Source organism: Cricetulus griseus, chromosome 6, assembly GCF_003668045.3.
Source record: "Cricetulus griseus strain 17A/GY chromosome 6, alternate assembly CriGri-PICRH-1.0, whole genome shotgun sequence".
Classification (NCBI taxonomy): domain Eukaryota; kingdom Metazoa; phylum Chordata; class Mammalia; order Rodentia; family Cricetidae; genus Cricetulus; species Cricetulus griseus.
This window is the reverse complement of record NC_048599.1, coordinates 58,661,420-58,899,998: the sequence shown is the minus strand read 5'-3', so window position 1 is coordinate 58,899,998 and position 238,579 is coordinate 58,661,420. Positions and strand designations below refer to the sequence as shown.

The 238,579-nt window shown below is 45.0% G+C and overlaps 8 protein-coding genes, 2 long non-coding RNA genes and 1 pseudogene across 16 annotated transcripts; 5 read left to right on the top strand and 6 right to left on the bottom strand.

The window, feature by feature from the left end:
• Positions 1-5,948: 5,948 nt before the first annotated feature.
• On the top strand, positions 5,949-19,129 carry LOC103159748. The gene is made up of 3 exons (XR_003486574.2): positions 5,949-6,098; positions 8,269-8,346; positions 11,167-19,129. It is a non-coding gene; the product is annotated as an uncharacterized LOC103159748 (long non-coding RNA).
• A 6,996-nt stretch (positions 19,130-26,125) lies between these two features.
• Positions 26,126-31,980, bottom strand: Oip5 (Opa interacting protein 5). The gene is made up of 6 exons (XM_027422160.2): positions 31,597-31,980; positions 31,296-31,362; positions 28,864-28,986; positions 27,269-27,350; positions 26,860-26,964; positions 26,126-26,415 (listed from the first exon to the last, which is right to left on the bottom strand). The coding sequence occupies exons 1-5, from the start codon at positions 31,895-31,897 to the stop codon at positions 26,869-26,871; spliced, it is 669 nt and encodes a 222-aa protein (XP_027277961.1). The 5' UTR covers positions 31,898-31,980; the 3' UTR covers positions 26,126-26,415; positions 26,860-26,868.
• A 151-nt stretch (positions 31,981-32,131) lies between these two features.
• Nusap1 (nucleolar and spindle associated protein 1) lies at positions 32,132-61,160 on the top strand. 2 transcript variants are annotated; one of them, XM_027422159.2, is made up of 11 exons: positions 32,132-32,329; positions 35,920-35,988; positions 38,685-38,828; positions 41,076-41,232; positions 45,195-45,293; positions 45,765-45,874; positions 49,595-49,773; positions 51,401-51,570; positions 56,187-56,303; positions 58,441-58,549; positions 60,227-61,160. In XM_027422159.2, exons 1-11 carry the CDS (start codon positions 32,237-32,239, stop codon positions 60,321-60,323), a joined length of 1,344 nt encoding a protein of 447 aa, XP_027277960.1. In that variant the 5' UTR covers positions 32,132-32,236; the 3' UTR covers positions 60,324-61,160. The 2 variants fall into 2 exon arrangements, with proteins under 2 accessions (XP_027277960.1, XP_027277959.1); XM_027422158.2 differs by having other exon boundaries at positions 49,592-49,773.
• Positions 41,363-41,613, bottom strand: LOC113834750 (annotated as a pseudogene).
• Positions 61,161-66,038: 4,878 nt separating the features above from the next.
• Positions 66,039-80,315, bottom strand: Ndufaf1 (NADH:ubiquinone oxidoreductase complex assembly factor 1). Of its 3 annotated transcripts, none has more exons than XM_027422155.2 (5): positions 80,215-80,315; positions 72,672-73,322; positions 69,100-69,285; positions 67,036-67,110; positions 66,039-66,263 (listed from the first exon to the last, which is right to left on the bottom strand). In XM_027422155.2, exons 2-5 carry the CDS (start codon positions 73,245-73,247, stop codon positions 66,111-66,113), a joined length of 990 nt encoding a protein of 329 aa, XP_027277956.1. In that variant the 5' UTR covers positions 73,248-73,322; positions 80,215-80,315; the 3' UTR covers positions 66,039-66,110. The 3 variants fall into 3 exon arrangements, with proteins under 3 accessions (XP_027277956.1, XP_027277955.1, XP_027277957.1); XM_027422154.2 differs by having other exon boundaries at positions 80,152-80,269; XM_027422156.2 differs by lacking the exon at positions 80,215-80,315 and adding an exon at positions 80,031-80,122.
• Positions 80,316-93,127: 12,812 nt separating this feature from the next.
• Rtf1 (RTF1 homolog, Paf1/RNA polymerase II complex component) lies at positions 93,128-149,849 on the top strand. The gene is made up of 18 exons (XM_027422150.2): positions 93,128-93,334; positions 107,822-107,932; positions 119,455-119,602; positions 123,041-123,245; positions 127,591-127,705; positions 128,631-128,742; positions 136,643-136,778; positions 137,200-137,377; positions 139,564-139,646; positions 141,561-141,648; positions 141,736-141,843; positions 142,598-142,675; positions 143,234-143,355; positions 143,554-143,611; positions 144,646-144,723; positions 145,650-145,745; positions 147,396-147,507; positions 147,739-149,849. The coding sequence occupies exons 1-18, from the start codon at positions 93,131-93,133 to the stop codon at positions 147,843-147,845; spliced, it is 2,139 nt and encodes a 712-aa protein (XP_027277951.1). The 5' UTR covers positions 93,128-93,130; the 3' UTR covers positions 147,846-149,849.
• On the bottom strand, positions 149,822-156,226 carry LOC103159747. The gene is made up of 4 exons (XR_004770432.1): positions 155,334-156,226; positions 152,416-152,527; positions 151,961-152,043; positions 149,822-150,224 (listed from the first exon to the last, which is right to left on the bottom strand). It is a non-coding gene; the product is annotated as an uncharacterized LOC103159747 (long non-coding RNA).
• A 509-nt stretch (positions 156,227-156,735) lies between these two features.
• Itpka (inositol-trisphosphate 3-kinase A) lies at positions 156,736-166,027 on the top strand. Of its 2 annotated transcripts, XM_027422151.2 has the most exons (7): positions 156,736-157,318; positions 163,943-164,039; positions 164,118-164,334; positions 164,458-164,662; positions 164,880-164,981; positions 165,253-165,324; positions 165,432-166,027. In XM_027422151.2, exons 1-7 carry the CDS (start codon positions 156,866-156,868, stop codon positions 165,633-165,635), a joined length of 1,350 nt encoding a protein of 449 aa, XP_027277952.1. In that variant the 5' UTR covers positions 156,736-156,865; the 3' UTR covers positions 165,636-166,027. The 2 variants fall into 2 exon arrangements, with proteins under 2 accessions (XP_027277952.1, XP_027277953.1); XM_027422152.2 differs by lacking the exon at positions 165,432-166,027 and having other exon boundaries at positions 165,164-165,302.
• Positions 166,028-166,133: 106 nt separating this feature from the next.
• On the bottom strand, positions 166,134-175,301 carry Ltk (leukocyte receptor tyrosine kinase). The gene is given in 21 exon segments (XM_027422153.2): positions 166,134-166,474; positions 166,476-166,729; positions 166,839-166,929; positions 167,004-167,138; positions 167,266-167,367; positions 167,475-167,567; positions 167,700-167,797; positions 167,882-168,011; positions 168,196-168,260; positions 168,382-168,472; positions 168,941-169,136; positions 169,411-169,503; positions 170,051-170,203; positions 171,017-171,115; positions 172,427-172,618; positions 172,741-172,888; positions 173,026-173,169; positions 173,295-173,445; positions 173,892-174,063; positions 174,158-174,304; positions 174,817-175,301. Coding segments are annotated over 21 exon segments (2,667 nt in total). The 5' UTR covers positions 174,860-175,301; the 3' UTR covers positions 166,134-166,404.
• Positions 175,302-177,523: 2,222 nt separating this feature from the next.
• Rpap1 (RNA polymerase II associated protein 1) lies at positions 177,524-199,793 on the bottom strand. Of its 3 annotated transcripts, XM_027422149.1 has the most exons (25): positions 199,654-199,793; positions 196,596-196,852; positions 195,993-196,141; positions 195,658-195,747; positions 193,188-193,308; positions 191,808-192,029; positions 190,019-190,198; positions 187,918-188,033; positions 187,598-187,696; positions 186,602-186,703; positions 186,251-186,418; positions 185,824-186,003; positions 185,573-185,707; positions 185,110-185,280; positions 184,302-184,459; positions 183,741-183,899; positions 183,430-183,631; positions 182,642-182,751; positions 182,203-182,398; positions 181,840-181,992; positions 181,530-181,672; positions 180,068-180,824; positions 178,279-178,455; positions 178,118-178,177; positions 177,524-178,017 (listed from the first exon to the last, which is right to left on the bottom strand). In XM_027422149.1, exons 2-25 carry the CDS (start codon positions 196,774-196,776, stop codon positions 177,868-177,870), a joined length of 4,179 nt encoding a protein of 1,392 aa, XP_027277950.1. In that variant the 5' UTR covers positions 196,777-196,852; positions 199,654-199,793; the 3' UTR covers positions 177,524-177,867. The 3 variants fall into 3 exon arrangements, with proteins under 3 accessions (XP_027277950.1, XP_035302374.1, XP_035302373.1); XM_035446482.1 differs by lacking the exons at positions 177,524-178,017; positions 178,118-178,177 and having other exon boundaries at positions 178,285-178,477; XM_035446483.1 differs by lacking the exons at positions 195,658-195,747; positions 195,993-196,141; positions 196,596-196,852; positions 199,654-199,793 and adding an exon at positions 192,232-192,489.
• A 10,999-nt stretch (positions 199,794-210,792) lies between these two features.
• Positions 210,793-229,997, top strand: Tyro3 (TYRO3 protein tyrosine kinase). The gene is given in 20 exon segments (XM_027422148.2): positions 210,793-210,847; positions 210,850-210,909; positions 212,535-212,718; positions 213,089-213,189; positions 214,132-214,302; positions 215,720-215,806; positions 216,548-216,663; positions 219,621-219,798; positions 220,611-220,756; positions 221,193-221,337; positions 221,678-221,807; positions 221,893-221,993; positions 222,255-222,350; positions 222,652-222,732; positions 223,392-223,484; positions 223,859-223,980; positions 224,364-224,473; positions 224,634-224,793; positions 224,999-225,135; positions 228,521-229,997. Coding segments are annotated over 20 exon segments (2,640 nt in total). The 5' UTR covers positions 210,793-210,816; the 3' UTR covers positions 228,912-229,997.
• The last annotated feature ends 8,582 nt before the right edge of the window (positions 229,998-238,579 follow it).

Sequence of the window (238,579 nt, the reverse complement as noted above, 5' to 3'; positions counted from 1 at the left end):
ATCTCAGCAGTTCATAACCCCTGCTGGTCTCACAACACACAAAAAAAGACTTCAACACCCATTGTGGAGCTAGTTGGTGGTTCTAGCACTTGGAAGACAGAGACATGGAGCTGGAGAGGTGGCTCAGTGGTTAAGAACAATGGCTACTCTTCCAGAAGACCCAGGTTCAATTCCCAGCACCCACATAGCAGTTCACAACTCTCTATAACTCCAGTTCCAGAGAATCAGACACCCTGATATAGACATACACACAGGCAAAACACCAGTGTGCATAAAGTAAATCTTTTTTTTTTTTTTAAAAAAAGGGAGGTGCTGGAGAGATGGCTCAGAGGTTAAGAATACTGGCTGCTCTTCCAGAGGACCTGAGTTCAATTCCCAGCAACCACATGATGGCTCACAACAGAGAAACCCCGTCTTGAAAAACAAACAAACAAACAAAAATCCATTCAATGTCTAAACTGTACTAAAAAAGGAAATTTAATGCAATTGTATATTATTCAGACTGGATCACACCTGAATATTTGGAGGATCAAGCTCAGCCACTCCTGTCTGATATTTTTTCTTAGGACCTTGAAATCAGACATTTTTATTGATAAGACTTGGCAGCTTGTAATCTGAGAGCAGCACTGTGAAAAATGGCCCTTATGTCATGATGCTGAATTCCTTATTCTTTATTTACTTACTTATGAGGCAGTCTTACTGTATAGCCCTGTGTAGATCAAGCTAGCCATGAACACAAATTCACCTGCCTCTGCCTTTTCAGATGGAGTAAAGGTGTGTGTTACCACTCCTGGTGCTCAGTTTCTTGAAAGAAGCAGTTGTCTCTTCTCAGCCTAGTGTAAAAACAAATTTCTAGCTGCCATTAAAATATGTCCTGTAGGATGTCACTGAGGAGAACAACCATAGAGAATTTTATTTTCTCAAAATTTAAAGAGCTTCAAAGAATGAGTGTGCTATTTTAAGTGTGTATGTGCTTTATCTTTGGCGGATAGGGAGCTGAAGCAGCCTGTAATTTGTGTTGGTAGAGACAACTGTTCTGTGAAATCATTTGACCTATCATCAAGGGCCTTTTGGTTATCCTTGTAATCACCAAAAAGTCAGAAGTGAAGAAAAAGGTGCTGAAGGAAAAAGGGTTGGGTCCTGACAAGGGGCTTCTAGAGAGTAAAGAAAGGACAGATAGACATGCACACAGACAGTAAAGCTATGATAAATCAGGGTCTGGCCCAAACTACCCCTGCAGCCTGGAACCGTTGGCTAGTCTCTAGGAGATCTCTGTAGAGCAGTCTCAGGCTGTAAACACCTGGGAGAAGAAAGCTGTGGTTTCTAGTCTGCACACACTGATCCACCAACACTTGTTCTCAGATTCCCCAGGAATGCTTTGACATTTCCACATGGAAAACAGCTTTGCGAAATTGTTCTGTGGGTCCATGTCAAAATACACATTCACTCAGACCTTCCTCCATTCCCTACAGAAGGGGAAGATGCAAATACAAACTGTGCAAAAGTGCCAAGCGTAGACTTTAGAGACAGTCCTCTTTCTATTTGGTAATATTTTCCAAGGGATTTCACAAGGAATCATGTGGTTTGTGAAGCTGTGGAAAGCAATTCAGTGAGCACTGACCCATAAGCTGATGTTTTGGCAAAGAAATATGTCACACCACACTTTACATATTGCAAGGCCCATTTATTTTATCTCTTTAAATTTATATATACATACATATACATGCTATTTTGTTTGTTTTTCGAGACAGGGTTTCTCTATTGTTTTGGAGGCTGTCCTGGAACTTGCGCTGTGGACCAGACTGGCCTCAAACTTACAAAGATCTGCCTGCCTCTCTGTCTCCCGAGTGCTGGGATTAAAATCATGAGCCACCACAGTTTGGTGGCTTGATTGATTGATTGATTGACTGATTGATTGATTTATGTGTGTGTGAATTGATTGATTTATGTGTGTGTGTAACTGCACATGTCCCAAAGCCCAGCTATACATGCTATTTTATATGTATGTTTTCCTACATGTATGTATATTTTTGTTTGTTTTGTTTTTTGAGACAGGGTTTCTCTCTGGCTTTGGAGGCTGTCCTGGAACTAGCTCTGTAGATCAGGCTGATCTCACAGAGATCTGACTGCCTCTGCCTCCAGAGTGCTGGGAGCAAAGCCATGTACCACCAACGCCTGGCTCATGTATGTATATTTACTGTGTGTATGTTTGATGCCTATGGACATCAGAAGAGGGTGTTGTATCCCCTGGAACTTGAGTTATGAATAGTTGTGAATGACTATGTGGGTGTTGAGACCAGAACTCAGGTCCTTTGCAAGAGCAACAAGTGTTCATAAACCCTGAGCCATCACTTCAACCCTGCAAAGCTTTTTTAACTGTCAGACAATGTTGCCACAATAAACCTTTGGATGTTAACCTCGTGTTGATAAACATTGTCCAGATCTAGTTTGCTGCCTAAGGAAGTGGTTTATCAACTTATGGTTCTCTTCCTATAATTTGCTCATCTTTCATTCCTTCTTCCTTTCTTCTTTCTTTTCTTTCTTTCGTTTTTAGAGGCAGGGTTTCTCCGTGTAACAGTCCTGGCTGTCCTGGATCTCCATGTGTAGACCAGGCTGGCCTAGAACTCACTGAGATCCTCTTGCCTCTGCCTCCCAAGTGGTGGTATTAAAGGCACATGCCACCACCACCTGGGTAATCTTGCTTTCTCATACAGCACAGGTCTTCCTGTCCAGATGTGGCACCATACACAGTGAGCTGGGCCCTCCCACACCAATCATTAATCAAGGGAATGTCCCCACAGATATGTCCATGGGCCAATCTGATGGAGGCAGTTCTGAATTCAGTTGAAAATGTTCCCTCTTCCCATCACATCTAAAAATTAATTTTAAAATATAAGTAAATAGGATTGAAGATGTAGCTTGGTTGGTAGACTGCTTGCTTAGCATGCACAAAGTTCTGGGTTCCCTTTTTAGCACTGTACAAAACCAGGCTTGGTAGCACAAATCTGTAATTCCAGCATGGGACGTAGAGACAGAAGAATCAGAACTTCAAGATCATCTTTTTAAATGTATTTATTTTTATGTGTATGGGTGCCTGCATGTACAACTGTGCACCATGGTGGCCAGAAGAGGGTGTTACATCCTTTGAAACTGTAGTTACAGATAGTTGTGAGCCACCATGTGTCTGCTGGGAATTGAACTATCCTCTGAAAACACAGACAATACTCTGAACCACTGCGCCATCTCTCTAGCCCCTCAAGGTCAGTTTTGCTACATGAGATCCAGTCTCAAAAAAAAAAGGTGAATAAATAAAAGTATATATGTGTCAGATCAATGGTATAGGCACAGTATTATTGATATTAATAATAGTATTCACGTGGTTGAATTGGAAGAAAATTGTTGGATGTTAATTGAATACCATATAGTAAAAATGTTGAAGACCAAAGTTAACCATATTAGAGAAATCAATTTCTTTTGATTTGTTTGTTTTGTTTTTGTTTTTTTCGAGATAGGGTTAGAAATCAATTTCAAGAGTTACCTAGGGGCTGGAGAGTTGGCTTAGAGGTTAAGAGCACTTGCTGCTCTTCCAGAGGTCCTGAGTTCCATTCCCAGCAACCACACGGTGGCTCACAACCATTTGTAATGAGATCTGGTGCCCTCTTCTGATCTGCAGGAATATATGCAGACAGAACACTGTATATACTAAATACTTAAAAAAAGAAAGAAAGAAAAAAGAGTTATCTAGTGCAGTGTTACAGTAATTAAGACAAAGTGATAGGGGCTGGAGAGATGGCTCAGCAGTTAAGAGCACTGCTCTTTCCAGACACCCTGAGTTCAATTCCCATGACCCACATGGTGGCTTTCAACTGTTCAGGGGACCTGACAGCCTTACTCAGGCATACACACATACAAAACACCAATGCATATAAAAATAAATAATTAAAAAAAAAAGATTATGTGGGTATTCTTCAGCCCCAATTCTTTTTTTTTTTTTTTTTTTTTTGAGACAGGGTTTCTCTGTGTAACAACTCTGGCTGTCCTTGAACTTACTCTGTAGACCAGGCTGGCTTCAAACTCACAGAGATCCACCTTCCTCTGCCTCCTGAGTGCTGGAATTAAAGGCGAGTGCTGCCACCAATCGGCCCAGACCCAATTTTTAAAAGTAAAAATTTTCAGGAAAAGTAAAAAAAACTTAACCAAATAAGATGGGATTCAGATGTAGAGGTGGCAGGATTGCTGAAGGTTTAAAGTATGTGTTGGAGAGATGGCTCAGCAGTTAGAGAGTACCTGTTGCTCATGCAGGGACCCAGGTATGATTCTTAGCACTGACATGGTGATTCACAGTTATCTGTGACTGCAGATCCATGGTATCTGACACTCTTTTCTAACCTCCTCAGGCATCAAGCAAGCCAGTGGTACCTGTATATTTAAAGATATGCTTAAAATAAAAATAGATAAGAAACATGGATATGGGTATATTAAATAGAGGGCTGAGGATATAGATCAGATGAGTGCTTGCCTTGTATGCAAATACACGCACACAAAAACCAGGCAGGGTTATTGAATGTTACTGAACATTCCTCACCTATACCCCATATAAATAGGAAGAACACAGCACTTTGCTCCAATGGTAGCACACACCTCCCCCACCCCCGCAACTGTCATCTGACCCCGTGGTTAAGTGAGTCACAACTATTTCTGCCTGTTCTCTGGGCTTCAGCTTAGTACAGGCTCCATTGTAGGATATTGCTCATTTAATTACTGTTGTCTGTACATTCATCTGTCCCTACTCAGTCCTGCACCTCACCATAGCCCTCCTTTGCAGCTCACCTGGACCCTTCAGGTAGCTTCAGCATGCTGTGGCTTTCTAATTGGGTTCAGTACTATCTAGCTAACCACAGTGACTCTTTCCCATTTTTTACCAACTCTGTCTGGATGCAGTAAAATAAACATCTTTGAACATAGAGGTTTATGTAATCCTTTGCAGGCATCCTGTAGTCTACATATATACATAATACACAATACTGCGTGAAATGTAATGATCTGATGCATAGTTAACACTGGAAGAAGAACCCATGTTTGGGTAGAGGACGCTGTTGCTCAGTTGGCATGAAAGACGTAACCAGTGTGGTAGATGACCTTCTGCTACATAGTGAATTTGAGGCCAGCCTGTACAAGGTCTTTGCCACCTGCCAGCTGCTTGGTAAGTTGCAGCCAATGAAACAATGTAGCTTTGTGAATTTACTATTATTCAATAGATTCTGACACTGTGGAAATACACGACCATGTTCGTCTGTGGATGGCATAGCACCCTTACCGAAGAGAGTTCAGCCTAGGAATTTGGATTTAATAAACGGGCTAGATGACAACCCTGTTGTTTAGCAAGCATGGGAGAATTCTCACAGTATGGAAGAGTCACGCTATTGCCTTCCCTACCTCTCCTGGAACTATCGCTAAACAGCAAAACTTCCTTTTATCATTTTTTCTCATTCAGTTCAGCAGAAAGGCCCTCAGGGGTGAGGAAAACTGCGCTCCTGTGTTGACCTTTAAACAGCAGACTAAGTTCAGGCTTTTAAGATTCCAAATGGGTCAAAATTAGAAGAACTGAAACCATGAAATTGTTCCTCTGGGTGTAATGTTAGCCCGAGGATAAAAATCCTTTAGGCCAAGACGGAAATTATTAGTAATTATTAGTTTATATTTTAACAGCAGTTTAAACTATCATTCGGCCTTGCCACACTGTCTTACTAAAAAGTGGGGCTGCCTCGGTGCGATTTTTTTTTTTTCCCCTCAAGTGAATTACAGTAACCTTTCCCTCGTTAACTTCACCTGAGTCTGCAGCTCCAGCAACAACAACATAAAAAGCGTCCTGATTGATGTACCTTCCAGGCTATCTGCAGCGGAAGGAGAGCGCGCGAGCAAGGCGCTGTCCAATCAGCTCTCGAAGGTAGGGCGGGACCTTTCGCGCCTCCGCCCCGGGGTTGGCGGACTGGAGAAGGAGCGAAGATGGCGGAGTGAGGCGTGCCCCGGGCAGCCGGCCTCCGGGCCCCGGGCGGGCCTCGCTCGAGAGGCGAGGTGCTTCTGCTGGACTTAGTGAGGTGAGCCGGGGAGGCCGTCCGTTCATCGGGCGACGAGCAGCCGGTGGGGCGGCGTGGGATGGGATGGGATGGCGACGAACCTAACGCGGGAGCCGGCGGGGCCTGGGCCCCCGGGGCTTTCCTGCCGCCGCCGCCGCGTCGGGTCGGCCCGCGCCGGCTCCTGGTTTGTGGCGGCGCCCTCCCCTCACCCGCCGGCGCTCCACGCCCTTCTCCGTGCCCTTCGCTTTGGCCGCCCGCCGTGTGCTTTACCCTAGTCCTCCACGATTGCACTGGCGCGGGCTGCGCCTGGAAGCCGCTGTGTCCATCACCCGTTTATTTTTCGAAGAATATCTCCGTATCGTTTTTAACATCGTTTTTAACAGTGACCTATTAGCGAAGGCGTCATCAGTCAAGGTAACAATGAGGCCTGTTGCAGCTCTGGGTGTTTGGTGTCCCCAGCGCATTGACCTTGAGATTGGCGGTAACAGGCACCCCCTGGTATTTTCATACGAGAATGTGTATCGCCGATAGGCGCGTGTAACCTTTATCTCATACTCGCACCCGCCAAACTTTTATGACCATAGTAAGCAGGGTTGTTCTCCCTGATAATGTCCTTAGGCGCATTAATTTCGGCTGACAGGTCTCAGTGGAATTCACAGTTGTTGGTTTCTTGCCCAGAATTAAGGGAAACGATATACGATGCTTTTTAAAAAAATTTTTTTTCTAATTTATTTTTAAGAACTGTAGTTTTGGAAATAGTGTTGGAATATCATTTGTGTTGCTGGTGTGAATACAAAGTAATTAGTACTGTCAGATATTTATATGCGGTTCTTATTTAATTTTATGAGGCATTTCTTTGTAATTGGCTCTCAGTTAAATTCTAGGCATGTCTGCGTTTCTGATTTCTGGATTGGTGAGGCATATACATGGTGCACAGGTCTAGAATGTGTATCTATCAAACGCTTGTCTCAAAAATAAACTGGCACAGCCTGGTGTGGTGACATATGCCTTTGATCCCAGCACTTGGGAGGCAGAGGCAGCTGGATCTCTGAGTTTGAGACCACCCTGGTTTACAAAGTAAGTTCCAATACAGCCAGGACTACACAAAGAAATCCTGTCTAAAAAAAACGGACAAACTGGCACATTGGTGAAAGCGAATTCAAATGGAAGTATCGTAATTTAGACCTTTAGCAAAACTGACAGCAGAAAGAAACACTTGCTTAGAAAAAGACGAAAAAGTTCTCCCCTTTGGCAGGAGTAATTTTTTTTAAATCTGATCCTCAAGGAAAAAAAAAAGTATGAGCCAGAGGAAGAGACTATAACATTCTTCCCCGTCTTAGAACGGAAAGTGTATGTGTATTTGCACTAAAGGCAAAAGTCTTAACTAGCCCACTATACTCTACTGGAAGTTTTATGAAGTTACACTTTTTTCCCCTCCAGAAAGACTCCACAGTAAACATAAATTCTAAAGGACAATGTTGCATAAAAGCTTCAGAACTACGCCTAAAATGTTGATGTTTTTAAAAAGTAGACAGAAAGTGATTTTGGTTGGTCTTTTAGAATACTTATGAGTGCATTTTTCTTAGAATGGTTAGGTTGGACATCTTTGCATAGTAATAATTGTAGTATTAGTAAAGGATATGTATGGTGGTTTGAATGAGAATAACCTCATTGACTCATGTTTGAATACTTGGTCCCAAGTTGGTGGAATTGTTTGGGAAGGACTAGGAAGACTGGCCTTGTTGGAGGTGTGTATCACACTAGGGTCAGGCTTTGAGGGGTCAGAAGACCCAGAGTTATTCTTGTCAGGTCTCTCTGCCTCCTGCTTGATACTAGAGACGTGAGCTCACCTGTTCCTGCCACCCTGCTTCTACTCTGCCATCATGAGTTCTAACACTCTGAAACTGCAAGCCCAATTAAATGATTCTGAATTGCATTGGTCATATCACAGCAATAAAAAGAAGCTAAGATGGGCTGGAGAGATGGCTCAGTGGTTAAGAACACTGACTGTTCTTCTAAGAGGTCCTGAGTTCAATTCCAGACCACATGGTGGCCCACAACCACCTTGAATGAGATCTGGTGCCCTCTGCTGGCATGCAGGCAGAAGACATAATAAATAAATAAATAAAATCTTTATTAAAAAAAAAAAAAGAAGCTAAGACACTTATCATTGTATTCTTTTTATTTTCAGGAACACACAGGATGAATATTTTCATGGCCTTAGGTGCTTTTATATTCAGCTCAGAATTCAGAACTCAGGACTTGGCAAGTAAGTAGTAATGGGATAATCACTCCAAAAACTATTATAGCAACTTGAAAAGGACTCAATAGAATTAAAACAAATAAACCATTGACTTCAACAGAAGATGAATATAAAAATGACTACAAGCCGGACACCATGGCACAATGCCTTTATTCCTAGCACTTGGGATTTGGGAAACTCTGGTGATGATTGAGTTTGAAACTAATCTGGGGGGCTAGAGAGATGGCTCAGAGGTTAAGAGCACTGACTACTCTTACAGATTGTCCTGAGTTCAATTTCCAGCAACTACATGGTGGCTCACAACCACCTGTACTGAGATCTGGTGCCCTCTTCTGGCCTTCAAGGCTACATGCATACAGAACACTGTATACATAATTAATTAATTAATTAATTAATTAATTAATTAAAAAAAGAAAAGACACTAATTTGGGCTATATAGCAAGACATTTGTTTTAATAAATAAAACCCAAATTCCAGCCGGGTGGAATACCTTTAATCCAAGCACTCAGGAAGCAGTGGCAGGGGCAAGCCATCTCTGAACTAAAGGTCAGCCTGGTCTACAGAACAAGTTCCAGAATAGCCAAGGCTACACAGAGAAACCCTGACTCAAAAAAAAACCCCAAAAGATATAATTATTATCTATTCTATGTGTGTATATATGTACAAACTTGCACACGTGCGATCACACTACTGGCCTCTATTTTGTATTTAAATCAAAGCAGGATCAAAACCAGGACCTTAGTGTTGCATGTCTTTGGTCCCAGCACGGGGAGGCAGAGTTCAAGGCCAGTCTGCTCTACGTAGAAAGTTGGAGAGGACTATACAGTGAGACAAGCAACTTCTTCTCAAAAACAATCCAGTAATTAAAGGGCTGAAGCAGGAGAATTGGGATTTCAAGGCCAGGCTGACTTACACAGACAGATCCTATCATAATACAACTAACCAGCTAACCAACTAAAACCATTGTAGGGCCTAGAGGGATACCTCAGTGGTTAAAAGCATCCAATTTTTTTTTTTGGTTTTTTTTTTTTTTTTTTTTTTTTGGTTTTTTGAGACAGGGTTTCTAGAACTAGCTCTTGTAGACCAGGCTGGTCTTGAACTCACAGAGATCCGCCTGCCTCTGCCTCCCGAGTGCTGGGATTAAAGGCGTGCGCCACCAACGCCCGGCTTCCAATATTCTTTTAGGGACCTCCAGATTCAGTTCCTACCACCCACATGACATCCAGCACCCTCTTAACTGGTTATACCTGTTATGACCTTATTTCCAAGTAATGTCAGAGTCTCAGATACTAGACTCAGGATTTCAACATGGGAATTGTGGCAGGACACTTACTTAATCTGTAGTACCCACTTAAATACATTAATTGTATTATGAAAATCATTCTGTGTACAACCAGTCAGACTTTAACTTTGTGTACCATTAATGTGAATTAATGAGAGTAAAAAGAATCATAGTAATAGTCAAAATGATGGGCTGGCAAGATAGCACAGAGAGCAGGGCATTTGATGAACTAACCTGGCAACCTAACCTGCTCAGGGTTGTAATGAGAGCCATGTGTGGTAGTGGTGATTCGTACCTTTAATCCTAGGAGAGCCAGGCTTATCTCTGTGAGTTTGAGGTCAGCCTGTTCTACACAGCAAGTTACAGGCTAGCCAGGGCTGCATAGATCAACCCCACACTAAAAAACAAACAACAACAACAAAAATATGGTTTTTTAGGACATGCAGGAAAGGGAGAATAGAGAAAAAACTTTTATTTTGAGACTTGTCTCACTTTGTAGCTCAGGCTGACCTCACCTCATTGTGTAGCTCAGGTTGGCCTCAGATTTAATAGTAGTCCTAAAGTCCCTGCTTCCTAATACTGGGATAACAGGCCTGTGCAACCTTCTTGGTGCAAGAGAACGGTGTCTTGTTTCTCAAATGGCTCCCACTATGGAACCCTAGTTGGCCTGGAATTTACCATGTAGACCAGGTTGACTTAAATTTGTGGTGATCCTCCTGCTTCTGCCTCTCAGGTGCTAGGATTATAGGCTTAATGCCCCTAAAATCTGCTAAAATGTTTTTTTAATGGATGCAGGATTTTACTTTTACTTTTTTAGTTATTTACTTGTTTTTAACCATTCTATGGTTTGAACCCAGGGCTTCCCTTATGCTACAAAAGCGCTCAGTCTGATAGTTGGTAGTGCAGGCCTTTAGTCCCAGCACTCAGTAGGCAAAGACATGCAGATTTCTGTGAGTTTGAGATCAGCCTGGTCTACAAGAGCTAGTTCCACGACAGCCTTCAAAGCCACAGAGAAACCCTATCTCGAACACCCACCCCCCAAAAAAACCAAAACCACAAAAACCCAAAAGCATTCATTATTGAGTTATGACTTGTGCCACCCAAGGGTTTTTTTTTTTTTCAATTAAAAACACATTCATTTATTTATTCTTTTAGATTTACCTTATGTGTATGAATGTTTTCCCTACATGTGAGTGTGCCCTGTGTTATCCACCATCTGGGTGCTGGGAATTGAACTTGTTCCTCTGCAAGCACATGTTCTTAACTGCTGAGCCATCTCTCCAGCCTCACAAGGTTTCTTTTTGAGGAATAGAAAAGATGTCATTGGCTTATGGCATGGTCTCAATACCTACCTCAGCCTGGCTTTGAATTCTGTAACCTCTTTGCCTCAGCCTCAGTACTACAGGCTACAAGTGAACACAGCACACCTAACTAAAGTATTTGTATGCACATGTATGTATGTTTTAAATACTGATTTTAAAAGTAAGTTTACATAGGAGTCCCTGTCCTAATCTTCCTATTTTGAATTTGATTTGTTTTTCCAGGACTTTCTATGTTGTCTTCTCAGTGGGGCATCCTGGTTCTTTCATACAGCCACTTTCCTTGGTGAAATTCAGATGGCTTTCTACAGGGGCCTCCATGGTTTGGAATGGAGAGGCTGCTTTCCTTTATTCCACCTCAGACTCGGCACAGAGAAGCCGGAGAATGCAGCTGTCTGCTGACTTCAGGAAGAAAAAACCAACTGGCAAGGGTCTTCTGCTGCAGTTTGCTTCATTAGAAAGACACTGTTTGCAACTGGAAGGAAGATGTTTAATTTGAAACAGGTGCTTAGATTGTGCATTGTGAATTCTTCCTTTAAAAGCTCCAAACAACAAACTATACAAATACCATGTGTGGATGACTTCAGGTTTTTGTTTTGTTTTTTAATTCTGCCAGTTTTAACACTATTATAAGCACACTTGAGACTGCAGTGGTAAATTCCAAATATCCATTATAATTTGAGGTGAAAGAAACGTTATCTAAATCCTGGCTCACCATCTGACAGATTCCTGGGCAAAAACAAATCACCGGTATGACAAAAGCAAAAGACAAGAAAGATATCAGGGTTGATTTCACATGGAAGTGAAGCCATTGCAGTTTGTGTGCAGAGTCACATTTTTATATGTATAATTCCATGTTTTTGTTTTTAAATACGATTTTCCTCTTGGAGATGAAAGCTATTGTTTCATGGGAGGGCTTTGGACAGTTTGATGGTCTTGAGTGTTTGAGTTTTGTCTCTTTTGCTTTGCTTTTTCATCCTCCTCAGGAAGGACCAGCTAGCCTGCAGCTAGTTCAAAGTGGGAAGAGAACAGGCTGGGCTGATGCTTGCCTCAAACTGCCAGTGAAGATCAGAAGTTCAGGTTCAGCTTGAGCCACATGGTAAAGCTATCTCAAAAACAGCAGAAAAATGAAAACAAAACAAACAAACAAACAAACAAAAAAATGAACCCAGTAACACCACTCTTGTTTTTCAAGATTTTTTTTTTTTTTTTTTTTTTTTTGTGGAATCGAATGTAGCACATGAGACTTTGGTTTTCTGTGCAGCTGTGGCTGGAAAGAAAGTAGAATATGTGTTATGTGATGGACCCTATATTGTAACTTGCCTTCAACAACTTTGGACCTAGAGGAGTAAAGGAAAAAAATAACTCCGCATATAAATCCTTCTAAGAAAAAGAAGCGGTGATGTCTTATGTAGCATCATCTGACTTTTCAGCATTTTTACATTATGTACTTGCATTTTTTATAAAAGCATAAATAACTTCCTTTATCCCAAGATGGGTACTTGGACATTTATTTTTCTAGGTGATAATGTAATGTAAGGCTGAAATTCTGGGACTCAGGTAAATTTTCCCAGTTTGAATTGAACTTCCTTACCAGAGAATGGACCTCAGAAGCAATGTTCCTAGTGCTGTGGTCAATCAACTCTATCTACTCTTGGAAGAAATTCAGGATCTGAACAAAACTTCAAATAAGAAAAGCAGGTCTAGTAAGAAGTGTGGATCCTATTGCCAGTCGCTGTAGATTTAAATGAAATTCAGGGTGGGGGTAGGGAGACCTCAAAACTAGTTCCAAGAAATAATGCATGTTTGTTTTTTTCCTTTAATTAACAGTTATAAGGAACCATTGTGAAAACCTCTCTTTGCTTCCAAATCAAGAGAAGTCTATTTTATGTGATGCCAGGCTTTTACAAGGGAGGGAACTGTTGAAATGGTTGCAATGGTTGCCAGTAGAGAAGGAACAGGTGCTCTTGGAGCTGATTTCTGGAACCATTTCCCAGTGCTGTGAATTTGAGTCATAGAAAGGATCAAAATTGGGAAATTTGAATATTCTAATAATTTAGTCAGATTGGGCAACAAATTTGAATTTATACTGAAAGTTTTTTTTTCTTAAATACTTATTATAAAAAAACCTTTTAATGAGAGCAAATAATGATACAACACTAGAGAAATAAGGCTTAAATTTAACCTAAATTGCTGGACTTGTTACCCCACACCTGTAACCACTGCATTTTGGAGTCTGAGGCAGGAGTATTGGCCACAAGATCAAAGCCAGCCTGATTGACAGACCTGTCTCAAAATGCAACAAAAATATAACCCAAATTTCCTCTTTAAGTACCCCAGCCACTTATATTTTCATTTAGAAGACAATGGAAGCCAGCTGGTGACAGTTCCTGCACCTTACCTTGGGCAACTTTATGGGCTAAGGCCCTGTGGCAGGGCTGTCACCACCAAGGAGGTGTCACCTTTTGCTCCAAATGCTTCACATTTGTAGCTTAAACCTTCAAGTTTAAGTTGAGTTCCCTTTGTCAAAGATGCTCCTGTGCCCTGCATTGTTAGCACCAGATGGCATTTCATAGCCTGGGTTGTTCCAGCTGTAGTTGCCTGGTGTGCAGTACATTTTCATTTTATAGTCTTGCTTGGGTTTTCTTAATAGCAGCAAAAACTACCATTTTAGGGCTGTGCTTCCACATGTAGCCGCGCCTCCTCCCTTCTCCATGGAAGCTGGCAGTTTTTCCTTTGAAGTTACTAAACAAAAACGGGATATGTGCAATATAAATATATATATATATATGTATATTTTAATACTTGTGGACAAGTGTTACAAGTTGTTTAAGAACAACAAAATCACCAATGTCTTCCATTTTGAGATGTGTATAGTTTTGTAAGCAGTAGTACTTGGTAGCATATTGTAGTGCCATGTTAGGGGTTAGTGCATGAATTTAGCATAATTTTAAACTTCAGGATGAAATAGTGATAATAACTAGTAGTGTAAAAAGAGTGGAAAATTCTAGACCTTTACTTTTTGTGTATGAATCTGTGATATCCTCCCTGGGGATAGGACATAAAGGCCAAAACAACTAATGTCTGAACAGAAATGTGGGTTCACATTGAGAAACATTGTGCTTGGGGAAATGTTAGCCTTTCACAAGGTAGCTACACATAGCTGCCTTTGTAGCTTTTCAGCCCTCAGAGCAAGGCCTCATTTCATGCTTATGTCTTGCTCTCTTAGTTTGAAGCTAGCTTGCTCATATTTGTATTGTATGTCTTGGGTTCATTTTCCCTATTTTGTGTCCAGAGAATTATTTTCTATTTTGCATGTCTGAGATGCTATGCTAATTGCTTTAGCACATTTAATCTCTGGCCATTTTCTTTCCTGTTTGCATCACATGCGCTAATTGCAGAACCTTGTGGGCAGTCTGGAGTCTCTTGTATTCTAGGCTTTTTTTCCTACTTTCCTTATGGAAATAAAGTAGTTGCTTTGTTTTGAAAAAAGAAAGTTTTCTGTAAAATGAAATTCCTACCTCTAAAAGTTGCCTAGGAAACTTGGACGGAACAGTTTTCTGGAGTGTTGTGGGGTCTTGGGTTTTTGTTTGTTTTGTTTTAATTTTAGAATTAGAGTCCTGCCAGGTGTGGTTGTCCATGCCTGTAAACCCAGAATTTGAAAAGCTGAGGCAGGAGGATCAGGAGTTCAAGGTTATCCTTTGTTACATAGTGAGTTGGAGGTCAATCTGAGCTACATGGGATCCTGTCTCAGAAAACCAAAAGAAAAGAGAGTCTAGGACCTACGAATTACATTAGTGTGATAGAAAATCTAAAATTGTTTTTAATGTGACTTTTTCCCACACAAACTAGGTATGAGTAGTATTAGCTATCCAGGGACCCAGGAATAGATCCCTGTAGAATATCACCTGGGTGAAACTGCTTCTGAAAAGCATTTAAATTTAAGAAACAAAGGGAGAAAAACTTGAAAAAGTAATGCATATAAAGTAGCACAGTATATAGGAAAGGATATTTCCTATTGCAAAAAAAAAGCCATAAATGAACTAAAAATGTTAAAGAGGTGGAATTTAGTAGCAATAACAGTTTTGCATGTATAGCAAATAGTGTTCACAAAGCTGTATGGTTGAGTGATTACTATTTGAATTTGTGGGCTTCTGCAGTCTTATAGAGTCCACAAAAGGAAAATACATCATAGGTTAAAAAGCATTTAAACTATGAATGTATATGAATGTGCCGTGTGAAAAACAACAACTTTCATATATGTGTTAAAGACTATTTTGTTTCCCCAGAGTTTACAGCAGTTAAAATCTTTCTAGTGCTTAACCTGGAAACAAATGTACTTCTATATTCCCAGTGAAGCCAACAAGTAGGGGTCTTGCTTAAATTGTTCTTATTATTAGTCATTTATTGTGTAGAATGAGGTATACTCTGTAACCTTTGTTCATTGGCTTCCTGGCTACTTTTTCAAAAAGAAAAATTTGTTTTTGTGTGTGATTGGTGTGTCTGGAGGGTGGGGAAGGTAGCCTCAAGAACTTGCTGGCTTTTCCTTGTACTTAGATCAAGGAAGTTAGGGATGAAAGATAAACAAAATGACTGGGCAGTATGGAGCCTGGGGGTTATGTATGTGTCTGATATATGTATGTGATGAAGCTTATGGCCTGTGTGTGACTGCATATTTTTTTAACAAGGAGAACGCAGCAAACTCATCCCTTTCTTGATCTGAGGAGTCACGCAGCTCACATCAGAATCTAAGAGTGGAACTGGGGTGACTCCTCGATTCCTTTACCTCATGTCCATTGTGGCCACTTGAACATCTGAAAAGATCTGGGTCTGTGTTCCTTTGTTTTCCCAGGGGAAAAATAATTAAGAGTAGTTTTGTAGATCTCAGACTCTAATGAGTTATTTTATTACAAGCCTAAGAGTAGGGAAAAGGCTATACTGAGTGTAGTTTCTCTTTAAATGTCCTGTGATGTCCATGTTAGGTTTTGAGTCAACCAAGCAATATTCAGACATCTGTATGATCATGGACACATGGCTAATTCAGTTACATCAGAGATTACCCTTAACAGCCATGTTTATAGTTCTAAGTGTAAAACTATGCTACAAGATTTTGTGGTCTCAAAGTATGTGGTTAATTAGTATTCAATCTTCCTGTAGTCTCTTGTTTACTCTTTGTGTACCTGTGATATGCAAAATATGAAGAGGAACCCCCCCCACCTTCAGGAGTTTACATTCTCATGGTGCTGTAGGTGCAAGCAAATTGTCTCTAGTTTATTTAGAACATTGCTTGGCTATTAATTATACCATTTTGGAAAAGCCCCTTGGCCGAGAGTTTTAAAATGCAGAGGGCTATGCTAAATTTCAGGGCATTACTGCTTGAGTTTACATTGTTGTAGCTCTGCTCCTTAACTTTCCCCAGGGAGCTGTTCATTAATGTGAATCAGAAAAGAACCCATTCTGCCTAAGTATCCTCACCACCCATACAGCTCTCAATAAGTGGCCAAGAAAACTTACTGCTCCAAAAAGACAGTCACCTCAGTTCCTTTTTCCAGGGCTTTAAACATTTTTTACCCTCAAAGGGCCAGGATTTCTAGCTAAGTCTTTTAGTAGAATTAAATAGAAGTCTTTCTTTCTTTCTTTCTTTCTTTCTTTCTTTCTTTCTCTTTCTTTTTTTGAGAATTGAAGAATTTTACTGCAGTTACCAATACAAAAAAATAAAATAGTGTTGTGCTTATCAGCTTGAGTAAACACCCAAATCATTAGTTGAACAGATTAATCCATACATAAAAGAATCCATAGCATGTGAGTCCAGTTGTACTAAATGCCCTTTATAATGCTAAATAGAAGTCTTAAGTTTAACCTTTTTGTATATGACTTGTTTCTGTTTTGAAGCAGCGTTGTAGTAGATACAGTGTACCAGAATGCATCTCTAAGGTATTTGACTGACATACTCAGCTGAAGTTTTGCATGTATCATTGCTTTTCCCACAGTTCTGAATCAAAGGGTTTGCATGTTTATTAAAACCAGGCCTGGTTGAAAGTGTAAGCAATACTAGCAGGCCCATAACTGATTATAGAATGCTGAAATTCTAATGCATGGTTGAAATTTCTCATTATTAGGTAGTTACTAGTAATTTTCTATATGCATTTATTAATAATGAAGCAATAGATACTTAAACCAATAGCTTGATTTTATTGTTTGAATTATTTTTATTTTCTAATTAAAGATTGTCTTACTTCCACTGAAAAATGGGAAGTACAAGATAAACAAGGGGCAACCACAAGACATTCATACTGTTAGGAATACAGCAAGCAGTGCTCACTCTGTTTCCTAGCTCTATTTATTCCCAAGCATGTTTGCAAATAAAAGACAAACTAAGCATGTTGAATAAGCTGCTATAATCTGGACGGTGCAGGGTTTCAGAATTGAGAAATAACCTATATAGGGTCAGTCATCTTAATTCAGAAATAAGTGTTCAGTTTTCTAAACAACTAGCTGTGAGGTTTGTTTCATTAGTTTTATGTAGAGTAAGTTTGGGGTTTCTTAAAATAGATTAAGCCGGATGCATGCTCTGCAGTCCCTGAACAGACAGAAGCCAGCCTGTGTGCCACAGCTAGACTCCTTCACAGAAAACACATGAGTATCTTGGAGGTGTGTAGCATCAGTGTGCACTTACTTCCGTAGGTGCTGATACTATCTGTAAGTAGCCCAGCACTAAGAGTCTCTGCAGAGTCGAAGAAGTTCTGCCATTGCTGTTGTATTTACAGTAGTTGAGCTAGAGTTTTACTTTAAATGAGTTGGTCTAAAGTATGGATCTTGCCTAAAACTTTTGATTCCTGATGAACAGGAAAAGTTTGTCTTCTTCCAAAAAACAAAACATTTATTTGGGTGAACAAACATTGGTGAAAGGAGCAGAAGTGTAATACAGTGGCAGAGCCACCTGAGAAAATAGGTTCAGTTGCCAGCACTACCAAAAATAGCCATATTTGGCAGCATAAGAATTTCTTAGATTTCTTGACTTGGAAATGATCAAATAACAAATAGTTTTGGCAATTAATGAGAAGTATTTATAATGTATGAAAGACCTAAATAGAATTCAGTTCAAATAAAACTTTCACTGGGTTTAATTCAATTTACATGTCATATGATGGAAAAATAGTTTGAAATTTAACTTTTTGGGGGGTGGTGGTTTGAGGCAGGGTTTCTCTGTGGCTTTGGAGGCTGTCCTGGAACTAGCTCTTGTAGACCAAGCTGATCTCGAACTCAGGAGATCCGCCTGCCTCTGCCTCCTGAGTGCTGGGACTAACGGCATGCCCCACCATTGCCTGGCGAAATTTAACTTTTGTTGTGGTGCTTTGCTGTGGATGTGACCTAGAATGGTAACTTCCATCTTTGAGAACTGAATTCATAGTTGTCAGTGTGGTGTTTGCTTCCCACTGAAGTACAGGAATTGGGGTGTGTGGTTTGTCCCAAATAGAAATGTTCTTTGCCACTTCCTGATATTCTGCCAGCCAATAAAGATGAATGGTTAAGTTCTTTCCTCTAACAAACACTTAGTCCTCTAACTCTGATAGTCTACTAAAGTCAGTTAAAACAGATTATACATGAAAATTAAGTGTATATTTGGTAGAGCTCAGACTTTAAATACCTTTAAAGTCAGAATATAATTATGATTACTGAAGATTTTCAAAACATTTTGACACCTTTGGTAATGGTGTGCTGTGTTTGAGTTTGTGTGAGTTTGTGTTTTTGTTTTTCTGCTTGGGACACAGCTCTTAGAGAGCACTTAGGCCCTGGGATCAGACAGGTGTTCTGTCATCGTGTTACCAGTCTTTAAACATTTCTGTCTGGGCATTAACCTTACACCCACCTATCCCTATAATGAGAAGGGTTAAGAATATCCAAGTAATCTACCTGAGAGTGGTGTGGCTGGCTTGCCTTCAAGCACAGGTGTTGCTGTTTGCTTGCTCTTCCATGTACCTTGCATCAAACCGTCGGTGTATGAGGTTATGTTACAAGAGCTGCACTGAATGTTTGAAGCACTACAAAAGGCAGCTTCCTAATCTATGCATCTTTGGGAGTTTTGAAGAAATTTGACTCTTTGGAAAAGGAACTATTGTGAGAGTTTGAAACTGCACCTGTATGTATATGTTTTAGCAATAAAGCATGAGCTGAGAATGCACTGACATTTCATTGTGTGCTGTTACTTTGAAATGGCAATTCCATATAATGTAAGTTACAATAGGAAGCCTTTCCACAGGCCCTTGTTGAAGTGGGTGTTAACTGTCTTTCTGTTATTGTTTCTCATTGGGGGTAGGGAGCGGTTGTTGAGACAAGGTCACCTTGGCTGGCCTTGAACTCACAGAGATCCCCTGCCTTTGCCTTCTGAGTGCAGGATTACAAGTGTGTATCATCACTTGTTTTTTTTTTTTCTTTTTTCTGGGTTTCTTAATGCCTTATTAGTGGTGGTTTCTGGTCACCCAGTGGTAACAAACATCTGAAGAGAAGGAACATAACAATTTATTTCCTTTTTATGCTTCGTCCAAATACATCCTTTGTTGTGGGATAATCGTTTGTACACTGTGAAGATGTGTCTCTGCTGAGGCACCTTCTGAGTGGTTTAATAAAGATCCAAATAGCCAATAGCTAGGGGGCCTTCATAGGGAGAGAGAAACTCCAGGGAAGAATCAGGCGAGATTCAACAGCCAGATGCAACAGAAATAGGACATAAAGTACTGAAGAGAGGTAACAGACCACGTGGCAGAACGTCGATTTATATAAAAGTACTAAGTTATAAGAGCTGGTTGGGAACAAGCCTAAGCTTTCATACTTAGTAAGACATCTCCAGGTCATTATTTGGGAGCTGGAGGTCCAAAGAAGGATCTGTTACAATCCTTAGTTTCTGTTAAGATTCTAAACAAAATAATGATTAAAAACAATTCATTCCTCTAAGTTCTTGCCATGAGAAATAGAGTCTAAGTTGGTTTTATTCTTCAGGTAAGACCCAAAAGAAAACGTACTTGTGTTAACCCTGGCTGTAAGAACAGAGCTGGGCTAAGATCTCACAGGTGTAAGATAGAGGGCTACCAGTGACTGGTTTGAAGCAAGACTTTCTCAGGGTTGATCTTTGAGAGCAGTATACCAACCACTGTCCCCCAGTACCCTTATTTCTACTCCTGCAGGCTATGGGTGATTCTTTTGTTTGGACCTCTTTCTACCCAACAGTATGAGAGTTTGCTGCTTCTCCCTTTACTCCTTGTTCGTGGTACAGGAATTTGTACTAGGAAGATGATGCTGAGGCCAAAAAGCAAGTTATTTTTAAGATGCACTGGTTTGGTTACTTAACAAGGTTTAACACTAGCCCTTTCAGCTGAGTGTTGATGGCACACGCCTTTAATCCCAGCACTTGGGAAGCAGAGGCAGGTGAATCTCTTGAGAATTTGAGACCAGCCTGGTCTCCAAGAGCTAGTTCCAGGACAGGCTCCAAAAGTTACACAGAGAAACCCTGTCTTGAAAAAACTAAAAAAAAAAAAACAACAACAAACCACTAGCCTCGGTTTTTTTTTTTTTTTTTTTTTTTTTTTTTTGAGACAGGGTTTCTCTGTGGTTTTGGCTGTCCTGGAACTGTACACCAGACTGACTTTGAGCTCACAGATATCCGCCTGCCTCTACCTCCCAAGTGCTGGGATTAAAGGCATGTGCTGTTATCACCCAGCAAACACTAGCTTTAAAAAAAGAAAAAAGAAAAAGATTATTAGGCCATAAGAGCTCAGCAGATATAGGCATTTGCTGCTAACCCTGACCTTCCTTTGATCTTCAGGACCCTGCTGTAGGAAAGAAATGACTCCCACAGGTTAGCATCTGACCTCCACACATGCACACAGAATAAATGTAAGACGATTCCAAACAACATAATGGTGTGTGTTTGTAATCCTAGCTCTTGGGAGGTGGAGGCAGAATTATCAGTGTCTGACTATGGAACTGGTCTGAGTGAGGCCAGCCTGGGATACCTGAGACTCCAGGTAAAAAAAATAAGATTCCTATGACTAAGTAAAAGGAAAAGGTCCCCCTACCCTCAGGTAATGAAAAGTGTTACAAGCTTCAAGATTGGCTGTTGTCAAATAAAAACTAACAAGCTACTGGCTTTTTTACCTGACTGCTGAAAGGAGCAGCATTTACTGGTAAATGCCACAGAATATCTATGTTACAGATACTGGCATCCATACCTATGACAAGTATCTTATGGAATGTGTAAGAGGAGGTGGGTCTTAAAAATCTTTAAAGGGTCAAGTGAAATTATAAAAGATGTCCAAGCACTTTGGGGCGGGGTGGTAAGACGGTTTCTCTGTGTAGTCCTGGCTGTCCTGGAACCCCCTGTGTAGAATAGGCAGGTTTTGGACTCAGATCCACCAGCCTCTGCCTCCCTAGTGCTGGGACTAAAGTGTGCCCATGTGCCCAAGCACTCCTTTATAAACAAAGCATACTTTAAAAGATTTTTTTTTCAGAGCCCCACATCTATTTATTTAGAAGTTATTCTATCACTTCATTGTCTTTGAAACCAGTGTTATTGTTTTTAACAAAATCTCAAGCATTCGTTTGATTTTACCAATAAACACTGGGGAACCAGATGCTGTGGTGACCTCCAGCTATCTCCTGTGATGTCTCAAGTAACTCTCCTCAAACTCAATGTCCCTCCTCCCTTCTACTTCCTGTGTGTCTATCTGTCCTCCTGACTCCCTCTTACTCTGTCTTTTTCTTTTTTCTTTTTTGTAAGGTTTTATTTAGTATACAACATTCTGCTTCCATGTATATCTGCACACCAGAAGAGGGCACCAGATCTCATAACGGATGGTTGTGAGCCACCATGTGGTTGCTGGGAATTGAACTCAGGACCTCTGAAAGAGCAGTCGGTGCTCTTAACCTCTGAGCCATCTCTCCAGCCCCTGTCTTCTCCTTAATAACCCTATATTTACTTTCTGTCAACTGGTTACTTGTTCCTCCTCTTGATGTATGGTTGGTTTGATTTAATCCTATTTACAGCATTCATGCAGAAAGCTTTTGGATTAAAGGTGTGTGCTAGGGCTGAGCTACACCAAACTAGAAACAGGTTTTCTTCAGTAAATAACACAGTCTCAGGATTTACAATGTGATCAATATCCTGCAAGTTATTTGTCTTTAAATTTTTATTAGCATATACAATGGTTTTATAGCATTTTCGTACACACACAGTGTATTTGGATCTCATTCAATCCTCTTCCCCTTACCCCCTCCCAAACAGTTCCTTTTTTCCCATAGCTCCTCTTTCTTCTGCTTTCATGTCTTTTGGTGGGGAGTATAACCCAATGAGTTTCATTAGGGTTACTTATAAGAGTGTGGGCACCTAACCAGTGTCTACACCACTGAAGAAAATGTCTCTGCCTCATCAACCACCAATTATACAAATCCTCAGGAAATGAAGGGCCCTTATAAACCCTATCCCTTCTGTGACAGTGTGGGGAACATTTTTAAGTGTATGTGGACAAATGCAGATACTACAGGGCCAATCAGTTGACATAATATCATGACACAATTAAGAGACTGAAATATAAGACCCAATGCTCCTGAAGCTAACAAGAAACAGTTCTTACTCCAGTCCAGGCTTGCCTTCTGCCTCAGCCTCAAACATGTAAGTATGTACCACGACATCTGTGGCAATAGCTGGATTTTATTGAGCACTTACTATATGCTAAGAACATTATTAGATCTTCTACTTGAGTGCTTACAGTTTATTTTCTTTCAAGTTAGGTATAAAAAAATGACACAAAACATTGATTAGTTTAACAAAAACCCACAGAAGGAACACAAGAAATAGAATAATAGACTTCACTAGTGAGAGCTCTGCTGTGCCTGTCCACATTACAGACATCATGGTGTTCCTCCAGTCATAGACTACACTTGGAGCAACATGACTTGGAGTTTTGTCTGTTACAAATAATGTGTGCCAATTACCTTGTTTTGTTGTTATTGGTGGTGTTTTTTGTTGTTTTGTCTCCCACCTGAAGCTGAGGACTGAACCCAGGGCCTTCTTCACTCTTGCTAGGCAAGCACCACCACTTAGCTAAATCCCCAATCCCTGTTATAAATAATGTGACTATGAACCTTTTTTTTTTTTTTTTTTCCCCTCAAGACAGAGTTTCTCTGTATTGCTGTGGAGCCTGTCCTGGAACTCACTCTGTAGACCAGGCTGACTTTGAACTCACAGAGATCAACCTGCCTCTGCCTCCGGAGTGCTGGGACTAAAGGTGTGTGCCACCAACGCCCAGCTCAATTATGAGCCTTTTGAGCATATCTGCTATATGCTTTTTAGTGCAGGTGCCTAGGGATTAAGTTGCTGCTCTATAGTAGCCATTATGTCTTTAGTTTCTGTAAGTAATGCCAAACCAGCCTCCAGTTGTACCAAAGTGTTTCTTGTACAAGTAGTTTACAGAGATTCTTTCTCCTCATTTTTACATCAGTGTTTTGATTTTCACTAATTTGGTATTATTTTTTGGTTGTTAGTAGTGAAGTTAGGCACCACATCTCAAGCCTTAGACTGTTTTCTGTAGTGTGCATTGCAAGTACTCTACCTGAGTCATATCCCTCGCCCAATGCCTTCTCTAAAATGCTTGCAGATATTTTGCCTGATTTTAAATGTTTTTTTTTTTTTTTATGTATAGCAGATGGTCTATAACTTCTGTATTTTGGACTTTTGTTTATGTGTGACATTTTCTGCTATGGCTCAGTTTTTTTACTCTTATTTGAAATTCTGTATCTTAAAGTACTGTCATCTTCAAACAATTAATGCTTTTCTTGAGAAACTCTCTTCTACTGTGAGATAATGAAGACTTTCTTCAGGGTTCTTATAGGCCGTCTATTCTCGTGTGTAACATGTAGATCTTTACACTACCTGGATTGATTTTCATAGGACAGCATTTAATTTCTTTTTTCTTCCATGGGGGTAACCATTTGTTCCAGTATTAATTCATTTAATCCTCACCATAGATATAGTTACTGTTTAATTAACTCAAGTTCATGACTACTACTAATAAGTAGAACTCAGTCTGAATCTAAAAGGTTTATTTCTGTCTGCTTACCAGCATGTTATGTTGTGCCTCTCAAAAATGGAGAGTGAGATGGCTCAGCAGTAGAGGCATTTGTCACTAAGCCTCTGATGCCACATGTGAACCATAGCAAACATGTGCCTCCACACAAATGTAATTTTTTAAAGAAAAGATTTATTATGTATTCAATGTTCTGCCTGCATGTATACCTGCAGACCAGAAGAGGGCACAATATCTCATTACAGATGGTTGTGAGCCACCATATAGTTTCTTTTAAAAGTAAAGAAAAACCAAATTTAGAAATAAAGAAGGAAAAACAAAACAAATAAAAAAGAAAGAAAGAAGGGAGAGGCAGCAAGCTAGCTGACCAGGTAAAGGAGCTGAGCTACCAGCCAGAGGACCTGATTTGTATCCTTAGGACTCACAAAGCAGGACAGAACTGGTTGCCTCCTGCTGGCTGTCCTCTGACCTCCATTTTTCATCAGTGAACATATATTTTATGGGAAAAATACACTTCCTGGACACATGCTTCCCAGCTTAATCTGAGTCAGGCTCGAGCACTTAATTTTCTATAGAAAGTCTCATCCAAAATGGCAAATCCAGAAATTAAAAATAGTTGTTAAATTAGAAATGTAGGGGGGCTGGAGACAAGGTTCCGAGGTTAAGAGCACTGACTGCTCTTCCACAGGACCAGGGTTCAGTTCCCAGCATCTACATGGCAGCCCACAATTGGCTGTAACTCCAAGATCTGACACCCTCACACAGTCATGCATGCAGACAAATGCACATAAAATAAAAAATAAAAGGAAATGTAGGTAAGTGGTAGAGCTTTCACCTACCATGTGTCAGGCCCCAGCAACCTACACACAATGACATAACAGTTTTTTAAGCTTTGATAAAGGAAATGCGTTAATGTTAAGGTAAATACATTTACATGTGTTTTGAAAATTGACAGTTGAGCATTGAAGCTCACTAGGCACTCAGGAGGACGAGGCAGAATTGCCACTTTGGAGGTCAGTATAGGCTTCAGAGTAAGATCTTGTCTCAAAAATTATTTCAATGTATTAATTTATTAGGGCACATTCTGTGGGGCTGCAGAGATGCTCAGCAGTTAACAGCATTTACTGCTACTGAGGAGAACTGAGGTTCAGTTTCCAGCACCCATAACTGACTTCAACTCTAGTTCTAGGGGATCTGACATATCTTTTGTTTATTTTGGCTTTTGAGACAAGGTTTCTCTATGTAGTCCAGACTGTTAAGGAACTCCCTCTAGACTGGCCTCGAACTCTGAGATCTGCTTGCCTCTGCCTCCCAAGTGCTGAGGTAAAAGGAGTGCACCATCACCGCCCTTCATACATATCTATTTTATATAAGCAAAAATAATTTCTAAGAGCTAGGCATGGTAACTTGCACCTATAATTCTATCACTCAGGAAAATGGGAGCAGGTGAATGTCTATAAATTCAAGGTTACCCTGGTCAACTTAGCAAGTTCCAGGACACCAAAAGCTACATAGAGAGACCTTTCAGCACTTGGGAGGCAGAGGCACGTGGATCTGTGTGAGTTCAAGGCCAGCCTGGTCTACAGAGCGGAGTTCCAGTTCAGCCAGGGCTACATGGAGAAACCCTGTTGCAAAACCAACAAACAAAAAACCAAACCAAACAAACAAAAGACAACCAGGCAAGTATTTATCAGTATGTATATAAACGGTATGTACAAGGACCATCACTATTAATCACATCTTTTTTTCATGGCCAACTGTGTATCTTTACATCACTGGACACAAGGGTTACTGAATGCTAATTAGTAATTAGTAGTAAAAGATGTTTTCAGAGATGAACATTATAGATTCAATATACTATAAAATAAATAGGGTCTTCCTTCCTTCCTTCCTTTCTTTCTGCCTTCCTTCCTTCCTTCCTTCCTTCCTTTCTTTCTTTCTTTCTCCCTTCCTTTTTTTGTTTGAGACAGGCCTGTCGTGGAATTCATGCTGTAAACCAGGCTGGCCTCAAACTCTTGAGATCCACCTGACTCTGACTCCTAAGTGCTGGGATTAAAGGTGTATAGCAGCAGCACCAGCAGCACCAGCACCCAGCCAAAGTTAACTTTTTTTTTTTTTTTTTAAGTAATGGAGTCATAATTTATTAAGGAAGAAAAAATACTCCCCAAAGTAAGAGTGGGCTGGTGGGCTGGAACAAGGCATAGGCTCAAAGGCATACTCTACAACAATTATTTGGGTCAAGTAGGGATTTTGGGACAAGTTCTCAGGAAGCTTAGGTTGACCTCAATTCAAAATGTAGGCAAGGATGTGTTGAAGTTCTGGTCTTCGTGCTTGTATTCCATGTGCAGGAGTTACAGTCATATGTCACCACATCTGCAATCCTCTCATTCTAGTGCTATTTAAAAAGATAAAAGACCAATCAGGTGTGGAAGCAGAGGCAGGAGGATTCCTGTGAGTTCCAGGACAGCTAGTGAGACCATGTCTCAAAAACAACAAAAAGAAAAGACCAATAGGGACTAGAGAGATGAATCAGCTGCTAAGAGAACTTCCAGTTTTTGCAGAATTTAGTTCTCAACACCTGTTAGGCAGATAAGAATGGCCTACAACTCCAGCTCCAGTGAATCTCATCCCCTCTTCTGTCCTCTTCTGTCCTCCATGAGCATTAGCAAACACGTGTCACAGACAGACAGACAGAGAGAGAGAGAGAGAGAAAGAGAGAAATCTAAAAAAGAAAAAGGAAGGAAGGGAGGAAGGAAGGAAAGTAGGAAGGAAGAAAGGAAGGAAGGATGAGATGACCAATTGGTCCTGTTGTTGCAGCTGGGAGGGACTTCTGTACTACCTTGTTTCTTCAGTTTTCTTGGTTAGAATGGTCAGGAGTCACGTCCTTCAGAATCTTTATCAGTGAATTTAATCGAGCGTGCATTAGCATTATCTTCTCTTTCAGCTGGGAAGAGACCGATTAAAGATTTCTTATACTCTCTCAACCCTCAGTTTGCAGGTTATAATGTCACCAGTTTAAAAATAATAAATCTTTAAAAAAAACAAAACAAAACAACCATGCACAACACACACACATACACTTAAAAATTGCCTATATTAAGGAAAAGGATATAGCTCAGTTCTAGAACAGGCTGATCTACACAGTTAATATGAGGCCAGTCAAAGTTACAAAGTAAAATCCTATCTCCAAAAAGAAAAAGAAAAAGAAAAAGGTTTTGCATATTAAGTAACTACACAACCAAGTTTACCTCTGCAATCTTTTCTGGTAGAGGCACATTGTGAATATCCATCTCAGATGCACTTACTATTTCCTTTGTTTTTAAGAGATAGCTAGAGAGAAAATATATAAAGTATTAATATCATTTCCAAGAAGTACCATCAAAGCCTGCCTTAATGGCTCCAAGGATCATGGTATTTTTTATTGGAAAAACAAATTCTCAGTTAAAACCAAAAACTTTCCCATTCTCAGAGACAAAATTATCTCAGGAAAACTGAAAATGAATCCAGAATCAAATTAATAACTACCATGTGTAAAAAAAATTCACTAAAGGCTGGGCATCCCATCTCTTGGGAGACAATGGAAGCTGGGTGCTGGAATCCAAACTGGGTACTATGATCGAGCTGTAATTTTAACTACCGAGCCATTTCTCCAGCCCTTTCAGTTTCTTGTAATAAAACACCTTAAGTCAAATGTTTTATTAGCTAGGAAGATGATGAAGTATCCAATGAATCTATGGGAAAAGTAGTAAATGAGATCATAGTCAATACTATATTCTTCATTTCATTAATCTTTTTCATCAGGTAAGATTTTTTCTGTATCTGGAGTAAAGTGCAGAAAATACTTACTCCAAGAGTAGTGCATTCACTTTCCAAGTTCAGCACCAGTATCACCTAAAAATGACTGTAGGTCGCTGCGTTTAATATTATCAACTGACAGATCTGGGATGACATAGGAGACAAGCCTCTATGAGGAACGATCTAGATTAGCTTAATCTAGATGTGAATAACACCAATCCATGGGCAAGAGTACAGGACTAAAAATAAAAATGAAAAAGTAAGGGCTGGAGAGATGGCCCAGCATGGTTAAGAGCATTAGCTTCTCTTCCAGAGGACCTGGGTTCAATTCCCGGCAACCATATGGCAGCCCACAACTGCCTGTAACTCCAGTTATACCCTTACATATACATACATGCAAAACACAAACGTACACAAAAATAAAACTAGATCATTGGAGAGAGAAAGCAACCTGAGGATTAGCATTAATCTCTGCTTCCTGACTGCTGACACAATAAAACCAGCCACCTCCTCCATGGCTTCCCACCATGATGGACTGCACCCTCAGACTATGAGCCACAATAAGCCCTCCCTTCCTTAAGGTCAATTTTGTCAGGTGTGTTGTCCAGTCACTACACAAGTAACCAATACAGCCCTCATTTCAAATTCCTAGGGTAGAAAATTTGATTGGCTTAGTGGGTCAGGTATAAATATACATTTCCTTGAGGTTGGGTACCACGTGGGCCAAATCCTATATATGAGAAGGGTATGAGACACAGCAGTAAACCAAGTAATCTTGTACAAGACTATTTTACAGAAGCATACCTTCCAGAATAACCCTTAATGAAAGAATACCCTTAAATTACTCTATGTGACTATTAAGACATGGTACAATAAAACATCTAAAGTAATCATGATATTTATCACAAGATTATATTTTGTCTTTATTTAAGGTATGTGTATAATAAACAGTGCCTGGCCTTTTGCATTTTCTTTGGTTATAAACACCTTGACTTTTCTAGAAAAGTTTAAAAACCTGATTTGATAAATAATATCTCTGTCTACTCACCACACCATTTTATCACAGGAAAGGCAGAAGTGACCTCTCAAGGCAGCCAGAGCAGCATGGGTGGAATACAGATGGAAACCAACAGGAACCCCACAGGAATTACAGAAGAGTAGATTGTATGTGCTGGTGGGAATGGAAAGAAGCAGAATATAACATCAGGAAAACCCAGAACAGAAATAAAAATCACCGCCTTCTGATGGCAGTGTCTGTTATCCTGCCACTCAGAAGCCCAGGCAGGAGGATCTCAAGTTCAAATTCACAGGCTTCCAAAGACAGCTGGGATACAGCAGACTCTTGTCTCAAAAAAACAAAAACAATGGGCTGGAGAGAGGCTCAGAGGTTAAGAGCACTGTCTGCTCTTCCAGAGGTCCTGAGTTCAATTCCCAGAACCCACATGATGGCTCACAACCATCTGTAATGAGATCTGGTGCCCTCCTCTGGCCTCCAGGGATACATGCAGGCAGAACACTGTACACATAATAAATAAAATCTTAAAAAAAAAAAAAAAACAAAGGTCATAATTTATGACAAAAATTAATTTCTGTACTGCCTCCGATCACTTGTACAGTCCATGGCGCCCTACCTTATAAAGAAAATTACTACTGTCCTTAAGATGTTTGGGGTTTTTCTGCTCCATGCTATAGAGTTAACATAATATAGCTTGTTGGGCCCTGGATCATGAACACTGGAGGACTTAAGGCATTTACTTCTAATATGTAAACAAATTGTATCTCCATTTCATTATATAGAACAAGGTCAATTAGATTTTAATTTTTTTTTTAAGATTTTATTTATTATGTATACAGTCTTCTGCTTGCTCGCCAGCAGAAGGTACCAGATCTCATTTAAGGTGCTTGTGAGCCACTATGTGGTTGCCGGGAATTGAACTCTGGACCTCAGGAAGAACAGTCAGTGTTCTTAACTACTGAGCCATCACTCCAGCCCCTAGATTTTAATTTCTATTCATTGTAATATTCCATCAATCTGGAAGACAACAAGTCATAATAGCAACAGGCAGTGAAGTGGAATATTTTCCCCTACTCTTTTTTGTTTGTTTGTTTTGTTTTTTGTTTTTTTCTGAGACAGGGTTTCTCTATGGCTTTGGAGCCTGTCCTCGAACTAGCTCTTGTAGACCAGGCTGGTCTCAAACTCAGATCCACCTGCCTCTGCCTCCCGAGTGCTGGGATTAAAGGCGTTCGACACCAATGCCCAGCCTTATTTATTTGTTTTTTTGAGACAGGGTTTCTCTGTAGCTTTGAAGGCTGTCCTGGAACTCACTCTGTAGACCAGCCTCTGCTTCCCGAGTACTGGGATTAAAGGTGTGTGCCACCACCACCTGGCTTACCAGGCTTTTAAAAAGAGATTTGGTGTAGGTTTCCATATATGAGAACCCAGCACTTGGGAGGGAGAGGTAGAACTGTAAAGTCAAGGCAAAATCATTATTTTTTGTGAAATTAAGATATTTTACATAGCTAAACATATTAAAAATGTCACTTCAGGAGCAGTGAGATGACTCAAGGGGTAAAGGCACTTGTTGCCAAGCCTGAGGAACTGAGATTAATTCTTGGGACCAGCATGGTGAAAAGAAAGACTCCTTCAAGTTGCCTTTGAACCTCAATATATATGCCAAGCCCCAAGACCCCCAACCATACTTACACACACACACACACACACACACACACACACACACACACACTGTTTATTTATGGTTTTTCAAGACAGAGTTTCTCTGTTGTAACAGCTCTGGCTGTCCTGGAACTCACTGTGTAGACCAGCCTGGCCTGGAACTCACAGAGATCCACCTGTCTCTCTCTACACACACACACACACACACACACACACACACACACACACACACACACACACACACACCACCTGCCAAGCACTGAGATTAAAGGCATAAACCACCAGGTGAGAAAGGACTCCTATAAGAATAGGAATGTGTCTTTCAGTTTGGCAAAGTGGAATAGAGGTATGGTTACAACTTAGTTTTGGCCTCATAAGCACAAATTTGCTGAGTACTTTATTGCTATGGGGAAAATATGGGAAGAGGCAAATTACTAGTAGTACTGAAACACCAAACATTCAATTGTGTTTCCCCAGTTTCAGAGATTATTACAGAATTAGTTCTGTTATGGTTTGTAATATAAACTCCAAGTTAAATTAAAATTTAAATAGTCCTAGTTATCTCACAGGATGTTTTAGTCCTCAGATGTTAAAACCTACACCCAACTCTAATTTTTCTTTCATTAATGCCTTGTTGACATGTTTCAAACGCATAAAAAATGTACCATCCAAATATATTGTATGGAGAGAATAAACTTTTGTCACAACAAAAATAAAGTTTTTTTTCTTGTTTACGACAACTACATAGTCCTCGGTGTCATTAAATAAGGAACTATAGATCCTTCTCAGGAATTCTCCGCACGTACCTGCATTTGAGAGAACCTTCAATGCCAACGAGACAGGGCTCTAATAAAACGACATTGTTCGTGACTCCTGAAAGACAAAAGGGTTTTGAATAGGAAAACCGCCCACCAGATTCATCCTGGTCATAAAAGTCAACAAAACGCGTGGGGCTCATCCAAAAGCGCAAGCTTAGCTCACGCGAGGTCGGTCCAAAGTTTGATTCCCAGCTCCGGAAAACAAAACCACGCCTCCCTCACCCAGCTCGTTTACGATCCCACAGGTCGGGATTACCCTTTCTCAGACGCCAACCCTCGCCTCACTCACTGGAGAAGGCCACGGTCCCGAGGGACCTCGACAGGTCCCAGGCGAGATGCACGGTGTCGGCGAGCACCGCGTGGCAATGCGCGCAGTGGAACACGGCGCACCTCTCCGGTTCCAGCCACGCAGGCAGCCGCAGGTCGACCGGTGACGTCTCCACCTCAGTCTCCGGAGGACCTAGAGGGGAAGACCCTGACACCACCTGAGTGTCCCACTCCATGGAGGTAGCAGCAGAAGGCGTGTCACAAGAGTCACTGCAGCACGGCGACTCGGGGGACGGGAGGAGGCGCCGCGAGCGAGCCATCATTCTGAAGCCGGCGCCTCTTTTTGTACGCTCGCGCCAGGTTCCACCGAAACGAAGTTTCCTGCATCCTCGTTGGACAACATGCCCGTAAGGCACGCCCACAAGCCGTCGAGCGCCGCGTATTCATTGGTTAGGCTTGCGCTATTGCGCGCTTCAGCAGCTCTATTGGCCAGCATCGGAAAACCCCACCCCCGAGGCGTTCAACCAATGGACGTGCAGCAGCCTCCATTTAAAATGAATATAAAAGTCGGCTTGTCAACGCCTTGGGTGGCGCCAGTTTTGAACGCTGCTGTTTGAGTCGCCTGGTTGTTTTTCTGGGTGTCGCCGGGATTGTAGAACGCGATGACCGTCCCCTCTGCAGAGGAGTTGGACTCTTTCAAGTACAGCGACCTGCAAAATTTAGCCAAACGGCTGGGCCTCCGGGCTAACCTGAGGGTACGGTGCTGGCTGGTGGTGCGGGCAGTTGGGTCGGCGGGGTAGAAGAGACCAGGGGTGTGGGGGTCACGGGGCGAAGGGACAGAGAGGGAACCCCCGGGGGACTCTGGTTTTGGGTGAGTAGGTTCGGCTCACGTTGGCTGGAATCTGTTAAACGAAAGAGAAGATATATCTGTTATTTTATTTGGAGGCAGGAACTCATAAAGGCCTCTTACTAGAAACTCTAATGATAGTTTCCTGCTGCCAGAAGGAAACACAGACCCATAAGACATAATCAATGTAATGTCTAATGCCTGTTATTAGAAAAAGTTGAATTGGCTCCTGGAAATTTCCCAAATTACTACTTTTAAGTAAACTGTGATAGTAGTACCTACAATCTTCTTGGGCCTTTATTTGGATGCCAAGCCATGGGGATATAGTATGATCGCTATAGTGATGGTGTTCTTTTTCAAAACCGGTTAGGACTTTTGCAAGGTGTTCAGAGAAAACGTCATTCATTGTGAGACTGGGGCTTGCTATGTTGGAGTTGAGATTTCCCACATGTGTACCCCGTAGATTTGTACAGCAAGCTGATATTTACACTAAATGTCTATTCAGTCATCACAAATATTTTTAAGTGATATAAACAGAATAATGAGACCATAGATGCTCCTCGAATCTGTCTGAATGGCAATGAAGAGTACTTGGAAATGTTTCTGAGTTACACAACTTTAATGAGTAAAGCTTAGGCCCTCAGGTATTTGCTATCTTGTGGATTTTTTGTTTGCTTTTCTTTTTTTCCCCAAGAGATTATTTTTTTATTAGTTCAAATTGGAAACAAGGCTGCTTCACATATCAATCCCCTCTCCCCTTCCCCCAGCCCCCACCTCATCCCCCTCTGCTCCCCAGGGAGGGTAAGGCCCTCCATGGGGGTTCCCCAAAGTCTGTCATATCATCCTGGGCAGGGCCTAGGCCCTCCCCCATGTGTCCAGGCTGAGAGAGCATTCCTCCATGTGGGATGGGCTCCCAAAGTCCCTTCTTACTGATTCACTACTAGGGGCCCCATAGAGTGCCAAGGCCTCCTCATTGACATCCATGTTCAGGGTTATGGATCAGTCCCGTGCTGGCCTCCTAGACACCAGTCTGGGGTCCATGTGCTTCCATCAGCCACTGAATGAGGGCTCTAGGATGGCATATAAGGCAGTCATCCATCTCATTATAGGGGAAGGACATTTAGGATAGCCTCTCCACCATTGCCTAGATTGTCAGTTGGTGTCATCCTTGTAGATCTCTGGGAATCTCCCTAGTGCCAGATCTCTCCTTGAACCTATAATGGCTCCCTCTGTTATGGTATCTCTCATTCTGCTCTCTTCTATTCTTCCCCCGACTCAACCTTCCTGCTCCCCCATTTCCTCCTCTCGCCTCCTCTTCTCCCCCTCTCATTTTCCCAGCTCCCTCTCCCCTACCCTCATGCTCCAAATTAGCTCAGGAGATACTGTCCCCTTCCCCTGCTCTGGGGTCCATGCATTCCTCTCTTAGAGTCCTTCGTGTTTCCTAGTTCCTTTGTTGATGAGGATTGTAGGCTGGTAATTCTTTGTTCTATGTCTAAAATTCATATATGAGTGAGTACATACTATGTCTTTTTGTGACTGGGTTACCTCACTCAGGATGGTTTCTTCTAGTTCCATCCATTTCAAGATTCCATTGTTTGTTTTTTCTGCTGAGTAGTACTCCATTGTGTAAATGTACCACATTTTCTCTATCCATTCTTCAGTTGAGGGCATCTAGTTTGCTTTCAGGTTCTGGCTATTACAAACAATGCTGCTATGAACATAGTTGAACATATTCCTTGTTGTATGAATGTACATTCTTTGGGTATATGCCCGAGAGAGGAATTGCTGGATCTTGAGGTAGACTGATTCCCATTTTCCTGAGAAACTGCCATACTGATTTCCAAACTGGTCGTACAAGTTTGCACTCTCACCAGCAATGGAGGAGTGTTCACTTACTCCTCATTCTCTCACTAGGTAGATCAGACTGGCTTCAAACTCTGAGAGAAAAGTGTTTGGGCTGGGCGTTGGTGGTGCACGCCTTGAATCCCAGCACTTGGGAGACAGAGGCAAGTGGATCTCTGTGATTTTGAGGCCAGCCTGGTCTCCAGAGTGACTGCCAGGATAGGCTCCAAAGCTACACAGAGAAACCCTGTCTCGAAAAAAACAAAACAAAACAAAAAAGTAAAAAGTGTTTGACCCTCAACTGTATACCTCAGTGTAATAGGGAAAAAAGAACCTAATAAATATACTTGATGTTTGATTGTTTTGAAATAGGGTCTCATTCTGTAGCCCAGGTTCGCCTAGAAATCTCAGGGAATTGCTGTACCTGACTACATTTGACCTTTTAAGAAAGAAAAGCCATGGGAGCTGGAGAGATGGCTCAGAGGTTAAGAACACTGGCTGTTCTTCCTGAGGTCCTGAGTCCAATTCCTGGCAACCACATTTGTCTCACATCCACCTTGAATGAGGTCTGGTGCCCTCTACTGGCCTACAGAGCACATGCAGACAGAAGACTGTATACAGAATAAATAAAATCTTAAAAATAAAAAAAAAAGGAAAGCTAGACAGATCAGTATTTATCTTCAAGAAAAAGAATAGGGAAACTGTCCTAGAATGGAAAGTGAGTCCAGGACTTCCCTCTTTCCCAAGGACTTGTAAGACCCTCACTACAGGATACCACCGCCCACAAGAGAAACTCTGGCCCAAAACAGATTCCCTAGTCAACTTGATATTTCTGCTGACTTACTTCCTTTGTAGGTTTTCATCCATCTCTACAGTCCAGGCCACAGTTTTGATTTCCTAAGCATAGAGTTGGTCATCTGCTGTCCTGAAGCTAACTCTTCAAAGACTGTTCTTTGCTACAAGGACGAAGTTTTACACTCAAGAAGCCTACAGGGCAGGCCTAGCTAGCAAAATTAGGATCCTAACTGCTTTCAACCCCCTGACACACACACACACACACACACACACACACACACACACACACACACACACAGGGTTTTTCTGTGTATTAACCCTGGCTGTCCTGGAACTAGCTCAGTAGACCAGGCTGGCCTGGAACTTACAGAGATCCAACTGCTTCTGCCTCCCAAGTGCTAGTATTAAAGGTGTGCGCCACCTCCTGGCTTACCTTTCCAACTTTTTTCTCACCCTCTTCTCCATTGGGTCAGTGTTCCAGCCATGCTAAACTTAGTCCTCATCTGTCCTGTTGTTTTCTTTCCCTTATTTTTCTCCATCTTGTCCTCTCTGTTTGACACTGTCTTCTCCATTCTCACAGTGTCAGCAGCCTCAGCCAGGACAGCCATCTTAAAGCTGGGGCATCCCATCACCTGCTGCTGACATTGGTCCTATGGAGCCCACAACATAAAACTTTGTCATATACCCATTTTATGTCTTTTTTTCTTCACCTGATTTTGCCCCTGGGGTGTGAAATTTAATTGTGTTCTAATCTGTCAGCCCAACCAGAGCACCTTCAATAAACAGAGGAAAAGAGGTGTCTGACATAGTTTTCCTACCTGTTTGACTTTGAATGTAATGATGAGCTGTTCTTTTCTACAGGCAGACAAGTTGTTACGAACCTTGAAAGCCCACCTGAATGCAGAAACAAGGAAAGAGAATCTAAATCAGGTGAGTGATGTTCTTTGCCAATTATTAGCTGGTAAAATATTGTTAGTTAATGAGCAATTAATACTTATTAGTGATGATTTAAGATGCAGTAGCCGGTGTAAAGGCACATACTTATAAACCTACTATTTGGAGGTGGAGCTGGCACAGACTACTAGAGTACTAGGTCAGACACTGACCCCAGCTCAAAGAAAACAAAAACAAAGAAAAAGATGTGATGTTTATTATTATATGTACCACCATGCCCAATTTTGAATTTTTTATTTTATTTTTTTTGGTTTTTCCAGACAGGGTTTCTCATGGCTTTGGAGGCTGTCCTGGAACTAGCTCTTCTAGACCAGTTAGTTACAGGGAGTTGGATACCCTGTAACTGGAGTCATAGATGGTTATAAGCTGCCATGTAGGGGTTGGAAATTGAACACTGGTCTACTGAAAGAACAACAACCCATTTCTCCAGGCCCATTTATTTGTTTGTTTGTTTATAGGCAAGGTCTTCCAATGTAGCCCAGACTGGCCTCAAATTTGAGACTCTGTCTTACCCAAGTATCTAGGATTATAGGTCACCAAACATTTGTGGAAAAGCTACAGCCCAAAAAATACTAAGATAAGTAGAAGAAAAATACCTGAATGATGGAGCTGGAGCCTGGTAGTGGTGGTGGCACATGCTTTTAATACCTGGATTTGGGAAGCAAAGGCAGGTGGATCTCTGTGAGTCTGATGCCATCCTGGTCTACAGAGTGAGTTCCAGGATAGCCAAGGTTACACAGAGAAACCCTGTCTTGAAAAAAAAGAAAGAAAAAAGAAGGAAGAATGGAGCTGGTAGAAAAAAAAACAAAACATATTTTATGATGGGCAGTGGTGACTCATGCCTTTAATCCCAGTACTTGGGTGGCAGAGGCAGACAGATCGCTGTGAGTTCCAGGACAGCCATGACCACACAGAGAAACCCTGTCTCAAAAAAACAAAACAAAAAAACATACTTAATAATAACTTATTGAGTAAACCATCAATAGAATCAAGATAAGAGGGCAAAACAGAGATGATTCAATTAAGGCTATAATAACAGAACATAGACAGTGACCAGTAGAGAGACCCAGAGAATAGAAAGCTGGGTGTGGCCTTTAATCCCAGCACTCGGGAGGCAGATCGGGTGGATCTCTGTGAGTCTGAGGCCAGCCTGGTCTACAGAGCGAGCTCCAGGACAGGCTCCAAAGCTACAGCACCACCACCACCACCACCGCCAGCCATAAACTGAATTTTAACATAAAAGCCCTAAAATTATGAATGAGTATGCCAGGATTCCCTAGAGACCAATGAAGAACCTACTGAACTTAAGCAGTTAAGAATAAGCAAGGGTGAGAGAAACAATTGCTTTTCATAGTTGTTTTTGTATGTGACACCTGCTCTATCTCCAAGGTGCTGAGGGCCAAACTCTGGGCCATGTACATATTAGGCAAGTGTTTTACCACTGAACTACATAATTTCCAAATCTTGTAGTTAGTATTTTAAGCTATATTTGCTGGGCATAGTCATATATAAGTTTATCTAAAAAAAGAAATCAGACCCAAGTGGTGGGACCATAGCCGTAACCTAGCACTCAGGAGGCTGAGACAGGAGGATCAAAGGTCAAATTCAGCCAGGGTAACTTAATGACACCCTGTCTCAAAACAAGAAGTAAAAAAAAAGGGCTGGATAAGTTCACTCCTAGTGTAATTGCCTAGCATATGGAGTACCCAGATTTGCTCCCTAGTACTGAAAAATAGCTATAATCCATCCAGATTCTTTGTGGTATGGGAGAACAACCAATTTTTTCTTCTTCTCACACAAATATAAGAAATATAGCTAATAGCCGGGCGGTGATGGCTCATGCCTTTAATCCCAGCACTCAGGAGGCAGAGGCAGTCGGATCTCTGTGAGTTCAAGACCAGCCTGGTCTACAAGAGCTAGTTCCAGGACAGCCTCCAAAGCCACAGAGAAACCTTGTCTCGAAAAACCAAAAAAAAAAAAATAATATATATATATATATATATATATATATATATATAGCTAATAATATTAGATATTCAGCAATGAAAAGAACCTTCCCTCTTATATATATATATATATATATATATATATATATATGCCATCAACAATGCTTTCTTTGTTTTGTTTGTTTGTTTGTTTTGGAACAGAGTTTCTCTGTGCAGCCTTGGTTGTCCTGGAACTCACTATGTAGATCAGGCTGGCCTCAAACTCACAGAGATTCACTTGCCTCTGCCTCCCAAGTGCTGGGATTAAAGGCATGTACCACCACCGTCCAGCTAACAATGATTTCCTATATAAGCAGGTCTGTTTTGGATGTTTTGCTTTCTGACCATACTGTATTCATGTAGTAACTTTTTACTCTTTTAGTTTATGAAAATGCAAGTGCTATTTCCTAATTTTTTTTAAAAGATTTTATTTATTATGTACACCGTCTTCTGCCTGCATGCCAGCAGAGGGCACCAGATCTCATTACAGATGGTTGTGAGCCACCATGTGGTTGCTGGGAATTGAACTCAGGACCTCTGGGAGAACAGTCAGTGCTCTTAACCTCTGAGCCATCTCTCTGGCCCTCTTTCCTTATTTTTATCTGTGACAAGTTTCTTTGGCTTAGTATGCAATTGCTAGTGTCCATGCATACAGGACCTGGCTTATACTGTCTCCTTCTTTTCCAGGATGAGAATCAGTCTTCTGCATCCTCCTGTGATGAGACTGAGATACTCATTAACCGTAAGGAGCAAGCTGGGAGGGAACCTGCTGCTCATGCCACCAAAACAAGAAGGAAGCGCAAGACAGTCCATGGAATTCCTGACTTCCAGGTGAATGGAACTGTACAAACTGGAGAGAAGCCACAATAACTACCATAACCTACTATAGCTGGCATATTTTTAGTGAGCTTCCATTTTACCTTCTCTTATGAGCCTGATGGTTGGAAATATACTACCCGCTGCAAGCTCCTCAAAAGTACAGACCTGTGTCTACTGTACTCCCCACCACACCCTGTCCCTAGCACTTGGGAAGAAGTTACAAGTATTAAATACAAATTAAATTACAAGTGTTAAATACAAATTAAATACCCATTAAAAAGCCCATGGCTCAGGGGTTAAGAGTGCTTGCTGCAGCTGGGTGTTGGTGGCGCACGCCTTTAATCCCAGCACTCGGGAGGCAGAGGCAGATGGATCTCTGTGAATTTGAGACCAGCCTGGTCTACAAGAGCTAGTTCCAGGACAGCCTACAAAGCCACAAAGAAACTCTGACTCGAAAAACAAAAAACAAAAAAGAGTACTTGCTGCTCTGGAGTTTAGATCCTAGTACCAATGTGAAAGCCAGATGTGGTCTCATGCACACATCTAACTCTAGCTCTGAGGGTGGTGGAAACAGCATCTCTAGGGCTTGTTGGCTGCCTGTCTAATCTAAAAACAAGATCTGCAAGTTCAGTTAGAGATCCTGCTTCAAAGGAACAAAGAGATAATAGAGAGCACCCCACACACACCACACACATACACAATGCCCTCCTCTGGCATTTATACATCCATAGTATGCATACCCACACATAAATACGTCCACATGCAATTCATATAAAAAATGATTGAATAAATGTGAATGTCCACATATTGTTCACATAGGTAGTCTGCAATGAATATGAAAGAATAACCAACCTGAAGTGTAGTTTTAAATTCTCTTACTTCATTTGCTCCTGGTCTGGCCATTCTCATCATGGTGGCACATGGTGCTGTGCAGGCAGACGTGGTGCTGGAGAAGAAGCTAGAGTTCTGTATTTTGATCCACAGGCAGCAGAAGGAGTCTGTGACACTGGGCCTGGCTTGGGCATGTGAGACCTCAAAGCCCACTCTCATAATGACACACACACACACACACACACACACACACTTCCTCCAACAAAACCACACCTCTTAATAGTGCCACTCCTTATGGGGGCCATTTTCTTCCAAACCATCACTATATGTCCCGCTGTGCTCAGCCTTAATTACTTTTTTAAAATTTGCTTTTTTATTTTGTGTGTATGACTATTTTCCTGCATATGTATCACATGCCATGTGCATTCCTTGTACCTCTGGAGACCAGAGAGGGCATTGAATTCCCTGGACCTGGAGTTGCAGATGATGGTGACTCACCATGTGGTGCTGGGAATCAAATCCAGGTCCTCTGGAAGAGCAGCCAGTGCTCTTAACCACTGTGCCATCTCTCCAGCCCATTAATAACATTTTAAAAACTTTATTTGTTGTGCCAGGTGTTGGTGGTGCACACCTTTAATCCCTGCACTCGGGAGGCAGAGGCAGGAGGATCTCTGAGTTCCGGGCCAGCCTGGTCTACAGAGCGAGTTCCAGGACAGCCTCCAAAAAAAATTTTTATTTTGTTTTTTGTTTTTTCGAGACAGGGTTTCTCTGTGTAGCTTTGGAGCCTATCCTGGCACTTGCTCTGGAGACCAGGCTGGCCTCAAACTCACAGAGATCCGCCTGCCTCTGCCTCCTGAGTGCTGGGATTAAAGGCGTGCGCCACCAACGCCTGGCAAAAAAATTTTTTTTTTATTTGTTGTATTAGGAGGGGATGTGGTGGGGTTGTGCCATGGCTTGCATGTGGAGGGAGGGGATGTGGTGGGGGATGGGCACATAGAAGACAACTTTCAGGGGTGTTTTTCTCCTTCCACCATGTAGGGCCCCAGGAATCAAACTCAGGTTCATTTTGGATTTGGTTTTGGATTAATTTGGGTTACTTCATGTTCAGCTTTTTCTACTGCCAGATTCTTTCTGGCTACCATGCTTAGTTTTATGACCCCATGGATTATGAAGCTATGTCTTAGTATTAATTGTTATCCATAGGGAACAAATCTCCCATTCATTCTAGTGACCTCTATTATATCCATTTTTGGAACTCTAGTCTCGGAACACTGCGTCAAATCAACCACTCAGGAGTCTTCTTCCCATATTGTTCTTCTTACTGGCCCCCACCTCACACACAAACCTTGTTTTCATACCCTGTTTTTAGAAGGTAGCAATTACTCTTTTGTTTTTTGTTTTTTTTCTTTCTTTCAAAATTTATTGCAGGATGATTCTGAGATGAAAGGAAGTGATCCTACTACATTACAGAATCAAGGAAAACAGGAAAATCAAGACCTCAGAACTACTACAAAAGTTCCTTCTTTGCCAGACCAGAGCCAACAAGATGGGAGTGCAGCTTCCTCAGGAAAATGTGGGGTCGATGGTACGCTAACTAGTATTTTCTTTTTATTTCTTTCTTTCTTCCTTCCTTTCTTTTTTCTTTTTCTTTCTTTTTTTTTTTTTTTGTACTTTCTCATTTTTATTTATGACAACTATTCCCCCATGTCTTCCAGTCAAAAGTTCTTTGAGACAATTCCATCAGCCTTAGCCAGTCAGAGAATAGAATCATCTGACTCGCCCATCCTTCCAATGGACCTGCAGATAGCATAGGTTTTAAACTGACATTAAACCGGCCTGTGCACCTGTCAACCTCGGCCACATTCATCTGGATGGATGCATGGTCCTTGGCTCCAATGATGCGGTTGCTCGCGGAGCATTTCCGCCTCATGTACAGGTCCACGAACTCGCCAGTGTCGTTCTGCATGTTGAAACTGCCTGCTCTCTAGGCCAGCGAAGCACAGAAAGTGCTAACTAGTATTTTCCAACTGAAGTTGCCAAGGGTATCATGTGTATTAGTTTCTGAGGAATGCACAAGGCAGTTTGAACATAAAGAAATTGTGCCATAAATGGTGGCACATTCCTTTTATCCCAACATTCAGGAGGCAGAGGCAGGCAGATCTTTGTGAGTTTGAGGCCAGTGTGATCTTCAGAGTGAGTTTTAGGACAGCAAGAATTACATAATGAGAGAAGACCTGTCTCAAAAACCAACAACACAACAACAGCAAAAAAATGAAAAAAAAAAAAAATCCCCTGAAAAATAAGAAAAAGAACAGAAATAGATTAATGTTTATATTTGGGAGCTGTAAATCTAAAGTCAGCGTGTCACTAATCCATGCTTTCCTAAGATACTGGGTACCTTCTTTGCTCCCTTTGCCTTGTAGTGGCTATGCCTGTCTGTTGTTCCTTGGCCTGATGCCACGTGCTCTGTTCTCTGCCTCTGTTATCACACAACATTTGTCTTAATTCGTTTGCCTGGTGATAGCTACTGTGAGGACACTGTAACCCACACGGGCCTCAAACTCACCAGTCTCCCTGTCTCAGCCTTAAGGGTTCTGGGATTGATTATCTGAATCCGTTCTTCTAAGGACACTCATCCTGTTGGGTTACTACCTACCAAACAACCTCTGTTTGGTTAAATATCTAGAGACCCAGTTCCTTAAGTGAGTTGACATCACAGGTGTTAGAGTTTGTGAACTAACTTATCTTCAGAGGACTGCAGTTCACCCTAGCCACACTTGGAACTTTCACATGTAGTACAATCAAAGCAAAACCTAGAAATAAATGCAGAAGACCACTCAGTCATATTTAGCATTTGTTATCTGGTCCTGGGATCAAACTCAGGAGCTTGAGTTGCTGCCTAAGTGCTCAATGACTGAACTACATCTTTAACCATGACTTTTATCCAGAGCAGAGTAAGAGGTTTCTGGAGAGTTTGGGAAGGTCAGTCTCTCCTTGGTGACAGGAGAGCCCATTTTGTTCTCTGTGACCCTCTGCATAACTGTAGACTGATGCAGTCACTGCCTGCTTCTTCACCCAGGACGTGATGACACCCACCTTTCATATAGTGAATGCCTGTCTTCCTTTCCTTAGTCCTAACATTTGGAAGATAAAGTGGATTTTTAGAGTTCAAGGCTAGTGTGGTCTGCAGAATAAGTTCCAGGCCAGCCAGGACAACATGGTGAGAGACTATCTCCAAAAATAAATAAATAAAATACATTTTCCTTAAATTTTTTCAACTAACAGGTTTTTGTTTCTTTGTTTTAAATTTTTAATACATTTTTAAATTTTATGTGTAAGAGTGTTTTACTTGCAGGTATGTATGTTTACCAGATACATGCCTAGTACCTTCAGAGTTCAAGAGAGCATCAGATTCTCTAGAACTAGAGTTATAGATGGTTGTGAGCTGGGAACTGAACCCAAGTCCTCCAACAGCAACAATGCTCTTAACTGCTGAGCTACCTCTCCAGCACCCTCAATTAAGTTTTAGAAGACCAGAGGACTCAGTTGGTCCATCCTGACAGCACTTTGTGCTCTCTAGTTTTATTCCTTAGGAAGCCTGACAGTTGTCATGGGTCATCTCTGTGTTGGGTTCCCCTTGGCAAATCTGCCTGGGCCCTGAGACTTCCTGGAGATTAGACAGGAAGGGTTTAGGGAGATAAGGCCATTACAGGGACCACCAGAATGTGGCGCAAAATGTCTCTCAGGTTTCCCAACTGTTAACATTTGACAACTTTCCCCTTCGTTTTTCCTCATTCCTTCTCTTCTTCCTGTCTCCCTTACTCTGTGTCTCTGTCACACACACTTTCCCCTGAACTCTGAGAGAAGCTACACATGTGTGTCTTTACTATTACATGTGTGTCTTTACTATTACATGTGTGTCTTTACTATTACATGTGTGTCTTTGGTTGAGGAGTGTGTGTATTTTATTTATTTATTTATTTATTTATTTATTTTTAGATTTTATTTATTTATTATGTATATAATATTCTGCTTCCATGTATATCTGCACACCAGAAGAGGGCACCAGATCTCATTATAGATGGTTGTGAGCCACCATGTGGTTGCTGGAAATTGAACTCAGGACCTCTGGAAGAGCAGTCAGTGCTCTTAACCTCTGAGCCATCTCTCCAGCCCCTTCTTTTTTTTTTTTTTTTTTAAAGATTTATTTATTATATATACAACATTCTGCTTCCATATATGTCTGCACACCAGAAGAGGGCACCAGATCTCATAAAGGATGGTTGTGAGACACCATGTGGTTGCTGGGAATTGAACTCAGGACCTCTGGAAGAGCAGTGAGTGCTCTTAACCTCTGAGCCATCTCTCCAGCCCCCCAGCCCCTTCTTTTATTGTTTTGTTTGATGTCCTTTTTTAAAGACATGATTTTATCTAGCCCACATTGGTCTGTAACTCACTATGTGACGGAGGATATTTTGAAATCCTTGTTCTGCTGTCCCAAGTGCTGGGATTACAGACATGTACCTCTTTGCCTGGCTCCTTATTTGTGTGTTTCTTTTCTTTCTTTTTTTTAAAGATTTTATTTATTATGTATACAACATTCTGTCTCCATGTATACCTGTGCACCAGAAGAGGGCACCAGATCTCATTATAGATGGTTGTGAACCACCATGTTGTTGCTGGGAATTGAACTCAGGACCTCTGGAAGAGCAGCCAGTGCTCTTAACCTCTGAGCCATCTCTCCAGCCCAATCTGTGTGTTTCTTAAATAAGAGTGTTCTTGTACAAAGAACATAAGTCCATATTCTTTTTTTCTTTTTTTTTTTTTTTGAGATAGGGTTTCTCCCGTTGGTGGCGCACGCCTTTAATCCCAGCACTCGGGAGGCAGAGGCAGGCAGATCTCTGAGTTCGAGGCCAGCCTGGTCTCCAGAGCAAGTGCCAGGATAGGCTCCAAAGCTACACAGAGAAACCCTGTCTCAAGAAACCAAAGAGAGAGAGAGAGAGAGAGAGAGAGAGAGAGAGAGAGAGAGAGGGTTTCTCTGTAGCAGCTCTTAATTGGTGTGTTTGGTTGAATAATACCTGCCATTACTAAAGGCTCTTCAGACACACTTCCTGTTCAACTGTGCCTCTCACAAGACCAAATATATTACACATAGTACGTAGAAGCAGATAAAATATTACCCTTTTTTTGTTTGTCTAGTTTTTGTGGTACTAAAGATGGAACCTGGCTGGGCAGTGGTGGCACACACCTTTAATCCCAGCACTGAGGAGGCAGAGACAGATGGATCTTTGTGAGTTCAAGGCCAGCCTGGTCTACAGAGTGAGTTCCAGGACAGCCTCCAAAGCTATAGAGAAACCTGGTCTAGAAAAACCAAAATAATACAAAAATAAATAAATAAATAAAGATGGAACCCAGGGCCTTGGCATTTGCTAGGCAAGTGCTCAAATACAGATATTTCTTAGAAGTTTTTTATATATTTGATTATTTAAGTCAACAGAGTTTAATGGAAAAATGTTTTTTTTATTTGTTTTATATTTGTGTATTTAGACAATAAAGATTCAAAGAGGCCTTTGGGAAAAAGATCTCTATCCATGGATGGGTCTTCCAAACTTGGAAACAATAAAAGGACTGCAGCTTCTACACCAAGTAAGTTTTGTACTCAAGGAAACAGTGAGTTGGCCTCCTCCAGACTCCTCTTGAATAGGTAGTGGTTCCCAAAAGCAAAAATCTCAGGTGTGGGGACCAGGGCTCATGTTCCACTGTTCCAGGTTCCTAGCTTTAGGATAGTGGGCACCTGACCTTCAGGCTGACTTTCTTGGTGTAAAGTGGTGATGGCTGTACTTCAGACCCTTTAACTAACTGAGGTGGAAAAGACAAATCTCTTGTTCTCCAAAACCAGACATCAGGGAACTGGTCAGGGAGATGGTGAATGCTTGATGATTTCTCAGGTGAACATGCTTCCCCTGAGTTTCCAAAAGCCGAGTGTTCTCAGATTATGTGTTAGTTGGTATTAAAGTTGAATGTCAGGAAAGTAAAGGGAACAAATGTTGGTATAAACACAGGGAAGGTTAAAATGGATTTCTGTCTTACTATTTTTCATATTGTGATACATTCTAGACTTTAAGAGGCTTCATGAGGCTCATTTTAAGAAAATGGAATCCATTGATGAATATATTGTGAGAAAAAAGAAACACTTGAACGAACACAACTCACTTAATGAACTAACGGTATGCAGACAAAATGAATATTTTTTTAATTCATTTATTTTATTTTGTACATATGAATGTTTTAGTGTTTTGCCTACATGTAAATATGTGTACCATGTACCTGCCTGGTGCCCATGAAGGTGAGATGCAGGGTTGGATCCTCTGGACTAGGAGTTACAGATAGTGGTGAGCTGCCATGTGGGTGCTGGGAATTAAACCCAAGTCCTCTGGAAGAATATTTAGTGCTCTTAAGCACTGAGCAATCTCTCCTGCCCCCTTCTTCTTCTTCTTCTTCTTCTTCTTCTTCTTCTTCTTCTTCTTCTTCTTCTTCTTCTTCTTCTTCTTCTTCTTCTTCTTCTTCTTCTTCTTCTTCTTCAAGACAGACACTCACTACGTAGCTCTTGCTGTCTTGGAACTCACTATATAAGCCAGGTTGGCCTCAGACTCACAGAGGTCCACCAGCTTCTATCTCCTGAGTGGTGGGATCAAAGATGTGTGCCACAATGCCCAGTTTCTTGTTAATTCTTAAAACTCATGTTCTCAGACTAAACTTTGTTATCTGCCTTTTTGTTGTGTAGTCAAGGCTGTGCTGTGGAATATTTAACTATGTAAAGATGTGTTACATTTGTTTAATTAGACAAAGATGTGTTACATTGTGTTTCTCCTTGCCTGCCTAATGAACCTGATTGGTCTAATAAAAAGCTGCCAATAGCTAGGCAGTAGAGGGATAGGCAGGGCTGGCAGACAGAAGTAGGAAGAGAAATATAGGTTCAAGAGAGAAGGGAGAGCCTGGCGGTGGTGGCGCACAAGGCAGAGGCAGGTGGATCTCTGTGAGTTTGAGACCAGCCTGGTCTACAAGAGCAAGTACCAGGACAGCCTCCAAAGTCATAGAGAAACTCTGTCTCAAAAGCCCCCCCACCCAAAAAAAAAGAGAGAGAAGGGAGAACAAGGAGAAAGAGGGAGCTGCTCCCGGGGGCAGCCAGGCAGCCACCAGACAGACACACATGGAGAAAGCATTAAAAAACAGGACATACAGAATGCAGGAAAGGCAGCCAGGCGTTGGTGGCGTGAGCCTTTAATCCTAGCACTCGGGAGGCAGATGCAGGAGGATCTCTGAGTTTTTAGGCCAGCCTGGTCTCCAGAGCGAGTGCTAGGATAAGCTCCAAAGCTACACAGAAAAACCCTGTCTCGAAAAACCAAAAAAAAAAAAAAAGAAGAAGAAGAAGAATGCAGGAAAGGTAAAGTCTTGAGGCAAAATGCAGATGAAGAGAAACCAGTTAACATAAGTTATAAGAGCTACTGGGACAATATTAAGTCTCTGTGTCATGATTTGGAGGCTGGTGGTCCAAAAAGCCTGTTACAAGGCTGTCTTTAATTGTCTGTGGCTACAGGGTAGTGGTGGCACACACCTTTAATCCTAGCACTTGGGAGGCAGAGGCAGAGGCAGGTGGCTCTCTGTGAGTCTGAGGCCAGCCTGGTCTACAGAGTGAGTTCCAGGACAGGCTCCACAGAGAAACCCTGTGTTGAAAAAAACAAACAAAAATAATTGTCAGTGACCCACCTGTCTCAGCATCCTAAATAGTAGGATTGTAGGCATGAGGCACCACACCTAGCAAAATTTTAAATAATTTAACACTATGCAGAATATAGCTATGATCATATGACTGTATTTTGTGAATGGACTTATTTGGGTTTGACACATCATTCTTAAAATTGCTTCCTCCTGCCCTCAGAATTTTTAAAACCCTCCAAGTAAAACTATATCCTGCTATGTCATGGCTCATGCCTTTAACCCGGTACTTAGAAGGTGGAGGCAGGCAGATGAGTGAGGCTAATATGGTCTATAAGGTCAGCCAGTGCTACAGAATGAGACAAATTTTTTCCTGAGTGCTGTCATAAAATTTTAATTAAAAATAAATGAAAATAAAATATTATATGTATATATATACACAAAATAACACACACACACACTCATACACACACAGATAAATAGATAATTTCATCCCACAGTGGGATATGTTCTGTTTTCCACATTCATTTAGCCTTATTTGCATTGAGAATGAACGCTAGCTCAAGACTTTCTCTCCTAGTGAGGGTTTCATAATAGCTGTCTTAAAGGGTTCCTATGGAAACAGTTCCTGTGCAGGTCCCCAGTCCAGGCTTTGTTGGCCTCAGTGCTCCCTCAAGTAAGAAAAGGTGACAGAGCCAACTCTTCTTTGAGCTAGGAGAGTTCTGAATTGATGATATCTTAAGAAGTAAATGTTGCTGCTCTCTGCAGTTGATGGCTCTAGACAGGGCTGAGAAACACTCATGTAAGGACTAGTATTATATAGCTTACTATTTTTCAAAACAGAGGTAAGCCAGTTACAGCACTAAACATTAAAAAAAAGTATAAAGTTAATTTAAAAGGGTACTGAAGCTGGATATTGGTGGCACACACCTTTAATCCCAGCATTCAGGAGGCTGAGGCAGGTGGATCTCTGTAGGTTTGAGGCCAGCCTGATCTACAGAGCGAATTCTGGGGTAGCCAGGACCCCACACAGAGAAACCATGTCTTGAAAATCCAAAAAAATAAATACAATAAATTAAAGGGGACTGAGTGGAGCTGGAATGATGGCTCAGCAGTTAAGAGCACTGGCTGTTCTTCCAGAGGACTTAGGTTCAGTTCCCAGCATTCACATAAAAGCTCACAAATGTCTGTGACTCCAGTTCTAGAGGATCTGACACTCATTTGGCCTCCTTGGGCACCAAGCATGCACACAGTGCACAGACACACATGCAGGCAAAAGACCTATACACATAAAATAAAGAAATCTAAAAATTTCGGGTGGGATTTAGCTCAGAGGTAGAGCGCTTGCCTAGCAAGTGCAAGGCCCTGGGTTCGGTCCTCAGCCCTGGGGGGGAAAAAAAAGAAATCTAAAAATTAAAAACAAAAACAAAAACAAAAAAACCAAAACTTAGCCGGGCGTTGGTGGCATATAACCTTAATCCCAGCACTCGGGAGGCAGAGGTAAGCAGATCTCTGTGAATTTGAGGCCAGCCTGGTCTACAGAGTGAGTTCCAGGACAGGCTCCAAAACAATACATGAAACCGTGTCTCAAAAAACCAAAAAAAAAAAGAAAAGAAAAAAGAAAGAAAAAAAAAAAAACTTCCAGAGTATTTTCTCTTCTTTTCTTTCTTTTTTTTTCCTTTGTTTTTATTTATTTGTTTTTAGGTGCTTTTGTTGTTGTTGTTTGATACAGGGTTTCTCCAGTGTCCCTAGCTGTCCTGAAACTTGCTCTGCAGACCAGGCTGGACTAGATCCACCTGCCTCAGTCTCCCCAGTGCTAGGATTAACAGCATGCGCCACCACAGCCCTCCTTCTTTTTTTAAATTGATGTTGTTGTTATTTATTATCTTGAGACAGGATTTTATGTAGTCTAAGCTAGTCTTGAAATGTCTCTGGATAAAACTGGCCATGAACTCCTGTCCTTGTTGCCTCCACCCTGCATGTGGTGGGATCATAGGGATCTATCTCTCCACCTGGTTTGAGAGCAAGGTCTTATTTTGGAAATTATATTGTGTGTATGTGTGTGTGCATGTTGAGATCAGAGGACCATTTGTGAGAGTTGGTTCTTTCTTCTCCCATGTGGGCTGTGGGATGGAATGCAGGTCATTAGGCTTCTGCCTTTAACCACTGAGCTACCTTAATGGCCTGAGACCAAGATTTAAAATCATGCTTATTATTCCTTTCAAAAGCAGCTTGAGAAGAAAGGATTAGTGACCCCAGTTCCAGCAAGAGGAAGACTCTCTGTACCCTGTACTCCTGCCAGGCAGCAGTTCTCACAAGACCAGTCCCATGGCCCTGAAAGTCAGGGTACTATTTGTCTGAAGGGGTCAGACAAACACTCTGTGCTTTCAGCAACTAAAATGAATGTCAGGTAAAGAGATTTTTTTTTTCTTAAGGGATTGTATAGGTGTGTATACACACATTCACATTGGGATTTAAATCCAGGGGCTTGAGTATGCTAGATAAGGGGTCTACCAGTGTTCAGATATGCTTGGGGTATGTATGTGTGTAGGTTTGTTGGATAGAGGACACCCTCCAGTTCTGTGTAGGTTTCTTGGATAGAAGACAACCTCCAGTTGTCAACATGGGCCTTTTATGGTTCGTTTTTGGAGACAGAGTCTCCCACTGGCCTGGAACTTACCAAGTATGCTAGTCTAGCTGGTTTACCAGCCTCAGGAATCCACCTGTCTCTACCTCCCCATTGCTAGGATTATAAACCCACACTACCACACCTGTTGTTTTCAGAGGTATTAAAATGTACAATCATGTCTTAGTTGCAGTTACTATTGCTGTAAAGGGGGGGGGGAGGTTCCTTATACTTTCACATCTTCATTCATTATTGGAGGAGGTCAGAAGAGGGACTCGAGCAGGACAGGAACCTGGAGGCAGGAGCTGATGCAGAGGCCATGGAGGAGTGCTGCTTACTTGGCTTGCTCTCCATGGCTTGCTCAGCCTGCTTTCTTATAGAACTCAGGATCATCAGCCCAGGGGGCGCACTATCCACAATGTGCTGGGCCCTCCCCCATCAATCACTAATTAAGAAAATACCCTATGGCTGGGTTTTATGGAGGCAATTTTCTCAACTGAGGTTCTTTTCTTTCAGATATTGCTAGCTTATGTCAAGTTGACATAAAACTAGCCAGCACAATCACAAAAATACATGTCTGGCATGAGCAGAGAATGAGTTCATTCTTGTTCCACTCCACTAAATGAGATCATTTGAAGCAGATGTTGCTATCACCTCTCTGGTAGAACAGTCTCCCGTACCTTTGACTTAATGTTGCCAGGAGGAAAAAGGATGGCATCTTGGATGGCTTCCTGCACTGGTCCTTGAGTCCCACAGGCATCCCCTCATTGTCTGTTATTGGCAACACAACATTACCAGAAAATACAGAAACAAATTTTATTTATTATTTTTTAAGGATTTATTAGTTAGCCAGGCAGTGGTGATGCACACCTTTAATCCCAGCACTCGGGAGGCAGAGGCAGGTGGATCTCTGTGAGTTACAGACCAGCCTGGTCTACAAGAGCAAGTTCCAAGTTCCAAAGCCATAGAGAAACCCTGTCTCAAAACAAAACAAAACAAAACAAAACAAAAAAGATGTATTAGTTGATGTGTGTGAGCATTTGACTGCTTGTATGTGCACCACTTGTGTGCCTTGTGCTTTCAGAGGCCTGCCCGGCGTCAGCTCCCCTGAAACTGGAGTCACAGATGGTTGTGGGCTACCTCGTGGGTGCTAGAAACTGAACCTGGGTCTTCTGTATATGCATCCAATGCTCTTAACTGCTGAGATACCTTTCCAACCCCTCAAAACTTATTTTTACAAAGAATGGAAGTTAACAAAAGCAAGCCTTTCGTGTGAGAATGTGTGATTAACATAGCAAGTCTTTACTGAGGCTCCTATGCCAGCTCCTATGGCCCAGTGGTTTCATTTACAAGCTTAACTGCAGTTGCTCTTGTACAAACAACTCATCTTTCTCTCCACTATTGCATTCAGGTTCTCAGCTGCTACTAAAGACAATGAACATAAGTGCTCACTGACCAAAACTCCAGCCAGAAAGTCTCCACATGTGACCCTACCTGGGAGTGCTGCAAAAGGCCAGGCTGTGTTCAGGACACCCAAGTTAACGACCACTGAGAGGGCTTTTTTAAAGACTACACCCGCAGGTAAAAAAAAAAAAAAAGATTTTAACTTTAAACCTGTAACTTCTGAAATTAAGCATGCCTCTTTCTCTAAGGTCTCTTCATATGTATAAAATCAAGTTACAAAAAAGTCGTAACATATTTTTCATTTACCCTGGAGAAGGAAATACCAGAGACATAAACTATAAACTCACACACCTGCGGCACACACATCAAGATTCTCCTTAGAATCCCTTGAAAATGTCAGGCTGACAGTGGTTCCTAGACCAGGACAGTCCATTGCTTCAGACAGAGAAGTTATTGGTGATGATAATCGGTATGGACACAGTTTCTAGTGGGGTCATGGCCTAACTAAACAGGAAGAAGGAATTTCAAGGATCCAGGGCTAAGGGATGGCTTAGTGAACAAAAGCACTTGTCTTTTAAACATGGGACCTTAGTTCAATTCCTAGGACCTTTGTCTAACAAAAGAAAGCTGGATGTGTTAGTAGTTTATTGTAATCCCAGAGCCAGGGAGACATAGACAGGGGCTCCCTGGAGTTCACCAATTGATGAGATCCAGGCCATTGTGTACCTGACCTCAAAATATGTGCTCTGTGTCTATCTCTGAATCTGTCTGTCTATCTGTCTGTCTGTCTGTCTCTCTGTCTCTCTCATAACACACACAGAGAAAGAGAGAGAATGCATAGATGAAAATAGTAAGTTTATGGAATTCTTTTCTTAAATGGCCTCTCATCTGGCCTTATCATCAGGCAGTAAACGTTCTGCCTAGCATTCTAAACCTGAAGAAATGGCCTAGGCAGAATAATCAGAAAAAAAAAAAAAAATCTCTGTATCATTTAATCCCATGTAAGTGCTGGGGTTAAAGTCCTATGCCCCGCCCCCCAGCAAGATTTGAATTTTACATGAATAAAATTTGACTCTGACTTTTTTCCTGTGACTTTTTCACTCAACAGAATATTTCAAGTTTCAAACATGTTCAGTTTTTTGTTGTTGTTGATTTTTCAAAACAGGGTTTTTCTACAGCTTTGTAGACCAGTCTGGCCTCGAACTCACAGAGATTGGCCTGTCTCTGCCTCCTGAGTGCTGGGACTAAAGGCGTTCACCGCCACCACTTGGCTATGTTCAGTTATTTTTATGGTAGTTCAATAGCATTGATATATTTCAGTTTATCCCCCAAAGACATATAGGAACCTCCAGAACATACCATATGCTCTGGAAGTGTAAGAATTTGTTCTAGACACACGATCAAGACTTATGTACTGAAGGGTATACACCACCTCCTGCTCTCACGGCAGTGTAAAGCACCTTCACTCTGACACCTCCTGCTTTTGAGCCATTAACACAAAAGATAAACTTTCCTTTGTTATTGTTTCACTAAGTGACTTTTCATTTTAGCTATTCCTTCACAAATGTTCACATTGGACATGACTGAGTAGTTTCTCTTGTGAAGGGAAAGAAATATAAAATGTGGTAGATATTTGGTGCTCAACTGTAGCAATAAGGCTTTGTAAATTACACCATCCTAATTTTAACTTTATGCTACAAAAATTTACATTTCTTAAATAATAGCTTTTACTAGTAACTAGAGCTACAAATCTTTTCTCCCATATGAAATTGGTTCTTTTTTATCTATTTTAGTTAATAATACTATGCATTATTTATGTATTTTATTTATTTATTTATTTATTTATTTATTTATTTATTTGAAACAGGGTTTTACACTGTTCCAGGTTGGCCTGGAATTGAATGTGTAGCCCAAGATGGTCTCCACCTCACAACAGTCCTCCTGCCTCAGCTTTCTGAGTGCTGGGATTATAAATGTACTGGCTTAATTAATTTTTAAGATTCATTTCTTTTAATTACTTGTATGTATCTGTGGGTAGATATGAGCACATGAGTACAGGTGCCCACGGAGACCAAAAGTTGTCAGCTCCCCTGGAGCTGGAGTTACAGGTGGCTGTGAACCACCTGATGTGGGTACTGGGAACTGAACTCAGGTTCTGGAAGAACAGTGAATGCTCCAACCCACTTCAGCTCTCTATTCATTTGTTTTATTTGCTTTTTGAGACAGGTCTCATGTAGCTGAGGCCTTCCTGTCTTCACCTCTCAAGTGCTGCAGTTAGAGTCATGCCCTGGCACTCCCTATCAGCTTTTCTCTTTTTTCTTAAAAAAAGATTCATGTATGTATGTGTATGCACATGCATGTGTGCCAGAGCACACATTTGGAGGTCAGAGGTCAACTTGTGGGACTCACTCTCTTACCACCATGTGGGTTTCCAGGCATCAAATTCAGGTTTTATTAGGCTTCATTGCAAGCACCTGTATCCGCTGAGCCATTTCCCCAGCTATTTCAAGACTTCTGTACTCCTGGATGATCCTAGAAAAGGTCAAACCATTCAGAATATTCAGGGGCTGGGCTGGAGAGATGGCTCAGAGGTTAAGAGCACTCACTGCTCTTCCAGAGGTCCTGAGTTCAATTCCCAGCAACCACATGGTGGCTCACAACCATCCATTATGAGATCTGGTGCCCTCTTCTGGTGTGCAGATATACATGGAAGCAGAATGTTTTATACATTAAATAATATGTATAAAATCTTTAAAAAAAAAAAAAAAAGATCTTGTGACAATGTTGCTCTAAATAAACATGTATTGTTTAAAAAAAAAAAAGAATATTCTGGGGCTGTTAACTGGGGAACAAACCTCAGTAGTTAGGTTCCTCATCTAGTTCATACCCCTTCTTTCTTACCTTTGAGCCCATGACCCATACATATTAATTCTGCCTGTTATAATTAACTACCAAAGGCTGAGAGGCTTATAACAAAAGAAATCAAGTGATTCTAGGCTAGATCAGGATTCTAGTTTGGCTGGGACCTAAAAAAGGCCCTTCAAGTACCAAGCTGCTGGTTTCTAGTCATATGCTCAAATGGCAAACTAAGTGTCTTAGTCACTGTTCTGTGGCTATGAAGAGACACCATGACCAAGGCAACTCTTATAAAAGAAAGCATTCATGTGGGGGCTTGCTTACAGTTTCATGTTGCCAGGGAGCATGGCAGTAGGTAGGCATGGTGCTCCAGAAAGAACTGAGAGTTCTATAGTCTGCTCTGCAGGCAATAGGCAGAGAGAGTCGGGGCCTGGCATGGGCTTTTGATACTTCAAAGCCCTCCTTCAGTGACACATTTCCTTCAGCAAGGCAATACCTCCTAATTCTACTAAGCCTATCAAAGAGTTCTACTCCCTGGTGAAGCATTCAAATATAAAAGCCTGTAGTGTCATCTTTATTCAACCACCACACTGAACTGGGATACACTGTGGGGATTCTTTATGATGCACTAAACCCACTTATGGGGAATGATTTCTCTCAATTAGAATTCCATTTCCCATGGGAATGAAAGATGGGAACAAAAACATTTCATCCATAATGTAGGTATTTTTAATTGGTAAAATGAAACTTTGATTAAAACCTATAATTTGGGGAGCTGGAGAGAGAGCTCACTAGTTATGGGTTGGGGAGTATTACTTTGTTTCTGCTGCATTTGTTTAACTCTGTGAAGCTGTGCTTCTTTGCCTGTCTAAAGCACCTGATGGCACTAATGAAGAGCTGAATGGCAGGAGCAAGGATAGGTGGGGCTGGTAGGCAGAGAGTATAAATAGAAGTAGCTAGAGAAGGAGGAGGACATCAGGGCCAGCAACCCAGCTACAGAGCAAGCCATGGAGTAAGATTTACAGAAGTAAGAGAATAGTAAAAGCACAGAGGCAAAAAGTAGATGGGATAATTTAAGTTAAGGAAAGCTGGCAAGAAACAAGCCAAGCTAAGGCTGGCATTCATAATTAAGAATAAGCCTTTTGTGTGATTTTTTTTGGGAGGAGGAGCTGGATGGTGGGTCCCCTCCAAAGAGTAAAAAGCAACCAACAACAGTTATAAGTATTTGCTGTTCTTCAGAGGACCTGGATTCAATTCTTTTTTTTTTTTTTTAATTATTTATTTATTATGTATACAATGTTCTGCCTGCATGTATCCCTGCAGGCCAGAAGAGGGCACCAGATCTCATTACAGATGGCTGTGAGCCACCATGTGGTTGCTGGGAATTGAACTCAGGACCCCTGGAAGAGCAGCTGGTGCTCTTAACCTCTGCGCCATCTCTCCAACCCCCTGGATTCAATTCTTAGCAATCATGTGACAGTTCACACTGTCCATGACTCCAGTTCCAGGAGATCCAATAGTTCCTGGGCACAGGGATGCATTTGGTACAGACATGCAGGCCGAACACTCATATATATAAAACAAACCTAAGAAATAAAATTTTAAGCTCTATAATTTTTTTGTTTGTTTGTTTAAGTAAGTTCTAGCTGGGTGTGGTGGTGCACGCCTTTAGTTCCGGAACTGTGGGAAGGGGACATGCGGAGGCAAGTGGATCTCTGTGAGTTCAAGGCCAGTCTGGTCTACAGTGTGAGTTCTAGGACAGTTAGGACTGTTACACAGAAAAACCATGTCCCAAAAAACGAAGAAGAAGAAGAAGAAGAAGAAGAAGAAGAAGAAGAAGAAGAAGAAGAAGAAGAAGAAGAAGAAGAAGAAGAAGAAGAAATAATTGTTCTTTGATGTTTTGTTTGTCTGGTATTTTTGTTTTGCTTGTTTTTCAGTTATTACCCCATTCAAGTTGACAACTGGAGCAACACAGACTCCAGGCTCTAGTAAGAAACCGGTATTTGATCTCAAGGCAAGCTTGTCTCGTCCCCTGAATTACAAGCCACACAAAGGTATGTGGGGTTGTTTGCAAGGACAGTGCTGGTAGATGTCAAAAGGGCTAGAGGATTGTGTGTGAGTGAGTGTGTGTGTGTGTGTGTGTGTGTGTGTGTGTGTGTGTGTGTGTGTGTGTGTGTATACATAGGATTATAATGTATATAGTAGTAAATTGCTTCCAGGCAGGCATAAGACTCTGAATTTGACCCTGAACACTGGAAGACAAGAGAAAAAACTTGGAAGAAGTCCTACTATGGAAATTTCTGCCCCTGCTTCCACATGAATTCCTGACTTAAAAGGATTTTCCATTGAGCAAAACCAACTGATCTGCTTACACAATTGTTTACCAAGAACATAACTTTTCAACAGATTGATATTAGTGTAAAGGTCGCCTGTGTAGCCTTTTCATCTTTGCCTATTACAAACAGGGTGTATGAATCCTGGTTTTGAGTTTCTGCTCCTTTATTTTAAGACAGGGCCTCAAGTATTCTAGTTGTCCTCAAATTTGCTCAAAGCAAAGAATGACTGAACTTCAGAGTTAGGGGATCTTCACTTTATTTATATTTTTAGCCTTAAAAAAACAACAATAACAATTATTTTAAAGTACATATCAGATTGACTTTATTTTGTGTGTGGGTTTTTGTTGTTTGATCTTTGTGGTGTCTGTTTTAAAAGACAGGGTATATTTTAGTGGAGAAGGCTGTATGGCAGTAGCATGAGGCTGGCCCATTACACTGTGTCACAGCAGTTACAGGCAGACACAGTCCAACAAACCAGGAAGACACTTCAGTAGGAACATGAAAGCCAACCTCTCACCCTGTGTTGACTGGAAGCAAAGAGTGGTTTTTGATTGTGGATCTCACTGTGTAGCCCAAGCCAGTCTGAAACCCACTCTATCCCAGTGTGCCGCTGAACTCATGGCCTTTCATTTCCTTCAGCCTCCCAAGGTGTGGAATTACTAGTGTGAGCTGCCATGCCTAGCTATAAACTGCACAGTACCCACACAGGTGGCATATACTCACACATTCACATACAAATAACTAGAACATCTTTAAAAATCTTCAAAATATTCAAAATACGAAATTATTTTAAATGCTATTAAATAAAATGCTATTAGATAAATTATTTGGTTATAATTGCTTTATTCAATCTGATGTGTAATTACATTAACAATAACAGATTTAATTATTAGTATTTGCTTAAAAAAATTTCTTTTTCTTTTTTTGGGGGGTTGGGGGGTTGAGACAGGGTTTCTCTGTGGCATTGGAGGCTGTCCTGGAACTACCTCTTATAGACCAGGCTGGTCCTGAGTGCTGGGATTAAAGGCGTGTGCCACCACTACCCTGCAATTGCTTAGATTTTAGGTTATGTGTCCTGTCTGTTTGTGTGCATGTAAGTGCAATTGCCCAGGGAGGCAGAAGGTAACCTGGAATATGGAAGATATCCTGGAATATCCTGGAACTGGAGTTATAGGGGATTGTGAGTCACCTGACATGGGGGATGAGAACGGAACTTGGGTCCTCTATAAGAACAGTAAGCACTATTGGGCTGGAGAGATGGCTCAGTGGTTAAGAGCACTGCCTGCCCTTCCAAAGGTCCTGAGATCAATTCCCAGCAACCACATGGTGGCTCACAACCATCTGTAATGAGATCTTGTGTCCTCTTCTGGCATGCAGGGATACATGCAGGCAGAATACTATGTACTTAATAAATTTAAAAAAAAAGAGCAGTAAGCACCCTTGTAGGTAAAGCCACTTGCCACGAAATCTGACAGCCTGAGTTTGCAATTCCTGGGACCTCCATGTTGGAAGGAGAGAATCAACTGCAGGAAGTCATCTGTTGACTCCCACCCATGCATGGCACATGCACACAGATGTAAGACACAGGTCAGTGAGCTGCTGAGTGGCTAGAGTGCCCCTGCATAAACCTGAGCATCTTGCATTCTGTTTCCAGAGCTCTTGGTGGAGAGGAAAGACCCAGCTCTCTACAGCAGTCCTGTCGTCTCTGTACTCACACTCATAGAAACACAGTATACATTGCAGAAAATACATCTACAAAATATCTACAGAAAATATCTACAAAATGAAGCCAAAAAGATGGAGACAATATAGTTGTGAATAAAAGCATCCTAACACTGTCTGTTTTCTAACCTAGGAAAACTGAAACCTTGGGGGCAATCTAAAGAGAATAGTTCTCTGAAAGAGGGTGTAAGCAGAGTTAGCATCCACAGGAAAACTTACAAACAGCCTCATCTCCGCACCAGGTGAGTACATAACTATCTCATATTACACATTTTCTCATTTCAAAAGATAGCATTCCAAAGCATGTGAGGGATAGGATTTCACAGTGCCAGAAGTAACATATTCCATTCCATTTTGTGTTGATATAACAAAATGCTTGTTATTAGACACTCTACAGAGAACAGTTTATTTTGACTTCAGTTCTGGAGGTCCAAGGTGATGGTAGCGTCTTTTGCTGTGTTACAAGATGACAAATGACACGAGTGATGACTAGGCAATAGGAAAGTGTTCTGCTGTCTTTAACAGCCTCCTCCCTGAAGAGCTAGTTCATCCCCTAAGGCTTGGAATTCATCACTAACAAGGGTGGTACTGTACTGGTAACCTAATTTTATTTTCCTCTAGGCCCCACCTCCTAGAGATCCTACCACCTCTCAAAACCGTTATACTGGAGCTCAAGCTTGAACAACCTATATTCAAGTCACTATTAGAGTCAATCATCATTAAAACTTTCTGTAAAAGTGAGCTAGAAGGGCTAGAGAGATGACTCAGAGGTTAAGAGCATTAGCTACTCTTCCAGAGGTCCTGAGTTCAATTCCCAGCAACCACATGGTGGCTCACAACCATCTATAATGAGATCTGGTGCCCTCTACTGGTGTGCAAGGATATATGCAGGCAGAATACTATATATATAATAAATCTTTAAAAAACAAAAGTGAGCTAGGGGCCTGAAACACATAATAGCCTTTTTGTTGTTGGGGGGAATCTTTTTTTTTTTTTTTCTTTTGAGACGGGGGATTTCTCTGTGCAGTCCTGGCTATCCTGAAACTCATTAGTTGTGAATATAGTTGAGGCTGGCCTCAAACTCAGAGACCGATCTGCTTCTGTCTCCTGAGTGCTGGAACTAAAGGCATGCACCAACACTCCCTATCCATGATAACTTATCTAAAAATGTAAATTTTGTTAGGTATTTTCAGCACTAGCAAAATGGATTCCAAACTGGGTTTGCAATGCACCCCAAATACTGCTTCATGTTCCTGTGGGATCTGTCTTCCCAATAGCACATGGGACTATCCTTGCAGATGCCAGTACTCAAGTATGGGCAGGTATAAATTTTCCACTCCCAAGCAAACTAGGTATGTTAAGAGTGAAGCCTCACACAGCTCCAAATCAAGCATGGGCCTAAGATGCTCCCTTCTGGGCTGCAGTTGGTCTTGGCTAAATCAGATTTTTACCGCCTGGGACTCTCCCTATACATATAACCGTGCCTATATCCATTTCAACCAAGACCTTTTACTACCTGTAAGATAACATGTGCCTGGAGGTTTATTTTTCTTGTCTCTAGTCAGTGGACCGTAGTTGTAGTACTATGGCCAAACTATGTGTTTGACTTCTAGAAATAAGAATTCTCATTTAAAACTAATTTGTGAAGTACAGGCACTGAATTCAGTCACCAAGGAGTCCTCTGGTTCTTGTTCCATGCATGACTTTAGAATGCTGAGTTAACATAATAGCCTCTAGTCTTTGCATACAATGCTGACAAATGTTGGATCCTGTAAGTGGAGTCCAGTGCCCTGTAGACGTCTGTTACATACGTGTGCCAGATGCTATTTAACTAGATGCTAGATCAACAGCACATTCTTTACAGTGTCTGTTGGAAAATCTAGGTCAAGCCTAACATGCAACCTGTCTGTCCCTCTTAGGGAAGAACAACGGAAGAAACATGAGCAAGAACGAAAGGAGAGGAAAGCAAAGGTTTTGGAAGCTCGAAGAAACCTGGTTATGACTAAAGCCCAGTAATCCTGTCGATTCCTTTACTTCCAACTTGTTTTCCTTTTGTAAATATGTTTATACTTTCATCTACTTTAGTCAAAAGCTCTTTTTCTACCATATATTTCCATCATAATTTGTGGAGTATCTGTTCTTCATGTGCTATAGCTCTGGAAAATATATTCTCATCTTAAAGTTCATAACTAAAGTGGTTTTCACCTGATGTCCTGTACAACTCTGCTTTTGAAGAGACCTGTGTTTGGGTTCTTGCCATAGGTTTTTCATGTCAAGGTCCTGCTAGTTCTAACAGAGACAACCTGTGTCCTTTCCTGGACAAGAGCGTTTCCCTCATGGCAGGAAGCCACAGCAGGAGCCTAGCATGAGACTGTGGGTGAGGTAAAACCCACAGGGAGGGGGAGGCAGGAGAGGCCACCTCTTTGATCACTAGTCTGGAAAGTCTAATAATCGTATTAATTTGGTTATGGATCAGTATTTTATCAAGGTAAAACATGTTTTAGTTTATAGGAGCCTTGTTCAGATCATTTCATGTAATTGCCAACTTTTTCTCATTATATTTTAAAAATAGAATTCCTCAGCTCTTTCTTTGTTAAATGAAAGCCATAGGGCAAAGTGTATGCCTCAGTTGTACAGCTTTGTCTACCACACACTTGACCCTGGTACCATCACAAACAAAATGAGAATTGCTGCTGTACAAGTTACCACCTCTGTCAGACTTAACTCTTATTAACTGTGAGAGAGGAGAGCAGCTAAGCATAGCTTTCAGTTCCTTGCTCTGCCATGTAGAGATTCTGAGTTGTGTGTAATGTTTATGATTTTCATAAATAAAAATATTGTTTCACTTTGATAGATTCAGTCTTTCTAAATATAAGTTGCTAAGGATTTAGATGGCCATTGAAGGTAAGTAAGTGATGAAGGATGTCCTTCTGTGTATACATTTTTCTTACTGGTTGATGAATAAAAACTTGATTGCTCAGTAGAGGCAGGAAGATAGGTGGGACTAGGAGATGAGAGGCAAGAGAAGTGGCGGGAAGAGACCCCATGAAGAGACTGGGAAGATAGGACATGCCAGGCATTCTCTAGTAAGATAAGGTCATGTAGAAATACATAGATTAGTAGTTATGGGTTAATAATTAAGACAGAGCTAGCCAATAAGAAGCCCTAGCCATTGGCCAACAGTTTTATAATTAATATAGTGTCTGTGTGTTTATTTGGGGCAAAGCGGCTGAGGGACCAGGTGGGACAGACACCTCCACCTTCAAGTAAGTGCTTACACATCCTACACACCCACTTCTCTTCCACAACAAACTATTTTTTTTTACCTTATTTATTTTTGATATTTTGACCCTGCTGTCCTGCATCGTAAATTATGTACTTATTTGTTTGAAGATTTATTGATTATTTATACAGCTTTCTGCCTGTGTGTATGCCTGCACACCAGAAGAGGGCACCAGATCTCATTATAGATGGTTGTGAGCCACAATATGGTTGCTGGAAATTGAACTCAAGGCCTCTAGAAGAGCAGCCAGTGCTCTTAACCTCTGAGCCATCTCCAGCCCCATAAACTTTTTTCTTGAACAGGGTCTCAGATAGTTCAAACTGGCCTCAAACTCACTTTTGTTGTTGTTTTGGGGATTTTTTGTTTTGTTTTGTTTTGTTTTTGGTGGGGGGCGTTTCGAGACAGGGTTTCTCTGTGTAGCTTTGGAGCCTGTCCTGACACTCGCTCTGGAGACCAGGCTGGCCTTGAACTCACAGAGATTTGCCTTCCTCTGCCTCCCGAGTGCTGGGATTGAGATGTGTGCCACCAACGCCCAAACTCATTTTGTACCTGAAGATGACCTTGAACTCCTGATCCTCTTGCCTCTACCTCCCAAGTGCTTGATGAATTAAGGTGTATATTACCATGTCTGACTGTAAAGAATTGTTTTTCTTTTTCCCTTTGTTACTGAATTTTGAATCAAAGGCCTTGCACTCACTACTAGGAACAGTAAGATAGCAAAGGTAATAGCCAACAGTTCTATTTATATACACTAGAAATTCATAAAGCTGAGCTGATTATGGTGACATAAACCTATAATCCAGTGCCCAGGAAACAGAGGCAGAAGGATCAGAAGCTACATGAACAAGGCCCTGATTCAAAAAATAAACTATAGGACTAGGTGGTATGGCTTGGTGGTAGGCCTCCTGCCTAGCATGAATAAGGCCCTGGGTTTGATTTCTAGTACCAGAAGTGGGGAAAAACAAAAAACCCTTAAGTTTGGAGAAATGGCCTAATTGTTAAGGATGAGTACTAACAACTCTTGCAAAGGACTCAAGTTCAGTTTTTAGGGCCCAAGTCAGGCAGCTCACAAGTGCTCATAACTCTAACTAAAGGGGACCCACACCCTTTTCTAGCCTTCATGGGCATCAGCACTCATGTGCATATACCCACACACATATACACATAATTTTAAAATTTAAATCTTTTTTTCCATTTTTTATTTCAATACAAGGTATCTCTGTGTAACAGCCCTGGCTCTCCTGGAACTCACTCTGTAGACCAGGCTGGCCTTGAACTCAGAGATTTGCCTGTCTCTGTCTCCCAAGTGCTGGAATTAAAGGAATGTGCCACTATGGCCTGGCCTAAAAATTAAATCTTTAAAAAAAATAATAAACTTACTGGGTATAGTAGTGTCCTATTTTACTTTTCAATTGCTATGACAAAACACTATGACCAAGGCTCCTTTGAAAGTCTTAATTGGGCTCACAGTTCCAGGTTAGAGTCTATGATCACCATGGTGAGGAGCAGGGCAGGCATGCAGGCATGGTGGCATGTTGCTGGTGCCATACTTCAGATCTTACTTATATCCATATCCACAAGTAGAAGGCAGAGAGAGCTAACTGGATAGCTTAGAGGTTTTGAAACCTCAAAGCTCCCCCAGCCCCATCTGCAATGACATACTTGCTCACCAAAGACACACCTCCCAATCCTTCCCAAACAGGTCCACCAACTGGGGACCAAGTATTCAAATATGAGTCTATGGGAGCCACTCCCATTTAAACCACCACAGTTGGCTCATTCTTTCAATTCATTACTTTGGAAAAATAGGCAGGATTGCTGTGAGTTCAAGGCCAGCCTGGTCTACACAGTGAGCTCTAGGCCAGCTAAAGTTATATAGTGAGACCCTGTCTCAAAATAACAAAAACAATGCTCTAATTCCTAAAGGATTTATCACATCCCATAATACCTCAACAAGAATCAAACCTTTAGCACATGGACCTTTGAGAGACATTTCATATTCAAATGATAGTGAAGATTTGTACACTAAAAATTATAAAATATTGCTGAAAGAAACCAAAGATCTAAATTAAGATATATTTCATGTCTGCCTCTCTTAGAAAAGATTCAATTGAAGATACTCAAAATTGATTTTTTATTGAATAGAAATTTTGGGGGTAGGGAAGGCTGGAGATATAGTCTCTGGCTGGCTGGCCTCACCCTCAGAGATCTGCCTGCCTCTCTCTCCTACTGAGTACTAGGATTAAATGCATGCACCACTCCTGGCTTCTAAAATTTGAGTTATTAAATGTAAATATATAAAATGGGTATTTGGAGAGATGCTAAAAATGCTCTTCTCTTAAGTATCTTTTTTGGAATTTTGTTTCCTAGGGTGCTATGGTTCATAAAGTCTGTAATTCCAGTTCCAGGGGATCCAACACTCTATTCTAGCTTTCATGGGCACTGTACATACATGATATATAGACAATACAAGCAGGCAAAACAACAATACACATAAAAACAAGCCTTTAAAATTTTTTAAGGGCTGGAGAGATGGCTCAGAGATTAAGAGCACTGGCTGCTCTTGCAGAGGCCCTGAGTTCAATTCCCAGCAACTATATTGTGGCTCACAACCATCTATAATGAAATCTGGTGCCCTCTTCTGGCATCTAAACATACATGCAGGCAGAACACTACCCATAATAAATAAATCTTTAAAAAAATTTTCATTTAAGGCAGCAGTGGTATCACATACCTTAATCCCAGCACTGTGGAGGTAGAGGCAGGCAGACCTCTGTGAGTTTGAAGCTAGCCTGGTCCACAGAGAGAGTTCCAGGACAGCCAGGGCTACACAGAGAAACCATGTCCCAAACAACCAAAAATAATTTTTTTTCATTTAATATGCATGGGTGTTTTGACTGCACGTTTATCTGTGCACCACGTGTGTGACTGGTGCCCATTAAGTCCAGAAGAGAACTTCAGTTACAGATGCTTGTGGATGCTGGGAACAGAACCTGGGTACTCTGTCAGAGCAGCCAGTGATCTTACTGAGCCATCTCTGTAGCCCACTCTGTGACATTTTTAAATGAATGGGACCCTTTAGCAACCATAGTCTATCTCTCCCATCAGCAACAGTTATGTAAGAAGCTCCTGAAAGTAAGAACTACTAAGTTAATGTCTTTGGAAGGCAATCCCTATACATCGGTATCCCATTTCCCAGTGACTTCCATGGCATATTTATCTTCATATTATTTAGCAAACTCCTTTCCTCAATTGTCAATTTGGATACAGAAAGGGAGAGTGGTATAAGATCAAACACAGTTGCCCTAGAGATGCCTTATTTGAAAACTGTCTCCTGCTGGGCAGGGGTGGCGCACGCCTTTGATCCCAGCACTCGGGAGGCAGAGGCAGGCGGATCTCTTGAGTTCGAGGCCAGCCTGGTCTCCAGAACGAGTGCCAGGACAGGCTCCAAAGTTACACGGAGAAACCCTGTCTCAAAAAACCAAACCGAAGGAAAAAAAGAAAGAAAAGTAGGGCATCAACTTTCTTGGCAAATACATTTCTTACATTGTGCTTTTGTTAACTAAAACCCAGCCCTTGTTTCATGCTGGGTCCCCCTTACCTGCTCTCTCTTAGCAATAGCATTTAACCTTAAGGAATATGTACCAACATGCATTTCTATTAAACAAATGTTCAGTCAGTTGGTGGTGGCGGTGGCGCACACCTTTAAGCCCAACACTTGGGAGGCAGAGCCAGGTTGATCTCTGTGAGATCGAGGCCAGCCTGGTCTACAGAGTGAGTTCCAGGACAGTCAGGGCTACACAGAGAAACAGTCTCAAAAAACCAAAGGGGGAAAAGGTAGTCATTTGGGGACAGGAATATAGCTCATGTTTGCCTAGCATACATGAGGTCCTGGGTTCGTTTCAGTTCCCAGTGTAAGTGTTACAGCTTTTAAGGGAAAGGTATCCCAACAAAAGTGTTCCAGTGGGCACCACTCCCCAGCAAAGCCTTACAGTGTTTGCTCCGGGGAAGGTTTCCCTAATAAAAGTGTAACAACTCTGCTCCAGCACTGGAGGGTTTCCCCAGTGAGGCGGTTACAGCTCTGTACCCCTCTGTTCCAATAAAAGGGAGTCATTATAACAAACCTCATTCAAGAGATTTATTGGGAGGCTGGAATCCAGGAGAGTGGCTGCCTCTGCCAGGGTGGAAAAAGGGCAGCCCCAAACTGAACAAGTACAGGGCTTATATAGGGTTTCTTAGGGGTGGAACTTTCCAAGGTAGAGATTTTCAGGGTGTGGATTAGTAGGATTTTAATTCCTGAGCTTGGGACAAACTCAGAGATTGGTTGGTTTTCAATTCCTGAATTGGTTAGGGGCAGGGTTTGTTTCCTTGATGCTGGTCTCAGGGTCAGGGTGTTCTTTCACTGGCCCTTTTTACCCTACACCCAGCACAACAGAAAGAGTCTAGGGGAAGTGGTAGACAGAAAGGCTTTATTTTGTACTTTGTGACCACTATTCAGTTTACTCAAGTCTGCCCCCAGTTCAATATTTGAAAAGTCTTGGGCTAAGAGCTGGAGAATTCTCATAAGCAAATTCTTCTGTATGGGCTGGATCAGTAAACACACCAATAAAATCTATTTCCAGAAAGAATGGTCCATCCACCTTATCTGCCAGGGTGAATCCTATAGAAGAGATCTAAATGTAAAATAAGAGAAAGAGATTAGAATCTAATACACTGATGCAATGGTGTTCTTCCTGAAGTCTCTAGGTGCCTGTAATGGAGGCTTCACGCCCTCAGCATGATGTTATACTTTTCATTTGCTGTACTAAATTATAAAAAGTACAAATAGAAGACTGCTTCCATTTTTTTCTAGACAGGGTTGCTTGTGGCCCAAGTTGGCCTTGAAGTCCTGGTCCTGAAGTCCTGGTCCTCCTGCCCTCCCGTCTCAGGTGCTGGGCACTTGAGTGACTGCTTCCCTCTACCACGTTCCACTTCCTCTCCCCTTCGAGGAGTCCACTCAAGATAGTCAGTACAGCATGGACTCTTAATGGAGTCTCCTTAAAGTTCTTCTGAGATCTTATTACACAGCGAAAATAAAAAGAAGCAGGCTGAAAACAAGACCACAGTAACATCCCCAGAGGTCCAAGCTCATATGGAGGTCTAAGTCAGCATCTGTCCCAACTGAGGAGCCCGAGTAGGACTTTTTTTTTTTTCCAAGACAGGGTTTTTCTGTGGCTTTGGAGACTGTCCTGGAACCAGCTCTTATAAACCAGGCTGGTCTTGAATTCACAGAGACCCACCTGCGTCTGCCTCCTGAGTGCTGGGATTAAAGGTGTGCACCACTACTGCCCTGCTCTGAGTAGGAATTTTAATCTTTCATCTGCCATCCCTGTAAAACAGACTGAGCTGGACCTACAGCAACCATACTTCACTAAAGAAGGCATCACTCTAAGTGGAAAACATTACCTTGTCAAGTACAAGTGGGCTCTGGACATCTCGTATCCTTCCTTGATTTGAGAAGAAAAATTTGGAGAAAGGAATCTGAAAAAAGAGACAAGTTATTTCCAAGCTGGAACATGACCATCTGAGGTATATATGCTAAAAGCTATAGTCACAGCTACTCGGGACACTAAGGCAGAAGGATCACCTAAACGCAGAGCAACATCACAACATCAATAAGTAGGTAAGTTAGTAAGTTTAAAAATACAGGTATAAGAAATGGCTAGCTCTTTGGGTTCAAACTACAATTTTCTGAAGGGTTTTGTTTTTGCAGTGATGTAGATTGAGCCTGGGGTCTTAGGAAGCATTTTAGCACTTTACCTTACACCTAAGATAGGCAATAGGTGCGCACACTCACACACAGAGCCAACAATCCAGTCAGCAGGCCTGTGAATCCCAGCTACTTGGAAGAATGAAGGAAGAAGATGATAATGAAATGATAATTCAAGGCCAGCACAGGCAACTTAGTTATTATGCCTTACTTCAAAATAGGAAAAGAAAAAAAAAGTGTTAGGCTGGCTGTGAAGAAGTCTTGGCGGCAATCCTTGTATGGGGTGGAGATGGAGTATGCCAGTTATTTGCATCACAGGAAAAAGGCAAATCTGAAGACTTTTTTTTTTTTGTCTGTGACAGGGATGTAAGTTAATGGTAGAGCACCTGCCAAACACTCCTCACCCACACACAAGTGAACTAGTTAGTAAGCTAACACACAGTGCTGACTGGGTTTTTTTGTTTTTTTGTTTTTTTTTTTTGGGTTTGTCGAGACAGGGTTTCTCTGTGTAGCTTTGGAGCCTATCCTGGCACTTGCTCTGGAGACCAGGCTGGCCTCGAACTCACAGAGATCCGCCTGCCTCTGCCTCCCGAGTGCTGGAATTAAAGGCGTGCGCCACCAACACCCGGCTAGTGCTGACTAGTTTTATGGCAACTTGACACAAGTCATCCAAGAGGAGGGAAGTTCAATGGAGAAAATGCCTCTATAAGATCAGGCTGTAGGGAAGCCTGTGGAGCATTCTCTTATTAGCGATTGGTGGGGGAGGGCACAGCCCATGGTGGGCAGTACAATCCCTGGGCTGGTGGTCCTGCATTCTATAAGAAATCAGGCTGGGAAAGCCACGAGGAGCAAGCCAATAAGCAGCACTCCTCCATGGCCTCTGCATCTGCTCCTACCTCCAAGTACCAGACCTGATTGAGTTCCTGTCCTCACTGCCTTTGATAACGAACTGGTGTATGGAACTGTGAGTGAAATAAACCCTTTCCTTCCCAGCTTGCTTTTGGTTATGGTATTTCATCACAATAATAACCTAAATTACGATACATACACACATAAATTTGTTTATTTAGAGTTAGCATCTCTCTATGCAGTCCTGGCTGTACTGGAACTAACTACGTAGACCAGGCTGGCCTCAAATTCACAGAAAGCACTTGCCTCTACCTCTAAAATGTTGGGATTAAAGGTGTGTACCATCACCACCCAGCCTGGCTCATTTTTATTAATGGAAAAACAAAACATTTGTCCTTTAAATCTCTCTCCAAGGACTGGCTGGAGAGATGGCTCAGAGGTTAAGAGCACTGACTGTTTTTCCAGAGGTTCTGAGTTCAATTCCTAGCAACCACATGATGGGCTCACAACCATCTATAATGAGATCTGGTGCCCTCTTCTGGCCCACAGGAATATATGCAGGCAGAATAAGTCCTTAAAAAAAAAATTTCCCCTTACTTCTGCCTCTATTTTATGTAAGAATGATTAGTATGGGTTGGAGAGATGGCTCAGTGGTTGAAAGCACTGGCTGGTCTTCCAGAGGACCCAGGTTCAATTCCCAGCACCCACATGGCAAGCCTGTCTGTAACTCCAGTTCCAGGGGATACAATACTGACACACAAACATTCATGTAGATGAACTACCAATACTCGTAAAATAAAAATAGATAAAAAATGTTAAAAAAGAATGATTAGTATGAAAAAGGAAACTACAATGTAACCATAGTTTCAATGAACCCCATTTTCCCAAACAGTGAAGAACTGAAATTTTACCTTGACTTCCTGCCAGTAGGGCCCCCCACGGGTGAACATGAAGTAACTGTACATCTGATTTTTCCTCTGGATAAAGTCTGTATCTTGCCTGATATTCACCATCCAAGGCCGGCCATCCCCACGGACTCGGAGATACAGAGAATTGAACAGGGACCAATCATAATACTGCTTCCTCTCAAAAGAACGCTAGGGTACAGAAAAGTTAGTTTGCATGGTTATCACCAAGTTACCACCGAGTATGCTGTATTGTTATGGGGAGAGGGGCACATATGACATCAGAGGACAACTTTTGTTGGTCTTTCATTTCTCCATGTGGGTTCCAGAGATTAAACTTGGGTCTTCAGGCTTACCAGCAAGTGCCTTAGCTACTGAGCCATCTTCCAGACCCACTAGGGCATTCCATGTATATATTTTTTTCTTTTTCTTTTTCTTTTTTTTTTTTTGGGGGGGTTTTTTGAGACAGGGTTTCTCTGTGGCTTTGGAGCTTATCCTGGCACTTGCTCTGTAGACCAGGCTGGCCTTGAACTCACAGAGACCCGCCTGTCTCTGCCTCCCGAGTACTGGGATTAAAGGTATATTTTTATATACCTGGCTCCATGTATATTTTCTACCACGAAGAGACAAATAAACCAGTATTTTAGTATAGAATACTGACATGTTTCTAAGGTAATTGTTGAAGGCATGATTAAGCTAGGACAATGCTTCCATATGACATCCATTTGTGTTTGCTGAATGGAAATTAATGTAATTTTCCTCCCTAGTTCTAAGACACAATGGCTTCTGAGTGGCCCATTTAATGACAACTACCTTACCCATCAAAAATCAAGCTCAGGTTTTAAAAATCAAGAGGCTGGGAAGATGTCTCAGTGCTTGCTGCAAAAGTATAAGGACCTGAGTTCAGATCCCCAGCACCCACATTCAAAACTAGGTATCCTGCAGTATCCACCTGTAACTCCTCACTCACAGAGACAGGAAGACAGGAAGACCTGGGGGTTCACTGGTCAGCCAGTCTAGACAAAACTGTGAGCTCCAGGTTCAGGGGGAGGACCTTGTCTCCAAAAGCAAGGCAGGCAGTGATACAGGAAGACATCCCAACGTTACCTTCTGGCCTCCACATGCTCACACACTCTCGTCCCTCCCTCCCCCCTCATACACACACAATAATAGCGAACACCCATTCAAACAATTTACATGCCTGATTTCCTTTAATCCTCCTCACAGCCCTGAGATACAGATATCACCAAGATGTCTTACCCCATTTCATAGATAACCAAGTATTCAGCTAGTCAGGACAAGCACTGCTTAACTCCCAAATCTGTATTTAACGGTTTAGGTCACTCTCTTCAAAAAGTGGCATTTAAGGTCTAGGTATGGTGGCACATGCCACTAAGGATGCTGAGGTAAAAAGATTCTGAGACAGCCGAGTGTTGGTGGTGCACGCCTTTAATCCCAGCACTAGGGAGGCAGAGGCAGGCAGATCTCTGAGTTCCAGGCCAGCCTGGTCTACAGGGCGAGTTCCAGGATAGGCTCCAAAACAATACAGAGAAACCCTGTCTCGAAAAATCTAAAAAAAAGATTGAGGCCAGCTTGGGCTATAGCTATCAGACCAGCTTGTGTTCCAGAGTAAGACTCTGTCTCTAATAATAAAAAGAGAGAAAAGGAAAGGAATATTGTTGGCATTTCCATAGGCATTTATTTATTTATAGCACTCTCAAGGACAACTGGGTTTCAAAACATCAATGCTCAGACATGTACTAATACTCCCTCTGACTAGCTGTAACCCTAAAGGAATCACTGACTCCCAAAGCCTCAGTCCCTCACATTAGCACTGGGATGATCTTATTCCCCAGGACTATTCTGAGGGATAAGTGGAGAATGTACATAAAGTGCTTAGCACCAGTATTGGAAAAACATACCAACCAATGTTAAACTAGGTGTGCTGGCTCCCATCAGTAATTCCAGGGCTGGTGCAGAGGCAGGAAAGACGATGTGAGCTTAGGGCTAGCCTGAGCTATATAGGGGATGGTGATATACGCCTTTAATGCCAGCACTAGGGAGGTAGAGGCAGGAGGATCTCTTGTGAGTTTGTGACCAGCCTGATCTACAAATCTTGTTCCAGGACATTCAGAGTTGTTACACAGAATGACCCTGTCTCAAAACAACAAAAAAAGAAAAGAACAAAAATAAACAAATAGCTAAAATGAACAATGTTCTTGTTCGTGTAATATGGAGTACTGACTGGAAAGAGGGCCATGCACAGGCCAGGGAAGCATTCTACTACTCTGCTGAACCTCTAGCCCTCCTTTGACTAGGTAGTGCTCTGAGATGGGGCCTCCCATAGCCCAGCACTCACTATAGAACTCAGAGCAACGGTGAAATCCAATCCTCCTGGCTCCTCTCAAACACAGTGACAAAAACTATTAACAAGGTTTTTATTTTGAGATAGTGTCTCACTAATTTGCCTAGGCTGGCCCTGAACTTACTCAGAAGTCTAGGAAAGCCTTGGATTGGCAAAACTGCTGCCTTTCCCTCCCACACTGCTGGGATCACAGGCCTGCACTTCACTTTAACATGTAATCTCTGACAGGGTTTTTGGGTTAAGAATTCTGAAACTGGAGCAGGGTTAGTTTAGTTTCTGATAACTTACAGAGAATACTGAAGGCCCTGGGTTTGATCTCCAACACAGAATACACATGAAGCATGGTGGTGCAGACCTGCAATCCCATTTGCTTAGGAGGCGGGAGCTGGAGGATCACTTAAACCCAGGAATTCAAGACTAATTTGGGCAACACAACAACAGAAATTCTAAAACTGCATTATATATTTACTGGGGTTGGACTAACAAGTAAGTGGATGGTGAGAGGATGAAGATTTCTCACTGTTAGAGATGGAAGTTACAGATGAAAGGTGAGAGGCTAGAATGAACCACATGGCACTGGAGTCAGAGACAATAGGATGTATCCATATTTAGCATAACACTGACACAGCGCAATAACAACAGATATGCATACATGGCCATTAAGCATACACATGTAGTCATTTGTTACTTGTGGGAGCATGATGCCACACCCAGCTTCTTATGTGTACTGGAGATCCAAACTCCGGTCCTCAACCTTGCATGGCAGGCACTTCATTACTGAGCCATCTCCCCAGCCCCCAGCATAGTAATGTCAAATATTAGTACTACAAGTACCAGACATGATAGCACACCCCTTCAATCCCAGCATTTAGGTCAAGGCAGGAGTATCAGGAATTCAAGGTCATCCTCAAGGCCAGCCTGAGCTTCATGAGGCCACAGGGTGACCCTACTTAATCCATGCTGGAGATGTAAATCTCCCCAGATACATTTCAAAGTCTATCTCCTTAGGGTTCCTCGGACACACACAATTATCTCAGACCCAAACAAGGACTGCCCCATTTTACACTCAGGCCAAGTAGTGATTTACCCCGATAAAGAGGAAAGATGCCTATATAACAAAACAGATGTGTTCATTTACAGAAAAGCAAGCTGTCTGTTATAGCTGGTGCTATCACCAAAGCCACTAGAAAACTGGCTTCTAGACTTCACCTACCCTTGGAACCCTGGATAACATTGCACAGTATCCACTCTGGCTACTGTCTCCATCTTTAGGGGCCTCGGAGCTCAGAGTCCCATAGAGCAGGGCACTTTGATTGTTCTTGGCTATTTTCAAGAAGATTTCACTTCTGCCTCCAATTGTCTTATCAGAAGTCACCATCCACTTCTCCAAATCTTTTTTTTCACGAAACTTCCAGACAACCTTGGCTTGCTCCATTATGACCTCTTGTAATGGGCGGCCTTCTGGGCCTTTCCAATGAGCCACAATTTCATCCTTCCAACGCCTAATATGTTCTACTGCTTCATCTCTAATTGCTTTGTCAAAACTAACTTCGGGTTCATTGTCAGGGGAAGTTACATCCAAAGCGGCTTCTTTGTGGCGATCCTCTTGTACACCCTCTTCAGTCTTCCTCTGCTGGGAGACTCTGTCAGCAGGAGCCACTTGTTTCTGCGGATGACTGGAAGAATAGTCTACAAACTGAATACCCATAAATGGGTGCAAGGCAGCCCTTGGCTTTAGGAAGTTTCTATGGATATAAGTACCAATCAGTAATTTGTGAATGGAAGCCATTGTAAGAAAAAAAGCCAAAATGTAAAAATTTCCGTGGGCTGAAAAAATAAGCTTTGGCAATCTGCCCAATTTCACCTATAACAGAAGAAACACTGGTTACCAGCAGAGCAACAAATCAGTGGAGCAGAAGTTCAAACTCAACAGAGACCATGTATTGTGTAATTCATAGGCTTTTACCCCTCAATTTATTCAGCAGTGGCTTTTAGAAACAGAGTACTATCTTATGTATCACACACACACACACACACACACACACACACACACACACAAAAAAAAAAAAAGTGCCAATATAGCCAAGTATGGTGACATATGCCTGTAACCCTAGCACTTGTGAGACGAAGGCAGGATTGTCAGAAGTTTAAAGTCATCCTCAGCTACATAGTGAGTTCAAGGACAGTTGGGCTATATGAGACCCTGTCACTAAACAAAACAAAACTACCAACACGCCTAAAAGCAAAGCCTCAGCTTCACAGAGATGATGAGCAACCCCCAAATGACTCAAGTATGTGCCAGAAGCTGCCTCAAGAGGTTGTATCAACTTTAAAACAGCCTTTTCTTGGGGGTTTTAATTTTTGTATTAAACTTTTTTTCTTCTGGAGTTGTGTTGTTGTTGGGCTTTTTGTTTGTTTGATTGGTTTCGGGTTTTTTTTTTTTTTTTTTTTTCTTTTTCAGGACAGGGTTTCTCATGTAGCTTTGGAGCCTGTCCTGGGAACTCACTCCGTAGACCAGACTAGCCTCTAACTACCTCTGAGTAGTTAGAGACTCACTTACCTCTGCCTCTCAAGTGCTGGGATTAAAGACTGGCGCTACCACCATCAGGCTTTCTTCTGGAGTTTTTTGGGTTTTGTTTTGTTTTGTTTTAATTTGTTATTATACAATGTCCTGCCTGCATACATCCCTCCAGGCCAGAAGAGGGCACCAGACTATGTTACAGTAGGTTATGAGCCACCATGTGGTTGCTGGGAATTGAACTCAGGACCTCTGAAAGAACAGGCAGTGCTCTTAACCCCTGAGCCATCTCTCCAGCCCTCTTCTGGAGTTTTAAAGGTTCTAAAAAGTAAAATACTTGAGTAATTCAGTCTAGAGCTTGGGGCAAATGATTTGGATTTAGTTCTTCATCTACAAACAGTGGGCCTAAAGTGAGCACTGCACAGAGTCAGAAAAGCTGTGATACTTGGTTCTGTCACTCACATGGCTGTGAATATTGGAGCATTGAGACTTCATCTACTAAACCAATAAAGCAGTTGCCTTCACAGAAAACCAGTTGATCTTTTGAATCGTCTTTTTCTTCAGAAATTAAGCCCCTATCTACCCTGAGAGCTTTTTCTGAGAATGAGATGAAGTGACAGTCACAAAAAGGCTCTCTGAACCTCTTCATGACATTCCCAAGATCTTTGTGTCTGACAAATTTGTAAGCCAAGGGACACACTGGCATTATTATTTGAGCACCTCAAAGGTAGACCTAAGAAGGATGGTGACGGCTGTAATCCTAGCATTTGGCAGGTATGATCAGGAAGTCATCTTGGGTTACATAACAAGTTCAAGTCCAGTCTAGGCTGTATAAGACCCTGTTTTGAAGAACCAAAAAAAAAAAAAAAAAAAGAAAGAAACAAAGAAAAAGATAGTAGTATTGTGCCCAAGTCTCAAAGACCTTCAGAGACCCTCAGAGACCACCAAGGAGACAGACTTCACCAAACTGCAAACACAAGGCTTTAATGTTTAATCCTACCAGTAGGGACCTCGTCCAGCCAGCTACCTGGAGGAAGCAAAGTACCTTGTCTATTGCTGGAATTTAAAGGAAAAAAAAAAATCACAGAATTACATCAATAGGCACGGGTCTGATACTGATTGGTTGACATTTGGAGAACAATTAGAGGAATTTCCCAGAGTCAGGGCAACTGGTTTGTTAGTATTTTTGATTGGTTGTCTACAGATGGAGGCATTGGTGGTTTCTATGGCTTTGTCTGTTACTTGAAGGTATCCTGTTCTCATTGGTTGGTGCTGGGAGGGAGCATTCTGTGGTTTCTATGGCTCTGTCCATCTCCTGGAGGTGGTTTGTTGCTAAACACAATATCCAGGTACTTACTAAGTCTAAGAGGAAGGTTGTCTTGGAGTTTTGTTCATAACACAAGAACTAGAAGTTAGGGGACTGGATTTCTTTTGAAGGCTTTTCCATAACCTTTACATTTTATATAGTTTCTCTCCAGTATGAATAATAAGAGTTGAATGGGAACTTAAGGCTTTGCCAGATTTATACAATTTCTCCCCAGTGTGATTTATTAGAAGTGAAGCCTTTGAGTTTAGTTTACCTCTTTCAGGTAGACCTAAATAATACCATCACATTTAAACCTCACTGTTAATACTTAGAGATTTTCTGACATATATTATCTCATTTAATCCACACAAGAATCATGTGAGACTGGGGCCGGCAAGACGGCTCAGTGGATAAAGACACTTGCTGAACAAGCCTGGAAGCCTGAGTTCAATTCCCAGGACCAACATAAAAGTGGAAGGAGAGAGCTGGAGAGATGGCTCAGAGGTTAAGAGCACTGACTGAGTTCAATTCCCAACAACCACATAGTGGCTCACAACCATCCATTATGAGATCTGGTGCCCTCTTCTGGTGTGCAGATATATATGGAAGCAGAATGTTGTATACATAATAAATAAATAAAATCTTTAAAAAGAAAAGTGGAAGGAGAGAGCCAGGCCGTGGTGGCACACGCCTTTAATCCTAGCATCCAGGAGGCAGAGGCAGGCAGATCTCTGGGAGTTTGAAGCCAGCTTGGTCTCCAGAGTGAGTTCCAGCACAGTCAGAAGTACACACAGAGAAACACTGTCTCAAAACACAAACAGAAAAACAAAACAAAGTGGAAGGAGAGAATTAATGACACAAAATTTTTCTGTGTCCACACATATATCACAGCACATGTGTCCACACACATCCATTGTGAACACACACACACACCACAAGTAATATTTATTTATTTACTGGAATTTTTTCGAGACAGGATTTCTCTATATAGCCTTGGCTGTCCTGAACTCACTCTGTAGTCCAGGCTGGCCTTGAACTCAAGAGATTACCTACCTCTACCTCCTGAGTGCTGTTATTAAAGGTGTGTGCCGCTGCCACCGCCGCCACCACTACCACCGCCGCCACCACTACCACCACCAACTCACAAATAATTTAAAAAAAAAAATGCTGTGAGGTGAATCAGTGAGCTATTTCCTCTCTGTAGGAAACACACCAAGAAATTTGTCTATAGTCACACTGTCTCCCAGTATTGAAACTGGGACTAAAACCCTGGCCTAGTGTCCGTTAGTAGACAATGCTGCTCCCCGTAAGACAGACACCAGCAATATTACTCCTACAGTTCTAATAAAGTATCAACTCTGCCTGTAACTCAACATTTAAGGAGTGAACCAGAACAGCCCTTCTTCCCTCCTATTCCAGCCAGTCCTGGAAAGAAATAAAATATACAACAATAGTTTCTTTGTCTTTCTCCTGTCCCAATCCCAAAGATCAGTCCAAATCAATATAAAAGCAAAGATCTAAGACCTGAAACTCTGTGGCAAAGTACTTGCCAAGTATGTGCAAGGTCCTGGACTTTACCTCCAGCACCACAAAACAATACTAAACAAAAGACTCCGATACCAGTCAGCATATAGCAACAAACAAGACATTTTAATGGGAGCAGGGTGCTGGAGAGATGGTGCATCAGTTAAGAACTGTTGTTGAGGGGCTGCAGAGATGGCTCAGGGGTTACGAGCACTGGCCGCTCTTCTAGAGGTCCTGAGTTCAATTCCCAGCAACGACATGGTGGCTCACAACCATTCGTTATGAGATCTGGTGCCCTCTTCTGATGTGCAGATATACATGGAAGCAGAATGTTGTATACATAATAAATAAAAAATAAATAAATAAATAAAATTTTGGGAGGATCTTGGTAAGATGACTCATCAGGTAAAGTGCTGGCCATACCTGACAACCAAAGTTGAATCCTGGAATCCACATAAAGGTGGAAGGAGAGAACTGACTCCATAAAATTACCCTCTGATAACCACCACACAGTATTAATAATCATAATCATAGTCATAATAAATTTTAAGTCGTCAACAATCTAGCCCACCTGTTAGTGCTTGAATTTGAATCAAAATGGCACCCACATCCAAGCATAGAATGTGTCCATAATATAGCATTTGGAAAGCCTGGGCAGGCGCATCCTAAGTTGAAGGTTAGCATGAGCTACATAATGAGTTTCAGGACAGTTTGGGCTACACAGTAGGCTGTGTATCAGCCTGAAGTAGGGTGCAATATTTTCCTGACCTAATCCAAAAGAAATACCCAGGCCACTTCAGCTACCACATAGGACTTGCTATGCTTCTAGCATGGCCCCCTTCTTCACTCCACACATCAGGTAAGTCATCTTTTCTCTCTGGTCACTGCACTCTTCACATTGCCACACTTTTGCAACTCCTTGCTCAGCCTCTAGAAAGGCACAGAACACAAATCTGATTATTCTTCCTTCTTTCTTTTATTTATTCATGTATTTATGTATATATATTCATGCACACCAGAAGAAGGAATCTGATCGAATTACAGATGGTTGTGAGGCACCATGTGGGTGCTGGGAATTGAACTCAGGACCTCTGGAAAAGTAGTCAAGTGCTCTTAACCAATGAGCCATCTCTCCAGCCCCCCCCCCCTTTTTTTAAACCAGTTAAAATCCTCCAGGTACCTAGAGAGATAGCTCAGTGATCAAGTATAGGCTGGGCATGCACAAAGCCCTGGATTGATTGATTTTTTTGGTTTTTTGAGATAGGGTTTCTATGTGGCTTTGGAGGATGTCCTGGAAGCAGTTCTTGTAGACCAGGCTGGTCTTAAACTCACAGAGATCCACCTGTCTCTGCCTCCAGCGTGCTGGGACCAAAGGCATGCGCAACCAACGCCCGGCAACAAAGCCCTGGATTTCATCCCCAGCACTAAAATAATTGACAGATGATAGGCAGATTCCTTCAGAAGCTCCACCTTCTCCACCAAGTCTGCTAGGCTCCACTAGATCAGGTCTCCTTTGCCATCACTTCAATTTCAACTTTAGTCACATCTCATACCCCATTCTGCATTCCAATCAGATGGAAACTTGTGATTCAACCAACACCTCTTGGGCTATAGGCCTTTGCTAATTGCTGCCCTTGGGCCAATGTTCTCTGCTGATTTTGCCTTGAGACTTAGCTTAGCCATGTTACACTATGGGGAAAAAATGGTCCATGACTACCCAATTGCACCAAGAACAGTGCCCCTCTGAATCATTCCCAATGAATCCTGGGTTTAGAATTTTCCAGTTTCAGTCTACTGACCAGTTCATTTGTCAATCTCCCCCAATTCAGACTAGAAGTATCTTAAAGGTTGAATATTTAATATTGTACCTCCAAGTCCCAGTATGACAACCAGCTGCATCCTTGAGACTTTTAATATTTGTTGAACTAACAGGTCACATTTCTGTATCCCTCTCACAATGTGAGGGTTCAGGACCTTGCTGCTTTTACCATACCTATAGAATTTCCCCTAAACAGGGGTTTCTTAAATTTTAAAGTGGCTTTAAGTCACCTGGAAATTTTTATTTAAAATGAGCTTCTAATAAAGTAGATAAAGGCCTTGAATTTCTAATCCTCCTTCCTCAACTTCCCAAGTGTTAGAATCACAGGCATTTCTTTTTTTTTTTTTTTTTGGTTTTTCCAGCCAGGGTTTCTCTGTGTAACTTTGGAACCTATCCTGGCACTCGCTCTGGAGACCAGGCTGGCCTCGAATTCACAGAGATCTGCCTGCCTCTGCCTCCCGAGTGCTGGGATTAAAGGCGTGAGCCACCAACGCCGGCTCAGGCATTTCTTACCATGCCCAGACAGAGATTCTGTATTTCTTTTTTGTTGTTGTTAAGAGTATCATGTGACCCAAGCTGGTCTTGAACTCCTGATCCTTCTACCTCTATTTCCCAAGTGAAGCCTTGTTAAAGAAAAAACCTTTTAAATATCAAAGTCCTGGTCAGATTTGGGTGCAGTCTACAAAATCAAGCACTTGGGAAGTAGAGACACGAGGATCAAGAGTTTAAGGTCAACTTTCAAGTCCAGGCTGGGGGGGGGGGTGGAGAGATGGCTCAGCGGTTAAGAGCACTGGCTGCTCTTCCAGAGGTCCTGAGTTCAATTCCCAGCATCTACATGGCAGTTTATAACTGTCTATAACTCAAGTTCCAGGGGGATTGGACACCTTCACACCAATGCACATAAAATAAATTAAAAAAAAAGTCCAGGCTGGACATTATTTGACCCTTCTTGGAAAAAAAAGAAAAACCACAATTTTTTGAGAGAGAAAAGGGCTTAAAGTAGTAAACAGGTGGGATTATGAGTAACAATTATTTAACCCTGTTTTCCAAACATTCAGATGTCTTATTAGCTTCCTAATAATACTACAACTTCGTGTTTTGTTTAGTAATTTCCTTCAATAAACACAGTCAAACCCAGTAATCGGATGATAGCGGTCCGAAGCTAACGGTGAGTTTTGACTACGGTATTCACATCGCTCTGAGTAGTATCACTGTACTACTACGTTTAATAAGGTTTGTAAGTCTAGGGCTTAGAGTGTGCCAGAAACTATTCTGCGTGTGTTTTTATTGGCTTCTCAGTAATCCTGAGTCAGGTATTATTAGTATTATCCCAATTACAAAGACAAAAGGAAAGGAAATTCCACAATTAAATTATTCGAGGTCACACGCTAGAGACAAAACTCACTCTGCAGACCAGGCGTTGACCTCTGCTGGGTGCGGAGCTGACCACGCCCCAGTCTCCGGTAGCTGGGTGCTCTCGGCGGGAGGAAACCGCTCACCCCTCACCCTCACCCCTCACCCCTCACCTGCCAGGACTCCTTCGGGCCTCCCAGTCCCTGACATGCCCAGCTGTGAAAAGTCCAGCTCACCTTCTCAGACCCCACAGGGGCTTCCGCTCAGTGCTTCTATTTTTCCCACCGGGTTTTCCACGCTTCCGGTGGAGGTCCATCTACTTTTCCGGTCCGGCGCCAAACTAGATATTTAGATTCAAGGTGTCAGATAGCCCTAGGGAGGGTTCTAAGGCTGGACGACCTGAGGCTTTTGGTCAACAAAGCTCCCCACACACACACCCGCGATGGGTTTTTGAAATTTCCTGACATTTGTAAGCGAGCATTTCGCTCTCCTCTGGCATCCCGCCCTCATAGGCAACCACCAATCCTCTGTCTTTCAAATAGGATATAGGCACGGCTAACGCCTCTTCACTCCTAAATGCCTGGCCCCTCGTGCCTCCTCTTCCCTGCAGTCCCTTGAGAACTGGCCACCCTGTGAATTCGGAAAGCCACTTCTGCTGGAACTGCCTTGAGAGATGCAATCCGTCCTGGTTTTCCTCATTGCGACCACCTAGTCCACACAACAGAGTTGTTGCACACCTTGTGTACACTTCTGTTAAAGTGTTATCCAATTTGGGGGTCACAACCTGTGTCTCAAGTCAGCTCCAGCCACCCGTCCTCAGTAAGGCAATTTAAAGAGCCAAAATAAAAAGAGAAAGGAAAACGGGCGCTGGTGGCTCATACTTTTAATTCCAGCACTCGGGAGGCAGAGGCAAGCAGATTTCTGAATTCGAGGCCATCCAGGTCTACAAAGCGAGTTCCAGGACAGCCTGGGCTACATAGAGAAACCCTATCTCGAAAACAACAACAGAAAGAAAGCAGGGGAGGGAAGAGAAAGGAAAAAAAGAAACGGAGCCTGCTGACATGGTAGCTCACACCTTTAATCCCAGCACTCAGGAAGCAGAGGTAGGCAGATCTCTGGTAGTTCTAGGCCAGCCTAATCTGCACAGCAAGTTCCAGGATAGCCAGCGTTACATAGAGAGACCCTGTCTCAAAAACAAACAAAAAAGTTAAACAACTAAATAAAATAAATGTGGAAAGCAGAAAATGAGATTTATTCAGTCTAGCTACATTGGAGAAAGGGACAGAGATGGAGCAGACCACCTAAGTCAGGCCTCAGGGTCATGGGGTGGAATCAAAGTTTGAATGGAAGATGAAGTAAATGTGTAGTTAAGCAACCAAACCCAGGTGTGATCCTGCTCACCATTGAGTCGTCCTGGTCTGGGCTCCAGTGTCCAGTCTAGTGTGGTCTAACAAGGTACTGGGTAATTGCCTCAGGTCTTGAGGAATTGAGTCAGGCTGTATGTGATAATAGCTCCTAGCCATAAAGAATGGCTTAGGCCCAGCCTGACATTCAGCTCCACCTGAAGAAATAGTACATCCAGGTATGGAAAGCAATCCAGCCTGCTCCTAGTCCACAATAAGTAGCAGTAACTTCCTGGTAACTAACCAGGTATGTGTGTATGCCTTTGTCCTAAGTATGCTCTACTTTCATCCCATGGAAAGATTGAGACCCCTCGCTGACCCAATAAAACAGTCTCAGCCTGTTAAAATCGAGTCTGTCTCTCTGCCTCCTTTTTCCTGCAAAAACTGTTTAAAAAAATCTGCTTTTCAGAGACAAGTTGCCCATTTGGCTGTTGTTTTGTTTTGTTATTGTTTTTGTTTTTATTTTGTTTTTTGTTTTTTTGTTTTCTCCTCGAGTGAGATTCCTGGGGAAACTCCCATTTCTTTGAGGTACTTTGTTTAAATAGTCTAATAGATCGAGAGACACAAAAGGTCTCTTTAGAGTATCTTTATTTTTACTAGGCTGGTTCCTGAACAAATGTAAGAGCAACATGTGTATTTGCAGTTGTTGTGCCAGGTTCTCGGAGCCCAGAGACTAACCCAAGGAGTAGACACTCTGATGCAAAAGTAAAAGGTTTCTTTTTATTTCAACCTGGCCAGCGAGGATCTCACTGCATGGCAGGCAAATGAGATGCCAAACAGCCAAAAGGAGAAGGTTTTCAAGGGGCAGACCATAAGGTTGAAGGCCACAAATTACAGAGTTTCCATGGTTACTTCAGGTCATACAAAGTACAGAGTAAATCAGTAGCTATACATTTTAAATGAGATACATTTGAGTGAGATAAGACAGGGCACAGGGTTGCAGGGTTACGGTCACAGGGTCTGTCAGTTATGCCCTGGCCTGGGGAACCTTTACAACCAGAAATTAGCAAAGGAATGCAAACAGGAGTGGTGGACAGTTACCTCCCTTTCTCTGAGAGCAGGGGATCAGGTGCCAGCCATGGCACTCCTGACTTAAGGAGTTAAATTTTCCTTTACCATTAGAAGTTCCCTTTTCAGGGCCTAAGTTTTTAAACTTTTATTAATTTTAATTTTTGTTCCTCAGCACCCTCAGGCAATGGAACTGTAGTCACTTAAGATTGTAGACCACCGTGAGTGCCATGAACCAAACCCTGAAGTGCTCCAAACCACTGAGTCATCTCTCCAGTCCTTTAGCTGCTTTTTACATCTATTTGGTGAAGCAGAAAACCTAGTTTGCACATTGTTTTGGATTTTTGAGAGAACAAGACGTCTGGTAAGTCTCTCCCTCACCCATGCACCTCAGGCTTTGCCTTCCTGTTCACCTTTGGAATATTTTGAGCCATTTGGGGTACTTTTTCATCACTTGGTGAAGTTGCAGTTGACTGGCTTTGTCTTTTGGGGGTTTTCTTGAACAATATCAGGGTGTTATTGATAAATAGAGAAACAGTGACTAAGAAAGTGGAGGAGAGAGCTCTCAAAGGCATTGAAATCCTGGCCTTAACTCAGTTAGGGACAGAAGAGATGAGACACCACTCTGCCAGTCCTTCAGTGGAAGGCTTCAAGGAGACATGGTTAAATATCCTATGTCTTGGGCTTGCTTTTTCCCTCACTGTGATGACCCAGCCCGGGGGACACTTATCAACACAGGAACCTGGGTGGGGGAGAGAAATAAAGTACAGGAGCCTGTGTATGAGGGTCCTTCCAGCTCTAGAAGGGAACATAGCTTATTGAAGACAGGTGGCCAGACCTGTTTCACAGGACAGGTTGTGACCCACAGTTTGATAACAAAAACACTAACAATATTGTATTTTAACTTTTTAGTATTGATTGGATGGGGGCATCATAGTGTGGGTTCTGAGGATTGAACTGCTAAGTATCTCTACCCCCTGGGCAGTCTTGATAGCCCTGGGCAATACTGAGGTATGCTTATCCCCATTGAGACCTAATTCTCAGAAGTTTCTCCTTCCTCTTGCCTGCTCTGCTTCATAAGAGTTCGCTGACCACTGAAGTCTTTTTAAAAAAGATGTATTTATTAGGTATACAGTGTTCTGCCTGCATTTATGCCCAAATACCAGAAAAGGGCACCAGATCTCATTATAGATGGTTGTGAGCAACCCTGTGGTTGCTGGGAATTGAACTCAGGACTTCTGGAAGAACAGACAGTGCTCTTAAACTCTGAGCCATCTCTCTAGCCCCCACTGAAGTCTTTATAGATTACACACTAATGTTAGCTAGAAACACACTTCTTAAGGATTGTCTAGTCCCAAGTCTCAAGGAAAGGTCATACCTGGAGCAGCCCTTGCCAGAAATGCTGACCACAACAAAATCCAGACATAAGTCACTTTTATCCACAAAGAAACATTGGTCATTTATATCTTCTTTAGGTCCTCAGATCTGCAACCTTCACCAACATATGTGAATGAGATAAGATATATAGAGCCCACACTCAAGAAGAAGCTGTTTATTGAAACACTAGATAACCATGCACAGGTATATTGAACTTAAGACAGGATAGAGAGATGGGAAATTTTGAAAACATGGCAAGGGAAAGGAGTCCTTCACCTGAGTCTGGCTGAAGCTTCTCCCCAGCTGAAAATCAGGAGTTCCAACATTATAAGCCCATTCATTCAAGGCACCTCCAAAGACACCCTTTAACCTCACCTACCAAAGAAAGGTGGGGAGATTTCATAGTGAGTTAGAACATGAAAACCATTGAAACAGTACACATACCCAACCCAAAGGCATTTGAGTGACATGCTTCTATAGGAAACTGGTACCCAAGCAGGGATATATCTTTTATTTTAGCAGTGTCTTAATATATAGCCCTGGCTGTCCTTGAACTCACTGAGATCCACCTGCCTCTGGCTCTTAAGTGAACTTGGATATGTCTTATTCTTTCCTGAGTACCTTTCTTTCTCTTAACCCTTGAAGTTATATTAAAATATTTTTAATAAAACTCCACTGGGCTAGACCTGAAATTTATTTTCCACTTTGAAGCCAAAGATTTGGATCTGGTTTAATCTGATTTGAGGTTGCTAAAAGATTAAGAGAACTCCTCAGACTGTAGCAGTGTGACAGCGTGGAGCTGACAGAGGTTCCTTTCACCACTAACATAACCCACGGGCCTTCCCTTGAAATTTTATATTAAAAAATGCTTCCTTATAGCAAAGAATAAGAACCTGCTGCCCTCCAAAATGCTAGCTTCTGTTGTTAATAATGATAATGGCCTCTTTGGGGCTGGGCATGTAGTGGGTAGATGCTTGCCTGACATGCATGAAGCCCAGGGTTGACTCCCTATTACTTATGGTGCACCATTGCCATCTCAACACTTGGAAAGTGAATATAGGAAGATTCATCCGAGTTCAACACCATCATGGGATACACAGTGAGTTCCAGGCCTTGTCACATAAAATGGAAACAAAAACAATAAATGTTATAGGAACTGGTCCTGGTGGCATAGACCTATATCCCTAGCTATTGGGAAAGCAACACTGCCCAAAGAAAAACAAAAACATACTTGGAACTAGAATTAGTGTTTGAGATGCTATTCATTGGGTGAATATTTGCCTAGCATGGATTCAATCTGTTCCTTGTAGTGCATGGGACATGGCAGCAGGAAAGTCAGTAGCACGTGACCAGTCTCAGCTATGTACTGAGTTTGAAGTCATTCTGGGTTACATAAAATACTTCCTGTCTTTAAAAAACAAAGCAAGAAGAAGTTGCTTAGGAACAGCTATTGGGAAGCCTAAACAAAAAGACCGCATGTTAAAGGTCTGCCTGGGCTACAGAGTGAGTTGAAGTTCAGATGAGCAACCTTAGCAAAAACCTTCTCTCAAACTAAAAAAGAGTGCTGGGATATAACTTGGTGGGAACACATTTGTCTAGCATGTCAAAGGCCCCAGATTCAACCTCCAGATTGTATATGTATATGTATTTGTATATATATATACACACACATACATATGTGTGTATGTATGTATATGTATATATGTATACACACATATACATGGACTTTATGGGATGTTAGAAGGGCAGTAATCATTGTGGCACTGGGCAATAGGGAAGTTTTAAAGATATGACATTTTAATAAAAATCAGGACACTGCTGGGCATGGTTGCAGATGCCTGTAATTCCAGAGGCTTGGGAGGCAGGAGAATCTAAAAGCAAGGCCTCCCTGGGCTAAAGAGAAAGGTTCAGACCACATGAAAATCTCCAAAATGTAGATTTTTTTTTGGTTTTCGTATGACAGGGTCTCACTGGCTCTAGCTGGCATACAACTTGTTAAGGAGAGGAGACTGGCTTTGAAGTCACAATGATCTTCTCACCTCTGGTATTATAGGCATGGTTTGCCAAGCCCAGCCTTCAAATTGAAAGGTAAAAAGAGAGCAGGGGCCGGGCAGTGGTGTTTCACGCCTTTACTCGCAGCACTTGGGAAGCAGAAGCAGCAGATCTCTGTGAGTTCAAGGCTAGCCAGGTTTGCAGAGGGAGTTCCAGGACAGGCTCCAAAGCTACACAGAGGAATCCTGTCTGGAAATCTCCCCCCAAAATATAAATAAAAAAATAAAAGAAGAAGAGGGCAGGGTATACGTGGCTTAGTGGTACAGTGCTTACCTAACAGACATGGGGTCCTACATTCAATTTCTGGTACTGCACACAAAGAAAGAAAAAAATATCAGGACACAGATACATTTTCTTTCCCTCTCTCAGACTCTCTTTCTCTGTGTATTTGCTGTGATGATTTATTTTATTTATTTATTATTTATTGAGGCAGGGAGAGAGAGAGAGAGAGTTTGAGACAGGGTCTTTCTACATAGCACTGGTTGTCCGGGAACTCACTCTGTGGACCAGGCTGGTCTTGAACTCACAGAGATCTACCTGCCTCTGCCTTAGATATATTCTTTTTAAATATCTGTTTTTATTTTATGTATATGTATGTTTTGCCTGCATGTATGTTTTGCCTGCATGTGTGTCTTTGCACCATGTGTGCAGTATCCTCAGAAGCCGGAAAACAGTGCGGGATTCCCCTGGAACTGGAGTTATAGATGGTTGTGAGCCACCATGTGGATTCTGAGAATAAAACTTAGATCCTCTGCAAGAGTAGTAAGTGTTCTTAAGCTACCAAGCAATCACTCCAGTTCCTTTTTAAAATTTATGTGAATGAATGTTTTTGCCATCATGTATGTCTGTGCTCCATATGCATGCAGTTTTCATAGTGGCCAGAAGAGGGCATCAGATTCCCTGGAATTGGAGTTGGTTTGGCATCACTGTGTGTGAACCAATGTCCTCTGCAAGTATTCTTAATTGGAGAAGTACCTTTCCAGCCTCATCTGTATATTCTTTATCTATAGCCTTTGACTTAGTTCCCCACCGTCCACCTATCCTCTACCACTAAATCCATGACTTTTTTTTTTTTTTGGTTTTTCGAGACAGGGTTTCGCTGTATTGCTTTGGAGGTTGCCTGCGTGCCTCTGCCTCCCAAGTGCTGGGATTAAAGGCATGTGGCACCAATGCCCAGCCTATGACTTTTATTTATTTATTTATTTATTTGTTTGTTTGTTTGTTTGTTTATTTTGGTTTTTTGAGACAGGGTTTCTCTGTGTAGCTTTGGAGCCTATCCTGGCACTTGCTCTGGAGACCAGGCTGGTCTCAAACTCACAGAGATCTGCCTGCCTCTGCTTCCCGAGTGCTGGGATTAAAGGCATGTGCCACCAACGCCCGGCTAAAAACTTAGCCTCTTTAAAATGACAACTGTAGGCTGGGTTTGTAGTTTAGTGGTTAAGTACTTGCATAGCACACATGAAGCCTGAGTTCAGTCTTCAGTACTGGAAAAAAATCACAATCACAAATGTCATGTGTGTTGGAGCATGCCTACAACCCCTCCTCCGAGGCTCGAGGGTTTAAGGCGAACCCCAGCCATCTAGCAAGACCCTGTCCCAAAAACGACTACAATTGCAATCACAGTCTGGGAGGCTTTAGCAACAGCCCCCTCCTGATGTGGAGTTGTGGAAGAGTGTTACATCTGGCACACCTTCACAAAAATCACAAAAATCCTCAAAGGCAAAAATCCTCAAATCCCCTGCCATGAGACGAGGGTTAGGCAGAGTTGAGTATTCAGTTTCTGATTGGCATTCCCTAACTTGGTCACCAACCATTATTACTAACATGTTTTTTCCATCTTTTCATTGCAATAGAATATTTAACTGGGTATATGAATAAACTTTTTATTTCCAAGCCCCCATTACAAGTAACAGTAGGATTAGCAGTGCCATGTAATAGCTTCCAGAACAGGGTCTTGTTTCATTTGTTCGTTTTTGAAGATTTATTTACTTTTATTTTAAGCATATAGGCATTTTGCCTTATCTGTGACTGTGTAACACATGCTTCTGGGAACTTGCTTCATGTGCGTGGACTTTTGCTTTGCATGTATACAAGTGCACTTAATGTGTACAATGCCTTCAGAGGCTAGAGGAGGGCATTAGGTAGCCTGATGCTGGAGTTACAATCTGTTGTAAGCGACCATGTGGGTGCTGAGAATTGAACAAAGGTCCTCTGGAAAAGCAGCCAGTGGTCTTAAGCACTGAGCCATCTCTCCTGCCCTATGGGAACTTTTTCTACACCACTGTCTCTTGAGGTTGACTCCCCAGCACCTCAACAGACAACAGGAGGTTGCTTTCTCTACCTCTTTGCTTTCATATTATTATCTAGAACTTACAGATGATAGAATTCCATCTTAGACCGTGATGATGAAAACAACCACTAACAGAACAGTAATGAGCTGAAAGGAATTTGGGGATTTGAAGACTTGGTGAATCGGAGCAGTTGCACCCACATTGGGACCCCAGTACAGCAGCCACGCTTGTAATCCCAGCCCTCAGGAGACTGGAGCAGGAACAGCAGCATGATTTTGAGGCTAAATTGGGTGACACAGTGAGATCCCGTCTCACACAGGACACAAGAAAAGAGAGTCTCAGCAGCCCTGTATTGTGCACATCTGGACATTTTCATGAAAACCCTTTCTTCCATTTCAAGCCACTACTAAATTGGGTTTGTCATCTCCAATGCAATCCTAACCCTAAATAGCATATCCCAGTTTGGACCACTACCTGAAGTACACAACTGGAACAACTTTGAATTAGGAGATTTTTCAAAAAATTTGTTCCCCCCATCCCAGCAGAAGGGGGATGAGATGGGGGTTTGTTGGGGAGCATGGGAGGATGGGAGGGAGAGAGAACTGGGATTGATATGCAAAATAAGGTTATTTCTAATTTAAATAAAAAATATCTGGGGGAAAAAACAAAAAAAATGGTTTTTGTTTCATTTGTTTGTTTTTGCACACACTAGGCGAGGATTAGTCCTTTTTACACATTTAGTTTTATTTAGTTCACACACAGGTGTGTGCAGATGCCAGAGATCAATGTCAGGAATCTTCCTCTATGACTCTACACCTTATTTTCTCACTGAACCCAGAGCTCAACATTTCAGAAAAATTTGCTGGATTTACCTGTCTGCTTCCCAGCACTGGGGCTAGACATTGGCTTGTGCCCAGCTTCCTCCCTCCCTTCCTTTATGTTAGGGAGTACTCTCCTGAGACACGAGATTTGTCAGAGTACCAAAGATCCCTCCATTTGTAGATTTGCTGCTATACTGGCTCCATAAAACATGGAAAGGACAGCAAGATGCTCAGTGAGTAAAGGCAACTGCACCAAGCCTAATGACCTGGGTTTGATTCCCAGGAACCCCCATGGTAGGAGAGAACTCACTCCTGAAAGCTGTCCTCTGACCAAAGCTATAAGGAAAATGTGTTGGTGTGATGCACACCCATCACTACTGGTCTACTGTGGAATACGGAATGTAACCCTTGAATGGACTTTCTTCCCTACACTGTCCATTTATATCCACTGCAGGTGTGCATTTCTCTGACTCTTTAATCCTTTTTCTGTCTCAGTAGTTCTAGCCTTAAAAAAAAAAGTAATCACTATAGTGTTTTCCACATAAAACCCTTTTAACAAGAAAACAAAAATGACCATCTATTATTTTCAAATTTTTTTGTTTTGTTTTTTTTTGAGACAGGGTTTCTCTGTAGCTTTGGAGCCTGTCCTGGCACTCACTCTGTAGACCAGGCTGGCCTTGAACTCACAGAGATCCGCCTGTCTCTACCTCCCGAGTGCTGGGATTAAATGTGTGTGCCACCACCGCCTGGCTTATTTTAAATTTTTAAGAAAGATGTAATGGTATAGGCGAGCCTGGGGGATAGCCCAGTTGACAGAGGACTTGCCTAGCATGCACAGAATCCTCTCCAGCATCGCAGGTGACACAAGCCTATAATCCAAGCTCAAGTGGGAGAGGCAGGAGAATCAGAAGTTCAAGGCCATCTTTAACTTCTTGTCCAGCTTAAGGCCATCCTGGGATACATGAGACCTTGTCTCAAAAAACAAAACCATAAAAAGAAACACAAACCTATTTTTTAGGAATCCATAGTTTTTGTCATTTTCTATTTTATTTAGTTGTTTTTCTCTTTTTAAATATTTGCTTTCTTTTTTTTTTTTTTAAGATTTATTATGTATACAGTGTTCTGCCTGCATATATCCCTGCAGGCCAGAAGAGGGCACCAGATCTCATTACAGATGGTTGTGAGCCACCAAGTGGTTTGCTGGGAATTGAACTCAGGACCTCTGGAAAAGCAGTCAATGCTCTTAACCACTGAACTATCTCTCCAGCCCCGCTTTTCATTTTCTAATTTCTCAAAAAAAAAAAAAAACAATACACAGTAAAAGTTTTCTATTTGTAATCTAAACACTCAGAAGAAAAAGGCAAGTGGATCACTGGGCACTGGTGGCACACCTTTAATCCCAGCCTAGTCTACAGAGTGAGTTCCAGGACAGCCTCCAAAGCAATACAAAGAAACCCTGTCTCAGAGAGAGAGAGAGAGAGAGAGAGAGAGAGGAGAGAGAGAGAGAGAGAGAGAGAGAGAGAGAGAGAGAGAGACAGAGAGACAGAGAGACAGAGACAGACAGAGAGATCAAACAAAAAGTTTTTTTTAGTGGTTCCCATCCCCGCCCCCAGCCAGGGTTTCTCTGTGTAGCCTTGGAACTTGCTCTGTAGTCCTGGCTGGCCTCCAACTCAGAGATGCACCTGCCACTGCCTCCTGAGCGCTGAGAGTAAAGGTGTGGACCACCACCACAAAGCTAGGAAGTGACAGGGTCTCGTGTACCTCGCTTTGGGCCTGAACGGCTGTGTTTGATCCACTTGCCTTTTTTTTTGGTTGGTTGCGTTTTTTGTTTTGTTTGTTTTTTCTAGACAGGGTTTCTCTGTGTAACAGCTCTGGCTGTCCTGGAACTCACTCTTGTAGACCAGGCTGACCTCAAACTCAGAGATCCACCTGCCTCTGCCTCCCAAGTGCTGGGATCAAAGGCATGTGCCACCAACACCTGGCTCCTGTTTGATCTCTTGAAACACATGCACACTTTTATCTTCTAGAATGGTCTTGAATAAAAACCGGTTCTCATATTGCCCCTCTCCCAGTTCTGAAGACCAGGCTGCCTCAAATTCACAGACATCTACCCGCCTTCTGAGTGTTGGGACTATAAGTCTAAGCCACCATGCCTAGCTATTTTTTACATTTAAAACACAGGTTCAATTATCCTCATTTTGCTGACTGGAAATTTACAATAAACATTTTGGAAAATACTCAACAAAGGATTTAGAGAGGACAGTCAGTCCCTCAATGTAGATAGTGATTAGTCTCAAGGAGTAACTTGTCCTGGAATCCTTGGAGGACCCTTGCAGATGGTTCAAAATTTATCAGCTTTCACTCAAAGGCCACCTTCAAAACTCATTGATTGTATTAATGGCTTTTTAGCAATCCTGTGATGAACACATTTAAAGAGCAGAGTGCACCAGACTTAAGGGTACCTAGAAATTCAGCTTTTTGTGGTGATCTTGGATGATCTTGGCCATGAACTTTGTGTGAGAATAAACTGGAGTAGATGTCTAGGCATTACAGTTAGGGAGAACTCTTCAGGAGTACAGTGGCACCTGGGTTTTACTTAGTTTCCTTCATCCTAATCCAAAACATCTTTTTCCAATAGCTAACAGCAAACAGCATTTTCTCTTTAGGAATGGTACACACACACGTATATACGCACACATCAGAGACATATATAAACTGGGTCTTGCTATACTAGCCTAAGTTACCCTCAGATATGTGATCCTTCTGCTGGGGTTATCACTGTTTTGTAGCATGCACACTGTTGGTTTTAGTACTGGAGATTGAGCCTGGGGCCTCACATATGCTTCTAAGCCCTGTATCACCGAGCTGCATTCTCCAATACTTTATTTACTTATTGAGGAAGGGTCTTAGTAAGCTGCTCAGACTAGCCTTGGACCCATATGCAGCCTTAGGCAGGCCTGTTTTCCTTATGCTGCTCCTGTCTTAGCCTCTCAAGTAGCTGGAACAACAGGTTTATAACTCCACACTTGGGGTCTTTGATGTGTATGAGTCAAAGTGTGAGAGTGAGCATAAAAGCAAGAGCTCATCAACACAGCCAAGGAAGATCTGAACTTTGGAAGTTCAGTCAGAATGAATGAACTAATTGGCTCCAGGAAGACTTGAGAACAGCTTGAAATTACTACTGTTTATACTCCTTAATAAATACAAATCCTGCTGTAGATAAAATAAATAAATATTATATATTCACTTTTTTTTGTTTTTGTTCACAGGGTTTCTCTGTGTAGCTTTGGAGCCTATCTGGGCACTCGCTGTGGAGATCACAGAGATCCACCTGCCTCTGCCTCCCGAGTGCTGGGATTAAAGGCGTGCGCCACCACCGTCCGGCTGGTGCTGATCTTTTGTCAGATGACTTTAAATTTAATACAGACATAAAGCATTTCCTTCTCCCTTCCAAACCTCTCTCATATTTTGATAAAAGGCTAACTTGCCTTCACCTTCCTAAACCAAAATCTGAAACCCAGGCCCCTTCTGTGCACCAATCTCAAATCCTAGGGATACTACCTAGCAAACAATCAAGAATCCATCTTCTTCTCTATTCTCGATCTCTTCCGATGTCGAAGACATCGTCGTCCCAAGGACAACCCAAGCGAGTTTGAAACTCCTTAATATATAGCTCATTAGTCGCGTCTTCTCAGCTCATCCTACACCCCGGACACCTGTTGCTTCCCCACAATGAATCTGAGTTCCCCAAACTAATTTTATTATCGCTGGACTTCTTCCCACGTTGCTCTCGCTTGGAATACACTTCCCTATTCTTTGGGTCACAGTTCGGACGTCACTAACACGACCCAGGCAGGCAGGATCCGCTTCCTCCACCCATGCTCTCAGCGACTTCCAGGAGACTGTAGTCCACGCGGGTGACTCCTGAAGTCCCCTTCCAAGGCTGAAGATGCATGAGCTTCCTCAGAGTGGACCCAGGTCCGGGTACTCAAACTAACTTCACCCCTGGGCAGCCCGCAGCACCAACACCGCTTCAGCTTCCGGCCCGCGGAAAGAGACCGGGTAACTCCCGCCCGGAACCTGAGGGAGCGTGGCTCCGCCCCTCGCGCTGCGTCGGGGGTGGGGCGGGGCGGGGCGCCAGACACCGGCGAACGGCGTGCGCTTGGCGGGGGGCGGGGCCAGGGGCGGAGCGGAGCGCGCATGCGCGGTCGCCTTTGTGTGGGTCGAGCGGCGGCGGCGGCGGTGGTGGCGGCAGTGGCTGTCCCACTGGCAGGCGGGCAAGAGGGGAGTCCCGGCGGCGTCCGGCGTGGGAGCCGGGGGACCACCATGGTAAAGAAGCGGAAAGGCCGTGTCGTAATCGACTCGGATACGGAGGACAGCGGCAGCGACGAGAACCTGGATCAGGTGAGGGCAGGCCGCGGAGGCGCGGGCCGGCGGAGCGGGAGGGCTGAGTCCTGGCCACGGGAGCTGGGAGCCGCCCGGCCCGAGCGCCCGGCCCGCCCGGAGTCCGGCCGGCTGCTGCAGCCCCTGCCTGTCTCCCTGCTGTGTCTTAGGCCCTGTGAGCCCGGCCCAGGCCTGGAGACGGAGCCCCGAGGACTTGGCGCCTTGGGCCGGGAGGCGGGGCAGGGATCGGGGCTGATGGGCCTCGGGGTTTGGGGTACTGAAGGGGGCCGCTGTCTGCTTGGGCCGGATCAGGGCGTCATGACTGCAGGCCGGGAGATCCGCCCGGGCGAGATAGGAAGTATCACCCGCCAGCCCCAATGGCTGGGAGATTTTGGAGGAGAGGTGCAAGGGTGAGCATGGGGCTGTGGGAAGGAAAAATAGCCTAGAAGGTGTGGACTCTGGAAGATGAAGTTTTTAGGACCAGGCATGTGGACATAGGTGGGACACCCATAAATGTCCGGAAGAGCTTCCCCGGTGTTTTTGGAGGAAGACTTAGCTGTAGTCTCTTTGGAGACTAGGGTCATTTACCGTCGAAATGGTTCCCGTTGGGATGTCAGACAAGAAAAACAAAACAAAAAACAAAAAAACAAAAAAAGCAACTCTAGGGAGGAGGAAAGAGGGCAGATAACTGGAAGAGGGACTGTGGCATAAGCTCTTCGCCTTTTTTTTATGCGGCAGCCTGGATTATTTTTCTACTTGAAAATGGGGAGCGAGTATTGAAAGTAACGTGTGGCCTTACTTAGTGTCTTGCTTGGAGTAGCCTGCATTTTTTGTGGCCTTAGTGGCTTGGAGTGACTACAGGGAGGAAACTTCTTGTAGCAGTACTATGATGGTACCAGGAAATACAAAGATGGTTTCCTTCATGTTTCATGAGTAAGTGACATAAAGGAAGAGTATGTAAAATACAATAGCTTTATAAATGGAGTAGATTATTAAATTTGGAATCTGAAATTCCGAGTCCTAATGCTTTGTAGCCGGGTACCTTTGGTCTCCACTGTAAAATAGCGGTATAATATAACCCTTGTGTATTGAATTGTGAGCAGTTGAATGGATCAAATGTTTATAATAATGTTGCTGTAAACTACAAAAGTTTTTTGTATAAAAGCCTTCTTGGGAGTTTTTAGTAATAATATACCTGAGGTCTCAGGATTAATTAGGGTTTGAAAAGGGAGGGCTTTTAAGAGTGAAGGGCTGGCAAGGTTCTAAAGAAAAGGGACCCCCCCCTTCTTTTTTCAAGACAGGGTTTCTCTGTGTAGCTTTGGAGCCTGCCTGTCCTGAAACTCACACTGTAGACCGGGCTGACCTCGAACTCACAGAGATCTGCCTGCCTCAGCCTCCTGAGTGCTGGGATTAAAGGTGTGAGCTATCACTACCTGGCCGGTTTTTCTTTTTTGATTCAGGGTCTCAGATTATAGCCTAGTCTGTTACTGAACTAAGCCAGTTCTTCTGCCTTGGCCTCTTGAGTATATGGTTATAGGCATGGGTCACTACACCTGGCCAAAAAACCTCACAAAACATTTATTTATTTATTTATTTATTTGTTTGTTTGTTTGTTTTTGGTTTTTCGAGACAGGGTTTCTCTGTAGCTTTGGAGGCTGTCCTGGAATTAGCTCTTGTAGACTAGGCTGGTCTCAGACTCTCAGAGATCTGCCTGCCTCTGCCTCCTGAGTGCTGGAATTAAAGGTGTGCACCATCACCCGGCCCACAAAACTTTTAAAAGGGTGGTAGGGAGGTGGGAAAGTAATGGGGCCAGTAAAGGACTATCCAAAGACAGGAAACCCTGTTTAGGGACAGGAATTGAGTGAGTACATCGAAGGCATTTTCTTGGAAAGGCTCCTAAAAATCTACCAAAGATGTATTACTGTTTATAAAAGTTTTGATAAATTTTTAGACTGGCAGAAAGATTAGAATCTATATCATAGCCCTGCTCCTCTGTTTTGTAGAGTATAGATGTAATCATTTACATTATATCTGGAATAAAATAGATACCATGATTAAGTGCTCTATTTCTATGGTCACATTTTCAAATCATGTTGAAGTTGAACATGTTTTTCCCACTTTATATATGAAGAAAATGAGATTAAAGGAGCTAAGTAATTCCCTAGTAGGTAGTAGAAGTGGAATTTAACCAAGACATTTACAAGTCTATTTTTCCTACTACATCAGGTTAGTATATATAGTCTAATTTTTCATATTGCAAAATGAAAATAATGTGGCTTTTAAATATTGTTTTGATTTGTTTAATATATATGCATATGCATATGCATATGCATATGCATTGGTGTTTTGCCTGTATGTATGTCAGTGTGAGGATACCAGATTCCCTCCAATTGGAGTTACAGACAGTTGTGAGCTGCCATGTGGGTGCTAGGAATTGAACTTGGTGCTCTTTATCTGAGCCATGTGTGTACCTGTTGCTCATGGGGCCAGAAGAGGATATTGAACTGCCTGGAGCTGGAGTTACAAACAGTTGTGAGCTGTCATGTGAGTGCTGGAACCAAATCCAAGTCTTCTGCAAAAGAAGCAAGTTGTAACAGCTGAGCCATCTCTCTAGGTCTTGGTTTGTTTTTGAGTTAGGGTCTTGCTATGTACTCTGTGCTAGCTTTGAACTTGCAGTCCTCATGCCTCAGCCTTCAGAGTGTTGTGATTATTAGCTTGAGACTCACCATACCCAGCTTCATGCCCAGTTTCTGTGTTGCTAAAACTTATGTTTTTAAGATAAACAAACTAGAGAAAGTTTTCAAATCAATTAGAAAGATTGTTTAGGGTACTTGGTAAAGCCACCTTACACCCTCTGTTCCAAAGAGAATGAATTAAACTACCAGTTATTCTGACCTCAATGATTTTTCCACACACTTCTGATGAGTGATTGGCTGGAGTGCCACTGGTGGTGGAGGTATATTACCTGATACACAGAGAGCATTTGCAGGGCCTGGAGAGATGGCTCCATGGGTAAAAGCAGCATACTGTTATTGCAGAGAACATGGGTTCAGTTCCCAGCACCCATGTGGTGACTCACAACCATCTTTACTTCTAGGGGATCAGATCCTCTCTTCTGACCTCCACAGGCACCAAGTTCATGGATGATTCATAAACAAACATACAGGCAACACACTCATGCACACAAAATAAAAATAAATCTAAAAAAGAAAAGATTTTCAAAGTAGTAATCAAAGGAGGTTGCAACTTTAGATCTAATTCTAAATATCTACTAGAAAAAAGAAGGTGAAATTTGTATATGATACCAAAAATATTTTAACAACAATTCTACCTCCCCTTTAGCTACTTGTTGGCATGGGTACTGGGTCAAAAGTCCCTTTCCTTGTACATCCTAACAGGGGCACCAGTGCCTAATGTTTGTTTGTTTGTTTGTGTCTGTTTAGCACTGTGTCAGACTCTCAAAGGAATCCAAGAGAAAGATCTCTGTCTTCTGGATGGCATTACCAAAAGCTTTTAGAAGAAATTATAGTAAACCTGATTTTAAGATCTTAAGGAGTCTGCAGAACATAGCCAGTGCATCTCGGGTCTTTCCTAACTAATGCTGAGGTTTCATTGGAGGGTTGACATTGGGCTTCGCTAGTTCATGGTCCTTGTAGAAAGAACAAACCATGACAGATTTGCCAGTGTCTAATAGGAGAGTGGTGCACAGTTAGTAAGGAGGCCTTTCCCCTGAGTTTTCAGGTGGGAATCTAAGCCAATATGTCCAGAATTACTGTAGCAACTCCAAATGGGTACTTACTGAAGGGGTGGTGGGAAAGCTGCTTGTGCTTTCCTTGGTGGTTAGAAGAAGGACCCAACACTATGTATGATACATAGGTTCCAGTTTTAAAAGGCACACATGATAAAGTTAAAAAAAAAAATAGGTTGGGGAATGTTGAGGGGCATAGTTCCTACTTCTGGTCTACTAAATCAGACCCTCAGACACTAAAGTCCTGGATTCTATATTTGTAACAGGTACAGTCTAGGCAATTATGATTCATGTTCATGATTAAGACCACTTTTTTATGTAAGTTCATCTTTCTTAGTAAGACATTGTAACTTGTTGGGGAAAGAAATAGGTGCTTGTGTTTCCTATAGTGTATCCAAATTAAGAGCATATATACAGCCCAAAGAACTTGACAGAGATGTTTAAAGTGGCAAAGCTGCTAGCTCATTTAAATCTCTAATATGATTTAATTGATGGGATGGTTTTTGCATTTTCGTTGCTGCTGCTGGCATTGAACCCAGGATATCATGCATATTAAGTAGATGCTTTGCTACTGAGCTGTATACCCAGTCACTAGAGGTGCTTTTATTTTTATTTTTTTAATTTTTAAAAAATTTTATGACTATGGATATTTTGCCTGTATGTATGTTTGGTTGGTTTTGGTTTTTTGAGGTAGGATTTCACTGTGTAGCCCTGGCTGTCCTGGAACTTACTTTGTAGATCAGGCTGACCTCAAACTCACAGAGATCTGCCTGCCTCTGCCCTAAGTGCTGGCATGTGCCACCACTCCCCGGCTCCTGCTTGTATGTTTGTGTACCACATTCATGCCTGGTGCCTACAGAGGACTGAAGAAGGTGTTGGATCCCCTGGAACTGGAGTTCCAGATAATGATGAGTCACTATGTGGGTGCTGGGAATTGAACCCAGGTCCTCTGGAAGAGCCAGTGCTCTTAACCACTGAGGTATCTCTCCAGCCCTAGAGATTCTTTTCCTTGAGTCAGTGATTTTTTTCTTGGGAAGGGTTGTGTGTGTGCTTGTGAAAATAACAGTGGAGGTTAAACCCAAGGCATATGCTCTGCCACTGAGCTACACTACACTTCCAAGCCTTGGAGGATTTTCCTTTTGCATGTAACTTGATCGTGACCCTGTTTTTTATTTTGGCCACATTATTCCTTTTCCATTTTTAAACTGCAGGATACTTGTCATTGGTGCTTTACTCGGCCCTAACCTGCCATGGCAGTGCACAGCTGTAACCCTAGCACTCAGGAAGCTGAAGCAGGAGGAACAAGCGTTCAAGGCCAGACAGGACTACATAACATGACTGCTTCTTTCTTTCTGCTTTGGTTTTCTCAAAACTTGTTCAGGTATATCCATACTAAAATGTTTTATGGTTTTCTTTCTTTCTTTCTCTTCTTTCTTTTTAGAAAATGTCTCACTTGTAGCTAAGGTGGCCTGAAACTTATGACAGTTTGCCTCCCTTGGCTTTCCAAATGCTAGGATTACAATGTGACCCACAATTCCTGTTTTATAGTTTTTTTTTTTTTTTTTTTTCTATTTTTCTCTCTCATCAACTTGAAATGGCAGCAATGAAATTTGTCTTTGAAGATGGCCTGGTGGCATGGGCTTGTAATCCCAGCTACTCTACTTAGGCCAAAGCATAAGAATCACAAGTTCAAGCCCTGTTTGCCCTGTAGAATAGGGCCAGACTGACTGGACAACTTGATGAAATCATCTCAAAAGGCAAAAGAGAGCTAGTAATATGATTTAAAGTTAAGTGCTCACCTAGCATGCAGGAAGCTTAGGTTCCAACTCCCATATTGGGGGAAAAAAAAAAAGAAGAGTCTTTATTTTAGATGGCCCACTAGATACTGTATGGGACCTCTGTTTGGTGTTTTGTATAAAACATTGATACAAAGCATCCTTCTATAACTGTTCCTCATAAAACTTGTGAAATTTAAAAGTTATGCTTTTCGCTGGTATTGTTCATGTTAGTAGAGGTCGATTTTGAAGGCTGTAATGAATTTGTGAGTGACAGTGTTAATTTGTGAAGTACTAAGTTTGTGTAATAGTGTTACATATGGCAACTTATTTACTAATTTACTATTCTTGTTTTGTTTTTCCGAGACTGGGGTTTCTCTGTATTGCTTGGAAACTGTCCTGGCACTCACTATGTAGACCAGGCTGGCCTCAGAACTCATAGAGATCTACCTGCCTCTGCCTCCCAAGTGCTGGGATGAAAGGTGTGCTCCACCAACGCCCGGCAAGACTATTCATTTTTTGCATGCATGTGAAGGTTAGAGGACAATTTTTCAGAATTGGGTCACTCTTTCATCATGAGTCCCAGTGATGGAACTTTGTCAGGCTTAGCAACAAGCACCTTTACCTGCGGAGCCATTGCTTCTCCATGCTCCATGCTCCACTTTTCCTTCCTTACTCTTGAAGACAGGGCTTCTCTGTCCTGGAACTCAATCTGTAGACCAGGCTGGCTTTGAACTCACAGAGATCCTCCTGTCTCTCCCTGACCCCCAGTGTTGGGATCAAAAGCATGCACCATCACCACCTGGCTAATTTTTTTGTTTTATTTTTATTTCCTGTGCATTGGTGCTTTACCTGCATGTATGTCTGTGTGAGGGTGACAGGTCCCCTTTAACTGGAGTTACAGACTGTTGTGAGCTGCCACATGGGTTCTGGGAATTGAACCAGTGCTCCTAACAGCTAAGCCATCTATCTCCCCAGCCTTTTTTCCTTTTAAGACAGGATGTTGGGGCTGGAGAGATGGCTCAGAGGGTCCTGAGTTCAATTCCCAGCAACCATTTGGTGGCTCACAACCATTCATTATGAGATATGGTGCCCTCTTTTGGTGTGGAGACATACATGGAAGCAGAATGTTGTATACATAATAAATAAATAAATAAAATATTTAAAAAAAAAAAAAAGACAGGATGTTGCCCTTACTGGCCTGGAATTCGCTATGCAGACAAAGAATCTACCTGCCTTTGCTTCCCAAATGCTAGGATTGAAAATGTGTGCCACCACAGTTGGCACCTGAACCTTTTTAAATTCTTTTTTTTTTTTTTTTTTTTTTTTTTTTGGTTTGTCGAGACAGGGTTTCTCTGTGTAGCTTTGGAGCCTATCCTGGCACTTGCTCTGGAGACCAGGCTGGCCTCGAACTCACAGAGATCCGCCTGCCTCTGCCTCCCGAGTGCTGGGATTAAAGCCACCAATGCCGCTGAACCTTTTTAAATTCTGAGACAGAGTCTTGTTAAATTTCTTAGGCTGCCCTTGAACTCTCTGTAGCTCAAGAGTCCTGGAATTTAACATCCTCCTGCCATAAGCATTTCAGTATCTAGGATTATAGGTTTATGTTATCAAGCTGGTCTCTTGCTTTATTTTGGGTCTGTTTGTGCTCTCTACTTAAATGTGGCCTTTGAACAGTGTGATTGAAACTGCTGTACAAGCTAGATATGACATATCTTCACAGCTAGACCTGGAGCAGATTGGGCACTGATACAGTAAGTGCATCTTTGGTTTAGTTTAAATTTGATAGATCATGGTGTCACCTCACACAGCCTTCTTTAGACATGTCAAAATATTTACTGGATGAGATGAAATACAGTGATGGCAGCAAAAGAGACCACCATACATAACAAGTGTGACCAGTCAGTGTGGAGTTATGGAGTGGGCCGTAGGAAAAAGGCAGATAGGTTTGCACCTTGTGTGTGGACCACTTTTTTTTTTTTTTTTTTTAAGGTTTATTTATTATGTATGCAGTGTTCTGCCTGCCATGCCAGAAGAGGGCACTAGATGTCATTGTAGATGGTTGTGAGCCACCATGTGGATGCTGGGAATTGAACTCAGGACCTCTGGAAGAACAGCCAGTGCTCTTAATCTTTGAGCCATCTCTCCAATCCAAGTACCACTTTTTAAAAAGTACAGATATCAAATAAATCACCCTTAAAAAATACCTTCATGCCAGGTGGTGGTGGCACATACCTTTAACCCCAGGACTCAGGAAGGCAAAGTTGGGCTGATCTCTGTGAGTTTGAGGCCAGCCTGTCTACAGAGTGAGTTTCAGGACAGGCAGGCTCTAAAGCTACACAGAGAAACCCTGTCTTGAAAAACAAAACAAAACAAAACAACAAAAATCTTCATGTTGTGGATGGAGAGATGGTTAAGCAGTTAAGAGTACTTGTAGCTCCTCCAGAGGACCCATGTGTGGTTTCCAGCCACCTGTAATTTGAGCTCCAGGGGATCTGACCCTCTCTTCTGTGCTCCTTAGCACATGTGCATATGTGTGTGCACACACGTGCACACATAAAAATAATAAAAATCTCTTTATGTGTGCAGTATTGTGGAGACTGTATTGATACATTGTTCTAGCCATCTGTACCTAGGAGCCCTCATTAGGATATAAAGGATTAAGCCATGGAGTGGTTTGATCAGGAATTTCCTGAGTAGCTTTCTGGATTGAGCTCCAGAAGTGGAGAGGGCAGGTTTTACACTATTAAGGTCTTTGTTGTCTCTACACTATTGTTGTAGTATAGCTAATATGCTCCACAAAGTGAAAATGTGCTTATCAGATACCTTTGTTCATTGGTAGAAAGCCTTTTTTTTTTTTTTTCCCGAGACAGGGTTTCTCTGTGTAGCTTTGGAGCCTATCCTGGCACTTGCTCTGGAGACCAGGCTGGCCTCAAACTCACAGAGATCCGCCTGCCTCTGCCTCCCGAGTGCTGGGATTAAAGGCATGAGCCACCAACGCCCGGCCATTTGTTGGGTTTTTAATATAAAGTAGGCCCTCTTGGTTTTTTATTTTTTTATTTTTTGCTACAGGGTCTTGTTCTCTACCCCAGGATGGTCTGGAAATCCTTTCAATCCTAGGCTGGCCTCAAGCTTGTGTCAGTTTTCCTTTTCGTCTTCTAAGTGCTGAGGTTACAGATCTGTTTTTGCCAGATAAGGAGTTTGTGTTTGTGCATGTTTTTTATATGTCTGTTAGTCTATCTATCTGTCTACCTACCTACCTATTTGGATTTTCAGGATAGGGCTTCTCTGTATAACAGTTCTGGCTGTCCTGGAATTTGCTTTGTCGACAAGGCTGGCCTTGAACTCACAGAGATCTGCTTGCCTCTGCCTCCAAGTGCCTCCCAGCAGTGTGTGCACTTTTTTTTTTCACTGTTATGTTTTTATTTAAAAAAGGAAAAGAGAAAGCTGAGATGAGACATGTTGACTAGTTTATTATACGGGCCCGGCAGAGTAGGGAGACTAAGAGAGAAGAGGAACAGGGGTAATGGCTGACCGCCATGGCCGGTCGCCATAGAGACAGAGAGAGTGTAGGTGGGAGAAGAGAAGAGCAGAGAGAAGAGTTTTAAAGGGAAGACTGCGCATGTGCACTGAGGTTCCACACATGTCCAGAGTCGTCATGGTTGACGAGTGACATGGTGATGACGTAGCACGATTTCTTGAGCATGCCCTGACTGTTGTCAGGGGGCAGGGTCTGTCTCTTAAAGAGGTAGAGCCGATCAGCGTCAAAGCCTAAACCTTTCATTCCCACCTCTACTTATTATTAAGAAAAAAAGGTGGGGTGTTAGACATGGCAGGTTGAGGAATAAGGACGTCGAATTCTCAAGACTGCTTCCTGCTGACGTGGGGGGGCATTGACCATCTTTGGGGGACCCGAGAAAGTTGGGGTGCTGTCACATTCTGGGATAGCTGGTTGTTTCATTGCAGTCCAGGGTGTACAGAACTCCCTGATGCCTCTTAGATTGTTTGTTTGGATCCAATTCAGCTCCCTGGAACTTACAAGAATCTGGATTGTAGGAAACAGGCAGATGAGTGAGTTCCAGAGATCCTTAGTTGGAAAAGCGGCGAGTTGAAGTGTACAGAGTTCTGGCATCTCAGGCTGCTGCAGGCAGGAGGAACTGTCAGAAAAAGCTGAGATGGAAGTGGGTTATGAGTTCAGATTTTAGGATCCCCGAAATTTCCCGTGCCCCTGGCAGGAAAAGTTAGAGAGAAAGCCTATCCCACCAGCAAGCATCGAAAGAGTTTACGGAGAGAGCCTAAACCAAGTCAGGCGCCAATATTATGTTTTTATTTAAAAAAAAGGAAAAGAGAAAGCTGAGGGATGAGACATATTGACTAGTTTATTATACAGGCCTGGCAGAGTAGGGAGACTAAGAGAGAAGAGGAACAGGGGTAATGGCTGACCGCCATGGCCCGTCGCCATAGAGGCAGAGAGAGTGCATAGGTGAGAGAGAGCCAAGAAGAAACAGAGAAGGAGAGTAGAGAGGAAGCAGAGAGAGAGTAGAGAGAGTTGAGACCGTTGGTTCTGCCCTTTCACTGTATGTGTTCTGAATGTTGAATGCAGGTTTTCAGGCTTATGGCTAGTTCCTTTTACCTGTTGAGCCATCCTGCCAGTCCAGTTTCAGTAACTTTTAATGAATATCTACGAAATATAATTATAATATCTACTGTTTCAGGGAAGACTTGCTTGCAAGCTGTAATGAATTAGGTTACTTCTTAGGAAGAAAGGGTGTACTTAGCTCATAATTTTGGAGACTGGAAGCCAACAGGATGGTACAGACTCAGGCTACATGACATCATGGTGAGAGACAGGAATAGTCCCATGTGTCTGTCAGCTTACAAAGTTGTCAAAATTTAGTTGTGGAGTTGTAAACTTCCTTAAGCCCCACTTCTGCACACCATAGCCAAACCAACTTCCTCTCCTCTTAATACCATCAGGTGATTCTCTGTGCATTAAACTACTGCAAGAAGCTGGGTGTTGTAGTACATGCCTTTAGTCCTAATACTAGGCAGTCAAATCTCTGTGTCAGGACAGCCAGGGCCACAGAGTGAGGCTTTATCTCAAAACAAAAACAAACTACTGTAAGAGTTAGGGCAACAAAACATATTCAAACCATAGCAAGAGTGTATCTAAATATATGTTCTAATGAGTTGGTGTTAAAACCAAATTCTGAAGTCCTTAAAGTGAAACAAAATTGCTTAGCAGATACAGGTGCCTGCTGCCAAGCTTGACAACCTGAATTCAGTCCCTGAGACCCAGGTGAAAGGTTCTTGTGGAAGGAGAAAACTGACTCTCACAGATTGTCCTCTGACTTCCAGAGCTTCTCTGTAGGTGTACACACACACACACACACACACACACACACACACACACACACACACACAGAGAGAGAGAGAGAGAGAGAGACAGAGAGACAGAGAGACAGAGAGAGACAGAGGTGTTGTTGTTACTGGTGTTCTTGTCCTGCTGCCCTCTCAGCCCCAAATAAACACATAGATGCTATATTCATTATAAAACTGTTGGCTGATGCTTATGGCTTCTTGTTAGCTAGCTCTGTCTTAATTATTGGCCCATGACTACTAATCTATGTATTTCTACATGGCCTTATCTTACCAGAGAACACCTGGCGCATCCTATCCTCCCAGTCTCTGCATGGCGTCCCCACAGCACCTCTCTGCCTACCTTTCCCAGAATTCTCCTTGTCTCCTAGCCCCACCTATCTTCCTGCCTCTACTGGCTATTGGCCAAACAGTGTTTAATTCATCAACCAATAAGAGAAACATATATACAGAAGGACTTCCCCCATCATAAATGTAATAATTTGGGCTGGAGAGATGGCTCAGCGGTTAAGAGCACCGACTGCTCTTCCAGAGGTCCTGAGTTCAATTCCCAGCAACCACATGGTGGCTCACAACCATCTGTAATGAGATCTGGTGCCCTCTGCTGGCATGCAGGCAGAAGACTGTATACATAATAAATAAAATTTTAAAAATGAACAAACTTGGACTGGAGATATGGCTCAGGGGGTTAAGAACATTTACTGCTCTTGCAAAGGATCCAGGTTCAGTTCCCAAAACCCATGTCATGCAACTAATAGCTTCCTATAACTTCATTGGCTGCCCTTTTCCGGGCTCCCACAGGCATTTGCACTCACATGTGCATAAATCCATACACATATATACACATAATTTAAAATAATAACATGGGGCTGGAGAGATGGCTCAGGGATTAAGAGCATTTGTTGCTCTTACAGAGAACATGGATTCTGTTTGAATACATGGTATCTGTAACTATCAGTTATCTGTAACTCCAGTTCGAGAGAATCCAATGTCCTCTTTGGATATTCTTAGGCACCAGCCATTTGGTATGCATACATACATGCAGGCAAAACACCCATACACAAAAGGTAATCTAAAAAATGAGAATTTTTTTTTAAAAAAAGGCAGCAACTACTGTTACATGTTACAATGTGGACGAATGTCAGATATATAATGCTAAATGGAAGAAGTCATACTCATGCCTTTGAAATAACTTGCTGTCAAACCTGATAACCTGAATTTGGGCCTAGGACCCACATGGTGGAAGGAAAGAACAGACACTCGAAAGTTGTCCTCTGACCTCCACATACATGTACACACAAAAAATAATTTTAAAAATAGACAACAAAAAGTAAGAAGCCACACCCAAAGAGGCTACAGACCACGTGATCCCATTCTTGTACCAATCTCTAATGGGCAAATCTGTAGGGATGGAAAACATGACCATGGTTGCTGGGAATGATGGAGGAAATTGCCAGGCGTTGGTGGCACACGCCTTTAATCCCAGCACTTGGGAGGCAGAGGCAGGCGGATCTCTGTGAGTTTGAAGCCAGTCTGTTCTCCAGAAAGAGTGCCAGGATAGGCTCCAAAGCTACACAGAAAAACAAAACAAAACAAAAGGACGAAATTTGGAGGGATGATGGGGTCCTATAACTTGATTTTGGTAGTGTTAAACTGTATGTATAAGCTAATTTCTTCGAGCCATCTATATGAATGATTTTGTGTGTGTGTGTGTGTGTGTGTGTGTGTGTGTGTGTGTGTGTGTTTAGTTTTTCTCAAGACAAGGGTTTCCTTGTATAATCCTAGTTGTGGAACTTACTTTGTAGATCAGGCTGGCCTCGATCTCATAGACACCTGCCTGCCTCTGTCTCCTGAGTGCTGGGACTAAAGGTGTGCGTCCCCATGCCTAGCTATTATTTTTAAACCATTAAGCATAAATATTGCCATACTATGCATTTGGTCTATTGGAGTTCCTTTGGTCAGAAGGGCTGTTCTTGTGACTTCTAGCCTTTTCAGAGTCTGTACTCATTCCTCAATGACATGAGAAGAGTGACAGATATCTCATGACTGCTTATGAAGAAGAAGCATGTCAGCTGTTAATCTCAGAAGGTCATTTTGTCATCCTGGCTAAGGCAGGACAGTACTCCTAAAATAGAAGGAGACTGGCAGAAAAAAAAACAGATGCTCTTTGTAATAGTCTTCTTCTTTCAAATTTGTCCTGCACTTCACTTCTAATTGCATAGCTCTCCAGTCATCAAGGATTGCTACTGCCCGTATTGATTAGCTTTTCTCTGGCAAAATAGGAAATGTTTTTAGACTAGTAAATCATGACTGCATTAGGAGCCAGGATTCTAATGCCAGGTTCAAGTCCTGTATTCTCATGTACTCAGTACATTATACAGCTTAGAGACATTACTTAACCTCTTCTGCTCCATGTGCTGCTTTTAAAAATGTGTGTGTAAGTGCTGGAGAGATGGCTTAATAGTTGAGAGCACTGGCTGCTCTTTCAGAGGTCCTGGCTTCAATTCCCAGTGCCCACATGGCAGCTTAAACTCTCTGTATCCGGTTCCAAGGGATCCAGTACCCTCACACACAGACAGACATCAATGCACATAAAATAAAAAGACATTTTTTAAATGTATGTGTAAAATTGTGTGTATGTATGGTGCCTGTTTGTGTATGATGCGTGTGTATGGGCTGACATGTGCAGATCCCAGAGGACAGCTTCTTGGAGTCTATTTTTTCTTTCCACTTTAATGTGGGTTCTAAGGACCATCAGGTCATCAGGCTTTTGAAGCAAGCATTGAGCCATTTCACCAGCCCTCCTCCTTTATCTTTAAATGGGGGTGATAATACATGTCATGGGTTGTTGTGAAGAACAAGTATCAGATGCTGAGAAAAGTGCCTGGCATCTAGTAAGAAAAGTCCAATTGTAAGCTGGTACTGTTATTGCAGAGAGTGGAGCAAGTGACCCTTTGTGTTTTTAAACATCCAGACTGAGAATGTGGGAGAAGTATTAGGAAACCATGTGGCAATGGACAATCACTTTATCACCCTTGTGTTTAAATCACCAGGACAGGGCAGGGATAGTGAATGGGAGTGTTGGGAGTGTCAGATTAGAATTCTGGCCAGAACATGTTTTACTTATTGTGTGACCCTGGATTATTTATCAGAAAGATACCTCCTTTTTTCTGATTTACATTTTCAAAATGTAAAATGACCTCAGAAACTTAGTTTGTAAGCTTAGTAGATAGAATAGGCAAGAAGCTAAATTTACCATGAACTACAATAAAAGATTCTTGGAGTGTTACAGGTAATCTGCCATTTGAAATATGAAGCAGATTACCTCTGCAAACATAGCTCTAACCATCAATATCCGTGCTCGGTACTGACAGTGTAGAGAGGAATCTGAAAATCTGAAGGTAGCTCCAGTCCCATTTCCTGTTTGTTTCACTCCCTCAAAGGAGGGCAGATTTTGAAGCCTCAGTTTTGCATCGTGAATACTGGTCTTCTGTCTGCTCATGGCCTCAGTGCTCATGGAAAGCACTCATTGAAAGCACAGCCATAAAGATACCAAGGCAGCATTTCTGTTGAGCACCACTGATATGACTGTTTGTGCCTGTTTAGGAGCTCTTGTCCCTGGCAAAACGGAAGCGCAGTGATTCTGAAGAGAAGGAGCCTCCTGTGAGTCAGCCTGCAGCCTCATCAGACTCAGAGACGTCGGACAGTGATGATGAGGTGGGTGTGGAGGAGCTAGGCCTGTGTGATTGGCAAGTATTTGATGACGATTCCTGATTTTCTGATGCCTGATAACCTTGTTTCCTTAAACTAAGACCTATAACTCAAGACCTACAAGAACTTAGTAGTGTGAGCAAAGTTTTCAATTATGTGCTTTACATGGTTGCCATTTTCTATTATGGAAGGGCCAAACATTAGTTACCTTTTAAAAAAAGTTTCTTTTTTAAAAGAGGTTTTTAAGGTTTTTCCAGGCAGGGTTTATCTGTATAGCCTTAGCTGTCCTGAAACTTGCTCTGTAGACCAGACTGGCCTCGAGCTCACAGAGATCCACCTGCCTCTGCCTCCTGAGTGCTGGGATTGAGGGTGTGCCCCACTACTGCCTGGCCCCAATTTTTTTTTTCTTTTCTTTTCTTTTCTTTTCTTTTCTTTTCTTTTCTCTTTTCTTTTCTTTTCTTTTCTTTCTTTAAAAAGAAAAAGATCATCTTTTAAATACTGCTTTCATGTTAGAAAGCAAATTCTAAGTCAGGCATGTGGTGAATGCCTATAATCTCAGCATTCAGGAAGCTGAAGCAGTAGGATCAAGAGTTCAAGGCCAGCCTGGATTATATAAGACCCAGTCTCAGCAGAAAGGTATTACAGAAAAACATATATGCCATATTTACTTTAGTGGTCAGTACTGTGAGACACAAAGCTTTCTTTGGGAAGATTGATTTGCCATCCCTAAGAGGAAAGTAAAGTAAATCAAACAGCTGTTCATTGTCTGAACCAGGGCAGCTTTCATAAATGTCCAGATGACAAAAGCAAAGCCCTGAAAGACCCAGACTATGGGTAGAAGATGGGCAGGGGTTTGACTTAAAGAGCTTTTCACCTTAGTGATTTCCTAGAGGGGAGGGGAAGAGGGAGAGAGACATTGCCCTCTGTTCAATTTCTTGTTCTAAAATCTAGGAGAATACTTATAACAAATTTAAAAATGTTAATGTAATAAAATGATGTTTAATTAACATTTACCAGTTCCCATATGTAAATTGAGAATGTTTGCATTCTGATTGACTGAAGTAATATTCTTCTAGTCTTAAATAATTCAGTAAACCTCCAGGCAGTGGTGACTTGCGCCTTTAGTTACACGCCTTTAGTTGAAGTCCTTGGGAGGCAGAGGCAGGTGGATCTCTGTGAGTTCCAGGTCAGCCTCTGCCTCCCGAGTGCTGGGACTAAAGGTGCTCACCACCAACGCCCCGCTGAGTTTTGTTTTTTAATACATAAACAATACAGAAAAATTTTGTTGCTCTTTTCTTTTGAGATAGGGTCTCCCTCTGTAACCCTGATTGGCCAGGAATTTACTATGTAGCTGGGGCTGGCCTTAAACTCCTGCTCCTCCTGCCCCTATCTACCTCCTAAATTGTGGGGTTAGAGACTTGAACCACAATACTCCCACCCTTTTCTGACTGCTCTGCTACAAAGGTAGAGTGTCATCTCCACAGCATTAGCGCTCACAGCTTATGCTAGAGTAAATCCAATGTCCTGATAAATCTTTGTAGTCAGGGTTCCCTTTGTTCTAACTACTAAGCATTCTTTACCTTAGCCAAGCATGATGACCCAAACTTTGAATTTGAAACTAGCTGGTACTATACATCAGGATCCTGTCTTGAAGAAGAAACACCCAAACAAACCAAGCCATCATTCTACCTCCTCCCACTCCTCAGCTATTTGTGTATGTCAGGGAGGAAAGGCTTTATTGTGAGGTTGTGCCCTGTCACCCATGGGAAGGATTTTAAGTAGCTTTTCCCCCTTAAAGGCTATTCTTTTTTCTTTCTTTCTTTCTTTCTTTCTTTCTTTCTTTCTTTCTTTCTTTCTTTCTTTTTTTAAGATTTATTTATTTATATTATGTATACAGTGTTCTGCTTGCATGTATCCCTGCAGTCCAGAAGAGGGCACCAGCTCTCATTACAGATGGTTGTGAGCCACCATGTGGTTGCTGGGAATTGAACTCAGGACCTCTGGAAGAACGGGCAGTGCTCTTAACCCCTGAGCCATCTCTCCAGCCTCCTGAAGGCTATTCTTTTTAAGGTTTATTTTTAATTGTGTATCTATGTGTGGGTATGTGCACATGAGTGCGGGTGCCTGAAGAGACCAGAAGAAAGCATTAGATCCCTTTAAGCTGGAATTACAGGTGGTTTTGTGTTGCCTGATGTAGGTTACCAGCCCTCTGTAAGAGCAGCCAGTGTTCTTTTTTTTTTTTTTTTAAAGATTTTATTTATTTATTATGCATACAACATTTTGCTTCCATGTCTATCTGCACACCAGAAGAAGGCACCAGATCTCATTACAGATGGTTGTGAGCCACCATATGGTTGCTGGGAATTGAACTCAGAACCTCTGGAAGAGCAGTCAGTGCTCTTAACCTCTGAGCCATCTCTCCAGCCCCAGCCAGTGTTCTTAACTCCTGTTTTTGCCCCCAGGCCCACAGGCTTATTGTAGCCCCATCCGATGGGGACGATCTTTTCATTTCTCCCAGTACAGAGCAGTTCAGAGTTACAGCAAATGTTTTACTACTTTTGACAGCTAGAAGGTAACAGGGTTTTTTTGTTTGTTTTGTTTTGTTTCTTCATTTTTCGTTCTACCCCTTTGACACTAGAGAACTCAGTGGTGGTACCATGATCTAGAATTAGTTTGCTGTAGATCGTTTAGGTTGGGTAGGCATTCGTGAAGAATCCATGAAATATGAAATTAGAGATAGGGGCTATTGTCTTTTTTTTCTCTGCCATAATGAATGTCCATCCACACATCTGTCTGGGAAAAACAGTACTGTGCTATATTATTTCTGCTTTGATTTTTACATCTTTGCTACTTGCTAACCAGCCTCTTAAAATTTTTTGGATGTTAAAGTGGCCATCCTTAGTCAGATGGAGTATAAATGTGCCAGAACCAGCACTGGAGATTTTTCAGATGTGCTCCTTTTTTTTGTCTTTTTGTTTCTTTGTTCATTGGTTTGAGACAGGGTCTCAGTATATGCACAGTCCTTGTACATTCACCTCCCAAGTGCTGGGTTATCAGTGTGAGCCACTGTACCTGGCTGCTTTTGCCACTAGTATTTTTTGGTCCCCTTAGATTTTGTAGGATGGAAAATAGATGAGAATAGTTAATTTTAACCTTTAAATTTTTTTCTGTCTGTCTGTCTGTCTGTCTGTCTGTCTGTCTATTTGGTTTTTTGAGGCAGGGTTTCTCTGTAGCTTTGGAGGTAGGCTCTATAGACTGGGCTGGACTTGAACTCACAGAGATCCTCCTGCCTCTGTGATGGGAGAGCTATGTTCAAGATTTTTTTTCGAGACAGGGTTTCTCTGTGGCTTTGGAGGCTGTCCTGGAACTAGCTCTTGTAGACCAGGCTGGTCTTGAACTCACAGAGATCCGCCTGCCTCTGCCTCTGCCTCCCAAGTGCTGGGATTAAAGGCGTGTGCCACCACTGCCAGGCTTCAAGATACCTTTATTCAGATAAATACCAGCCAAAAGCAAGCCAGAGCCCATGCTCTGGTCATCCTCTCCTCACCTTGACCACGCCTTGACAGGCGTGGTCAGGCACACCTGTAGCCAGCCTCTAACAGCCGTGGCTTACTGTCCCCTATGCCTCTGCCTCCCAAATTTTGTAATTCTTTTTTTTGTTTTTTCCGAGATGGGTTTCTCTGTATTGCTTTGGAGGTTGTCCTGGAACTCACTCTATAGACCAGGCTGCACTCAGAACTCACAGAGATCAGCTTGCCTCTGCCTCCCGAGTCCTGGGATTAGAGACGTGCACCACCAACGCCTGGCCCTTTTAAAATTTTTATTTACTATTCTGTGGGCAAGTGAGTGTAGCATATGTGTGTGGGCACCCTTACCTTTATGCACATACAGAGGTAAGAGGCAACTTACAAGAAGAGTCAGTTCTTTTGTTGTTTTTGTTGTTGTTTTTTGTTTGTTTGTTTTTTTTGTTTTTCCGAGACAGGGTTTCTCTGTGTAGCTTTGGAGTCTGTCCTGGCACTCACTCTGGAGACTAGGCTGGCCTCGAACTCACAGAGATCCGCCTGTCTCTGCCTCCCGAGTGCTGGGATTAAAGGCATGAGCCACCAACACCCGGCGAAGAGTCAGTTCTTTATTCCTCCATGTGGGTTACAGGAATTGAACTCAGGTTATCGGGGTTGATAGCATGTGCCTTTACTTGATGAGCTACAAATCAAGAACAACTAATTTAAAAGGTCAATGGGAGCTGGGCATGGGAGCACAAACCTGTAATCTAGCACTTAAGTGGTGGCAACATGATCAGGAGTTCAGGTCATCTTTACCTACAAATCAAGTTCAAAGCCAGTCTGTCGGGTGGAAGAGTTAATGAGTAGTTTGTCACAAGGAGAAAAGCTCTGATTTTAGAGCAAGATAACGGCTACTTAATTGATACAGGGGATAGGAGGAATGGAGAAAACTTTTGACAATTTCCTATTTAGAAGAATATGTATGCTAGACAGTAAGTATAAGATCCAACAAGTGAGGGAATAAGTGAGTGTTTTGTGTCAGTAATTTTTTTAAAGTGGAAACCCTAGGTTTAGTAAATAATACTAATGTGTTTATGGTGTAAGTGATTCTTGTGACACACATAAAAATAAGCAAGGCTCTTTCTGTTCATATGGACCAAGCCTCAGAAACTGGAAAGACTTCAGTGGCTGAAGGTCATAATGCTGGGATGAGGATGTAGCTCACAATTAGAGGGCATGCTTGCCATGCTTGAGGTCCTGGCCCAGTGCTTAAGAGCACTTGTTGTAGCTGGGTGGTGGTTGCGCATACCTTTAATCTCAGCACTGAGAAGGGAGTGCAAAACGGATGGATCTTTTGAGTTCAAGGCCAACTTGGTCTACAGAGTTCTAGGACAGCCAAGGCTGCACTGAGAAACCTTATCTCAGCTGAAAAAAAATCCTTTGCTGCTCTTGCAGGGGATCTGGGTTTGGTTCCCAGCACCTACATGAGAGTTTGCCTACTCTCCCTAACTCTAGTTTTAGTAGATTCAAGGCTCTCTCCTGGCATCTGTGGATACCAGGCATTCATATGGTGCACATATATACGTGCCAGAAAAATACCAATACTGACAAAATAAAAATAAATAAGTCTTAAAAACATAACAAAATCAAAAGTTCATGAATTGGGCTGGGCACATGCTTTTAATCCCAGCACTAGGGAGACCGAGGCAGGCGGATCTCTGTGAGTTCAAGGTCAGCCTGGTCTACAAAGCTACACAGAAAAACCCTGTTTCAAAGAAAGTGAGCAGAAATTTCTGCCTGAACAATAATTATTTATTTACTTTTTAAAATGTTTGATTTTTAAATTTTTATTAATTAATTAGTTTTTGAGGTAGGGTCTCATATAGTCCAGGCTGGCCTCAAACTTGATATGTAGCAGAGAATATGACTTTGAACTTCTCCTTCCACCTCCCAAGTGCTTGGATTACAGGCATTTGCTACCATGCCTAGAGAGAGTTACTGGTTTTGTGGTGTGTGTGTGTGTGTGTGTGTGTGTATGTGTGTGTGTGTGTGTGTGTGTGTATGTGTATGTGTATGTGTATGTATGTATGTGTGTGCGCGCGCGCGCACTTGGTTTTTCTCTGTGGCTTTGGAGGCTGTCCTGGAACTAGCTCTTGTAGACCAGGCTGGTCTCGAACCCACAGACACCTGCCCGACTCTGCCTCCCTCCCGAGTGCTGGGATTAAAGGTGTGAACCACCACCACCACCCGGCTTCCCACACTTGTGGTTTTGTCTCTGTAACTAGATTATAAAATTTTCTGATTTAGTGCAAGGATTCTTTATGTTTTTATTAAGTTATGTGATTACCAGATTATAAAATACAACAGTATCTTTTATACATTGATTAATTATACACTAGAAGTAAGAGATTTATGATGTTTATTTGGTATGTGTGTGTGTACACATGCTACAGCATACATTGTGGAAGTCATAGGGCAGCTTCCATTCACCATGTGGGCTCTAGGGATCGAACTCAAATGTCAGGTTAGGCAACAAACACCTTTAACCACTGAGCCCTTTCACCAGCCTTCTTTATGTGATTGCCACTGACATTAAGTTGCATTTACTGTTCAACTCATTTTCTGTATTCAGGAGCGGAGTCGTGCTATCTCAAATATCTTAGTTGTTTTGGCCACTGTCAGGATCTGTAACAGCAAATACAGAAGCCCTCTGAAAATTGCTTTGACATCAGCACAAGGAGGGAAGTTGAGAGAAAAATAACCTCAGTAGAAATTCTGATTTTCGTTTTCCAACATAAAATAGTGTGTTGCATTTATGTAGAACATGGATTTTGTTTTGTTTTGTTTTTGAGACAGGGTCTCTCTGACTGTGTTGAACTTACTGTGTAGACCAGGATGACTTCAAATTCACAGAGGTCTGGCTGCCTGCCTCTGCCTCCACCTCCTGAATTCTGGGATTAAATTTGGGCACTACCACTCCCTGCTGTTTTGTTTCTTTTCTTTTCTTTTGGTTTTTCCGAGATAGGGTTTTTCTGTGTAACAGTCCTGGAATTTGCTTTGTAGATCAGGCTGTCCTTGAACTCACAGAGCTCCTTCTACCTCTGTCTTGCAAGTGCTGGAATTAAAGGTGTGCACCTCCACTGCCCACCTTTGTTTGTGTGTTTGAGACAGGTCTAGTATATCCCAAACTGACTTCAAACTCACTCTGTAGCTAAAAATGAATTTGAACTTTTTAAAAAGTGTGTGTGTTATGCATGAGAATGTAGTTCTGGTAGAGGCTGGAGACGTTGGAGTTGGAGTCAATAGAGAGCAGTGGACCACCTGATGGGCGTGCTGCACCAGGTCCTCTGCGGATGAGGCTTCTTTCCAGTCTGAGTTGACCCTCTGATCTTCATGTCTCCAGGTGTGGTCTGCTGGACATCAAACCAGACTTCCTGTGTGCTAAGTTAGCACTCTCCCCACTGAGCTCTACACACAGCTGGAACATGGTTTATAATGAGATTGAACCCACCTTTCTTACTCCTTTTAGTGTCATGTTACCCATAGTAAGCAGTGAAGTCAATGTGTTATTGTATTTTACAGATAAAAAGACAGTCTCAGGTTAAAAGGCTTAGCTCTTTTCCAATTCTTTTGAACCAATTCCAGCACTGTTTGTTAATAGCCTAGCTATTATTCTTGGGCACTATTTACTTGAAATGTTTTTATTTCACATAAAAATTCAATTCAGAACCAGCATGGAGACCCAGGCCTATAATCCCTGTGCTAGGAGATGAGGCAGGAGGATCAGAAGTTCAGGCATAGTCTTGGCAATGTAGTGAATTTGAGGCCATCCTAGGCTCCATGAGACCCTGGCTCAAGGGGGCAAAAAAACAAAACAAACAAACAAACAAACAAACAAACAAAAACAGAGTGCTTTCTGCTATGGGTCCCAAGACCTGGGCATGTAGGTATTTTTACCTCTCTGAAATTTGGAAGTGTCTTTGTTCTCCTGCCTCCAAAATATTCATAGTACTAAGTATCTGGAGGATACCCAAGTCTGAAGCAACCACTTCAACCCTATGTTCCATCCCGTCTTTCATTTGTTTAGAAGGAAACTGGTCCCAGGCTGCTTGTAACACCCACACACCCTCAGGATGATATGGGATAGTGTAGTACACATCCTCTGATTTGTTACTCAGCTGCTGCCCATTAAGCTGTTAACCTCAGTGAGAGTCAGACTGTAGCCTGTTTTATTAAATAAGAAATGTCTTCCCTCTAGTCTTTAGTTTGGCTTTCTTTGCTGTCTATTTATATAGTCGCTTCCCTGGTGTTATGTGAGGCTTACATGCAGTTTGCTTAAGAGAGCAGCAGGATGTCAATATGTATGAGAGTCCTGACAGACAACTCGATCCTCCTCCTTTCCTTGGTAGTTTGTGGGTAGCTCTCACTAGGGAGGTTCTGGCCTCTGTACTCAGAGTTCAGATGCAGACCAAGGACTTTGTACTGGCATAAGGTGCTTACTCTTCGGTTCCTCAGACCCTTTTAATCTTCAGGAAAAAAAGTAAACCCTGAAGTTCAGAAATCATGCCTCCTCAGATAATCTCTCTTTTGGCTGTTAGTATCTAGAATAACAAATACAGAGAGCCCTCCTAACAAACACCCCGTTCATATAAAATCTCATATGAGATCATTTAGACTCTTATAGGTATGGCAGAGCTTCCCCTTCACTACTGTGAAGAGTACTCAATCCCCAAAACATCACCAGAAGACAGCGGTGATGTTCATCATCGTTTCTGTCCTGTTTCCCTCACTCCATTTACTGCCCTACACTGACAGTGAAAGGCTTCATTTTCCTCCTCCTCAGTCAGGAGAATAAGGGTTATGAAGGGATAGGTGAGCAGTCTCTAATGTAATGGCTGGAGGAAGATATTCCTGTATCATTTCTTCTTGCCAATAAGTCTTAACTATCTTCATTTATTCTTTGAGTTTGCGTTTAGGAGAATGAGTATTGCACAAATATTCAATTGTATGTGCGTAGGCCAAAAACCATCTAGGAATATCTGATTTTTAGATTTTAGTATAAAATATTGCAACTGTGATCTAGTCTATAGGGGCAAACAATTTTGATTATTGGAACCCTTTGAGTATTCCCAAAAATGCTCAAATTTTAAGTATTCATTTTTGGCTAGTGGAAATACAGGTGCTTCTCCGCACTCTGGTGCTGGGAACTTAAGAAAGGGCATTGTGTGTGATAGCTGAGTGTTCTGCCATTGAGTATACCTTCAGCCAGAAAATTGCTTTTTAAAAGCATTTCGATTTTGTGTATGTGTTCCTGTGGGCATGCATGAATTCATAGCGCATGCAGGTCAAAGGACAACCATGTGGGTTCCTGAGATTGGCTCAGGTTGTCAAGCATGGCAGCAAGTGCCCTTACTGAACCATTTCACTGGCCCTAGAAATTTAATTTTAGGTGTAATATTCTAATTCCTGTAAAGGGTCACATTGCATTATTGGTTATTATGGGTTATTTTCCTTTGGAGTCATGAGGTCGTTGAGTCAGCCTCATGAGGTGGGCAGCATTGTCATCTTTTGAAAATCGTCGGGAGGAAAACAACTAATGTTCTTTTCACATTCAGGGTTAGCAAAAATCTTTGTAAATCAGCATTTAGATTTTTTCTGTTTTTACCCTTGCTTTTTGTCCTCCACATAAAGCAGTGAGTGCCATATGCAACAGACAGGCAGCTGCTGGGCTTGGGCTCAGGCAGAGAGGAAGGATGAGGAAACCAGGTGACTTCATAGTTCTTTCCTGGTCGGGCTCACTGTGTGACTTCACATTTAGGTAGTCTTGTCAACACCCACCTCCCCTGGGAGTCCAGAGTTGGGCTCTGTTGCTCATTAGAAACCCACATCTGTGGGCAAAAATAGAAATAGCTACTCTGACTCTCATGACCCTGGTAGCTCAGTCTTTTACTAGGAACCGCCTCCTATTTCCACTGAGGAGGAGTCCAGAGTGCCAGCCACGGTTTGGGAAAGGTGGACTGAGGCCATTTTCCTAACTGAGACATAAATAACAAGTACTATGTGTATGTTTGTGTTATTTCTTGTAACAACCATTGAAACAATGTACATTATTGACTCTTAGTATTGTCTGTGTTGAAATGATGAATTTTTTAGCTCAGTTAACTAAAAAAGAAATTGAACATATGGACTATTTTGAATTATTTTAAACTGACTTAATTTCCTTTGGCATTTAAAACTAGAAATGCCTGAAACTTCAGATTTAAGAGAAATTAAAATTTCTTCCTAGATGGTGATCGAGGTATTGAAATGTAACAGTTTAGAAACTTAATTCACCTATACAAGTCACATTCACTCACATTTTATTTCAGAATATACAGTTGTTTTATCTTCATTCCCCTTTAAATGAAGAATAAATGACAGTAAATTACATTACACCTATAATCCCAACACCCAGGAGGATTACCAGCTTGAGTTCAACAATATTTTATCAGGGTGAAGAAAGAGTGTGGGTTTTGTAAAGGCATAGTTCCTGTGGGCTGCCTCTCCAGAATCACCAAAACAACAGCAAACATTACCCAGCATAAATGTACTTTGTGAGCCAGGTACAGAGTAAGAGCAAAGATGCCGTGTTTTTGTTAAGTAGTAGCTGCAGAAATTTTAGTCTTCAGAATTGAATAGTGTGTGGTGATGAAGGGATCGTCATAATTTAGTGCACAATCCTTATAGAAAATTAAAAAGTAGACTAAAACTCAAGTACTTTTCACCTAAAGTCATTCTAGATTAACAGGTTAAAATATCAAAAGATTTTTGGCCTGAAGTACAAACATGTGCTGCCTGTTGTTTTAATTACTCAAATTGCAGGTTCCTTATGTTTAGAAGTCCAGGATCTCATGAAACATTGTTACAGTGTAATCCAGATTACCCCTCCTCCTCCTCCTTGTTAACATGTATGGGTGTTTTGGTTTCCTATATATCTGTGTAAACTTTGGGTGCCTGGTGCCACGGAGGCCAAAAAAGGCTATTGGATTCCCTGGAATTGGAGTTAAAAGATGGTTGTGAGCTACCATGTGGGAGCTGGGAACTGAACCTGGGTCCCCTGAAAGAGTAGCCAGTGCTCTTGACTTCTGAGTCATCTCTCCAACCCCCAGTCTTTATAACTTTGCAGTCAGTAAAGTGCCTGCCATGCAACATGAAGATAGGAGTTCAGGTCCCTAGCAGCCACATAGAAGCTGGGTGTCATAGTGGTGCATAACCCTACTGCTGGGATCAGTGAAGATAAGCAGATCCTTGGAGCTCACTTCCAGCCAATCTGGCCTATCAGTGAGCTCCAGGCTCAGTGAGAGACCCTGTCTCAAACACTAAAGCTGAGAGCGGTAGGGGAAGACACTTGGCATTGACCTCTAGTATGTACATGCACGAGCATCGCTTGCATACACGTCCACATGTACATGTACACTACACAGAGAAAAATAAATAAATAAAAGTGTATTTTGTGAGTTCTCTGACCGCCCCAAATCTAGTTCTGCAATTACTAGCAGTGTGACTCAGTTCCCATCTTTGTGACTGAATGGGGTCATCTGTAAGAACAGTATGGGCTCTTAACCCTTGAGCTGTCTCTCCAGCCTCAGAGGCCAGATTTGTAAACAAGATTCCTGCTCAGACTTAACAATCTAACTTAACTCACTGCTTCCTTGGAGTTGCCAAAAAGTGGCCTGTCCTTTCTCCCTGTGCTTTTGGCTGCTTTTCCTGCAGAAAGTTCTCTGCCTTCCCGAGACACACCTGAGTGCTTAGCCATCCTGTGTGCTCAGCCAGCATGCCAGCCCTCAGCAATTACTGCCATCTGTACCACAGAAATTAGGAAAAGCTTTGTGTTTGTTTTTAAAAAGTCTCACCATGCAGCCCCATGCTAGCTTCAGACACAGAATCCTTCTGCCTCCCCTTCAAGAATACTGGTATTATAAGCATGTATCACCTCATTAAAGTGCCTAGTTCTATTTCAATTTTCCTTTTTTCCCCCCCTTATAGTGGACATTTGGGAGCAATAAAAATAAGAAGAAAGGAAAAGCCAGAAAAATAGAGAAGAAAGGAACCATGAAGAAACAAGCCAACAAAACTGCCTCCTCAGGCAGTTCAGACAAAGACAGTTCAGCTGAGAGCTCAGCTCCTGAGGAAGGTGAGCTCAGCACCCAGCCCAGGAGGAGGCTGTGAGGACGGGAGGAGGAGCCTGGGTGACAGCTGGGCCTCTGCTATTAGAGCTGGAGACTTTAGTTGTTTTCAGTGACCATGGGTCTGTACTACCAAAGCGCTGGTGAGGCTGCTGGGGTCTTACCATAGATCCCCTGTATTAGTCTCCTCTCAATCTTAAAGACCTTCTTTTCCTTTTTCTGGGTAATTCATGGTCTGATTGAGAAGGGAAAATCTTTGAAACAGATACCAAATTCCATAGAAAATATTCTTCTATGAAGACAGTTCAGAAATTTTGCTATTTTTGTCAATACTAGTTTGACAGCTGAACTTGTTCCAGGACTAGAATGGTAAACTATATTTTCTTGGCCAAAAGAAAAAAGAGAAAAAAAAAGAAAAGAAAGCCTAATCTGGTTTTAAGCCCATGTCCATGAATGTAAGCTGAATCAAACAAATTCTGGTATAACTGATGATTTAATATCCATTAGTAACATATGCTGTCTTTTTGGTTTTGTTTTTTGGTTTTTGTCTTTTACTATTCAGGTCAAACTGGCCTTGTGTTCTCTATATAGTCCTGGTTAGCCTTGAACTGGTGATTCTTCTGTCTCAAACTTCTGAGTCTGAGAAAAGTAAAAAAGAATACAGAATTATGAAAGTCCACTGGATGAGCTTGAGTTTGTGAGGAACAAGATGTTTATGTGGTCTAAAAGCATCGCCTATACACATGAGCCTTTATACAGGGGAATCTGGGAATAATATCTAACACCTAATAATCCAAATTACCAGTGCCAGCAGCCACAGACAGATGTCAGGTACTCCTGCTATGACACTAAAAGGAAGAGAAAAAAAAAAAAATACAGCAGCACCTAGGCCTAGTAGGGTCCCTAGTCAGGGCTGGCACAGTGAGGAGGAGGGCCAAGGGGGTTGGACTGTAACTTAGTGGAAGCCCACTTGTCTATCCTGCTCAAAGTCCTGAGTTCAGACCCCAGCACCATGAGGTGGAGGCAGCAAAGAACATAAACCACTTTTGGAATATGCTTGCCAAATTCATAGCCTAAATTCTTTCTTGACAGAACAAACCAACTAAAGTATTTAAATGTAAATGAAATAAAGTCATATTTAAAATTTAATTTCTCAGTTGCACATTTCAATTGTCTGGCAGTACCACTCAAATGAAGAATTATTAATTTATAAAGAATACAAGCTGAGGTGGAGAGATGGTTCTGTGGTTAAGAGCATGTACACTCTTACAGAAGACCTAAGGTAGGTTCACAGTAAACCACAAGCACCAAGAGAATTTGATACTCTGGCCTCTGAAGGCACTGCACTCAGACACATACACAAATATACACAAAAATATTAAAAAGTAATAAAAGGTAGGCCTGGAGGAATGGTTCAGTGATTGAGAGCACTAAATTCTTTTCCAGAGGGCCCTGGTTCAATTCCCAGTAACCACATGGCAGCTCACAACTGTCTGCAACTCCAAGATATGAAATGTCACACAGATATGCATGCAGGCAAAACACCAGTGCACATAAAGTAAAAGTAAAAATGAGTTTTTTGTTTTTGTTTTTGTTTTTGTTTTTTAAAGACAGGGTTTCTTTGTGTGGCTTTGGAGCCTGTCCTGGAACTCACTCTGTAGGCCAGGTTGGCCTTGAACTCACAGAGATCCACCTGCCTCTGACGCTTGAGTCCTGGGATTAGAGGCATGTGCCACCATTGCCCGGCTAAAATAAAATTATTTTTAAAAAAATAATAATAAATTTAAAAAAGATTGCAGATTTATTCACTCATGAATATAAAAACTGAGATGTTCAAGACAGGGCATTCCCCTTTTAGTGTGGCTTTTTGCTGATGCAGACTCTGCAGAATCTAGAGGTAGGCAAGGTGTGGTAGTATACACTCTCAATCTTAACACTTATGGGGCAGAGGCAGGACAGCCTGATCTACGTAGAGATTTCCAGACCAGCCAGGGCTGCACAGTGAGATGGGGGTTAACTTTTCCTGTTGCTGTAATAAAGTAAGGGAGAAATAGCCCAACGTGGCAGGAAAGGCATGGTGGCAGGAGCCTGAGGCAGCTGGCTGTATTACACCTGCCATCAGGAAGCAGAGAAGAATGCTGGCCCATAGCTCTCTTTGTTTTGTGCATCCAGTACTTAAATACAAGAAGTGGTGCCGCTCACATTTAGAGTTGGGTTTTCCCACCTTGATTAACGTAGTCAAGATATCCCCTCCCAGGTAGGCCTGAGGCTGATCGCCTGTGTGATTCTAGATCTAGTCAGGTTGACAGTCTTCACCATCACACAGAATAAGCTTCACATCCCATAATTCTCTTAAACAATATGGCAGGCTTTAATTCTAAGACAGAGACTGATCCAAGCTTGGTGGTGCAACCCTGTAGTCTCAGCTGCTCTGGAAGCTGAGGTGGTACACTCACATGAACTCAAGATTTGGGGGCCAATTTGGACAACATAGTTAGCCTCCAGCTCAAAACAAAATTAACTGGGCTTGCTAGATGGCTCAGATGTTCAAGATGCTTGCCACTAAACCGGAGAACTGAGTCCACAGAGTGAGTGCCATGACAGGCTCCAGATCTACACAGAGAAACTCTGTCTCAAAAAAAAAAAATAAAACAAAAAAGAAAAGAAAAAAGAAAAAGCCTAATCCTCATTAAAAGATACTGGAGAGAGGTGTAAAGTTTTATAGGCAGTGTTAACAAATGAATATTAAGAAAGTATGAAAGTCATTTTGTTTGTTTAATTTTTTTAAGACAGAATTTCCCTGTGTAGCCCTTGCTGTCCTGGAACTAGTTCTATAGACCAGGCTGTCCTCTGCCTCCTGGGTGTTGGGTTAGAGTTGTGCATCACCATGCAGAGCTAATTTTACAGGTTGTTTTTATAGGTCTGTAAATTTTTTCAAAGTAACAAAGTTGAGTTGAAAGATGAGCATGGTGGGTGGCATAGGCCTGTGAACCTAAAACTCAGGAGACAAGGCTGGGCGTTGGTGGCGCATGCCTTTAATCCCATCACTTGGGAGGCAGAGCCAGGCGGATCTCTGTGAGTTTGAGGCCAGCCTGATCTCCAGTGCGAGTGCCAGGATAGGCTCCAAAGCTACACAGAGAAACCCTGTCTCAAAAAACCAAAAAAAAAAAAAAAAAACCTCAGGAGACAGAAGCAGGAAGAGTTTGAAAACGTCTTGGGCTACATAGCAAAACCCTGTCTCAAAAAGAAAAGGATGTGGTGGTTTATTTTTCTAGCCTGAATTTCCCAAATCTGTTTGCATTTACCAAAGGCAGGTCAAGGAGTCGACGCAAATGAATGGAAGTGGCCATGTGCCATTTCCTCTAGGAGAGAGAGCCAAGGGGCTTCAAGCTTCATACTGGGGTCACCACAATGTAGTGTGAACTGATGTCAGTCCTTTGTTGCAGGTGAAGTGTCAGATTCTGACAGCAACAGCTCCTCTTCTAGTTCAGATTCAGACTCCTCATCAGAAGATGAAGAGTTCCATGATGGCTATGGGGAGGATCTTATGGGAGATGAGGAAGATAGGGCCCGATTGGAGCAGATGACGGAGAAGGAGAGGGAGCAGGAGCTCTTCAACCGCATAGAAAAGAGGGAAGTGTTGAAAAGAAGGTAAGGCTGTCTCCATCGAGTGCTCACTTTGTTTCTCACCATTGAAGGTTATTTTCAGCTTCACAGTGTTGTGAGGCTACAACCATATAATTCTATTTTTCTCACTCATTACAATCTTGATAAGTTACATGAGATACCAAACACTTCGTCTCCCAGGAGGCTTTGTGAAAGATAGTTTTGCCAAACTACAATAACTAAGATTTTGAGGGCTGACAAGATGGCTCAGTGGGTCAAAGCAGTTGCTGCCAAGTCTGATGACCTGAGTTCGATCCCCAGATGCCATGTGATGGAAGGAGAAAACTGACTTCCAAAAGTCCTCTGACCGCCACAGTTTGTCAAGGCATGCATGCGTTCTCCCCACCACAGAATAAATAAATAAAACTGTAAAAGATTCTGAGCATGCGTGAGTCAGGGAGACTGTGATGTTTGGGTTGGGGGTAGTGATACATTTTCATTTTCAGCTGTGAGTGTTTCAGCTACTGATAGGTTGAGATGCAGTCCTTACTAAACTGAAGGGAATCTGTTCATAGGAGTGGAAAATTGGAAATAGGATTAAAGTCTACTTAAGGTCAGCTTTACTAGTAGGTGTTATCCTGTAGGTTTTTTATTAGTTTGTGGTTCTGGTGGTAGAACCTAGGGCCTCAGGCATGCTAAGCAAGATTTCTACTATTGAGCTGTGCCCCCCCTTTTTTATTTTTTATTTTTTATTATTTTTTAAAGATTTTATTTATTTATTACGTCTACAGTCTATACAGTCTTCTGCCTGCATGCCTGTAGAGGGCACCGGATCTCATTCCAGGTGGTTGTGAGCCACCATGTGGTTGCTGGGAATTGAACTCAGGACCTTTGGAAGAACAGTCAGTGTTCTTAACCACTGAGCCATCTTTCCAGCCCTTGATTTTTATTTTGAAACAAGTTTTTGTTGGATATAATGGCACATGATGTTAATCCCAGCACTTAGGAGGTAAAGGCAAGTGGATCTCTGTGTGTTGAGGCCAGCCTGGTCTACATAGTGAGTTCCAGAACAGCCAAAGCTACAAAGTGAGACCATGTCTCAAAAAAACAAAACACTCACAATAAATAAAATGTAATTAATTTTTTTACTTATTTATTTAGTTTGCTAGTTATGGTTTTTCGAGGCAGGGTGTCTCTTTGTAGCCCTGACTGCTCTGGAACTCACTTTATAGACCAGACTGGCCTCTGCTTACTGAGTGCCGGAATTAAAAGCATGTGCCACCACCACCACCCACTGTAATTAATTTTTTTAATAAAAAATAGAGTAAGTACATTATTTAATTTTGATCAGACCAAAATTATTGAGAAAATCACAATCTTGTCTTGATGTTTATATTGTATATGTATGTATGTCTTTGTTGTGTATATAACATGTATGTAAGTATTCATGTTTATGTGTGCACATGAAAGTCAGAAGAGGGTGTCAGGTGTCTTCCTTATATTCTGCCTATTCATTTAAGTCAGGATTTATCCTGGAACCTGGGACTCTGGTTTTCTTGGCTAAGCTGGAAGCCAGCAAGCTCCACTGATCATCCTGTCTCCATCCCCCTCAGAGCTGGAATTATAGGAATGTGTAGGCTGCCTGATTTGTTGTGTGGATGCTGGGATCAGAACTCTGTATCTCATGGTTGTGCAGCAGCTCTTTTAATCACTGAGTCATCTCTCCAGCTCTTGAATTTAGATGTCAATTTATTAATTAGCAAAAGTAATATGGGCCAACTGTGGTAGCAAGGACCTGTAACCCAGCATCTAGGAAGCCAAGGCAGGAGTATTGCTTCAGAATGTTGGGCTTTCAGTCAATGTTCAAAAAGTTGAAGTCTTGGGCTCATGATTGGCTCAGTATAAATTGCTTGCATGGCTTCCCCAAGACACAGGCTCAGTCACTAGCCTAAGTGTTTAATCAGAAGCTGCTTCAGACTCTGGGGCAAAGTTTTTTTCTCACCTCCCAAAAAGGTAAAAGTAAACTTGGCTGTCTTAGGTAACAGAGTGCCCAGAACTGGCTTCCTTTCCTGTCTATCTAGTGTCTTGAAAAGAAAATTGAAGCCCCTTTGCAATTAGTCCATTGCTTCAGGGAGCCTGTTTGTCCCTTCTGGAGACCATGTTAAGTGTGGTGAGCTATCCTAGACAAGAATGTTGGGCTTTCAGTGATCAGAAAGTGGTGGGCGTTCCTTTTCAGTGGGAATGCCTCCAAGGTAACCTACATTACAAAAAATAGGATTTGAAATACTGCACTGGAGTTGTGGGTGAGGAAGGGTGACTTCTAAGGTTTGGCTTTCTCAGCTGTGGATAGAAATCATGAGATTTTGACCAAAAAAAAAAAAAAATCCAATATCATAAAATTTTGACAGTAATTTGTCACAAACTTCATATATGAGTTTTATTCGTATTGATTTATTTTTGAAACAGGGTCTCACTGTGTATCTCTAGATAGCCTAGAACCTGGTTTATAGACCAGGCTGGCCTTGAACTCACAGAAATCATCTGCCTCTGCCTCCTGAGTGCTGGGATTAAAAGCATATGTCACCACACACAGTGAGTTTTATCTTTTTAGGGGAGGAGAGGAGCTGGGGATCAAACCCAGACAGCTTTTCTCATGCTAGGGAAGTATGCTATCACTGAGCCCCTTGTTTAAGTTTTTCCTCTTTAAGAAGCAGTTGACATTCAGGGACATTTTTTAGCAACTAGAAGAATGTTGGAAGGTGATGACAAAACTACTCAGAATCAGAAACACAGTGTTCTATAGCTTATGTGTTTATCTCTGGAGCAATACAGTGTAGCCACTGAGAAAATTCTCTTCATTTTTTTTGTTAGTGTTTTGGAAAGTCTTTTGTTGTTGTTTTCTCGAGCTTTAATCTTGTTGTTTTCCTAAGCTCTAATCTTGTTTTTTTGTTGTTGTTGTGTGGTGGTGGTGGTGGTGGTGGTGGTGGTGGTGGTGGTGGTGGGTGGTGTGTGTGGTGTGTGTGTGTGTGTGTGTGTGTGTGTGTGTGTGTGTGTGTGTGTCCGTCCGTCCGTCCGTCCAGACAGGGTTTCTCTGTGTAGCAGTTGGCTGTGTCCTGGAACTCACTTGTGGGCCAGGTTGACCTGGAACTCATAGAGATCCGCCTACCTCTGCCTCCTGAGTGCTAGGATTAAAGGTGTGGGCTTTCTTCTTCTCCTTCTTCTTCTCCTTCTCCTTCTCCTTCTCCTTCTCCTTCTCCTTCTCCTTCTTCTTCTTTAATTATCATGTTTTAAATTTTATTTTGTATGTAGACGTTTTGCTTACATGTAAGTCTGCGCACAATGTGTGTGCCTGGGGCCTGCAAAGGCTAGAAGAGGGCATCAGACCACCTGTAACGAGAGTTATAAATATCTATATGCCACTGTATGTGCTCTGAGAATCTGACCCAGGTCCTCTGGAAGCTCAGCCTATTCTCCTAAGCATTGAGGAGCCCTCTTTCCAACCACTAGAGACAAAATCTTGCTGTGTTGTCCTGGTTCCCCTGAGCTCAAACAGTCTGTCCACTTGAGCACCACCTCTTGGTGTGAGACACAGGTGTACGCCTGTGTTCAGCTTCACTTAGCGTGTTTTAAATTAATCCATGTAGCATATATGGGCACTTCATTCCTTGTTAGAGCTGATTAGCATTCCATTATAAAGGTATACTATAGTTTGTGAATTTATTCAATTGCCATTAAAGTTGTTCTTGATTTTTCTTCTACTATGAATAATGCTGTTATACAAGTTGATATTCAGATATTTAGGTGCCTATTTTCAGTTAATTTGTGTGTGTTCTGCTGCATTTTTGTTTGATGCACAATTATTTTCTTTATTGAGAGAGTTTAATGTATCCCAAGCTGGCCTCAAACTTACATAGCTGAGAATGACCTTGAACTCTGATCTGATTATTTTCTCTCAAGTCTTTTCCAACTTTATGCTTTTGAATAGCTTGTTAAAGTTTAGTTTATATGTATGGCTGTTTGCCTCTCTGTCAGTACCTCAGTCATACTTGGTGTCCATGCCAGAAGAGGGCATCAAGACTCCCTGGAGCTACAGATAACTCTGAGCTGCCATGTGGGTGGGTACTGGTAATGGAGCCTGGGTCCACTGGTTGAGCAGACAGTGCTCTAAGTCATTGGGCCATCTCTCTAGCCACATGGTCAACAATTTTAATGTACTTACGGTACATTGGAGTTTCTTTCAGGAAGCCAAGAAAATATTTTTGTGTGAGTGTGTAAGACTCATGTTCCAAACTGTTTTACTCCTTTCCTTACTTCCTGTCTCCTAGCCAAATAGAAACTGGCCTTTACATACATTTTATTGCTTTTTAAAAACTAAATATCTTTTAACCAGGTTTGAAATTAAGAAAAAACTAAAAACAGCCAAAAAGAAAGAAAAGAAAGAAAAAAAGAAAAAGCAGGAAGAAGAACAAGAAAAGAAAAAGCTGACTCAGATTCAAGAATCTCAGGTAAGAGGTCACCTGCAAGTGTACCTGAGGTTGTAGTGAGCGTTAAGAGAGAGGGCACTGTTAGCCTAGGTTAGTCAGTGCAGGTTATTTCCTGCATCCTCACCCTGGGTCTCATTAGTCCCTGAACACTTATCTCACCATTGGCTACACTGATGAACTCCTTAGGATTTGCCCACTAGAGTGTGAACATCCCTGAAGGGTAAGTTGGTAAAGTTCCTTTCCCAGATAACCAGCTTGATTCTGTTTACTGAGACATGTGTCACCTCTGCATTTAAAGTAACATATCAAGAGATAATAGATCTAATATAGAGTGTCTTCCAAGAAGAGTTCACTCTGATTGATAATTCATTAATTTTTTATTTTATTTTATTTTGTGTGTGATAGGGTCTCACTGTGTAGCCTTGACTGTCCTGGAAGTTGATACATAGACCAGGCTGAACTCCTGAGTGCTTGGATTTACAGGGGTACACCACTCCACCCAGCCTGATGATAATTATTTGTTTGTTTTTAGGTTTTTCAAGACAGGGCTTCCCTGTGTAGTTTTGGAGCCTGTCCTGGAGCTCTCTCCGTAGATCATGCTGGCCCAGCCTGATAATTTTTAAGTTTTCTATCTATTAGTCAAGTAAAAAGAGGGGTTAGTTTTACTTCTACACCCTCTTTGTCCACAGGATTCCCTTTCTTAGACAGTTTTTTGTTTTGTTTTGTGTTTTTAAGACTGAGTCTTACTGTGTAGCTCTGGCTGTCCTGGAACTCACTCTGTAGACCAGACTGGTGTTGAACTCAAGAGATTCTGCCTCTGCCTCCTGAGTCATGGGCCTCAATGCTCAGATAGGTTTTTAAGTTTGTACAGTCAGTAATTCACAGGGTTGAAAGTGTTGGTTAGCAATACAGTAAAAAGGGCACCCCTGCATACTTCTTTCTTCAGGTAACTTCACACAATAAAGAGCGGCGTTCCAAGCGGGATGAGAAACTAGATAAGAAGTCTCAAGCCATGGAAGAGCTAAAAGCAGAGAGAGAAAAACGGAAAAACAGAACAGGTAAGTGGGGAAATGAATGTTGACTTGTTTTCCCTTTTTAGCTCTCTATATTTTATGGAAGCTTCCAGACATGATGGCAATAATATAATCATCATCTTTTCCATTATTCAGACTCTACTTATTCATAGTCTAATATATCCCATTCAATAATCTTGAAGTGAATGCCAACATCACCATGTTTTAACAATAGTAATTCAGCCCGGCGTTGGTGGCGCATGCCTTTAATCCCAGCACTCGGGAGGCAGAGGCAAGCGGATCTCTGTGAGTTCGAGACCAGCCTGGTCTACAAGAGCTGGTTCCAGGACAGCCTCCAAAGCCACAGAGTAACCCTGTCTCGAAAAACCAAAAAAAAAAAAAAAACCAATAATAATTCAACATCCCTATAGACAAGAGCCCCAGTGTTATTTCTTTCTGTGGGTGCTGGAGATAGAAGCCAGGGCTTCATGCATGTTAGTCAGGCCCTCCCAGCTTCAGGACTCATGTGGGGGTTTGTTTTGTTTTGTTTATCTGAAAGCAGTATCTCATAGTCCATGCTGGCCTTGGACTCACCGAGTAGCTAAGGATAACCTTGACTCCTGATCCTCCTTCTATCTTCTGAGTGCTGGGATTACAGGCTTGTACCATTAGGCTCAGTCTCATAAATCTCATTTTGAACTTAACTTCTTTTTCTGTTTTTTTTTTAAAGATTTATTTATTTCTGTATTTTATGTACATAGATGCTCTGTCTTCATGCACACCAGAAGAGGGCATTAGATCCCTTTATAGATAGTTGTGAGCCACCATGTGGTTGCTGGGAATGGAACTCAGGACCTCTGGAAGAGCAGCCAGTGCTCCTAACAGCTGAGCCATCTCTCCAGCCCCCCCCTCCCGTTTTTTTGTTTTTGAGATAAGGTTTTTACTTTGTAGTCCTGGCTGGCCTGGTACTTGCTGTGTAGACTATGCTGGCCTTAGCAAAGATCTGCCTGCCTGTGCCTTTCATGTACTAGAATTGAAGGTATTTGCCACCATGCCCTGTTAAACTTTTTCTTTTTAATTATTATTTTCTTTTTAATTATTTTAATTATTTCAAGCCGGGCGGTGGTGGTGTATGCCTTTAATCCCAGCACTCGGGAGGCAGAGGCAGGTGGATCACTGTGAGTTCGAGACTAGCCACAGGGAAACTCTGTCTCAAAAAACAAAAAACAAAAATAAAATGATTTCAAGATTATATGTCTGTTTTGCCTGTGTATCAGTGCAGTACCACACTGGGAAGCCATAACAGGACATCAGCTCCCCTGAAACTGGAGTTACAGACAGTTGCAAGCCACTCTGTGGGTACTGGGAACTGAACCCGGGCCCTCTGTGAGAGCAGCAAGTATTCTTAACTGCTGAGCCATCTCTCCAGCCTCTACACATAAAGGCTATACCATAAACATATGCATGCACACACACACACACATGCACGTGGAGTAGCAGGGCTGGAGAGATGCCTCAGAGGTTAAGAGTGCATCCTGTACAATCATGAAGAACTGTTGTTTGTATCCCAGCACAAGCTGGGCATTTTACAAATGCCTAAAATTCCAGAGCTGAGGAATCTAATACCATCTTGGCCTCTGTACACAAGCAGGAGCATGTATATAGACCCACATACATGTATATAGACACATATACATAAATAAACCTTTTTGAGTGGGGGGTTGTTTTGGTTTTTTGAGACAGGGTTTCTCTGTGTAGACAATCCTGGATGTCCTAGAACTTGCTGTGGAGACCAGGCTGGCCTCGAACTCACAGCGATCCACCTGCCTCTGCCTCCTAAGTGCTGGGATTAAAGGCGTGCGCCACCAATGCCTGGCTTTGTTTTGGTTTTTTGAGACAGAGTTTCTTTTTGTAACCCTGTCTGTCCTGGAACTCTCCTTGTACATCAGGCTGTCCCCAAACTCAGAGATCTACCTACCTCTGCCTCTGGAGTGCTAGGATGAAAGGTCTGTACCACCACTGTCTAGCTATAAATCTTTTTTTTCCTTTTCTTTTTTTTTTAAGCATTGAATCCCTCATGATCCAGTGTATCCTTAGTGTTTGGCTTCCTCATCAGCAAAGATCCCCTGAGCCATGTATGGAGAGGGTATGATATAGATGCCCCATTTAGGACTGGGCATTCTGCAGTCTTATTCTCTGTAGGTTTGGATCCTGTCCTAGAACTAGCTCTGTACACCAGGCTGGCCTTTAATTGGGCATCCTTACAAACATGGTGTTGTTAGTTGGGGTTCTCTAAGAGTAACACCTTACAGAATGATTGTGTGTGTGTGTGTGTGTGTGTGTGTGTGTATGTGTATGTGTATGAGTATGTATACATGCATACATAACACACACATACGGGATTTATTTGAATGACTTGCAGGCTGTGGTCCAGCTAATCCAATGAAGGCTGCCTATATACTACTGAAGGTTCAGTCCACCAGGCTAAATGTCTCAACTGGTGTTGAGCATACACTGGAATCCTAAGGAAGTAGGCTCTAATGCCAGCGTAGGTGTGGACTTGATTGCAAGGGTGGGAGGAAGCAAGCAAAAAGAGAGAGCTTCCCTCTTCTGTGACCTTTATATAGGCTCCAGCAGAAGGTATGGCCCAGATTGGAGGTGGGTCTTCCCACCTCAAAGATCCAATTAAAAATGGATCTTCTCACTTCATATGATCCAATTAAGCAAAAACAAACAAACAAAAAATCTCTCACAGGTGTGCCTAGCCATTTCTGTTTTAATTTCAGATGTAGTCAAGACAGTGGGTGAGGTAATACTTAGAGGGCTTTACCAAGCAGAGGTGAGGGCTTCCTTGAATAGGTTGAGCAGCCCCACTCTTGTAACCACCACCCCACACTCTGCCCTTCCCTGAGGTCTCATGCAATTAACGCAGAGTTACAGCAGGCAGCTGGGATCTGCTGTGTATTCTTGTGAGGGTCTCTCTCCACTGCTCCCTGGGGGATGTAAATAGTCAAGCCCAGCTAGGATAATCCCTTCACAAGGGAGTGAAGCTGAACTCCTCGAGATGGCTTTTGCTTGGCTCAAAGGATAGTCATGCATAATACCCCTTTCTTTCTCTTTTCTTGCCCAAGTGAAGGTTGGACTAGGAACATTGTAATGTGTGTGTGTGTATGTGTGTATCTATGTATATGTATGTACGTGTATGTATATGTATGTATATATGTATATATAAATAAAATCTGGAATTGATATGTAAATGAAATTGTTTCTACTTAAAAATAATATATGTATTTATTTTAAGTTAGAAACAATTAGCTGACACTCACATTCAGGGGGCCTGTTTTGGTCCTATGTTGGTTCTCCAGCTGTCAGACTGGAGTCCATGAGTTCCCATTTACTCAGGTCAGCTGTTTCTGCGGGTTTTCCCAGCATGTTCTTGACCCCTTTGCTTAACACTCCTCCCTCTCTGAAACTGGATTCCAGGAATTTGGCTTAGAGCTTGGTTGTGAGTCTCTGCTTTTGCTTCCATCAGCTACTAGATGAAGACTCTAGGATGGCATTTAAGGAAGTCATCACTCTCATTATAGGGGATGGGCATTTAAGGTAGCCCCTCCACTATTGCTTAGGTTCCTTGTTGGGGTCATCCTTGTGGATCTCTGTACAATTTCCTAGTGCCAATTTTCTCTTTTAACCTATAGTGGCTCCCTCTATTGATGTGTCTCTTTTCTTGCTCTCCTCTATTCCTGTCCCAACTCAATCTTCCTGATCCCTCATGTTCGCCTACCCCCTCCTCTTCTCCCTGAACCATGTACATCTTAGGCAAGTGTTTTGTCATTGACCACAGCCTATACCTTTAGTCTTTTAGGAGTAGTAGGATGCTGGGAATGGAGCCTAGGGTTTCAGGCATGCCAGACTACAGTATGGGCAGAAGAATATTCATTCTACTGATTATTCATTCCATTTTTGTGCCTTTTCACTGTACAGAGCTAGGATTTTGGTTCATTTATTTGCTTTTTAAGGATAACATCAAAAACCTAGGGCTGGGGAGATGGCTCAGCAGTTAAGAGGCCCTGGGTTTCAGAAGCCCTGGGTTCAGTTCACAACACCCGTATGACTGCATACAACCAACCATTGTAATGGCACTTCTGGTGCCCTCTTCTGGCCAGACATGCACATGGTACATAGATATACATGAAGACAAAACAGCCATACATATAAAATAATTTTGATAAAATCAAAGAAACAGGGGCTGGAGAGATGGCTCAGCGGTTAAGAGCACTGGCTGTTCTTCCAGAGGACCCGGTTCAATTCCCAGCACCCACATGGCAGCTCATAACTGTCTATAACTCCAGTTCAAGGAGATCTAACACCTTCACACCAATGCACATAAAATAAATTTAAATAAACTAGTTTTTAAAAAAAAATCAAAGAAACAGAAAAAAATCAGCATAATGAGCTGGGCATGGTAGTGCACTGGGGAGACAGAGACAGGCAGATCTCTGAATTTGAGGCCAGCCTGATGTATAGAGTGAGTTCCAGGACAGCCAGATCTACATAGGTTCTTTTATATGTGCTTCTGAGCTATGGGCCTTGTCCTGCTTTCCTTTGAAATTTAATTTGCTGCGGTTTTGCTCTGAATTCAGGCATGCTTAGGTTTGTTGATTTGTTTGAGACAAGGTCTGTAATTCTATGCAGTCATAGTTGACCTTAAATTTGTAGTTCTTATGTTTCCACCTCCTGAGTGCTAGGATTGCATACCATTAGGCCTAGTTAGGTCATAAGTTTATTATAAAGGCTATTACAAAGGATACAGCTGAAGTGATTCATAGAGTGGGACATTTGCAAGGAAACTCCCCTATCTCTCTGGACAGGCCACCCTGCAGGAACTTCCATTGGTTCAGCTACCCAGCTTTCCACATCCTATCATATGCAAGGTTTTTGTTTTTTAAAGTTTTTGAGGCTTCATTACATAGGAAAGTTGAGCAAATCATTGGCCATTGGTAATCTGCTTAACCTTCAGCCCCTCTCCCCTCCCTAGAGAATCTGAGTCTCAGCTCTCTAATACTACCTTGGTCTTTCCAGGGACCAGACCCTGTTCTGAAGCTACCTATGGGCTTGCAGCCACCAGTCAACTCATTAGCATATTAAAAGACACTATCACTTTGAAGATGCCATGGATTTTAGGAGTTGTGTGCCAGGAAAGGGAATGAAGATGTATTTCGTAATGTCACACAAGGTATATTAAGGGAAGTTCAGCTTCCGCATCCTTCTACTTGATGCCTTGCCCCTCCCATAGTGAGCCTCACTTAAACATTTCACATATATGCCTGGGGAATGGGGTATCACTCAGTTGGCAGGAACTTTGCTAGCATTGCACAAAGCCCTGTGTTTGATCTCCAGCAAGTACTAACCAGGCATGATGGCACACCTCTAATCCTACCATTTGGCTGCAGTAGTTGAAACAGTAGAATCAGAAGTCTGAGGTTATCATTGGTCACCTGGCAAGTTCAAAGCCAGTTTAAAAATATATCAGACCCCTGTTTCTCTGTTTAGTTCCTGTCTTCTTTTCTGTAAACATACATACATACCTTCCTTATTTCCTTCCTTTCTTGTTTTGTATTCTGGAGGTTTTTCCTGGTTTGGGGTTTAGGGTGGATCTTTTGTTGTTTGAGTTTTTTAAATACTAGAGAAAGAACCCTCCTGCATGTATGTATGAGAACATTTTTATTTTTATTTATTTTGTGTTTGTATATATGGGGGCACATATATGCCATATAAATGGCATTCAGAAGACATCTTTTGAGAGTTGGTTCTCTCCTTCTGCTATATGAGTTCTAGGGATCAAACTCAGCTTGGCAGACTTGGTGGCAAGCACCCTTTGAGCCAGTTTCCCAGCCTAATTTTTTTGTTGTTGTTTTGAGACATTACCCACACTGGCTTTGAACTCAACTTTCTCCTGGCTCAGCTTCCCAAGTATAGACAATTACCAACCACTATACCAGGCTCTACTTCCTTTCTTTTATATAGCTGCTAGAAGACTACCATTTTTCGTGAATTAAATTTCCTTGCCAGCCAGGGGAATTCACAGCATTCACAAGACAGTCTCCATCACTGAGAGAAAAACCTTCATTAGAATAAAACAACACTGATTGGTGTTTCATGCTGTTCAGACCACCTTCATGCTGAGCAGACAAGTAGAACAGTGCACTGAGCCAGAAGCTTACAGTGTTTGCACTGGCCCTTTAAAATTCACCTGTCACTCAGGAAGTAGTAGTGTCTCTCTTCCCTTTTTAATTGTCTATGTGCATGTGTGTTCATGCATCAGAGGATGCCAGGAGAGGGCACCAGATCCTTTGGAGCTAGAATTAGAGGGGTTTTGAGCGCCTCGTGTGGGTGCTGGAACTGAATCAGGTCCTCTGTGAGAGCAGTAGTAATTCTGAATCGTGAGCATCTCTCTAGCACATCTCTCCTTTTTGACTCATTTTTCACAGCTTTACGGAAATGGAGGTGGCATGAGTGACTGAGTAGTACTCCCATTTGTGAACATTGAGTTTGCTTTCACTCTTCTGCCATTACATAGTACTACAAATTCAAAATAAAGTTTTCCTTAAACTCTAGGAAGATAATGATAATGGCCCAGTATAGTGATGTAAGTTTGTTATCCTAAACTAATACAGGAGAAAAAAAGGTTTTTAGTTTGTTTTGTTTTGTTTTGTTTTTCAGGACAGGGTTTCTCTGTGTAGCTTTGGAGCCTGTCCTGGAACTCTTTGTAGACTAGACTGGCCTCGAACTCACAGGATCTGCCTGCTTCTGCCTCCCGAGTGCTGCTATTGAAGACGCGTGCCACCACCACCTGACCAGAAGAATTTTGAGTTCACAGATAGCCTAGACTAATAGTGAGATTGTGTCAAAAGCCGAACAATGCTGGTGGGATGGTCAGTGGTGAAGAGTACTTGGTGGTCTTTTATCACACATGAGTTCCGTTCCCAGAAAATATCTCAGGAGAATCTCAAGTACCTGTGACTCCAGCTCCAGGGGATCTGATACTTTGTCCTCCTTGGGCACCTTCACATAATGGGGGCAGGAGAGGGGAGAGGAGAATTATGAGTTTTCTTCATTCTTTCCTGTCTGACTTAAAGCATCTTGAATACAGTAAGAGACACAAGGGAGCCAGCAAAACAGCTCAACAGGTTAAAGGCATTTGCCCCCTTGCCCCTGCCACTAACAGCCTGAGTTGAATTGCTAGAACCCACATGAAGGGAGGAGGGACCTGACTCCTGCATGTTGTCCTCTGACCTCCTCATATATACATACATACATACATACATACATACATACATACGAAGTCATCGAAAGCCTTTTTTTTTTAAGATTTTATTATGTATACAGTGTTCTGTCTGCATGTATGCCTGAAAGTCAGAAGAGGGCACCAGATCTCATTACAGATGGTTGTGCGCCACCATATGGTTGCTGGGAATTGAACTCAGAATCTCTGGAAAAGCCAGTGCTCTTAACCTCTGAGCCATCTCTCCAGCCCTAAAACCTTTTCTTAAAGAGAACAGGGCCTGAACGTATAGCTCACTGTTAGAGCACTTGCCTAGCATGTAAGAGTCCCTGTGTTAGTCCCCAGTATGTGGGGAGGGTTGGGGGATGTCGCTATGATTGGTACCACCTTATAACAACCTTCTGACTTCTTTTTTTTTTTTTTTTTTTTTTTTTTTTTTTTTTTTTTTTTTTTTGTCTGTTTGTGGGACCTGATTTTGGTGCCTGAGTATTTAACTGTGATTTACCTCAGTGTGACTCAGGTTATTACAGAGCAGTCTAGGAAGGGTAGGCTGTCTGCTCAGGTCTCTTTTCTATGTTCCAGTTCTTTTCAAAGACGAAAAATGAGTTGATTTCTTGTTTGTGGAGAGTATATAGGTAAATGTTTCCTCTTTTGTTCTAGCTGAGCTCCTCGCCAAAAAACAGCCATTGAAAACCAGTGAGGTCTACTCTGATGATGAGGAGGAGGAAGATGATGACAAGTCCAGTGAGAAATCAGACCGCTCGTCCCGAACGTCATCATCTGACGAAGAAGAAGAGTAAGTTGTGTCTGTTTTCATCTAGCAGGATACGTGGGGTGAAAGTATTAAAGGTTCCATCATTAAGGGAATCCAAGGAAAGACTTAAATCAGAAACCAACAGAAAAATGCTGCTTATATCTTGCTCAGTCTGGCTCTTGTCCAGCCAGCTCTTTCATATAACCCAGGACTACCACAGGATGTTTTCCCCGGGCCTGGCAGATAGTGACTGACTGTGCATCACCTCACACTGGCCTGCAGCTTCTTTTCTGGGATGGAGCATCAGTCAGGGCAGTGCACACCCCTTTAGATTATAGTTCTTGTTTGCTCTTTATTTAACCTACTAAGTTGATCACATGCTGTTTGGGTAGGTACTGAGAATTTTGTGCCTGTCTTTCTGGTGGTTTTGCAGTTCATACCAACTATTCTTTGTTTCTCACAGGAAAGAAGAAATCCCTCCAAAATCACAGCCAGTCTCATTACCTGAGGAACTGAATCGAGTTCGATTATCAAGGCATAAGCTAGAACGTTGGTGTCACATGCCCTTCTTTGCTAAAACCGTCACAGGCTGTTTTGTGCGGATTGGCATTGGAAACCACAATAGCAAGCCGGTTTACCGGGTTGGTATTCTTCCCATGGACAATTCTGCATATTTTAAATATAATGATTGTCTACTGGGAGTGGGAGTGCTGAACAAATCTGTTACTCTTCTGCCACCATTTGACTATATTAGTCAGCTTCCCTTATAACTAGAAAAAGTAGCCCACACCTGCAATCCCAGCACTTGGGAGGCTAGTTTGAGGATTGCTGTGAGTTTGAAGCCAGCCTGGGCTACAGAGTGAGACCCTGCCTCAAGAACAGAAAAGTCCCAAGAATGATAGCACAGACCTATAGTCAGTCCTAGCACTTGAGAGACAGAGGAGGGAGAATTGCCATAAGCTTCTAGTCTACAGAGGAAATTCTAGGCTCACCAGTGCTATTAAGACCCTGAGGGGCCAGGTGGTGGTGACACAGCGTTTGGGAGGCAGAGGCAGGCAGATCTCTGTGAGTTCAAGGCCAGCCTGATCTACAAATTGAGTTCCAGGACATGCAGAGCTGTCTACACAGAGAAACCCTGTCCCCAAAAACAAAACAAAAGACGCTGAGGGAGGCTGGGCAGTAGTACCCGACTTTAATCCTAGCAGAGGCAAATCTCGGAGTTCAAGGCCAGCCTGGTCTACAGACAATTTCAGGATAGCCAGAACTACACATAGGAACCCTGTCTCAAAAAAACAAAACAGGACAAAAAGAAAAAAAACAAAAAGAAAAAAGAAAACCAAGAACAAGCCAGCAGAACCTCCCAGTGGTTTCTGCCACCTTCCAGTATTGCCAACCAAAGATTAGGACTTCAGCACACGGGCAACACTTAGGAGCCTGACCAGTAGGAGAGATTGGATTGTTGGAGAGCAACTCACATAGCAGTGAGAACCATTCACACCTAACTGAACTAAAAGGGGCCCAGGGAACCGCTGTGCTTGAATTTACAATCATTTTCTCTTTCCCTTTCAGCATGGAAGGGAGAAGAGACATTCATGATTTAGTTGTTCAGATTTATATAGAAATTTTGTTAATTTGAGAAGTAAGTGAATGAAGTTCTTCTTGTATGAAAAATTGGCATGTTACATACATACCAGGTCACCTGTAGACCTAGGGAAGAGAAAACAGGTGACTCCAATTCTTCTGGTTCCTGAGTGTCCTAGCACTGCTGCTGTAGTTTGCATGCTCAAAACAAGCTATTTTCTTCTTATTTATTTTTTAGACTGGGTCTTACTATGTAGTTCACACTGACCCTGGAGTCTTTTTTCACCCCCAAGACTAGGTTTCTTTGTGTAGCCATGGCTGTTCTGAACTTGCTCTATAGACACTGGCCTCGAACTCTTGAGATCCACCTGCCTCTGCCTCTCGAGTGCTGCCCACCCCCAAACTTTTCTTTAAGAACAAAACAAATGAATATAAATAGGAGCTAGGTGTAGTCCAGTGCTGGAAGCCTGGGCTGGGTGCTTGGAAAACAGCCAGGAGGCTCGTTTGAGTTCATCAACAGCCTGGCCAACATAGTGAATCCCTGTCTCATTAAAAAAAATATATAGATAGATATAAATATATAGATATGAGGGAGGGGGTTTTGGGAGTCACTCAATGAGTGAGTGCCTTTGTCACCAGGCCTAACCACCTGAGTTCAATACTCAGAACCCACATGGTGCAAAGAGAGAACCCACTCCATGGGTTGTCATCTGAGCTCCACATGTGTCTTGGCAAGAACATTCATTTAGCCAGAATGGGGTAGGAGAAGATAGCTCAGTTCATAACGGCACTTGTCATCAAACCTGACAGCTGATTTTGATCCCTGGAACCAACACAGTTGGAGAGAACTGACTCTTACAAAAGTTGCCTTCTGGCCTCCATAATGTGGCACATACATGCCTGCATCTGAGCGTACACACACAAAATAAATGAATAGAGTAAAATTCGGCTTGTTTTTTAAGAATGTCAGTCACTCACCTAGCATGTTCCACACTCAGCAACAATAAAAAGAGAAGAACTGACCTTTGACATCTCTATAATGGGCCCCTCCAGACTAATTGCCTTTTCTCCTGGACCTTGCTTGCCCTGAGCATAAGGTTTAGCAGCCTTAGCCACCTGAATTCTAAGCACGAGACAGGCTGCTGTGGGTCCCTCTTTACAGCTCTTCTGTGTTTGGGTAGAATCAAAAGAATGGTGTGGAAAGCTCTGGAAGAGGCTTTTTAGTGGTATCTGTTCTTTCTCTTAGGTGGCCGAGATCACAGGTGTTGTGGAAACTGCCAAAGTTTACCAGCTGGGTGGTACCAGAACAAACAAAGGGCTGCAGCTACGGTAAGAGGCACTTCTTGAGCCAGGCATGAAGATATACCCCAGTAATCCTAGCACTCCAGTGGCGGTAGCAGGAGGATCACTGCAAGTTCGAGGCCAGCCTGGTGTGCATGGCGAACCCCAGGCCACCTAGAGTCACCTAATGAGACGCCTCCTCCCTCTCTTCCTCGCTTCCTCCCCTGTCTTTAATGCTGCCTCTGTCCTCCAAGGATTGGGAGAACCTGGGTGCCAGCACACCCAGGTGTAAGAGGTCCTTCTGTGGAGCTAACTCTTTAGCTCCCTTTGCAGACACACTGCTTCTTGGGCTGTCATTGCCTCCAATATGATGTCGATAACATTGAGCACTAAGTCAGAGGAAGCTTGGGTCTGTGTCCTGGAAGGGAACAAAACTGTGATGTGTTGGGGGTGTGCAGAAGGACAGTAACCAGGTCCATGAAACCTTCCTGCCAGAGCCAGAGGTATTTTCTGTGAGGACAGTCAGGAGACTTGCTTCCTTCTGATCCTTAACTCTCTTAACTAGCCTCACCTTTGACAAGTAAAGCCAGCTTTTTAGACTTAGTTTCCTCTTGAGTGACATGGAAATGTCATTTACCTGATCTATTCTGTGCCTAGCATTCTTCTTGACATTAGGAAAAAGGAGATGACAAATGCACAAATCCCTGCCCCTTCCTTCATGAATTCTAAAGACCCCGTATCAGGAGGTATAAAAGGAATCTGCCAGGATCATGTAGCAGATAGCAAGTAACGGATATGGCTGTCGACTTGGCCAGTTCTTGTCACCACAGTCTTTCCACTCCCCTCCCTAATCCTGGTCCCACAACCTCCCTGGTTTGTTTTAAAAAAAAAAAAAAAAAAAAAGTTTGGGGGCTGGCAAGATGGCTCAGAGGATAAAGGTACTTGCCCCCAGGATGATGGTCTGAGTTCAGTCCCTGGAACCCATGTGTGGAAGGAGGGAACTGACTCTTGCAAGTTGTCCTCTGTGCCGTTTGCTTGCAGTTATTAGCACACATACACAAATTTAATATTTTTTTGTTTTAATGAGAGCTTGTTGAGGGGCTGGAGAGATGGCTCAGTGGTTAAGAGCACTGACTGCTCTTCCAGAGGACCCCGGTTCAATTCCCAGCACCCACATGGCAGCTCACAACTGTCTCTAACTCCTGTTCAGAGGGATCCAACGCCCTCATACAGATATTCATACAGGCAAAACACCGGAGTACATAAAATAAAAATAAGTTATTTAAAAAAAAAAAAAAAAAAAAAAAAGCTGGTTGAGGAGCTAGAGAGGGAGGCTCAGTTGTTAAGAGTCCTTACTGCTCTTTTAGAGGGCCTGGATTCAGTTTCTGTACCCACATGGTAGCTCATGATCACCTATAACTATTTTCTGGCCTTCACAGGCACACACATAGATACTTGTGGACAGATACATATATACATTGAAAAAAAAATTAAGACAAGAAGTCAGAAAGAGCTGATTGGGCTAGTGTCCAGAAAAATCTCTTGAGAGGATAGAACTGAGTTCCTGAACTTTACTAAGCAATGGTCAGTAGAAGAAGCACTGTTCTTCAGGTCATCCCAGGAACTGTGCAGAGTGCAGACTAAGACTGATGGGCTCTGAAGGGTTTTATGATAAACAGACTTCTGAAGCACTTGCCAGATGTCCTTGCTTTCCACTGTTAGTTTGGTAAGCTCAGTCCTGGTTACCCATTGAAATGACCCCCGGGAGATTTGTTTTGTGCCTGGGCTTAGTGGGTATAGTTGGTGCTTTAGTGGTACAGTTTTTATGTCTCCTTGGTAGTGAGAAGGTAGCCGGGATTGAGACCTACAGACACAGATAACTTACACAGTATATGGTAGGCTTGCTTAGCTGGTTACAGTCAGCATGCACATTCTTAGAGATGCTGTCTCTCTTTTATGTAGGCACGGCAATGACCAACGAGTGTTCCGCCTAGAGTTTGTGTCAAACCAAGAATTCACGGAAAGTGAATTCATGAAGTGGAAAGAAGCGGTAAGTGGCTAGACCCTAGCAGCTGGTTGTGAACGTGTTCTTTCCTAAACCCCTTACTGATAACTTTTTTATCACGTTTTGGTCCAGATGTTTTCTGCTGGCATGCAGTTGCCTACTCTAGATGAAATCAATAAAAAGGAATTATCTATTAAAGATGCTCTCAATTATAAATTCAATGATCAGGATATCGAGGAGGTAAGACACCTGAATCCCGGGACTGGAGAGATGGCTCAGAGGTGAAGAGCACTAGCTGCTCTTCCAGAGGTCCTGAGTTCAATTCCCAACAACCTCATGATGGCTCACAACCATCCTGGCCTGCAGGCATACATGCAGGCAAAGCAATGCATACAAAATAAATAAATAAATCTTCTTTACATTTAAAAAAAAAAAGAAAGAAAGAAACTTGAGTCCCAAGGCCTGGGTTCTTTAAGAACCAGTTTGGAGAAGATCCAGCTTGTCTTGACATTTTCTGTGATATGTGAAATTAATTAAAGAATGCTTAGTGTTAATATCTTGTTATTTATACTTCATGAAGCCTTCCCTATACATTGTCATCCACAGTGAGACTGCACAGACTCAAGTCTATTAGGATGTATATTCCCCTCGGCCTTGTTCTTCTAGAATTTTCTTTCTCCAAAACATCTTTTAAAATTCTTGGATCTCTGTTCTCTTGGACAGTGCCAAGCCTTACAATACCAGGCCTTTGTGCTGCTGCTGCTAATTGATGCGTGCTCCTTCAGACTGTCCCAGAATCTCTGTGACCCCAGAAGCTTCACAGTATCCCTTGAAATGAATTTACTTACCCTCTGGGGCGTGACACTGCTATAGGTTAAGCAACCCCCCCCCTTTAACTAGCAGCTTACCTCCTGAATGGGCTCACTTAGCCCATCTACGAAAGTAGTTTACTGTTTAGGAATACCTCACTGCTGGTGTCTCCTCTTTGGTACAGATTGTAAAAGAGAAAGAAAGGTTCAGGAAAGCTCCACCAAACTATGCTATGAAGAAGACTCAGCTGCTAAAGGAAAAGGTAGGACTTATGCTCGAGCCCCTTTGCTTGTCTTGTTAAGATGGAAAACTCACACTCTCTGCCACCAAGTCAGTGATAGCAGGATGGGGAGAACATGCTGGGCTCTGTGATAAGCACAACAGGGTATTTATACCCAGGCATTACTTCTTGTAAATGAAGTCAATCTTGTTTTTCCGTTTTCCTTAGTTTCTTATGCCTTTGTTTTGTTTTACTCTGAAACCCCATTATGGCAGGTGGTTTTCTGTTCCATCCATCAAGATAGGATGGACCTAGTTATGGAAATTTAGCCATGTGGGCCTGTATTCTAAGGTTAGTTAATGTTGCATCATTCCTGTCTGGGCTCCTAGAGTCCAGTAACTAATGGGAAGATAGGTGTTCCTACAGTGGGGGTGTGGGGAGGGGTTGGGGGACGACACCTTGACTTTGTAAAGTACTTTTCTTTCCCCACTGTGTCTTCACATTTCTGATTAATCATGTGAGGTGCCTTACCTGTGCTGTGTGAGATATTTAATAAAGAGCCAGTAGCAGCCAAGAACTCACATGTCTCTGTGTATACAGGCCATGGCTGAGGACCTGGGAGATCAGGACAAAGCCAAACAAATCCAGGACCAGCTAAATGAGCTGGAAGAGCGGGCAGAAGCCCTGGACCGCCAGCGGACCAAGAACATATCTGCCATCAGGTGTGTTAGTGATCCTGCTTTGATCAGGACCCTGTCCTTAACTGGCCTGTAGCCTTGTACATTCAGTGCTACACAGACCCCACGGGTCTCTGATATGCCAAGGTTCAAGCTGCCCCACCCCGAGCACAGCCCACTGACTGACCCCCAAGCTGCCCCACCCCACTCACAGCCCACTGACTGACCCCTGTTACTTTGTAGCTACATCAACCAGCGGAACCGGGAGTGGAACATTGTGGAGTCTGAGAAGGCACTTGTGGTGAGTTTCAAACTTCACATGGACTACTGAAAACATGCCAGTGACATGATAGGACTTCCAGCATGATGGCACATACCTGTAATACCAGCCAGCACTTGGGAGGTAGCAGCAGGAGGGTCAGTAGTTCAAGGCCAGCCTCAGCTGCAATACTGTCTAAGGCTGTTTAAAAATAAAGTTAGGACTAGTGAAATGGCTTAGCATGTGAAATGCTTGCCATGTAAGCTTGGTGCCCTGAATTCAAGCCCTAGAACCCACATAGAGATAGAAGGAGGGAACCAACTCTACATACTTAGCCTTTGACCTCCACACATGTAATCATGGCAGGCATGTACCTCTCCACAGGTAACAAAATAATTTAGGTTAAACAAAAATCAATTTTTTTGGTATATTATCCGTGTCTGGTTTTAAATTATTAAAATGACATATGTACTTTTAGCATGAGTTCACTCTCTGCTTCGTATCTGCTCGTGGCATTTTTAACATATGATGCAAAGTAATGGTTTTCTGGCCTGTTCAGCCCTTACATTCATTTTTATCTTTGGGGTTGTTGATCCTGTATCTATTTTGTTGTGTGTGTGTGATGGGGTTCGGAGGTGTTCTTGCTCCTGTATCTGTTCTGTTGGGGGAGATTTGGTTCTTGCTCCTGTATGTATTTTGTTTGGGGTGGCAGGGTTTCTTGCTCCTTTATCTGTTTTTATATGGGGAGGTTTGGTTCTTGGACCTATGTCTATTGGGGGGATTGTTATTCCTGTATCTGTCTTTTTGGCGGCAGATTTGGTCCTTGTTTCTGTATCTGTTCTGTTGGGGGTTGTTTGTTGCTCCGGCATCCATTCTGTTGGGGGTTTTGTTTTTGTTCTTGTTCTGCTGTGCTCAGCCTTGAACCCAGACCTTGTGTGTGCTAGGCAATTGCTTTATCGCTGAAAAGGACAGACAGCTTTTGAATTTTTTCCTAGTTCCTTGCAAAGATGTTATTTATATGTAAGCTTAGGACAAATGAGAGGAGGAGGAGATCTAATGCATGTCTTCTGTTTTAGGCTGAAAGTCACAACATGAAAAACCAGCAGATGGATCCGTTTACTAGGCGGCAGTGCAAACCCACCATCGTGTCCAATGTGAGCTCCTGAAGAGGACGTTTTTAGTTGGGACCTAGATTCTAGGACACAAAATGAATTCCATTAGGAAATTAATAAAGAAGTTAAAAATAATGTTTTTCTAGCTGGGATTTGCTTGCCTTGAGCTTAGGTCTGGATTCTTCCTTTTTTATCTTGCTATAGAGCATACAGGTAGTGAAAACCCAGGAGTTAACCCTCTGTGTCAGGGTGCATTTTTCAGTGCAGTAGATCTGTCCCTGAGCCACAGTGCTTGGGACTAGAAACATTCCAGAGCTCTGGCATCTTTAGACTCGGAAATATTTGTAGTATATGTAGAGATACTTTGGGGATGAGACCCAGGCCTAGAGAAGAAATGCATTTGTTTCAAATGTGTGTATATATCACCTGAAGGTAACTTTTAATCATACCTTTAGTACTTGGTTTTGACAATACATGAAATCAGATGTGGAATTTTCCACACTTGGCACTGTAATGGTGCACAAAATTTTAGATATTGAAACATTATGGGTTTTTGGATTCTTATACTAGAGGTTCCGAAGCCCGTATATATTGGTTGCTATGGAGGCCTGGTGGGCTGTTTTTTTTTTTTTTTTTTTTTTTTTGAGACAGGGTTTCTCTGTGTAGCTTTGGAGCCTGTCTTGGCACTCGCTCTGGAGACCAGGCTGGCCTCAAACTCAAAGAGATCCACCTGCCTCTGCCTCCCTAGTGCTGGGATTAAAGGCATGCGCCACCAACGCCCTGCTGGTGGGCTGTTTTTGAAGGTGTTAATTGTGATTTTCTGCTACCCACTTGAGGGAAACTCCACTGAGCTGCTAATGGATGCCCAGTAGTACTTGTGATATTAGTGGGAGTAAATGGAAAATAATCTGGCATGGGACTCTGGATGTGAGTAGTCTTTAAAATAATTTATGTATTTTCTCTCCCAGTCCAGAGACCCAGCTGTTCAGGCTGCCATTTTGGCCCAGCTAAATGCGAAGTACGGTTCTGGAGTATTACCAGATGCTCCAAAGGAAATGAGCAAGGCAAGTATAGTACCACTGGGAGACTGTGGATCTAGGCTGCTGGCTAGGACCTTGTGATTGATTCTGAACTACTACTTTTTTTGGTTTTTCGAGACAGGGTTTCTCAGTGGCTTTGGAGGCTGTCCTGGAACTAGCTCTTGTAGACCAGGCTGGTCTCGAACTCACAGAGATCCTCCTGCTTCTGCCTCCCAAGTGCTGGGATCAAAGGCGTGCGCCACCAACGCCTGGCTCTAAACTACTACTTAATGAGGTCTTGACTGTGTCCAGGCCACCAACATCTAGACTTCTGCAGCCCATTTTCTCACATGGAAAACAGCGTGTCCTGTGTATCTTATAGGGTAATTAGAAGAAACAGGTGACAAGTAAGGATCAGACAGTTGTAAGAGGAAAGACAAAAATGATAATCCAGGAGAGGTTCGCTAATTTAGTTGTTTGTTTAGTTTCTTTTTCTTTTCCCTGATGCAGTCTTACTCTGCCCTTGTCTGGGCTTGAACTTGCAAAGACCCTTCTGCTGAGGCATCCTCTGAGTGCTGAGGTTATAGATGTCATGATACATGCCTATAATCTGAGCACTCAGGAGGTGGAGAAACAAGGATCAACAAGAGTTTGAAGGCCAGCCTGAGTTCGTGGGACCTTGTTTCAAAGAAACAGGAAGTAAATAGGAGCTGGGGGTGTGGCTCGGTTGGTAGAGTCCTCCCTAGTGCAGCATACCCAGCACCACATGAAAGAAACTGGGGTTGCTTGTGCCCATTATGCTTCCCTGGGGAGGTGAAGGCTGATGCATCAAAGTTAAAGCAAGTAGTTTTCCATTTCAGATGTTTCCCTGACTGACCCATGAGTGCCTTGAGTCTAGGATCAGAAGGGGCCTGTTGTCTTAAGCCCACCTTTTCCATTCCTATGCCACAGACTTATTGACTTATTGTAAGATATTATATGCATAATATATTTATGTATATATATATATGTGTGTGTGTGTGTGTGTGTGTGTGTACACACACACACACACACACACACACACACACACACACACACACTTTTAAAGAAAGAAGTGTCGGTTAAGAGGGTGGGAGGCTAGTGAAATGATGGCTCAGTTGGTAAATTCTTCCCTCAAAAGCATGGAGACTTGAGTTTGATCCCCAGAACCTGTGTGTGTAAAAATGCCTAGCTAGCATAGTGGTTTACATCTGTAATCACAGTGCTGAGGAGGCAGAGGAGGGCTCCTGGACTTGCTGGGCACTAGCATGGCCTCATTGGTGAGCACCAAGGAGATCTGTCTGAAAGGAGATAAGTAGCATTTCTGAGGGTCATACACAAGGTCATTGTCCACAAGTGTGTATATTAGCATATGATCTTGTTCAAGAGCTTTGACCATCAATGGCTGCTGTTTCTTTAAATCTGTTTGTATTTTATTTATCTTATTTTATGTGTATGAATGTTTTACCTGCATTTATGTATATCTACCACATGATATGCCTATTGTCCACAAAGGTCAAAAGAAGGCATCTTGTCCCCTGGTTATAAATGGTTGTGAACTTTCATGTGGGTGCTGAGAACTGAACCCAGGTCCTCCGGAAGTGTTCTTAACCTCTGAGCCAGCCCTCCAGCCTCACTGCTTGCATTTATATAGTTTGTTTCCTTTTCTCATTGCAGGGTCAGGGAAAGGATAAAGATTTGAATTCTAAGTCAGCCAGTGACCTCTCAGAAGACTTGTTCAAGGTCCATGATTTTGATGTGAAGATTGACTTACAAGTTCCAAGCTCAGGTGTGTTTGTGTTGGGACTTGGAGAGGGCACTAAAGGACCAGATAGATTTGTGGGTCTATCAACTTGGAGTCTTGACTGTGGGGAAGAAAAGGGGGTGCCTGCTTCTCATGATCCATAGAGCCTAGGTCAGATAGGCCACAGATCCTTCTTGAGAGAGCAGGCTCCAGTCAGCAAGGCTACCCAAAGAAGGAAAGCCAAGATTCTTAGTTTGTGAATTTATTCTTTCCCAGAGTCCAAAGCTTTGGCCATCACCTCCAAGGCCCCACCAGCCAAGGATGGAGCTCCAAGGAGATCTCTGAACTTAGAAGACTACAAAAAACGACGGGGGCTTATTTGAGCACTCCCAGCCTGCTGCTTCCAACCCTGCATGCCCCATCAGGGTCTGACTTTCCTCTTTTCCTCTGATTTGCCCTCTTTGGGCTGGAGCAGCCATGGAACTGGGAAGAGACTCTAAACTGCCAGTCATTGTAATATAAACCATTTGCTGTATAGACCTCCCTTGTTTGCACCATCTCCTACCAACCCCCCAGGCCCCACCCAAGGTGGATCTGTTCCATGTCCTTAGATTTGTGTTTGCCCTCCCCACCCACTTTTGGTTTTAACTAGCACAGTTTGGCCACTCTGCACATTCAGTATTACCGTGGAGCTGGGGTTCTTGCTAGAGTCCCTGGTGGCAACAGTGGCAGCAAGCACTTCAGTCCTCTTCTGACTGCCTTGGGGCTGGCCATTGAACATGGCACCTAACCCTTGCAAAGAGAGTGGGGACTGTGCGTCTGCTGTCTTCCTTCCTCTTCATCTTTCCCTTCTTCCCGTGTCCATGGAAGAGGGATTTTCAAAAACAGTTTAGTTTCCAAAAAGTGTACATTTATGGGGAGGGAGGGGGTCTAATTTGAAAGAGAGAGAATGTGTGTGTGGGTGTGTGTGTGTGTGTGGATTTTTTATCATTTTTTAAAATGCAGTACTCTTTGTATCAGTCTGTCATGGGTCTAGAGCTGTTTCAGATTTTTTTTTTTTTTTTTTGAGCTGTACTTGAGCATCTGAAACTGCAAGAAAGAAACTGATTAAATGTGATTCTTCTTACTAAACAGGCCTGACTGCTGTAGCTGTGTGACTTCCCTCCCCTCTTCCCTAGCACTGCCCTACCCCACAGGAAATGTCCATCTAGTCCCCTTGTCCCACAGGCTGTGTCCTGGCCGGTGGGCAGGAAGCTCATGGCAGGTCCCAAGGAGGGTAGCCAAAGAGTCTTGCTCATTACACAGGCACAGCCTGTAGCTTCTTGACTGAACATAGCATTTCTCGTTCCCTCCCAGTGTACCTACTACCTGTCTTTTCTTAGTTGACTCTGATGTTTGACAAGAATAACATTTTGTTTTGTTTTTTAAAGAAATAATTCAACATGAATGTGGAGAGCAAACAAAAAGACGTAGGTTACAAATGTTACCAGCATGTGCAGTGGTGCGTGTGTGTCTGTGTGTGTGCCTGCGTGTGTGCATATATATGTGTGGTAAAAATACATATATATATATAAATATATATACACACACACACATTGTTGTGCAGCTAGGGTGAAGCCAGCAAAGAGGTGTGTATGTTGTTATGAAATGTTTGAAAAGACTTAAGCTGACTGCTTGATAATCATTCTCAGGTGTAAAGCTCCAACTGTAAATAAAAGTGGCATTTAACAAATCTTTTCAGAACAAAGTACAGCTCATGCTTCCCTCCAAGCACTAGGCTAAAGAAACAGCGAGAGCTGCGATCTTCACACAGTGAGGACCCAAGCTCTGCTCTGTACTTGACTCCTGTAGAAGGAAGAGCTGATGGGAAATCATGGAATTAAATAGTATTTAAACAAAAATGGACGTAATAGTTCTAATGGTTGAGTAAAGCCTTGGTGTTGCTTTATCTTAGTTTACATTTTTACTTTTTTAAAAAGCAGCAACGGATGGTTTTGAAGAAGTATTGTTGATTGTTGAATCTGGAAGTGTGGCTGTGCCCCAGCTGGTGTAGCTGTGGCGCAGAGTTGGGCAAAGGACCAGTGATGGACTCCTTGCAATCATACATACTTGAAGAGTCCATGGACGGAAGCTCCATAGACTGTTGTGTAAATGTGGAATCAGACTGTTGAACATCACCTGACTCTAGCAGAGTTCTGGAGCTGCTGGGACCTCTCCTATCATGTCAGACTTGGATATTTTCTTGTTTAAAGGACATAAAAATCATAGAATCCATATAATCTGTGGCGTCACCCTGACCCACATGTAGATCTGTATCTAGTATCATTTGGATTTGGACAAGTGTCAATGACATTATGGCTGTGTAATAAAATTTTTATTAAAACTGCCACACACTGTAGCCCCTTTGCCACTCCCCATCTGAAGCTGCTGAAACCCTCATGCTGAGATGCCAGAGCGCAAGGCAGGGAGAAAGCACACTGGAGAAGACTGGAAGGTAACCTGGTGATTCCAGGCAACATTCAGCATCTCCCTGCAGTCTCAGCGGAGGCGGGACCCCTGAGCCAAGATCTCGGCCATTCCTACCAAATGGGCTTCCTAGTGGGTCTGTCAGTCTTTCTTCTGCTGGACAGCCTCAGCGGCCCGTCCACCATTCCAGCTTCACTTCAGTGGTGAAAGACCTAGCACCCAAGGCTGTTGTCTACATTTTCTTCAGTTCTGGGAAGTAACAGTCTCCAGATACCTAGGTCATGCTGTCTGTAGATCTGACAGGGACAGAGAAAGTCTGTTTTTGTTATTTTTGTGTGTGTGTGTGAAGTCCTGACTTGTCACTCAAACTGTAAAGATATTTGTAAATAAACTTGATGGCATTTTAACAAGGGATCAGATTTAGTACAAAGCTTGCATCCCAGTGGCATCCTTAAAGCACTGCTTTAAGTCCAGAGGACTCCGTTGCCCCCATCCCCACCCCACTTGAGGTTCTCCATCCCCAGGATGAAAGCTGCTGTCCTCAGCTCTTTTTTGTTTGTTTGTTTGGTTTGGTTTTGATTTTTGAGACAGGGTTTCTCTGTGTAGTTCTGGATGTCCTGGAACGCTCTCTGTAGACCAGGCTGGCCTAGAACTCACAGATCCACATTCTTCTACCTCCACTGTGTGCCACTCCTGCCCAGCTGTCTTCAACTCTTAAGCAGCATCCTCATAATGATAGTTCCCTTGCCCAGCATGAGTTCCAGCATGACGTAATGGAGCCTAATGTGGTGCCTATGGCTGTGGAGAACCTGGTCCTAACAGCTTTCTCAGGACAGCACAGTTCCTTTGCCTACTTTGTGTGGAGCAGGAGGCAGTCCTGCCCTGCATGGTGAGATGTGTGAGAGCTCCCCATGCTGCTGAGCCGCAAAGACCTGCACTCGTCCTCTACAGAGAAGTGCAAGCCGGGTGCAAGGCTGACAAGATGGGACCCACAAGGCTACCAGATTTTACCACCCACCACTTGACTGTTGCGTGCAGTGAGACTGTAGAGCAGAGAATGAGTAGACAATCAAGCCACTTAGTTTTCAGTGTCTGCTCTGTGGCAGCCACTTGCCTAACTGGAAGAGGGCAACCTCCAGTACAGGTGGAGAGAAGGGTGTAAAACAGTCAACCTCATCTCAGCTTCTCCCAGGGGAGGAGACTGTTCTTTGAGTGGCCCAGTTGCTCTGAAGAGCCAGGAAGCCATTCAACTCAGCTCAAGATTATTTATTTATTATTATTTTGCATGATTGTCAAAGGCTGACACTGAGTTCCTTTGGGCTGTCCTGGGGACCACAAGGGGCAGCAGTTGTAAGAGGGTCCACTGCAGCTTTAAGGCTGCCTAGACCTACCCCTGTGTCTGGTGGGTGGAACCTAGAATGCAGGTACTGGAGCACAGACACATCTAGGAACTCCAGCCTACTATGCACCCAAGATAGCCAAGGGCCAGAGGCAGCAGTTGGCTCGCCTAGCACCACCATTTAATCCTTGGGATAACCCATTTCTCTGACACAGAGTACCCCATCTTTAAGTGGATAATGTGCTGGGCATTTCGACCCGTGTCTTTAATCCCACCAAAACAACTGTAGCTAAATTGGCAGTGCTCCCCTGGCATTCAACAAGGCTCTAGGTTCAATCCTAACAGGAAGTAGAGGCTGCATGGATTAAAAAAAAAAAAAAATCAAGGTCATCTTCAGCTACGTAGCCAGTCTGGCTTGGGGAATCTTCCAGAGGCCTCACTCCCCTTCCATGTCATTCTCTGGCCTTCCAACATACATACCACCAAGAGTATTGGAACTCAAGCCAGAAAAATACAAAGAATCCCAACAAATTTCCGATTCCTCCCAAACTACATTGAAGCTGGGTCCAGAAGTGCAAGTTTATCTCCCATCGATTTACTCTTGAGAACTCCCTAACCAAAAAGTCAGGGAACCTTCCTGAGACTCACCTCTGCCATGGGTGTCCTTCCAGCTCCCCCTAGCGCAGCACTTACCAAACAGTGGAACTGGTAGCTAACCCCAGCCAGGGAGCACTTGCTTCTGCTGCATTCCAGCACCCAGCCTCGAGGAGCGCTGACTGTCCACGGAAAAAGGAAGACGGAAGGAGGGAAAGGATCAAGCTGACACCCTGCCAGGACCGCCCAGCCGCAGGCTCCCGGAGTAGCAGGAGCCCAGGCTTCCTGTCCCGTTGGGTTCTAGAAACAGCTACGGAAAGGTGGAGCCTGCCGATGGCTAAACGGGTGTGGGCGTGTCTTACTGGATCTGATGGGTCCCGGTTCTTGGCAGCCCTAGTAGGAGGTTGAACAGCAACTAGAGTGGAGCTGTCGCAGGAGGCTTGCACCTGTGAGAGCATGCACCTGTGGAAATGTGTCGCCCACCACCCCTAACCCCCTAGCGGGAGACTCAGACTTACTCCTGGATTCATGGTGACTCGGTGACCTAAACTCACATGTAGTGGGCTCTTGCTTCTGGGACCCTGAGCCAATGGCAGCTTCTCCTGGTTCCTGCTTCCAGTCAATTCTGATGCTCTGTGGACCAGGCCCCCTGGAAGGACATCACACCTGCAGGTTCAGAGTTTTAGTTGAGCTGCATCTCCTTTCCTTTCCACTGGAAAAGGCAGGGAAGCTCCCTGGTGAGCACTTACTATAGGCAGACCCAGCGCATCCCTAGTGTACTTGGGGCTTGAGCAGCCTCAATTCCACCCTTACCTCAGGCCCTGCCGGAGATCATCACCTCCAAAAAGCCGGCCACTAGTGGAGGCCCTGCAGTTCCCTGTTCTCAAGGTGGAGACACAGGCTCCTAAGAGAACTGCAAACCTTGTTTCTGAAGTGTGTCAGGAGAGACTGTTGTAACAGCACATACATGGTAACACTTTGGTTCGTTTTGGACAAGAGTGACATATTGTGGAGGGTCAGACAACTGCTAATCCCCAGCCCTGCTGTCATTATGTCTGACTGTTTCAGAATATTGTCAGAAAGACTAAGCTATTGGTATGGGACAGATTGTGGAAGAAGAGATGACACCAAGAAGTGTCAGCCGCTGGGACTGTCAAGGAAGACACCTTGCACATTTCTTTTTTCCAGAAGGAGACCTGCTCTTCCCACCCTAAAATTGAGATTGGGTCCTGGCTTCCATCAGCCCTATATCCAGAATGCCCTGGGAAGAGCCAAACATCAGTGACCACTTGAGAATGTTAGATATACATGAAGAAACTGAGAGAGGCCAGGATTCATGGGGTTCCACTGACAACCCATTGGAAACTGAAGAAAGCTCTGTAGCATCCTATGGCCAGTTTGTTGACTGTTTCATTTGTGGTTTTCTTCCATAAAAATGTGAAATAATAATCATTCCCTGGAACAGGGCCATTTGTTCCTACATCCTTTGCTTCTAGCACAATGTCTGGTTCATTGCAGCTACTCAACAGGTATTGTTTGCTTTGTGAGTGAGTCAAGGTATCCCACAAAACACTGGAGTCTTATGTTCAGAACATCCCTTAGAAGGCCCATGTGTTACTAGAATGAGACCTGGTCCAGAGGAAAGTGACATCCTAATCTCTTCCTTCCAGCACGGAGCTGGCTCCACTTAAGAGGACCTGGAGTCACAGGGTAATGTGTCCCTCATTCAAGAGTGCATGATTTTCTGCCCTTTCTCTCCCCTTGCTTGTCTTAAAAAGCTTTAGAAGCGCTGGAGAGGTGGCTCAACAATGAGAGTCCTTTTCCAGAAGACCTAGGTTTGATTCCCAGCACCCACATGGCAGCTCACAACTGTCTGTAACTTCAGTCCCAGGGGACCCGATACCCTCTTCTGGCCTCTGTGAGCACGGTATTCATGTGGCACTCAGATAAGCATGCAGACAAAACACCCAGATACATACATACATACACACACACACATTTTTTTGTGTAGCCTAGAGATCCTCTTGCCTCTGCCTCCCAAGTGCTGGGTTAAAGGTGTAGGTAACCATACCTGGCTCTCTCTCTCTCTCTCTCTCTCTCTCTCTCTCTCTATGTGTGTGTATATATATATATATATATATATAATATATATGTATATTAATTTAAAGAAGCTTTAAAAATTGCACCTGGAAGCCAGGCATTGGTGGTGCACACCTTTAATCCCAGCACTCAGGAGGCAGAGGCAGGCGGATCTCTGTAAGTTCCAAGCCAGCCTGGTCTACAGAGCAAGTTCTAGGATAGCTAGAGCTATGCAGGGAAATGCTGTCTCAAAATAAAACAACAATAACAAAAATTAGAGGTTTCTTAATGAAGAAAGCAAAAACAAAACCCTGCCAGGTGTAGTGATGTATGTCCATAATCCCAGCACCCTGTGAGCCTTAGGTAAGAGGGTTGCCCAGAGTTTGAAGCCAAGATGGGCCACATAGTGAGTTCAATCTGGGTATGGAAGTGCACACCTTTAACTCCAGTCTCAGGAGGCAGAGGCTGGCAGATCTCTGCCAGTTTGAGGCCAGTCTGGTCTACACAGTGAATTCCAGGATAGCCTGGACTACAGAGTGTGACTTTAGATCAAGGAATTCGAGAGAGGGGAAGTAGGAAGGCAGGGAGGGAGAAACTTAACATAACACACAGGAATAGAAATCAGGACTCCTGAACTGTGGCTTTGTGAAAGAGCCCTAAACAGCATTCTGGCTGGAGGCTCCTAGCTCTTGGTTCATCCATTCCCAATTGTACTTACCCATCCAACAAAATGCACCTAGACAGGCATGGCAAGGAACAATTTATGTTGTTGAAAAAAAATAGCTTCATGTAGCCCAGGCTGGCCAACTTATAGCTGTGGGTGGCTTGAATGCCTAGTCTTCCTACTTCTGCCTAATGAGTCCTAATAAGGTATTCAACATGCAACAAAAAGCAACTGTTTGGTTCCTGCTATCATGGACCTAAGACTTGGGTGAATATGATATAAGAAGAAAAAGAGTCATCGGTTGTGGCGCATGTCTTTAATCCCAGCACTCAGAAACAGAGACAGGCTGATTTCTGTGAGTTCAAGGCCAGTCTGGTCTCCACAACCAGTGCCAGGACAGCCTCCAAAGCTATGGCAAAACCCTGTCTCAGGAAAAAATAAAAATTAAAAAAAAAAAGAGAAAGAAGAAGAATTGTTCTGGGTTTTCTCCAAGCCTACTTATATCCCAGCATTGCCCACATACTGCCTGGCACACAGGTACCCAGTAGCACGTTCATTCTCTGCTCCCTCTTCTCTCCTTCTGTCAGGTCCCAGTCAACCCCGAGGACAGCTCCTCTGAATTTCCTGCTACAGGCTGGCATAGCTCTAGGCTTTATAGCTCAAACATCCAAACCCCGATCCTGCCCCAGAGAAGGTGTCCGTGTCCATCCATGTGGTTCCTTGACTTACCCATGGAAGGGGCCATGCTCAAACTTGTGTTTTCTTTTCTCTTGTGCTTTCATTCTCTCCATATGTACATACCCTCCTTTTCTTCCTTTGTCAGTCCCCTGGGATCTTTTTTTTTTTTTTCTTTGCCAAAGGTTCTCATTCTGTCTGAACACTAATTTCTCCTTCTCCTGGCCCATTTTAAACTCTGGCTGAAGAGAGAAAAGGGAAGGCACATGCATACCCTGCCTTTGTCAGTGTACGAGGCAATTCTCCTGAAGAAGCGTCAGCCTTAGCAGGCTCTGAGTGTCCAGTGAGGGTATCCTCAGTCTTTAGGCACTTAGGTAAAGGCAGAAAACTCTGGCTTCTGCTCATAGTAGCCTTGCAGCTCAGCTGACCACCAGCATGCAAAGTCCACAGACCTTTCCAAGGACTTGGTGATGTCTGAACTCTGTCAATGCTCTCTTTCCAGTAGCACAGCTACAACTCTTGGCCCCATGAGGTTTTCTTCTATTTACAAACAGGGTTGAAAAGGGTGACTAGATGTCCATCTAAGAAATGGTGGGCCTGAGTGGCTGGCTGTTCACTACAACATAGAGCATCACACCTTTTTTCCTTTCTTTTGTTTTGGGCACGGAATCCAGCATTTGCCAAATGCTAGGCAAGTGCCCTACCATTGAGCTACGCACCCAACATCCATCTCTAAATTTTACTCTCACAGCAACCCTGTAAAGCTGACGGCTACTCTAGGAAGGCGAATCAGCAGTTCAGAGAGGAAAGGGCTCTTTCTTTCAAAGCCATAAAACTCCAAAGGAAGGGGCGGGGGAGGAGGAAGAAGCTAGTGAGGGGCTGGAGAGGGCGGGGGAAATGCAGGCCAGGAGTAGCTGGGATACTTGGAGAGAGTCAGGCTCCGCCTCTTGACCTTGTTCTCTGCCCGCCGGGAAGTCGGGAGCTTTAAGGGATGGGGGTGGGGAGCAATCTCAGCTCGACCCTGGGCACAGAATCTCCAGTTGGGTGCAAGCCTTGGGGTGTGGCTTCCTTGGATGGCTGATGGCCTTGAACTCTGGATTAAGGGGCCCAGGCCAGAAGAAAGCCCCAGAGACTCAGAAGCCTTTGACCAGGAAGGTTGAAACACGGAAGAGTACGAGGAAGCGTGTGAAGGAGCAAGTCCTGTGCAGGTCAAGACCCTTGGATCCCATTGAAGGAATACTTGAAAAGGCGGGGAAGGCACAGGACTCAGAGGCGGAGCAGTCGCTTCCTCGAGGGCAAGTCGAGAGAGACAGTGGGGGCCCGACCCGAGCCTTCCTTGAGATTCTGGGGGGCCGCAAGGCATCTGCGGCTGCGAGGGCCGCAGGAGGCCCGCGCTTTCTCAGAAAGTGAAAGGAGTGGGCGGGGGGCGCGGCCGGGGCGGGGCCGGCCGGGCGTTGCCGAGGCCCCGCCCCGGGGCAGTCCCAAGCCCCAGGCGCTGAGCGTCTCCAGTCCCGCCGCGCCGCGGGCTGGTGGGCTCGCCGGCTGCTCTGCTGTCGGGAAATGACCCTGCCGGGCGCCCGACGGGCATGGCGCGGCCACGGGCGCGGGCCTGCAGCCCTGGGCTGGAGCGGGCCCCGCGCCGGAGCGTCGGGGAGCTGCGCCTGCTCTTCGAGGCGCGCTGCGCCGCGGTGGCCGCTGCAGCAGCCGCAGGGGAGCCCCGGGCCCGCGGGGCCAAACGGCGTGGGGGACAAGTGCCCAACGGGCTCCCGCGGGCTGCCCCCGCCCCAGTGATCCCGCAGCTCACCGTGACAACCGAGGAGGACGTGGCCCCGGCCAGCCCCGGGCCGCCAGAGCCGGAGGGGGACTGGCTCCCGGCCGCTGGCTCGCACCTGCAGCAGCCACGCCGCCTTTCCACCTCGTCCCTCTCCTCCACCGGCTCCTCGTCGTTGCTCGAGGACTCGGAGGACGATCTGCTGAGCGACAGTGAGAGCCGGAGCCGCGGCAACGTGCAGCTGGAAGCCAGCGAGGACGTGGGGCAGGTACGGGCCGCGGGGGCGGGGCCAGCGGGGGCTGCGCGCCGGGGACTCGGCTCCCGGCTCTGCTGGGACCGGCTCGCGTCCCCCGCCCAGAGCCCAAGCCTCACTGCTTGGGAGGGAGACTTCTGGGGGGCGGAGAGGGACCCCAGGACGACCTCTCGCCTTGGCTCGATTTCGGGGGCTAGGCGGGCGATAGTGGCTGAGCGCTTGGGCGTCTAAAGGAGGGTGAGGAGTGCGCGACCCACCGGGAGGGACCCGGCAGGTCCGCGGGCATACCTGGGTAACTGTCAGGTAGGACTGGCGAGATCAGAGCCCGGTAGCCTTGCCCCGGGAGCCCTGGGAGAGAAAGGGGAGCGTGAGCTCTTGCCTCTTTCTCCTCCCCCTCTCGGTGCCGCGGCCCCACCCCCGCCGTTGCCACGGTTTCCCTCTCCTGAGTGGGAGTGGAGCGGAGCTCCTGGCTCTGCTCCGGAGCCGCTGCCGTCTGCTCCCCGCGCGCGCACGAGGCGTGGACGCGGGAAGGGAGGGGCGCGGGACTGGAAGCTCTGAAACCCAGCGGAACAAGATTCACCCGGTGCGCCCCCTCCTCCTCCTCCTGCCTACTGCTCCTAAGGGGGGGTGAGGGAGGTAAACTGAGGCTGACAGGAGACAGGGTTAGTTTGTTAGTCGCTGCCTCTAGTAGCGTGGATGTTCCAGAGCCAGTTTAGTCCTCAAATAGCACCGGCTAGTGTGGAGTGAAGTCATTATTCGTGGTGTGACCCTCCTTGGACAGCAGGGCCATTCCTCACTTGCCACCCCTATACTGGAGATTAAACCCAGGGTCTCAAACACTAGGCAAACACTCCACCACACCACTGAGCATCCTCTGCCCTCTTGTATTTTGAGACAGTCTCACTAAATTGCCAAGTTAAAATGAAACATAGTGGGTAGACCATTTAGGCCTTGAACTTGCAGGTCGTCCTGCTTCAGTAATCTCCCTTGTTTTAACCATGCCCAGATAGCTAAATTAACTGTACGTGGACTGCGCAGCATTACTGTAGATGCATTTTACGCAAGCATTCCTCGAGTGGAAAGAGAGACCAGGAACGCCCTGCTCTGCTTCAGTACTCTCCAGCCCTGCCAGAAGGCCAGGTCTTGGTGACTTCGAGTGAGAGAGAGTAAGACGCGAGCCTGCGTTGCCTAGACGCCTTGAGAGGAGTGCCTAGGTGTGGCCTGGGCCTTCTGAACTTGGCATCCCTGCACACTGGGATTGGACCAAGCGAGGGAGGCTGTGTAACGACTCCGAAGTACAGCTGTGACTCATAGACCTACAATACCCAGAGAGGGGGTTGTCACAAAAGAGAAAAGTGGGGAGCTCACAGCAAGGCTGCTGTTCCTCCTCTTGCTTCCTGTAGCCAGGTGTAGGTGTGGGGACTTAGTCACGAGTCCACTGTGCCCCTCGCCCTGACAAGTCATCGAACCCTCAGGTTGGTGGTCATTCTTGGGGCGACTCTAAACTAGTCACTGACCGAGGGGATTGCTGCCGAGGCTCCCCCAAGACCTTGGCTTATAAGCAGTGGGAGGACCTCTGAAGAGTCTGAGCGCTAGATCGGCCACTCCCTTGCTCAAATCTCTGACACCTGAGAGGCCCTCCCCTGGGAAGGGCGCTTCTGCTGAGCTGGGAGGACCCAGACTGGGACTCAGGCACACCCGATTCCCTGTTCCGCCAGTGAGGACCCATCAAAGCCCTCAGGGAGAGGCTGCTCGAAAGAGGACCTGGGTGCAGTATAGGTAGCCCTGCAGGGGTCAGGACATCAAGGACAAGCCGAAGTTAGCTATCCCTGCAAGTCATCGTCCTCTCCCACCCTAAGGGTTGGCATCTTGGGGAGCCTCCAGGAGAAGGTCCAGATGGCCTCTCATGGCCTTCCAAACTCTCAGGCTGTGTCTTCCAGGCTTTCCCAACCCCCAGCCCGCCGGGGCCTCCCCGAAGGCAAACAACCCCGGAGCCTGCAGATAAGCCTGGAGCTGTTGACAGAGGCTGCCTGCGTCTGCGTGGAAGGGCCAGGAACGGACTTTGCCTCACAGCAGGCCCCACAGCACGCCTGCCCAGGCTGCCCTATAAGGGCTTCCCCAGGCAGAGCGGGTCACACTGACTTGTTAGGATGCAGGGGAAAAGATGGTGGTAGCACTCTAGGGCTACCTAGCCATTGTCTCACAGCCAACCCTGAGGTCCTAGAAGGCCTGCCTCAGCCATGCTCTCTGATCTTCCCTTTTGCTTCCCAGCGCTTGAACTGTCTGCTCAGAACAGGGCATGTAGGGCTGGGTAGCTTTGCTCCCTCCAGCAGTCTTTCCTCGATAGAAGGAAAATTCAGCAACAGGAAAGCTGAGCAAGCCAAGGGAGGAGCTAGAGACTACTCCAAGGGCAGGTGCTGTGACTCTGAGGCCTTGGCTGTCTCCTCAGACAATTATGAGGGTGACCCAAGCAGAAGAGAGGGCGTTTGGTTCTTATGTGGTTTTATTCTCTCAGTAACTCAGGCTAGGTAAGGAGACCTGGATGCTGTCCCCTCCTGGACTCAGAACCCCCACACATCATTTTCCACTAATTATAGAGCAGAATTTAGGTTAACAGACTTCCTTTTTAAAAAGCAAATGCCCATGGGAAGGTGAAGTCGTGGGTCACTTATACCTTAGTGAAAATCGTTTTGTAAATTTAAATTGATTGCTCTCCCGACCATCACCACAGGGAGTGCTAGTTTGATAGGACAATTGGAACATGGGGAGGGTGTTGGGCTGGTAGAAGTTTCAACCAGAATTGGTGACTATAGAGTGGTGGCTCTCAACCTTCCCTTTCTTTCTTTCTTTCTTTCTTTCTTTCTTTCTTTCTTTCTTTTCAACAGGCTTTCTCTGTGTAGCCCTAGCTGTTCTAGAACTAGCTCTTGTAGACCAGACTGGCCTTGAACTCACAGAGATCCGCCTGTCTGCCTCCCGAGTGCTGGGATTAAAGGCGTGTGCCACCACCTCCAGGCTGGTTCTCAGGCTTCCTAATGCTTCAACCCTTGAATACAATTCCTCATGTTGCAGTGACCCCCAACCATGAAATTATTTTCATTGCTACTCTAATCTTGCTACTGTTATGAATTGTAAATGTCTATGTTTTCCGATGGTCTTAGGCAACCTCTGTGAAAAGTTCATTAGTCCCCCAAAGGGGTCAAGACCTACAGGTGGAGAACCTCTGTTAAAGAAGCAGGGAATAGGATGGGAACTAAAACAGAGTAAAGGATGTAGTCTGGCAGGAAATAAGCTGTCTGTGTAAATGGGAAGAACTGATGTTCCCAAGGCTTCCAAACAGAGCCTAGACAGAGCTGGGACTACAGCACAGCAAGTCCCTACCTATGGAGACATGCTCCCTGCTCATCTGTAGGGGTGAGAAATTATCAGAGGGTCCTCCTGTGTCATCATCAGGGAGTCCTGGACACAAACCTCTTGGCCTTTGCACCAAGTGTCCAAGTAGGGCATGGCTGTGTGTTGGTTGGTGGAAGCAGCCAGACCATGGAGGGAAAGCTGGGCCATATCTTCCCTGCTGTTGTTTATGAGTCAAAATCCTCACCCGACAGCCCAAAAGTGGTCCTCTAGCAGGCTTTCTGAATGCATTCAATTGTGAGTGCGTTATATTCCCTGCAGAAGGACTCACTCTTAAGAGGGAACATGGCAATGAATTGGCTTCCACAGCACTTACATCAACTGGTTCCATGTTTGACCTTATCTGTTATTGGCACAGGAGCTACGCCTTGTCATAGAAAACCTCAGGAGGCATCGGGGAGGCTCAGCTGAGATAATGGACATGGAAGCTCTTTGTTACCTACACAATTAGAATCTGCTGCACTTTGCTCATATGAGACTCACAAAACCAAGCCAGCAAAGAGACAAGTTGATACTGTTATCGTACATTAACCAATCAACTAAGTGGTAGTATATACATTATTTTTTTTTTTTGAGACAGGGTTTCTCTGTGTAGCTTTGTAGACCAGGCTGGCCTTGAACTCAGGTAGATCCACCTGCCTCTGCCTCCTGAGTGCTGGGATTAAAGGCATGCGCCACCACCACCCTGTTTATATACATTTTAAAAGATCTATCTCAAATGTTTCTCAAGCTGGCCTCAAATTTCTGGGTTTATACAATCTTCCCTTTTCAGCCTCCCAAGCAATTAGGACTGCAGACATATGCCACCATGTCTAATCAACCCACTTCTACCAGGCTCCTTTTCCACCTGCAAAACTTCTCACTGAAACCACAAGACCCCAAAAGGATGGATAGTTTGGTTCCCTCACACAGCCCAGCTGGCCCTCCCCCCAGGATGACTACAGAACTAGATGTATACCGATTAAGTTCATTCTTTCCCCCACTCTGCCCTACAATTTTTTATTTACGAGACTGGGTTTCTCTGTATAACAGCCCTAGCTGTCCTGGAACTCACTTCTGCAGACCAGGCTGGCTGGCCTTTTGAACTCAAGGATTCACCTGCCTCTGTCTCCTGAGTACTGGAATTAAAGGTGTAAGCCACCACTGCCAGGCTTCCCCCAAAATTTGTTAGGCTTTTCAAATCACCTGAGCCTTTCACCATTAAACTCATCCTTTGGATGCAGGCAGTGGTGACAGGCCTTCAGGTCCATTTCAAAGATCAAAGCCTTCACAACACCCTATAACTGTAAATTGTTTCACTTTGTAAAAGTGGCCTGTCATATGATAGCCCATTTTACCCCCAGAAGGAAAATATAGAAACTACTAGAATGATTGGAACATGGTGAAGAAGTTGGGCTGATAGAGAGCATAAGCCAGAGCCTGGGAGTCCGGAAGCAGAGCAAGAGGATGCTAACTTCTCTGAGCCTTGATTTCCTTGTGTAATGGGCTGCCAGCAGCCCATGTGCATTCATGCTGCGTGTGGGCATCGTGATCCTTGTGATTCTCAAGCTGAATGTGAGAGAAGAGTTTTAGGATGCTTCTGCTAAATACATGCTACATACATCAGCCTCCTGGAATTTTACTTGAGGATTTGGGAGGAAGAGAGTTTTATAATAAAACTTGGATTTATTATGCAGCAAAATGCAAACCTTGTATGTATTTAAAGATTTATAAAAGGAGTTTTGAAAGATGTCATGTTTCTAGTGGGTTGCTTCTGGCTACACCCCCAGATCCCTGGGGATTGGACATGTGATCACGCCCTAGTGTGCCATGTTGGGAAAGTGAGAACAGTGATGACTGTGGGAGGATTAGAAGGTGCCTGGTGTGCAGTAGGCAGTCAGTAAATGGTGGCTCGTGTTAGGGCAGCCGCTACATCCTCAGGAGGAAACAGGCCCACACGGATGATAGCACTGCTTGAACTCACTGAGCTAGAAAGTGAACGAAGCCAGAACTGGGAGCAACTGCTCACTCCTAACCCAGTGCTTGGTTGTCACCAGCCCCTCTTCATAGGCAAGGCTTTTGGTCAGTAAGCTACCTCATTTCTTAGCACTCCCTTTTGGCAAAGAGGCCAGTTCCTGGGTTCTAGTAATCCCTCTAAAAGACAAGCATCTGTGGGAAAAGGATTCAGACAAGACTCATACATGAGCAAATCCCTGCCATTCAAAGAGAAGACACAGGACTGCTGAGTTTGGTGGAAAGATCCAGGGTGTGAGAAGCTTTCAGGATTGGGTGGAAGCCAGAATAATGGCCTTGAGGCAAGAGATAACACCCCCAAATCCCTACATTTACCTACAGTTTTATCTAAGAGGACAGGCCTCAGCTTTGCATTTCATCTTCAGGCCTTAGGTTTTTCTAACCAGATCACAACCAAGGATGCCTTGGGCTTTTGTCTTTGTCAGCTAGTAAGAAGTGTGTGGGATTCAAGGGCAACTAGAGGGTCTTTTCATAAGCCCTGGAGGCTGTCCTCCCTTCCCTGCCCTGGTCTTGTGTAAAGGGTTGATTATGATTGGTCTGCCACCCTGTGTGAGAGAATTAGGTCCCAAGTGAGTAAATCCAGTATCTAAATTCGGCCTAATTCTCTCCATGCCAAGGAATTGGATGAGGATAGTCAAACTGGAGCTACACTCATTCTAACAGTTAAGAAAGAGTGATTATTTCCCCATTTCACAGATTAAAAAACAAAACAAAAAAAACCCCAAAACCAACAAAACAACAACAACAACAAAATACACAGAAGTAATTTTCTCAAGCCTCCTGAGGCCATGATAGAAATGCAGATTCTTTTAGCTCCATTCCCTGGCTTACTTGGGATGTGTCTGTGAAAGACCTCAGGCCCAGCATCAGGTGACTATCAAGTGATTCTGATATTCACAAAGTTCAAAAACCTTACAGAGCAATTCAGTAACCTGCCCACTCAATGGCAGAGCTGGTTTTTCAGCCCTGAGCCTTCTGCTGCTAAGTCTGCTGTCAGACTGTTTGAGATGCTAGAACAACCCTTTCTCTGCTTGTCTCAGTACCTGCCACGCCAGCTCACAATACGTTTTCTTTGGGTAGATGAGTGAATGAGTAGTGAATACTTGGATGAAAGACCTTACCTGCTGCTAGTGGGGTGGAGTCGGATTGAATTCCTGCACTGGGGGCGGGGGACGCTTCCATGTTACAGAGATGCCGACCTGAACTTGTTGCTTTCAGAAAAGCCACTGGCAGAAGATCCGAACCATGGTCAATCTGCCGGTCATGAGTCCTTTCAAAAAGCGCTACTCCTGGGTGCAGTTAGCCGGGCACACAGGTGAGCCTCTCAGTGCATGTGGGTGAGGTTGTCGCGACAGGAAGGAGCTGGATAGTTCTAACTAGTGCCCTTCTGCAGGGAGTTTCAAAGCTGCGGGCACCAGTGGCCTGATCCTGAAGCGCAGCTCGGAGCCAGAACACTACTGCCTGGTGCGGCTGATGGCAGATGTGCTGCGCGGGTGTGTTCCCACTTTCCATGGTGTAGTGGAGCGGGATGGTGAAAGCTACTTGCAGTTACAGGACCTGCTCGATGGCTTTGATGGGCCTTGCGTGCTTGACTGCAAGATGGGTGTCAGGTTTGTGTCCCCCTCTCTTGGTCGGGCAGAGTCAGTGGGGGAACCAAGGAACTGGGATAAAAGCTCACATGGGGGTCCCTGTATGCACGTCTTCGTGCTCTGGCTTCTACCTGCATCTCACAGGACTTACCTGGAGGAGGAGCTGACCAAAGCCCGAGAGAGGCCCAAGCTGCGGAAGGACATGTACAAGAAGATGCTGGCGGTGGACCCTGAGGCACCTACTGAGGAGGAGCATGCGCAGCGTGCTGTCACCAAACCGCGCTACATGCAGTGGCGCGAAGGCATCAGCTCCAGCACTACACTTGGCTTCCGCATCGAGGGCATCAAGGTGGGTCAGGGTTCCCTGACTATGCGCGGCTTTTTTCTGCCCCAATTTCAATGCTTGTGTGACCTCCTGCCTCAACGGCCACCAGGTGACGCCCTCTGGTGGCCATCTCTTGGTCCCCAGAGGTTAAGGCCCCAGGGAGGTACCACTGCCCTTTGCATGATCCTCTCTCCCCTCAGATGGGTGCGTGTCCCTGACACTCCTTGCCCACCTCCTTCAGAAAGCCGACGGATCTTGCAGCACTGATTTCAAAACTACACGAAGCCGAGAGCAGGTGACTCGTGTCTTTGAGGAGTTCATGCAAGGCGATGCTGAAGTGCTGGTGAGAGAAGGTTCCCAGAACTCTGAGGTTTGGGCGCACCTGTTTACAAGGGTACCTCTTGATTATTCTTTCTAACGCCGTTACCTATGCCATCCCCAGTGGTAGCGCTCCCCTTGTACTATTACTGTTCTTCCTCCTCTCCTGTGAGAGACACGTGCGGGGTTGTGTCTTCCTCACCACAGTATTTGGCAAGCTGAAACGCATGGCGCTTCTCAATGTCAGTAGAGTCTCCCTTGGTGTGAAATTAATTTGTCCACACTGACCCTTCCAGAGGAGGTATCTGAACCGCCTACAGCAGATCCGGGACACCCTGGAGATCTCAGATTTCTTTAGAAGGCACGAGGTAAGAGGTGGGTGGGCTCAGGGGCTGGGTTTGTGTTTTATGAAAGAGAGGATGGAAGGGGGCTCTCTGGGAAAAGCAGGTGGCCTGACTACCATGGGGGTCGGCAGGTGATTGGCAGCTCACTCCTCTTCGTCCATGACCATTGCCATCGTGCTGGTGTATGGCTCATCGATTTTGGCAAGACCACGCCCCTCCCCGATGGCCAGATCCTGGATCATCGGAGACCCTGGGAGGAGGGCAACCGTGAGGATGGCTATTTGCTGGGGCTGGACAATCTCATTGGCATCTTGGCCAGCCTGGCTGAGAGATGAAGCTGAGCCCTTGTCCCACCTGCTTGGGCCGGCTGGTCAGACAGATGTGGACCTGTGGCTGCATCCCCATAATGCATGCCAACAAGAGACTGGAACCCCGCTGGGCGGGCAGTTCACATGGTCCTGCAGGACCAGGTGCCATCCACTAAGGGGGTATACTACCAATACCAGGAGTTGGCCTCCACACAAGCCTGTTTTTAGAGCTGAATGACACTAGTTTACAGGAGGGGAAGGAAACAATGGGCTTCTCCCTTGACCCAGCTCTTCTCAAGTGGCTTTGCACCTCTCTAGAGGGACCAGATCCAGAATTTTATTTCACAGTGTATAAGACTTCCTGGTCTACCCTCCTACACTACAGTGGACACCCTTCCTAATAAAACTCAAAGACACAGCTTCTGTGGCTCAAGCCTCTTCCCCTTCACTCCTGGTCCTCTCTTCCTTAGTTCCAGACTCTTTCAAGTTCACTCAGAGAAATGAAAAGGGTTTTTTCTTGTTGTTGTTTTGCTTTTTAATTATTATTAAAACATGTGTGCCATCAGGGATGGGCCAGATGAAAGGTACTTATGGGGAGAGGACAATCCGGGATTCCCAACTGAGTCCTGCAGTGGTGGCCTCTGGTTCCAAAGAGTGAGGGTGGCCAAGCCCTTCCCCAAGAGGGTTTGGGCTGGTTTCCAGTATGGAAAGGCCAGGCTGCCAGGACAGCCCAGAAACATGTCTAAACACGCAGCACAGACTGCAGGGGGCAGAGGCTACTGGAATAACAAGCCATCTAGATGCCTGGAAAGGAGTGCAAGGAGGAGCCATTGCTGTAGTCAGTGCCCGAGTCTTCACCCTTAGGATGGGGTCCAGGAACCGTATGTGGGGTTCCAAAGGTTCTGAGGCCGGAGGTGTCTGGATTTGAGGGCCTTAAGGCCAGAGGGCAGCCAAGAGCCTAGAAGGCCTCCTCCCCAGCTTTTGAAGTTCTCTGAACTCAGTTCCAGGGCCTGTGGGGATCTAAGACTTTCCAATGACCTGTTCCCCAGCTCAGAAGCCTCTTCCTCCTCAAGAGTCGGCCCTAGTTCCACTGGCAGGGGTGAATTCAGCACATCAGGATCCTATAATGGGCGAGTGGGGGAACAGGGAACAGGCTTTCTTCCTGTCCTACAGAACCAGGATAGTTAGAGGGGATCAAAGGGGTATGCGAGTTGGGGGGCAGAGGCACACCTGAGTGCAGTACTGGAGGCGCTCCAAAATGCTGGCAAAGTCAGGGCGGAGCTCAGGTTGATGCTGCCAACACTGGGTCATGATTCTGTACCTAGGGAGGGGCAGGAGTTTATATTTCCTAAAATCTTGAGGGACCTCCCTCCCTGGGCAGCACTGTTAACTCACACTGGCACAGGGCAGTTCCTAGGAGGGTCCATCCGGTTCCCTGTGACAATGAAGTCTAGAACCTCCTGGTTGGTATGCCCAGGGTAGGGCATATAACCCAGTGAGAAGATCTCCCAGAGCAGTACCCCAAAAGACCTATACCACAGGTGGGAGGAACAAATGAGAACCATCAAGTTCAGCCTTCTCTGCTCTCATATGAAGTGGTCTGAAAGGTAGGGTTAGCCTCAGGGCGGAAGGCAACATAAGGGAGCCATGCTATTACCAAGAGTCGGTCTTGGATGTGAAAATACCCTCCAGGAGAGCTTCTGGGGGCATCCACTTAACAGGGAGCAAGGCCCGGCCCCCCTTGCGGTAATAACTGGCCCTATAGGAAAGAGAGGGAGTGTGATGAGTTTTTCAAATACTGTCAAGTTGCTGTCAAGTGAGTCTCCTCGTAGCAGCAGCTTTCCCACCTCCCCAATTGCTGCTTACCGGTAAATATCTCTTGCCATTCCAAAGTCTCCAATCTTAGCCACCCGGCTGGGTCCAGTGCAGCTCAGCAGACAGTTACGGGCGGCAATATCTCTACAGAACAGACAAAATAATCACTGCCAGTACTCAGCTGCTCTGGGTCTTCCTGGTGTGTTTCTTTAAAAGTTGTATATGGGGATGTTCCTTGTGGGGCTAAGGGTCTCCTGAGTCAGGATTGCTTCCAACCTGTGGATAAAGTGATTTTCTTCCAGGTAGTGGCAGCCCTGAGCTATATCCTGTGCCATCTTCAACAGGTCCTGCATGGCCAGAGGTGATGGCTGGCTCTGGATTGGGCAGAAGGTACATAAGTGGATCCTGGCCTTAATTACAAATGGCTAGGGTCTGTGAAGCTCAGAGAAGGGTTTTACCGGGTGTGGTCGGCTATGTCTCAGAAAACTCTTCATATCCCCACCAGACATCAGCTCCAGCAGAATAAGACGAGGGGCAGCCTGGAAGCTGAGCCCCACACAGCGTACGATGTTCCGATGGCTGAACTTGCTGAGTAGGAATGGTGCATATGCCCCATCACCAGTAGGGAGATGAGCATTTTCTAGATCCCACTAAACTACAGAAAACCTCTGTGCCCTAGCATGCTGCCTCTCAGCCCCACAGGAGAGGCCATTCCCCCCGTAGGCAGGCCTGCCCCCTCCCACACCCTCATGCCTGCTGCCCTCAGGTGCACCTGATGATGAGAGCCTCCATGAGAAAGTCCAACTCATCCTGACGGGAGCAGAGCTCTGGCAGCATCTGGGAAGAAAAAGTAGAACATTCCTGAGCTGAGTGCTTTAGGAGGGTGATTAACAAAGGCTGTGGCTCCAGTCCATCCCTCCATGGTGTCTACCCCAACCGGAAGCCCTACCCTTCTCACCTTGATAGCCACCTGCAGAGGGCTGGAGTCCCCAGGAAGACCAATTACTAGTCCCTCATACACCTCCCCAAAGGCACCATGGCCAAGGGCTCTACAAGAAAGAAGTTGGAAGTGACTGGGTGGCACTGACAAGGTCTATAGATGGAGCAGTGTCCCTTTATCTCTTTGGTTCCCACCCCATATGTCCAGATGACCGTATCTGAGCTCTCTGTGGGTCATGGGAGTTCTCAGGCACAAGCTTGCAAAGATAATGAAGAGAGAGCGGATGGGCCCAAATCAGGTTGCTAATGTGGGATAAGGCTTCTCCTTGTGCTAATGCAGGCCCTGCTGGAAAAAGGCAGCCTGTGGGTTTCAGACAGTCATGTTCCCAGGTCTCTATCCAGATCTGGGACAAAGGCTGACCCTTCACACATTACTTTGCCTTTTGGAGCTTGTAGGGTTTCTATTGCCTCTTTATAATGGATTTGGGTTGGACGCTCTCTGGGATTCATAAGGCAGGAAGAAGGATGGGAAAGGGGTTCAGGGTGCATACCATCTCAGAAGGAGGGAGAGAACTCACCTGAGCAGAGTGACATTGGCTGGTGAAACCTCAGTGAGCCCTGGGGGCAGAGGCCAGGACTGAGCAGGGCTGAGCCCCATCTGGCAGTAATAGGGATTGGGGGCTGTCCTGATGGCAGAGGTACGAAGCTTGCTCAACTCCAGCTCAGGGCCTGGCAGCCTGGTCCCCCACAGGTTCTGCCACCTCTTCTGGCTCACTGTTGGTGAGAAGAACAGAGGCATACCCTCTACCTACACCCACGAGGCCCACTCTGCTTCCCTGTGCCCAGAACACTTTCTAAAAGTCCTTTCAGATACATATTTTACCCATGACTCCCCAGCTTCTCCTAAAAGTCTAGAGGAATCTACCATTGCTCTGTGGGAATAAAGGCCCTGAAGTCAGCCACATTTACCCTAGAACCACAAGGAAGCCCATCACAGCCTAGCAGAGAAGGGCCAGCCTGCACAAGCATGCCTGCTAGATGCCCATACCTAGAATCAGGACTCCACACATCAGGACACTCAGTGTCAAGGCTGTCACTAGAGCTCCCATCAGAATCAGGGGGCTTGTGGTGGTTGGCAGGTCTAGGGAGAAAGAAAGTCACGCTAGCAGGCATCAGGAGGCTCCGTTGTCTTTCTACCCTCAAGTATTTTTCTTATTTGTTTTATGGAGTATTTGTTTGTTTGTTGAAACAGTGTGATGCAGGCTTGTCTCAGACTCTCAATTCTGCTTAATCTACTCACTTCTGGGATTACAGATGTGTGTACCATGTCTGGATACCCTTAAATCTTACCCATGCTTCAAGTCTCAGCTCAGTGTTTACTTTTCCACAATGTCACACATCTAGACAAAAGCAACTCTCCCTCCCAAGAAGCCCTTAACTATTTGATCCTTCCATAGCAACTGCCATTTTTAGATACAGATCTATATATCTAAATATCCATCTTGCCTCCCACACTAGCCTACATATTCTTGACAGTGGAGTGTGTCCCGATACATTTCCAACCCTCTACCTGGCACTCCATACAGTGCCTGGCACACAACAGGCCTTTACATTGTCTTTCCCAATGCCCTACTGCTCCTACCAGCCTGTGACCCAGAAGTCTGATGGAGGGCAAAGACAAGACACACCCATGCAAGTGATGCCATCCACAGCCAGCTCCATGCCTTCTGGGCATATGCATTCAGTCATCTGGAGCTCTGCCTGCCACTGGCAGTCTTTGAACAGGCAATGACTACAGTTGGGGTGCTTTCGGATTTCCACCTCCCCATGGCCCTCTGTGACTGTGAGTGAAAGAATAGATACAGATGGGATGAGACATATAGGACTTTCTAGACACTTGGTTAATTCAAGCTCAGGAGTTTAGGGTAAGCAGCAGTACCAACCACACCAGCATGCAGGGTGATGACCGAGCCTGGGGACTTTCGTTGTTGTTGATTTTATTCAGAAGCAGAGAGTGGAGTGCATGCACATGCTTGAGAAAATCAGAATTCAGTTTTCTTCTTCCACCATGGATTTTTAGCAACAAACTCAGGTCATCAGGCTTAAGTGGGAAGGGTTTTACTAGCTGAGCCATCTTGGCAGCCCAGCCTAGGGGACCCCAGTCAAGCCTGTACATTACATCTCTGGGACCCTAAAGCCCTAAGGTGTTTGGAGAGAATTCATAGCAAGGATACTTGACTAGCAGCTTACAATACTAGTACTAGAGTTACAGCTCACAGATATTTCTCAAATGTTCCTGTGCCATTTAAGAACTGGGTATCTCCCTTGCTCAGCCTAGACATAGGGGAGGGGTGAAGTGCATTGGTCCTGCCTCAACAAGATGATGGGACAGACTTAGTAGACTTCCTAGGGGAGGCCTTACCCTCTCCGAGGAGCAGAGGAGAGGTGGGGTGGAGGGAAGTGGGAGGAGAGGAGAGGGGGGGAACTGGGATTGGAATGTGAAAAATTAAGAAAAAAAAACCAAACAAATAAAACAAAACAACAACAAAAGAACTGTGAATCTCAGCTCAGAGCAGATAGTACCTATGGTTGTGAGTCCAGGGATCCAGGAGGATGGCTGGCCAGACTGAGAGGTAGGAGGTTGGGGCAAATACCTGCCAATGGCTGCAGGTAGAGTTCGCTGCTGGGGTGTACAAAGGATATGCCATCTTCCCCATCAGCCCAGAGGATGTCAGACTCTGAAGTATCACCACCTTGAAATAGAGAGTGATAAGTGGTCTAACTACAAAGAGGGGCGGGGGAGGAGCACACAGCTGCCTCCCCCACAGTTGGGAAGCTGGCTTATGAACAGCAGGAAAGCTAAGATCTCCCGCTGTAAATCCTATATGGACTTCTTACAATGACACCGCCTTACAGATATCAAGGAACTAGAGAATCGGAAACTGGCTGTTCTGCTGGAACCCAAAGACCTGACATAGCTTGGGTGGGACACCCTTTGTCTGTCTGAGCCCTTCCAGACCCATGTACTCAGCCCACAAATTCCCTTTCTGTGTGAACAAAGGGATGTGTCATGAGCCCCTCCCCTGGAGTCATAGATTCTGGCCATGAATTTCTCTTTAACCATAGCAATTAATTTCTAACTAAAAATAAAATTTGTGTATTTACTGTGTACAATATACTTTGAAATGTGCATGTATAGTGCAATCACTTAAGCCAATCAACATAGGTACCACTTGTTGTTTATAGTAAGAACACCTCAAATCTACTCTCTTAGCCGTTTTGTTATTGGGACTAGGGATGTAGTCTAGTGGGAGAGTACTTCTCTAGCATGCTCAAGGCCCTGGGTTTGACAAACAGGCTGGGTTTTATCCCCTACATTGACAGAACCAAAAACATTGTTATTAATTGTAGTCACCATATTGAACTAAAGATTGAACTCCTATCTAATTACATTTCTTTTTAATGTTTGACCAATATCTTCCCAGATTCCAACCCTGAATTTGTATTTTTAACCACGTCTGTAATGACCATACTTTGAGGACTACTGACTTAACCCATCTTTTCCCTTTCCCTTCTCAGCTCAGCTTGCTAGCAAAGCCGGCTTACACTCCTTAGATTTTGACAGAGTAAGGATTTGGTTTGATTTGCAATTGATTTGGGCTTTTCTATTTTGCTTTTAAGTCAGGGTTTCTCCGCGGGGTCCTAGCTGGCCTAGAACTTGCAGAGATCTGCCTGTTTCTGCTTCCCAAGTACTAGGATTAAAGGAATGTGCTCCCAATCGTGGCTAATTTGGCTCTTTGTAAAGGACAAAACAAAACCAGCCTGTAGCCCAGCCTGTCCTCAAACTTTCTCTGTGGCTACTTAGCTTGAAATCCTTCTACCTCCACCACGCACGTGCAGGCGAGTGTGCCACCACGCCCAGGTCTGACCTTTCTAAGAGCATCTACTGTGGCCTGGCACGGTGGAGAGTGGGGCATTTCCAATCTATCCTCTGGAAAGCTTGGGCCAGGCTCTACCCTCACATCACCGGTGCTGCCCGGCTATCCTCCCCAAGGGGCACCTACCCCGGTAGCCGCCGCCGCCGCCCCCTGCCGAGCAAGCCCCGCCACCTCCCCCGAAGCCTCCAGCCGCCGCCCAGCGGAGCGTGGTCCAGGCCTCCGCGCAGCCCTCGCCGCCCTCGGCCCCTTCCCGCAGTGAGCGTCCGGCCTGCGGAGAGGGGGCCCGCGACGCCCAGCCGCCTCCTCCACCTGAGAAGCGACAGCGGGAGACTAGTAGTGGCTGTGCGTGGCGTCCTGCCCCTCCCTCCCCTCCCCTCCCCTCCCTCCCTCCCCTCCCTCCCCTTCCTTTCCCCTCCGCCCCCGCGCGCTCACCTGCCGCGCCCCCTCTCCGCCGCTCCCAGGCGCCTCCGTGCGGTTCTCCAGTTTCTCGGGGGCCGCCTCGGTCCGGCCTCGGTCAGGTCGCCTCCAGTAGGACCTCCCGCCGCCTCCCGCCGCCACCAGCAGCGGCTCCAGCTCCCCCGCGCGCAACTAGGGGGCCAGTGGCTGGTGAAGGGCCACGCCCGCCTACCGAGGGACCCTGCCCCCCAGGAGCCCAGACGGAGAGGGAGGCCTGGGATCCTAACGCCCAGCTAGGGGTCGAGGCGATCGGCACCCTGTGCACCTACCCGGAAGATGTAGGTGGCACCCCCGCCACCCCCGCCCCCGCCGGCCCAGCGTCTCCAGCCTGGGACCCTTTCTGTCCCCGATGCCGCGCGCTCTCCGGTGGCCCAAGACTCTCCCAGACAGACGAGCTGGCTCTCAGGACTCCTCTGAGTGGCACCAAGGTGGAAATCTGCGTGACCCTCTTCTCCCCGTGCTGGTGTCCAGGCACCAAGGATGCGCGCCTTCCCCCAGCTCTCGGCCCGGGCGCTCCTTTCCCGCTCGCTCCGCTTACTCCGGGACAGGCGTCCTCGCCCTGCTGCCCCACAAGGATGTACAACGGCTCCCCGCGACTAAGGAAGAAGACCGCCGAGAGGAAGACGCCGTGCGCCCGTGACAGGTGGTTTCTGGCGCCTTTGCCGCCCGCTGCTCCGTAGGCGGAGATCCTGCGGGAAAACGGTGCAGGCTTTCGCGCCCGGGTCCTGAGCCCGGCTGTGGCTCGAGGTCGGAAACCCGCGGCCGGCCGGGAAACTTGCTAAGCGGCTTAGTGCGATCGATCGACTGACTGCGAAGGGACGGATAGACTGGGCTTGCAGTTAGGTTCCGAACACGCCTGTTTCAGGAGTGTTGATGGAGATGGAGGGAAGGGACAAGCCCCTTTTGGAGCCACTGCTGACTAGGCGGACATCCTGTCGATGGGAACAGGATCCCTGCTACCCGCTAACTCGGCCCTGTTGCTACACTTCTTGCTGGAAGGGCAAGCAATCCGAGTGACCGACAATAGGCATCGCTGCGGAATACTTTAAGATGAAAAGTGATGGTCCTGCTTTCCCGGACCGTAGAACCTTAGCCTAGCAGGTGACTGCCACCCTCGCCTTTGCCAGGCACTTACAGATACTGGCCCGTGTCTGGCGCCCGCCACAGCTGCACGCCTTTCAGAGGCCCGGCGACTCCCACCGTCACCACCACGCTGCTCCCTGTGTATGCCCCGTCGCACTGTGTTTGTGTGGGCCCCCGCCGGCCGCTGGCGCCACAGGTGTTGAACACCCAAGGCCCCCGCGTGCCTAGGTGCAAGACAGAAGGAAAGAGTCGGATTCCTGCCGAGGCATAGGGATCTGGTGATGTTGAGCGAAGAAAACGGAGGAGGCTGAAGCTCACCTAGAGGATTTGGGAGGGAAGCTGGCTCCAGTCTACTGGGCGTGGGGGTGACTTTCTGCTCCTGGGAGTTGGGGAGTTGCGGAGTTGGCAAGGGCGAGGATGTTAGAAAAGTTGCCTGGAACTCCGAGTTGGAGCAAAGAATAGTTCCTGAAAGGCGACCGTAAGGAAAAGGGGTTTGAAGAAGGTGCAGAATGTGAACGGAGAGACTAAGAGATTGATGGCCACTCCACAGTATCCTGCTTGCAGCCACACCCCTAATGGCACCCAGCGGGCGCACACCAAAGCTCGAAACCAGAGACCTACCACCCAACCAGGTTGTCCGAGCCCTGCAAGGAGTCTGCATATACAATGTTCTCCATTTCAGAGTTCTCACTGAGTGACTTGGGGGCTGCACCGCGCCGGGTGGTACGTACAGCGCCTCCACCCCTTTCCTCCACTTAGATTGGTGTCCTTACTCCCAGGTAGTGCCAAGGCCCCACCTGATTCTTAGATTTGTATGTGCTCCGCGCTTCTCTTGCCGCACTCTAGAAGCACAGGCCAGAGAGCTTTGGTTCCAGGCCACCTTAGAAGGAACCGTTGAGACCTGGTCTGTCTCTGACGCAGTCCCAAATCTAGGTGCCTCTGGTAGGCTGGTACTCTGACCACCAGATAGTACTTACCGGCAGCTCCCAGCCACAGAAGCATCTGACAGGAGCAGCCCATCGCCGGATCCGTTGATTCCAGCTAAGGGTGTAGTCTCAGAGTCATCCCCACTACCCTGCAGACCTGTAGCCGGCCTGGCTACGCCCACATGGCAGGGAGGGAGCAAGAGGAGGAAAAGGCGGGGAATGTGGGCTGTGAGGTCCCCAAGCTTCCGGGAAGAGCCTTGCTGAACTCCCACCGAGGGGTTGTCAGTCACTTGCCACAGGCTCGTCCGCTGGCCACCCTAACAATTAGGGTGATTTCGTGTTAGGAGAAAAAGTTGGCCCTATTCTAGAGGTTTGAGATAGCAACCTGGATGGCAGCTAGCCACATCCTGGCACTTGGCAGTAGCTTCTGTGGTTTTCAGGACAGGAACAGAACAAATGGCTTTATAGGTGGTGGTACTGGGACTAATGGCATACACTACAATGCCTTGCAGGAGTACTCTTTAAATTGTCCCCAGTAAGGCATTATTGCTCGCCATTGCTGTGGTTATCAGTGCCTTTCTGACCACATGACAGAAAGAACATCCCAATACCTCAGGACATGACTTTCTGGGTTTGTTACACAGTTCCATTGGCCTGTGCACAACTTGTTACTGCCATGACTACACAAGGTGTCTGAGATCTGCCCAGTGTAGCTCACACTTCTAATCCAGCACCTGCCAGGTGGAGAGAACTCAGTGTTCAAGGTTTTCCTCTGCTATCAGACTGGATGCCAGCCTGGGCTACATGAGACCTCCTCTCAGAAAGCTAATCAAAATTTAAAGAAAGATGTCAGGGGATCCAAGTGCTAGCACCCTAGGTAATGCAGAATAGCACAGCCACAGTTGACACCTGCCAATCACCCACCAGGAAACTTCTCAAAGTCACAAAACAGCCACATACTAAGAGGGCTGCTGGAATTAAGTCCTCAGGTTGTTTTGTGTATTGTATCTTCTCTTTTGTTCAAAATGCTAATGTTAAACAAGGCATGGTGGCTCATGCCAGTAATTCCAGCACTCAGAAGGCTGAAGACCGAGGATTGCTATGAGTTCCAGGCCATCCTGAGCTGGAGTAGTATTTTGTCTCAAAAACCAAAAATCAAACAAACAAACAAAAACAAAAAACACTCCACAAACAAACAAACAAACAAACAAACCCAAAACTCCTACAAGAATAAATATTTTGCAAAAGATCTCCTTCAACCATTAGCAGAAGAGCAGAGATAGGGTGTCATCTGACACACAGTGCTAATTTCTAATTCATGGGTATGAACCTCCCATGCTAAAATCCCACCATGGTCATTAGTCCGGCACAAATTGTAGTCTTTATTATTATTATTAGTAGTAGTATCAGTATTATTATTATTATTATTTTGTTTTTTCGAGACAGGGTTTCTCTGTGTAGCTTTGGAGCCTATCCTGACACTCGCTCTGGAGACCAGGCTGGCCTCGAACTCACAGAGATCCGCCTGCCTCTGCCTCCCGAGTGCTGGGATTCAAGGTGTGCACCACCAATGCCTGGCCCCAAATCGTACTGTGTGTTACGGGAGGACATTCCTTAGGGAGGAGGCACACTAGGAGCACCTGGATCAAGGGAGAGCCAGCTGGGCAGTGGTGGTGCACACCTTTAATCCCAGCATTTAGAAGGCAAAGGCAGGCACATCTCTGTGAGTTTGAGGCCAGCCTGGTCTACAGAGTTCCAGGACAGACTCCAAAGCTACCCAGAGAAACCCTGTCTCAAAACAAAACAAAAAAGATGAGGGAGAACCATCCCAATAAACACTTAACTGGATTAAAAAAGAAATGGCTGACACCTGTTTTAACACCTGAAAACCGAAGTTGTGCCTAGTAGCTGACTTAACTTAGTAAATTCTGAGCTGGGTGTGGTGGCACATGCCTTTAATCTAAGCATTTGGGCGGCAGAGGCAGGCAGATCTCTGAGTACCAGGGCAGGGCCATCGCAATAGTGACCAGCAAAATGTAAATAAAACAGGGCCAGTGAAAGGTGCTTGCTGCCAACCTGATAGCCTGAATTAGATCCCTGGGATTCACATGGTGAAAAGAGAACTCACTCTTCTAAGTGCTTCTCTGACCCTTACACACACACACACACACACACACACAAATGGATAAAATGTAAAGTTAAAAGGCTGAGGGCACTGGTGCATACTTGTTTAAAAAAAGTAAGTAAATAAAATAAGACAATTTATGTTTTGATCTACTCCCCCCAGTCATGGCCCTACTAAGGAAAGTCCACTGTGTGGGCTGGAGGATGGCTTAGTGGGTAAGTACACTGATTTGGTTTCCAGCAGGCAGATCATAAACACCTCTACTGACCTCTCTAGGGGATCCAACATTATCCTCCCCCCTCTGTGGGTGCCTGCACACATGCCATCCATACACACAGACACATACACATAAATTTAAAGAAAAAAGCCCACTGAGAATGCATATGGAAAGCACTACATCAGGCTGGCATTTGGCTTCACTGACCCCTGTACTTCCAGGGTCCTGCACAGAGTTCTTCAGGACCCACCCGCTCCCAAGAGCACTGTCACTATCACAAATTTCCAGAACACCCATTTTGCCACCTCCAGATGGAGACTGTTCTTACCTCCCATTGTGATTTTTTTCTCCCACCTCTCTGCTTGAGATAATCTACCCTTGTTACCAACTCTGAACATGACAAAAACCAGTCCAGATCCACTTGACTAGAAAAGAATTTATTTCAATGGGTAGCACAGCAATCATACACCATGGCCTGGTAAAGACTGGAGGTGGGTGAGGAGAAGGGACTCAGACTGTTCTGTGCCCACAGTCGGGGAAACAGCTAAGTCACCCTCCACTCCTAGCACAGTCCTCAGAGGCCCCAGACCCTGAGCTCGGGATGTAAAAAGAGTTCTTTCTGTTCTAAAAAAAGGCTCAAGCCATGCCGTCTCAGGTCAGCAAGCCTTGTGTTCCCCTTATGAAATGATGTCCTGTATGAGCAAGCTCGCACTGGCAAGCCCTAGGAGAATATACCCATCATTAGCCAGTGCCAAGGGCTCTACGTCTTGGATCCTCCATTCTGGAGCCCCTCTGTGGGCAATGTCTGCAGGTGCTGCTGCCTCAGGCGAGGCAGCTGGGAATACAGCTCAAAGCCCTCTGGGAGGCTGGAGTTGGGCAGTTTGTAGTGGAGGAGGTGCTGCCGAAGGCCCTGTAGAGAGGGTAAAAACCATGAGTGGGTGGTGAGGCTGCTGAGGTTTGGTTCCTTAAACCCCGAGAATCTTTCATCTTCCCAATACCCACAATCCTACCTCATCTGCCAGCAGCCATGTTTTCTGCAACATATTCTTCCGGGCAGCCTTCACCTCATCCTAGGAGCATAAGAGGGAGATGTGGCCCTTAGCCAAGGACTAGTACCCACCACTGGCCCACTAGCTCCCTCCATCCCTCTGAATATCAAGATGTGACATACTGGGCTCTTTGGGTCTTGGGAGAAGATGAAACTATTGACATGAGCCACAGCTACCGTGTAGAGGACGGGGCACCAATGTGGACGGAGTGCACCAGTAACCAGGGCCCGGAAATAGAGCTGAAGGAGAGCCAGGCTGTCTTCAGCAGGCTCTGTGTAGCACTCCAACGGCACAGGCAGCTGTACAGAGGGAAATGATAAGCTGAGGGCAAGGGAGGAAATGTGCATCAGTGGTCAGTGGTGGATGGCTGCTGGTCACATGGGACCAAATCACAGGGGCAGACAGACATCAGGTCCTAGAAAGACACTCCCCCCCCCCTTTTTTGGGGGGGAGGTTGAGACAGGGTTTCTCTGTAGCTTTGGAGCCTGTCCTGGAACTCAATTTGTAGACAGGCTGGCCTCGAACTCACAGAGATCCACCTGCCTCTACCTCCAGAGTGCTGGGATTAAAAGTGTGTGCCACTAATGCCTGGCGACATTTCCCTTCTTTAGTACATGGATGAAGGCTAAAGAGCAAAGACTAGAGCTGGGGCATGGCTTAGAGCCTGAGCACCTTCCAGGGATGCATAAAACCCTGGGTTCCATTTCTAGCACTCTCTCTCTCTCTCCTTTTATTCATTTATTTTTTCCAAGACAGGGTTTCTCTGTGTAGCTTTGGAGCCTGTCCTGAAACTCATGGAGATCCACCTGCCTCTGCCCCCAGAGTGCTGTAATTAAAGGGGTGTGCCACCATTGCCCGGCTACAGTATTGATTTCTTAAGTGTATTTAATGATAACAAATGCTTATGATGTAAGGCTAAATGAAAAATTCTCTAGGCAGTAATTCCAAGTTTATAAAAATAGACAAGTATACAAAAGAGAGTAGAAAAAATAGAAATAAAAGCAACTGTCACTGAGCCAGGACTGAAAGTTCGTGCTTATCATTCCTGAATACACCCAGAAGGCTGGGGCCAGCCTGGGTTACAGAGGAAGACACAGCCTCAAAACTTTTTTTTTTTTTTGAGACAGGGTCTCTATGTGGCCTTGGCTGTCCTGGAACTCGCTCTGTAGACTGGGCTAGCCTCAGACTCATAAAGACTCACCTGCCTCTGCCTCCAGAGCACTGGGACTAAAGGTGTGTGCTACCACACCTGATCCTCAAACTTTTTATTATTTATTTTCATCATTGATTTATTTACTTATTTATTTGGTCTTTGGAAACAGAGTTTCTCTGTTTAACAGTCCTGGCTGTCCTGGAATTCCATTATGTACACCAGGCTGGCCTCAAACTCACAGAGATCTGCCTGACTCTACCTCTCAAGTGTGTGTGCCACCATGCCCAGCGTGAGCTTGACCACCTTTTAGGACTTTGCTTTTAGCCTTATTTCCAGAAATTTCTCAAAATAGTCAAACTCTCCCCAAACTTCCACACCAGGTCAAACCTCTCTCCCCCATAACATCTTTTCCTTATGGGAAGTCCACTTCAATTCTTCTAAAAATTCTCTGAACTCTGACTTAACATGCCAAGGACCTGAGTAATTAAGAACGATGGTTTTGGTTTTGGTCTTGGCCTGTTTTCCATCTAGACTGTAGCCGTCTACAAGCAGAAGTGAAACCTTGTTATATCATGATTGCCTACTCTCTGCCAGATACCATGGTAAAAACCCTTCTATTCTCTACCATCCTGATGCCTTCAAAGCCCCCAAGAAGTAAAATGAAGAACTGAGGCCCACCATAGCTCCGCACTACTCAGGGCTGCCCCCAAGTGTCCAGTACAGGGGTCCTAGGCAGACCTGAAAGGCTGAGAACATACCTGAGTCAGTGGCAGACCTAGGGCTCGCAAGACTCCCACATGCTCCCCAAAGAGGGCAAGGCGCAAGGTGACACTGAACCGACGCTGCAGAGGAAGGAGGACCAGAGCCCCAAACAAGTGGTCCCCAAAAGAGACAGCCTCAAAGTGCTCTAAGAAGCTGGCATAGAGGTCAGGAAAAGACGCCAGGCCAGGGAGTGGGCAGTCCAGGTTGAGGCTTGGCAGGACTTGGGGCCGACAGAGCCGCGCTAAAAGAGCTGCCACCAGATGCTGTATAGGAGTCTCTCGGAATAGCTCGCTGTCCACCAGGAACACACACATGAGCCTTGCCAGGCGGGCAGCAGGAGGCACAGCACAGAGGGCCTCAGGGCGCCAGCTTTCCAGAACTAGCGCCCACTGTAGGACCCGCACGGCAGTGCCTACAGTGTCAGCAGCAGGAAGCCCAGAGGGAGTATCTGAAGCCCGATGGTAGAGATGTATCAATGGCTGGAAGGGCCAGTCAGTGGGCAGCAGTGGCTCCTTAGGCACAGGCAATAGCAGGCTTGAGACTCTCAGTAGCTCCCCACGGTATAAGGCTTGGGAAGTCAGCAGGCTGGCTCGGGCTGGTGAACAATGAGCCAAGTAGCAGCTGCGGATGCTGGGGAGATCCTGGCAAGCTTGAACTAGGAGAGCCCCTCGTCTGCACTGAGGGTCCCCACTGTTCCCTAACGATAGTCCATCAGAGAAGTCAGCTGCTTCTGGACCCCCTGTTGCATTTTCCCTGTAACAGGACACAAAAGCCAAAACTGAGGGCTGGAACCATAGCATCCAGACAGCAGCACCAGCTCTCTAGGGTTTCCAAATCCAGTCCTGTGCCTTTCTGCTCCCAGACAGCCTTTCATGCCATAATGTTGCACAGCAGTTAGGAGATGGGACAGAGGCAAGTTTACTTAAACTTCTGTGCTTCATCTCTGGCTGTGCTGGGATTAAGGTGTATCCCACCCAGCTCCGATTTATTTATTTGTTTGTTTGTTTGTTTATTTATTTATTTATTTTTGAGGCAGTCTCATTCTCATATAGCCCAGGCTGACCTAGAACTCCACAGATAGCCAAGGCTGGCCTTGAACTCCTGATTTTCTTGCTGCTCCCTTCCAGGTGCTGAGATGACAAGTGTGCATCACCATTCCAGGTCCCCCACTTGAATCAGAGCCTCATTCACGCCACAGGCGCTCTACTGTTCAACTACATCCCTAGCTTATATACCATTTTTTTTTTTTTAGCCAATGTCATACTGTAAGTCCTATCATTCTTGGGTGGGATGAAGATGAGTACTTCATCTGTACTGAGGGAATAACAAATTAAGCAAACTACATGAAGGAAAGAAACTAAAATCTAGGTTTCCTGGCTCCAAGATGCTATTTTGTTAACAAAATTCAGAAGCATCCAAAAGTGCCAAACACTTGATTCCTGAAACCCCTGGACTCACGGCAGGAACTCCAGCCGGAACACACAGCTCAGCAGCAGCTCTTGTGCAAGGTATTCACTTCCAGGCAGCAGCCGGCTCAGCAGGACCAAGGCCACAGCATGGTGGAGGGCAGTGTTGGCGGCTAGCTCTGGTTTCAGTGTTGCCTGGGGAGGAAAGCAGAGAGGAGTGAGGATATGGACAGAAAGACTGTGGATATCAACCCGGGAATATGGGCTAAAGTAGGAACTGTGTGGCCTAGTGGGAACAGCACAGGCAACGGAGAAGTAGCGGGGACAACAAGGTAGAGCTGACTCTGCAGATAGGAACCTACCACTTTTTGGGCTAGGGAGAGCACAAGGTACTGCAGGTGGTACTCATGGTGCAGGGCCCAGGCACTGAAGGGTGTGAGCTGTGGGGCAGGCATGGGGGTCACACACTGAAGAAAGTACTGCTGGAGTCCTGGAGCAGCCAACACAGCAGCCAGCTGAGGAAATAAGCTTGTTCAGATCTGGAAATTGACCCTTATGTGTGCTAGGGCTCCCCAGATTGCTGGCCTCTCCCAGCCTCTCAGAAAAATGAGGGCTCCCCTCTTCTGGCCACCTCCCCCTCCCCCTCCCTTCTTCTGGTCACCTCCCTCTTTTCCTTCCCCTGCTATCTTGGCAGCCTGGCCTCTAAGTAGGTACCCAAGGCTTACCTGTCCACACAGTCCCTTGTGGATCCGGAGCAGAATGTTGAAGAGAGAGAGGAGGGCAGTGAGGAATGGGAAGGGTGATGCTGAACCAGCCACACTGAGGGGGGGACAACCTCCTGCACAGCCCAGTGACACAAGGCTGGGCAGAGCTTCCGGAGCAGGAGCACAGGACAGCGGATTGCAGAGTGGGGAGCAGTGCCTGCAGGGAGAAGATAGATGCTGAGGGGACTCTGGTCTGGTGAATGCAAGCAGGAACCTAGCTGTGCAGATCGGTGTTCGTGTTCCTCAGAGTCCCAAGGGGTTTTGCCTACTGGGAATCTGGGTTTCTTCCGGGCCCCTAAGGGGCCACACCCTAGGAAGGCTTGGAAGACAGACCCAGGAGCCCCTCAGGAGAGGACGTGCCTCCTCTGCACACTCCCCCGGCTGCCCACACAGAACATACCTCAAGGAATCCCACAGATAGTCCAGAGAAGACTGACTCAGCAATGGCAGCAAGAACTCATCCAACAAGCGCTCCACATCCTGAAGCCAATCCTCTGGGCACAAGCCTGACTGGAGGACCAAAGGGTCACTGAGCTGACAGGCCAAAACACCCACTTTTCTTTTTTCTTCATCTTTATCAATTTTTATGTTATGTACATTGGTATTTTGCCTGCATGTACATCTGTGTAGGTGTCAGAACTCTGGGAGCTGGAATTACAGACAGTTGTGAGTGGTCATGTGGGTGCTCGGAATTGAACTCAGGACCTCTGGAAGAGCAGCCAGTGCTCTTAACCTCTGAGCCATCTCTCCAGCCCCCAAACACCCATTTTTTTAGTTCTATGGACCCAGACCAGTCCTCCCATGCTAAGGGCCTCAAAAAAAATCTGTTTGGAAGCTTCCATAGCCTGACCTCTCCGAAGGACGGGCAGTCCTGAGCTTGCTCTGGTACACAACAGCTAGGGGTACATGAGAAGAACAGAGAGAAGCTAAGCTCCTGCTCAGGGGTCTCTGGTACTATCAACAAGGTTCCCGGAAGCTCCCCTGGGAAACAGAAGTAGGAAGAGACAGGTAGAGGGAAAATTGAGGGTAGGGCTCAGTAGAGAAGCAGCTGCTTAGCATGTGGGAGGCTCTAGGCTCCATTTTCCACTCTGAGTACCACATCGATTCATGCCTACCCATGCCAACAGAGAAGGGGTGTGGGGGAGTGGGCAGGATGCAGATGAAGGAAGACAGGCAGGCTGCACTCACCTGCTGGCTCCAGGCCTGATAGTAGGCACCTAGGAACAGCAGGCAGGCACTGGGCACTGGGCCCAGGGCACTCCACACATCAGGTCTGGGCAGGAACTTTAGGATCTGCTTTAGACATGGCTCGACCAGTGGCTGAAGTCCAGATACCTGTGTCCAGGTGATTGAAGAAGGGATGGCCGACACACAGGCCTCAGCAGAGCCACTGCCAGAGTGCCAAAAGGGGCAAAGGTGAGCATCTGGCCACCTTACTCCCTGTGGAGGAGCACTCCCATTCGTTCTGGGGTTGCTGCTGGGCATGCCTGCTGGCCTACCTGGTGGGCTCAGGATGTGCGCTGCTAGCTGCCAGGGTCAGCTGGGTGAGAAGAGTGAGCAGAGAGGCCATCCGCTGCATGGACAGTGGCTGTGGGGGATGGGTACTGAGCTCGGTAGGCAGGGTCTGCAAGGCCCGCATGAGCACTGGGTACAGCTCCCTGGGAGAGAACAACTGGACTTCACTGTATGAAGAGACCAAGATGAGGACACAAAGCACAGCCCTGCCAGGAGCTTCAGTCGGGTGAAAGAGGATCGGGAGGAAGAAAGCCCCAGGACTGAGACACCATGCCAGGCTCAGTCCTGAAAATTGGGAAAGCTGCAGCCCTTCAAGGTTGCCCCACAACAGGCAACTGACATCTGATTTTACCAATATACTAACGCTTTTGTCCAAGACTGCGGCTAACCCTCTCTTCCCTAGCAGGTCCTGACTCCCAAGCAATCATGCAACAGACATCCCCTCATCACTCTCCTCCTCCCTTCCTTGGGACCTTGAACAAAACTGAAGAAGTAAGGCACAAGAGGAGGGCTCTACAAGAGGCCTACTTCTTGCCTCTCCTCACCTGTAAAGGTCACCGCCCTGGCCATAGGAAGCAACCACAGCCCACAGACGGAAGGCCTCGGTGCTCAGTGTCTCTGCTTCCTCAGGTGGCAAGGCCAGTTCCTGTGGAGCTTCGGCGATGAATCGGCACAGACGGCTCCTGAAGTCAAAGCTGCTCAACTGAGGATGAGCACAAGGTGTGGTATCGGGATCATCCAACTAGTATCGGGCTCCCTCTTAGAAACAGGCTCAAGCTGGTCCCATTCCAAGTCTCTGACACCACAGGGCCTATGGCAGGGGTGAAAGAACCTTGCTCCCCCCTTCATCTTTTTTTTTTTTTTTAAACATTTATTGGGGGCTACAGGTGCTCACATGTCACATGCACATGGAAGTCAAACGAAATTCGCAGGGTCACTTTTCTCCTTCTTCCATGTGGGTTCTGGAGTCTGACCTCAGGCCATCAGGCTTGGCAGCAGTGGTTTTACCTGCTAAGCCGTCACACTGGCTACTGAGCTTTCCTTCTTTTTAGATAGTGTTTGCTAAGTACTTTTTCTACCTGGCTACAGGTGGAGAATGCCTGACTGCCTGCCTGCCTGTTGGTTTGCATCAGAGAACCCTCCCTACATTAGGAGACCAGAACAGGTCCAACAGAACCAGGTGCCCAGCTCCTGCCTAATGGTTTCTGTTGAATTTCTGAGCAACTGGACCAGAGAAGAAGAGAAAGGTAGAGTGAGGTAGCTATCCAGAAGTCTTTGACCATGCTTAATCCAGCCCAAACCAGCGCTATCTTATTTATATGCTCTCCATCTTTTACCCTGTGTCTTGCTTACCAGTCGGGCAGCAATATTCCTCCCAGCTGAAGCCAGGACTCTAAGCAGTTTCATGGCAGCAGCACAGGGTACTTTATATAGACTGGAAGTAGGCCCCACTCCCACGGGGGACCAATTGGTAGGAAGGAACTCTTGAACTATGGTCTCTATTAGCCGAGGACACTCCAGGACCTACAGGAGACAGGAGGGTAAAGGGAGGCAGAGAGGACCAAGATGAAGTCCATCAGCTGGGCACAGACCACTTGCTTATGCCTATATCTCAGTACTCAGGACACTGAGGAAGGATTTCCACATGTTCCAGGCCAGCCTGAGCTATATCATGAGCTCTAGGCCAGTCTGTGCTATAACAACATCCTATCTCAAAACAACAGCAACAACAGAAATAATAATAACAAAAGCCATAAATAAAGAAGGTAGAGCGACGGGGTTGTTTGTCTATTCATTGCCCTCCTTTCCTTCTCACCCTTGTGGCTGACTCCAGGGAATGTCGGGCCAAGCGGATAAGCACAGCCAGGATGTCAAGGACCACGGAGGGTCCTGGGCAGGTCACCTCCAGCACATAGCGCAGCCGAGGCAGCAAATTGGTAGCCAGGAGCCCCTAGGACTCAGAGAAAGAAATCCATTGCCACACGAGGTGGAGACCAAGGTCTTGATAACTCCTGCCCAACAAATCTGCCCACTAGGTCAAGGACTGGAATGCAGATTTCCCTCTACCTTAATGACATCATGTCTAGCCAGGTCGGGTGGAGGGCGGCTTTCTTCCTCAGGGGTCTTCTTTGCCTTTCTGGTTGTGGGTTCTTCATCCTCGTCTTCATCATCTTTGTTCTCCTGACTGGGCATCAGAGGGAACACCAAAGCTCCATGATACCAAGAGAAGGTGCTGTCAAGGAGCTCCTGCCAGAGGATGGGGCAGAGGCGGGAAGAGACAGAAAGACAAAAACTGGTTCCAGGGTACAGCCAAATTCTCCCTCCTGACACACGCAGATAGCAGAGGCAAGGCTCCGGGGATTTTGGTGTTAAGAAGAGGCTGCCACCTGCCTCCCTAGTCTCCATTCAGCCTGCAAGGCCTTGGCAAAGGGCATACCTAAAATGAGGAGGAGAGCCCTGCCACCTTTGAACCCCATTCCTATCTATGACATACCTCATCTCCAGGAGCTACTAGCAGAGTACGAAGAGCCCGGACAGCTGCTGCGATAACACCATCTACCCTGTCATCCAGAGAGAAGCGCAGCAGGAAGAGGAAACCAGCATCCAAGAGGAGGCGCAAGATACTGCCCACTAGGCGGTCTCCAAACTCACCAGCCTGGGCCTGGGGTCAGAGGGATAAAACTCTGTTGAAGATGCACAAGTTGTATAGAACTTTTGCCAACCCATGACCCTGCATTTGCCCCATTCCTAGTATGACCCATAGTAAAAAGAAAAAGAGTTTAAGCTCAAGGGGTGAGGGATGGGTGGAGCTAGCTAGGTAGGACCAGGCCAGAAGCCCACTTACCCGGCTGATGATCTGGGACAACACATGCAATGCTAGTGCTCTCTGTTGGGACACCTGGCTACGGGTCAGATGGAACAGCTCCTGTAGAGAGTACCCTGCTCTCTGGTGCAGGGAGACAAAGTCAGAAAGACACAGGGCAGTGACCCCCAAATACCCAGGAAGGTGTTGAGGAAAAGGCAACATAAGCAAGTGGTATCTAGTCCTTGCTCTCCCTGGAGCCTCAAGCTGATAAAAAATATAGGGCATGTACACAACAATGGTGGCAAAAAGCAAACAGGGATGTAGTAGCTGCTGTTTTTTGTTTACTTTATTTATGTGGATGTTTTGTCCACATGTATATCTATCTGTACATCAGAAGAGGTCATCTGATCCCATGAGACTACAGTTACACATGGCTGTGAGCCACCATATGGGTGCTGGGAACTGAACTCAGGACCTCTGAAAGAGCAGCTGGAGCTCTTAACCACTGGCCATCTCTCTGGCTCAGTAGCTGATGTTTAATGTGGAAAAGGAATCTGGTCTCAGTGGGTGGGTACAGCTTCAATGGCCCAGCAGGGAATAGGAGTATAGACATTCCTTGGAGTGAGCCCTGTTAGGCTGTGAAAACAGGGCTATCATGTTGGCAGTGTCAGCAGAGTGGTAAAGGCTCTACAGACTGCCGTGCCAAGCTCAGGAGCTAGAGCCTTATTCTGTGAGCAAAGGAGAGCTGGGAAACTTTCCATGGTAAGGGATGGCTTGAGTTAGGCCAGAGGCAAACAGGATGGCAGCCCATGAGGGACGGAACGGCCTGAAGGAAAGCAGGCAAGGGCTGGCTTTGAGTTCCAGAACAGAGCAAGATGCCAGTAGGAGGCACAGCATTTTGACTCTAAGAAACTGAGTGACAGCAAGGCCATGAGCTGGACCAGGGCACACAGGTCAAAGGCAATTGACCAGAGCTCCTTTTCTGTTACACACCTGCCAAGAGCTACCCAGTCTCTTTCGAGTCCCATGCCTTACCTCGGCCTCTTCTCCGTGGTGGTGCAGGCCCAGGTGGGTGGGCAGGTCCACATCGGGTGCCAGAAGCTCTCCTTGGAGGCTGAATCGGGCCTGCATTCTCTAAGAGAAAGAAAAAGACTGGGCTTGGCACAGCAGCAACTGCTCCATAGCCAAGCAGCTCACTCTCGAAACTCTTAGGATTAGGCCTGGGCTCTACCTCTGCCTGGAAATGAAGCTCATTTCCTTAGGGCCTGGCAGGTGGGAGAGAAGCTGAGAGCTGTTTCTCAAGCCCCAGTACTGGGCAGAAGAGCAGCAGTCCCATTCCACCTGGTTCCCCTCACCTCCTGTGTCTGCTGTCGCCGGAGTGGGGGCAGGTCCTGGGTCCAGTGGAGCTTCTCCAGCTCAACAGTGTCCATATGGAGCCATTCTTTGTGGGGGGTCACAGGCAGTTTCAGTGCTAGGGGAGGTAGAAGCATAGTATTCCTCCAGGGGCTCAGCTGATTTGTAAGATTCTGCACTGGCAGAGAGCAGCTGCCACAGGCCCCCTGCACTGAATCTAGCAGCTCCTACCCTCAGCTATGGCTAAATGGTGTGGCGTGGAGGCTGGAAACCCTGGGAACTGGAAGAATGTTTCAACTATAGCAGACATGGCCAATCCTGGCTCAAGCCCCTTGCTGACTCCAAAGACTTATTAGAAGGAGAAAGAGGAGGAAAGTAGGAAGAAGAAGGAGGAGAAGGAAGAAGAGGAGGAGAGGGAGGAAGGGGAGAGGGAGGAGGAGGAGGAGGAGGAGAAAAGGAAGAAGACAGGACACCACACATGCTAAGGGAAATAAAGCAGTCTGGTCCTGTCTTCGGTGGACAAGTCCACTGAAGGGGCAAGGGAACAGGGACAAAGCAGAGGGGGTAGTTATGCTGCTCCAATGCTGCAGGGTACTGAAACACCTCTGCCACACCCTCTAGCTTCCTCACCCCCACCCACCCCCACTCAACCTGCCTGGCTGGCCCAGCAGTCCTCCAGGAGCAGGAGGTTCCGGGTCATAATTCAATTTCCTCTTTCTTTTGTTAATCCCTAATGGAATAATCTTGTTTCTGGGAAATAAGTGCTTCCACTGGTCTCTGCTTCTGGTCTAGCATGTCTGCAGTCCTGCATCAGATTCTTCTCCCCTCGTCCTGGCCCTGCCACCCCCCTGCAACACTGAGAGGAGAGGGAAGAAGCAAGAACTGGGCATGGGCCGCCAGGGCAGGAAGATGGTCGTCTGGGGAGCTGCCCGCCTCTTCGGTGGGGGAGGAGACAACAGAGTGTGTGCAGGAAGAGGTGCACCAGTAAATGAGGACTATCTGAGCCAATTTACAGGCACTAGTGAAGATTAACTCCATGCCCAAGGGCAGAGCAGAGGAGTATCTCTTTTCCCATCGCCAGGCCAAGGAGAAAGGAGTTTTTTCTACTTTTTTTTTTTTTTTTTAAACATTTATTCATTTTGTGTATGAGGGGTAGGTGTGAGGATTCAGGCATTATGCTGGCCTGTCCCTGTCACCTGGCAGAATGCACTCAGGCTGTACCCTGGTCAGCATGCAGGTGCGAAGGACCCCTTAAAAAGAAAGATCCCCCTCCCCACTTATGCTCTTTCTGCTCTCTCTCTCTTTCCTGCAGTTTCCCTGGGGCAGACAGAACTTTTCCTCTCCCTCTTCTCTTCTGTTCTCTCTGTCTCTGTGTATCTTTACCTCTTTTCTCCCACCCCCCAATCCTTCCCCCCTTTCTAATAAAACTTCTCACTTAAGCACTGTCTGCCTGGTAGGTTTTTCCCTCCACCTAGGTCACCCTCGCCTGCCAAGGGTCCCCATACGCATTATCATAACAGTAGGGGTGTGTGTGTGTGTGTGTGTGTGTGTGTGTGTGTGTGTGTTTGTTTGTTTGTTACAACCTGTGTGTGGAAGTCACAAAACTGTCTTCGGGAGTTGCTTTTCTCTCCTACATGTAGGTACCATAGATCTAATTCAGGTTGTCAGGCTTGGTGGCAAATACCTTTATCCTCTGAGCCACCTCATCAGTCCACTACCCTCTTTTGTAGCCTTGGCTGTCCTGGAACTTGATATAAAGACACCATGCTGGCCTCAATCTCACAGAAATCCACCTGACTCTGCCTCTCAAGGGTGCAGGAATTAAAGGTGTGAGCCACCACTGCCCAGCTTTCCTCTCTATTCTTTTTTTTTTTTTTTTAAGATTTTATTTATTAATTATGTATACAACATTCTGCTTCCATGTATATCTGCACACCAGAAGAGGGCACCAGATCACATAACAGATGGTTGTGAGCCACCATGTGGTTGCTGGGAATTGAACTCAGGACCTCTGGAAGCACAGTCAGTGCTCTTAACCTCTGAGCCATCTCTCCAGCCCCTCCTCTCTATTCTTATCTATCAAAAGATTTCTGTCCTCCATACCTGGGGCTTTGGGCTCCAGCTTCTCCTCCGTCCTGGGCTCACTGGTAGAAGCTGACACGACAGACTCTTCTGTAGTGACAGGGACTGTGGGTCTTCCTGGGCTCTGCTCCTTGGTGGCCTTTGTTCCTGCCTGCTCCAAGGCATGGCTATGAGATCTCAAGAAGGCAACCAAGCTGGGGTCTCGAGGTGAAGATGGAGAGAAAATCAGAAGCAAGGTTGGGTATTCCCTAGCCTCCTACACATCTGCCACCTGCCGAAAGCCTCCCACCTCTGGGTGCCAAGGACAAGACAAACTGCTGATTCTTGGCCCAGGACCCCTGTGGCTCTTTAATGATCTGCCAGCCCACACCTGTGTAGCCTAGGGCCTGACCATCCCCATAGCCCCTGCTCTCCACAGTCCTCTAGCCCAGGTTCCCAGGCCTAAACCAGGGTAGGCCACCAGGTCAGAAGTCTGAAGTAGCTGTGGGTTAGCAAATATTAACTAGAGCTGAAAGAAAAGCATTTAGCTGAACAATTTTTTCATTTTCTGTCAGTTTGTATATTCATTTACTAAAAACTGAATACATACAACATAAATGCTCAATATACAGTGGGGAACGAGGCTGACCAGGGAAAGTTGTGGCCTACCACACTTTCATGCTTCCTGTATAACAGGAAGTACTAACCTCTGAGCCATCTCAGAGTTACACTAGAGGAGAAAGTACAGCTGTAGTAAAACATAGCATGAACTACAATAGGTAATAAAGTAATATTACCTGTTGTATATACATAATGGGGCTGGGGGAGATAAACAACCAGAAGCACTAAATCTTAGATTTAATCCTGTATTTGTATCTAAACCCAATCCGAAGGATTGGATTAGATAAAGCACTTTGCCTGGCATGTGTAAGACTCTGGGTTCAATTCCCCCAGTTAATCTGTTCTATACTGCTCAGCATCTATGTGACTTGGGAAGAATTTCTTAAATTTCAGAGCCTCATATTTTTCCCCCCTTTTTTGTTTTAAGTTGTTACTTGGGGTATGGGGAGGTTGTACGTGCCATGTTCTCTCTTCCGCCTTCAGATGGGTTCCAGGAATCAAACCCTGGTCATCAAGCTGGCTCAGCAAGCACCTTTACCCACTGAGCTATCCCATCAGCTTCAAGTCTTACGTTTTTGAGGAAGGGTCTCACAGAGACAGAAGGCCTCAATCTACCCATGTGGCTGACATGAACTCTAGTCCTCCTTCCTCTACCTCTCTGGGATTAAAGAGCTGTACCACCCTGAGCAGCAGAGTCTGGGTTAATTTTGGTTTTGAGACAGGGTTTCTCTGTGTAGCCTGGGCTCCCTGGAACTCACTCTGTAGACCAGGCTGGCCTCAAACTCAGAGATCCACCTGCCTCTGCTTCTTGAGTGCGGGGATTAAAGGCGTGTGCCACCACTGCCCACCTACATTTTTGGTTTTTTTCATTAGTAAAATTAAGTTAATACCATAGCTCTCCCAGGACAAAACAGAAGACATGCATGAACGCATTCAGCATATAGCACATCAATCACTAATGCTACAAAATAGATAAATATTCAAGTCACATCACGTCTATCCTGTACTTGTACATACTTTAGTGGCTCACTGCTTCCCTCAACTCCTTTAGGGGGTAGAGGTATAGTTCAGTGGTACAGCATTTTCCTAGAGTCTGTAAGGACCAGGGTTTAATCCCAACTACCAAAATAAACAAACATACAGCAAAGTGCCTGGCATTCCAGTAGGCCTTCCTTAGCTTGGCCCCAGCAGGAAGGCCTAGCACCCATACCAAGTTGAGCCAGTAACTGCTGTTGCTCCTTCAGGATCTCCTTGGGATCCATGGCTTGCAGTCTTGCTACATTCTCTTCGTGGATGGTCTGAACTTCCTGCTCAGCCGCCTGGCTCCTCAGCCCCTTCCCTGTGACCAGATTCGATCTGTGGAAGTCATGGCTGCCCCCTGGAAACTGGCTGCCTTTGTCCCTAGAGGAGGGTGTCTCAGAGAGCACAGCACCTGAAAGAAGTGTACAATCAGTTTTATTATTCTGCCCTCCTGGCTCTACCTAGACCCTCTGGTATTTTCAATAAGGCAACTAGTCCCAGAGACCAGTGATGGCCCTAGGATTTTCCTGGACACAGAATGGAAACCACACAACATTCCAGGGGCTCTGGGGAGGCAGGTGGTAGCCTATCATTCATTCTTCCCTAAGACTTACATGGGAAGACTTCCCCCTGAGTCATCAGATCCCAAGAGTTTTGCTCATGCTCTTCCATTAGTACTGCACATAATTAATGAAAACTTGGTTAATAGCTTTTAGTCTCTACCAGATACTTCTAACCTCCCCTCAGTACTCACTCTTCACCACTGAGCCATCTCTTCAGCTCCAGTGCCTTAGTTTTTAATACTGTAGATGATGTAGCCCTCAAGGATTAGGGGGAGAATTAATTACTCACCCTCCCTTAGTAGTTTCTATCTGAAATAAATTAAAAAGTATGCTTGAAGGAGCTGTAGACCAGGATGGCCTCAAACTCAGAGATCCATCTGCCTCTGCCTTCTGAGTGCCAGGATTAAAGGAGTGTACCACCATGCCCAGCTGTTCTTCATTCTTTCTTTATTTAAAAAAGTTCTTGCCAGGTGGTGTTGGCACATACTTTTAATCCCAGCACTTGCAAGGCAGAAGCAGGCAGATCTTTGTGAATTTGAGGCAAGGTTGGTCTACAAAATAAGTTCCAGGATAGCCATGCCTACACAAAGAAAAACAAACAAACAAAAAACACCTAATAAATATAATTTTTTTTTAGACTTATTTAGTCTGGAATTGGAGTTATGGATAGATAAGTCACTATATAGGTGCTCGGAACGGAACCTGGACTTCTGAAAGAAAAGAAAGATAAAAAGAAAGAAAGAATAAATAAATGTACATTTGAGAGTCTAAAATTGTAGCTCTGTTGCTAACACACGCATCCTTGTAAGGATACACGAAGCCCTGGGTTTGATGCCTATATACACATACATGGGGCATTTAAAAATCATCCTGCATTACAGGGTGAGGTCAGGTCAGAATGGAATACATTAGATCTGTCTCTGCCCCATTCCAACAACCAAAAAAAAAAAAAAAAAAAAAGAAAGTTCATGTAGAAGAGACAAAAAGAAAAAAAAAAAAAGACTCACCCTCTGGCGGGTCTAGACTGGGGACAGCTCCTCTAGCTGCTGACACCCTGTCTTCAGTCACCCTCCTTGCAGCAATCTCTTGGGCAAAGATGCTCCTCTTACCGGGTGCTGCTGACTTCCCCTACAGGGCAAAGAGAAAAACCCAAGCTGCTGATATTAATCACCTGCTCTTCCTTAGCTCCTTAACCAAGGCTCTGGAACAAAGAAGAAAGAAACCTTCTCAGAGAAAGTAGAACTTCTGGGATATGGTACTACACATCTAAAATCCAGTACTCAGGAGGTACAGGCAGAAAGAATAGGCATTCAAGACATCATCTGCTACACAGCAAGTCTGAAGCCAGACTGAGAAATGAGACCTTGTCTCAAGAGAAAAGAGAGGAACAGCAAGATGGCTAAGTTGGTAAGGGAACTGAAGCCTGACAACATGGGTTTGATACAGGGGACCCACATGCTGGAAGGAGAGAACTGACTCCTACAGGTTTTCTGATCTCCATGCACACACACACACACACACACACACACACACACACCCCAACTACTGGCTCTGTAAGCATGAAGACCTGAGTTTGAATCCTCATGACCCATGTAAAACTGGGCACACTTAGCACATATCTGCAATCCCAATATTTCTAAAGCAAGATGGGAGATAGAGACAAAAGAATCCCTGGAAATTCAAAGGCTGTCTAAGGCTGGGTATGGTGGCACACACCTTTAACCCCAGTACTTGGGAGGCAGAGGCAGGAGGATCTCTGTGAGTTTTGTGAGTTCGAGGCCAGTCTGGTCTATACAGTGAGTTCCAGGACAGCCAAGACTACATAGAGAGATCCTGTCTCAAAAACCAAAGCCATCTAGTCCAACATGCAAAGCAGTGAACAACAAAGATTCAAAATTATAAAGAAGGCAGGAAGCAAGGAATGACACCTGAGGTGGTCCTCTGACCTCTAAAACTCATACATACAAACTTGTGCACACACATCACGCACTCTTATACATACACACATACACCAAAAGAAAAAGAAATAAGGTAGGACTTGGACTTCGAGTAGAGCTCAGGGTGCATTGCTTGCCCAGCAGCAGGAAGCACACTGTATTCAGTTCCTAGCACTGCAAAAGAAACAAAGCTGAGACAGGAAAGAAAAAAAAAAAAAAAAATGCTTTCCCGCCCCCTGTAACTCTAAGGCCAGCCTCCTACTGAGACTGTCTCCAAAAAAAAAAGGGGGGGGCTGGAGAGATTGCTCAGTAGTTAGGAGTACTTGCTGCTCTTGCAGAAGACCTGAGTCCAACTCGAAGCACCCACCAAGTGGCTCACAATCACCCATTAACTTCAGTTCCATGGGTTTCAAAACTTTCTTCTGATCTCCATGGGCACCAGCCTTGAATGTGGTGTACATACATACATGCATGCATGCAGGCAAAACACTCATACAGATAAAACTGAATTTTTAAGAAGACTGGAGAGATGGCTCAGCAGTTAAGAGCACTCACTGTTCTTCCAGAAGACCCGAGTTCAATTCCCAGCACCCTCATCAGACAGCTCACAGTGCCTATAACTCACTTCTGTGGGCACCAGTACTTGTGTGCACATACCCAACCATACATATACAGTTCAAAAAAATTTTCTTTGTGCTGGGCGTTGGTGGTGAACGCCTTTAGTCCCAGCACTCTGGAGGCAGAGGCAGGAAGATCTGTGAGTTTGAGACCAGCCTGGTCTACAAGAGCTAGTTCCAGGACAGCCTCCAAAGCCACAGAGAAACCCTGTCCTGAACACTCCCCACCCCCCACCCTCCCCACCCCCCCACCCCGCCAAAAATTTTTTTGTTTTGTTTTTCGAAACAGGGTTTCTCTGTATAGCCTCAGCTGTCCTGGAACTCACTTTGTAGACCATGCTGGCTTTGAACTCACAGAGAACTGCCTGCGTCTGCCTCTGGAGTGCTGGGACTAAAGGTTTGTGTCACCACGTAGAGCTTAGTTTTAAAATAAAAGGACTTTCCCAAAGTACTAGAGAAGATTTACCCTGAGACTCATTCATTCCCTAAGCACCGCCACCACCTGTGCTGGATAGTTTTATGCCAACTTGACACAAGTCAGAGTTATCTGAAAGGAGGGAACCTCAACTGAGAAAACACTTCCATAAGATCTGGCTGTATGGCATTAGTGATTAATGGGGTAGGGTACAGCCCATTGTAGGTGGGGCCACTGCTGAGCTGGTGGACTTGGGTTCTGTAATAAAGCAGGCTGAGCAAGCCATAAGGAGCAAGTCAGTTAGCAGCACTCCTCCATGGCCTCTGTACCAGCTCCTGCCTCCAGGTTCCTGGCCTGTTTGAGTTCCTGTCCTGACTTCCTTCAATGATGAACAGTGACGTGGAAGTGTAATTGAAATAAACCCTTTCACCCCTAGGTTGCTTCTGATCATGGTGTTTTGCTGTAGCAATAGAAACCCTAAAATGGCACCTGAGGTAACCCTGCTTACCTGTCTCTCCTGTGAGCGATGGAACACAGGAGGGAAAGCAACACCACTGGGCACAGGCAGAGTCACAGTGACTGAACTTGTATCTCGTTCCTGCGGCAACAAAACAAAGCAGTGAAAATGCACAGGTTCCCCAGGCTGAACTCTAGTCCACTGGCCCTAGGACCGGCATTCCAGAGGTTCATGAACCCATGTTGGATCCAGTCTAGGTTGTTCTAACCTAGCCCCAAACTGACTGCAAACTGGAGAAGTCTACATTTCTGCAGCACCCTCTACTCATAAACCCTTTCCTTCCCCAAATGGGATGTCTTGCCCCACCCAGCTGTGCTAACACGTACAATAATTTTAGACAAGACGGCGGTGATGTGCTGGTCATGCCTACTCAGTCTCTCTTCAGGGTCTTCATCATGAGGCAGGGAGTGGCCAGGGCTGGGTCTAGCTTTCTTTGCAGGAGCTGGCACCAGAGCTGGCGGCAAATCTGGGAGATCTGAAAGAAGGAATCCAGATGTTGAGTATATTCACCCTTTCCTAAGAAGACATCAGGGCTGGGGGCAGCAGCAAAAAAGACAGCTGCTCTGGGTCCTGGCTCAAGCTGTGCTTTCTTGGATATGACATTAACCTCTCTGAGCAGTTTCTTCATCTATATAATGGAGCTGCAGAGCTGAGTGTGGTAGTGAATATACCTGGTGTTCCAGTATTTGCAAGGCTTCAGCAGAAGATTGCCACAAGTTCAAAATCATTTTATGCTAAATAGTAAGCTCCAAACAAGTTAGAGCCACAGACCCTTTTTCACAAACAAAATAAAACACCAAAAAATAAAAGCAAAACATAATTTCAGCAACAGAGGTTATAGTTGAAGCAGAATTGAGTGACCTCAGGATGAAAGAGGGCTCCCTCAGGCTGACCCCTCTCTCCTCACACCCATGCCTGCAGGCACTCACTGTCCAGCATCACCACATCCCGACGGTCTTGCAGCGGAAGCTGGTCTGGATGAGCATCACCATGTCTCCGACTTCCTTTCACCAGCTGCACTGCTGGAGCTGCACCAGCCTCGAGGAACTGACTCTGGAAGCGCAGGAGGTCCACCTCAGACTCTCCAGGCTTTGGTCTGGACAGCATCATGACACTCAGAGCTGTAACCTTTGTATGACTCCTTCAGTACTGCTTTCTTGGTGTGGAGAATCACTCTCATTCACCCCTAAAAGCAATAAAGCAATAACTTTATAACCAAGCACTGATTATGCTTTTTATGTGCTCATGTGACCTCACTGCCATTTCTTTTATATTTATGTATTTTTTGGTTTTTTGAAGCAGGGTTTCTCTGGAGGCTATCCAGGAATTAGACCAGGCTGGCCTCGAACTCACAGAGATCCACCTGCCTCTGCCTCCCAAGTGCTGGGATTAAAGGCGTGCGCCACCACCATTGGCGCCATTTCTTTCTCCATCAGCGTTCCCAGTCATCAATCTAGTAAAAGTACTTATATATAGGCAAGGCAAGGGTGGTAGCACACACCTGTAACCCCAGCACTTGGGAGTGAAGGCAAGAGGGTAAAGAGGAAAAGAGTTCAAGGTTTTCTTGGCTACACAGTAAGTTCAAAAGCCCACCTGAGATACAGGAAACCCTGTATCAAAAAACAAACAAGAGTGAACGTGGTGGGGCACAGCACTTGGGAGGCAGGGGTAGATGGAACTCTGTGAGTTTGAGGCCAGCCTGGCCTACCTAGTGAGTTCTATGACAGTCAAGGCTACATAGTGAGACCTGGCTCAAAGAAAACCAAAACAACAACCAAAAAGGACATTGCCAATTTAGGTTGTTTACAATCTGCAGGTGAGAAAACTCTCAAAATGTTCTCATATTAGATGATGTTGGTAGCAACCTTATATATGTACTAAAAAGCCACTGAATTGTACACTTAAAAAAGATAAATTCGGGGCTGGAGAGATGGCTCAGAGGTTAAGAGCACTGACTGCTCTTCCAGAGGTCCTGAGTTCAATTCCCAGCAACCACATGATGGCTCACAACCATCTGTAATGAGATCTGGTGCCCTCTTCTGGTGTGCAGATATACCTGAAAGCAGAATGTTGTATACATAATAAACAAATAAATAAATAAATAAATAAATAAATAAAATCTTAAAAAAAAAGATAAATCACCAGGTGTAGTGGCACATGCCTTTAGGGAGACAAAGGCTAGTGGATCTCTGTGAATTTGAGGCTAGTTTGGTCTACATAGATGGATCTTGCCAAAGAAAATAAACAAATCAACAAGGGCTCAATGGCTCAACCAATAAAGAAAGATACTTGCTGCCAAGCCTGGCAACCTGAATTCAATCCCCAACCCTTATGCTCAAAAGAGAGAACTAACTCCTGCAAGCTGTTCTCTGACCCCCACAAGAACACTGGCATGTGTGCCTACCTCCACAAAATAATTAAACAAATAATGTAATAAAAATAAAATGTAGCCAGGCAGTGGTGGCACATGACTTTAATACCAGTATTAGGGAGGCAGAGGCAGGAGGATCTCTGTGACTTCGAGGCCAGCCTGGTCTACAAAGCTACACAGAGAAACCCTGTCTTGAAAAACCCCCCAAAAAGTAAAAATATGGCACATGGGAGAGCCCAGTACACCAGCCATCTTCTAAAAGCTAAGGACAACAAGAAGCAAGAAGAGACAAGCCAGACAAGTCAGAATCATAACAGTGTTGATCAATGCATTTCCTTACTCTTTGCCCAATCCTATGCAGGATCAGATGTAATAACTATACTTACTAGGCCAGTATAGAAAACATCCCTAACACAAGGGTAAAGAGAACAGAAATGTTAAAATAATCACATGAGTGTGTAACTTAAGGAATAATACCAAAAGTCAGCTGTGATTGGCTATGCCTATAACCCTAACACTCAGGATGTTAAAGCAGGATTGAGAGTCTCAAGACAGTGATATGACAAAACCTTGTCCCAAAAAAGTAAAAAAAAAAAGCAAGCACTACCCCTAAAAAAGCTTTTTGAGAGTTTTCTTTGGGCTGAGTAGTGTATAAAAGGCTATAAATGTTCACAGCTATAATTACAACACTATAGGGATACATAGTTAGCTCGAGGTCTACCTGGGTTACAGTATGAGACCATCTCAGGAAAAAAAAAAAGCCAGACTAGGCTATTACACTAGGGGGACACTGTGTGTGTGTGCACACACTCGTGCAATCAGAGGTAGGTCAGTGGCAGAGTGCTTGCCTAGCATGCATAAGGTCTTGGTTTCATTGTCCAGTAAACACACACACACACACACACACACACACACACACACACACACACACACACACACGGCTGTGGCTGTTGTGGGTAGCTTCGCAGTTCATTAGAAATCAGTGAGTCAGAAATCAAATACCAGCTCCACTACTGACTAGAGTGAAATTAGGCAAAGTACTTAAGCTATTCCAAATTCAATTTCAACTGAAAAATGCACAAGGCTGGGACACCGGTAATCCTAGCATTTGGGAAGTGGAGGCAGAAAGAAGAGGAGTTTAAAATTAACCTGGGATAATGAAACCTTTCAAAACAACAGTAAAAGATCATTGCACAAAACATGCCTACCACAGAACCTGTTACATAAATAAACCTCAGTGAATGAAAACAGCTAGTTCCCTGCTGCGTAAAGAAGCAAATGTACTCTCCCCCACAAAGTCCAGGGGAGATTTGTCTAAAATCAATTTGTGCTACAAGTTACACCCTGAATCACAACAAGGATAGCTCCTGCAGATTAACTCGGAAGCCAAGGAAAACTAACAGTGGATTTACTAGGTTTTCGAATTGCCTCTTACACCGCGGCCTTTACTTTGACGACACAACCAGAGACTGCGCCTAACATTCTAGTTAAGCATCTTGGATCACACCCGTCAGCCACCGAAAATGAAGGGCTATGCCCGGGGTCTTGTAACACAGGCGTCTCAGCCACTGCTGTGCAAAGACTCCCAAGCAGGTTATGACAAAGTAATCGGACACCTTGCTCCCGGGTTCTCCGCCTGAGCCACTTGAAGCGAGTCTCTGCAGCCAGCCACCTACTCCAACGAGGATCCCCTGGGCGCCGCCATCTTGCCCGTGCGGAGCCGCACTTCCGCTGCTGCTAAACTTCAGCTTCCGCCTAGCCGCCCGGCCTGAGGCGCTCTGGCTTGGCCGCAAGCGCTTTAAGGCTCCCTGTCCCGCTTTGAACCTCTAAATCTCAAGTAGCGAAGCCTGCGGCATCTACACCGACGCTTGGGACACGCGCGTTTGGTGTACTGCAGACCCAGGCCTTTCCACACACACACAGCACCGCTGGCAGAGGCAAAGGATGGCACAGACCGTCCTTCTGCACTCATCACCACCGTGCTTAGCTGCATCCTGCATTCCAGCACCAATGCTTGCAGCAGCAAAGCCTGCACATACACTAACGTGACCTCCCTAGTGTCCTTACGGAGAAGGTAACCGTGAGAGGGACCCAAAGAAAGCAACACTCCCAGAGAGCACTGTAAGAATTGGGGTGTTAGAGAGAAGACGGAAAAGAAAAGGACCTCGTTGTCACCAAGGTTACCGCTTCCTAAGCATCTTGCCTTTGTTCATGCCAGTCTCCCTTCTTGGAAATTCAACCCTTTTCCCTGCCACCCCCTCTCAAAAAGTCTTTCCCCTTTAAGATCTAGTCAGTGTCAACAGTAAAATCTTTACTAATCAGGTCTGCTCTCTGAACTGAACTTGGTCTGAAATCTAAGCATCTGCACGGATCACTTACATAGCAGGTTGCAGCATTTGTTGGTTACCATTTCACAAGAGTTCTTTCAGCCTTGTGATATGGAAGGCTTGTGTAATCCCAGTACTTGGGGATTGATATTGGAGGGTGACAGATTCGAGGTCTGTCTGGCCTGGGCAACAAAGTGCTACCCTGTGTGGGTTTTTTTTTTTTTTTTTTTTTTTTTTTTTTTTATCTTTTTGGTTTTTCAAGACAGGGTTTCCCTGTGTAGCCTTTGCTATCCTAAAATTCACTCAGTAGAACAACTGCCTGCTCCAGAATGCTGGGATTAAAGACATGAGTCACCACCTCCTGGCTTTGAGATCCTGTTTTTTTATTCTTAGATTTATTTATTTCCTTTTAAACATACAAAATTTTGCCCTCATGTATATTTGTATATCATGTGCATGCCCTGAGAAGCTAGAAGAGGGAGTCAGATTCCCTGGAACTGTAGTTACAGATGGTTGTGAGCCACCATGTGTGTGCTGGCAATCAAACCCAGGTCCTGGAAGAGCAACAGGTGCTCTTTAAACAAAACTGTTTTTATATGTATCCATTTTATCATATAAGTGTATTAGTGTGTTGCTTGCACGTCTGTATGTTTACCACTTGCATGCCTGGAGCCTAAGGAACTAAAAAGAGTGTCAAGGTGGTCTTGCATTTCCTGGAACTGGAGTTACATAGTCACTGTGTGGATGCTAGAAGCCCAACCTGGGTCATTTGCAAAAGCAACAACTGTGGGGCTGGAGAGTTGGCTCAGTGGTTAAGAGTAGTGGCTGCTCTTCAAGAGGACCCAGGTTCTATTTCCAGCACCCACATGGCAGCTCACACCTGGTCTGTAACTCCAGTTCCAGGGGTTCTGGTATCCTTACACCAATGCACATAAAATAAAGTTAAATAAAGTAGTAAAAAAAAAAAAAAGCAACAAGTGCTCTTAACCCGTGAGCACTCTAGCCTAAGGCACTGTTTTTTTTTTTTTTTTTAAGATTTTATTTATATATACAGTTATCTGTATGAATGCTTGCACACCAGAAGAGGGCACCAGATCTCATTACAGATGGTTGTGAGCCACTATGTGGTTGCTGGGAATTGAACTCAGGACCTCTGGAAGAGCTGTCAGTGCTCTTAACCACTGAGCCATCTCTCCAGCCCCTAAGGCACTGTTTTGACAAAATAAAAAGTCCTGTGTATTAAAATGGGTAGAATAGTCCACTGTTCTTTGCCTCCATAATGCTCAGCACTCTATGTATTGGTGTGCACATACTTATCCTTAGTAAATCATTGTTTGAAGCCATCCTAGGACAACCAGTGTTAATTCAGTGGCTTAAAACTTTAGCAGGCAGGCTGGCTCACCGGTTAAGAGCACTGGCTGCTCTTGAAGAGAATCTGAGTTCAATTCCTAACAACTACATTGTGGCTCACAACCATCTATAGGGGGATCTGATGCCCTCTTCCACCATAAAAGTGTAATTGCAGATAGAGCACTCATATACATAAAATTAATTAATTAATTAGTTAATTAATTAATTAAAAAACTTTAGCAGGCATCAGAAATTGCTGGAATGAAGCTGGACATGGTGATCTGCACCTGTAATGCCAGCACTGGAGGATTGCAGGAGGATTGCTGCAGGCCAAGGCCAGCCTGCCCCCCCCCCCACTGCCTCCGCCACTGCTTCCTCCACCACCATCACCCAGAACAACAATAAAGCAGGGCAATGGTGGCACACACCTTTAATCCCAGCACTGTGGAAGCAGATGCAGGTGGATCTCCATAAATTTAAGGTCGGCTTGGTCTACAAAGTAAATTCTGGGGCAGCCAGGACTACACAGAGAAACCATCTCAAAAAAAAAAAAAAAAGGAGAAAAAAAAAGAACAACAATAAAATACATTGATAAGCCCCACCCTCTGAGCTTCTGACTCACTAGGTCTCTGATAGGATCCAAGAGTTTGTTCTAACAAGTTTTTCAGGTAATGCTAATGGTCAAGAATGACTTCACATCTATGTAATCCTTCACAGATTCTCCAGGCCTGTATCACACTGGTAAATTTCAGCTACTAGGATTTAGCCAGCCTTCAGATTTCAAAAGGTACTAGACCTAGTAAAAAGCTCTGTAGGTAGGGGAGGGAACTGGCACAAAGGCTGTAGAATGAAATAAAGGAGGAAACCATAGCTCAGAATAAAAGTGTGAGATGAACAGTGTGCCAAATAACTGCACCCCAGATTGTTTGCTTTTGAACCTTCACAAGGTCTAGTATAGCTCAGGGTGGCCCTGAATTTACTGTGTAACCAAGGATGACCTTGAATGTTCAGATTCTCTTGCCTCAACCCCCTTTGTTGGGAGCCACCACGCCCAGCCTTTACTCTGACAAACCTTAGCATCACTAAAGGTGAAACAGTGGCCCATAGTTTCCTCTTGATGTGATGATGGCTTGGAAGTACAAAGCATCTAAGAACTCTTGTCCAAAAAAATAAGAATAGCTGGGCAGTGGTGACACACGCCTTTAATCCCAGCACTGTGGAGGCAGATGCAGGTGGGTCTCTGTGAGGTCAAGACCAGCCTGGTCACAGAGCTAGTTTCAGAACAGCCGGGACTACACACAGAGAAACCCTGTCATGAGAAAACCAAAAAGAAAATAATAATAATAAAAAAAATCTCACCCCAAACATACTTCATCTATGAACTGCTGGAGCCTGTAAAGGGGCTAGACCTGCAGCTCCAAAGCTGCAAGATCTCTATGACACAAGGCAACAATAGGATATCCAAGAGGAGTCTCAGTGAGGGCCCAGTATTGAGGGTGTAGCAGAAGCCAGAGGCCTCGAACCAGACCAGTGACTCATTGCAATGAACATTTACAAGAAAAGATGTATGGACTAAAGGGTCTAGTGTATGACTCACTGGGCCACACTACAGCTTCCACACTGAGATTATTTCTGTTTGTTTGTTTGGTTAGTTGGTTTGGTTTTACTTTAAATTTTGTTTTTTGGGGAGGTTGCAAGGACAGAGGGCAGAAGTAAGGGGATGAGAGATGAGAGGATCGGGATGCATGATGTGAAATCCATGAAAAATCAATAAAAAGTTAAAAACTTAGAATACAGTCAATCATTTAGACCTAGCAGTATGAAATAATAGCAATACAGGAACATAATATACAATGACCCAAAGATACAATTAGCTAAATCCAATTGTGGATAAAGGATACTGGAATAAACTAGTGGCCAGTTGCTTTTATTAACTGCATGTCTAGGAGAGAAAGGAGAATCTTTTGGAGATTTAAAATGACTTAAGGGCCAAGCAGTGGTGGCACATGCCTTCAATCCCAGCACTTGGGAGGCAGAGGCAGGTGGATCTCTGTGAGTTGGAGGCCAACCTAGTCTACAAGAGCTAGTTTTAGGACAGCTAGGGTTATACAGAGAAACTCTGTCTCAAAATAAATAAATACACAAATAAATAAATGAATTGACTTAAGGGGCTATTTTTATATAAATGTTATTTAAATTAGAAACAATCTTATTTTACATATCAATCCCAGTTCCCTCTCCCTCCCATCCTCCCATGTCCCCTCACCGACCTCCCCATCCCATCCCCCATCCACTCCCCAGGGTGGGTGAGGCCTTCCATGAGGGATCATCAAAAATCTGTCAAGACATTTGGGGCAGGGCCTAGGCTAAGAGAGTATCCCTCCAAGGGAAATAGTCTCCCGAAGTCAGTTCCTGCACTAGGGATACATCCTGGTTTCACTGTCAGAGGCCCGATAGACTGCCCAGTGCTCCATGTTCAGGGGGCTTAAGGGGCTATCTTAAACAGAATATGTGGTCCTCCTTTATATCCTTTTGTTGTTACTGTTTGATTAAGACAGGGCAGCCCAGGCTCTCTTGGAATTTACTATGTAGTTTAGCCTCAAATTTAGCCTAGCCTCAAATTCTTGGAAATCCCCTTGCCTCAGACTCCAGAGTGTTGAGATTATAGCATAAACCACTAACCCACTTTAGTGGTGGCCTTTTGTTATTATTTTAATTATATACCTCTGTGCCTATCTTGTGATATGTGCATGTGAGTAAGGCTGCCTTTAGAGGACAGAGGTGTTAGGTACTCCTGCAGCTAGAGTCACAGGGGCCTGTGAAGCTGCCTGGTGTGGGCACTGGGATTTGAACTCTTCCTCTGGAAGAGCAGTGTGTGCTTTTTTTTTTTTTTTCCTTTGGTTTTTTCGAGACAGGGTTTCTCTGTGGCTTTGTAGGCTGTCCTGGCACTCACTCTTGTAGACCAGGCTGGTCTGGAACTCACAGTGATCTGCCTGCTTCTGCTTCCCGAGTGCCCATAGTATGAGCTCTTTTGTGGTTTGGTTTTGTTTTTTGTTTTTGTTTTTTGAGACAGGGTTTCTATGAGCAGCCCTAGCTGTCCTGGAACTAGCTCTGTAGCCAGGTTGGCCTCAAACTCAAAGATTCCACCTGCCTTCAGGTAGGATTAAAGGTGTGCACCACACTTGGGAGTTGGGATTGCTGCAAATTGAACCCAGGGTATGCTCTTTACTACCAAGCTGAATCCCCAACTGGATTTTCTAGATATTTTATGCTTTTTGTTGACTTTTTTGCAGTTTAGAGTAGTACTGGTAGGATATCTTGTAATAGGATGTGTCAGGTCCCAAAGAAACCAGGACTTCAGTACTTAGGGCTCCTCCCAGCACTTCTCCCAGTGCCCCCCACCCTTCAGCCCAGGGCTCCCCCAATTCCCTGATTTCCTATATAATCCAGCCATTTTGGCCAAATGCTTTCTTTCTTTGCTCCTGACTGGCTTCTTCTTTGCCTCTTTGCCCTCTTGGCTCTCTTCTCTCTCTTCTTTCCCCACCCCCTAATCTCTTCTCATGGCCTGGTTCAGTCTGGACCCTTCCAGATTACTCTGGTTGTTCTCTCCCCAATATCTACAATAAAACCCTTCTCAACCATTCGTAGGGGCAGTCATGTCCTCATTTTCATTTAGGATTGTTCTGATATTTCTTTCAGGATTAGTCTTAGGGTATAGGTTATGGTTTTTTTTTAAGATTTATTTATTTATTATGTATACAACATTCTGCTTCCATGTATATCTGCACACCAGAAGAGGGCACCAGATCTCACTATAGATGGTTGTGAGCCACCATGTGGTTGCTGGGAATTGAAATCAGGAACTCTGGAAGAGCAGTCAGTGCTCTTAACCTCTGAGCCAGCTCTCCAACCCCTAGGTTATGTTTTTTGAGACAAGGTCTTACTTTGCTGCTCAGGCTGTTGCTGAGGCTGATATGGGACTCTTGGGCTCAAGTGAGTCACCTGCCTAGCCCCAAGAGTAGTTGCAAATACAGGCATATATCAAAGGGCTCAATTTGGGCTATTGGACTTTTTATTTGTTTTGACTTTTGTGTATGAGTATTTTGCCTGTATGTATGTCTGTACACTGTGTGTGTGCAGTGTCTACAAAACCAGAAGAATCCCCTGGAACTGGAGTTGCAGATGATTGTGAACCCTCATGTGGGTGCTGGGAACTGACTCCAAGTCAGCAGGAAGAGCACTCAGTGTATTAACCACTGAACCATCTTTCCAGCCCAGGGTTTATCACCTTGAAGTTTTCATCTAGACCAGGCTAGCCTTGGACATGAGGCAATCTTCCCGCCTCTACCTTCCTAGTGCTGAGATTATTTATAGATGTTTAACATCAAGGCTAGCCCCGTTTACGTTAGTTTCTTTTCTATTGCTGTGATAACATTCCATCACAAAAGCAATAAACAGAAGAAAGTGTTTAACTGGGCTTACAGTTCCATGGGGTTAAACTCCACGATCAGGGAGCAAAGTCATGGCAGCAGTAACAATTGATAACACATGTTGAAAATCTGGGCACAATGGTGAACAGACTCTCCTCCCTCTGCCAGACAGGATTTCTCGCTGTAGCCTTGGCTGTCCTAGCACTGGCCCTGTAGACCAGGCTGGCCTCAAACTCACAGAGATCTGCTTGCTTCTGCCTCTGTTGGGATTAAAGGTGTGCACCACCACTGTGAACAGATTTTTAAGCCCATTGCTGGGAAAGTAGAGACAAGCATATTCCTATGCTTGCTAACTAGCAAATCTGATCTACTAGGTTCCTTATTCTGGACATGGTAATTGTGTTTAATCTCAGCACTCTGGAGGTAGAGGGAGGTGGATCTCAGCCTAGTCTATATCATGAGTTCCAGGTCAGGCAGGGCTACATAAAGAGATGATGTCTCAAAGTGGGGGTTGGGAAGGTGGATAGTACCTGCCTGAGGTTGGCCCACACACGTGTACACATGTGAACACAGGAACACACACAGACTACCAAATAAGTGAATAAATAGAGTAAATAAATCAGAGATGAAAAATCCTCACCTGCCAATGAAGGAGAATCAAGTGGCCAGCAAGATGGCTCATTGGGTAAATGTGCTTGGCGTGCAAGCCTGGAAACTCAAGTTTGATCCCGGAACTCAAGTAACAGTGGAAAAAAACAAACCAATTCCATAAAGTCTTGCTCTATAGCCACACAGGCTGTGGCACCACAAGCCCCCCCCCCCATATAATACACATGTACACAATAATATTTTTAAAAGAACTAATAAGACACACACAATTCTTCCTCCAATAGGCTCCCCTCCACAGCTGAAATTGGTTTCAAAACATTTATTTTTCTTTCTTTCTTTTTTTGTTTTTGTTTTTCAAGACAGGAGCCTATCCTGGCACTCGCTCTGGAGACCAGAATGGCCTCAAACTCACAGAGATCTGCCTGCCTCTGCCTCCCAAGTGCTGGGATTAAAGTCACGTACCACCAATGCCTGACTATTTTTATTTCTTATGTGTGTATTTGCCTGCATATATGTGTATCTCCTGCATGTTTGGTGCCCAAGGAGGCATGAAGGGGGTGTTGTGTCTCCAGAAGACTATGAGCTATAGTGTGGGTGCTGGGAACCAACCTGGGGCCTCTGCAAGTGCTCTTAACCACTGAGTCATCTCTCTTTTCTTCCATTTTGGATTTATTTGCCCTTTCAGAAAACCCAAGCTTACCTTTTTTTTTTTTCCTTCTTGTTTCTAAATCTGTTTTTGGGGAGAAACCTGATCATTTGAGACTTCCCCTGTGAGTCTAAGGGAAAATGTAGTCTCCTCTGGGGAATACGTTTCTGCTTGGTTTTCTGTGGGGCAAGGAGTGGCATGATCTCCTGTTTAGCATTTGGTAGGCATAGCAACAGTTCCTAGCACCCTTGGAATTCAACAATAGGCATTATTTTTCCTATTAAACCCCAAAGCAAACAACGTTTGCCTATAAAGAGATAAAGACCATAGTCTGTGGTCTTCCTCACTCCTTAGTGGGACCTGCCAACACTCATGGGCCAGTAGTTAGGAAAGAACTGGTGGTTGGGTACAGGTCAGGGAGACTGTCATGCCCATAGCTCACGTTGGTTCCTTCCCCTGTTGGGAGAAAGGCCTCAACTCTGAAGAAACTGATGTAGTTGCTTCCTGGGACCCTGGAAATTGGCATCAAGTGCCCTGCTACTGTGTGCAGTAGTTTGTGTATGTGTGCCTGCACATATGTGTGCATTATATGTGTGCCTGGTGTCTGAGGAGGTCAGAAGAGGATGTCAAATCCCCTGGAACTAGAGTTATAGATGATTTTGAGTCATCAAGTGGAATTTGGGCATCAAACCAGGGTCTGCAGCAAGAGGATCACATGTGCCTAACCACTGAGCCATTTCTTTTCTCCTGATTTTTACTGTTTAGCAGAGTAAGGAGACACTATGATCCAACTTCAACCTGCCCATAAAATGAGGCTGCCACTACCCCTTCCTCTCTTACCCATGTGATAGCATGTTCCTCCCCTGAGACAGATAGAACTGGCTCTGGTTCTGTCCTGAGGACAGGAACTCCAGGGACAGCTGCTTCTGTTAGGTCGAATACATTTCCTGTTGATTTGATTAGTTTCCCTCCAAGAAATGCATTTACAGAAGGAAGGGAACTTTTGCAGGCATGCATTTGCACAGGCAGCCATCCTCCTACACACACACACACACACACACACACACACACACACACACACACACGAACACACTTTCTCCCCATCCACCCACAAAGCGTCAGTCACATTTAGAATTTGCACAAATGCACACCCTCCCTCATACATCACAACGCACACCCTCTCACCCACCTACACATCTCTTCCACAAAATTCACACCTGCTCACATACCCCTAGAAGCACATTCCTATGCTATGCTGGGGGGAGGGGGACAGGCTGAGTGGGTTATAAGAACTCAGGAACTAGCCAACCTTGTATAGGAGATGAAAAAGCAGATCAGAATCCCACAGGTTTCTCCCTGCCACTTTGGCCCTGTAAGTAGAAATACTGAGAGCCAGGAGGGATATTGGAGTGAAATTAGGTAGAAAACATGAAGCCAGGGCTCCCTGTCCCTCAGGGAAAGTGTGCTCCCTGGCAGGATTGTAATGTCTCAGGCTTGCAGCTAGGATGAAAAAAATTTTTTTTTGTAAGTAGCGAATAAAGCCACATCCATGACTTGTCAAAGAAGACAGTTTAGCTAGAATTCCTTATCAGCTCAGGAATGAAGAAAAGGAAGTAGAGCTGAGTTTGGCCTCTAGATTAACGTCCTCCTGGAAGACTCTTTCCAATGTCAGCTGAAATAGAGAGTCCCTCTTACTGGAGACTCCAAGTCACTTCTGGAGAAGTGAGGGGTAACAGTGTAGAAGGTGTCAACCGCTCAGCCATTATGGCTTCCACTCCAGACTGTCTGCCACTCCAAATTCCAAAGCAATGGATTGTGGAAAAGAGCAGATTTGTGTGGGTTTTAGTTTTCCTTCCTTTTTTTCCTTCAGGAAAGGGTCCTGGAGCCATCTAAGTTAATTTCCCAAGGAAATTGGTAGAGAGCTCGGCAGAAGTCAGGCCCCTCTTATCCAACTGTTGACATATCTTCCTGTGCTGCCGCCTGGGGGCGCCCCCAGCTGGGTCTGAGATTGCCGCCAGCACTGCTGTTATCATTAAGATAATTAATAAACAAGCACTGATGGGGCCAAGTGGGGGAAGAGGGAGGCTCCTGCTGCTCAGAAGGAGAATCCCTGGAAAGATCCAAAGAGTGCCGCTTGGGACAGTCTCACAGGTTAATTCCTTCTCCCCATCCCAGGTCCTCTGCAAAGGGCCTTGTGGGTCCGCCTCTAGGGGGCAAGTAGAGGTGAGGACAATAGATAGGACTTGGCAGGTGTCATTTGGAACCAGTTCTGCATCTTCCTGACAGGATGTCTGTGGGCAGGGCCACCTCCAGTGATTACTGGTGGTGGAACAGGCAATTATTCATCCCTTTAACACGTATCTGCCTATTTTTTTTCCTATGGGGTGCCTACTGTGCGCAAGGTATTCTACCAATGATAACAGATGTTTCACTGGCTAGTACGAAGACAATGCCAGTGTTCACACTATGCCTTACAAAGTGCGGGGTAGAAAGAGGAAGCAAGTAGGAAGAATGACAGCCCCCTCCCCCCCAATAAACGGTGTTTTGGCTTTGTCCTGTGTAGGGTAGCAGTGGGGATAGAGATCTGACCATTGTTAAAGAGATCTTGGAGAACTCTAGACGTACGACAAACTGGAAAACACCCTGGGAAGGTGGGCAGGAGAAAATGGTCTTTCTGATAGAATACTTGGCGATAAAAGGTAGGCTCCAGAGAACGAATAAAGAGAAAACTGGATGAAAAGCTCAACGGAAGAGGTACGGGGATGCTAGCAGGTCTTGGTGGGGAGCTGTCACAGCCGTCTCGGGGCACTTGAGGGTTTCGGTGTCTAGTAGGTGCTTTATGTTCCTGGAGGGCTGTGCGGGATTCTGAGGTCGGGATCTAGAACAGTGTTGGGGTGTGGCAGGGGCTTCCTGAGCGGTTCTGAGGAGAGGATGCGGGGCGCCGCGCTGGAGACTGGAAAGTATTTGGGGAAAAGGAGGGGCGTGGCCGGGTGCCTGTCCGGGGAGCCAGGCAGCGGAGTGGCCGGGGCGCGGGTCTGGCTGCCCCGTCTGGAGGTGGGCGGGAGGTCGGGCGGCCGCGGCCGAGGTTCGCGCTGGGCTCTCGCCACCGGTTCTGGCGCGCGGGGGGGGGGGGGCGGCACGAGCTCCGCGGAGGGCGGGCCGGGAGGAGGCGGCGGCTCGCAGAACATGAATCAGCGGCGGCGGCGGCGGCAGCGGCGGCGGCTGTGGAAGGAGCGCGGTGGCCCAGCCCGGCCCCGGGGACTCCTCGCTGCTGACGGCGGTGGCGGCGGCTTGAGGCGGCCGCGGTCCGGGACGCCCCGGCGAGCGCCGCCCCCGCCCTCCCGCGGGCTTCCCGCCCCTCCTCCGCCGCCTCCTCTCGCGCGCTCGCGGGCCCGGCATGGTGCGGCGTCGCCGCCGATGGCGCTGAGGCGGAGCATGGGGCGGCCGGGCTCCCGCCGCTGCTGCTGGCCGGGCTGGCCTCTCTGCTGTTCCCCGAGTCCGCGGCCGCAGGTAGGGGTGGCCCGGGAGGCGGCGGGAAGCGGGGGGCTGCTGAGCGGCACGGCTGAGAGGCGCAGCCCGGGGACGGCGGCGGGAGAGACCCGGGCCTGGGCCGGCAGAGGTTGGGGTCGGTGGCCGGGGCTGGAAGGCCGAGGCTGGGACGCCGCGGGTGTTGGCTGCCAGACCTCCGGCCGCGGCCCCCGCCCCCAACTTTCTCGCGCCCGGGGCTGACTCGCTGCAAAGGAAGGGAGTGGGGGGTGTGGGCAGCCGGGGGTGCTTAGGACTGTGTTTTCCCGCCTCAATCTTTCTAGTTGTTTGCTCCCTTTTCCCCAGTCCTGAAGACCCATTCTGCCTTCCGCACACCCCCGAAGGTTCCGCTCTGAAACTACAGGGTCCGGGTTTGAGCACCCAGGGCTGTGAAGGTGCCGGATTCTAAAATACCTCTCTGGCTGTACTCTAGTTCCTGTGGCCCTTAGCGCTCCCGGAAACCCGAATGTCGAAGAGCTTGGGCTGGGTGAAGGTTACCGGTCCTTGTGAGGATTAGCTTTATGTTGCTACATAGCCACGGAGACATTTTCCCGAGGCAGGAGGACAGCACCTTTGTCCGCAAGTTCACGCTGTACACATCTGGAGCTACTGGGTGTAGGAGGGGTGTAAGGCTATTTCTCCTTGTTCTGTGAGGGTAGGGTAGAGGCAGGGGCCAGGGCAGCAGCCGCCCAGTTGGCATTTCTTAAAACTGAGTTCTTTGCTAAATCAGTCTCTCAAGGAGGGGAAGAGAAAGATAGTGGAAAGTGTTTTCAGGCTTCGAGGTGCGTATCTGATGCTCAGAGAGCCCAGGGATTTACCTAGGGTTACACAGTAAAGCGCTGTATGAGAAAGGTCTGGATTTCATTTATGCAGATACCTCACCTGCCCGTCTGTTTAAAATCATTCCAGGAGGGTGTGTGTGTCCCCACCCTTGCCTGAGGAGGGTAAGATTCCAATAGGTGGGTCTTGGTGATGCCACAGTAGCTCGGTGGTCTAAGGCTCCTGCTTAGGGCCCCACCCCTCCCTTCTGCCTCCCATTTTTCTAGCACCCGCCCCAGCACACATTCAGGTATTAATAGAGCAGGAGGCTGCCAGGAAGGCTGCCATGTGTTTGATCTGACGTGGTTTTGTAGCCATATGTTCTCCACTTCAGGGGAGCACTCCCCCTTCCCTTCCTCAGGCTCCCTCAATTTGGCAGGGTAGGGTGCAGGGGTACTGGCAGCAGTTCTGGGGCTTGACTGACACCCTGGGCAGAGAGCTGGCAGCCTGTTGCACTGGTTGGGTAGAGCAGTCATTCCCAGGGCAGTGCCAGCTCCAGGAGGTGACAAGTCTCCACTGCTGCAGGTCAGTTTGCCTTCTGGTGATTGGGCAACAGGGAGCTATGGGGAAGTGGTCCTCAGTGCTAAAGGAACTGGGTAGAGACAGAAAACTAGAGGTCTTGTCTTTGGGTTCAGCCCACCTTCCTTCTCATAGAATCCTGTCTGCTTCCTTGGCACTGGTTGAGAATGAGCCTTTTAGCATAGAAACTGCTTTCTAGAAGAGAGAGGGAGATGTTCCAGAGACAAAGACTATATCAATCAGACTGACAAATTCTCTTTCCCACCCCTCAGGCCTGAAGCTCATGGGAGCCCCAGTGAAGATGACAGTCTCTCAGGGGCAGCCAGTAAAGATCAACTGTAGCGTGGAGGGAATGGAGGACCCTGACATACACTGGATGAAGGATGGGGCTGTGGTCCAGAATGCAAGCCAGGTGTCCATCTCAATAAGCGAGCAGTACTGGATTGGCTTGCTCAGGTGCAGGACTGTGGTGTGGGATGACAGCCGGGGGACAGACAGCCTGTGCCCATTTCATAAGGGCCTGGGAACTGAGGCTGTGCTGATGTCTAGAGGTCTGTGGTTTTAAAATCTGGCAAACTGTCGAACCTTCCAGAAACTGGCCATGAGAAAATCCAATAAATTTGCCCAGCAGAGTTGCCCCCCACCCCCCTTTTTTATTAAAGTCAGGGTTTCATGTAGCACTAGTTGGCTTGGAGCTCACGTTCTCTGTATAAACAAGTCTAGCCTCAGACTCACAAGTCCACTTGCTTCAACCTCTAGGGTGCTGGGATTAAAGGATCTGCCTCTCTTGACTCTGAGAAATAAGCCTGACCTCCTGTCTCCACAGCCTGAAGTCAGTGGAGCGGTCTGATGCTGGCCTGTACTGGTGCCAGGTGAAGGATGGAGCAGAAACCAAGACCTCTCAGTCAGTGTGGCTCACCGTGGAAGGTGAGGAGGCAGTACCAGCTGTATGGACCAAGAACTATAACCTCCACAGAAGTGCAAGCTGGACTGTCCTACTGTCTCCTGTGACCTAGGCTGTAGGCCAGTGGTTCTCAACCTACCCAATGCTTTGATCCTTCTTAGTTCCTTGTGTTGTGGTGACCCCAACCATAAAATTATTCTCATTGCTACTTCATAACTGTAATTTTGCTACAGATGTTAACCATAATGTAAATATTTTTGGAGGTAGTTGCCAAAGGGATTGTGACCCACATGTTGAGACCGCACTGCTCTAGGCTCATCCAGACATCGGGGACTGACTCTACCTACTGGAGTCTGGATGTCTGAGAACCAAGGAGGCCACTAGGACCCACAATCTCTGTCCAGTCTGTTTCAGCCTTCTGAGGGACATTAACTGTCAAGCATTCATCAGAAGCTGGCCCTTGTTCTGCCAAGAGGACCTACCAAAAGGGGGAGGGGTGGAGGAGGGGTAGGAGGCTCCACAGCTGCTGGAGCTCAGAGCTGTTCAGCCCTGGAAAACAAAGTGACTAAGAAAGTAACAAAGGGCCCTGAACAGGAGCCGGGGCCTGCCAGCAGAACTCTGCTAAAGCTCCTACCCACTCCCCCTCCCGGGGTGCGCCTCCCCCCACCTCCCCACCCCAACCTCTCCAGTACTCTGAGAAGGGCTGTCAGCAGGTCTGGGAAGGGACTGTGGGGGCTGGCAGCAGAATCTGCCTTGCTTGCCTAAGGGGCCAGCAGAAAAGGAAGATGATGAAAACAAAGCCCACGATGCCCCCTCCCCACGATTGATGCCTATTTGCTGACCCAATCCTAAGGGTCCTGTGGTGCCGGCCATACAGAGCACTTCAAATGGAAATGAACTTGTGATTTGAACAGTGGGAAGCTAAGAGGTGGCTGGGCTGACTCCCCCTCCTTTTTTCTCCCTAGGTGTGCCATTCTTCACGGTGGAACCAAAAGACGTGGCAGTGCCGCCCAATGCCCCTTTTCAACTGTCTTGTGAGGCAGTGGGTCCTCCGGAACCTGTAACTATTTTCTGGTGGAGGGGACCCACTAAGGTTGGAGGACCTGCCCCCTCTCCCTCTATTTTAAACGTGACAGGTGAGCAGCCACAGGAGGGGGCTTTGAGCATTGAGAGAGCTGGGTCACTGCCTGGAGGGAGCACTGTAGAGCTGGGATCTGCATAAATCTAAGTTTGTTGTTTGATCGTCCAGAGCAAATCCCAGTGTCAGAGTGCGTGAGCCATCCCACTGCTAAGCTCATTAGTCAGGTGTGCTGTGCTGGCTAGGTGGGCTGATTAGGTGTGATCCTGCTGTGTGCTTACAGAGGGTGCTGGAGCCTCTTTTCCTCACCCGAGGCAGTCTGGTCCTTGCACAGCTGGCCCTGAGAGAGGAATTGTATGCGATCAGGGGCACCCATCCTCCCCCCTCCCCAGGGAAGGAGCCAGAAACCAGCCCACGCAGAGCTAGGGAGGAGTGTCTGGCAAACTGGGAGAAGACTCAGCTCAGGCTATAGAAAGGGAAATGGGGGAAGGTAAAGGGGAGAGGAAGGCCAGCATAAAAATACAGGGCCTCCTCACTTGATGGTCTTTCTAGAAAAATTCCCAGTCTGTTCATATCCCTATACAGTTATACCCCAAGCAGTCACACTTGCATACTCTCGCTGACACTCAAGATCCTGGGCGTATACATCACATGCTTGTGAGACTTGCCAATCCGTGAAACTAAGTGTACTTAGTTGAGGATTGAACTGTGCGAAATAGACGAGTCTGAGCTTGAAAGGGAAGGCCCAAGGGATTTGAATCTTGATGGAGGGACTGTAGGACCTGCTGGTGCCAGGGCAGGACCTGTTCAGAGAGGAGGCTGGGTTCGCAGCTTCCAGCTTCTCTCTAAATGTGCGTGGTTAGGACCCTCAGGCAGCCAGCCCTATAATAATAAACACTCAATGGAACTCCTGAACTCCTACTGCACACACCACACTGTGCTGGGCACCATCGGGAATGGAAGGAAAACAAAAGGTTAGAAGCCACTTCCCCAGCCTCCACAGAATCAAGGATGGTTGGGTAGACAAGAAGGCATGCATAAGGAGCTAAGTCTTACAAAGCTAAGAGTCTCCAAATGTGACAGTGACAGGGCAGAGAACAAACAAAAGGGCTCTGGTATGCACAATCAAGGAGTTGCCCGAGAAGGGAGGTTCCCTGTGCTGTTTGCAGGAGATGAGGTTGAGGTGGGAGGCAAGGCTATAACATTTCCCTGAGCTCTCACTGTGTTTGTGCACTTTAAATCAATTATCTGATTCTTCAATTCTCCCATTCGGCAGATGGGGAAACAGAGCACTATCCAAGCCTTTCAGACTCCAAAGTCCTCCTTCCATTCTACCATACCCCATTGGCCAACCCCTCCTTCGGCTAGAGGGACTTCTAATGTTCTGGGGAGAGCCTGAATTGAAGTCCCTTCTTCCTAAACTCACTCAGTGGGGGTTGCTGCTTGGGGGACTGACTAAGGTTTTCTGGCTCCAGGAGTGACCCAGCGTACCGAGTTTTCTTGTGAAGCTCATAACATAAAAGGCTTGGCCACTTCCCGACCAGCCGTTGTTCGCCTTCAAGGTAGGGGACACTGGCCAGGATGGGGGTGGGGTGGGTGGAGTTGGGAGGACGGGGGGGGGGGGGGCTGTCTCAGCCAGCTGTCTAGCAGTAGAATTGGCTGGCTTGCCAGCTTGCATCAACTCTGCAGGAATCTCCAGGTGAGGGGTAATTGGTGTAGCTCCCATTCCTAGTGGGAGCACCTGAGACCCTGCCACAGCAGAGACAAAAATAGAATCCTGACGTCACAGCAGATTTCCCATCACGAAGCAGAGTCCCTGAGAGGGAGGGAAGGATGGAGCCAGCAGGAGATGGTCAAGGCTTTTATTCAACCTTGTTTCTGTCTCTGGTATAGAGAGAGGGAAGGGGGAGGGCAGCAGCCTACCAGATGACAGAGGGTACCCAAAGTGTTGGTGCAGAGAGGGAGGAGAGAAGCCAGTGTGCAAAGGTACTTATCTGTAGAAGCCCGGCAGCTGCCTGCTTCCCTTTTGTAGCTCCAGAACACCCCTACCCCACCTTATTCTTTGGGCAGGGTTCTTTATTCCAGTAGGTAGTTTCTGCTCCCGGCCTAGGCACCCTCCCGGGTATAAATAACAGTTCTCTGCTGGCAAATGGTTTATGCATCCCTATGCCTTGGACTTGCTGAGATAGCCATCTGTAGGGGCTACTTCAGGCCCTAGGACAAATTCAAGGCTTGACTCTTATGTTATCTTCCCTTCCCTCATAGTTTTACCGGGCACTGACACTAAGTCCCTCTGTTCACAGCACCTCCTGCAGCCCCCTTCAACATTACAGTGACAACAATCAACAGCCGCAACGCTAGCGTGGCCTGGGTGCCAGGTGCTGATGGTTTAGCCCTGCTCCACTCCTGTACAGTGCAGGTAGGCCGAGGAGCACACAGGCTCTCACTGACTGACTATGCTCATTCTGGATGCACTGTGTGACAGTGTTGTCCCACTGATTAGGCCTTAGGCCTGCCTGGGACTTCGGGTCTATAGCACTAATCAGATGCTGTTCCTTGGTAGGAAAAGCCCAGGCTGTTGTCTCTTCTGTCCCTTACCTTAGTAATAGAGGGCCTCAAAGCCTGTGTCTTCTTTGGCCTAGAAAGCAGGTCCAGAGCAGACTTGGGTATGTGGAAGATTCTTTTCTTTCCTTTCCTTTTCTTTTCTTTTGTTTTTTGACACAGGGTTTTTCTGTGCCACCCTGGCTGTCCTGAAACTAGCTCTGTAGACCAGGCTGGCCCCAAACTCACAGATACATCTGCGTCAGCCTCCCAAGTGCTGGGATTAAAGGCATGTGTCACCAATGCCCAGCTGGAAGATTTTTCTTTTAATTTATTCCCTACTTTGGTGCTAGGGATCAAACCTGGGCCTCTCACGTACTAGGCAAGTCCTGTACCACCAAGCTCAAAGGGTTTTTCTGTTCTGATGTACTTCTTCACTCCCTGCCACTGCCCCTCAAGAGAACAAGAGGACCAGAGGGGTCCTGAACCCTGGTGAAGAGAAAAGGTGGGCAGGGTTGATGTACAACTCAGAACTGTTGTAGGTTTGCTTGGTTTCATATTTACTCAGAGAAGACCTTGTTTAATGAGACCCTTTTCTTTCATTCATTCATTCATTCATTCATTCATTCATCCTGTGCTGGAGATAAACCCAGGACCTTGCACATGCTAGGCAAACACTGTGTTCCCAGTCTTTTAGTGAGAACCTTTGAAATTGTTCTAATCATGTCCCCAAGGCAGGATGGATCCTCCCCTGGCTTCTCCCTGGCCTTTGTCCCTGGGCAGAGTCTTCAGGGCCAAGGAGACAAGCTTATCTGGATCATCCTTGCTGCCACATGACACTCTATACATTCAGAATGTCTTGCCCTGGCTACAGTCCAGGGTCTGTGTGGGCCTCTCCTCTGGCCCATTCTTCCAAAGATAGACCTTGCTGTGATGTGTGTACTTCTGTGTCTAATGCCAGCCACTGGGGTTAGGTGGGTGGTAGCAGCCAGCATTGTCCACATCCGTGCATTGGAAGGATGTCATGGTGTAGACTCATTCCTGAGGCCCATCTCTTCCAGAGCTACCACATTTGAGAATTTGGAGAATTATAAATGGAAACCCAACCTTCCATGTGGTTTTGATGATTTGCTTGTCAAGATAGCAACATAGGGTCAGGCATGGTGTTACTCACCTATAATCCTAGCACTTAGGAGGTAGAATCAGGAGTTCAAGGCCAGCCTGGGCTATGTAAGACTTTGCCTCTGTTCCCCCCCAAAAGTGGAGGAGAATGGGGGGATGCCTGGATATGTAGCTCAGTTGGTAAAGTGCTTGCCTAGCATGTAGGAAGTCCCATCCATAGCACCACCTAAAATCAGGCACTGTGTCATACACTGCTAATCCCAGCACTCAGGGGTTAAAGGATAGTCTCTTTTTACTTATTTATTTACTTGTTTTGTTGTTTGTTTGGTTTTATTTTTTATTTTATTTTATTTTTTTGGTTTTTCGAGACAGGGTCTCTGTGTAGCTGAGAGAGAAACTCACAGAGATCTACATGCCTCTCTCTCCCAAGTGCTGGGATCAAAGGCGTGCACCACCACACCCAGCTAAAGAATATTCTTGGCTATAGAATGAATTCAGGGCTAGCTTCAACTACTTGAGGCCTTCTTAGAGGAAACAGTGGAGAATGCAAGAGAGAATATGACAATGAAAAGAAACTAGGCTAGGGAGTTCGAGGCCAGCAATGAAATGGCACTTGTTTGACATACATAAGGCCCCACATTGATTCCCAGCATTTCTAAATAAATAAGTAAATAGACGTATTGGGTGATTTTTAGTATTTAACTATGTTGTATATGAAGTGTGTGTGTGTGTGTGTGTGTGTGTGTGTGTGTGTAGGAATACCTGGGATTGAACTTGGGTCTTTTTGAATGTTAAGTGACTATTTACTGAGTTGTGATTTAGGCACACACATAGACCTTTGTATGTACTCTTGTCCTGGGCCTCTAAACTGTAAAATGAGAAGCTGGTTCACAGAGCACTCTGCTCCCCTCTTTTCTTCTTACCTTGAAAAGCTCTGAGCTTTGGGTGAGTAAATAGAGATGGCAATACTCTGAAACAGTTAAGCACTAAGTACAAGTAGACAGGCAGAGTTTTGCTGGGCTTTGGTGGCTCACGCCTTTAGTTCCAGCACTCGGGAGGCAGAAGCAGGCAGATCTCTGAGTTCGAGGCCAGCCTGGTCTCCAGAGCAAGTGCCAGGATAGGCTCCAAAGCTACAGAGAAACCTTGTCTCAAAGGGGAAAAAAAAAAGAAAGACAGGCAGAGTTTTTTGGAGTTGCTGAGACATCAAGAAAGTGATAGGAGCCTGGTATAGTGGTGCACGACTTTAATCTCAGCACTCAGGGAGGCTGAAGCAGGCAGATCTCTGCGTTCAAGGCCATTCTGGTCTACAGAGTGAGTTCCAAAACAACCAGAGCTAAGTAGTGAGACCCTGTCTCAAAAACAGCAACAGAAGGGACACTTGTCCTGACTTCCCACTCCTTCTTCCTGGGTATTGGACTCAGGATGTCGCCCATGAACAGTCAGTCTACCACTGGGCTTGTACTCAGTCTCAATAAGTAAGACTTCTCAAGGAACAGCAGGACATTCCAAGCAAAAGGAACAGCATCTGTGAGATACAGAGGTTGAACCTGGTTTGGTCTTGTGCTGGGGACAAGTTGGGACAGGTGTTTGCCTACAGACTTAGAGGAAACATTTGTTCAATCTTCCATGTCATGTCATGCCTACCCTGTCTTCCATCTCAGAGACTTACCTGATATCATCAGTTTTGTGCTTTCGGTTTTTTTTTGTCTGAAGGTGGCACGGGCCCCAGGAGACTGGGAGGTCCTGGCTGTTGTGGTCCCTGTGCCGCCCTTTACCTGCCTGCTTCGGGACTTGGCCCCTGCCACCAACTACAGCCTTAGGGTGCGCTGTGCCAACGCCTTGGGGCCTTCCCCCTATGCTGACTGGGTGCCCTTTCAGACAAAGGGCCTAGGTAAGAAACTCAGCAAGAGGGGTGAGACTGGAGAGGGAAGGCATCATTCTATCAGCACTTATTGAGCACCTACTGCATGCTACTACATACACTTTGCTTATGGGAAGAACAGATAGATAGGCAAACTGGAAATGATGGGACAGTACTCCAGGGTGGCCAATCAGAGTCCTCTAAAGAGGGTTAGAATACAGCTCTGTGGTGGATCCCTTGGCCTAGCATTCAGGAGGGGCTAGGTTCAATCCACAGTACCTCTAAAAGAAAAAAAAAAAAAAAAAAAAAAAACCCTTGGGACCGCCAGCCTTCTGACATTGTGACACAAGATCGTCTATAAAGTTCAGACTGGAGAACCACAGGATTTAGTTAAAAAGGAAACCTCATCCTTTAAATGCGTTTATGATTTTGTTCATTCATAAGGCCCCTGGGCTCTGAGTTGGAAAGGCCTGGGCAACAGAGGCATGAGTGAGATCTGCAGGATAAGAAGGAGCCATGTAACATTTTGTGGAAAAGTGCAGCAAGGAAAAGACACACCGCAAGTCAAAGAACACTGCCTTGGAATTTGCTTGTAGTTCTCTGGCTGTTAAAAGAGGCTGGTGGGGGAAAGACCAAGCAGTACCAGGGTGATGAAGAACAACCCTGTAGAGATGTGGGGGCTGGGCCACTTCTGTCCTGTGCAGCCTACCCTCTCCCCAGCACGGGGTGTGAGCAGCTGCAGCTGGGAGGCAAGCCCTCTTCTCACCCTCAGCTTTCTGAGCTGTGTGTAGGACAGTGACGGTGGGAAAGGTAGGGACCCTAACAACTTTCTTTGGGTACAGCGCCAGCCAGAGCTCCCCAGAATCTCCGTGCTCTTCGTACTGACTCAGGCCTTATCCTGGAATGGGAAGAAGTGATCCCTGAGGACCCCGGGGAAGGCCCCCTGGGACCTTATAAACTGTTCTGGGTCCAAGAAAATGGAACCCAGGTAAGGGAGCCAGCCCTTTCTGTTTGCTTTACTATGCTGGAGGGTCTGAGCCTGTTACAGTCCCGGGGAATATCCTTCACCTCCTGGCAAAGCCAGCTCCCTGTCTCATTGGCTGGGATAGCCCTGTGGCCACTTTGTATGCAAAGCATGAAGCCCTTGCCTGCCCCTACAAATGGGGGTGGGGGGTGAGTCTGGAACACAGATAAAGCTTTGTCCACAGCCCCAGCTCTACTTCCTCTAGGAATGAGGGTTGTTTGTGTTCCCTGCAGTCCAGGGCAGGAATGTGGTGACTCTCAGGGGGCTCTGTTCTACATCCCCTATCACTCACTGTGCCCCTAAGGTTCCCAGATTCCTAGCTGAACTCTTTTCTGCCCTCCCATCCCATCTGGAGGCTTCCCCAGGCTCAGTGTGGGGGTGGGGCTTTTCCTGACTGCAGGATGAACTGATTGTGGAAGGGACCAGGGCCAATCTGACAGGCTGGGATCCCCAGAAGGACCTGATTTTGCGTGTGTGTGTCTTCAATGCAGTTGGCTGTGGGCCCTGGAGTCAGCCACTGGTAGTGTCTTCTCATGACCATGCAGGTAAGGCATGCAGGTGGGGCAGGGATCAAGGCAGGTGACACTTGTCTTCCCTGTGCAACGCCCCCTGCCCCCACCCCAAAATTAAAGAGTCCATCAGTTGAGACCAGGGTTGGTATTTCCTCCAACTTGGTTTTCCTCGCTTTGCTTTGGTTACACCAGCCAGGGCCTGTCCCAGGTCAGGTAGAAACCCTTGGATCTTTCCCTGGGGTCTCTTTCACTTGTCACTCTTCTTGACTTAGGTAGTCTTTTGTCAAGGCTAGGTGAGGTGGCCATCCTGGAGAAGTTCTAAAAGGATACATTGGTATCAGCCTGGCTCATGACGCTTTTTGTCCTCCCACAGGAAGACAGGGCCCTCCCCACAGCCGCGCATCCTGGGTGCCTGTGGTGCTGGGTGTGCTCACCGCCCTGATCACTGCTGCTGCCTTGGCCCTCATCCTGCTTCGAAAGAGACGGAAGGAGACACGGTTCGGGTAAGGAAATGGGACTGTGGGGAATGAAGAAGTAGGTGGTGACAGAAGGCCTTGTAATTACCTGAAGTCCTGGATTTCTCTTTAGGCAAGCCTTTGACAGTGTCATGGCCCGGGGGGAACCAGCTGTACACTTCCGGGCAGCTCGGTCTTTCAATCGAGAAAGGCCTGAACGCATTGAGGCCACACGTGAGTGGTGGGGGAATCATAGAAGGGAGAAGACGGGCTATCTTGTAATGCTACCTTTTACCAACTCATTAATCCAGCTAAAGCATCTGAACCTTGACGAGCCCCAGAGTAATGAAAAAGATGCCAAATTACCTGATGGAGCTTATCACCTCAACGTGGGATATCCAGGCTCTATGCTGAGGACAGGGAGCTGGGTGGAGAGCAAAGGCTGGAGTGTGGATTTGACTACAGCCCTGTCCCATTCTCATCTCCTCCCTGCAGTGGATAGCCTGGGTATCAGTGATGAATTAAAGGACAAGCTGGAGGATGTCCTCATCCCAGAACAGCAGTTCACCCTTGGCCGGATGTTGGGCAAAGGTGTGGGGGCTCTGTGGGGACTGGCATGAGTTTGCCCTCTCTGAATGTATTGTTCCTGTCACTTCCAGGGTGTTAGTTTAGGTCAGCTCCTATAAACAAGGTATATATACCTATGGATGCCTGATTTGGGGGTTTTACAAAGGAATGGTGGCTAGAGGCAGGGAGGACGGGGAGCCATTCCCAATACAGCCTCCTTTAAGAGCCTTGGGTGATGATTTTATGACCCCGTGGAGAGTCATCTGAGAGGGAAGAGAGTAGGGAGCCTGAGGTGTCTCACCCTCTCCATTGGTTTCTTGCCTAGGAGAGTTTGGGTCAGTACGGGAAGCCCAGCTGAAGCAGGAAGATGGTTCCTTTGTGAAAGTGGCTGTGAAGATGCTGAAAGGTGAGTTAGACAGTTTGTTGCCAGTTGGGGAGGAGGAGTAAAGGGAGTAACAGATAGTAGAGCAGGCTCCACTCTGGCCTGTGATTTCCCAAGAACCTAGTCAGCACTAGCGGGGTGCTGACTGCACCACGTGAATAATTCAAAAGCACAAGCCCACACAAAAAGCCATGCCCTAGCTTTGCTTTGTGCCATCAGCAGTGACAGTCCTCACAGTGCACTCTTAGTTGACTACAGCTGTGCGCAGTAGAGCTCATGGGCTGTCAAAACCAAAGGGAACAGCCGGTAATCTCGGCACTGGAGAGGCAGAGGCAGGGGTGTTAGAAATTTGAGGCCAGCCTGGGCTACATAGTGAGTTCCAAGTCAGCTTGTGAGACCTAAAAGAAAAGTCTAAGAACACAAGCCTGGAGTGGTGGTAATTCAGTGCTTGTGAGGAGTGAGGCAGAAGGATCACAAGTTTAAATCCAGGCTGGACTGCAGTCTCCTCAAAGAAACACATGAGGAAAAAAGTGAACAGGAGAACTAGCAGGCAGAGAAAATGTTGGAAAGCACCATTCCCTGGCCCCCTGCAACACCCAGGACTTCTGAAGGACCTGTCTTAGGAGCTTTGGGAGGGTGTGGAGTGAATCTTGCTTCCATTCCTCCCCCTTCCTTTCTCTCAGCTGACATCATTGCCTCAAGCGACATAGAAGAGTTCCTCAGAGAAGCAGCTTGCATGAAGGAGTTTGACCATCCACACGTGGCCAAGCTTGTTGGTGAGCCCAAATGGAGGAGGCAGATATAGAATAGGGCTAAAAATATGCTCCACCAACGTGAGAGGGCAGCCTGGAGGAGAAGAGTTTGGATACCCAGTGAGCAAGCAGGTAGTGAGTGAGGTCCTGTCTGGAATCTGTGGGAGCTTAGCTCAAAACTGCTCATGTGGGTGGAGGAGAGACAGAGGAATGTACCCAGGAGCAAGGAACATCAGGCAGAGCCCTTCACGGTGCCCAGGCAGGAGCAAAACTGTGGTGGTGAAAGAGATGACAGCACAAGGGCTTGAGATGGAAGTCAGCAGGTAGGGCCTGAGGCAGATGCCTAACTGTCTTTAAGCTTTTATGTGCCCAGTTCCTGACTCTCCCTTGTCTCCCAGGGGTGAGCCTCCGGAGCAGGGCTAAAGGTCGCCTCCCCATTCCCATGGTCATCCTGCCCTTCATGAAGCACGGAGACTTGCATGCCTTTCTGCTCGCCTCCCGAATTGGGGAGAACCCTTTTGTGAGTGCCTCAGGTGGGGGTGGCCAGGAGGAAATGGGTGGGAGAATGATGCCTGAAAAAGGGACAAAGAAACTGGGGGAGAAGAGGCTTGGTGGGCAGGACCCAGAGAGTGGTCAGAGTCTGACTGTATTTACCCTGGCTTCCTTTTCCCTCGAAGCCCTGCTGGGAATTTTAGGTCAGGCAAAGACATTTTTGGGAAGAAGACATTTGATGTTTTAGCTCTTTCTCAGGCTTGCCAGAGCTTCCTTGGAAGGCCCTTGGTCCCCTGTCTCCTTGGCAGTGATTCTTAAGACAGTCTTTAGCTTTCTGGCCAGGGAACTTCATTCATCGTGCCCCTGAGGTCTGGGAAGGTCCAACCTGAGCTTACCCTGTCTGCCTACTAGAACCTGCCCCTCCAGACTCTGGTCCGGTTCATGGTGGACATTGCCTGTGGCATGGAGTACCTGAGCTCCCGGAACTTCATCCACCGAGACCTGGCAGCTCGGAATTGCATGTAGGAATTCTGGTGGCCTGGTGGGTGTGAGATAGCTAGTACCTCCTGACACTTGCTGATGTCACCCCCTGCCTTGGATGGAACCTCCTATGCATGGGGATAGCCTGGCTTTAGTTAATCTGTGCACATGGGAAAGACTGTCTTTCAATACCCCTCTCAGGCTGGCGGAGGACATGACGGTGTGTGTGGCTGACTTTGGACTCTCCCGGAAAATCTACAGTGGGGACTATTATCGTCAGGGCTGTGCCTCCAAATTGCCTGTCAAGTGGCTGGCCCTGGAGAGCTTGGCTGACAACTTGTATACTGTACACAGCGATGTGGTGAGCAGGGTAGCACAGCGGGGCTTGGTGGTGTGAATAGATGGATTAGTGTGGGGGGTGGATCTGCAGGACCCAAAAAGGTTCAGCAAAGCTCTGCTCTCTGAGCTTTGATAACCTCCTTATAAGACCCTCGAATCCCCAGACCTGGCTCTGCTTAGCTCAGGAAACCTGGTAACGTTCTTCCCCAACCCTGATTCTGTGCCAGTGGGCCTTCGGGGTGACCATGTGGGAGATCATGACTCGTGGGCAGACGCCATATGCTGGCATCGAAAATGCTGAGATTTACAACTACCTCATCGGCGGGAACCGCCTGAAACAGCCTCCGGAGTGTATGGAGGAAGTGTGAGTATCTTGGGTAGGGGGTTATATGGAAGGAGCTTTGGCTCATGACTGTTACTCTAGCTGTTATCCAGGATGAGCTCAGAACCTCCACTGGACTTAGGTTAGCCCTTCTTTTAGTCCTTTTAGTTAATAGTAAAGATTGACCTCTTCCTTATTTACCCTCGTTCTTTCTCCCTTTCTCATCCCCCCACCCTGCCCCACCTGGGAGGGGGAATGTTGAGACAGTTTCACTAGGCAGCTTAGGTTGGCTGGCCTCAAACTGTTAATTCCCTTTGCCTCCATCCGCAGAATGCTGGAATCACAGCCATGAACTACCATGTCTGGCTCCTACCCCATATTTCTTGCTCCAGGCTTTTCCTATCACTATTGTTTCCAGTTTGTGGGAAGAATCAGGAATCATAAAAGGCAGAGCTTTTCCTTGTCACTGTTTGGGAGCACAGCTAGCCGGGATGCCTGGCTCTTCTAGTACTGGGCTCCAGGAAAAAGAAGCATCCCCTGACTGACTTGTCTTTTCTTGGCCAGGACAAGGTGGGGCCTGGGCCTCTTTCTTGGTCTTGGCCTCCCCTTGACGGAGAGGACCTGAGATCCTGGGAAGAAGGAAACTGACTCCTTTCTTTCCTGCAAGCCTAAAGTACCACCAAGCAGGGCGGGACTCCGACTATAGTGTAAACAAACCCTTGTGACAGGATGACATAATTGTCACTGACCTTAGCTGTGCCTATTAGGTATTCTTCTAGGCAATCTTTCTCTAACCCTATAAGGAAAAGGCCTATTATCTCCGTTTTGTGGATGAGGAAATAGGATTAAAGAGGCTAAGTAACATGGCCAAGGTCACACAGCTATTATGTGATTAAGTTGGTACTTGAACCTAGATCCTTGTGGTTTTAGAGTTCATGTTCTCAACCGTGAAATCAACTGTGTTTGGTCTGTTCTAGTATTACTGTCTGACTCCAGTCAAGACAGAGTGGTCCAGGAGAATGAATACAAGTTCCTTTGTTCATGTAGCTTTGGAGTTAGACCTCCACAGTGCCCCAGCCATGAACAGGTGGAGGAAAGTGACCCTGAATGGTGGTCTCCTCTCAGGCAGTGGATTTGAAGTGCCTGGAGCCTGGTACCAGGTGCGGTGGTGCACACATTTAGTCCTAGTGCTCAGGAGGCAGAGGCAGGTGGATCTCCGTGAGTTCAAGGCCAACCTATCTACAAATTGAGTTGTAGGACCGCCAGGGCTGTTGCACAGAGAAACCCTGTCTGGGAACAAACAAACAAACAAAAAACCCATTTATTTATTTGTTTTGGTGATGGGAGTTAAACTCAGGGACTGTATTTGATAAGCAAGTGCTCTACCACTGTGTGACACCCCAGTTCCTCGCTCATCCTTCGATGGAAGTGAGTGCAGGGAATCAGCCCTGCTGCCTGTCCATTAAGCAGAGCTTTGTTGAGATTGAAAGCTTGGGTCTGTCTCCTTGTGGCTGCATGCAGCCTCAGCTCTTCTGTAGAGCTGCAGAAGCTGAGCTCTGGGGAGCGGTAGAGACAGACCCTGGCTCAGCCTTCTCCCAGACTGGAGCTGCTGTTGTCAATGAAGGGTGGGCGGACACTGGCCTCCCACCAGGCAGCCTGGAGGAAAGGTGCCAGCTGGCTTCTAGCACAGCCTCGAGAATATGTCCCAGTCTGGCCATATACCGGCAGTTCTGGACCATTCCCACAGCCTGCCTGGGGTCTGGCACGATTCTTCCTGCCATTGGAGCCTCTATTAGGAGGGCTCCTTTGTGAGACAGTACTTGGGGCTTTTGCCATGCACAAGAGTCAGGCACTGCTGATTGCATTTTGTCTCAGGCCTTTCCCATGAGGGACAGAGACAGACAGAGACAGACAGAGACAGAGACAGACAGTCCTTGGAAACAGTGAAAGCTGTAAGAAAATCTGTAAGGCTAGTGAAATGCGGGATGGGGTATTTTGCCAGAGGAGAATGGCTAGAAGCTTTTCTGAAAATGTAAGCGTATGCGAGTGGGTTCTGCCTCATGTGGACCTTGAGACAAAAAGGAGAGTGCACAAGACTACCCCCTAGAAAGATAACCCTGATTCCAGGATCTGGGGTATGGTAGCTCAGCAATTGAGTCCTTGCTTAGTATACAGGTTCTCCTGTGCCAAAGAACGAAAACCAAGGGATGACCCTGACTCCAGGTTTCTGCGTAAGACAGAAGTACTTGCATTTACTATCATAGCTCAGTGACTATGGAGAATTTGTTTGAGACAGGTTCTCACTCATTTTAAACCAGACTCAAACTTTGAACTTCAGATCCTCCTGCCTCCAACTCCCAAGTGCTAGAATTACAGGAGTGTAGCAGTGAGGAGGTATTGAAAACCAAACCCAGGCCTTTGTGCCTACTGGGCAAGCATCCTACCAACTGAACTGCATTCCTAGCCCTGTTGTTTATTTTTTTAAACAGGACTTTACTCTGCAACTTTGGTATACTCAAACTCAAACTCATACTCAAAATGTATCTTAAGCCCACCTCAAACTGGTAGCAATCCTCCTGCCTCTACCTCCTAAGTGCTGGGGTTACAGGTGTGCTTTATCACTCCTGCCAGCTCTCTTACTTGCTACCTATGTGACTTTATTAAGGATTTTTGGTTTGGTTTGGTTTTGGTCTTTTGAGACAGGGTTTCTCTGTGTAACAATCCTGGCTGTACTGGAACTCAATTTGTAGACCAGGCTGGCCTCGCGTTCACAGAGATCCACTTGTCTCTGCCTCCTCAGTGCTGGGATTAAAGGTGCCTGGCTCAAGGATTTTTTTTTAAGATTTATTTTTGTTATTTTTTACTTGTGTGGGTTAGTGGATATGGGTGATGGTACCCAAGGAGTCCAGACTAGGAGTCCAGAGATGTCAGAGCCCCCAAAAGCTGGAGTTACAGGTGCTTATGAGCTACCTGACATGGGTGTCATCTCTCCAGCCAATAGTCAAGGTTCTTAATCTCTCCATGCTTCAATTTTTATATTTTCAAAATAGGAACTGTTAAATGTAGGGCTGGCAAGACAGCTCAGCAGGTAAAGGTGCTTGCTGCCAAGCCTAGACAACCTGAGTTTAATCCCAGGACCCACATGGAGAAAGCCAATCCCCGTAACTTGTCCTATGACTTATACATGTGTGCTGTAGTGAATGCATAGGAGTTCATGAGCATGTGCACGTGTATGCACACACACACACACACACACACACACACACACACACACACACACACAAAATACATGTAATCTTAGCCTGATGCATACATAGTAAGCCTTCCACACTAGTGTTGAAGAATTGTTTCCCGTCTTAGTGTCATATGACTAAGAGAACCTCTCCTTTGTGGCCATAGCCTCTTCTCGCTCTTCTTTCTACTGCAGGTATGATCTCATGTACCAGTGCTGGAGCGCAGACCCAAAGCAGCGCCCAAGCTTCACATGCCTGCGAATGGAACTGGAGAACATTCTGGGCCACCTGTCTGTGTTGTCCACCAGCCAGGACCCCTTGTACATTAACATTGAGAGAGCTGAGCAGCCTACTGAGAGAGGCAGCCCTGAGCTGCCCTGTGGAGAGCAGCTTAGCAGCGAGGCAGGGGATGGCAGTGGTGTGGGGGCAGTAGGTGGCATCCCCAGTGACTGTCGATACATCTTCAGCCCTGGAGATCTGGCTGAGTCACCTGGGCAGTCGGAGCAGCAGCCAGAAAGCCCCCTCAACGAGACCCAGAGGCTGCTGCTGCTGCAGCAAGGGCTACTGCCTCACAGCAGCTGTTAGCCCACAGGCAAAGGACAGCTGGGGCCATCCATCTGGCTCTGCTGGCCACTGTGCTGGCTGACTAAGCCCAGCCTGATCACAGCCCAGGCAGCAAGGTATGGAGGCTCCTGTGGTAGCCCTCCCAAGCTGTGCTGGCACCTGGACTGACCAAATTGCCCAATCCCAGTTCTTCCTGACGCCACTCTGGCCAGCCTGGCATCAGTTCAGGCCTTGGCTTAGAGGAGGTGAGCTAGAGCTGGTTGCCTGAATGCAGGCAGCTGGCAGGAGGAGGGGTGGCTATGTTTCCATGGGTACCATGGGTGTGGATGGCAATAGGGGAGGGTAGCAACAGCCCTGTGGGCCCCTACTCTCCTGACTGAGCTGCTCCTACTTCCAGTGCATGCTTGGAGCTGCCCACAGGCTGGAGGCACATCAGTGCCCACCACACTTGGGTTTAAATGCCAGGTTTACCCCTCCAAGTCACAAAGAGATGTCCTTGTATTGTTCACTTTTAGGTGACAGGAAGGGATTGGCACACTCGGGTCCCAAAGCCCTGTGGCGGGAGAAGGTGGGATATTCTCAGGTCTGAATCCTCATCACCTTCCTGATTCTCCACCCTGTCAAGGCCTGGAACTGGCTGGGCACCTCTGAGGCATGCAGGAGGACAAAAGGCTACAGAGTCCTGTCTTCTAAAGGCAGGACTCTGAGTCTGGCAGATGGAGGGATGCTGAGGGGCTTGCCCGGAAGTGAGCGAAGCAGTTCAGGACCCCTCCAAGCTTCCCACAGTCTGTCTGAGCATGCTACCAAGTCCCCAGATATCCCCCAAACTAACAGAGGCAGTTTTGTCTAAGCCCAGCCCTTCCACATGGTGACCCTTACGTCCACCCTCCTCTCTAAATGGACCTCCTCTTTTGTCCCAAGTCTCCAGAGAGAAATAAGCCTGATGGCTGATAAAGTGGGTGAAAGAAGTGTGTCTGGAGCCACGGCCGGGGTCTAGGCTCCAGGAACCTCCTGGAATGCATGGGGTAGACTCTTGCTGTTAGGAACATTTCTAAGCTATTAAGTTGCTGTTTCAAAACAAATAAAAATGAAAACTAAAGAATCAAAGCTTTATTTTTAAAATTATTACTAATACTGGTTTTGACTTTTGCTTTTGTTTTGGGTTTTTGTTGAGACAGGGTCTTTCCTAGGTATCCCTAGCTGGCCTGGAACTCAGACCTGCCTTGTCCTTCTGAGTGCTGGGATTAAATTCCTGTGTTACCACACCCAGCCTAAAGCTTTGTCTTTTAAATGTTTACATTTTTCTCCCTTCCAGTTCAGGAAACAATGAAGCATCTCTGCATAGAGAAAAGATTGGAAAGATATGCCAAAGTGTGGACAGCTGTTATCTTTACATGATATGATTAGGAAAGCCTTTTTCCCACGTTTCCTAAATTTTCTGAGTTAAATACAATATGCTTCTCATTAGCAGATTAGACCCAGTAACTCTCTCCATGCTAAAGATAATACATTGTCTTTGTAGACACTAGGCAGATGCCGAATGCCAGTAATCCTGTTGGCCACCGGTAATAACCACCACTAGGCTCTGGAAAATGCAAACATTTTGACATCTAAGTTGGAACAGAGACTGTTCTTACCATCCTGTCAAACACTTCCCTAGGTTCCCTCATCTCTTCACTGTACCAGGAACCTGAGGATCAGTGGTCAAAGAAAGGTGAACCCTTGAGGGTTAAAAATACCAGAAACAGAGTTACTTCTCAGTACTTCTACCTGCAACCTAGTTTCAGAGTGAGCTCCTGGCATTGTGCAATAGGAGCATGCCTCTGCTGGGGCGGAGGGAAATTGGGAGAGGCAGAGCCACAGCCCTGATGGCTGAGGGCTATGGAATGAGGCAGGCCCCTTCCTGGAGCAGGTATCCTGAAAAACCTGTTGCTGGCTCTTCAGGTTTTGGTTCCCACATAGCTTATGAGACCTGAATTCAATTCCATACAAGTAGCTTTTCAAATACCTCACACCGTGATTAGTTTTAACTGGGGTGGGGGGTGATAAATTGTGAGATAACTTTGGGAATTGACCAGAAGACCTCTCAAGAAATTGTCTGCATGGAGCCTGTGGCTAGGTTCATTCAATAAGGTGTTCCAAGAAGTGAGAATTTAACCTCCACCCTGTAGGACAGGAGAGAAGCAGAGGATAAGCTAGAGTAAAATAAACAGGGGGGTTATCTGGGTGACAACTTCCCAGCACCCCTGAGAGCACCTTTAAACTGTAAGTTTTTTGTTTTTAAATTTTTTTCTAATTTAAAAAAATCCATTACAAGCCAGGCTCACGCCTTTTGATCCTACCACTTGGAAAGCAGAGGCAGGTGGATCTCTGTAAGTTTGAGACTAACTTGATCTTGAGTTCCAGGACAGCCAGCACTACCCTACCTTGGGGGGAAAATGTCACTATGTTCTGTTTAAATGTTTAGAGAGAGAGAGAGAGGGAGAAAGAGAGAGAGAGAGAGAGAGAGAGAGAGAGTGTGTGTGTGTGTGTGTGTGTGTGTGTGTGTGTATGCAAGTATGCGTGCACACTCATGCCATGATGCATGTGAGGAGGTCAGAGGACAGCATGTAGAAGTCAGTACTCTCCTTCCTCCTCCTGGGCCCCTGGGATCAAACCTAGGTTACCAGGTTTGATGACAGATGCATTTGCCTACTAAGCTCACTGGCCCTTAATAATTGTTAGTGTGCTATGTATGTGTGTGTGAAGTCGGTTCTCTTCAACCATGTGGATCCCAGGAAGAACAATCTATTTGAATTACTCAGCCACACCTTCCAGTCCTATTTATTATTTATTTATTTTTGTTTGTTTTATTTGAGATAGGATTTCTATGTGTAGCCTTGGCTGACCTGGAACTCCCTATGTAGACCAAGCTGGCTTTGAATTTACAGAGATCTGCTGCCTCCTGAGTACTGGGATTAAAGGTGTGTGTCCACAATACTGGATATTTATGCTTACAATTTATTTTTATTTGTTTGTTTGTTTTCTGTGTAGCTCTAGCTGTCCTGGACCTTGCTCTGTAGACCAGGCTGGCCTCAAATTCAATGATCCAACTGCTTCTGCCTCCTGAGTGCTGGGATTAAAGGTGTGTGATTTTCTTTTTTTTTTCCTTTTTTTTTTTTTTTGGTTTTTCGAGACAGGGTTTCTCTGTGGCTTTGGAGGCTGCCCTGGAACTAGCTCTTGTAGACCAGGCTGGTCTCGAACTGACAGAGATCCACCTGCCTCTGCCTCCCGAGTGCTGGGATCAAAGGCGTGCGCCACCAACGCCCGGCATGATTTTCTTAGTCTCTTAGGTTTTGTGTTTTGTTTTATTTTGTTTTGAGACAGTGTCTCTTTAAGATTCTGAACTGGAAAAAAAAAAAAAAAAGATTCTGAACTGAGTCTGGAACTCACTATGTAGTCCAGACTGGTCTGCACCTGTTGTGACACTCCAAGAGACCTGGGATTACAGGTATATCCCACTGTACTAAACAACAGTGGAATCACAAAACCCAGGGACTCACTCATACTAGGTGAGCATCCTACCACTAAGCAGCACCTCCTGCCCCACAGTGAGACTTTAAACCCTTGTTTATTGAAGAATAAGGCAGAAGGTACTTAGACCTCAAGGATTTTTACAGGCCCCAACAGCGAACAGTCAGGTCAGAAAACAATATTTCCAGCACCCAGAAGCCACCCTTAGGATTGGCTCCAGTCTCTCAGGTTCCCTTCAGCTGCTCTGAGGCAATCTCTAGCCTGACAGGTCCTTTCCTGGGATTAATGTAGCTTTTCTTGAATGTGTATCCAAGGAATCCTTTAGGCTAAATAATTTTGCATTTGGCATTTTTAAGTTTTTTTTTTTCTCTTTCTCTGTCCCTTAATTTCTTTGTCTTCATCCCTTCCTTCTTCCTTTCTTCCTTCCTTTTTGTACTTCCAGGGATCAGGCTCAAGGTATGATGCATACTAGGTATGTACTCTGTCACAGTACTCCTAGCACCAGCAAATAAATAACAGCAAAATATGTTTTTAACAGCCTTGCAGTGTAGCACGATAACACTTTGGTCTCCATCCCCGGCAGGCTCCTGAGTGATAGGGTCAAACCTGTACCACGGGCCCTCCTCACTGCAGCAACTTTTAAGAGTTTGGGATTAAAGGGAAAAGACAAGATCAGAGGTGGTTTTGTTTGTTTGTTTGTTTAAGTGTGTGTGTGTGTGTGTGTGTGTGTGTGTGTGTGTGTGTGTGTGTGTGTGTGTTTGTGTGGTATAGATGAGTTTGTGTGGGTACACTTGTGTGTGGAGGCCAGTGGTCAATACTGGGGTCTTCCTCTCCGCCTTACTTTTTGACACTGGACTAGCTTATACAGCCAGCTAGTCTGGATAGCTAATGAGCTTCACAGATCCTCTTGTCTCCACACCCTGTCTCTACCACTAAGGCTACAGATACACTGGAGTCTAGGATTTAGGTTTTCTGAGTAGGCACTTTACACACTAAATCATCTCCCTTAAACTTGCCCTTTAGTGCATAGGTCAAGTCTCACTATGCAGCCCTTGCTGGCCTCAAACTCACAGATATCTACCTGACTCTACCGCCTGAGTGCTGGAATCAAAGGTGTACACCACAGCTGGCCTGCTTCTTATAGTTTTGAAACAATTATCTCCCAGACAAATCATCTCAGAGACTTGTCAAAACGTAGGCTTTCATCATAAAGGTCGATAGGCTGGTCTACCTTTCTGGTTTCTTTTTCTCTTTTAATTTCTTTTGTTTTTGAAACAGAATCTCACTGTGTTGTTTTAGCTTCCCTAGAACTCAATATTTGGTCCAGGCTGGCCTCAAACTCACAGAGATCCACCTGCCTTTGTTTCCCAATGCTGGGAGTAAAATCCCATGCCACCGCAAAGAGCTCTTTCTTCCTTGCTTTTTATAAGTCTTTCTTTTTTCCTTTCTTAACAAGTTCAGGCTGCTCTCACACTGGAAACCCTGCTGACTCCATCTCCCATTTGCTGGGATTACAGGTGTGCAGCACCTGGCTTTAGTCTGTGTTTCTTTTGTTTGTTAATTTTTTTGTTTTTTAGAGACAGGGTTTCTTTGTGTAGCTTTGTAGACCAGGCTGGCCTCGAACTTACAGAGATCCCCCTGCCTCTGCCTCCCCAGTGCTGGGATCAAAGACATGCATCACCATCACCCAGCTAGTCTGTGTTTCTAACATACTCAACACTCACTGTGGGTGCTGCTGCTGCTGGGAAAGACCACAGTGAGGACTAATAATAATTCCAGGGGGTGGGAGAGATGGCTCAGCAGTTAGGAGCACTGGCTACTCTTCCAGAGGTCCTGAGTTCAATACCCAGCAACCACATGGTGACTCACAACCATTTGTAATGAAATTTGGTCCCCTCTTCTGGCCACAAGGCATACATGCAGCCAGAATACTGCATAAATAAATAAATAAATAAATAAATCTTTAAAATAAATTCATAATTCCAAAATGCACAGTGAGCTTTTTACAAAAGACTTTATATGATTACAATATACAATCACTTAACAAAATAATACAAATGGAAAAGATGGAAACAATTGAATCTCTGTATTAAAGTTTTAATTAATTTTTTACTTTCTCATTATATTATTTTAACATTTATTTATTATTTGCATTATTGCAGAAGACTTGAGTTTGATTCCCGGCACAGATAGTTGACAAGAGCTTGTAACACTAGTTCCGGGAAGATCTTATGCCCCTGGCGTCCTAAGGCAACTGTACTCACATGCACAAACCACAGACACACAAATACAATAAAAATGATATATATAGGGCCTGGAGAGATGGCGCAGCTGTTAAGAGCACCAGCTGCTCTTCTAGAGGAACTGGGTTCAATTCCCAGCACCCACATTGCAGCTCACAACCAGATCTGTAAGTCAATTCCAGAGGATCCACAACATCCTCTTCTGGCCTCTTCGAGCACCAGGCATACATGTGATACACAGATGTACATGTTGTGTACGCATAAAATTAAGTTACAATTCTGGGAACCTCTGATGGCCAGGGCTGGGAGGTTTCGTTGGAGCCGGTTCAGGAGCTGGATCACACGCGGAGGTCACATGTGGCTTCTCTTCTCCCTGGCCTTGGCAGGGAAAGGTTCTGCTGGGTTGGAGGGGACACCACCGCCTTTGTCCTCTGTGTGGCAGCCCTCCAGCTGCAAGAGGAACAGGCGCCCAGGCGACAGAGTAGCGCTGCAGGCATCAGAAGAGGTGACTAACGGGCATTTCCAAGTCACCTCAGTCAAGCTTTTCAACCTGCCACTGAAGACCAGCTACTCCTTTGCCAGAGCTGCGTTTGCCTCCTCTGGTTTGCCTCCTCATCCCCAGCACGACTTGATCGAGAGCAATACAACAGAGCTTGAGCCCCAGTTCTTATGCCCAAAGGCTCATGCTCAAGGAAACAGTTGAAATCCGCCAGCACTTGGGGGCGGGGACACAGGAGGACTGGTACTCAGTCCTAGTTAGGTGGCTGGTAGTGAGGTGATCAAAGTCATCCTCAGCCGCACAGCAAGTTCAAGACCAGTCTGGGCTACTTGAGGTCCTGTCTCAAACCAAACCAACCAAACAACCAAACAACCAAACAACCCCAAATAAGATGGGCCTAGTGCCACAGGATTATAGTACCAGCTACTCATTTAGCGCAGGAAATCCTGGTCTTCAAAGTCAGCCTGGCTATCTATTCTATCTCAAAATAATAGAGAGAGAGAGAGAGAGAGAGAGAGAGAGAGAGAGAGAGAGAGAGAGAGAGAGAGAGAGAAGAGAGAGAGAGAGAGAGAGAGGAGAAGAGAGAGGAGAGAGAGAGGAGAGAGAGAAAGAGAGAGAGAGGAAAGAGAGAAAGAGAGAGAGGAGAGGAGAGAGAGAGAGAGGAGAGAGAGAAAGAGAGAGAGAGAAGAGAGAGAGAGGAGAGAGAGAAGAGAGAGAGACAGAGAGAGAAGAGAGAGAGAGAAGAGAAAGAGGAGAGAGAGAAGAGAGAGAGAAAGAGAGAGAGAAGAGAGAGAGAGGAGAGAGAGGAGAGAGAGAGGAGAGAGAGAGAGAAGAGAGAGAGGAGAGAGAAGAGAGAGAAAGAGAGAGAGAGAAGAGAGAGGAGAGAGAGAGAGAGAGAGAGAGAGAGAGAGAGAGAGAGAGAGAGAGAGAGAAAATACTACATTGCTCAGGCTGGCCTCAAACTCCGGAGTTCAAGTAAGTCTTCAGTTTATCAGGCATTAAGGACTACATGCATGAATTACAGCACTCACCCAACACCCAGCACCTAAGCACCCACCCTAACACCCTAGAGATGTTCTAGAGCAGCCGTCCTTGCTCCACAATCTTAGTCCAAGTTAATATTTTCATATGTTTCAAATTTTAACAATCTGATGGGTGTGAATGACATCCTTAATTACCGGTGATTTGAGTATTGGGAAGTTTATGGGAAACTGGGTATGGTTATGATTTTCTTCAGCTTTTGTTCATTTTTGTATTGACCTCAGGAATTCATTAAACATTTTGAGCCAGTTGTATCTCAGTTTAATGAAAGACAACTCTTCTGGTTATATATATGTTTTTGAGACATGATCTTACTTTGTATCCCAGGTTGTTCTGTGACTCACCATGTAGTACATGCGTGATTCCCCTTCCTCAGCCTGCCAAGTGCTGGGATTACAGGCATGAATCATCTTGTCTTTTTTTTTTTTTTTTTTTTTTGTCTTAGATATGACATTGTATATCCCACTCAGGCTGGCCTCAAACTTGCTATGTAGTCCAAGATGGCCTCAAACTTCCAATCTTCTTGCCTCTACCTGTTACCCGTTGGTGGCATTACAGGTATAATACCTGGTCTATGTGGTATAAGTGCTCAAAGCCAAGGATTTGTGCGTGCTAAGCAAGTGACCTACAGCCGGGCGTTGTCTACAGAGCGAGCTCCAGGACAACCTCCAAAGCAACAGAGAAACCTTGTCTCAAAAAACCAAAAAAAAAACCAAAAAAAAAAAAAAAAAAAAAAAAAAAGAAGAGCAGCTAGTGCTCTTAACCGCTGGGCTCTCTCTCCAGTCCCGAAACCCATTATTTTAAATGCTAATTTTTTAAAAGTTAAGAAATAAGAAAAATAGAAAAGAAGACAGTGTGACTATGCAGTCCATGCTGGAACTCACCATTCACAAATGTTCTTGTCCTAGTGAGTATATCATCACACCTGGTGCCACAACATATTTATTTATTTATTTATTTTAATTTTTCCAGACAAGGTTTCTCTGTGTAGCTTTGTAGACCAGGCTGGCCTTGAACTCACAGATCCATCCTCCTCTGCCTCCTGAGTGCTGGGATTAAAGGCATGTGCCACCTCTGCCTGGCTTGAGATCTTTATTTTTTATTACATCTATTATGTAAGGATGCCATGTCAGGGTATAAATGAGATCAGAGGACATGGTCAGATAACCTGGTCAGAGGACTGCCTTCAGGAATCAGTTGTTTCCTTGGGCCATGTGGTTCCCAGGGATGGAACTCAGGGCACTAGTCTGAGTAGTAAGCACCTTCATCCACTGAGCCATTTTATCTTGCTGACCCAACCACCAGCTCTCATTGAACCTCCCTGAGGTGCTGTTGCAATCATTAGATGGTGGGATCCCTTTCTGGCTTCTGTTGTGTGTGGGTGATTGAGGACCGGGGAGGTCTTGCTACTTTCAAGGTTATCCGAGAACAAAGTTCTTTCCCTTCATCAACCTAAAACAGATTCCAATCCCACACAATCCTAGCAGTTTGACAGAGTAAATTGTCACATGCATGAGATTGTGGATTTTGTTTTGTTTTCTTTTGTTTTTTTGAGACAGGGTTTCTCTGCTTAGCCCTTGTTGTCCTGTAACTCACTCTGTAGACCATGCTGGCCTCTGCCTCCTGAGTGCTGAGATTAAAGGAGTGTTCCACCACCACCCAGCCGAGGTTGTGGATCTTATTGACTGTCTTACCCCTGGCTTGTGGAGATGTTACCCACAGCTGGGTTTGATAGCTATTTGCACTTTGCTATTATAGTCTTTCTTCATTTATTTTGTTCATTTACTTATCCTTACTTCGAAGTAATAGAGATTTTACCTAGAACTCCAAGTATGCTAGGAAAGGTCTCTATTCCTTGAACTATAGCCCCAGCTCCTTTTTCACTTTTTATTTTGAGACAAGGCTTCTCTGTAAGTTGCTGGAAAGGCCTTGAACTTTCAGTCTTCCTGCCTCAGTCTCCAGAGTAGATGGGATTATAGGCCTTGTTCGTTACTAACTATGACATAGGTTATTATTATTCAGTTTTTTTTTTAATGTGTGGTGCTAGGCTTTGAACCTTGCATATGTTAAGTCACATATGTGTGCTGAGATCAGGAAACAACCTCAGGTATCAATCCTTAGGTGCTTGCCTTCCACCTTTGAGACAGCAGGGTACTTTGTTGGCTAGACTATCTCTGCCTCCTGTCTAGCCATTACCAAGATTGCAAATGCATTCCACCGCGCTAGAAGTTTTTACGTGGATACTTATGATCAGATTTAGGTCTCCATGCTTGCAAGGTAAGTGCTTTTCCAACTAAGCTATCTCTATATCCCTAAACCACTTTTTTTTTTTTTTTTTTTTTTGAGACAGGGTCTCTCTCTCTATTTCTGGCTGTCCTGGAATTTACTGTGTA

Bases quoted from the DNA above. Each gene is read 5' to 3' on its own strand.
- Oip5 (XM_027422160.2), bottom strand. From the start codon at position 31,897: ATGATGGCTCGCTCGCGGCGCCTCCTCCCGTCCCCCGAGTCGCCGTGC. The intron at 28,987-31,295 runs GTACGTGCGGAG...CATTCCCACCAG, and splicing joins GAAGGTTCTCTCAAATGCAG to CACATACAATCTACTCTTCT. The intron at 26,965-27,268 runs GTAAACTTGGTT...GTCTCTTCCCAG, and splicing joins TACCAGAAAAGATTGCAGAG to CTGAAAGAGAAGATAATGCT.
- Nusap1 (XM_027422158.2), top strand. From the start codon at position 32,237: ATGACCGTCCCCTCTGCAGAGGAGTTGGACTCTTTCAAGTACAGCGAC. The intron at 49,774-51,400 runs GTAAAGAGATTT...TATTGCATTCAG, and splicing joins GCAACTAAAATGAATGTCAG to GTTCTCAGCTGCTACTAAAG. The intron at 51,571-56,186 runs GTAAAAAAAAAA...CTTGTTTTTCAG, and splicing joins TTTAAAGACTACACCCGCAG to TTATTACCCCATTCAAGTTG.
- Ndufaf1 (XM_027422155.2), bottom strand. From the start codon at position 73,247: ATGGCTTCCATTCACAAATTACTGATTGGTACTTATATCCATAGAAAC. The intron at 69,286-72,671 runs GTAGGTGAAGTC...TCTGTACCCTAG, and splicing joins TGTTATCCAGGGTTCCAAGG to CGTTCTTTTGAGAGGAAGCA. The intron at 67,111-69,099 runs GTAAAATTTCAG...CTCTTTTTTCAG, and splicing joins CCTACTGGCAGGAAGTCAAG to ATTCCTTTCTCCAAATTTTT.
- Rtf1 (XM_027422150.2), top strand. From the start codon at position 93,131: ATGCGCGGTCGCCTTTGTGTGGGTCGAGCGGCGGCGGCGGCGGTGGTG. The intron at 127,706-128,630 runs GTAAGAGGTCAC...TTCTTTCTTCAG, and splicing joins CTCAGATTCAAGAATCTCAG to GTAACTTCACACAATAAAGA. The intron at 147,508-147,738 runs GTGTGTTTGTGT...ATTCTTTCCCAG, and splicing joins CTTACAAGTTCCAAGCTCAG to AGTCCAAAGCTTTGGCCATC.
- Itpka (XM_027422151.2), top strand. From the start codon at position 156,866: ATGGCGCGGCCACGGGCGCGGGCCTGCAGCCCTGGGCTGGAGCGGGCC. The intron at 164,335-164,457 runs GTTTGTGTCCCC...TGCATCTCACAG, and splicing joins GACTGCAAGATGGGTGTCAG to GACTTACCTGGAGGAGGAGC. The intron at 164,982-165,252 runs GTGAGAGAAGGT...TGACCCTTCCAG, and splicing joins AAGGCGATGCTGAAGTGCTG to AGGAGGTATCTGAACCGCCT.
- Rpap1 (XM_027422149.1), bottom strand. From the start codon at position 196,776: ATGATGCTGTCCAGACCAAAGCCTGGAGAGTCTGAGGTGGACCTCCTG. The intron at 185,708-185,823 runs GTAGAGGGAAAT...TCTGAGTCCTAG, and splicing joins CTAGACATGATGTCATTAAG to GGGCTCCTGGCTACCAATTT. The intron at 182,752-183,429 runs GTGAGTGCAGCC...TTGGTCCTCCAG, and splicing joins ATCAGGCCTGGAGCCAGCAG to TCAGGCTTGTGCCCAGAGGA.